The 232687-nt window shown below is 31.9% G+C and overlaps 6 protein-coding genes, 1 long non-coding RNA gene and 3 other non-coding genes across 16 annotated transcripts; 6 read left to right on the top strand and 4 right to left on the bottom strand.

Annotated features, from left to right (window-relative positions):
• Positions 1–56848: 56848 nt before the first annotated feature.
• LOC143194150 (uncharacterized) lies at positions 56849–59106 on the top strand. The gene is made up of 3 exons (XM_076400735.1): positions 56849–57115; positions 57178–57341; positions 58798–59106. The coding sequence occupies exons 1-3, from the start codon at positions 56932–56934 to the stop codon at positions 59068–59070; spliced, it is 621 nt and encodes a 206-aa protein (XP_076256850.1). The 5' UTR covers positions 56849–56931; the 3' UTR covers positions 59071–59106.
• A 14-nt stretch (positions 59107–59120) lies between these two features.
• LOC143194149 (alpha-tocopherol transfer protein-like) lies at positions 59121–80658 on the bottom strand. 2 transcript variants are annotated; one of them, XM_076400733.1, is made up of 6 exons: positions 80568–80658; positions 79792–79954; positions 79459–79621; positions 67022–67143; positions 61506–61747; positions 59121–59387 (listed from the first exon to the last, which is right to left on the bottom strand). In XM_076400733.1, the coding sequence occupies exons 1-6, from the start codon at positions 80568–80570 to the stop codon at positions 59130–59132; spliced, it is 951 nt and encodes a 316-aa protein (XP_076256848.1). In that variant the 5' UTR covers positions 80571–80658; the 3' UTR covers positions 59121–59129. The 2 variants fall into 2 exon arrangements, with proteins under 2 accessions (XP_076256848.1, XP_076256849.1); XM_076400734.1 differs by having other exon boundaries at positions 79792–79913; positions 80568–80637.
• On the bottom strand, positions 59549–61499 carry LOC143194151 (uncharacterized). The gene is made up of 2 exons (XR_013005199.1): positions 60784–61499; positions 59549–60722 (listed from the first exon to the last, which is right to left on the bottom strand). It is a non-coding gene; the product is annotated as an uncharacterized LOC143194151 (long non-coding RNA).
• Positions 80659–86177: 5519 nt separating the features above from the next.
• On the top strand, positions 86178–218446 carry Rph (Rabphilin). 6 transcript variants are annotated; one of them, XM_076399881.1, is made up of 14 exons: positions 86178–86599; positions 86657–86710; positions 131616–131710; positions 175402–175552; positions 179436–179620; positions 179964–180199; positions 186670–186718; positions 193572–193708; positions 193762–193877; positions 206836–207068; positions 208551–208716; positions 214048–214265; positions 214351–214559; positions 217840–218443. In XM_076399881.1, exons 3-14 carry the CDS (start codon positions 131628–131630, stop codon positions 217929–217931), a joined length of 1875 nt encoding a protein of 624 aa, XP_076255996.1. In that variant the 5' UTR covers positions 86178–86599; positions 86657–86710; positions 131616–131627; the 3' UTR covers positions 217932–218443. The 6 variants fall into 6 exon arrangements, with proteins under 6 accessions (XP_076255996.1, XP_076256000.1, XP_076256001.1 ...); XM_076399885.1 differs by lacking the exons at positions 86178–86599; positions 86657–86710 and adding an exon at positions 86994–87279; XM_076399886.1 differs by lacking the exons at positions 86178–86599; positions 86657–86710 and adding an exon at positions 126235–126422 and having other exon boundaries at positions 193575–193708; positions 217840–218444.
• Positions 89555–91312, top strand: LOC143193654 (uncharacterized). Its single transcript, XM_076399979.1, has 7 exons — positions 89555–89658; positions 89717–90004; positions 90091–90379; positions 90438–90509; positions 90567–90764; positions 90829–91108; positions 91188–91312. Exons 1-7 carry the CDS (start codon positions 89555–89557, stop codon positions 91310–91312), a joined length of 1356 nt encoding a protein of 451 aa, XP_076256094.1.
• On the bottom strand, positions 95127–99543 carry LOC143193581 (uncharacterized). The gene is made up of 3 exons (XM_076399888.1): positions 98881–99543; positions 98100–98595; positions 95127–97997 (listed from the first exon to the last, which is right to left on the bottom strand). Exons 1-3 carry the CDS (start codon positions 99379–99381, stop codon positions 97132–97134), a joined length of 1863 nt encoding a protein of 620 aa, XP_076256003.1. The 5' UTR covers positions 99382–99543; the 3' UTR covers positions 95127–97131.
• On the bottom strand, positions 101211–104508 carry LOC143193653 (uncharacterized). Its single transcript, XM_076399978.1, has 4 exons — positions 103855–104508; positions 103300–103570; positions 103075–103242; positions 101211–102972 (listed from the first exon to the last, which is right to left on the bottom strand). Exons 1-4 carry the CDS (start codon positions 104353–104355, stop codon positions 102107–102109), a joined length of 1806 nt encoding a protein of 601 aa, XP_076256093.1. The 5' UTR covers positions 104356–104508; the 3' UTR covers positions 101211–102106.
• Positions 105410–105482, top strand: TRNAR-CCU (transfer RNA arginine (anticodon CCU)). Its single transcript has one exon. It is a non-coding gene; the product is annotated as a tRNA-Arg (tRNA).
• TRNAR-CCU (transfer RNA arginine (anticodon CCU)) lies at positions 105683–105755 on the top strand. The gene has a single exon. It is a non-coding gene; the product is annotated as a tRNA-Arg (tRNA).
• TRNAR-CCU (transfer RNA arginine (anticodon CCU)) lies at positions 105957–106029 on the top strand. The gene has a single exon. It is a non-coding gene; the product is annotated as a tRNA-Arg (tRNA).
• Positions 218447–232687: the final 14241 nt, after the last annotated feature.

Genomic DNA, 232687 nt, shown 5'->3' with positions numbered 1-232687 from the left:
GTTTACCCGGTTTATGTATATCTATCAAAAGCGATTGTTTCCATTTTAGAGGTAGTTGTCCTTGACTCCAAATGTCATTGTATATTTTAAGAAGGTGAATTAATTGGTAATGTGCGAGATTCTTTATCAGAGGGAAATTCATTTCGTCAGGTCCGCAAGACGTATCCCTGCCCCTGTTTAAAGCTCTATCAAGCTCCTCCATTGTGAATCGGTCATCCAATTCATATGCGCCTCAATCTCCTCAGATCCGCCGTTCTCATCCTCTCCCGGGTGTGTGTTTAGCATGATGTCATAGTGTGTTGCCTTATGATTTTCAGGGCGATTGCTTTTGTTTTTTTGTAAGTTACAAAACATCCAGTTGTCGGGTTTAATTTAAACCGGTTGAAATCCTTTCTTCTGTCCTTTATAACTCTGGCGCAGTTCTTGCTCCACCATGATACTAGTAATCTATATGTTCCTGTAGTAATGGCGGGAGTGGACCCCTTGGGCGCTTTTATGATAGGGGTTGTAAATTCTTCCACAATAGTGTTCACGTCCTCGGAAATTTTTTCTATTTTCATTTGCGATCTAAATGTATCCCAATTTATGCCTCTAATGCTCAAACTTGTTGTTGTAGTTGATATTTTTATTGAATCTGTAAGTTCTATCAAAGCAGGGAAATGATCGCTCTCATGTAGATCAGCGATGGTAGTCCATCTCGCCAACCCCACCAGTGATGGAGAGCATAATCCCAGATCCAGACATGATAAAGTGCCTGAAGAGGCCGATACAAATGTGGGTGACCCATCATTCATTATGTGTAAATTATTTTTGTCATTTTCCTCCATCAGCCATCGGCCTCTTGAATTGAGGTCTCTTATTATGATTTTACGGCTTGGTAATTGATTTATAATATGATCAAAATTCGTTATGTCGACATTCGCTGATGAGACTATGACTCGCTATGGAGTTATAGGTTACATAGTGTTATGTTTCTTCCTGCTAGATGTGTTCTGATTGCCATCGCTTCAAGTTCCGTTACTACGTTTAGTTCTTCTACATATATGTTGTTATGGATTAAGATTGCAACACTTCCAGAAGGATGTGCACAATTGTTCTGTCTCTTCTTATCATTTTATAGCCACGCATCTGAATGGGATCAGTAGGGGATAAGTTGGTCTCTTGGAGAAAGGCTTGTATAGGCCCAAGATTAGTCGAAGCTCTTCCTGCTTCCTTTTTAATCCGTTAATGTTCCACTGAATAATGATGGACATTATGGACGTTGTTATAATTTTTCTATGTCCATATCACTCCAAGGTCTATTTTTTGCGCTTCATTTTGAGTAATCTTTTTTTGGGGTATGTGTTTTTTTTGCTATGTGGCAGGGAGCCACGCGAGGATCCAAGCATGGTATTCTGACTGTTTTCGGAGGCAGTCTGTGTTTCTTTACCCTTGTCTGGTTGCTTAGAATGCGTGTCCCATCTCCGTTGGGTTGAAGATCGGGACGAATGGGAGTGGGGGATGGTAGCAGGATGGGAAAGGGATCGAACCCCCCACCCGGGCCGGGGAAGATCTTCGGTGTGATGGAGAAGGGGCTCCTTGATGTGTTGCCAATGTGCTTTCAATAGGGATTTTACCTTAGTTGTGAGAGCCCCACTAGTGGAGGTGAATGATTTCAATGTAGATGCCACCTTAAGTTCTGTTTTATCCATATCACATTGGGTTTCTATGGTAACATAAATCTTTTTAACAACATTGGCAAAGTTTGTTTGTGTTTTTCCTATTTGCTGCTTAGCTAAATTTCTGGCCATATGAGATTTTTTCCTGTACCTTTATTCTTTGTATCAAAAATTCTTCTTTATAAACAGGACATCACTTATATCTTGGAGAGTGCTCCTGTCCACAATCTACACAGTGAGGCGGTGGGGAACATTTATTTTCACCATGCGCATTTTTCACACAGGAGGGACAAGTAGGTGCGTACGTGCAGTTAATTGATACATGTCCAAATCTCTGACACTGACAACATCTCATTGGATTCAGAATATACTGCCAAACTCTCAGACTAAGATATCCCGCTTTGATCCTATCGGGGATACGACCTTTTCTGAAGGTAAAGATGAAACTGTTGGTTTCTATGTTATCTCCATTCTTTCTAAAAAATCAATCCGCTTAACCGATATTACTCTCTGCGATGAAAGACCCTGCAAAATTTCTTCATCCGTACACGCAGACAAGTCCCTATTTGATATCACACCATTACACAAGTTCAGTGTGGTATGTGGGGCAACAGGTACAACAGGTAAGTTTTAAAACTATCTCTCTTTGACTAGAATTAGCTACCATTACTAGTATAGTTACATTTCTTAACTTTTTCACAGATTTCAATTCGTCCACTGCAGATAATAATTCTTTATATATAATAAACGGAGATAGACCTTTCAATAGATCACTCTCGTAAATTATTATAAAACATCTGTCATAGCAATGCGCAATCGATGGCTAACAGTCGAGCGGGGCCTGCGCGACCACCCACGATCCCGACCTGTACTTGAGGCTCCAAATCCCTGCACCGCAGTTTAATTTTCTATTTTATATATATATTTAATTTTTTAATACTTCCATAATTGATAGCAAAGAACATAGAACATGCAGGGGACGTCACAAAAACATCACACAACTGGGGCCACGGGGTCGTCACGCCTGTACTATGGCTGCGACACATCAACCTTGGTCAACATCTCGCAACCCCCTGGGGGTAATAAGGAATTAATAAATATTGGAATTTAGAGAAGCCAGTATATTTATATTAAAACAGTGTTCTCACACGTAGGACTGTTATTTATTATTGAACAAATTTGTTTAAATATAAAGATATTCCCAAAATTTAACTCTTGTATGTAATTTAAGTAAAATTAATTTAATCGAAAACATGTTACAATTTTCAGAGACGTAAGCGTATATACAATCTAAACCTGTAAAATGTGTAAAGTAATTTATAATAAATAATAATAAATTTTGTAAATAATAAAATGTTTATTTATTATTAGTCTATTTTATTTAAGAAGTTTTATTCATTTCGCCATCAACTAATTAGAATTAAGTTGCATTAGTAATAAACCTCCCTGATATTACTCCATTGTCATATATTAATAGATGTAGTTAAAATAATTTACGGTTAATCGGTGGTTGGAATCTCGCATGGTATCATTGTAATTTATGTTTCTGTTTCTAAATGTCCCTTGACAATAGTATAAAATATGATATGGAATAACCATTCCAGTGATACTAGTAAAGCCTGTCCGAATATCTTCTATGTTTTGATGGTTTCTAACTTGGTTCCTAGTCAAACAGTAGGCTTAATGCTATGTACTATGGCTCGAAGCCCACATTAAGTAGTAGCTCTAGAACCATGGTTGGTAAAGGAGTTTAAATATATAAAAGAAAAATATCAGTTACTTTTTCATGAATATTATTTAACATATTTAAAATTCTCCAATTTAAGTTAATATATTTTATGTTGTTTTATAATTGTTTGTATTTTGATAGAAATTCTGTTATAAGTTTTTCATTGTCAAGGATCTGCGATAGTTAATTTTGACAAGCCGCCTCTCTTGTGGCGAATTTTTACAGAGTAAAGTAACACGCCAAGGAAAGAAACAGTTTCTATTTGTTGATTTTCATTTGTATAATCTTCTATATTACGAAATATCCGTTTTCTAATATAATTACATATAAACCAGCATAATGGCGAGATAAAATGTATTATATTATGGCCATCCATTGGAAGAATAGTGGGTTTCTTTTTACTGCCCCTTATGCATTTCTTGGATTTTATTTTCTACCACTTTTCCTAATGTTTCCACTCGTCGGTCTAACCGGCTTAACATGGAAGACCGTGGTTCGGAGTCCACGTTAAACAGTAGGTCCAGATAGGCTCCAGTTGGGAAAAGGAGATTTAAAAATTTATTTAAAAAAGACTCTACACAATAATATGCTTTCCTCATTAAGCTATGGTAATATGATACTACAGATAGATTAAATGATACCGAATGAAATCAGAAACATATTTTAACAGATATTTTGCAAAAAATGTATCGATATTTTTAAGAAAAAATAAAAATAGTGAAATATTAGCATAAAAATAAGTTTGAACTGAGTATTTAAAGTTAAATACCGATATTACAGGTTTTTATATACAATATATGTCAATTATATCGATATTTTCTGAAAATATACGATATTTTTTCTGCATCCCTACTCTACGATGTAATAATGTTGACCATTATTGTGTTCCTATCATAGAAAAAATAAAAATTTCACGGTAGAGGTGACCTTGGGGAAATGTGATTGGCTAGTTTAAATTCCTGGTGCCGCTACTAACATGGAACATGAGTGGAACGAAATTGTGTGAAGTCACCATTTTCTATGGGCCTCCATTTTTTAGTTTGTTGTTTGAAGGTTTTGGATCAAGAAATCTTCGTTTCACGTTGTGCATATTTCCTATTTTACATTAATTATTATGGAGTAATAATATAAAAATTGATGACAATGCGTCAGTGTAGTAAAAGATGTAATGTACCAGGGTAAAAATCTACTACGGAAATTAGAGATCGTTTCCCAAAGAATGATTACGCTCCTTTCCAAAAATGGGTTGGTCAAGTAAATAGTAGTAAGTTACCTGGATAAACCAAAATGCAAATATATCAACGTCATGGTGTATGTCACGAATATTTTAGTAAAAAATTTAGAATTGCCCTTTCTTCGTATTAGGGTACATCCAACATTGTTTTTATCAGGTACAAATTATCTGTCTACTAAATATCTGTTTATATATTGTTTCGTTAGTAATAAAATTCAATTAATCTACTAAGTTGTTCGTATGCTATCAGTGTGATGTCTCTATATAAAAAAGTCTTACTAGAAGGTAATACTTAAGGTAACTGGATAATTACTAGTAATAAATACTACTTTTAATTGTAAAATATCCCTAAATATTTGTAATACGTTAACATTTTAGAACAATCGGTGTTCAATAATTTTATAGTAGAGCTATTGTATATACTACTTTAGGGGATTTATTACCTTAAAGAAGTCTATTTTGTCTAAATTTACAAATAATTACATTTGTTTAACATATTTTAGCCAAGATTGCTTAAAGAATTTTGTTGGATCTATTAGAGGCCATGGGGATAGGAACAGTATGTTTCTTCACCTAATATGTTTGAGAAATCTTTAAAAGGTCACATCATCACTTCAAGTTTTTCACATTATTCTCCCGGAGAAAATTGTGAAGAAGATAAACATGTTAGATAACTTATATTCCTTTTTAACGAGAGATCTAGTACCACTTGAGGTTGTTAAATCACCAGTTGAGTCTATATTTTCAGTTCCAGAGAACTTTGCTCTAAGGAAAACAAGAATCTAATATTAAATTTTAGTCTTTTTTCAGGCTATTTAACAAAACTTCTGAAAAAGAGACAAGATGCAATATTTGTCTACATTTTATATTAAGTAGTTCCACAGATTAAATACTCTAAAATCTAAATATCTTTAAAAAACATATACATTTTTAGTGTTTCAACTGACCAATCCATAATATTTTAAAGACCAAATTCTAAAGTTATTATGAGGTGTGATTGTATTTTTGGTTTAATGGAGTTATGCAATATCAACAGAGAAAGATTTAAAGTTTACCTTAAGTATATCAGGATAAATTAGAACACTAATAGACTCCATAAAATTGATGACACTGAACAAATATGGTAAGGCATTATAGAATTATAGATATTTTAATTTTGCCTTGGATAGAATTCATAATTGTTTTTTTTTTGCTTTTTGTTTATATATGTTTTATTTACACTTATGTATATATGTATAGCATTTTATTTTAATAAATTAATTTTAAAAATTATATTTGATTTTCATTTAAATACTATTGGCAAAAAAATATGACGTCATAAAGTAATAAGGCGTAATGGCAGACAATCAAAGCAAAGTATTTTCCTTACAGGTTTCTACATAACTATTTTAAACTAACCAATCAAATTCACGTTGTCAGCGCCGCCAGTGATTGAACTAAGGAAAACTTTGCCCCACTACTTACCATTGGATTTGCACACCCCTGGTTACTATGCCTTATTACTTCAAACTGAATTTATGACGTTTATCAGACACTTTATCATAACTGTCAAGTATAATTCCAAGTATAACATATTAGATTAGCTCGGCAGCATGTTTATTTGTGGCCCAATGATATATCCTTTAGTGCTGTTTGTTATTTTCTGCAAGTATATAATAATGCGAAAATAATGCTCATCTATATACTATTTTTCATCAAACCTAGGGGTTTTTCCAACATCCACCGGTGCTAAGGGTTGTCAGAGTCCAAATGCAATAAATTTAAGATGGTTAGTAAATAAAATTAGCTATGTAATCCGTCGATAATAAACAATAATCACTTTAGTTATAACGAAAAACTTGAGAAACTTGATGGTACTATACCTGTTAAAATAAACGAAGACGTTATTTATATGGTCCAACAAATCCCAAATGCATGTGATTTTTCCATTGCCGATTTTCGATTTTCTTTGATACCACCGTCGACGTCAGGTATATATTGTTTCATTATATTTTATTGTAATATACTATTAAACTTTAAAAGCCAATATGGCTTTACGAAATATTTCATTCCCGATCATAAAATATCAAAAGCTTTAACTAAATTTATTTAGAAGCTTTTAATGGTCTAACTTAGTTTTGTTGATAAATATAATATATGTGACCAAAAACACAAACATAATGTATACAAAACCACATTCTAACACAACGAACTTTATATGGCAATAAAAATTTCACTGTCCTTTGCTATTAATATATTGATAAATTACTTGCGAATTCATGTGAATGAACTAGTAGGTAAGGCAGATATAAGCCAGGTATTGCAGTACCCTTCTATCAGAAAAGGAATAAATAGTATCAAGAAATATCAAATGAAGTTTGGACACAATATTTTGATGGTTTATGCCGTAAAAGATAGTACACTTGTAGCTGAACCAGCTAAGGTAAGAATGAAAGCAATATTTCATTATATATTTAAAATTAACTGATAAAGGATTGGGTTTGGAGACCTTGACCTTGCTTTTATTAATATTGACACTAAAAAGGAAGACAAAATTTAATTTTTTTACTGAGATTAGGGAATCAATTTACCTTTAAATATTCGTTAGTTGTTTTACTCTATTTCAAGAACTATATATACTACAATACAAAAACTACTTCATATATATTTTAGACTAGGGACGTTCATATCTGAATTATTGGCTTCTGGATTCAATTCATGTTGATTAACTAAGGAGAGCGGACTTTTCGTAATTGTTACAAAATTCTGTGATGAACTGTGGCGTCCAATAAGACGAAAACCGTGGGCATTTTTAACCTGGTTTTTAAATGGTGGCTAATCGTATCACTAATCCTTGCGGAAAGGTTGGTCTATGGAGTACCCAATGTGGGATACCGAAGGATATGATCAAAGGGAGCTGTGGAGTCTGGTCTTAAGTCTGACTAGTACGATATTAAGACAGAATCAGAAAAATAATTCCAAAAAGCTTAAGATTAATTAGGGTATAAACCTAAATGCCTGTTCGTAATAATAGTGAACCGTAATTTGGGATCATTACTGTAGATGATGTTGATGTAGGGTTTCTCAAATACCCCTCTAATGCTGTCTTCCTTTCTTTGAATAAACTGGAAAACTGTAAAGACGAAATATCAGTCTTCAGTCATTTATTTCCTCAATTACCTAATATTTTTAATGTAGTAGTAATTTAGTTAAAATATTTCTTTAAAGAATTTCATTTCAGAGTATAATTTCGTATATCTCTAATATGTATATTTTTGTAAAATCAAATGATTCCTTTGATTATACACAAATAAAATACGAGTTTATAAGTTATTCTTTTTCTTTCAATGTTCCAAAATAGACTCTCAAGTGGCTCCCATAGGTCGTGGAAATGAACTTGTTATTGATTATTACTCTTCGTCTATATAAGCTTTTATATATGGGCACAGAAATCTTGGTCAATATTCCTGGAAGTTCATACGAGATTTCGGTTTATACGAAATGTTGTCTCCTAAGGTATTATAAATTGTGTATAGCTACTATTTGAGCGAGTTATTTTTTAAATAAGCATTGAAGATATTTAAATACAAATTACGTTTAATTTATGAATCTTTGGCATATATAATATGAAATATTGCTGATCAAAATTGTTGTGAATCTGCATTATAGTCATTTTATCATCTATAAGTGTACCTTCGTCTCTCGACTCTCCAACGCTTTTGGCCCAATTAACAACCAATCAGAAAAAAAAAACAGATCAACCGAGATCATTGTTACGGCATGCGACTATATGTCTGATATGAATCCTATGCATGCATTCAATTCCTTCCAGGGTATAAGAAATTGCCCTTTCGCTGACTATGACTCGGCAAAAATTTTTCTTTTTGCTTTGCTGATATCCCGTCCCGATAAACCCAGACTATCACTGAAGTTTAGCTAAACCAATTCTACCAGCAAAATTCGTGCCACCCTAATAAGATAGGCATAGGCCTTTCTTATCTCTTATCTCTTTTCACATCTATTTTTTAAAAATATAAAAATTATATATTTTGTATTGATAAGTTACTTTCATTTGTTAATTGTAATGTTATACTTGAGAATATGATGAGCAAACAGTCCGGACATAGGAGTTTCATTGATATAAGAAAAGGATTTGCTTGTTCGGTCGTTAAAATTAGTCACCACTGTCGCTTGTCTTATAATTCAAGTTTTAAAATAATATATTACTATATATTACCCACAGAGTTCGGAGGATACCATAGCCTATCACCTTCAAATTAAGTAAATTCTCTTGATTCACGTTACTTATCAAGACAAAAAGACAGGTAGATATTGGATCGGCATACGTTCTGAAGTTACAGAAAACATTCCTTGACACATTTAAGTTGAGTTCGAGAAATGGTTAATTGATGATGCGAGGTCAGATATGGCGGATTAAAAGTGCTCACAGACCTCTAAATATAAACCAATACAATTAGAAAACATTTAGGCTTCGATCATTAAATCGCCCCTAGCCCGATTATTCCCCGAAAAAGCGTCACAATTAAAGGTTTAAGGCCAGCAAAGGCTGACTGGAATTGCTGTGAATTAATATATTCTAGTAGAATTTGGAGAAAAGCTTGAAGGAAGCTTGGACTACTAAAGGCGTATTGCAGTAGCTAAGTTGCTCATTCATAGACCATTAGAATTTGGATTACTAATTAAGAATATAATAAGAATTGGAGTTACTAAGACTTGGGAAACCATTCCATATTGGGTGTGCCTTGGATATGACCTTAAATACAATGCTATCCCGAAGAATTAATTTAAGAAAAAGTGGAGGAAAATAATACAGGTCATTTATATCGTACTATTAATACGGCCATGGATGTTTAAAAATAAGACTGCGTGTTTAACAAAAACTGGAACATTTAACGAGTGAGGTATCTAGATATACGAGGTATATATTAAGTTATAATTGAGCCGGAAGTCGACACTTAACCTGAAAAAAAAAACCCTACACATTACGTAAATTATAAATATTTAAAAACAAATAAGAAATCATTTTAGCCGAACAACTTCCCATTGTACAGCATTATTTTAACTTAAATACGATTTAATAATTTCAAATTCTTTCAAATATTTTAGTGTTTGCTAAATGTTGAGGACGTTCCACCCCGAGCTAGTATAAAAGGAGGAACGGAAAGATATTACGTGATAGGCCAAGATAATACTGGTAAGTAAAACTTAATAATTATTATATAACTAGCTGACCCGACGAACTTCGTATCGCCTAACAGCCAATGAATATCGTGTTACTTATTAGCTAAACTAAATTTATAATTTTATAGAAATTATACAATCAATATAAAAAAAAATATTAAGTACAGCACTTTATTAAGATAATAACACAAAATATATAACAAAAGTACAAAAATCAACTACATATATGACAAGAAATACGACCTATTTTGTTTTTGTTTTATCAGGCGCAAGATCAAATAGAAATGATGCTTTGGCGGCACATCATCATGCCACGTACAACTGCCCATAAAAGAAAACGTACACTTTCTAAGTTCAGACCACACAGAGTCAAGGATTGGCCTTGTGATTTATCAATCGTCATGGCGAAAGGAAGGTGAATCGAGAACTGAATTTGTATAAACTCAAAGGGCATATCTATTGGGATCATCGGAACCCTCGGTTGAGAACTAACCCATATTTAAATTTTCCTTTGAGTATTGTAGCGTGAACCACATTACTCATCTGTTGACTTATCACCTAGCGCATTCCACTGCATTTTTTTTGGTTGGTTTTGATTTTGAAGCATGATTACTACCGATACAGCTTTTATCTGTAAATTGTGCGGTGGTAAACTAGGCACATACGAGAATTTTAAAAATTCCGTCATTCATTCACAGTCAATAGATTTAAATGAATGCTGATGAGCTTTTGTTTCAACGAGACGAAACTGCAAAAATTCTGAGGAAATTAAATCAATCCAATCTATTCGTCTACAGGCACATGGCCATTACCGATAGTCAACCATTGCTTGGAGAAATCTTCAGCACATAGGCCTTTTAACAATGCAAATCTCATGTCTCCTGTCAGTTAAAGTTTCTTCACAAGTGTTGTGATTTAAGGAAGGCATTTATTATATCGGCAGAAGTTGATCTAGTCATTCGCCAGTGTTTGGCGGAAATCGCCAAAGAGTAAAATCATTGCGCTCCCAAAAATGTTCGAGTTATTGCGCAGATTGTTTGAGGTTCGATTAAGAGCTTCCAATGCGCGATTGTGCGCCATTGTGCATTCGTCCCAGATGATGAATTTTGAGGCTATCAAAATGTTTGCCATTGCCGAATATTTTGTAAATTTACATGTCGGTTGTTCACTTGAGTTCTAAATGAGCCGTACGGCATCCTTCTAATATCGTGGTCGCTATTCTAGAAAAAGCAACTGCTACCACAATTTCGAATATCGCACGAATAGTGACCAAAATCAATAAAATGAACAATGTCTTTTCAGTTCCACCAGGGACATCCAGGAAAAATTTCCATTTCCATCATCAGTTAAATTAATTGTTGGAGCCCATATCCACTAGATGTTCCGTAGACTAATTACATTACAGCTTCGTTCAGTAGAATTAAATCTTCTTGGTCGCGGCATTATCAATAATAATTAATAACAATACTCACACGAAATAACTTTCACTTTCACAACAAATCACAGACCTTCGAGAGAAACTTTCGCCACGTAAAAGTGAGACCAATCGATTAGACAATTGTAATTTTGACACAACATTTTGCATAGAAATTGTTTTTTCTTAAATTTTATTTATTCGTCAATTTTCCAATACTTGTAATAGTTATTCTGCTATTAGGGATGGAGGTAAATCCAACAAATCAAAAACAATTAAAATCAGTCCAGCCGTTCTCGAGTTATAAGTGATCGAACAAACCCGACTTTGTTTTATAAATTAAAAAAACAGAAGATGAAAAGAAGGATAAAGATGAAATTAATTTATAAGGATTATTCTAATGGAATATTTTTGTAGATCTATTTGAAAGTTCGTCTATTTTCCTTTGCCTTAAAATTCGGAACTACACAACTCCAAAGTTTTAATGATTTTGTATCAGCTTAAAGTGTTTGTTTTTCTATTATAATTCAAGTGGAGTAAGCGGGCAGAGTTAGTCTTTTAACTTGTGAATATTTACAGATGAAACTTGAGGGAAAAGTTTAACGTACCAAAGCATTAGTAATGATTAATTGATATGGAAATTCTTAAAATGGAAACCTATTAAATCGCGGTGGGTTAACTGATCCTTCTGATTTTTTTATTTCAATCGAAGATATATGACCTGTCTAAAGACTATTTCGCCTCATACCAAGGTGATATAACCTATATTAGGCGGATTAGGGAGATATGTTAGGAAGAGTAGTAACGCTGTAACGGTTTAGATGGTAGTCACTACTTAGATTAGCAATGAAATATTTTTCTTTAATTTCCGTACTTTCAACCTACTTTGTTTTCTAAATTACCAAAAATTGGAAATTTCTAACTGAACAAGTAACTTTCGAAAGATTTTGCCATATACCTTCATATATTTAAGAGTTTTCGTTCAAGAAAAAAAATATATTGTATTTCTCAATATATAGAGGATAGACAAAAATATATAAGCACCATGCAATATATTACATTTCGTTACATGTTGGCAGCACTGTTTCCGTGTAAATAAGTAGATGCGTATATATTCTCAGTTTACATGCCAAGTTTTACAGATCATATTTTGATGTATTATTTGTTTTGTGTATACCTTTGGTTTTGTGACGGTTAACATAAGTGATCGGTAAGGTGCTTGATATTTCAGACTTTAAAAAGAGGGTATATAGTTAGCAGTAGGTTAACGGGAGTGTCTGTTAATAAAATAGCTGAATTGCTTAACGATTCACGAGCAAAGGTTTTGGCGGTAAAGACAGTATTTACAGAATATTGTAAAACATTATCAGTAAAATGAAATAGTTTGTAAAACCCAAAGTTAACGGACAGAGATTAATGACGAACATTAAATACAATAAAACTCATTGTGGGCAGACAATATAAAACTGGCGTGGCAAAAGTTACAGCAAAACTCAACACTAATTTGAGTAATAAGGATCTGACAAAAAGAGTACGGCGGAATTTCCCCAAATTTATTATAATTTTAAATTTGAAACTAGGCTTGAACATGGAAGGGCTGTGACTGCGAAACCCTTTACAATGGAAGCCAATCTTAACCTACGAAAGAAGTGGTGCAACGATCATAAAACCTGGATATATGATGAGTGGATGAATGTGGTATGGATCGATGAATCATTTTTGACATTATTTTCTAGAGAAGGCTGGATTTATGTAAGGAAAACCTCAAAAGAACCCTAAGATCCAAATTTTCTGCTTCCTACAACATGGGGTAAGATCCGTTATGATTTGATTGTCACTAAAGGTCGGGTTACTGACTCAATGAGGTGGTTCGTACTCGTTCAGCTCGTTATTACGGTAAAAAATTGCCAAATTCCAAAATGATAATATGCTCATCCACACAGCCATACAGACCTCGGGTTTAAATATATATATATATATATATATATATATATATTAATATTAATAGAATAATAATCAATAAAATGTTGAGTTACCATTTGCTTTGCGAATTTGTTGGCTAGAGAATATTTGTGGTGACATCTTCACTTGACTTACTTGACTTGACTTGACTGACTGTTGGTTGACTGTCTCCACTTTAATCAATTACGTTTCCAGAGAATAGAATTTCCAGAACATTTTACTTTTTACCAACGAGATGAAGTCTCTGAATATCAAATGTTGCGAGTAAAGTGAATAATTTTGGTAAAAAATATAAACATTTACAAAATTGTCTTGTCTTAAAGAAGGGAAACGTTCTTTTGTATTCGCTAACTATTAATTCTAAATTTCTCCTCAAAGCAGTTAAATAATAAAGTATTCCATAAACATCCCAATATATGATATCAAACCTTTCCAAATATATTTAGTTACTGTAGTTCTACTAGTTTTCATCTCTTTCTGATCGCTGGAAAGATGTTTATTATCAATATGTTATACTCCATTGTTTTATATTATCAAAAAATTCTAAAACCATTGTAAATCAATATTTACTAATCAATGATATATATTGTTGATTATATATTGAGTGCTTACATATGAAGATGGGACCTAGGCCAAATAATCAGAAGAAAGCTACATGATTTGCAGACCACCTCTAGATAATATTCAAGTCCATACAATGGATGACGATAAATCATTACCCTATGGCTTTCGAAAGGAAAACATGAAAATTCCATTTGTCAATCTAAAATAAGTTGAAAAATAAAAAAATATAGTATGAATGGAAAAATGGCATCTGGTTTTGATTCTATTTCTAAAAATAACTATATTAAACTAATTATATGATTAACCTAACAAATGCTTAATTTTTCTTTTTTTTTTAAACCAGGACTGCCGCCTGATCAAACAACTTCATCGCGACCAATGGTTTTATTGCCGACAATAGCCAATTTATTTGAAAATCTTGTATTGAGCAGGATCAAATCAATTATTGAGAAAAAAGATCTTAGTCTGGATAATAAATTTAGTTCCAGGGAACAATATTTCACGATTGATCAAATTTATATAATCACCATAAGGAATCACTAGCAGAAAATTTGTTATACAATATTTATAGATGCTAATTTTCTGTTAAGTTTGGTATGAACGTTTAAAGCATAAGAATAGAATCCATAGCCTCCATGACCAATATTAAAATATGTTGTAGTTGCTTCAGTGTCAAACAGGGATATATATATTTTAATGTGAGGAAAATACTAGCAGGTGCGCTATGGAGAAGTGTATTGGAACCAGTCCTTTATCTGCTGTATAATCGGAACTTGCGTAAATTCAATGAAACTATTTTTGTTATAACAGGTCAAGTGAAATGTCCCCGGCTTACCATAGTAAAACACATTTTTTTGGCAAAATTTTTTTTCGATCGCCCTTTCATTCGACAAAAATTTCACCCCAGCGAGCATTGTTTTGAGATCTGAGAACAGGAAATAGTCGCTGGGGGCCAGATATAGAGAATATGGTAGATGAGGAAGCAATTCGAAACCAAATTCATGGATTTTCGACACAGTGCATTATCTTGATGAAGCAGCACTGTCTTTTTCTTCAAATGCAGCCGTTTTTCGGCGATTTCGTCCTTGAAATGGTCCACTAACGCTATATAATAGTTACTGTTGATAGTCCTTCTTTTTTCAAGGTAGTCAATGAAAACTATTATATGCGCATCCGAAGATTCAGACGCATTAACCTTGCCAGCCGGTTGTTGCGTTTTCCCAGGATTTGGAGTAGGTTCATCGTGTTCAGTCCACTGTCGATTGGACTTTGGAGTGAAATGATGGAGCCATGTTTCATCCATTGTTACATATCGACGCAAAAACTCGGGTTTATTACGCTTGATCATCCTCAAACACTGCTCCAAGTCATCAACTCATCGTTGTTTTTGGTCAAAAGTGAGGCTCTCGCGGCAACCACTTTGCACAGAGCTTTCTCATACTCAAATATCCGTGAATGATATAATGTACAAGTTCAGTTGATATTTTTAGAGTGTCCGCTATTTCACTCAGTTTCAATTTACGGTAATTCAAAATAATTTTGTGGATTTTTTAAATGTTTTCCACGGTAACAATCTCTTTTGGGCATCCACTGCGTTCACCGTCTTCGGTGCTCATTTCACCACGTCTAAACTTAGCATACCGTTCCTTGAAAGTTGATTTTCCTGGGGCAATGTCCGGAAACTCAGCATCAGGTCAGGGTTTTGCTTCAACTCTGTTTTTTTCCTTCAAAAAGCAATATTTTATCAACACGCAAAATTCCTTTTTATCCATTCTTTTTCACAATAACAAAAGTTGCTTCACACAAAATGTTATAACTCACAAACTAATGATCCGAGGCTGAGGGCTAACTAAAAAACATATGGATTTAATTCCAGTAGCGCCATCCAGGTGTCAGGCCGGGGACTTTTCAATTGACCTGTTTCTTCCAGATGACACTGCAATACTATCCAACAAAGATAAAAATACTGAATCAACCGAAAAATTACAAAGCTATTGCCGAAATGCTATGCTGGTAGCAACAAAATAATCAAGCACAAGCAAGTATATATAAATCATCCAGTAGTCCCTGTGGAAATACAGCTAAATATATTGGCATGACCTGTGCTATTAAACTAAGGTGGCAACCACATATTAAGTACATATGTGAAGCCGAAGTGCATAAAAATGTACTGGATGAATATTCAGCCTTCCCAGTAAAGAATAAGAATTTCTTTACTAGCAAGTCTCCAAATCAATGTAGATGCATGCTGTTCATTTGTTGTCAAGCAATATATGTTAAATATCAAACTTCTATATATCAAAATTCAATATCATATATATCTATCAATAAACAAATCCAAAACAAGGCACTGCGAGGTATTGTTGATACTCTCTGGTAAATTCATAGCGGCAATCTACATAAGGTCCTGAAGATAGCGCTACCGAGAACTATAGTCGAAGGCATGAACAGAGGCTCCATCGGCATATCAATATTTAAGTTCTTCAGATACTAGATAATGACGGCTTAATCTGAAGATTAAAGAGATCAGAACCATTTTTTATAGTTCTGTTAAGTCATAAGTAAAACTGCACATTAAAAACAGTGACATAGATGTCAAGATTATCAAAGCAGTTATTGTCAACATTCTATAATTTTTTACAACTTTTTCCCATAACTTTGGCAACATGGCGATATCGTGAAAGAACGATAATTATTTGTATACCGGTCAAGCTGCGCTGCATCTATATGAACAAGTAATATTATATCTAAAAAGCCTATACCTGTTGAATTCGTTGGGTGCACTAAAACTTTCCATTCGAATGTGTGTAATGGTGTAGTAGTTCATTCTTAACAATTTTTGCAACATGCGTGCGTGGATTACCATGCAAAAGATGTGTTTCTTAATATAACGCAATAACACTAAATGAAAAATTATTATTTTATGAAGGAAGAAGTCAAAACCATCGAATTTAACACTTACATTAAGTTGCTTAAGAGCTGTTTATATAGCACAAAATAATATTTCACCAATAGATATTGCTAGCAAAAGTAAGTGCAAGTATTTAATATTTGAATCATAGTGCTTCCTTATAATAAAATATATATGAAATTGTCTCTTTATTTGGACAGTTGACGCAACTGATTCAGCTAATCTAAACTACATTGATCATGGCCACTACGATTTAACTTTTAAATGGATTTGCGAAGAAGTGCCACCGCAAGTTACGGATTTTTGTCAGGAAGCTTATATGGCAAAATTCGAAAGTATAAATATATCTTGATTATGATCAGTATTTGAAAAAATATATATTTTCAGATAATCCAAAACTTATTATACCGGCAGAGTATTGTGAGAGACAAAATGCATTTGTTCTAACATTATTAGTAACTGTTAATAGTACAAACAAGGAAGCTGATGCTTATCAGTTGGTATTGTTCCAGACAAATCCAGAGGCACTTAAAATAGAGTAAGATTTTTTATATTCATATTATAAAGCGAACAGTAACAAGTAAACATTTTAGTCCCTTTTACGAGGAGTAAAAAATTGTAGTAATAATAATATAGGATAAAGAACTTCCAAAATACATATATATTTGCATTATAAGTATGATTACTAAGATTTGAGTGGAAATAAAAACAACAAAAAATATAAATTTGCTATATTAAATCATTGATTAACAATCATTAACAAAACATTCATCTCTTTTAATTCAAATTTTGAAGCCATCATTTCAGCCTTTTAGCTCATTACGATTTTACTTGTATTTTTGCATAGTGAAAAAATTGGTTTAGTGTTACTAAAAGGAAGAAAAAGTTTATCCGGGATTTACTATAATCAATTAATCGATCGTAATAGCTTCATCAATGTGTGACTGACTGAAATAATACTTTTAGAAATTATACTGAAGGGTACCATCCAATCAATGTAATATCGACATATTATCGAAATATATATTGATCGTGTTTTCAAAATCAGAGGCTCCATATTTACAAGACAATAAAATTGTATCGATGGAAAACCTACTGACAAATATTATTCTCATAATTTTAAGATAGAGATACCTGCAGATAAAAAGTTACCAAAACATTATTTTTATATAGTTGATAGTAACTTAAAAAAAGTAAAAAATATTAAATGTTTTAAATTATATCTCTAACATGTGATTATAGATATTTGATTTATTGCAACTTTAGCAGATCTGCTAAACAAAAGATGTACCCTGGGTTGTTACAATTACTTTGTCACATTTGAGTTAATAAAATGGACTATTTTAATAATACCCTTACACATGTATAAGGGCACATGCAGCTAAAATACATCATCAAGTGCTTTACTAAATCTTGTTTTAGATATTCTTTAACATTAAATTCTGCAGTGAACCTTTAAACTAGGGTTCTGCTTAATTTATTTTACTTGATATCAGTGACAACCTTTGGCTTCCTACCACATACCATGGTCTAAAAACTTGATAAACCACATTGTTCAATAAAATGTGTATTAGTTATCCTTAGCCTGGCATAACTATTTAATGTACCGACAATCAGATATTTGATGTTAACTTTTTGTAATATATTTTATGCCGACTCATAAACACAATAAACAAGACAAATGAGGCCTAACCTCTATTTTTAACATCAGGGTATGATATTAGTGTGTAATATTACGTGTATGATACTTTATGTCTAAAGTACAGCTGTGACAAATAGTAAACGTAATTGAAACGAAAATAGACAGCTTGTTTGGAATATTTACCCATGTATTGCAATGAGGGCCCATACATACACTAAAGGCGACCAGAGCGCTTTAGCGCGCATTTAAATATACATTACTTGAATGATGAATATTTCGTGTTAGATAGTTTCGCCGACCTGGATGGGATGGTCCACTTGTTGAATTGTATACCTTCGCTTATGTCCATTTGCATAGTCACAGGCATAAATTTACAATCTTGCCTCAAGACGATAAAAACCCGCAGCTATCCCTGAAATATGAGGAATTCAAAGAATAGGGTTTCCAAATTTAAAAAACAATCGAAGGAAAAATCTGTATTTCTACTAAACTCAAAGTAAGTCGTTTATGTAGCGTTTTGAAATTTTAAGGCTAGAAAATCAAGAAGAGTATTTTGGAGGAAACAAGCCAAAACTTGTTTCATCTAGGTGATTTTCAGTATCTTTAGAAGCATCAGAATCAGTCGTTTTGAACAGTACCGTTGGTTAGCACAAAGTCGACAATAAAATTAGTAACAAGTAAATAATCAGTTTCAATTTCAAACAGTCCACGTTTATGTATGTGTTTAGTAACAATGTGTGTTTACTTTGGTTCTCTGTTTAACTTTCTCCTACTGGTTTAGTTGTCGCATCAGAAATGGTCGCTGTAATAAATCACATTGTAATTATGAAATCAATTGAAATTTAAATTTTTTGAATACGTATTCGTATTGGTCTAAATATTGAGAATATATGAAAATCAATGTTTTGAAAAATCTCTCAACTAATAAATAAAGATAAATCTAGGCAAAAAAATTTAGAGTTTTTGAAGTAAATTTGAAGCGCTCGGGGAAATATATTATATGTTTATAATTTTTTTTATTCATCGTATTCTAAAATCAATATCTCAATAAATCAAAAAATTTTATAAACTAGAACCTAATTTAATTATTATTGTATGTTTTTCTAAAATTCGAAGTCACATCATATTCAAATCAATATCACATTCAAACTATCTACGAGTCAGGTCGAATGAATAAAAATGTTTTAGTCTATGCACTTTACTGACTTCGTTCACATTTAGTTTATTTGTTTTTTTTTTAGTGTACTCTTTCTAATCATATTCACTGTTTTGGTAGAGTTGTAGGACAAGGCGTCACCATCATAAGCGGTACTTCATTCTGAAACCACTGAATGAAGAAAAAATTTGATTTGCTAATACTATCCCACAGTTCAATATCATACGTCGAAATAGAAATACCTTGCCATATAAGTTAATTTAGGTTTACAAACTGGTTCATTTTAAGCTCAGTTTCTTTGCGCTATATTACCCCAATACGCCAACCACAAATTTTTTCTTCGGCTCTTCGTAACATGATCACCATTTTGTCAGTATATGTTACCACAGTTACAGTTGTCGAGGTTGATATGTTGCTATATACGATAGTTATAACAGTGGGCCAAGCACACTGCCCTGCAAAATACCTGAATATATTGTATGTAATTCAATGTATTCATCACACTGTTTCGCAGTAAAATGAAACTCAGTGAGATATGATCTAAATACTTATAATTTGTTGTAATTATTTAAAAGTAAAATTTGAATCATTAAACAGAATAGATCCACTGCTGATAACAATGTCAAGTGAAAAGTGACTTAAGCAATATGATCTAATTTCCAGGTGTATTAAAAACTGCCCTCCTAAAATTGAACGAACATTGCCATCCCTTCCAGTCATACTAAAAGCTGTCTGCGATAGATGTATGCTTCACGATGGTGACTTTTTAAAGTGGACTATTTCTGATGGTAAATCTACCTCTTTTGAATTTTATTGCCAATATATTTAATCACATTTAATTTATAATTAGAATATGTATTTAATTATTTAAGTTTCACTTTTACTCTTAAATAGTTCTAATATATTATCTATAACAAATTTCAGAAAATAACGTACAAACAGTTGATTACAATCTTGTGAAAAGTAGAGAAGGAGAAGACTTTTATTTAGAAGCCAATGGATTACTTGAAAACTCATTATATACTGTGTTAGTAGAAGTTGAAGGTAATTAACATAGAAGTTATTTTAAAGTGTATATTTTACTGGTATAAAACATCTATAGAATATGTATTTTACATAAGTGATGGTCTTATTATTAATGGTCTACTTATATATCACGGTCTCTTAATTAAATAATTCTAGATGCCAAATAACTTATACGTTAAAGTTAGATTATTAAAATAAAATTCAATTAAATAGAACCGAATAAAAGATATTTCTGTTAGATAGAAACCGCAGGTATTATGTTGACTATATGGTGAATGCGCTGTATTAAAAATATTCACATATTTTGGAGTTAGAAAATGACTTCTCGGTACATTTGTACGATTTTGTAAAATGGTAGAATTATTGCATTTGAATTAATTTTTTGGCATATTGCTAAAATATTTTATGTAATATGGTTGACTCAAGTTTCATTCATACTGACGAAATGGTGACCAAAATAACTGTGTTTTAGGTGTTACTATTTCTCACAAAATTATAATCTCCAGAACACCACCAAGATATTACTCATATAGTTTCACTTTCCAAGTATATAAACATTTTTCTTTCAAAATATTAACTTTTTCGGTTGTAAAATATATTATGACATGTCAATTTTGTAAATAGTTATAAACACACAAGAGTAAATATACACAAGTATAAAAATGGCATCACCGATTTTATAAAAATACTATGTATACCTAAAAGGTCGTGTCATGGATTGATGATAGTATAAAATACTAATATGTAATAGTTTCTTCCAGCTTTCTGTTCCTATACTAATTAGGTTTAAGTATATTTAAAAAGAAATACGCCAGAAAGTATAGAATAAATATAATTCTCAGAAATTAAATTACTGTTAAATATTTATTTTCACATGATGGAGGAAAATCATAATGAACTGTATTTACTAATTTCGTTCAAATGTCGAATGCTATCTATTCATTCTATTTAAATTACATTAATTATTCATATTAAATGTTATTTTCTCTAATACACATACCCTTCAAACGATTGGAGTAGTTAATAAAGTGTCGATGCTAGTTCTTTCAATTTAGATTATACAGGAGAGGAGATTTATCATTGACTTTAAATTGATACTATTTGAGCAATATCATTTATTTTTTCATTAATTTCTATCATATCAATTCTGTATGCAATAATGATTTTCAAACTTTCAAGGAAGAATTTAATTATGGCAATTTAAAATTAATTAGTGAATATATTTTACAGGAGACATCGACTCAAAAGTAGGAGTTACAATTACCTTAAGGACAGGAATACGACCTAATCTCAAAGAATGTGAATTAAATCCAACAGAAGGAGTTGCTCTGCAAACCAAATTTAAAGTTTCATGTATCCACTCGCTTCATGAAGTTTTATTTGAATTATATTCTGTAAAAAATGAAGAATGTAAGTATTTTAAACTAAATAGAGTACAATGTGAAAAAATATACAACTGGGAAAGTTACAAAGCTTACAGCTTATTAGTAAAACAATGGTATTTATGGAAAAGTGCTAACATATCAAAATGTTTTTAATTACAGCGTATTATTCGTTTTTTATTCAGCGGCGGTTCCTCAACAAGTGCCCATGTGCACGTGCACCCCAGATTTAATACCTCCTCTTGAAAAGAAAACTAAGACTACGAATATCCTGTCATTGTTTTAATAATTTTTTGTTTTAAAAAATGATTAATCATGGACTTGACGATTGAAACACTTTGACGATTTTTTTATCTGACTGTAAACGGAAAGCTTAAAGCTATCAATTATTTCATAAACAAAACTCCATATCTCCAAATCGCAAGGCACTAATTTTGCGTAACGTGAGAAATTCAGCCGTTCGCTTTGTTCTGAGCTCGTCGCGGGAACCTTAGGTCTCACCACATCGGAATTTTTGATCAAAATGGTCAATCCTCCGCCGCACGCACCCCCTGTTCCCCGCGACAGTCAAAGTTTCTGTAAGCTCGCGTGCACATGAAATTAGTGTACTGCACAAAACACAGAAGAATTAGATGGGTATCTCCCATGTATTACCTGTGAACATGTTTAGCGTTCATTTGCCACCAGAGGGCGCCAGTGACAAAATAAGTAGCGGGAAATTTAAAATATTTTTTAACAGTAACAGCAATAATAAAAATAGTAAAAATAAAAATGCAATAAAAGTTTTAAAATACATTTTATTTAAATATATGTAAAGTTTACATTGCAAATATTATTTCCAAATAGAACTCCTAGAATTTTCTGTGTTTAATGAGAATATATTATACTATCAATACTCTAAAATGAAATATAACAAATTTAACACAAAACTTATACATTTAAATATACAAAGTTTATTAAACTATTAAATATGGAACATTTTATAACAAGTTAATTGAAAAGTCCCCGGTCTAACACATAGAAGGCTCTAACAAGTTGGCCCTAACCCTCAAAAGATGCGTGTATAAATTTGACAGTTGTCGGATCAATAGTTAGTGAATTATAGCATTTTGAGTGAAGCAACTTTTGGTATTCTGAAAAATATGAATAAAAAGTAATTTCGCGTGATCACAAAATATTGCTTCTTGAAGGTAAAAAATACAGTTGAACTTGGCTTGATGCCGAGTTTCCTAGCACTGCCCCAGGAAAATCAACCATCAAGGACTGCTATACTAAGTTTAGATGTGGTGAAATTAGAACCGAAGAGGGTGGACGCCCAAAAGAGGTTGTTACCGATAAAAACATTAAAAAATCCACAAAATGATTTTGAATGACCGTGAATTGAAATTGAGTGAAATAGCAGACACTCCAAAGATATCAACTGAATGTGTACATCATATCATTCTCGAATATTTGGGTATGATGAAGCTCTGTGCGAAAGTGGGTGCCGCGCGAGCTCACTTTTGACCAAAAACGAGCGTAATAAACCCGAGTTTTTGCATCGATATGTGACTATGGATGAAACATGGCTCTATCATTTCACTCCGAAGTCCAATCCACAGTCTTCCGAGTGGACCGCGCACAATGAACCCGCTCCAAAGCGTGGGAAAACGCAATAGTCGGCTGGCAAGGTTATGGCGTCTGTATTTTGGGATGCGCATCGAATAATTTTCATTGACTACCTTGAAAAGGTAAGGACGATCAACAGCGGCTATTACATAGCGTTATTGGATCGTTTGGAGGACGAAATCGCCGAAAAACGGCCGCATTTGATGAAAAAGAAAGTGCTGCTTCATCAAGACAATGCACCTTTTCACAAGTCATTGAAAACGATGACAAAAATCCATGAATTGGGCTTCAAATTGCTTCCTCGTTCACCGTATTCTCCAGATCTTCCCCCAGCGACTATTTGCTGTTCTCAGGTCTCAAAAGAATGCTCGCTGGGAAGGTATTTTCGTCGAATGAAAAGGTGATCGCCGAAACTAAGGCCTATTTTGAAGCAATGTACAAATCGTACTACAAAAATGGTATTGAAATCATTGAATCACCCTTGAAGGGAATTATGTTGAATAAAAAAAAATTGCTAAAAAAATGTGTTTTAGTACAGTAAGTTTTTCAATTGACCTGTTATGTGAGTTGCTGTCCGAATCTTTGAAACTTTAAATGCTTTTTTTCTCGAGAATTATGGTTAAGACTTAATCGGCATGATATTTCAAGTTCTACTTAAACTATCAATAACTCTTTCATCTTCATTTATCAGAGTTGGTTAAGTTCAAAAAACCCAATTTTCATTCACATTATCACCAATTATGTTATATGCATGCCATACCGATATCTTAACTAAAGAATAATTTATTGGGTGTTTTGTTTCAGAACTCTCAGGTGTTGCAATATGTTGCGGTATTATTTTTTAATCTTTACTTTTTAGCTATTCTTTCTCTTAAATTTTTTAAAATTTTGTATATTGAAAATTTTTCATGCCTCGGTCGAAAATACGTACTTTTGACCGGATATGAAAAAAATTGTATACACCACATGGGCCAAAAGTTGAAATCTTTTCCATTAGATATAAAAACTACTCTATTCTCTTTCACTGACTACTGGAGTATTATATCTTACACTAATTTGAATCAAAAAACAAATTATTAAATCGTTTCCGATGTTAACATTTATTAGCTTTCTATTTTCTTACCTGATTCTTCATATATAAGTGAATCGGATTATTTTCTTTTATTAGATCTTCTACATTAATGCACAGTTTATCAAAACTTCTTTCATTATTTCTATGGCAATTTACAAAATGGTGTTATAAAAGAATATTATTGTATATTATTTATTTATACCTATATGGACTATTGCTAACTGTTCTTAATCTAGAAAATGATGTAAAATGAAAATTAACCCAAAACACCTATATTAATCTTTGTTATATACTTCACATAAAGTGGTCCGTTCAAGATCACTCCACACTACTCCAAAGGCAAAATATGATGAAATATGACTTTCTCAATGGACAGTCTGTACACATTTCATACATTCCTCCGATACATCCAGTAACAAAATATACTGTTGCAAGAAAAAAATAGTAAAACTTAAAAAACCGTGGTGTTAAAGAGGTTGTGCATCTCATTGTACTGAATTGGTTCCTCGCGACTTTTTACCAATAATTCAACTTATTCATATAACATCTAAATTTAATCGAAATTACTTACTAAACGGAGTATATTGGATTCCATTCGATGATATTACAACCGAATCGAAAAATGCTGTAACTGGAACAACCTTTGGCACAAATATGTTTTAATTATAAGAAATTACTTATTAGATTATAACGTAATATATAAATATAAATTAATATTTATTTGATTTTTAGCTAATCTTTTAAATGTTGTCAATGATTTAACTGATGTTGAATTTGTTCTGCCTGCTGGACAGATAACTGTTGTTATAAAGTTAACGGATGCTTTTGGTTATACCAAGGATGTGAAATTAATAGCTCAGGTAATTCTTGTCTTAAATTATGTGTAATCATTTTTAATAGATGGTCTTAATCTAGCTATTTTAATGACTTATTTGGTACTTACTTGTACTCTGATATCGTTTTTCACTTAAATTAGGCATTTATTGAGAAAAATTGGTACAATAATGTATCCTTCGCAAACTTTGCAACGTGTGGTTGAGAATTTTCATGTAATTAAGACAATCTTGTCATAATAGAGAGACTTGGCTGATGAATATTGTGCTTGATGTTATTGTTAATCTAAATATAACCATTTATGAAATGGAAATCAATTCGTATGATAGCTATTTCGTCCTCTTGGATCTATTCCAACGCATTATTTTTGTTTTTCCTAAGGTTATTTCGCGTAAAACGTAATATTTCTTTGAGAACTGGAGTTCCATTTGGAGCCATTCAATTGTACAGTTCATTGTCTTTCACTTTGTTGAGGTTTTCATAGGCCGATCTTTGTTTTTAATATCAAAATTACTTCTAAATCGTTGGATAACCTTCAGCAGCAGATATCAAGCCCTACTAATAAAAGTAATGGCCGTCGACAATATTGAGAGTTTCAAGATTAGCGTCGGTATACGTAAGATAATTTAATAATACTCGATCGTAATTTTGTATAGAAATCTGCTAGAACTATCGAAATTAAGTTATTCTTTAGCATATTCTCTTATAGATACAACTAATAAAAATTCATGCAATTACCTAATTTAACAGTTTTTTAAAAAATAGGTTTCAGAAATGTTAGATTTAGAAAATAAATCTCACACTGATGTTATGAAAATGATGGAAAATATTAGCAACACTGTCATTAAAACAGCTCAGACGGGCCAAGTGAATACTGCTCTACAACAATTAGCGGCAATAATATCTGAGTCATCGAATTTGCCAGTAAACAAATTAGATTTAAAATTGATGCTTGATAAACAAGCTCTAGAAATAATGGATAAGGTATATCAACAGCGAATAAAAGAACGAATATGGTTCTAATATGACACGTGTTTTCAGTTCGAGCTGAAAACGCCCGCTCAAGCTCAGCAATCCTCGGAAATTTTATCGAAAATTACCGACACTTATAAGAGTAATCCCGATCCCGACATTTCCGCACGAAGCGCGAAATTGTGCACACAAGCCAGCAAAGTTTTCGAAAGAAGTTTATACGCCGTAAAAAATCCTGAATTATACAGAGATAAATTTTCTAATGCTATCAGGTGAAATCATGCATTACATAACTTTGCATGAGTATTTAGTTTTTATGTTCCAGGTCAATGTCAAGCTGTTCACAGGCTGGGCTAAATGAGAATCTGGAAACCGTATCGGCGGCAACGATACAACTAGATTTAACATCGACGGAAACTTCTTTGACCGAATCTATAGAACTAGAAGAGTTTTATGATGATTATTTGGATGATACAAATTCTTCGATAAACGCAGTAAACGTAAGTACTTATTGTATAAAACATGCCCCGTGAACTTCGTATCTCCTTCACCAAATCGGCGATTGTTTGTTATAATTTGTGTGCATTATTGCAGCCGTTACACTTCTAATTTAAGATATTTTTAAATATACGAAACTGCTATTGGAAACCAACCGGGTTTGTGACTATAAACATAGAGAAATAGAGATTTAACTTGATAGTAAATTTAGGCGAAATGTTTCGCGACGTCCATCATGTAGATGTCGCTATCTTTAACATATTACTTGCTTTTTTCGCTATGCTAAGATCCGCGACGGGATCTGATTGGTTCATTTAGTTCTACGGTTTGTTTATTTGTACGCCATTTTCGATGTGCCCTATATATAAAACAGTGTGGTTGGATTTTTATAACGTATATGTTATTAAATAATTATTATATAAAATAATTATTATTTTATTTTGTTAGTATATACAAGTCGGTAGTTGAAATGCATTCCCATTCAAGGAAGTTTTGTGTGGCCGGATGCACAGATAGTGAGGAAATGAATCATTGTTTCTTGTTAAAAAAGTACCTGGCGATCTTTAAGAAATGAGTAGAAAACATTACAAATCCTAAAGTGGCTGGGTTAAACATGAAACAGATTTATGATCGTTACCATGTCAGATATTTTTGTGATATATTTAAACTTTCCTTTAAGAACTTATGAATAATTTCGTGATGGCAAAAATAACACCACGAGCCCCGAATTTGTATAAATCGAAGTGGATCAAAATCAAAATGATATAGAAGGTAAATTGAATTAGTCAGTCACATTTCCGTTCATAACCATTCATTTCGAAACTGTCTTATTTTACTTGTAGTGCCTATTTCCATCCTTCCATAACCACTATCAAGGTGTTCGAAGCAAGTATCATCGACATTTGAAGAAGGTAATGGTAAAGTTTATATTCATTCAGCCAGTATCCTCCTTTATGCTTATTAATTACTTGACTCTATAACTTCAGTCCAGATGTTCCTATAAGACCAAACAAATTGTTACGTTGTACCGTAGTGCACATCGCAGGTTATTTAGTAAAACTTTTGAAAAAAGAAATTAAGTGTCATATACAATTATGAATAAATCAGTAGACCCACAAATTGAGTCTGCTTCTATAGAGGCAAGACAATATCTGGTGCCCCAGACTCAAAATTATTATTATTATACTGTCAGTAGGTCCTTGAGCTATACATTATTTTATTCGGTGATTTTGCCACGTCGATAATATAACAAAATTTTTGTCAAATATTAAAAAAAAAGTAAATTTAAAACCCTCCAATTGTATATTTCATAATAACCTTTTCGATAAAATCAAGTACTAACAAGGTGTGCTATATACTTTTGAGTATAACAGGTGAAAAGAATATTAAGAGGGAAAGACTCAAAGTTTGCTTTCAGTATAAGAAATCAAAAAGACAAAAGTCTGATAGATCCTATTAAATTGATTGCACTAAACAAATATGAAAAAGAAAAAAGACAGAAGAGATAAATTTGATTTGCAATGCACCAAATTTTTTTGATTACGGTTTTATATATATGTATATAATATTTATATTTTGTAGATAAATTTACATTATATATTTATATTTATTGTTATAGATTATATTTATATTTATTTACTTTTAAATATTATATTTATATTTAATAGAATTTTAATTTATAAATTTATTTCAGAAAAAAATGGTTTTTATTTAAAATTCATTGATCAATTAAACATGACGACAAGGATCTCTCGTACCAAATATTACTAATCAGCCAATCAATTGCCTTCACAGTAAAATATTTTTCTTACAGGCGCCTATAATGTAGATTTAAATTGAAAGATCAAATTACTTGAATGGTCCATTATGGCGCCCTCTGGATGCTGGGCAAAGCAAAACTTTGTGCCAGAGTCCCCTATTGAGTTGCATCTCTATTACTCTATGATTATAAACAATTCTGGAATCTATATAAATATACACAAAATATTTTTATCAAAATCGGTCCAACCATTTATGAATTTATTACAAGCACACGGGCAGAAGAATAATACATGAAAAGATAAATTACATTTAGTTGAATTGCAGTTTCAAATAGCAGCTGATCATATGAAACATACTTGCTTTTATAACTCGAAAATTTTATGCGCCACAATGATACCTGAGGAAGATCCTTTAATTACTAAAGAGGGTTTAATGACAATTGTCTCCGCTCGAAAGTAAGTAAAAAAATATCTTATTATGATATGATCTTAAGCTAACTCTTAGAAGTAGAAATCGAAAAGCTTTTTTACTGTATCGATTCAATATTTCATATCTTCAAAAGAACGAAACTGCTGTTTAGATTGATCGTCTGCTAGTGATCGCAGCAGATTATAATCCAATGGAGCAGTCTCTTGAGAATACGGCATGTTAGGTAGAATGTTCCATATTAGCTTTAAGCTAGGGTTTAGGTAGTTTTAAGATTTAGTCATTTTGTTTAACACACGTGCCATGCAACAAGGTTACTTTGTCATGTTTTGGTACATGGCAAAGTAACAGTGAACAAGTTCTTGGTGAGTTCGGAAATAACCCTTATCCTCCAAATACCCGCTTTTAAACTTCTTTATTGGCCGGCTTGGGTTGCTCTTTGTCTTTTACGTGCAAATCATCAGATTTGAAAATCTGGAACCATTCCTAGGATTTTTCTGAACTCATTTACCTCCATTTATCCCTATTGTCACTTTATATATGTATGTTGTGTTTAATTATAAAATATAATAATAATGAAGTGTGAACAAATGTTGTGCTAATAAATTTACTTTCCTCAGTTTTATCCCCGTTTAACCGCTGGCGCCATTTTTTGTAAAGCCTTAGGTTTTAAATTTCATCTTTAACATAATGAGTATATATTTGTCAAATTTCCGATATATTTTCACTTATAATATACCAAATATTTTATTAAATTATCAGACAAAAATGTCGCATATATCATATAGGTTTCATGTAGAGCTTATCCATAATATTTCTATAAATTTTATTACCAAATCTTATTTATTGTTATATGTTAATAAAATAACTTTATTTATAATGCGGTGGATAAATATTGAAAACAAAGCATAACGTTTGTATATTTACCCGTCTCTAGTAGTGTACTAGTAATAGGTCGATTTTAGTATGTATTGCAATCTTTCCTCGTCTCTACGTGAATCACCCTAGAGAAACAAAATCTCCTGCAGCTTGATTTGGCTTGTTACTTCCCATCGCTTCAACTGAATCCCTTTAACAATTACAATAGCAGGCGATGCATCAATTATCAATTATTTAGTATTTTCTTTATCAAATTTCAATCCATACGGTTCTGTAAAAAAAAATTCGTGAAAAATTCGAATAGCTGAATGTATCAGTGAATAAAGATGTATATAAACTTATTTATATATGCATTTCACAATCATAGCAATTCATTTCTCCATAACCAAACTTTCCTGAAACTATTATCTAGTCAATTTTGCTAGATTATGTACGTGCATTGGAATATCCATGCAAATTAGGTACATCGTTAGCTAGAATGTAGTTAAATACTTCTTGAAATTTGTTGTGGAAGACATTTTTTGGAATATGTAAGGTTGTTTCTTAGATTCGTACACAGATACAATATGTGTTATCACATATATATGTATATCCAATTTAATTTAGACTGAAACACGGTTGATTGCAATCTTCTGTAATATCAATTTTGGTACAATAAGCTCCTTCTGTCCTGCATAATGTCTCTTCACTCCATTCCCTGCTGCCCGTTGTCCTAATGACAACAGCTTTGCTAATAAAACTCTGTGGATTTTCGCAAGTAGTTCCTTTCTTATTAGAACCCTGGTTCCCTATTGTTACCGCATCAGAAGAAAGCTTGTCATTTATGTGGAAGCACTTATTTAACATTCACTGAAACGTGTATCAACACGCGTCAGTCCGAACACTGAATATATTGAGGAGTTAAGACAAATATATAATCGAATAAAGTACAATCATTTTGGATAGTGGATGGGATAGGACAAATAAAGCACACATTTTAAAGAGCAAATAGAAATTATTCATTTATTTTTCAGATATCGAACGGATATATCTATTTGCAAAATTTCAACGGACAAAATTATATTATATCCATCAACAGATTTAGAGAAATATACGGACGTATCCACATTTGATATATTGGTGAGAAAAATACGAATATTTGTCACAACGTTAATGATTTAATTCAAACAATTGCCAGATGTGCACTACTTCTAAAAATCCATATTGGTCAATCGATAATATACCATTAATATCATCGGTGGTCTACGTGAAGTTTGTTGTTGCTAAAATTAACCTGCCGTCACGAAGAACTAAAGAAAAATTAAACAAAAACCACTTAGATATTAAAAAATACTCCTTATCAAAATTTAATAGTAAGTATTATATAGTATATATACTACTGTCATAAAAATATTGGACTGGGTAAAAGTAATTCCGTTTTTTTTCATGTTTTCAAAATAAATATATTTACGTTCTTTTTCAAAAAGTAATGAATCTGGTGAAACTATAATTCTGTCACTGTAGAATTTCTAGTATTGACTTCCTTGTCAATGCGAGCTTTGCAATGATTTGTAAATTTGGCTTAGACTTCGGCCACGATCTATTTCGCAGATTGTCGTTGAGCATGATCTGATATTTATTACTTATAATCATTTGTTTCATTCATCTTTCATTTTTCTTTTTTTTTGTTTTGCTTCAGCAGTAATGTACAAATGGAAAAGTCTGTCTATTAAATATTTCACTCTTAATTTATGTTCAGGTTTACTTTTCTAATTTAAAGACCTTCATCAACTGTTTAACCGGAATGAAGACGAGCAAAGCAAAGCTAGATGTTCCATGGACTACATTAATTTGAATTCAGTAAGTACTAGTGGAAAGCGATATTATTTACTGGACATATCAGATTTAAAGCCGCCTATTAGGAAAAGCGAAATTACGTGAATTTTATATATTGCCTGAAGCTGAATATAGAAATTAACGATTCTCTTATAAATAAATTACGCGAAGAGCCTTAGAAAGAGAAGAAAGTATGAAGGTTGAGGTTGAAAATATTAACCCAAACCAATCTCGATAAATATGTGAACAGCACAAAATGCTAAATTATATTAGTTAATTATAATTATAATTATTTTTAATTATATTACAGTTTCCTTTTTACCAGTAAGGGTTTATTTGGATTTATGTACAGTGCAAAAGAGTATTAAACTATTATTTATATAAAAACTATTTTATTTTACGGAAAGAATAGGCGACTTGTTTAACAAGGCGATACAAATCTTAAGCTGTTATAATTTTTTTTGAGCATTGATTTTACCTTTGTTCGGCAGTTTACCTTTGAAGATCATCGAAATGACACTGTTTCAACTCAAATTCACATGGCACTTCTTTACGGAATGGTTTTACAAATATTAGTGACTCCAGATCGCAATAATGTACGGCTAAGAAGCCGAGCTACGGCAATTAATCTTTGTTGGTCGCTCACTCTATACTTCGCTTCGGTCCCAATTCAAATAAAGTATATTAATTTACTTCAACTTTAGTCCACTTATCTGATCCTTCTTACACCTCAAACTGTGACGCTGGTACCGAATTTCCACGAACTATGGGTGTTTCACAAATCTTTAATGTTTCCTACTTGGAATAATTTATGGCTTGGTTAGCGTTCAATTAGCACATTCAGTCCACCTTTTGCGACCTTACAGCTTCAGCTGCAATTCTACTGGCTGAACTGCACTTAACTGTAACAAGAAACGCTTAGAATAACTGCGAAACAATTGCCAATCTAACGTGAACGTGTCTTCTTATCTTGATAATTATTAATTTAATTCCTGTTAATTGAATGAATTCAAAATAAAATAGTTTTTGTTATATTTATGAAACATTGCTGACAATATGAAAGGGTATGAAACAACAAAAATATTATTTTACTTAAAAAACTTCACACAAAGAATGATTGATTGATTGATTAATTATTATAACTCATTTAATTCATATTTGGTGCAAAATAACCAAAATTACACTACATCATATAATACATAATGCAACTAAAAATAAAATAAATAGTAACTAATAAAATAAATATAAACTAAATAAATAGTGACAAAGTTTTTAAAACCTTAGTTTTCTACTAGCTAATTCTAAAAATTAAGAATTTTCACTTTAATTGTACGAATGAATGCAAACTGATGCGCCTTGAACGTTATTAAAAACATATTCTAGGATATAGTGGTTTTGTTAGTGACATCAAGTTCGTGCTAATGTATAATAATTACCAGATTCGTGCTAGTGTATAATAACTGCAAATTCTCGCACACACTAGACCTAGGAAAGCAATTCGAATATTCCTATATTGGTGCATCTCCATTTTGATAAATACAAGCGTTAAATTGGCACCTTCGCTGTTCCTTTAATCTAACCTTTAAACGGTGCATAAGTAAAAATACGAATTACAAAAATAAATTGAAAAAATATGCAATATTTTTATGGCATCAGTGTCTTTGTTGAGTCTCCCATATTTATCACGTGATATTTTTAAGATCCGTTTGTATTGATGTTTTTAAAAAGGAGAACTTTGAAGACGAAATTAATTTATACCACATCGCCTTTACCGAAGAAGCATATTACTGAATTAGACGAAAGTACATTTTATGACAGCATATCAATGTATCGTATATACGTTTACAATAACAGGGGATATACATTGGAATTTCATAACATATCTAATCATTATTATGATGTATATTACTTGCAGACTATTTTTTTTTGAAAGAAATTAGCAATTATTTTTTAGGTATTAATAACGGATATGGAAAAGCCAACATATTTATTTTTCAAAAACAATTATATTACAATATCAAAGAATAACAGTATTATTCACAACTGGCAAACAGTTGATTACGATAAATGGGTTTATTTAACTGTATTGCCCAACAAGGAACTGGTATTGATTTACTACTTTGCGTCTATTGTTACTTATTAATTTTTAACGCTTTTTAATTCAAAAAACATATTAAGCTTCTGAATTCATCTTCAAAAAATGATTTACTTTTGCATAATCACTGTGATAAAACAATTAAAAGCACTAAATTTTATTTTAAATTTATTATATAATATTATGATAATTTATTATTATTATATTAATTTTATTATAAAAATATTAAAGAGATTAAATTTTTATTGGTTCAGAAATACCATTTGGAGTTATTTTCTATAGCTCAACTCTTTCGATTTACAAACTTTTGTCTGTTTAATTGTAGAGATCAATATAAGCGAGATCCTTATAACGTAAACATATCACTGGTTTATATCACGTTACCAGATGCCAATTGATTTCTTAGAATATCCGGTACAGTATCAGTTATTTTTCAAAAAACGACAGCTTACTTTTGTAGTTAAATTATTTGTGGCCATTGCCTATAGTTTCGACCTCCAGTGTACCTTTGATGATCTTCTTCACATTGTCTATCGAAATTTCCATAGTATATATTTTATGAAATGTTTTCTCAAATTTAGGTAACTCCAAATTCTAATAGTCTACGGCTCAGCAACTAAGCTACTGCAATTCACCTTTAGTATCCGTACCATCCTACCCTGTGTCCAAATTTCAATAGACTAAGTAAGTTCTCCTCAACTGCGGACCATCTTTAGGAGTCCTACACCCCACAACAGCAGTTTTGTCAGGAATCCATGAACTAAGATTATTTCTTAAAGCATATCTTTCATATTCGAATATCTTATACCCAAAGTCCAGTTAAATCTCTTAAATAACAGGGTAGGTCAATTGAAAAGTCCCTGGCTTACCATAGTAAAACACATTTTTTGGTAAAATTTGTTTTTTTTATTCAACATAATTCTCTTCACGGGTGATCTATCGCTGATTATCGCGACCCTCCATTTTTTCGATACAATTTTTAAAGTACGATTTGTCCTCTGCTTTAAAATAGGCCTCAGTTTCATCGATCATCTCTTCATTCGACAAAAATTTCTTCCCCGCGAGCATTCTTTTGATATCTGAGAACAGGAAATGGTCGCTGAGGGCCAGATCTGGAGAATACGGTGGATGAGGAAGTTATTCGAAACCCAATTCATGGATTTTCCTAGAATCCACCGTGTCGGATTGTTTTGGTGAAGCAGCACATCCTTGTTCATCAAATGCGGCCGTTATTCGGCGATTTCGTCTTCCAAACCGTCCAATAACGCTATGTAATACTTGCTGTTGATGGTCCTTCCTTTTCCAAGGTAGTCAATGAAAATTATTCCATGCGCTTCCCAAAATACATACACCATAACCTTGCCAGCCGACTATTGCTTTTTCCCACGCTTTGGAGCAGGTTCATCGTGTGAGGTCCACTCGGGTGACTGTCGATTGGACTTCAGAAAATGATGAAACCACGTTTCATCCATTGTCACATATCGACGCAAAAAACTCTTGGTATATTACGCTTGATCATCTTCAAAGACACACGGCTCCGAATCATCAACTCGTGGTTGTTTTTGTTCAAATGTGAGCTCGCGCTGCACCCACTTTGCACAGAGCTTTCTCATACCGAAATATTCGTGACAACATCTTTTGGGTGTCCACTGCGCTCACCGTCTTCGGTGCTCATTTTACCACGTCTAAACTTAGCATACCAATTCTGGATGGTTAATTTTCTTGGGGCAGCGTTCGGAAACCCGGCATCAAGCCAAGTTTTTGCTTGAACTGTATTTTTTGTCTTCAAAAAGCAATATTTTATCAACAGGCGAAATTCCTTTTTATACATTTTTTCACAATAACAAAAGTTGCTTCACTCAAAATATTATAATTCACAAACTAATGATCCGATAGCTCTCAAATTTATACACGCATCTTTTGAGGGTTAGGGCTAACTAAACAACATATGGATTTAATTCTAGTAGCGCCATATATGTGTCAGGCCGGAGACTTTTCAATTGACCAGTAACTGTGGAACCATTGCCAACCCATCGTCAGCCTGATTTTATTTCTTTATAATTATGTTTATTTCGGTTAATTCTAATTTTTTTTTATTACTCTTCGTGAGTCCACAATCTGCCCTATTGGCAATAAGTATTTCTTCTGTTTATATTATATATACATGGCATGTAGAAAATCACTTCATTAAGCAATCTTCTGTATAAAATATTATCTTAATTAATTAGTCTTATTCTAATGCTTATTCTAAACTCTACATATGTCCAGTAATCAGATCAGGTGGTGTTAAACGTTTTAGTCTACGCACTTCACTATCACGTCGCATATTTAGCTGGTTAGCGAGTACATTGGGATGCACTGACACTCTTTCGAAGTACTTCACACAAACACGTTGGATTACACTCGTTATAGGTTCTAGAGGAATATCGCGTTGTATCACTTTATTTGAAATATAGTACGGAGCATCAACAATGGCACGCAACACCTTATTTTGGAACCGTTGAATGATGGATATATTAGATTTGCTAGCGGTACCCCATAGTTGAATTCCATATGTCCAAATGGGCTTGAGTATAGACTCATACAGCAATACCTTGTTATCTAATGATAACTTGGATTTGCGCCCAATGAGCCAATACATTTGATATAATTTTAGTCCTAGTTGTTTCCGTTTAGAGAGTATGTGCTTCTTCCAGGTTAGGCGTCGATCTAAATGCATACCAAGATATTTAACATGCTCTGCTTGGGGGAGTTGACGATGATTGATATTTACTGGTGGACATGTTCTTCTACGCAGGGTAAACGTTATATGCGTGGATTTTGATTCATTGGCTTTAATGCGCCCTGTCTTCAACCATAATTGTATTTGCTCCAGGTGGGTTTGTAGGTTTATTGATGCTGTGACTGGATCTTCATGGGATGTTAAGATTGCTGTATCGTCTGCATATGTTGCCACAGTAGTTATTTTTGTGGTGGGCAGATCAGCCGTATACAGAAGATACAGTACTGGACCCAGTACACTACCTTGCGGAACTCCTGAATATATGGGATTTAATTCGGTATGTTCATCGCCTTGATTTACAATAAAATGTCTGTCAGTGAGATACGATTTTATTAGCTGATAGTCCGGATGAGGGAGAAGTTTCTTTAGTTTAACCTGCAAGCCCGTATGCCATACTTTGTCAAAAGCCTGAGATATGTCTAGGAAAGCAGCCAAACAATATCTTTTGGCATTTAGGTCAGCGTTTATTTGGTTTACAAGTCTATGCACTTGTTCTATAGTCCCATGCTTATTGCGAAAGCCAAACTGATGTTCTGGAATAATTTTTCTTTTTTCTATTATATAGTTTAGTTTTTTTATGTATAATTTCTCGAAAACTTTCGAGATTATTGGTAATAAACTTATAGGTCGGTAGGAGGTCACATCTTCTGGTATTTTTACTGGTTTAAGTATCATTAATATTTTAGTTACTTTCCAGATACTAGGGAAGTAATTAATTCGTAGCATAGCATTAAATATATATGTTAATAGTTTTATAGCCTTTTCTGATAGTTCTTTTAAAATTTTGCCAGTAATTAAGTCATAACCAGGAGCTTTTTTAATATTAATCTCTCTCATTATTGTATGTTTAACTTTTTTGACCGTTAATTTCTCGTGCGGTAAATCCATTTGAAATGGCGAATCTAGAAAGCTAGTAATTTTATTTTCGTCATCTTTATGTAGCTGAGACTGGAAAGGTTTAAAAACATTTTTTAAGTGTTTTGAGAAAATGTCGGCCTTCTCTTTATTGCTTCTCGCCCAATTATTTTCGCTTGTTTTAATAGGTGGGTTATGCTGCTGGGATCTCCTGAGCTTTTTTGTTGCTTTCCACAACGAATAGTCTGTAGCCTCAGTTGATGTCAAGTTTTCTAGGTATTCTTGAATACCTTGGTTTTGTTCAGTTTGGATTAGATCTCTCAGCTCTTTTATGGCCCTATTAAATTTTCTTTTATTCTCTTCAGTCCTTTGCTGTTGCCAATTTCGTCGTAACTTTCTTTTTTCAGCTATCTTTTTCTGTATTGTACATGATATATGTGTATTTTTTCTTGGAAATGTTTCACTGTTGGGAGTCGCGGAATATGGTGCCTCCTGTATATTTTTTGTAAGATTTATTGCTGCTCTTTCTATATCCATTTCAGTTTGTAACGGTAAGTTTAGAGAGATATTTTGGTCTAAGTTTTCTCTAAATGAGGGCCAGTTAGTTCTATTATTGCACAGAGAAGGGGGTTTATCTTTGATGGTAATTTTTGAAGAAATTGTTACTATTATTGGTGAATGATCAGAAGACAGGTCGAAACATGATTCTGCCTGACACTTTTTTGGATCAATATTTTTTGTAATACAGAAATCTATTGTATCTGGTTTTTTATTTCTGTCTGAAGGCCAATCTATCCTTATGGCTTTGAGCAGTTCTCTACCTTTTGAGGTTATTATTCTTGAACCCCACATTAAATGTTTTGCATTATAATCTCCTCCTGCTATAAATCTATTACCTAGCGTACTGAAGAATTCTTGAAATTGTTCTGCCTTGTTGTTATGTTTGGGTGGGCAATAAATCGCAGAGAATGTTAATGTCTATGGGTCCATGGGCTTCCTCTATGTTTATACTGGTGGCTTGCAGGTAGTCTTTGCTTGCAGGTAGAATTTTTCTTTTTCGAAATGCTTTATATCATCTCGAATTATTATGGCTGTACCTCCATGTGCTTTATCATCAGGGTGATTTGTATGATAAAGCTTATATTTAGGAACTTAATAAACAAATAATTTTTGTCCGTAAAGTGTGTTTCGGAAACCATCATAACGTCAATATTTTGTTCAATTACGAACATTTTTAGTTCCCTGGCGTGTTGTTGGAGCCCATTGGCATTCCAGACGGCGATTTTGTAGCTATTGGTTTCAGGCATTAGGCAAGTTTGCTTACGACGGTTGTGAGTAGACCAAGCATCGTACTCATTTGATCCATTAGTTTGGCCATCATATTTTCTAATCTTGAGATGTTGCTAGTTTCAGTAGGTTGAGATATTGTCTCTCGTTTTTATGCTGAACCATTTTCAACTATTTGGGCATAAGTTATGTCTGGTTGACTTGTTCTGGTTGGTAGTGATAGATTGGTAGTAGTGGATTGTTTTTGTTGATGCCTTTTTTCCCTTAAGGTAGGATAGAGTTTCTGCTGTAGTTGCTTGTGAACTGCGCAACCCTTGTAGTTAGCTGGATGATTTCCGTTACAGTTAGCACATTTCACTTTTTCAACGCGAATTTTACGAGTACAATCTCCTGTCTTATGTTCTCCTGCACATTTTACGCATCTATATGATTTGCGACAGTAAGTCTTTGTGTGCCCGTGCGCTTGACACCTTGTGCATTGTGGTATAATTCTTTTTATATGTGGTGGTTCGCATTTAATAATATTATTTTCCAATTTGTTGATTTCATACACCGCCTTATTATTTCCATTAGGTTTTATATCTATATAAAACATAGGCAGAGGTTTTTTTGTCGTGTGATGTCGTATATTGTGAATATTTACGACCTCGTGACCTTTTTCAGCTAGTGCTACCTTGATGGTGTTAAAGTCCGTCCCGTGATGTAATCCTTTTAACACGAATTTAAATGTTGTCTCGGAATTTGGCCTGAATGTATGGTATTGGGTGTTTCTTTATCTAATTCTTTTATAAGAACTTTAAAGTAATCCGCTTCGAACAATTGGACTTTAATTGTTTCATAGCCCACTGTTTTAATTGTGTAGTTCGTAGTAATGGTTTTCAATAAGTCATGGATGTTTTTTATTATTCCTACCTTATAGACTGTTATTGGTGGTGGTTTGGGAACAACTTTTCCAGGGCTTGGTTGTATGTTCTCTTCAATTTCTTCCGACAGGTTGCTAAAACTGTTTTTTGTCTCTATCGGTTTCTGTAACCAATAGTCACTGATTCTTGTTTGTTTCCTCGCGATTTCTTCTTCTGGACTTCTCAGTCGTTTTTTGTTAATGACTGTAGTCCATTCTGATGGTGGAGTTTGCGTTATTGCTGTTTGTTCTAATCTTATATCAAAGTGTGCAGGTGATTTGGTTGAATCGCTATGGTTTGCCATTTTTTAATTTTTATTATTTTATTTAATTTACTTCCAGAGGATAAAAAAATTAAATAAATACATTGTTTATTTCACGCACTTCATTTTTCACTTACGTTATTTTAGCACTAGTTTTTGACCAAAAATACTATAAATGAATTTCAAAAGGACTATTGTAAAATAAGATGAAATAATTTTAAAACACTAATAAAAATGAGATGCAGTCCTTTTGTTTGGTCACGTAAACACGTATTCACTACACTTTAGGTCCACTGAGGGACGGATAGCCGCATCTGTTATCCGTTTTTAACACTCACTTAAATAACCGTAATAAAATACTGGTTTTTTTTTAAAGAAAGGTATCTTTTTATAGCTTGGACCGTATTGAAAATACGTCTTCACCCTACGAAGGTTGGAACTGAACTCGGTTAATTCTAATTGAAAACAGAATAGTCTTATGAACATCTAGGATTTCTACCGACCGCCCCCAATAATGCAATAAAAATATGGAATTCGGTCATAACATAAGAATTGTAGTGTGTTGTTACAATTAATGCTACATCTTCTGGTTCTGGATATACTTAAATAGGGGTCATTTGTTCAATAACATCTTAAGAGGTTTCGTTGTAGAAGTGATATTCAAATGTAGTTTGCAACAAATATGGTACATTGTAACAACGATGGAAAATAACGATTCAAAATTTTCCCAAAAGCTTAAAATTTATTCGCAAGCTTGATATATTTTTTTAATTAAAAATAAATACTAACAAATAAACTGCAATAACAAATACTGACAACTTTTAAGGTTAAGCAATTTTTTAGAACTACTTAGCCGATACAACATATACCTTCTCAGTATCAACTCTAACATGCTATGGTTGGAACGAAACGGAGAAAATGTGGATGTTTGCATGCCGAGTAAGTAACCTTGGGGTCATCAAAAATATGTTAATTCAACGATATAATTTTTTAGGCAATTGAAGTGAACAAAAATATATCATGCTACTGTCATCAAGGAGAGGTTCTGACACCCTACTATTCTAACAACCGAGTTAATTTGGTAGAAAATATAGAAATTGAATTTGAGCTTGAAATAAAAAGTTGCTGGATTATAGTGATTACCACAGCAATAACATTTTTGGCATTTTTAATATTATTATTCATATTTTCATTTGAAACTAAGCCTGATGTAAGTATAATAACTATTCAAGTAACGTGAATATTGTTCATCATATAATATGTATATAATTATAAAAGCTAAAATAATTGCATAGTTTGTTTTTCGTGCAAACCGTACTTAAGATTTTATTAGTACTAAAACTTTCAATAAGTTCTTGTATTTCTGTGAAAATTAATTTTTACTAAACTGAAAATCCAAATGTATTGTATATTTCTATAGAGTACGTTTTAAATATACCTTGCATTGTGGTTAAAGTTCGGCCACATTTTACTAAGTTATTCTAAAAGGTGGCTCCTACCAACTTTTGGTAACAGCATATTTAGCGTTTCTGGCTTTTGGCTTTTCTCTTGTCGCATTGCACGTTTATCATAGTCAGGGTTAGAGGTATATGTTTTTATTGATTTTTACATACATATTTTTGACATTTACATATTTACCTATTTATATCGAAAAAATTAGCTTTTAGCTAGGGAGTACTACTAACCCTAATGACAGGATCTAGTGCATTTGCTTCCCTTGATCTCATTGCAAGTTCACTATTGTTGGTGTTAGGGTATAAGCTGGTATATCGTGCTATATTTTCTCTTCGTGCAGTGTACATGTGATACTTCATCCTGAACTATTATATCTGCCAGTATTTTAACTGTCATTATCATTATATTTCAATTACCTGATAAGAGAAGTATCTATCTAAGTAACATTTCAATTATACTTTAATTTCAACCTTATTATTGAAAATTGGTCGCTTAGGTGCGTTTTTATTATGTTGGCACAATTATTACCCGACCACCTCGACATCAAGATCTCGCACGCTTATTTGCTTAATTTATTTTGCCATTTATTGAGTAAATAGTTGTTATATCATTTATTTTTATCTCTGTATTTATTTATTTAAGATTGTTTATTATTGTTTCATTCAATGTAATCTCTATTTTACGTTCTGGTTTTAACAATAACCCTACAAAAGATACTTCAGTGCATGACTTGGTGAAACGTATATTCTTACAAAAACGCCTAATTGTGTACATTATTGTTTCTTCTTGCCTGATGTTAATATTTTTACTTTTAACCTTCCTCTAGCCACGCCAGTTTATTGTAGCACCAATATATGGAGCTTATATTTGACTTTATAAACCAAACTTATATAAATTACATTTAATGTCCTTAAATGTAAAGAACGAAATGAATACAAGAAATGTCATTGCTTTGTTATTCATTATTTTAAAGAGTGTTATTACAAGATAGCTTTAAAAATCAAAAGCTTTTTATAGATTCTACAAAAACAGAACTGAATTTAATTTATTCTTGAAATTATGAAGATCATCACCTATTAAATTAATTAACAATTTTTCTTTAAATCCGTGGTCACAAAAATCGTGCCCAAATTTTGAAAATAATATCGTACTTTTAATCCAATTTAGAGATGACGTCATCCTCAGATGACGCACTTCTATTTTATTTTTTCTGCATATTACCCAACGAAATTTCGTTCCAACGATGCGTTTGACGTCATTTAAAATAAATGCAATTATTGTAAGAATTCTCTCTTGAATTTTTATGAAATGAAAATTGAAATTAACATACTTTCTATAAAAATGTAAACTATTGAACTTTAGGCTTTCTTATATAAAGATATTCTATTATATAATACCATTGGTACACAATTATTTTATATTTTATATAATTATGGTAAGTCTTCTTAAACTACTTACAAAATATGTTAATATATTCATAAAGTATTGTAAAAAATCTGTATCTAAACATATAGTAAAAAGGAAATCTGTCGGGAGAAAACTCTTCAAACAATAACAAACATAACAACATATATAACGTGTATCAAATGATGAAACAAGGGAAAGAGAAACCAAATTCAAAATCAGGAGACTTTTAACGACAAGAGAAGAAAATATTATAAACTGATGCATCAAACATGCGCTCAAATGTTCGTTCAAACAAATTAACGCGACAATTAATTTGTAAAACCGCAAGATATGTTCCGCAAATAGTGTCAGCTCTACATATCACAAGAGGGCTGTTCTCTTCTCGAAATTCCAAAGCGATCTCAATTTCATCTCAGCGACAACTAGAGCGGAATACGAAGTACTATTCCATTTAACCACGGATTATAAGGACGCAAATACCTCCTCATCCCCTTGACCGAAGAAAAAATATATCTGTATAATCAATAGAAATATCGTCGAATCAATTGAAACACAAACACATAGAAAAAAAATTAAAGACGAGCCTGTCTCCGAAGAATCATGTCATCTTTCACATCTATAGATGAAAAACCTAAGCAGTAAAGTCAATGGCTCAGTAACAAAATGCGCTTGGATTATTATCCGCGATTCCAGAATCTACCCCCTACACGTGTATGAACATACCAAGATAACTCCAGATTGGCTACAACAGAACCAAGTCCTGTTCAACGCCAACTGTAAGCAATATTTATTCTAGCCGCTGAACATTCGTCATATGAAGCTACATCAGCCACAATCCGTAGGAACTAGATGAACACAATGATTAGAAAAACGTCTAATTATATGAGAGTCTACGTTTTAGCACCACAGAGGTTTCGTTTCACACAAACGTATATTTCAATTCTTCAGCATTTGTGCTTGTTTATCTGTACTTAAAACATTAAACCATTAAACCACCACTAAAATCGATTTTGGCGGATTAATACGCATAAAGAAAAGATAAAGTGCCCTTATATTTTCATTGAATATGTATCCTTGCGTACCTATTTTAACATATATGTTTCTATCTAATTCACGCGCATATAGTTCAAGTAAAATTATCTGTTACACAGAAACGAGAACTTATTCAAAGTTAATTACATTACCTATAAAACACATTACGTTGCGTTTTTATGTTACTAATTTTAATCAATTCCTGATTAATTTTATAGGTTTTAGATAAGATATTCTTTGTTGGTGATGTTCCGAGCTTTTACAAATTTGCCTATATTATTATTATTAAAACAGGAAACAAAAAGAATTCTGGAACAACCTCAAATATTACTATTAAGTTACATGGAACTAAATCAGACAGTCTGGTAATAACAAAAATAATATAATAGCCATGTTACGTTAGTTAATAATTTAAGTTAAGTTACAAATAAGACGTTATTAAATATTGGTATTTTTTATCAGTGTCGTTTCATAGTGACTATAGTTTCTTTATATAAAACAACTTTTAACAACTATAAGATCATGAATCAAATCTATTAAGTACTGAGCTGATGAGCTTTAATTAAAAACTTGCAATTTCAGGAGCATGTTCTAAATTATCCTGACCCAGAATTATTAATGCTTGAAAAAAACCAAGAGACATGGTTTGTTATAGCCACCGAAAAATCCCTTGGAAACATAGAAAGTATTTCGGTTTGGTTTGATTCGATTGGGAATAACTGCAAATGGTAAGATCAACAAAAATTTTATATCAAATCAAGCATTCTATATAATTAAAAGGTACTGTTCAAAAATCACTATATATGATATCCAAGAAAAAACAATGTGCATTTTCAATGTTGAAAAATGGTTTGATGTTATGAAAGAGAATCATCATAAATTCATTTTCACATTACCAAAATATGAAAGTGATCCCAATGAAAGTTATAGAGCTTCTGACAAGATGTTACAGCTAATTGGAAACTTAGTTCAGAGGTCCAATGAAAGAGCTAATTTATGGAAGTTAAAGTAGCTGAACTAACATTTAAACATCTTTACAAGTATTTAATTAATCCATATTGTTTCTAGCGTTAAACATCCCCTTTTTATGCAGAAGGACCGAATTTTATTGATATTTTCTAGTTTAATAACTAGCTATGCAATAAATCTTCTTTTGTACAATGTACCTAAATTTGATCAGAGTGATAGCATAGATGAGTACAATGTTGAATTTAATGCCATAATTATATGGAGTTCAATTGTCAGCAGCCTTATATCATTTATTGTACATTTTCCATTAATTGCTTTACTTGAGAAAGTAAAGCTGCAAGAAATCAGAAAAACTCAAACAGATGATAATAGGCTTTGTTTGCTTTCTTGGTAAGTTATTTAAAGGGATATAATTAACGCACATTTAAATGTTAGAACTAGGTCTTAATTTTTAAAGAATTTTAATAGGTTTCAAAAATATATTTAAAATATAAATATGTTTAAAGTTTTTTATGATTATTAAATGATCGGATGTGTTCCTTTAATTTTTTTCGGCATAAAATTCTATAAGAATTTCAGAGACTGTTTATGTTAGGTGCTTGTATACATTTTAGATAATTTTTCGTGCCCTTTAATGCATGCTGCATCGATATAAATAAGTGGTATTTAGAAGGCACTAGTACTTGTAACTATTTTGGGTACGACATAATTTCATCTACGAGCTATGAGTATATATTTCACAAATGTTGTAACTTGTGACCGAGCGTCGGTTACTGCTGTTCTTTTTTGAAAAAGGACGTTACTCAATTTTTTTCAACTGACGATTTTTTCAACTCTTCATATCAAAACACTTTGGACAAAACTAATATGAAATGCGACTCAGATTTCACCTCAGACCACGTTGTAGTTGCCCTTAACGGGAATAATAAGGTAATAATAACTAAAGAACGCCTAGAAATTTACAATAAGAATTCTAATTAGGCAAATATCAAGATATCGTCGTAATGGCGTATTAAAGTCAATACAGATAAGTCGGTTCAAAAACCTTCATACTTAGAAGAGAAACCTTCACATCTGTGAAATTTTGTAATACAGAGATTTCACAATTAGATGACCCCAAGTATTTGGGTATGCATCTTGACTGATGACTAACTTGTCGCAAGCACATATGGATAAAAAAGAAACAACCACACTGTAAGTTCTGGAGCATGTACTGGCTCATCGGACACAAGTCACAATTGTCAGAAGATATTTAGTTGGCCATTAAACGGCCATTTATAAAGCTATACTGAAACCTGTATAAATGTATGGCATACAACTATGAGGCATAACTATCCACAGTAATATCAATATGTTAGAAAGGTTTCAAAATAAAATGATGAGATGTTCAATATTTCACGGTACATAAGCAATAAATATGGGATAACAATAACTAGATTTGAATCCGCGAAAAATGAAGTAATTGAAAAAATTGAGTCATGCAGCAAGAACTATTAAGCCAGACTGGACCAACACGTTAACCAGTTAGCTTCTGGCTTCTGGACTGCAGCGAATGGGCAGATTAAGAAACTTTTGCGTCAAGTGAAATGGTATACGAGCTCTAGCATCAAGATTCGCAGACAGAACACATCCATTTATGCGGATGCACAACTCCCCTAAAGATATGTCTACCGATAGAAATCTGAAAACAAATTAGATTAGAAATCAAAACAGACTGATAATTAGCAGATTATATAAAAAATATACACTACATCTTTTAGATTCCACCATATGCATGTAAATAAATAGGTGTCGAACCCAAGCCTTTTTACACTTAAAATTGTCGTAGTCGATCTACTTTTCATCAACAGTCACGATATTGCACAGAGAACTTTTCGTATTTCCTGCTTAGTAATTGTAATTTTAATTACTAAAAAATTACTGAGCAATATGTACAAATACAATATAGGTTAAAGTCATTACACATAATTATTTTTAATTTATATTAGCACGCTATAATTGTAAATAGTTCAATAACTGCCAAAAATTTACTTGAACAGAAAACTATTTAAGAAAAAGGATATGCGTTCTTACAAATATAAATATTTTACATTCCTAATTGTAATTAATTTTAATATATTTTTTTATTTTATTTCATTATATAGTATATTTTCTAGGGGGGCAATATGTACTTTGTCAATGTTATCTATGACTATTCTTATAACTTGTGGATTCTGGATTCCTAGAAACACTAGCATACTTTGGATATTTTCTGTATTAATTGGAATTGCATTTAATATCCTGGTTTTACAAAATATATATACGTTTATACTAAGTTATGTATTAAAGCTTCCTACCTTGGTAATTAATTATGATTCATTTTCTATAATGGTAAGAAAATTATCGCTTGATGTTTCAGGCGGAAGCCTTTCAAAATACTACTCGAAAAATTATTAGATATATTGAACTCCAGAGGACTTTTATATATAAACGATTAGGGTCCCTATCTTTGAGACCGTACTTCCAACATTTGTATTTTTCTTTAGATCATTTAACACTGAAGGTAAAAAAATAGTAGCCTGTAAAATGTTCATATTTATAAAATATTTTTTTAGGAAAAGCAGAAAAAAGAAATATCCAATCAACAAATCGTTGAAATATTGGAAGATCTTTTTATGATATTGTTATATGTCATCTTTTTATACATCGTTTTGTTATTGGATAGAGAACCAATGGCAGTGTATAGTCATGCAGAAATAGAAAAATTAATTTCAGGAAAATACATCGGCAAGAAAATGAAAATAATAATGTTAGCAGAGTAAGTAAGGAAACAGTTGTAAAAATTAATGGAAGATTACTATCTATTACGTGTTAAATAAGTAATAATAATAAGTTAACATATAGTTCTCTAGCTGTATGGTACTTCCTAGCAAACAGTCAATACACGTTATCAAAATTTATAATACAACTTTCGGCGGTATTGGATTATGTGCAGTGGCTGTTTTATTGGAAGAAATATATATATATATATATATATATATATATATATATATATATATATATATATATATATATATCACTTTCATATATTTATTCTTCGATTGTTAATAATTTGACCGGATTTTGAAAAATACTTATTCTCAGGAGATAGATGTTGTAGGTGTAGTAAAATATTTTAAATGCAATTAACATAAATCAAGTAATATCATTTTATGAGCATTTATGAACAAAAATCAAGAGAGTTAAATCGAAACCAAAAAGTCAATCAAAAAAAATTACCTATTATTGCCATAAAAACAATCAAAATATTTTACTATTTATCATTCATAATTTTAATCTTTTTACCCCATTACATTAACAATCTTCAAAAATGCTGATATATTAATATACAGTATATTGTTATTTACAAGCAACCTACCAACAAAATCATCAAAACATATATTACAGTCGATAGTAAAAATTAGTCAATTACTAAACAGTCGATAGTCAATTTAAATCGATAGTTCCCAACGTTAATATATACTTATTGCGTGTTATTAGGTGTTGATGACGATCTTTTACCTACAATTGCTGCTTTTCTTCGCAACAATGCGACGTTCAGTAGTAGTAAAATTCTATTTTAACTGTTCCTAATACACTAATTCTTGTGGATCCCGCTACATGCACAGCAATACTTTATCGCCATGAGTATTTCACTTCACTGTCGATTTGATTCTTCCGTGAGTTAATACAACATTTTCCACTATGTAACTGTTTTCCTTCCTTTTAAGTATTTTCCATGGCTTGTAAATTTCTGGAGATCGTTGGTTCATAAACTACTAAGCCATCGAAAACCCCTTTGCAAGATTAAGCTGAGTCTTCGTCCAATATTTCGTACAGTTGTTGTCTTCGAACTTATTTCACCGCCTTGTCCCTTCTCTGTCATTGACAGAGTAGTATCGCGTTCTATGATTAACGTTTTATACACCGAATAACTAAATAATATTAAAAGAAAACCCCTTTTTTAATATAAAGATATTTGAAAACCAAATTCGAATATTTAGGTTAGATCATTTAAGAATAGTTTATGTTGATACTTCGCTATTTCATGTATAGTTAAGGCTGATCAAAACGCATGCAAGGACGTATAATACTTTAATTCAGTATAAATCTACAACTAATATATTTTACTATAAAAATGTGTGCAAGTATTAATTTATTTTCTGAAGAATCAGAAGAGAAGGATAAATTTTCTAGTTATTAGTGCAAGTTAAACAGATTTCGGTTTCAGAAAGTTTATTTATTTAATTATTGAAAATCAAATATTGAACAAAAGAGGTATTGTATATAGTAGTAGAGAAAAGTAAAGTAAAAGGTTATTCGAATGAAATATAATAAACCTGTATAATATTGTACAAAATAATGTTCTATTTTTAGCATACACGGTTATTTTAAGGAAATATTAATACCCTCGTTTCAGTCATATTTATGGTATGCTAATTTTCTATTAGTAAGTCCCGGGATTACAAGAGATTTCTCTAATAAATATTTAGGTAAATATAAATACTAACTAACCTATAATGCGTAATTAGTGACAGACTGGGATTAATACAATGTTATTTGCTAGGTATTATTCGATTGAGACAAAAGAGAACACGAAACGTAAAATGTGCCCTCCCACATGCCTTGCAATTTTTAAATGTAACATGTCGACCAAGTTTATCCGAAGAAAGGGAATTTGGCAACTTTTTTAGAAACTGGCAGCCTCTTTTACCATACGTGAATGACTCTAAGGAAAGAATGGGTCGTATATGGAAATATTCATCAAAAAGTTTAACTGGAACTTCTACATATTTTGGTATGGCATGTATAAGGATTATTATTTAATTTATATTATAAACCCCTCTAACAAGATACAAACAAGAATACCAAGTGTCAATCAAAAGAAAAACAACGTTGTTGTTTAAAGATCATTCACTAATTCCTTTATAGAGTCTTCAAAAGTTTAGATAGGTGTATTAAATTAATAAAGCTGTTTGTTAAAGTAATCTCAGAATATCAATTAATAACCTAAAATCTCAACAGATTAGGTGCCCAGTTTCGTGTCCAAAAAGAAAATAGATATCTTTCCTTTGATGTTATTAGTTTTGAGAATAAATAGTGACACAAATTTAATTAAACACATTAAAGTGCTAAGCAATGAAGCCGATTGGCCGATATGGAAGCGTAAAATTCGAGATTTACTGGATTACCACGAGGGAGCTTTAGATGCAATGGAGAGCAAGTTGGTGAAAGCGGGCGCATTGGCGTTAGACGCTGATGACAAGATGGAGAAGAATCATGCAATCTTATTTGTATAGAAAAGCTACCAGTTACGCCAAGTCTATGATTACAAGTTCAGTGACAGAAGCTGTATCAAAAACTGATGGACAAAGAGACGGTTTATTAAGTGTTGGGGACATTGAAGCAAAATTTTGAAGCATGCTCCACGTATCAATTATTTAAAATACGTACCGGCATTTTGCGTTAGATTGGATGCATGGAGAAGATGTCGCCACACATATTGTAATATTGACAGGTTTGTGGAATTAATTAAATAACGGACTTAAGGTCAAAAACGAAAATAAATTACCTGATCTAATATTACTATGTAAAGTTTTGCATATTTTACCAGCAAACCTTGAAACTTTCAAATCGAGTTGAATGTAGTTAGCAAGGAATGAACATGAGGACATTCGAATAACTAAAAGAACAACTAAAAGAGATGCTGTGTGATAATGGCAAGCAGTTTGACAATGGATAAGTTAGATATATTTTACGTAAAAACGGAATTACACAAAGGTTGAATGCACCCTACACTCCTGAGCAGAATGGAACTTGCGGGCGAGACAATATAACTGCAGTTAAAATGGCCAGGATCTTGAAATATTCGAATCCAGAAGCGACCTATCCAGCAGGATTATGGGATGAGTTAGTTAACACTGCGGTATATATTCTGAATCGAACGAAAAAATCATCTGTAGATGATGCTAGTCCTTACGAGTTATAGAATAGAAAGATGCCGCGAACAAAACGTCTAAGGATCTTTGGTTCAACATGTTATGCCCATATTCCAAGCCAAACGCGAAGAAAAATGGATTGAAAAGCCGTAAAATAGCGCCACATAGGTTATGATGGTGATGAACTGTTTAGAATTTGGATTGAAAAGTATCAAAGCGCCATTTTGTTTGGAGATGTATGATTTGAAGAGAAACCTGGATGCTGTAATGAACATATTAAACTACCACTTCAAGAAGTGAAACCAAAAGAGGAAACTGTTCATGATCAATCACAACACTGTGAGACAGGCGGAGACGAGGTGAGCACCATTGAGGACAGTTCGGAAGAAGACTTTGATGAAGATATTTCAGAGCTTCAAGAAGAGGGATTAGGTGACTACTAGACTAAGAGATCGTTCACTTTGAAAAGATCTCAGTCTTCACAATCGGGAAAAGAAGAAAATGTAAAGCAGAAGTTTCCATATAGAGAGGCAGTCGGAGCATTAATGTATTTAATGCTAACTACGGAGGCACGTACAAGTCGAATCCAGAAAGTGCTACAGCGATTGAGATATCGGAAGTAGCTGAAAAACGACCTGTTTTGATCAACATGCGGAGTTATTATAAAGTAATTCTGGAGGGACAATATCATGGTTGAGTCAAAAACAAGCTACAGTGTCTACATCAACTACTGAAGCTGAGCTGGTAGCAGCAAATGAAGCTGTTAAGGAGATGTTCAGGATGATATTCAGGATGTTCCAATTTAAAAAATCGATAATTCAGCAGCATTAAGCTTGGCCCAAAATCCTGAATTTCATCCGAGAAAAGCTTGCAGAAAAGGAAGACTTAAAATTCAACATGCCCCGACGGCAGGTGGCAGATCATCAGCGAACAACTTCAAAGGACTCGGTTTGTTTGGTATGGTGAATTAGGATTTCTGTAGGATTGAATTCTTTTCTTTGTTTAATTATTGTAATTAACAAGGGAAAGTGTTAAAGTATTGTATTCTTCTTTAATTAAAAGAAGGTAAACTTCTGTATACATTAATGGCATGTTACTAGTTTCTAGGGAATTTCAGTTATTGAGGTTTTATGTATATATAAGTGTCAGTCAAGAGATAAACCACGTTGTTGTATATAGATCATCAATTAATTCGTTTATAGAGTCTTAAAATGTTTAGATAGGTGTATTAAATCAATAAAGTACTTTGTTAAAGTAAGCTCAGAATATCGATCAATAACCTAAAATTTCAACAGTAACGAGCTCCAAATGTATACATAGTGTATTATTTTACCAGTTAATCTGATATATATATATATATATATATATATATATATATATATATATATATATTAATTTTAGGACAATTAGGTATATACTCAGGTGGGGGATATGTAGCACCATTAGGAAGAACTATAGTTAATTCGCATATAAATCTATATTATTTGAAGCAATATAGTTGGATTGATCTAAGAACCCGAGCACTGTTTCTAGAGTTTTTAACATATAACCCGAATTGTAATTTGTTTAACACCATACAGGGTGTTTTTGAAATTAGCTCAACTGGTTCCATTAGGCACAAATTTGAGGTAAAAATATATTATTAAGTATTTCGAGCTATTTAAATTTCACCTTTCAGATACAAACCAGAAGATTATTGATGGTTGGCTCTGATGTTTTAATATTGCATCGAATAGTTTACCTTTGCTTTGTGGGAATTCTGCTGGTTCTTATAGGACGTGTCATATACAAAATGGTGACGAAAAGGCTACAATTCATTTTCGATTCTTTTTCTGTATTTGATTTTATTATAGGCAAGTATTCTGTTGATATATTCTCGTAGTATATATAGAAGGTATTAATTTGATTATAATTATTTGCAGTTTGCCTAAGTGTTGCTTCAATATATTTGTATTACAACAGAATGGTACAATTAAATGATTATATAACGGAGCTTTCTAATTCAAAAAATAACGAATTTATAAGTTATTTTCACTTATTTGTGGTTGACAATACATTCACAGCTCTTAGTGCTACTTTGGTATTTATAGCCACATTTCGTTTATGGAAACTATTACGGTGAGTGTAAATAAAAATAAATATTTCTGTACTGTATCTGTTTGCAAGTTGACACCAGTGATTCACAATCAAGTGGTCACTTATAGTGTTGATCCTTCTGCATTGAAATCCATTAATTTCTCACTACTGACATCGACGTAAATAAAAACAATTTTATATTTGTCACCGTAATATATATGCAATCTTCACCAGAGAAAATATTATATTTTCCAGGAGTGAGTTTTCTCATAAACCTTTCAAGAATTTCTCTAGCCAACAAGTTTGGAGTAACTAGGTAGCAATATGATACGGACAAAAAATAAATTTTCATTATATAATTAAACATTTACAGAACGTGATAAAGAATAATTTCTCAAACGTTTTTCCGACAATTTTGTGACAATGATGTTCTTTTGAACAATGGTTATGTTCCCGACCGAGGTGAGCTCTGAGCTGTTCAATTATGATTGAAAAATATATCGTGGGCTTTATCGTTACGGTAGTAGTCACTTCCACTTCCCAGACGATGTAGATTGGCACATGAAAATTGATTCTAATTTTAAACCCATTTATTAAGGCTGCTAAAAATTAAATTAACAATAAATATTGAATAGAGTACATACTGAATGAATGAATTAGGATATGGCTCGTTTATATGATAATATTAGGTTTAATCTAAAATTAGGTATCGTATGACGCGTTACAAATGGTACTCTATGATAATTAGGGTAATCTTTTGTTCGACTGACTGCTTTCTTTGAACGACTTGTAGACCCTGTTTGGCCAGAGAGGGAGCCATATAATTAGGAGCCGTTCACTGAAAATTGATTATTGCCAGAGACTTGAGAAGACTGATGTCGCTTAAAATTGATTGATTCACTGGTCAATTTACGTACTGGGAAGTATTTATACTTATATGTATATATATATATATATAGTTAGAAGTATTTACGTCTGGGAAGAATGGTCTTCAGGAAAATGTGGCGGGTTGTTAGAAAGATTGACCGACTTGTTATGAGATAAGGACGTATAGGTTTTCAAGTTTGAAAGTTCATTTGCATCTTGCGCAATAAAGAGTGGGAAGGTCAGTTGATATCTCTAGTCGGAGTAGTAAGTGGGTTCGCTCGAAGATACAGATCTACTCTCAGGTTTACGCCGGTGATTTAGTGGTTTAAGTGGTGTCTGTTACCGAATGTCTCTTTCTTAGCTAAAGACAACGTACATAAGAGGAACGGATCCTTTGAAAGTGTAATTGTTTATTGAATTGTTGTGTATGTCGATTAATTCCTTGAAAAATATGGTAAATTCAATTGATAATAAAAAAGAATTCATGGTTTTATATAATTAACACTTTGACACTATCTAACATGTGACGAAGATGAAAAAAAGCCGTTTGTGATAATAAGAAATTGAATGAGACATATTAAATTGCTATATTTTCATGCAGTATTTCTATTCACATATTTAAACATTTTCAGGTTTATGGTGATAATAAAAATTACAGAAAAAGTTTTACGAGACTCATTCGTCCCTATATTAGTAGCAGTTGTTTACCACTTGATTTGTATGATAGCATTTTCAACAATTGCAACAATATTTTTCTGTTCGGAAGCAAAGGTAAGCTCTTTAATAATTTTGTCGTCATTCTCTTTTTGAAGGTTTCTAGTTAAAAAATTCAGCTAGCTTGGTGACGCAGTGGTAAAGGCGATGAGACGGTCCTCCTACTGTTCCGATAGCCGCGGGTTCGAATCCTGCTGGGGCATGGTCGTAAATTTGTCTTTGTGATTGTTTAAAATTTGTGATTGCTCTAGGCAAGAGTGTAAAATCCGACAAGGAAAATTATACCAGTCACGCCAGTAACCAGGCTGGGTAAGACCGGATGTTTTCTGGGATGATTTCTAAAGTTGGTCACTCGCCAGTCGGTAGGCTTAATGCTGCGGACCGTGGTTCAGAGACCACATTAAACTTTAGGCCCTGTCCAGATAAACCCATAGTTGGTAAAAAATGTAACCCCCCTTAATATCGAATATAAATTATCTAAAGGGCCATCATGTTCATCCTCTTCACAATTTCCTAAAGGCAAATGAGCTGAAAAAAATTAACTTATTATGAAAACTTTAAATGATTTCTCAAACATACTAGCCGAATAATGTATATTCCTGAATTCATGAGTTGTAATGGATCCAAAGAAAGATTCCAAATTACCTTGGTCAAGTAACCGTAAGCCAATATTTTTATTCGGGTAAATACACAAAGGTATTTTCTTTAATAAAATGAACCTCCTCAAAGTAGTTATTAAATTTGTAATTGATGACACTTTAACACATTTTTTCTTATTTAGGCAATCAAGTGTAAGCACTATTTAAGTCCTAAATTGCACAAACATTCTTAGTGTGTTGAAGTTCGGTTAAAGCTTTCTTAAATAGTTTCCATTCAGTGGCAATTGATTTAGTGGAGTTATTAAAAGCATATCGGCATTTGCATAGCGTCTTTCGGAAGGGGATTCCTTTCTAAAATAAAAAAAATTAATATATGCTATTTTATATAATTCTTAATATGAAAAAACTTACCCCAACTCACAATAACAAAACACACTGTAATAATAATAAGTTTCTTTGATACTCAATCCAGTCAGTGGAGAATTTTGAATATTATCAACTTTTTTTTAATGACAGCCAAATACTTCTTTTTAGGAAAACAATTCTGCATTTCTTTACTACCTGTGCATCCGGTATACAACAATTGCTGGATAGGGAATTCACTTTACTGACTGTACTACCGACTTATATATACTAATGAACTAATAACGTAATACCTAAACGTTATAAAAATCAACGCAACGTACTGTTCCTTACATTAGGCACGCTGAAAATGGCGCCCGAAACAAATAAACAATAATTGCACTATAGAAATAGAGTGAACCAGCAGATTACGTTGCGGCTCTTAGCATAGCGATTAAAATAAGTAATAGGTTAAAAATAGCGACATCTAGATGTTGGACGTTGCGAAACATTTCCCCAAAATTTCTTGTAAAGTTAAATCACTATTTCCCTGTGCATATGGCAAATCTATTATGATACTGAGAACCACCCTTTTTATATTAAAATACCATTGCTGTTTTGCCTATTCTCCTCGCAAATGTTTAATATTTTCTCTCAATATTTGAAAATTCGAAGAATTGGGAAAATTGGTCCCTAATTTACGGAGAAATCGGCGAACATGCCTTTAAAAAATGTGCAGCCGAACACAAATCTCCTCCTTTTGTGAAGTTGGTTAAAGATGAATTACTGAAGATGAAAACGTTACTTGGATTTTCACAAATATTTTTTTATTTAAATTAGCCAAATCGGTCCAGTCCTTCTTGAGTTTTGGCGAGACTAACGAACATATATTCATCTTTAAAAGTATGTTCGCCGATTTCTCCGTAAATTAGGGACCAATTTTCCCAATTCTCCCAATTTTCAAAAAATTAAAAAAAGAGTGCACCACCGACATTGGAACCAAGTCAGGATTAAATAGGGCGAAGGGGGGGAAATTGAGGGAAAACCTCAAATTTCAAAGGCATGTACAAAATTTCCACATATTTTTTTATCTAAAATAATCATACATTTGTATATAATATTACTGCTGAACTTATATGGAAAATCGGAAGTATTTCAGTGTAAAAGCCATTCAGTTTGCTTTTTAAGCAGTAGCCATATGATATGAAAAAGCGTAAAGATATCGCAGGCAGCTGCTTCTATGGTGTGGTGGGTAGAGCGTTCAGCTCACATGCGGAGGACGCGGGTTCGATTACCGATGGGGGCAACAACTTTTTATAACGACACCGAATTCAAAGAAATTTTATTTTAAAACGTTTTTCTTAAGTTGGCTCAACCATTTTGATAAAAATATTTTATTATATATAGGGACGATTATACATTTTTTAAGCATATTGAATATATGAGATATTTATAAAGAAAAATATTAATTACGCTTTATCTGTTTCAGGAATTCATTAATACATACACCAGTTTTACCACACTCTTGTTATTGTCGTTCAATCTTTTGCCTGATTTTAATATACATCCCTATGAACAACATTCATTAGGCAGATTATTTTTTGTAATGTACGTGATGTTCTCTCTATTTTTTGTAACAATATATATTGCTATCATTACGTTATATTTCTCAAAAGCCAAAGATTATTATTCGGATGACAAAAGTGTAGTTCACCAATATGTTAAAAAGAAATGGATTTACTACACAACCTTATTAAAAGTCCGTTTGCAACAACTAAGAGCAGGGCAAGGTAAATATAAGTGCCTAATATTACTTGTTTTCATATACATTTCATATACCATGTTTTTGCAGATGATCAAATTATAAAGCCGATTAAGTGCTTAAGATATGAGAACTGTTTTACAATACCTAAAAATAGAATGAATGCTATGGCTTTGATTACAATACTCTTGTTGCGTAACCAAAAGCCACACCAAACACTATCCAGAGAGGATATAGGACTAATATCGAATTTGGTAAGATATACATCATCATATTACTGTTCTAAAATTTATATATGGATAGTCAATATTTTCAAACTACTTTCAAGTAAATTTTGTACATATATTTTACCCAAAACTTTCAAAATACGAGTGCTTTCTAAGTTACTACAAAAACAGAAAATAATTTTTTCCAAAAAAAAACTTTTAAGTATAAAAACACATTGTTATGGCCAAAAATGTAGACTTATTTCCTGATTTGCATTTCGTATATTGAGATCTATATACATCTTAAGCATGCTTTGAGTAATATTCAGTATGTTTGGAAGAGCTTTGCTTTGGAAACTTCCAAATATTTTAATATTGCTCTTGCTTGTTGTGTCCCACACATAAATCTCGTATATCCAGATTCGCTTGATGATGGAATTATATACTATCATTTTGCTCCCATTACTTAAATGAGAGTGGCTAGCTGTTCACCAATTCACATTTGGGGAGGAAAATCCCGCGGAATCCTTAACCTCCTCTCACACTCTGTTGGCACTCTGTTCAGGCGGTTTTGTGGCTTAATGGGTTAGGATGGAACTTCGAACGAAAAGGAAAGGATATTTTTAGAAGGAAAATGGTATCTATGGAACTTGGAGACTGCTTTCCCAATTTGAACAGGCCGATCGATTTGCGAAATTGTTCCCGATTGTGGTATTCCTTCCACTCACTTCTTTCTTAGGATTTGATGAAGGGTGTGTTGAATTGTTGACCCCGACAGTTAATATAAGCAAGCAATACTTATCTAACTCATCGAGAACGATTAGGGTCTTGTAAGATGAAGATATCAAAAATTCCTGGAACACCCTTATGATCGACGTTGGTGATTTGATTTTATTGAAGTTTTGATTTGAATGGAGGGACACCGATGTTTCGTCGATGATGTCTCTTTATCAAATATGCTGCTGGCGCTCTACGATATGAGCGTTAAAATTCTAGAGACAGATGAATGAACATCTGCCGGTTTTGGTATCAATAGAATTTCGCTTAGGGGGATACATTTGGGAATGTTTGGTTAATATATTGGATGTTCAGTATGTGTTGGATAGCAAGCGGCTAAACGAATGAAGGAGGGAGTCTATGTATTATTCTTCAAAGAAAGCATGGTGACGAATAAAAATTATGTCATTAAAATTATGCTGGCAATAGTTGCAGCCGCTAGAAATGGGTTCTTCTCAATATTTTCCAGAAACTAAATAAATACGGAAAGTAGAAAATAAGGTTCTACGCTAAAGATAGTTATTAGTAATATATATTAAAATCTAATATATTACACATATAAATTAAAATTAGGAAATGGTTGATTTAGATAGATTGTCCTGCATATACCAATTGTTATAACACAGTTTACACTGTAATATATTCGATTATTTTAATTATAATCAAGACTTCCTTACTTCCAATTTTAAATATTAATAACGTTTGATTTTGCGATTTTCTGTTATAGATTAGAGAAATGTTTGGAACAGAATCTGAAGATAAAGACATATTTTTCAGTGCAGAAGAATCAGGACGAATCAAATTTGTGGATAATAAAAAAATAGACAACATTTCCTTGATATGTGAGAAATTAGCCCATTCCAGCCAAGTCGACGAGGACACGCAAAAGCCTTTACTCAAACCACCAATTGAACAAAGACTAGAAAAGCTGGATACGATTATAGAAGGTGTAAAAATATTAACTAGAGTATTGAATAACGTTAATATACAATTCCAGTAAGTGTTTGTTATGTAAAGAAACGTGCTTAGGAAAATAAAGAGCAATTCAGATTTTGTATTTCAATCTACATTTAATTGTCTAAAACTACCATCAACACCAAAATATTCATTACAGTTTAAATCGGTTTGGACTTTTTCAGGAATATATGAAAGTTTTATATGTTGTTGACGTTCGAACCATGTTATGTTTTCCTTTATTATCTGGTAGCAATCAAGTGCCAGATATCTTAATGATTTAAGGTATCCTCCATAATCGCTTGGTAAATTTTCTATTCCAAATGTAGTCATCAAGGATTTCGCATCTTTATGGAAGTAAATCTAGTAAAAAATAGTAATTAAAAAAACCCATAATAAATAACACAAATGCTTAATAATAAAACATTATCGATTTATAAGTCATATATTTACAACATGATAATTAAATTACTATAAAAAATTTTATTTAACTTTTTAATACATTTTTACAAATATCGATTTCGATATATATATATATATATATATATATATATATATATATATATATATATATATATATATATATTTCCCTTCCTTTTAGACCTTTCCCATCGCAGGTAAATATTTGAAAACATCGTTCATCAACTACTAAATTCTTTGAGGGTTTTGGAGTTTGAAAGTTTAACGTCTCGAAACGTCTTGTAGTTCATTATCTTAAAACTTTTATGGCTATCGACCCACCATAGTTAAATACATTTCTTTGGCAAAATTGTTTTTTTTTGTTCAACATAAACCCTTTCAAGGGTGATACACTGATTATAACTATTATAATTCTCCAACTTTTCCAAAAGTTGCTTCACTCAAAATGCTATAATTCACAAACTAATGATCCAACAGCTGTCAAATTTATACACGCATCTTTTAAGGGTTAGGGCTAACTAAAAAACATATGGATTTAATTCTGGTAGCGCCATCTATGTGTCAAGCCGGGGGACTTTTCAATTGACGTGTTTCCGTAATAGTATGTGTTTTGTCAGTGGATTTGTTTAAATTAAACAAATATTGAGAAATATATAAATATACAGCTCACTATTAACTTATCTGTTAATTGTCTCACCGATTCTAAAGCCTTGGTGGTTTTGACTTCTAGACACAAATTAAAGCACGAATTATTCCACATTTTAACAAACATTAATTAGTAAATATTTGTGTAAATGCTAATATTTTTCATAAGCAAATCAAAATATGTTGTTATTATTAACTTAAAACACATTTTAACAGGAAGTGTAAAGCAATATAAAATTATTTTAGAATTCTAAGTTAAATTTAATAGAACGACAAATAAGTATTGGTTTTGGAAAATTATAAAAACCATCACTCAACATTATCTAATAACTAATCTAGCTGTAACCTCTAAAATATTTCATAGTATAGTATATTAAGTCTTATTATAGTAAGTCTTATTATGTTCTGATTCATTCTTGGCACTAAGGAAGGTTTTGTGCAGTTTTAGTTGTTCTGGAGAATGACTGAGTGCATTAACTAACAGTAGTAACTTTTATTCAGAGGTTCTGTTCCACCTACAGATTAAATAGATATGTATCTTTATATTATGAGTAGAATATTTGCGTTTACCAAAATCATTGTCAAATTTCACGTTGACGAACTTACAGGAGTATAATACTTTATATAAACAATCTAAATCAATAAGGATTATCAATTATCAATTAGACTATTTAGGTGAGCCCGGATTTTTTACCTTTTCTATTATCTCTTTATTTCGTGTATAACCATTACCATTAGTACAGGGTATACGTTTATTCGTTGTTTCTCCAGCTTTCTACCAGGGGCGCATTTTTAAATGATGCAGGATATAGTTTTTTGTGCCAACATTTTCCAATAAAGACCACTAATAGGATGGAGATGACATAGTCTTTAAAATGCTGAATGCACGGGCTAACTTCAATTCAAACATAAAATGTACTTTAAACATCACATGCGTTTAGTGAACTAGTGCGTCTCCTCACTTACTCAGTTCTTCAAATTAACATGTACATTATTATTCTCTTCGTAGTATTCTTATATGTTTTCTCGGCGTAAGCTTAATTTTCTTCTGTTTTGTTTAGTTTATTTGGCTGACTACATTTTGACTTCATTGTATAACGTGAATATATAATTCAATTCCGTGTAAATTTTCATACCACCACTATGATGTCCGAACCTTTTTTTACAGTTATATGTTTTCATGGTGTAATTGAATTAAGAACTATAAATGGTCATCAGTATTCTACACATTATGGTTGATTTTCGTCAAACAGAGTGAAAATAAAGTTTACGCCAAATGACTTTTATACGAATTAAATTAACGTGACAACACTTTCAGTCCTGTAAGTTTGTTAGTAGCTGTTGATTTAGGATCCAATATTTTTAAAACGTACACATTCATTAAATATTTATTTACTATTTAGGTAAATATCATACCTTATCTCGAATCTTCGGATGTAAAAGTGGTTTGATTAAACTCATAAATTTATCCACCATATGAGGGGCTTTAATTACATGTACTTGGTGTAATCTAATTGGATATGCATTTCGTAAAAGTATTATTAGCTTCTTTACCACGGACCCAAAAAATGCAATCACATGCTCTGGACGTGCTAACGATGCATCAATTACAATAATTTCACCCGCTACTGGTTGATTCATCATAAACATCAGGTCGCCTAAAATTCATATTAAAATAAATATGTGTATATCTTATATCCAAAGTTGCTGTCAAGATACGTCATCAATATGTTTAATGTATTGCTTGCCGCAATATGCAAATTCGTTTTAAAATCAGACAATATGTTCCTTCTCACTCTACTCTAGTTAAAAAGAGATATAATGCTATCTAATACGTCTGAACACGTAAACGAATCACCCTGTCAAAATTGGAAACAATAGTGAAAAGAGGTTATACACCGGCAAATATTGCCTTAGCGCTTTGCTTGCCTTGATACATTTTTAATCGTTGCTTGTTTTTACTCTGATTAAATATGCCGATGTCGACGACTGTTCCATGCTAGTTTTCGAAGAAAACGGTCATGTCCGGTCCTCCTAGCCTACCTACTCTTCCGAGAATTACCCGCAACTGATTGTCAAACGATCGACTCGTAAACCGCTTCCATCAGCACCTTCGCCCTAATACCAGAAACGTTTGTAAACGAAAAGCATTTTACAAGCGGGCCAATAGCGTCCTGTACGCCAGAGCCATCACCGCCTCCAGAAAGCTGCCCAAGCCGTCCAACAACTGAAAAATCTGTTAACGATAGCCCTGACGATGCCCAGTTAATGGGTCTTGGACTTATCGAGTATCTGTAAAAAGAAGATTCATAGTATAAAATTGAGGTTACTCAACTTCAAGTAATGTTAACCAAGCAGGAGACGCGCTCTCCGCAATGCGGATGCTGCTACAAGACGCCATTGCTAAACACACACCGGCCCAGCCAGTATATCAACCTCCTGTAACCTCCTTAGGCACCAAATCAACTCGCATCCCTACCGTTTGAAATTGAAGACCCGGATGATGGTTTCACCTTGATGGGAAAAGGGAAGAGAGGGCCTATCATTCCACCTCAGAAAAGCTAGCTGCCGAAGGCCGGCAACAAGGGGAAACAGGCAACTGCTTCCCAATCACAACCCAAGTCAGTAGGCAAGCCGGCAATTCAATCCACCTAATCGAAAGCCAAGGCTAACGTACAGCCTTCGATTAGTAAATGTGCCACCAGACCTGTGCAAAACAAGCCGATCACCAGGACGGTCCCACACTAACCTCCACAGCAAAAACAGTGTGAATCATTTCGGCGACTGTTTCTCAAACTCCATTAAAAAAGGAAAAAAATCCCACCTATAGTGCTCTGTGACAAGAAGAGGTTCATGGAGCTCACTAGAATTTCCAAGGCTCAATTAATAGATATTATCACCCGAAGCAAAAAGGAGGATATTTTCTTATTCGTCGCCACAAGCGATGGTTACCGAAAACTCACTGCCCTGCTCGAGAAAAGGAATTATCCTTACCATTTCTTCTGTCACCCGGAGAAGAGAGCATTCCGCGTAATCATAAGATACATCCCAGAATCACTCTCCGTTGGCGAGGTACGCGAACTTCTCTTCGATCAAGACTTCCATCCCAAAACGATAGAACTCCGGATCGAGGCGGAGAAACCGCCATTCTCCTCAGAAAAGGAGTCAAACACAAACTCCTACCCTCGTTATCAGCAAACAACTTCGAAACAACCTGTTGATTGAAACAATTGATATCCAACAACGTCTCTTTGTGATTACATCCCTGCATAGGAAATCTTCTGCATTCAACTATATCAAATACCGATCACTCGTCGAAAAAAAAATTCCAAAAATATTAGGTGGCGATTTCAATGCCCTCGATCCCATCTGGGGATGTTCTAGGGAGTAACCCGCGGATAACGCCATCGTAGCTCTAAGAGCAGATCTGGACTAGGGTCTTGCCCTGCCAGATGAATCCACCCAACACCCCAGTTCAGCTTCTCAAGGCGCAGCAAGAGTCCTTGATTTTTTCATTCTTCAAGACCTAAATCGCTCTCCAGAAGTTCGAGTTCTTGACGAACTAGAATCTGATCATCCGTCCGGTCGTTTTCAAACTCGGAAACTGCGCCACCACTCAAGTCCCACTCACAAGATTCAGGCAAAAGACCGAACGGAAGAACTACCAATCTCTTCTTCTGGAATCCGATCCCATTCCGAAAATACACACTCCAGAACAGCTTGAGGAAGTCAAAGCCACAGTAAAAAAAACGGTCTATGTATATTAGCTCGATTCACCCTTGATGCTACAGACAAAAGCGAGGCGAGCCGAGCATTCAAGGGGGTAAGAAAGGCCGTCTCGACCTGGCCAGCGATGAAATGGAACTCATTTATAGTGGACCAAAGACTGGATGGCCCCCTTATTTCTGGCGTGTCTTTAAAAGCCTCGTGGGAAGACGCACAATGTCATCCCCCCCGGAAGTCGGCGGTTACAGGAAATTTCGCAGTCACTGACCAAGAAAATGTCGAGGTTCTCGCAGAGATCTACGAGGCTCAGATGAAATGCCTCCCACCCTCAGAAAACACTAAAGCTAAAGACAACGACACTGTCATCAACGAATCCAACACCATCAAAAGACCAGTAACCCCAGTTTTTTTTCTCAACCATTTCGTGTTTCCAAAGTCTCTACAGACTATGATAGGCAAACTTCAAACCAAAAATCTCAAGTTTTCGACGGAATATCGATTACCCAGTTAAAAAAGCTACCGCATAAGCAGCTCGCAGAACTGGCAAACATCATTAACTTCATTACGAAGCTGCATCTTTTCACGGCGTTTTGGAAACACGCACATATAGCGGTTATTCCCAAGAAAGGAGCGAAATGATCTCCATCTAACCACAGACCCATCAGCCTTCTCAGTGCCCTTTCGAAGCTTGCCTAGAGGGCAATACTCTACGCTCTTAAGTCTTTCACAAAGGACAACATCATTCCTGATGAACAATTCGGCTTTCGCGCTCACTACTCATCCGACCATCAGGCTACCCGTCTGGCCGCACACATCCATTACGCTCTTGACCAAAGTAAAAAAGCTTGGAGCAGTGCTTCTGGACCGAACCGCAGCCTTCGACAAGGTCTGGCACGACGGTTTGATCGCAAAATGCGTGCGGTTAGGCCTCCCAGAAGACATAAATCTTATAGATGTCCTATCAATCGGACAAATCTTTCCAGGTCAAGATCAGGAAAACACTCTCCAGTCGAAAACAAATCGATGCTGTCGTACCTCAAGGTTCCACGTTGGCTCCAGCCTTATTTCACCTCTTTATTTCAGATCTGCCGAGAAAAGAGCACATTGACGTCACGTTTAACGCTCACGACACTGCTTTCTTCACGGCCGCCAGGTTCGAAGTTACAATTCATGAATGTTTACAGAAGCAGCTCGATTATGCAAGTGGTTCAAATTCGGGAGGTTGCAAATCAACCTCCTGAAAACCCAAGCCATCATTTCCATAAGAAGTGTCACCCGCTGCGCGTCTCGCAACTCAAGATCGACACCCCAATAATTCCAAGGCTGGATAACGTCACGTACCTAAGTTTCCACTTCGACTGACGGTTTGGTTGGCATTCCCAAATCCAGAAAGGTTCGGGGATAGCAAACCTGTTATCTTCTCTGATCTGCCCTTCTAGCAGACTTCCCATCTCCATCAAATGCATATTTTACAAGATGTTAATTCGGTCCGTACTCTTCTACGGATCTAATGTCTACTTCAGGTTTGTTACACCCAACCAGGTCAAACGGCTTCAAGTTTTCCAAAATAAGGTCCTCAGGAGAATCTTAAACGCTCCATGGTTTGTCAGAGGTAATCAAATTCATAGGGAAACTGATACTCCAGAAATCAAGCACTTCATATGTCAGTCATTCCACAAACAACAACTCATCTCAAGTTCTTCTGAAAATGTGCTTGTTCGCCAGCTGGTTGACATGTTGGGAGCTTAGCACCGCGTCACCGCTAACCTCCCCCCTTTTCCCAGATTGAAACGACCTCATCGTTGTTGCAGTCATAACTTTTGCCCCATACAACACTATTTAGTAGTGTGTTAACTCAAGTTTGCGAATCGCCAGGCCCTCGTGCCCAATAACGGCTGCCCGATCAACGGGTGCTATATCCACAAAATCAATGCTGTATCAGTAGCGATCTACAGGGGTCAACTGTGAGGCGGTTTCGTTTTAGTGTATTGGTAAGCCCAGAGACACTTCCACATAACTCGGTCTAACTCGTCACTCCAAGGCAAGTCTCCGCGACCAGGTATGCGTCATGCATTCCTGGTTTTATGCCAGAACAAAAAAAAAAAGAACAGGAACGAGAAAGTGAAGGCCCCCTCTTGGCATAAAATTCGTTTAAGGTTTTATTTAAAATAATTTTCAGCTTGTTGCAGTTGCATTGAATATTAGTTTGGACGCGGTTAATAAAATATCTCAAAAAACGGAAAACAATCTTGGATTCGCCTAAAAGAAACCATCCTTATACGAAGAGGACGACGAATTAAAATCAGCTTCATGTTAGCACGATTAGACATCAAATATATGAAATGTATAGGAACACTGAGTAGTTTCTTGAATAATAACATAAATTAATACAATTGATTCTATGAAAAGGAAATTGAGAATTGATTTGATTGATGTGATGATAAAGATTTATGTCCATTAGATATCTATGTAACTGTTCAGAATATACATGAGTATTTGGATAAATTGTGCGAGGAAAGAAAAAAATACTAGCTGATTTGCAGATATGGCATATGCATTAGCGATTCAGTGATTAATTTTATCAAGAATAGTGTACACAGATTCTAACAGAATAAATAAAATAATAAAGTGATATTAAAATGACTCCACAAGGAAACTCTCCATCGAAGGAAACAAGGACTAAACGTAAAAAGTTAAATGTGCTTTCTAATGAAAGTAGAATATATTACTTGGATATATAATTGTTAATTAGCTGCATTAGGCTTCCAGGGGATACCACTACACAAGAAAACGCATTTAGAACTCCACCTCATGTGTGATGTGTGAATAGAATTCAATGTAAATATAATAAAACAACTCTAACTTATAAATTATTGTAGCTATAATTACTGTAGTATTACTGTAGTATTAATTTATTCGATAATATTTGCATTAAATGTACTATGATGTTGAAATAAGCTATATATATATATATATATATATATATATATATATATATATATATATATATATATATATATATATTTGATAACATTTTTGTTTCATTGTTTCAATTAAACTAGAATATTGTTATATACTAAAACTGAACTGAAAAAAACTGAACTAAAACTCGGAGTTGATACGACAACATTGCGACATTTTGACATCATAATTTTAGATGACCTACGTTCACACCAACTTTGGATAGACTATATGTAAAATATTACCAAACATGAATATGAATTTCATAATATAGTCACTACTAAATTCTGATGGATCCCCTATATTTAGAGAGAACCAATTTATTCTGCACCCATTGGTGGTTAGATTGGGTAACGCAACAATATTCCTGAAACAGAAATTTCATTATCTTATTTAACAGATTAGAAAATTTACTTTAGATTTTAGAAATTTTGAGAAAATATATTTACGCTTTTAACTGAAATTCCATTGGGTTAATGTTGTTAACGTTATTTAGATTACGGCTATAGTATACCTGAACGAAATTGAGATTAACTTGTATCCAATACAAGTGAGTATGCATTTGAGTCTTCAAACTATTATATTAAGACATTATCACTATATAACAAAACACATTTTCAATATACTAAAGATCAATAATCATCAAATGGCGAATCATATCAGTTGAAGAACAATAAACTTAATTACAATATATATATTACAATATATGTGATATATATGGTAGGGCAAAAGTCCTGCTACCTTTTTGATCGCGCGCCATCTTGGTTATGGGTGGGGCAAAAGTTTAACCACCATTTTGATCGCGCCCCATCTTGGTTATAGGTGGGGTAAAAGTTTGGCTACCCTTTTGATTGTGCGCCATCTTGGTTATGGGTGGGGCAAAAGTGTCGCTACCATTTTGATTGCGCGCCATCTTGGTTATGGGTGGGGCAAAATTCCAGCTATCATTTTTATTGGGCCATTTTGGTTATGTGAGGTTTAGCTCAGTTTCACATAAAACATTGTGTTGCCTAGACTTTCAAATTTTATTATGGATAATTATACGCTACAAGAACGAGCAGAAATAGTGACAATATTTATTGATAATTATTGTTCCATTATGGCCACTCAGCGGAAATTGCGTCAAATGGTAGCAGGAATTTCGCCCCAAATACTATTTCAGGTCCACTGAATTTTTGATTACTATTAATTTAATGCTTCATATTTTAGGTATTGTCTCAGTAGTTTCGCTATTCTACTCATTGTCTAGACCTTTCAGTGATATCAATGTTAACCTTAGAAGCAACTTATTTTTTATTTCATGTAATGTATGTTTGATTGATTGTCTATATAGACATTGTCCAATTTTTAATTTTATTATTTCAAATGTAAGGAACGGATTTTCAAATGTAAGGAAAATCACCTGATCCATTTGCGTGATGGAGCCGGCTCGCCACCTCAAGGTTAGGCTCCGTATCTGTTACGCCCTGTTTCTGGATCACGTTATGCGGATTCATCACCTAGATATAGGTTTAATCTATAGTTTTGTTTTGATGCTTTGAGTATCGCCACCACGGAAGGAATACGTTCGAGCGTCATACTATTTTATAGCGTTAGGAACTTTCAACTAAAATTGATTATCGATATTTTAATAATTTATTAATTTTTATTATCGACTGTTTCAATCGCTATTTTTGGTTCGACTGATTTCATTACTTTTTACCAGTGAGTGTTTCAATCAACTACTTTTAGTCGCTGTTTTCAGTCCGACTAATCTTATTACTATTTACTATCGACTCTTTCGGTTGTGTACTTTTACTTACTCTTTTTTGGCTCTATCGTTCTAGCAGAATTTAGGCTTGCACTGATTTATATGTAATATATACAGTTTTATGATTTTCTAGGTAGTTTGCATGGATATAACAATATATTTTATATTAATATAGCAGCATTTTGGAAGACTATTTTTCAAGATTATTAATATAATCGGACAAAAGATTAAAATGACAAATAAATAGTAAAATCCTTTTTTTTATTAACCTTTTTGTTTCGATCGAACTCTCTGGATTTTTGCTTGTCAAAACTTCCTTCCTAAAAACATTCCCGACTAAATTTAGATTCGAAATATTCCAGAAATTGCATCGATTCTAAACGATTTGAACAAGTTTTTACAGTAGCAGTTAAATTTCATAAAAAATATTAACCCTAAAGAGATTATAAACTGTATTCAATAATTATAATAAATAATTCCAATAGAAAACCTTTAATATTCTACAATTTATTTTCTTGGCTATTAAAAAATACAAGAAAATAATAACGACACTTTTTAGTTAAGAATTATTTTATCAGCAGGTAAGACAATGACATCTTATTGCAATCTATTTTTATTATTTTATGATTTTTCAGTAGAATGATGCATTCAGCGAAACATTCTATGGTTTGAGAATATTGAATTGAAAGAGAATCCTCAACTTCTGCTATCTACAATCATTGATTTAAAAATCAATATTTGTTTTTACAAACAATGACGAGGTGATACAAGACATTATCACAAAACGGATATCTTCCATTCTAACTTCAGAAAATATAAATACAATACTACAACTCAAAATTCAAGATACAAATACTGACGAACAATATATTACATCTGAAGACATTTTGATAAAAAACTAGCTAGAATGAAAGAAAAAATTATACCAGGAACTACAACAACTTTACAAATAAAGCATTATTTAGAAATGCCACTTATTGGGCGTTACCATAGCCCATGAGATTTTTGGTAGGCTCATAACTCGGAACGAGTTTTTTTTTAGTCTGGCCAAATAATTAAAAATAGAAGAAATCGCATCACGACAGATAAGCTGAACATGTATATCATATTTTTGAATAGTGATTAAAACATATATTCGTTCAATAATAAATGAAACATTTATTATATTTAAAAGGGCTGTGGTAGTTATTTTACCATGATTTTTAGTTATTCCATGGATTAATTTTTTTCTATGATTAGGTATACATCTTTAGTTTTTATTTAAGTTCTGTTGTATTATTTATATTTATTATAATATGTTATTTAAAAATAGCAATTAGATATTATTAAAATATGATAAAATATTTGTGGGGTTATTTATTATTCCATTCGTTTTTATATATCCACCGAACATTCAAATATAAATTTAATTCTACTTCCTTTGAAGTGAAATTATTCATTGCATGCTAATTATTTATTTCCTTTTCTTTTTTAAAGTTAGTACTTGAAGGATGATGAATCTACATCTCTGTCTCGCTTAAACTACCGTTGAAAAAAATAAGAACATTTAAAATAAACTGCTCTAAGCAATTATCTCCGTCCTTTTCTCTCTCAATTTAAACAGGAAATAATTCATACATCATCATCTGCTATCAGGAATAGAAAAAAAAACAGTCGAACCGTGAATTTGGCTGAAAAAAGTAATTACAATTTTCAGTCGCTAGTTCCCAACGTTACTATTTTGTATAAGTTTAGAATAAGTTGTTGACCAGTTAGACCTTTTATTTTAATTATTTATCTTTTGGTGAATTTGTTGTTAATTAAGAAATTATTCTTATTTACTAATTATTGACATTTGTTTACTATTCGGATTGACTAATTTTTTATGGTGTTCAGAAGATCACTACTGTTGAAATATTTTAAAGTGCAAAACTAGTGTTCTGCATGTTAAAGAAAATTGGTAGATTTTCGCATAACCGTGCAAGGCGCACTCAAGTTTTGAGTTCCAACTGGATTTCGTCAATTTTTTTTCTAAAAGATTTAACCTAGCTAAAAATCAACCAGATATCTCTCTTTAGCAAATTGTAGAACTGAGAGTAAATCCTAGACATCACCGAAATCTAGAGAAAAACCTCACAATATGACAGCTGGAAATGAAATTGGAGGAGTTAGTAAGACAAAATGCAGTTTTAAATCAACAGCGTGAAGTTCGCGTGACGATAAACCACGAATGCATTCCAGAGTTTTAGACAGAAAATCAATTCTTGTCAGCTAACCAATGGTTAGATAAAATAGATCAACTCGGGCGGATTAATAGATGAGGGAGGGATGTGACAACAGTTTATTACATGGAGCTACGTTTGACAGGTATGGCTAAAAGAAGGTACTATCGTTTGTCATCCTATAGTCATACATGTGAGTAATGGAAAGCCCTCATAAGGAAAATATTTCCCGAAAATATTGACTTTGCTACTATTTTAAGAAAAATATTGAGTCGCTATTAGTCAATGAGCCTACGGAGCCAATGACTACTTATTTTTCCGAAAAAACGAAAATATCGCGCGCCTGTGATATCTCAGGAAAAAGAAGTGTTTCATGCATTACAAATGGTATTCTTGATCCCGATATCCAAAATTCTGCACGTGCAGGAAGATACTCCAGAAGCGTTCTATGAGCAATACATGATTACTATAGAGACTGAATATACCAGAAAGCTACCAGATAAGGAAAGTGCGATTAATTCTGTTTATAGAAGAGACCTCCACACTGGAAGAGACTCTAGGGTTGCAACTAGTAAGCGTCGTCACAATATATGAATACGAAATCAATATATATCAATACATACAATATGAAAATAATTTGAAGTGTTTTAATTGTGATGAAAAGGGCGTATTTTTGCGGAGTGCAACAAGCCGAAACTGGTTTTGTGAAAAGTGCGACCGACTGGGGCATGGACCCCAACACAGCATTTCCTAAGGATAGCAGAAATAAGCATTAAGTTTTGCAGTAATACTAAGGGTAAGCATACTTATCAATAATTTCAGAGGTAATTTTATAATGAAATAAAATTTATATTAAATGATTATTCAATTCCTTGATCTACGAAGTTTTTCGGGGAACAGTGTTGATTCTGTTTAGCCTATAAACTAGGTCGACTCAGTATAATATTTAACGTTGTCGTAGTGCTTAGTAACGACGTGTCATGTGATATTTACGATCTTGAATGTCCTGAAATCGGAAAGGATCATAAGACTGAAATAAAAATTTGAAATAGTGGCGGTGAAAACTGTCGCTGTGAAAAACTTCTTTCTGATCTCCGAAACACCGACGTATGGCGTGGACCAAAGTTTTTCTGGCGCTACAGAAATAAAAAGTAGCTTAACTAAAAATGGGTCGATTATTTATAGAAGACATATCGATTACCCATGACCGAAAAATAATATATGGAGAAATAACTAACTAACTGTTGTCCCAGGAATTGGTCTATGTAATCACCCTGATATTTTTCAAATAGAAAATTCATGACTTAAAATGTATATAGATTTGATGTGTTTGTAAAAAGAACAAATAGATTGCTTCTAACCTAGATTTATTCAAAGTTTTATTAAATATCTGTGAGCAAAGATTTGTCAGATGTTGAAAACAGCATTTTATTACCCACAACTCTAGATAGGATAAATTAGCAAGGTGGAGCTGTATATATTATTTGTATTCAATAACCTGAGATATTATCACTGAGAAGATTAATGATATAATTTTCCAGTATATCTTGGAGCAGTTAGCAGGTAACGTAAGTATTGCGATAAGTCAATTGTAAATAATAATTGGGAAAATATTATTATATAGGCAAGTATTAAATTTACACTATTTACTATTAAAGCTAATATATACTTTTTTCCGAGGCAATATGGCCACAAGAAATGAATTGAAGTGGTTTGAACACTAACTTCTTGGGCAGACGTGTCAAGGAATGAAATAATGACACGAATGTGTGTCTGAGGACGAAATATTGCAGAATTTGAAAACCCAGGGAATGGTCTCCGTGAGGCGTATCACCACTAGGAAAGATGGTATTATAACGCTCACAAATAGCTTAATACTAACTTTTCGAACAAGCTCTCCCCCTGAGAAAATTAGAGCCGGTTATCTTAGCCCAAGGCTTAGGCAATACGTGCTTAACCTCATGCGATTTTATCAATGTCAAAGATTTGGACATATTTCTCTGAATTACACCTTTGAGCCAACCTACCCATTATGCGGAAAAGATTACACGACGAAACCACCTGTATACGACCGCCCATTTGCGTCAATTGTGGACAAGAGCACTCTCCTAGATATAGGAGACGCCCAGTTTACAAAGAGGAGTTCATGATCCAGTAATCAAAAACAACTGAAAAAATCCCATATATTGTGGCAAAACAAAAAGGCCGAAAACTACTTGGAAATACACAGTTGAACCATAATTTAATTCAATTTAATTCATTCGCATAGAATGCAGTTAAAACGAAGAGGAGTTATGTAGCTATCGCCACCCCGAGTGAAGAAATATCGGCTAGTGAATCCACATCGCACAATGTTAAATTAAGCCTTCCCGCACATAAACTCCCAAAAACAAATGGAAATACCTTTAAAAAGAAATCTCTTCCCCAAACACAAAAACCAACTACCTCCCTTACCCAATACCTAAACTCCTCTCAAACCCTCTCCACTTCTCAGTCTTCCCAATCTTCTCGTCCCTCATCCTTAGATAAAAAGGATGGCCCGCTCTCCGGTAATGGTAAACCGCGCCCTTATTCTGAGGGTAGCAGAGATTCAACTCCAAGCACTACTCATCATTCTCACCCCCCTTCACAACTCAGTAAGAAAAGTAATAGTGATCGTTCTAGTAGCCGCCATAAGAGTGGTTCAAAACACTTAGCTGGGGATGATATGGATTTAGACATATTTTGATTAAAGCCATGACGTATATAATAATACAATGGAACCTGAACGGTGTTAAATCCAAATCTAGTGAACTAAAGTTGATAGCAGGTCTTCATAAAACATCAGTCCTAGCTCTCCAAGAAACTAATCTTAAAAAGGAGGACACCCATCAAAATGTGTCTTACGGACAGACGCGTTACAATTTGTAACTGATATTTGGCCCCTTCTGCAGTCGTGACTGAAAAAGACCTGGAAGATTTGTTGACTCAGCTCCCTCAACCGGTTTTTTGATTGTGGGAGACTTTAACGCCCATGCGCCTTAATGGGGTTTACATTACTACAGTCCAAGAGGTCGAATAATAATGGAAGTAATAAACAATTTTCGATTCCTCATATCAAATAACGAATCGCCCACCTTCATTTCTTCGGCGACTGAAAGCTGTTCTTGACTTTTCTTTGGGCTTTGTTCAGCAACCTTAATGGCGGAACACTTTGGGCAATATTAGCTGACTTACATGACAGTGACTACTATCCCACAATTGTTGAATTAGAAGGTCTCACATACCCTACTATTGAATCAACAAGGGTAAATCAGCGTAATATTGATTGAGATAAATACAGGCGGCTCATCACAGTACCTTCTCTTGATATGAATATAAATTCTATAGTGGAAGAATTCAGTAAATCTGTCATCAGAGTAAATCCGTCAAACTGTCCGCTCCTGAGATTATACGCAAAAACAGCAAGCCACCTATGCCATGGTGGAATTTTGACTGTAAGCGGGCCATATAAAATGGAATGCGGGCACTCAACGGATTTAAAAATCATCCACCTACCATCTATTTTATAGAATACAATAGACTGAAGGCTTTAGCCACGAAAATAATCAGGGGGTCAAAAGCTAAAAGCTGGATGGGATTCACCAACAATTTAAATCCCCATACCTCAACTCAGGATATATGGATGAGTAAAACTACCAATAATCGTTGATGGGACACGCTATATGGCAGACCAACTCGAATTAGCAAAACCCTTTTCACAAAACATCACGATGATAAAATTATGGAGAACACTCTGAAAACTAGAGACATTTATGATTGCTTGAATGATCCTATAACATCCGATGAGCTCTCTCAAGCAGTATATAAGTATATAAGCCTGGTCTCCTGGTCTAGATGGTATTATATCAATATATATTAATAACTTTAGTGAAACTCAAAAGCTATATCTGTTGAACGTATACAACATCACATGGAACAATGGACAGCTACCTACTATATGGAAGTGTTCAGTATTTGTCCCGATACACAAAACAGATGAACCCAGACAATCGGTGGATTGATACAGGCCAATAGCACTAACTAGCCACCTGTGTAAGCTAATGGAACGCAAAGTTAATAATAGACTATTTGTATACCATACAAAAACACAGTCTGTTGACAGAACTAGGCTTCGTCAAGGGTTGTTCCACTTTCAATCACTGAGTGGGATTGGAAAGCGATATAGTTGAAGGATTCAATAACAGGCAGCATACCACAGCAGTCTTTTTGAACCTAGAAAAAGCATTTGACTCCATCAAGACATCCAAAATTCTGAGCAAATTACAAGAATGGACGATAGGTATCAACTTGTTTCACATGGCAAGATATCGTCATCCTTTTCACATATAAATGGTGTACCTCAAGACTTCAAGATAAGTCCAACCCCATTATTAATTGCGTGTGGCTCTATCAGAGAACACATACCTCAGTAAATTAAAGCACGCTGATGACATTGTCATTGATCATGCTCATCAGGTTCACGAATGAAGGAAGTTCTGCAAAAATGCCTCGATACTGTCCCTTCTTGGGCAAAAACAAATGACCTCCGATTCTCTCCTAATAAATAGAATGGCATGCACTACTGCAGAATAAGGAATTGTCCCCGATGACAGATCTGTCTATTGATGGCAATGATAAAAACAACAAACTTTAGTATGCATTCCTGGGAATTATATTCAACTCATGTCTCAGCTAACTTCCACACATGAAACATACAAAAAACAGATGCCTGACTGATATTAGCCTAATTCGATCCTTCGCCAATTTTCACTGGGGTGCTCATAGAACCACTCTTCTGAACATCTATGGAGCACTGACGTTGAGTAAGCTGGACTATGGCTGTCAGTGTTTCATTTCTGCGGCTCCCTCATATATAAAGAGACTAAATCTAATCCAGAACACAGTACTAAGGATTGTTCTAGGAGCATACGATAAAAGTCCAATTGACGGTCTACTCTGTAAGGCAGAGATATCTTCCCTGGACTCTCGACGAGAACTTTTGTTACTAAGGTAAGCAGGCTCATTAAAACTCAAGCCGGAGCTATCACAGTATGGGCATTTTTCCTGATCAATTGCAGTATTAAAATAAAAGGGCAATTATACAGAGGGTCTGGCTGTTGCTTCCAGAAAATCTGCAATGGATTGTCATTGGAAATACCTACCATATGTATATTCACGAATAAAATACCTCCCTGGCAGAACGTACCTATTGGCATTGATCTATCAATGAGATTTCTTGCTAAGGATGCTCCTAACTCCTATAATGCACGCTCCCTTTTCAAACAATTGATCTATGAAAAATACATTAAATACCATCAGATTTACACTGACGGATCTAAAAACGATAAATATACAGGACCTGCTTATACATCAACATTAAAGGAAGAACATTATAAATTACCCTCTTTGACGAATGTTTTTACTTCTGAATTACTAGCCATATAAAAGGCTCTTATAAGCGTTCAAGACTGTCCAGACATGATCTCGGTGGTAATCATCACTGACACTATGAGCTCTCTTGAGAGCTTAAACAGGCTGATCATCCAGTGACAATGCACACTTGAGAATTAAACACTGCCGCTCGTTATAGCGACAAGAATATTCATGTGGGTACCATCCCACATGGGAATCGAAGGTAACGAAAGAGCCGATCATGTTGTTGGGAAAAGGGAAGGATAACTTTTGGAAAACTATCTGTACTGGAGAATTGATCTGAATACATATCATACCGCACTTTATAAAAAACTGGATCAACTAAAGTGGGACTTAATGATCAATAACAAATTTTGCGAGGTTAAATATGAATTTTACCAATGTATCAACTTTTCAACTTTAGCAAGCGTAAATTGGGTGTTTTTTCCAGACTCAGAATAGGTCATTGTAGGCTGACTCACGAGTTTCTACTAGTGTGATAGATTTACTTCCCAGATGATCATCAAACACATTCTAGTTGAATGCCAAGGGCACGCCCACCAAAGACGACCATCTGGCATGAAGGGATCAATGAAACAACTTCTACAATTGAAGAATCTTGAACAACTGATGAACTATTTCGCTAACATCAGTGTACTCCAAAATACATAATAGACTATGAATACTACTGCTGTTAACTTATGACTGTTAAACTGTTCACTCCATATTATTCTCATACTTATGTTAAATTAACTATAAGCTCTTTTAGTTTTGTTCTTTATATTGTTTGTTCTGTAATATTAAAATGTATCTAGTGCATAGGTCCAAAATAGTTCTTGAGGCTGATGGGCTTTTAATAAGTAAATCTAAATCTAATCTAATCTAACTTATTTAAAATAATATAAATTACATCCATAAGTACGTGAATATTGGTGTTTAAAGTATTATTAGATCATAAAAAATTATACTCTTTTTCGTTAAGTTTCCCATTATAGATTTTCTCTAATAAATATTGCTTTAATACTATTTTAATTGAAGTTAAAATAGTTATTATAGTTAATGGTTATATTATCAATTTATTATTGTGTGACTGTTGAAATAGTGCAAAATTATTTCATTTTAGGTGTCATATTGTAAAATTTTATTAAAATTTTACTCGTCATAACAAATAAAAACAAATAAAACAATAACGGGCACTCGGAAAAATTCTGTATTTACTCAACCAATTGGTCGAAAGATGAAGCTAGTTTATCATACATAAATCATGATACAGGGTTTGGCAACTCCGAAAGCAATTGATCCCAGAAGCTTTATTTCCTGATGACGAGTCAATGTTGTCTCTCCAGTGCGTTTCAGCACAGTAGTGGATCCAATTATGCGAAAGGTTTTGAAAGGTATTCATGGTGTTCCTTATGATGTTAAAAACTCCTTGACTGATCCAATATTTTCTGGTGGTAGCGTTATATTCAGTAATATAACGTTTCGTTATATATAGACTTGTTATCTAGTTCGCACATCAGAGTTATATGGCTTGTAAATAAACTAAAAACAAATTGAAATATTGACAACTAACAGGTCGTCTGCTATTCTAAATTTCCATTAGATGGATCTAATTAGAGCAAGTGGTCAAATACTTCGGATCAGTAATTGAGAAGAAGAAAGTAATCGAAATGGTTAAGCTGCAAAGCTTTTGCTGTTGGTTTTGATTCTCTAATATGGTACGCGTGGAAAGAGGAAATATTACAATCAGGACTAAATTCCGTTTGTTTCGAATACTTATCTTACCAATTTTTCTATATGGGTTCAAGACATTTTCTAAACGTAATTCCACCTGTTTGTCACAGATCATGTTTTAAATGAAGTCATTCGTTTAATATGCGACAGTGTACAATTGAGTAGCAAATTCAGAAGCTCAGATTACAATGTTTAAGACATGTCTGTTCAGTGAAAAGTAAACACAAGTTCCTCACAGGCTGCTGTCGACAAATCGACGTCTTGTTATTTATTGCCTCTTAATTAAATTATGTTATTTTTAATACTATCACGTAGAGGAAAATGCATAATTTCAGCGTTTAATAGGCGCTCGCAGAAAGCTCGGTTATATGTTGATATGTAACATAAGTATGTTGAGGTATCAGTCATCAGATCGATCAAGATTTTTTTAGCATCATATTGAATACCATATTTTTTTTTTAATATTCCATCCATAATTTCATCTTTAGTAGAGGCAGTGTTGAAAGGCAATGGAGATAAAACCTATCCTCGGAGATTATCGGCTGGGATCTCAAATTAATTTAACATATCGTACATATTTAATCTTTCCATCATAAGATGCGGGATAAAGTTTAACTGTTGTTAGGAGAACATGTATTCAGCCTAAAGTAGAACAAATATCAATCAAAATTCAAGACCTCAAAAATTTTAACCGCCTGCACATAACTGCACTTGCTTTTAAATCCTAACTAATTTTCTTGGTTAGTTTCTTTACAACCCTCTAAATCTGCAATTTTCATAAATACTTTCCGATTGACAGGAGAATTGATAGAGATAGTTTTTACAACATAATATTCATATATAAACGATTTTGTATCAGAACGCTTGAAAAAAGAAAGATGAAATATACCAATTATTTTAAAATGTACTTGAGAATAGTTGTTTGAAAGAAGTTGTTTGTGATTTAAAAAAAAATGTAATGATGGTGAATTTTAAACTAACTTAAAAAAGTAGTGTATGCAGTTGAGAATTAAATGTTCAGACTGAAATAAGTAATGACACCTATTATTTGACATTATGCAAGATGTTTTAATTTGCAACATCAGAATGTTGCGTCACATCTTGAAATATTCGTTGCAAACTGTTTTATGCCATCCCTTCATTAATCAAATATTGCTCTTGCTGACTACCGTTTGTTGTAGTCAATAACATATGGTCTGACCAGTGTCTTACTTTTAATGAAAAAAAAAACTGAAAAATGATATACAATACTTTATAATAAATATATGGTACAAAATAAAATATATGTTACTCCGTTTTCAGAATAAAATTATAATAAATTACAAAAAAAACTATTTGGTACGGTATATTAATTGATGCTTAAGTAATCAGTTAATTTATATTTGAATTGCTGCTGAATCCAACAACATGAACGTTATTATACGAAATATGGTTTGTTCATTCAACAAATCCAATCAACAATCGATTTCATTTCAATGTTCTTGCATAACATAATGCATATACACTGCATATATTTATACCCAAATAATACAATTTCTGTATATATATTTAGACAGTTACTTACATCACTTCCATAGCTTTTAAAATTTCTTTGGAAAGAATCGGAGACCGATATAAATAAATATCAGGATATAACTGTTTGGCGGCGAGATAATTTTCTAATTTCCTTTTAGCTTGATCTATATTGTGTTTTGTGCCCCTGAGAAATGATCTGGTCATTGCCGGGTCTACAAGGAATTCAAGTGAAAATAGGTAGTGCGATGCCTCGATAACGATAGTAATACAGTATCAATCTTACGAAGAAGTCAATTTGAAGTATAACAAAATAAAATGCAATTATTTTCCTCCTCAGCTATTCTCTATTCAATACATTCTTAATGAAAAATAAATAACTTACCAATATCTTGTGGAAAGTGCTTCTGATATTTAATCCATTGTTTTAATAACTCTTCATTATGGTTTAATTTTCCTTTGTCATATTCATTAATGCTTTGCAATATTATTTTTACTTGTTCAGCACTAGGGGGGCGAAAATACTTGTCAGCTGTATCTCTACAAATCTATTTTATATTATGTATTAGGGTATTATTTTAAAAAATACTAATTATTTTATCTTCTACATTTTTTTAATTTAATCTTTTAATTATCAATAATTTTCCCGTAACATTTAAATAAGTACTTTAATAATTTTAATCGCTACTAAACTATTAAATATTTTATGGTATGGGCATGGGATTTGTTTCTCAATTTAGCTTCATAGTATGTTTATATTTCCTTATAAGATAATAAATAATAATAAGAAGATAATATATTCCATAATTTAATGAATGCTGGCATTGTTTGGCCATAATTTAATAAATTTTATATTTAACATTGAATAAGTGATATTACCAAAATCAAACCAGTCAAATGAAATAATATACATAACATGATATTTTAACTATTTTAGTGCTTATTATTTTCAATGCTCTTTAAATAATGTTTTTACTGTTATTTCATATTTCAAGACAAATTTTGAATTATCCATTTTAGTAAAAAATATTATAAATATAAGACATAATCTTTTTATGAAATATAATGAATCTTAATATTTTTAAAAAGCAACTTTATTTTATCATAAAATATTTTATGGGTACATGTGGGCTATATACATATAGAAGTATACGTACTTACCATTTTTACTGAGCAAGGGCTCCCGACTAACGGTATCAACTATTACTCTCAGAGTAAATTGAATACGATCAAGCAATTGCGAATGCTAATTGGCCAATTATAAATATAAAAATTATATACTCTATAATTTTACCGGTAGAAAATATATCATTTAATTCAGCATGCAAATGCAGTTTCTACATGCAAGGAACTCAGTTTCTCGGAATTATATGCAACTTTTAATACAGTGTTAATAATATTGTTACAAAAAACAATTGTTAGTGCACCAGTGTATTTAAAGAAACATTATTCACTTGCGAAAAATTTACGAATACATAAAGTTTTTCGATTTTCCTTTCAAAAAATTTGAAACAATAGTATACAGAAAAATCAAGATGCTGTAGAATGTAGAATTTCTAGTTCTAGAATGATACCCTCAACCTGACCTAGAATCAGTGAGGTTGAGGAGGATTTAAGATGTGGAAATATAAGGTCCAACTTATTGCTGCAATCGCTGATGCTCATGGAGAGTTATCTTGAATGATCAATGATGTCGAAATGAAATGGGTCCACGAAGTTAACCGAGATTCTGCTGCAAGACATCAGAAGATGATTACTAAACACTGGAATAAATACCCAAAAGGATATTTTTGTTTTTCTACGTAGAATTGAAGTAGGACCAGAAAAATGGGCATTTAAGCTCCAACATTCGCTCTAATTGTATGCCGTTGATATTTACAATATTGCTTAAATCAATTCAGATTACAGTCAAATTGCGGTTAGTTATTAATAGTTAATTTATTTGTCGTTAGTTCTCAAATTATATGTCAGAGCAGAAAAGCGAAATATATCATGACGAATACTCTGAGCTAGAAGTTCAGAGTGTGTGAAGAAGCTAGAAAGAGAAAATTACTGGAATGCTGTGACTACCCATTTGCCAGATAGGAGTGTTAGATAGGAGATTGAGCGTAAGAAGTAAATGTGCGAACGAAACTATTCAAAAAGCAGATAGAACATTCGTAAAGTCACAAGATGAATGTCTCAAATAACGGAGAGAGTTCATACATCTGTACAGTCACAGCTACTTCACCAGCAATTAACACATTCACAACAAAATCATTAAATTGTAGAGTCGACTAAGTTAGGACAAGAATAAACTGACAGATAACGAAGCGGTTGCAACAGCTTCAAATACTGCTCACATAAGTATGGCCATCGGAGAGTGTGCTGTCAGGATGGAAGAAAGTGATAATTGTACGTACCTACTCTAAAAATGGGCTACAGTAAACAGTGTAAGAACTACCGAGGTATAAGTCTCCTATCATTTGTCGGGAATGTGTTTCTGAAGATCATACAATAGAAGCTTCACAGAGCTCGCGAGGAAATAATCTAGGAAGAGCAGTCTCGAATGTAGAAAGCATGCAATTGTCATTTTTATAGATTGCTCTGTTTTCAACGTATACTCAATTTGGACAGCGTTGGAAGTTAAGGATGTTCCTATTAAAGATCTTAAACTCCTTTAGGAATTTTACGATGGTTGGGTTAGCTGTGGGACAGTATGAATAACTTGTCAAATGTATTTGAGGTGCGAGCTACTGTTCGCCAAGGAGAAAATGTAAACGCTCTTTAAACAAAAAACAGGGAAAAAGAAGATATGGCGGTCAATGTGATATTACAAACTATTTAACCCTCCCATGCTCGCTGATGATATTGTATATCTTAACGGCATTCAGTGGGAGCAAGTGCAGAGCAGGAATCACGTATTGATAATAAGCAATACAGGACAAGAAAGTGGCATCGATCGCCGAGGTAATAAGTCGAATCAGCCAAGCTATATGAGCTTCTGTTTCTTTTGGAGGTGAGTGTGGAACAGAAGAAATTTTACAATCAAGACTAAAATTTAGAGAAAAGAAAAACAGTAAAATTTGAAAGATAGAACAAGAATGTAAACGTTTAAAGTAACATGTGCAGTGTGTAGAATTTAAAATAAGTGAATAAAGTCCATAAACAGTTCAAAACATAGTTTAATGTTTGGTGAACCGAAATCGCGGGTAAATCGCCCTAATAGAACATTCGTCTGTAATGCATAAATCAGTGCATAATTGAAGAATAAATTCAGAGATGCAAATTAAAGTGGTTCGGATACTTTTATTAAATGAGAAGTAAACTCATAGAGATCTGTGGCGAAATCGACCTTTTGAAAACAGCGAACGGCTCTCCAAGAGATCTAGACCAAAATCACAGAAAGCGATTTAAAAAATAGGAAACTGACATTGTACGAGGCTAGACCAGCTGCGACAGACCGCCAACTATGGCGAAATTTGGTGAATAAATTTCCTGCTGCATCAATAGCATCGTATTGGTTGAAAAGTTGACTTTCTCACCAAACTCCGATTATGGTTTGATGATGATGAAATAAGACTTATCGGTTAATTCAATAATTCAGCAATAATATTAATAATTTACAAAATTTTATTTATGTGTATAATAAAGGAGATATGAGAAATTATTTATAGTATACTTTTCCTACCAATAAACCATTTCATATCATTTGTTGATGTAAAATACAAATTTAAAATACAAAAAACTAATATTCCCATCCTGTTTTAAAATAAAAAGGTATTTCAGTATATAAAAATTGCCTTAATTATCTATAATTATTGATTTAATTGAATGATGGATAAATTATGTTCGGGAATGACATTAAATTACATTTATTAATCTTATATTGCATGTTTTATAGGATGTGAAGGAAAATAAGGGGCCGGCAATAGGTTCTGACATAGGTTTTATTTATTATATTCTATGTCAAGCTTATATAACCCTTCGTAGAGATGATAATTGGTAGATTGAATATTAAGGTAAGTCATAATCATAAATAAAATAGTTCATACGAATTAGCAATACGCAATACAATATTCAGTTTATTATACAAGGTAAGAATTTGTAATAAAATCTTAATCTATGATCACAAAATTAATTTTTAGTTTCAGTGTTCTATGTACAGTGATATTTAAACACTGATTGAATATATTTTAACACATGGGCTCAAAAGTCCCGTGCATAAGAAAGAAAACGCGTTCTTTTGTTCAAAATTGGCTTTCAAATTGATCAACGTATTGTCCATCGAGAGCTGCACATTCATTCCAGCGCCCCTCTAACATTTCAATATCATTTCAGTTGCTGTCCACTCAGATGACAATCTCTTTAACTCCGGAGTAAACACTGCTCAGAATCATCAAACAGTGAGCAAACGTGGCACCCACTCTGAACAGAACCTTCTGATAGTCAAATGCAATATAAAACCAATAGGATTTTTTAATATCTTTCCGATATTTGCTAACTCACTTTTCGATCACTCAAAACGATTTCGTGAATTTTTTAATGTTTTTTGGCGTTACCACCTCATTTCGACGTCCGAACGCGTTCCGCGTCATCGGCGACTCTACTCGGACCATGTTTGAAATCAGCAAACGTGGTCGTCAATGTTTTATTATTATTTCTGGTGAATTGGAGTCCTTATAACACTTTTAGAGCCTTTGCTTCGCTTGAGCGGTATTTTTTTCAATCAAGAAGCTGTATTAAATATAAATACGAAATTGTTTTTGATCCATTGTTTTGAAGATAACAAAAGTAGTGTCCCTCTTAGCACAATAACTCACAAGCAACGAGTATAATATCATGAAATTTTAACAGCTTTCTTTTTAAGGTTAGTACTAACTAAAAAAAACGGTGAATACAATAAAAGTATCTGTGTGTTCTAGGCTCGGAACATTTCAGCACATGTTTTAAGTTATTATTGAAATGGCATCGTTAGTAAATCATCACATATCGTATATAGATATTTCTTTAGTATTAAAGTTCTATAATATTCCGTAAATTAATTTAGCTCTTCAAAGAAAAAAGTTAACAAAGAATAAAACGGGTGTTTACTTGTTTATTGGGATGACAACAAAGTAAATAAATGAGCTTGAAAGGATTTACAGCACGGTGTTTCTATTTAATTGAATTTTTTAAATAATCTGCGTTTGACAAGGAAATATAATTTTTCAGGCGGTTTAATTTACTTTAAGATCTTTTCAAGTTTTTCTTTTATCGTGTTTTTCCTGAGAGTTATTTCGTAGAAATATAAGATTTTTATTATAAAAAAAACTTTATTTTGTTTATTAGTTTTATTGTTATATTATTGATTATTTATTTAACAGGTCAAATGAATAGTCCTTAGCCTGACACATAGATGGTACTACTAGAATTAAATCCATATATTTTTTAATTAGCCTTAAACCTCAAAAGATGCGTGTATAAATTTGACAGCTGTCGGATCATTAGTTTGTGAATTATAGCATTTTGAGTGAAGCAACTTTTGTTATTGTGAAAAAATGGATAAAAAGTAATTTCGCGTATTGATAAAATAATACATCATATCATTCACGAATATTTTAGTATGAGAAAGCTCGGTGCAAAGTGGGTGACGCGCAAGCTCACTTTCGCCTAAAAACAACGACGATTTGATGATTTGGAGCAGTGTTTGAAGATAATCAAGCGTAATAAACATGACTCATTATTTCACTCCAAAGTAAAATCGACAGTCATCCGAGTGGATTGCATACGATGAACAAGCTCCAACGCGTGGAAAAACGCAACAGTTGGCTGGCAAGATTATGGCGTCTGTGTCTTGAGATGAGCATGGAATAATTTTCATTGACTACCTTGAAAAAGGAAGGACCATCAACAGAGACTACTACATAGCATTATTGGACCGTTTGAAGGACGAAATTGCCGAGAAATCACCACATTTAAAGAAAAAGAAGGTGCAGCTTCACCAAAACAATGCACCGTGTCACAGTCAGTGCAAACGGTGGCAAAAATCCATGAATTAGGCTTCGAATTGCTTCCTCATCCACCGTATTCTCCAGATCTGGCCCTAACGACTATTTCCTGTTCTCAGACTTCAAATGAATGCTCGCTGGGAAGAAAATTTCGTCGAATGAAGAGGTGATCGCCGAGAATGAGGCCTATTTTGAACCAAAGGACAAATCGTACTCCAAAAATGGTATCGAAAATATCACCCTTGAAGGGAGTTATGTTGAATAGGAAAGACTAATTTTGCCAAAAAATGTGTTTAACTATGGTATGCCGATGACTTTTCACTTGACTTGTTATTACGTATTACTTATTTCGTATATACGTATATTTAACTTATTTGTATGTCCTGAAGCAAGAATAGCTTATGCTTAGTTTCATAATTTTAATATAGATATTAAAATATATTAAATTATTTTCCAACAGTACAGTACTATTGCTTTAGTTGATTTCGTTCGATAACTAATATTCAATTCTATAATTAATTCTTATTATGCACTCAAAAAAATATAAAGATCTATTATAATATTATTACCCTCTGATTTTAAGAAACATTATAGAGGGTACTGATGTTAGAACTGAGATTCAGATGTTAAAAGTTGTTGGTTATTAGAAAATGCTTTTTCAGTAATTCTCACATATGCGCATGATCAGAAATATACATCATAAATCAGATACTAGATTTATGTCAATTACACTGCATAAGAGTACTATCAAATAATAACAATTGCTGTGGTTACACTAGTGATATATACGTAAATCTGTATTTTTGTATGACCTTTAATATTTGAAATAATTAATTGTTATTCTTAATGCCAGTTATTTTCTGTTGCTCTCCGATAAGACGAAATCGTAAACAACATTCCACAAAGAACTCGTGTTCATTCTTAGCCGTTTTTCAAGTGTTTAAGTAGATAAAATTCTTATTGATACACAAAATAAATGACTGACATCGACTACGCTCACCCCTCTGGTGCAAAAGGGTCATGTTAACATCCATAGTATACACACCGAACTGCGAGATAATTAGCAATGCCCAGATGCAATTCTAGCAGTCTAGACGTGAAATAAATTACCCAACAGAAAAAAATAAATACTACATTGTGGATTTGGAATGCAAAACCAATGCAAGCATTTAAAAACGAACCAGAGGAAACTGAAAACTACATTTCAAAAATATTGTAGAGCAAGTAATAGTTCTTACTTAGAATATCTATAATAAATCTTACTGATTTATTAACCTTTAGTATTTAGTACCTGCATGTTGAATTGTGACGGAAGAAGTTAGGACATAAAGCCTGGTAAGTAACTATCAAGTTTTGCACATTATTATTATATTTCTATTGGCAATTTTATCAGAATATTTGAGAGAACACTATTTGAATAACGAGGATCATATTACAATAGAATATTTAATCTCTTAATCCGTTAATCTCATATTAGTTTGGATTCAGACAAAAGTATTCGAAAACCAAACAAATATACTCTGCACCATTCCTAGATGTATGCTTCATATATAAATTAAACACAATGCTTCTTACACAATATATAGAGAATCTGTGTCTCCAACAATCCCTTCAGAGTGAAACAAGTGATTAGATTTTCTGAAAAGCAGGAAATATATGTAACTGTAGCGACCTTCAGGTGTTTTGAATTTTCCCGCAATTCTCAGCAGCCCACAAATCTACTCGAGGCGTTGTACATACCTGAAGTTAGCACCCACAGTGAGGTGGCAACAAGTGGTACTGACAGAGGGTACGCCGTGGCAACCTCGGCTGGTGAAGCTAGGGGATGACGCGACGCCTCGAGTTTCTTTCCGTTCCTGACTCTGAGAGTGATCAGACGTGTCGACTGTTCCTATCACCTGAAGGTAACCATGCCACGTGCATTTCTTTTCTTTTTAAATTATTATAGTGTGATCTTGTTTATTGTTTAATATCTTGTTATTGTTTAATATTTGTTCGTCTAAAAATAAACATTTCTTCTGCATTTAATTAGATTCCATTCGTACCGAAATAAATAGCCGAATATTTTGTCTTTATCTAACTGCACCTGTACTCTAAAGTGCTGACCCCGACGTACGACATGGTGTTATATTCCACATTTTGTTTTTTTTTTCTGGTTTATTTTCGTTTCCGGACTCTTGAAGGTTTAGTTATTTTTGGTTTGCGACGCCATTTTGTTGTTTTTTTATTTGTTGAAAAGCATTGTGTCTTCTTCAAACATCAGATTGCCTACGTTCAATCCGAACGATCCAGAGATGTGGTTCCTGCAGGTCAAGTGGACCTTGAAACACGCAGGGATAACCACAACTGTAGAAAAATTTGAAATCGTAGGGACAGCGCTGGACCCCATCTATACTCAGGAAATGCGCGGCCTCTTATTTAATCCCCCACCGAAACCTGAAGATCCATTCAGCAAATTAAAAGAGGCGCTCCGGGAATGCTTAGAACTGTCAATCCAGAACCGGACACGACAGCTCTTCGAACGGGAAGAAATCGGTGACCGGACCCAGTGGCAGTTTCTCCGTCGATTACAATCACTAGCAGGGGACGCAGCGGGCCCCGATACCAATATATCCACATTAAAGTAATGTGGATGAACAAATTAGACCCTATTACCCGAGATGGTATTGCGGCGCAGCAAGAGAGCACCAAGCTGGAAGACTTGGCGAAAATCGCGGACAACATTAAATACTCCGTAGGCCCGTGGCGGCCAGCAGGCGGTACAGCACCGATGAATAATTCAGAGAGCCAATTGGCGGAGGAGTTCGCGCGGTTAAAGCTGCAAATTCACGGGCTGCAAGCCAAAGTTGATGAGATAGCAGAGCATCAACGCGCGTCGTTCCGTAACCGGTCATCGTCGCGCTCGTCAAGCCGTGGCCGATCGTCATCGCGCTCTTCAAGTCGCGACCGATCACGTACTCGCGGTTTCGAGCTCTACGATGGTTTGTGTTGGTATCATTACAATTACGCCGAAAGGGCACGGAGATGCAGACCGGGGTGCCGTTACGATAAAAGCCTAAACACGAATGCGGGAAACCAGCCGGGCGGTCACTAATGGCGGCAAGTGACGGCCATCATATCACGTGCCGCCTATTCGTCAAAGACCGGAACAGCAACCAGGAATTCCTGGTGGATACAGGAGCGGATTTGTGCGTGTTTCCTCGGCGATTGGTGAAGGGACATCGAAAAAAAAAACGAACTAAGATCTGACTGCGGCGAACGGGATTATCATAGCGATGTATGGCTTTAAGACAATGACTTTAAACCTTGGTTTAAGACGCGATTTTCCATGGAGTTTCGTTATTGCGGATGTGTCGCGGCCTAATATCGGGGTCGATTTTATTATTCATTACGACCTCTTAGTTGATCTACGAAACAGGAAATTGGTGGATCGGAATACGCGCATGAGTGTCAACGGGAGACAATCGCAGTACGAAAATATCGCGAGTATAAAACTCATAAACAACAGCTCGCGATATCACGACATCCTGCAGAAGTTCCCGGAAATCACTCGATCCGATGGTGCATGTAAAACGGCCCCCGTAAAACACGCGACGGTACACCATATAAACACGACACCCAGACCTTCAGTAGCTGCGAAACTACGACGACTGGCTCCAGACCGACTAAGAGACGCTAAGAGGGAATTCGAGACCATGTTGAAACTAGGATTATGCCGCCCGTCACAGAGTAGCTGGTCTTCTCCGTTGCACATGGTCCCCAAAAAAGGCGACGAATGGCGTCCTTGCGGCGATTACAGAGCGCTCAACTCATGCACCATCCCAGACCGATACCCTGTAAAGCACATTGCAGACTTTACACAGACACTCCACGGGAAGAAGGTATTTTCAACCATCGACCTAGTCAGAGCATACCATCAAATACCCGTGGCACCCGAAGATGTCCCGAAAACCGCAATTACAACTCCTTTCGGATTGTATGAATTTACCGTCATGAGTTTTGGTCTGCGAAATGCAGCGCAGACTTTTAAACAGTTCATCGACGAGGTACTTTTGGGACCTGATTTTTGCTATGCCTACGTCAACGACATCCTGGTGGCATCAACAACAGAGGAGGAATATCGTCAACATCTTTCTAAACTTTTCATCATCTAAACTCTGTTCGAGCGTCTGCAGCAATATGGCATGGTGGTCAATCCTAGTAAATGCTGTTTTGGCCTACCCGAACTTCACTTCCTCGGATACTGGGTCTCAGAAAAAGGAGCTGATCCGCTCCCAGACAAGGTGGTTGCTATTCGGGAGTTTGAACGGCCAGAAACGGCGAGAGGGGATTTATACCCAGAGCAGCCGGAACCCAAGTACCGTTCAACGAACTGCTGAAGAACAGCATAAAAGGGAAGACGCCGATCAAGTGGGATGAGGTAACAGAAAAAGCCTTCGAGAAATGCAAAGATCAGATTACCCGAGCAACTTTACTGGTACATCCGGAACCAGGGGCAGAATTATCACTGGTATGCGACGCTTCAGACTACTGCATTGGAGTCGCCCAACAACAACGCGTAGGAGACCTTTGGAAAACGCTTGGTTTATTTTCAAGAAAACTTAACCAAGCGGAGTGCAAATACAATGCGTATGATCGTGAATTACTAGCGATCTACAGTGCTGTGCAGCGGTTCCGTCATATGATAACAGGACGCCACTTCATGATTCTAACAGACCACAAACAGCTGACATTCTCATTCCGTCAGAAAACTCCACGTCTCCACGCCAGTTCCGTCATCTCGATTTCATTAGTCAGTTCACCACAGACATTCGACATATCTCTGGGCAGGACAATATTGTAGCTGACGCACCCTCCCGCATCGATGAGATTACATCTCCAGCAGTCAATTTCGAGGCTTTAGCAGCATCCCAGGAACGAGACGAGGAGTTACGGAGTTACTTGGAAAACGGCAACACGGACTTGGACACGGGAAGAATTCTCATCCCTGGTTCAACGACAGCGGTTTACTGTGATGCAAGACACCAACTGCTAGACCATTTCTCACAAAAGCTTTCCGCAGGGCAGCCTTCAGCGCAATTCATGGGCTGTCACATCCTGGAGTCAGATCGTCAGTACGGCTAATGAAGAAACGGTACGTGTGGCCATCCATCGATAATAACTGTCACATCTGGGCTCGTTTTGTGTCCAGTGCCAGGAAGCTAAGATCACTAGACACGTCTCCTCTGCGATCAGCATCTTTCAAATGCCATCTCGGCGATTCGAACATGTCCACGTGAATTTAGTTGTAATGCCGTATTCCCAAGGTTACAGGTATTGCCTGACGTACGTCGATCGCTTCTCGCGGTGGCCGGAGGCGATTCCCCTACCAGACCGGGAAGGAGAGACCGTAGCACGGGCCTTCTACAGCAACTGGGTCACGAAGTTCGGCGTCCCCCTTCGGATTACAACAGATCAGGGCAGACAATTCGAATCTTGACTCTTCCGTTGCCTCAATCATCTTATGGGAACCATGCACCTGCAGACAACGGCCTACCACCCAGCTGCCAACGGTATGGTCACACACACACGGTCATTTAAAAACCGCGATCAAGTGCCTCCAACCTGACCGCTGGGCGGAAGCCCTCCAAACCGTCCTTGCTGAGTATTCGTTCTGCGTGAAAGGAGGATCTACAATCGACTACAGCAGAGATGGTTTACGACGAACCATTACGATTGCCAGGCGAACTCCTGGTAAAAAACGCTAAGGAGGTAGATAACTCCGTCGAGTTCGTGCGCAATTTACGAAAGCAATTCGAGTTGTTGCGACCAGTTGAAGGAACAAGACACGGCGACAGCAAGATTTTCGTCTTCAAAGACCTTGCCACAGCTACGCACGTCTTCGTACGTCACGACAGCCCTAAAACGCCACTGCAGATGCCCTATGATGGACCGTAACTACGATTAACGTTTTAATGCGAGGAAAACAAGTCCCGATGTCGATAGATAGATTGAAGCCAGCATACCATATCAACGAGAACCTCCTCATTTCCCCTACAACTGAGACGATCAGCAAGACGGGTTCGATTTCCCAATCGGTAACAGGCGGGATTTCCATAATCAACCCAGGTAGAAATGACGATAAACCGCGTACTGTAGAGCAAATGGGGGTAAGGTCCCTTTTGTCTTAAAGGTCTAGATAATAATTTTTTTTGTCTTTTTTAAATCACAAATTAGCATTACGCATTTAGAATTATCGCTAGGATGTCATTCTTGTAATATTCCTTTTGTGTTACGTAACATATACCGCTAATCCGTTAGATATAGATAGGTGTAAGTATAGATGATTTTGCTCTATTTGTATCGAGATTTATATTAGGGTAATATAGTATTACGTAGGTAAGGTATGTAAGGTATTAGGGTATGTTTGTAGGTATTTGTATACTTGTATTCATATATGTAATCTGTATATTCATTGTCGGTAAAATTCTGGTGTGGGAGTACTGTAGCGACCTTCAGGTGTTTCGAATTTTCCCGCAATTCTCAGTAGCCCACAGATCTACTCGAGGCGTTGTACATACCTGAAGTTAGCACCCACGGTGAGGTGGCAACAAGTGGTACTGACAGAGTGTACGATGTAGCAAACGTAATTAAATATGTTCCTGTCAACTTTACTAACAAAAAACTAGACAATCCACCGATCTTGAAGGTAAAGAACGCTACTGGGCTATACGAAAATAGTGTCAAATATTTAAGTATGATACTGGGTGTGAAACTAAATTAGAATAACATGTTAAAAAATATAGTCAAGAAAAAAATTCAAAATATCAATGCGTACTCGGACAATAACTCATAGCTGTATGGTAAACAACTGTGGGATTGCATCTGCATCTATAGCAACATACATTTTTACAATATTTCAGAACAAGATATTTCGTAACGCAGTGAGCGCAGCTTTGGCAGAAGCAATGAGGACTTGCATCAAGACCTACAAATCACAAAAGAAGATAATTCAAATGGCTCGCCGAAGAACTCAAAGCAAATCTGCATCTCACGTAATTCCTGGCAGAAGGATAAACATTATCGAATGCTGACAAACCCTACAGATGTATGTACTAGTGCGGAAGTAACTCAGAGGTAAAGTGAAAGAATAGAACTACAGCTTATCGTTAGATTAACTATAATATACCTGAAATCATAAACCTATGAATAAATTAAGTGTTGATCTAGGAGACAAGTTTTAATATAGAATTAAATTTAAACAAAAGTCGATTGGAAATGGCCCAATATAGACTAATTTAATTTATTTAACGCCACAATTTATATGTCACGTGTCATTTACTATATTCCCCAGAAAAAACGAAATAACAGTCAGTAACAATATTCTTATTCTTATCTTCTTCAAGAGCACATTTCACACTGTAATGTTGAGAATTATGCTCGAATTACATAAACATAAACTGAAGTTAACTGAAATTTTATCCGTCTTACCACGCATATACAGTAATATTTTCAGGTATACATTTTAATTGATTATTGAATTGGTATCATTAAGAAAACATCGATAAGTCAAAAGATATTTCTTTAGTACTAATTTACTATAATATTTTGTAAATTAATTTAGCTCGGCATAGAAAAAATATAACGTTTGTTTAATCGCTTATTGGAAGCGTTTAAAGGATTTACAGCACTATGTTTCTGTTTGATTGAAATTTTGAAATAATCTGCGCGTAATTTTTCGGATGGTTTAATTTCCTTTAATTTAATTGCCTTTTTAAGTTGTTTTTATTGTAGTCTTGCTGAGAGTTATTTTAACCAAAAGTTATTTTACATAACTTTTATGGATTTTTCACCCAAAATTTCAATACTTAAAGTTATGAATCAGTCAGTTATAATATTCCTATTTTTAGTTTCTTCACAAGCACTTGTCATTCTGTAATGTCGCTGTATCTAAACGTTATACTCTCCTTTACACAGTGAAGTAAAATTTCATTAAGTTTGCTATACTTTAGGTTTTATTGTTGTTCTTAATTCTTTCATTATTGGTTATTATCGGAAATACGGCTATACTGGTCACAATGTAGAGCAACATTTATTATTAACAATAATAAGAATTCTTTCTGTATGTGTTTTACTCCGTTCGTCGATTAACAAAGTACGGACAAAATAATACAATCACCTGATATATATACAATATTTGATTATTGAAAGTTACAATTCTTCACAGAATAAGTTTATAAAGTGTCTGTAGTTCCCAATGGAATCTTGTACCAAAATATTTGCCAATTTTTTCAATTATTTTGTTGATGGTGCTCGAATTTGCTCCTCATTCTCTGCTATAAAACTCCACATAACACTTTTATATCTGGCAATTGTGCTTGTCGTAGAAGTTTGGTTTTGACTGTGGGTTATATAATATTATAATATGGGAGTGTGGGATATGGCAGTAATATGCCAGACATACTAATAGACATACTAAGAATTCCATCATTGATGATATTCGAATATTCATTTCCAGTAATTCGGATAGTAATGTGAATTAGGCTGAATGTAAAAGGACATAGTAAGCGGGCAGTCTAGATTTTAAGCTTATTTTAGACTTGTCTATACTGAGTATAGACTAGTATATAATTATATACCAGACAGAAAACCATGTAAACGATAATTTATCGGACTATGCCACATTCTTCCAATCATCAAGTGTGTAAGATTTATGATCGACGCATCAGCTATTTCTCAGAGTAACGTTGGAATCTATTACAACAGGTTTCGCAATAGCCTTTCTATGAATGATAGCTTTTATATTGTCGGGCCTTAAGCTGTTTCATCGATCTCTGTCAGATAAATCTGGGTTTCGTCTACTATTCCCCTACGTCGATAATATTTTACCATGTTTTGTTATGTTGTCATTACCGTAGCTACGGTCGCTCGAGAAACGTCAAACAGTCGTTCAGAGACACATATTTTACCGACCGTTTATTTTAACCATAACAGAGCAAAGCATCTTTTCAATGCACCAATTTTTTTGACTTTGTTATTTTATTTTGCTTCTTGATAAGAATTGCGAAAATGTATGATCATATCTATAAAATAATATGCACATATATTAATATATATTGTAATATTTCAGCATCAGCATTTAACATTCTAACATATTAACACGTGACGTAACAAATATCTGAATAAATTACGATTTGATTAATAAAATTAGCACGTACGTCCCTTATTGAGCATTATTTAACGAAAATAAACAGCGAACTACAAAAGACAATGCAATCCATCGATTTCCCTTGTTAGATACCCTATAAATAAAACGAAAATCCATCCGGCATTTCCTATCGAATCAATCATGTTCAGTGCCTCCGTGGGCTGCGATTCACGCGTCCGTCTTTCCGGATAAAAATGGCGGCACTGGCCGCCCTGTACCCCCCGCCCTCGTTTGGCTCAACACAGAAAGACAACTCTTCTCGAACAGCAACGAATTAATCAGCTTGTCTATTTGTTTTCGTTCATATTCGCGCTTATCATTTTATGGCAAAACTCCAGTGGTGACACTGGAACAATTTGTAATGCTGACATAGCTATAGACAGGACAGTATTACCGTAAATTTATTTAAAACTAGCTGACCCGACAGACTTCGTCCTGTCAAAAAGATTTGTAATGTGGCAGTTTTTGTGCCTACGTATTTTAAAAAATTCTCCTGAACAGAACCATCACCCTGGTGATAGGGCGTTGTGAATAAAAAATAATTAAATAAAACATATATAAGGATTGAAAAGTAAGTAATCGCTTTATTGTTAATCATGTGAATCATAATTATTATTATTATTATCATTATATTGCTTTGTGGTATACGATGTTTTTTGTTTGATTACCTGGCGCATAGATAAACAAATCTGATGGTTTTCCAACACGGGAACAGGCAACATACAATTGACCATGTGAGAAACATGGGTTTTCTAGATTAATACCACAAACACTTAATGATTGCCCCTGGGACTTGTTTATAGTCATAGCAAAAGCAAGCCGTCAACATGTCTATAGGAAATTTGCCATTACCAATGTCAATGAGTTGTTTAGAGAATATGTTTCCAGATTGGTCATTTTGCAACTCGACACGCATATTCTTGCTTAAATGAAGTACTTTAACATGTTTCCACAAATTGGAGGACTTTAGACATGCATTGAGTTCATCAGCTGGCGTTGATCGTGGAATCACTGGCAATGTTTGACGAAAATCTCCTGCTAATAAAATCATTGCACCACCAAATCGGTTATTATTGCTACGTAGATCTTTTAAGGTTCTGTCTAAAGCCTCCAAAGATTTTTTATGTGCCATCGTGCATTCATCCCAAACAATCAATTTACATTGCTGCAAAACCTTTGCCATTGCAGAGTTCTTCGAAACGTTGCAGGTTGGAGTTTCATTGCTTTGCATATTTAATGGCAATTTTAGTGCTGAATGGGCTGTTCGACCACCTTCAAGCAAAGTTGCTGCGATTCCCGACGAAGCGAGTGCAAGTGCAATTTTATTTTGTGAGCGAATTGTTGCTAATATTAATGAAATAAAAAAAGTTTTTCCTGTACCACCAGGTGCATCTAAGAAATAAATCCCTCCAGTTTCATCATTTGTTACTTTCATAAGAGTTTCAAATACATACTTCTGTTGTTCATTTAACAGTGGAAGATTTGTTTGAATTTATTCTTTCAAAGCGTTGAGATCATACAGTCTTTCTCGATGCAACTCTTGGTTAAAAGCGTCATGCATTGGACGATTGGGCGCGGTCAGGCCTAATTGAATTAATAGTTTGTTTGACATTATCAAGCACATGTCCTCAATTGAAATCAATGCTTCATTGTAAATTTCTTCACTGATTTGTATATTTGGATTTCCCATTCTATTCCGTATTTGATACAAAATATCATCACACATATAATCTTTGTACTTCATCCACAAATCAATTGGGTTTGATGGGAAGCATGTAGATATGATTATAGAAAACAATGTTCGTATTTGATGAGTGTGTGATGATATTACAGCATCATTGAGAGTTTGATCCCAATGAGCGTCATTTTCAAGCAATTGCAAACGTTGACAGGCTTCTCTGTAGGATCCACACAATTCACCATCAACAGTTCGTAACTGTTGGAATGATGTTGGGCCACGTACATTGACTAATAGCAGTCGTAAATAAAAACATTCATCATTGCTTGGATGTACTGAATAAATCCGGCCAATCGCATCGGTGGAATATACATCTGTATATCCTGGAACTGGTTTTCCTTGTTTCCGTCGTATAAATCTCCTTGAGGATTGATTCCAGGTATAATATTTTGGCATTTCAGAATATAGCAATGTTTGTGCGAAATCATCGTTTTGGCATGTCTCAAAAAAACTGGTTAATGTAGTAGATGGTGGCTGAGCAGCTCTTTGTACTGCGTTCTGTGCTGTAAAATACACTCTTTGTCCATTTTCTAAATGCACAGCTAAGTGAACAACAGAAGGGTGTCTCTCATGAATAGGAAAAGAAAATATTCGCCAAACTGCTTCATTACTACTGACATAGCGGCCCATTTGGTATTGGGTAACTTCATCATTAGAATTCTCTGCACCAATTCCAATCACAGCCATATCACTCCCTTTGGTTACATATTTGCAAATGTATTTAATCGATTTCACTGAATGGCAAGATTCAACGTTGATGTGTGCTTTGAATGTCTTTGATAAAATGGGTGAATATGGAACAATCCAACGATTATCTATTTCAATATCTTGTTAATTTAATTTGACAATTGTTGATTTTCCATTGTCTGCTGTCGATCTGCGACGATACAATGGATAACCGTCATTACCAGTAATTGTTTCCGATATTAATGTCCGTGGATATCGTTTTGAACATTTACCATCCATCATACACGGTGAATTTTGATTAAGAGTTCCACAGGGACCATGTATCATGTTTTTGATAACTACCTCATGCAATCCAGGATCTACTTGTACATTAGGGATTTCAGCTGATATCACTGCATCAACTTCATTTGGCCTTATCTTTTCAACCAACCAAACCAAAATGTGTGCATGTGGCAATCCTCGTTTCTGCCACTCCACAGAATACATCCAGCAGCGTGTCTCACCAAACACATTATGTTTTACGATGAAATTCATTAAAGATTTCAACTTTTGTCTAAAGACTCTGGCTGTAATATCATGACGATCAATGGATGATTTCCCAGGTAATAACTCCTGCTTAATTTGTATCCATTGCGGATTGCATGTAAATGTGATGAACAAATCTGCTGTACCATAATGACGAACATACGACATGGCATCTTGAGCATATTCGTGCATATGCCGAGGGCTTCCGATGTATGTTGCTGGAAGAATAGTCATCCGACCGACATTCTGTGCATTTCCATCAGTATTAATCGCATCTCGAAGGTGAATATACTCTTCAGATCGGAGTTTGGTTTGATTCAACCTGATGAATGTTAATCTCTCCGTTTCAATTTTAACATACATGTCATCAACATATTTGTGATATAATCGCCGACATTTCAATATGTGATTATCTGCATTTTCCCGAATCATTAGGCGGTATGAATAATAGTTCATTGAACTGACTTTTTTGTTGGTTTCAGAACCTGTAAACAGATTTTGTTTTAATAACATTCAAATATAAAATTAAAATACATAATATAGTGACTGAGATATTATCGCCATAGCTAAACTAATATTTTAGTTACCTGTAATGGGATTTATCATTTTTATTGATAAATCGTAGCCATCTTCACCTTGCCAAAATATAATGGGATATTGCAGTGCATCATATGAGCGGTGTGTTTCCTTTATAGGTTGTAATTGAAAATTCCGACGATGTAAAACAATATCACGGGATTCCAAGTTTTCTCCAACTACAACGATAGCAACTTCATCAATAGTTGGTGCATTAAAACGTCTTGTATGTTGACCTGCAGGTGTTTTATCAGCTCTGATTACAATTTTGTGATTATCGGATGGCATCAGATCCAGGGCAGTTTTAAACAATATAATCAATTGATTGTGTTGATGAAATAAAGTTTGTAATTGTTCTACAATAGACCTTTTTACTAAATTGTTATGTGCACAACGCAGATCAATTTCTTGTGGTGAATTGCCCATAAAATAAATTTGCAGGAATTTGTTGTCGCTATCTGACACTGGTAACAGTGAACCTGCTCTGTGATATATTTGCCCTTGTATCTGTAAATAAAAAAAAATATTATGGTGTGGTATAAATTAATGGATTGTCAATGATCAAACTTAAATAATATTTGATCTTAAAAAGTATATATTTAGTTTTAACTAATATCTATCAAATATAAAATATAATAAAAGTGTCACTGAAACTGAATCACCATATAATATGATGACTAAGTGATATATTTCGTAATGATTAAGAAATTGAAGATTAGTAACACATCTTAACTTTGGTGACAGAAAATTTTGTTCGCTAAAATAATTATGAGTAACTGCTATAATACATACCTTGAAAGTTGGCATAAAATTTTCCCGAACTGCATTTGTTGCCCCAAATGAAGTCATTTGAAAGCAATTGTTATATTGTTGAATATGTGTCAAAAAGTGTATAGAATCTGTTCCTATTCCTGAAACCAATGAGTACAATGGTTCTGGTGGTGGATCCAATTGTATCAATTTCACTTTACCATTTGCGCAACACAATCCATTGGCTTCGTTTTTGTATTTTAATGCCTTACAGTGTGAGCAAACCAAGTTCATAGAACCAATAACAACACATTGGTAGTTACTGTAGTCAATTGACACATCGTAACTGAAAGCAGCTGGATTCAAACTTGCGCGATTATTAGTTGAATGTCGCGCTCGCGCTTCACGCGTTTGTGATATCCGAATTCTTTCACGTTCATTTCCGTCGTCACGTTCTTGTGCAGTACGATTAGATCGGTAATTAGCTTGGTTTATAGCATTTCTGGTTCTTCTACCTAAATTGCTTCGTCTTATAGGAGGCATATCAAATATAAATTATTTTTTCACTAATCACGAACTAAACAAACACTAACTAACTAAACACTCTGCACAAAACACGATATACGAATTTGTTTCGTGTATCACTTGACAATTCATCTGTCATCTGTCAAAAGTCATCTGTAACAGACAACTTTTTTTTTTAAATTTGATATGACTTGAACTCAAATCCTTTTAAGCCGTACGAATTGTTTTATTTATTTAAAATTTGAATTAAATTTTAAACAAATAAAAAATTTTAAATAAATAAAACAATTCGTACGGATTAAAAGGATTTGAGTTCAAGTCATATCAAATTTAAAAAAAAAAAGTTGTCTGTTACAGATGACTTTTGACAGATGACAGATGAATTGTCAACTGATACACGAAACAAATTCAAACAAAAAGGGCTATTTTTAGGGTTTTTCCAGCAATAATTCTAATTTTTCTCGCCGTAAAAACCATCCCTGAACTTCAACGAACATTTTAAAAAAAGATTTGGCCAAATTGGTCCAGGCGTTGTTGAGTTATGCGCTTAGGAACATATTTTGCGATTCATTTTTATATATAAGACTAGCTGACCCGACAGACTTCGTCCTGTCAAAAAGATTTGTAATGTGGCAGTTTTTGTGCCTACGTATTTTAAAAAATTCTCCTGAACAGAACCATCACCCTGGTGATAGGGCGTTGTGAATAAAAAATAATTAAATAAAACATATATAAGGATTGAAAAGTAAGTAATCGCTTTATTGTTAATCATGTGAATCATAATTATTATTATTATTATCATTATATTGCTTTGTGGTATACGATGTTTTTTGTTTGATTACCTGGCGCATAGATAAACAAATCTGATGGTTTTCCAACACGGGAACAGGCAACATACAATTGACCATGTGAGAAACATGGGTTTTCTAGATTAATACCACAAACACTTAATGATTGCCCCTGGGACTTGTTTATAGTCATAGCAAAAGCAAGCCGTCAACATGTCTATAGGAAATTTGCCATTACCAATGTCAATGAGTTGTTTAGAGAATATGTTTCCAGATTGGTCATTTTGCAACTCGACACGCATATTCTTGCTTAAATGAAGTACTTTAACATGTTTCCACAAATTGGAGGACTTTAGACATGCATTGAGTTCATCAGCTGGCGTTGATCGTGGAATCACTGGCAATGTTTGACGAAAATCTCCTGCTAATAAAATCATTGCACCACCAAATCGGTTATTATTGCTACGTAGATCTTTTAAGGTTCTGTCTAAAGCCTCCAAAGATTTTTTATGTGCCATCGTGCATTCATCCCAAACAATCAATTTACATTGCTGCAAAACCTTTGCCATTGCAGAGTTCTTCGAAACGTTGCAGGTTGGAGTTTCATTGCTTTGCATATTTAATGGCAATTTTAGTGCTGAATGGGCTGTTCGACCACCTTCAAGCAAAGTTGCTGCGATTCCCGACGAAGCGAGTGCAAGTGCAATTTTATTTTGTGAGCGAATTGTTGCTAATATTAATGAAATAAAAAAAGTTTTTCCTGTACCACCAGGTGCATCTAAGAAATAAATCCCTCCAGTTTCATCATTTGTTACTTTCATAAGAGTTTCAAATACATACTTCTGTTGTTCATTTAACAGTGGAAGATTTGTTTGAATTTATTCTTTCAAAGCGTTGAGATCATACAGTCTTTCTCGATGCAACTCTTGGTTAAAAGCGTCATGCATTGGACGATTGGGCGCGGTCAGGCCTAATTGAATTAATAGTTTGTTTGACATTATCAAGCACATGTCCTCAATTGAAATCAAGGCTTCATTGTAAATTTCTTCACTGATTTGTATATTTGGATTTCCCATTCTATTCCGTATTTGATACAAAATATCATCACACATATAATCTTTGTACTTCATCCACAAATCAATTGGGTTTGATGGGAAGCATGTAGATATGATTATAGAAAACAATGTTCGTATTTGATGAGTGTGTGATGATATTACAGCATCATTGAGAGTTTGATCCCAATGAGCGTCATTTTCAAGCAATTGCAAACGTTGACAGGCTTCTCTGTAGGATCCACACAATTCACCATCAACAGTTCGTAACTGTTGGAATGATGTTGGGCCACGTACATTGACTAATAGCAGTCGTAAATAAAAACATTCATCATTGCTTGGATGTACTGAATAAATCCGGCCAATCGCATCGGTGGAATATACATCTGTATATCCTGGAACTGGTTTTCCTTGTTTCCGTCGTATAAATCTCCTTGAGGATTGATTCCAGGTATAATATTTTGGCATTTCAGAATATAGCAATGTTTGTGCGAAATCATCGTTTTGTCATGTCTCAAAAAAACTGGTTAATGTAGTAGATGGTGGCTGAGCAGCTCTTTGTACTGCGTTCTGTGCTGTAAAATACACTCTTTGTCCATTTTCTAAATGCACAGCTAAGTGAACAACAGAAGGGTGTCTCTCATGAATAGGAAAAGAAAATATTCGCCAAACTGCTTCATTACTACTGACATAGCGGCCCATTTGGTATTGGGTAACTTCATCATTAGAATTCTCTGCACCAATTCCAATCACAGCCATATCACTCCCTTTGGTTACATATTTGCAAATGTATTTAATCGATTTCACTGAATGGCAAGATTCAACGTTGATGTGTGCTTTGAATGTCTTTGATAAAATGGGTGAATATGGAACAATCCAACGATTATCTATTTCAATATCTTGTTAATTTAATTTGACAATTGTTGATTTTCCATTGTCTGCTGTCGATCTGCGACGATACAATGGATAACCGTCATTACCAGTAATTGTTTCCGATATTAATGTCCGTGGATATCGTTTTGAACATTTACCATCCATCATACACGGTGAATTTTGATTAAGAGTTCCACAGGGACCATGTATCATGTTTTTGATAACTACCTCATGCAATCCAGGATCTACTTGTACATTAGGGATTTTAGCTGATATCACTGCATCAACTTCATTTGGCCTTATCTTTTCAACCAACCAAATCAAAATGTGTGCATGTGGCAATCCTCGTTTCTGCCACTCCACAGAATACATCCAGCAGCGTGTCTCACCAAACACATTATGTTTTACGATGAAATTCATTAAAGATTTCAACTTTTGTCTAAAGACTCTGGCTGTAATATCATGACGATCAATGGATGATTTCCCAGGTAATAACTCCTGCTTAATTTCTATCCATTGCGGATTGAATGTAAATGTGATGAACAAATCTGCTGTACCATAATGACGAACATACGACATGGCATCTTGAGCATATTCGTGCATATGCCGAGGGCTTCCGATGTATGTTGCTGGAAGAATAGTCATCCGACCGACATTCTGTGCATTTCCATCAGTATTAATCGCATCTCGAAGGTGAATATACTCTTCAGATCGGAGTTTGGTTTGATTCAACCTGATGAATGTTAATCTCTCCGTTTCAATTTTAACATACATGTCATCAACATATTTGTGATATAATCGCCGACATTTCAATATGTGATTATCTGCATTTTCCCGAATCATTAGGCGGTATGAATAATAGTTCATTGAACTGACTTTTTTGTTGGTTTCAGAACCTGTAAACAGATTTTGTTTTAATAACATTCAAATATAAAATTAAAATACATAATATAGTGACTGAGATATTATCGCCATAGCTAAACTAATATTTTAGTTACCTGTAATGGGATTTATCATTTTTATTGATAAATCGTAGCCATCTTCACCTTGCCAAAATATAATGGGATATTGCAGTGCATCATATGAGCGGTGTGTTTCCTTTATAGGTTGTAATTGAAAATTCCGACGATGTAAAACAATATCACGGGATTCCAAGTTTTCTCCAACTACAACGATAGCAACTTCATCAATAGTTGGTGCATTAAAACGTCTTGTATGTTGACCTGCAGGTGTTTTATCAGCTCTGATTACAATTTTGTGATTATCGGATGGCATCAGATCCAGGGCAGTTTTAAACAATATAATCAATTGATTGTGTTGATGAAATAAAGTTTGTAATTGTTCTACAATAGACCTTTTTACTAAATTGTTATGTGCACAACGCAGATCAATTTCTTGTGGTGAATTGCCCATAAAATAAATTTGCAGGAATTTGTTGTCGCTATCTGACACTGGTAACAGTGAACCTGCTCTGTGATATATTTGCCCTTGTATCTGTAAATAAAAAAAATATTATGGTGTGGTATAAATTAATGGATTGTCAATGATCAAACTTAAATAATATTTGATCTTAAAAAGTATATATTTAGTTTTAACTAATATCTATCAAATATAAAATATAATAAAAGTGTCACTGAAACTGAATCACCATATAATATGATGACTAAGTGATATATTTCGTAATTATTAAGAAATTGAAGATTAGTAACACATCTTAACTTTGGTGACAGAAAATTTTGTTCGCTAAAATAATTATGAGTAACTGCTATAATACATACCTTGAAAGTTGGCATAAAATTTTCCCGAACTGCATTTGTTGCCCCAAATGAAGTCATTTGAAAGCAATTGTTATATTGTTGAATATGTGTCAAAAAGTGTATAGAATCTGTTCCTATTCCTGAAACCAATGAGTACAATGGTTCTGGTGGTGGATCCAATTGTATCAATTTCACTTTACCATTTGCGCAACACAATCCATTGGCTTCGTTTTTGTATTTTAATGCCTTACAGTGTGAGCAAACCAAGTTCATAGAACCAATAACAACACATTGGTAGTTACTGTAGTCAATTGACACATCGTAACTGAAAGCAGCTGGATTCAAACTTGCGCGATTATTAGTTGAATGTCGCGCTCGCGCTTCACGCGTTTGTGATATCCGAATTCTTTCACGTTCATTTCCGTCGTCACGTTCTTGTGCAGTACGATTAGATCGGTAATTAGCTTGGTTTATAGCATTTCTGGTTCTTCTACCTAAATTGCTTCGTCTTATAGGAGGCATATCAAATATAAATTATTTTTTCACTAATCACGAACTAAACAAACACTAACTAACTAAACACTCTGCACAAAACACGATATACGAATTTGTTTCGTGTATCACTTGACAATTCATCTGTCATCTGTCAAAAGTCATCTGTAACAGACAACTTTTTTTTTTTAATTTGATATGACTTGAACTCAAATCCTTTTAAGCCGTACGAATTGTTTTATTTATTTAAAATTTGAATTAAATTTTAAACAAATAAAAAATTTTAAATAAATAAAACAATTCGTACGGATTAAAAGGATTTGAGTTCAAGTCATATCAAATTTTAAAAAAAAAAGTTGTCTGTTACAGATGACTTTTGACAGATGACAGATGAATTGTCAACTGATACACGAAACAAATTCAAACAAAAAGGGCTATTTTTAGGGTTTTTCCAGCAATAATTCTAATTTTTCTCGCCGTAAAAACCATCCCTGAACTTCAACGAACATTTTAAAAAAAGATTTGGCCAAATTGGTCCAGGCGTTGTTGAGTTATGCGCTTAGGAACATATTTTGCGATTCATTTTTATATATAAGATATAGATATTATTTTATTACAGCACATTAGAACTATTCATTATTTATATAAATAATATTGATACTAAAAATATAATATATTGGCAACAATTTATATATTTTATATATTTACTGAATTGTATTTAAGGTGTCCAGAATAATTATTGGGTATTTGCTTATATTTTGATCGTTTTCTCACTATAAAAGGCTATTTGTTGAGAAAATTGGTATAAATAAAATTGATATTTGAGCCCAAATATTTGTCATTATATCTTAGAATGTTTTGTCCTACTAGGAGTATATTTTATGTATGTTATATATATATGTATAAATTTATAAGTCTTTTGAATACACTGTGTGGCTAAGTTAAGTTATGTAAAAAGTTTGAATAAAAAATGAATATGATGTTTTATTAATCGTCTAATCCGTAGATTTTTTGTCTCCGTTCGGCAGCAATGCCGAATATTACCTCTATATTATTCTTGTGTAATAATTAAAACCAGTATATAGCCCCTGTGGCCTAATGGATAAGGCATCTGCCTCCTAAGCAGGAGACTGTGGGTTCGAGTCCCACCAGGGGTAACTATACTTTATACCTCAGTTTTTTAAAAACTCTATTTTGCTAAGTTATGTTAAATAAAAATGCTTGAAAATCAAATTTTGCATGGTCAATTAAGGCAATTTATTGAAAGTCTCATCCGTAGATATTTATTCTACGTTAGGCAATGATGCGGAATATTCCCACTAAACTATTTTGATGTAACAATTAAAAGCTATGTATAGCCCCTGTGGCCTAATGGATAAGGTATCTGCCTCCTAAGCAGGGGATTGTGGGTTCGAGTCCCACCAGGGGTAACCTTATTTTTTATACCTGTGCTTTTGAAAACTATGTTTAGCTAAGTTTAGTTGTATAAAAAGTCTCATTAAACAAAGTTTGCATGGATAATTAAAGCGTTTTATTAATCCCCTTATCCGTAAATATTTAATCTCCGTTCGGCAACGATGCCGAATATTCCTGTTATGTTATTTTTGTGGAATAATTAAAAGCAGTATATAGCCCCTGTGGCCTAATGGATAAGGTATCTGCCTCCTAAGCAGGGGATTGTGGGATCGAGTCCCACCAGGGGTAAACTTATTTTTTATACCTGTGCTTTTGAAAACTATGTTTAGCTAAGTTAAGTTATATAAATAGTTTGAACAAACAAAGTTTGCATGGATAATTAAACCGTTTTATTAATCGTTTAATCCGTAAATTTTAAATCTCCGTTCGGTAATGATGCCGAATTTACTTCTATGTTCTTTTTATATAATAGTTAAGAGCAGTATATAGTCCCTGTGGCCTAATGGATAAGGCATCTACCCCTAAGCAGGGGATTGTGGGTTCGAGTTCCATTAGGGGTAACTATATTTTGTGCAGATTTTTATACCTCAGTTTTTTGAAAACTCTGTTTATCTAAGTTATGTTAAGTAAAAAATGCTAGAATATCAAATTTTGCATGGCCAATTACGGCAATTTATTCAAAGTCTAATCCGTAGATATTTATTCTACGTTCGACAATGATGCGGAATATTCCCTCTAAATTATTTTCTTCCAACAATTAAAAACTATGGATAGCCTCTGTGGTCTAATAGATAAGGCATGTGCCTCTTAAGCAGTGGATTATGGGTTCGAGTTCCACCAGGGGTAACTACATTTTATGTACATTTTTATACCTGTGTTTTTGACAACTCTATTTAGCTAAGTTAAGTTATATACAAACTTTCAATAAACAAAGTTTGTATGGATAATTAAAGCGTTTTATTAATCGTCTTATTTGTAGATTATTAATCTCCGTTCGGTAACAGTGCCGAATATTCCTACTATATTATTTTTATATAATAGTTAAAAGCAGTATATAGCCCCTCTGACCTAGGGGATTGTGGATTGAAATGTAATTACATTTTATGCACATTTTTATACCTCAGTTTTTGGAAAACCCTGTTTTGCTAAGTTATGTCAAGTAAAATCCTATTGGAGATTATTTTATTTTATTTAAGACATTTATATATCGCAGTATGGTTATCCCGCAGACCCGAATATGAATATGAATTTGAGTATTTGTAGTTATCAGTGTCATTGTTATAGTCCATTTTCCGGATTTCATAATAAACCGTGCATCCAACAACAAATATTCTAAAGGTAACCATACAAGGATCCTGTCCGATTATCCCCATAGTGTTATAATCATTCGTTATAATATCTACTTACAAAAATTTAAATAATACTGTTCAGTTCAATGATTTAAATTTTTTCCTAAACCAAATGTCGTTCATTTAGTGTTATTGAGTGTATACAAACACTAACCATGGAACTTTCCGAATTTCAGTTTGTTGTTATTATAAAACTTTTAGAAATATATACAAGACATTGAACTAAACCCAGCTCAGAATCTCAATGAACTTTCAGGCAAATTAGCAGGTTAGTTTAAGAATAACCAAAAGTAGGAAAAATCGCGAAAATATAATTTTTCTAAAATGACAATTCAGTCTACATAGGCACCAAACTGGAATATTCATAATAATAACGAGCTACCAAAAACTGAATGTTACTACAAATATCCATCAACTTCCATTCCGTCATTTCAACGTTCCAACATGTCCAGCAACATATTGTTTTAAAAAGTCATCCTCAGACCTGACAATCTTGGATTACAACATCTTTGAATAGAAGTCCCGTCGCACCCGGCATACTCACTAGACATAGCACCTTTTAGTCAGACCAGTTCTGACTGCTGAGATCGATGCAACATGGCTAGGCTGGCCCACGGTGTCGAAGTGCTTAAATATATCTAGAGTTGCTGCCAAACCAACATCGTTGTTTCGACATAATATCGCCATGTTGTCAGACAGTTATAGAAAATGAAGAAAATATTTTGATTAATATATATTGCACCAATAATTTATTAATACATGCCTTTTTAAATTATCAGAATGCATGCAACCACCTAATATTCTTGTACTATAGATAATATTGACACCATTAAATATATTTTCAGTAATTAATTTTTCATTCGTTCATTTAATTCATATAATTTTTTTTAAGGATAACCTACTTTGCTTCTCTCGGTTTCAATTCTGATTATATTTTTGGCCAATTTGTTTGATAATTTATTTCCATTGCATTGGTACATAAATCTGCTTACGTTTGGTTTAGCATTCTTATATATAGAAAATATCTAAAGGGCATTGTGATTAAATTTACCCCCAATATAATATTCTCCCAAAACAAGAAAAATACTTCGCAGCGTTTTATATTGCTTTGAGGAATATTTCTTTATTATTGTTGTAACCTTTTGATTTATATGTTGACTGCTGATATTATATTTGTTTTTTAGGGTTGATAGCTGATACACTTTTCGATAGTGGGCATCTATTTGATCAATTTTAAAATGGAAACGGATTTTGTGTTTGCAAGGAATTGTTATTTAGAAATGTTACCTAAATAATCGGGCTTAAAATATTTTACAAGGTGCAATAAAGTTGTCTTTAATTACTTAATTATTAATATCTGGGGAAAAGGACCTCTCTTTATGGACTGGACACCTCTTTTATTCCAAGACTTATATCAGTTATTACATTATGTGTTTCTCTATTAATCAAAACCGCTACATGTTACCTATAGTAGTTCACAAAAACAAGTGTTGAATTAGTTAGGGAATATATAAAACGAGAGAGATGATGAAAAGAGAATATAGCTACCACACGAATTGTCTGAAAATACCATTTCGAATCTTTTTACCATTGTGGTTTAATTGCTTGCCGGGAAAAAGGAAACTTCTCGATGGCGTATTGTGAGCGGCGATGAAAAGTAGATCTACTTGGCAATCCCAAGTGCACAATATACTCTTGCAGCACCAATTAGGACTCTCTAGATCCGAATGTCTTTTAATGAGCACTTATTTAGATTATTAAAATGAGGCTTGGCTGACTGGACACAACTGCGAAAATGTATCGATGAAAGGATTGCTGCCAAAACCAACATTGTTCATTCAACACTGTATCGGCATATTGCCAGAAAAATGGAAAATTCGTTGCAAGAATGGATTGTGTTTTGATTAATATATGTTGTACTAAATTTTAATAACGGCACACTTAGTGAACGATATTCGAAGTCCTGCAGCACTGATAGAAGGGTATTGATTTTGAAGTAAAATCTCTTTTTGGAACTTCGGCTGCGGATGTATCCAATAGCTAGTCTAATGTGTCTGATTAAAGAGATTTTTTAGTAGTTCCATTCTACTTATACGAACTATTATAATTAAAGATTTTGATTAAATATATATTCGGATTCATTTCAAAATTAATGTTCAGTATTACCTCCTTTGATATTGTTATTGATTCTTTCGTTTCTTAATATACTTGAATTATTTAGTATTTAGAGTAAAACATATTACCCATATATTGTGTTGGGTTTAATACAGTATATTTATTAACAATTAAGATATCGAGCAGCGCTTTTAGGATTTTAAGCCGACTGTTGGTTCAAGTCCTGTCGGACGTCATTTTATTTTATTTAAGACATTTTTATATCGCAGCTTGGTTATCCCCCAGATCCAAATATGAATTTGAGTATTTGTGGTTATAGATGGCATTTTTAAAGTCCACATTCTGGAGGTGATGGTAAACTGTACACTCAGCAGCGAAGATTCTAAAGGTTAATGTACAAGGCTCCGGTCGGGTTATATATTTTTGACGTATTGTACTATTATATGGTAACATTACTTTAATTGACAATTCTATTGTAAATTGGAAAATGAATTATATTTGATAATATTTAATAAAGTCTTTGTATATCTACTTACAAAATTTTTACAAGCTGTTAATAATACTGTTAAGTTCAGTGATTTTAAAATTTAAAGTTTTTTTCTCTTTCATTTCGTATTATTGAATGTGTAGTGTATACAAACACTAACCATGGAACCGTCCTAATTGCCGTTAGCGGTTATTATAAGTCTTTTAGAAGTGCATAATGATTCTGCTCTGTTATTGTGTTATTTTGCCACAATAGGGCCTCGAGGGTCACATTTGATTAACTACAAGACATTCTGAGCTAAACCGAGCTCAAAATTGCCAATAACTTAGCAGATTGCTGTATTTGCAGAAATGAACACATATAAAATGAAAAGACCCAAAAGCAAAGAAAATCGCCACAATATCAATTTGCTAAAATGTCTATTCGATCCAAATAGGTACCAAACTGGAATATTTAAGGTAATAATAAGCTACCAAAAACTATATGCTACAAATTGAGCGACTTATGATTTTAAAAACTCATTGTCTTGAATGATAGTCTTCAGTCACACTTATGAAGGGAAGTACCCTTGCACCTAGCATACTCGCTAGTTATAGCACATTTTGATCAAACTCCTCCTGTCTAATCAGGTCGATGTAACATAGCTTAGCTGGCACACGGTCTCGAAGCGCTGAAGAAGTGATCTAGTCTACAGTGGCTCCCAAGCCAATATCGTTCTTTCGATATAATATCGCCATACTGTCAGAAAGTTATAAAAAATTATGCAAAATACATTGATTTAAAATATTTTGACTAATATATATTGCATCAATAATGCAAATATGTTGAATATACTTTCAAAAATTCATTTATCATTCACTCATTTATATCTAAATATATTAATATAAAATTAATTTTAAAGGATAACGTCAATAACATGAACTTGCGCAAGCACACAACGTTAAATATCTGGAAATGCATTTCGACTGACATTTGACATGGAAAAATATATAGTGACAAAACGCAAACAACTTGGGGTTAAACGGAACCAAATGTATTGGCTGATAGAGCGTAAATCTAAATTATCCCTAGATGATAAGGTTTAACTGTATAAGTCAATATTTAGGCCCATTTGGACCTATGGTATTGAACTGTGGGGTACTACTAGCAAATCTAACATAGACATCCTACAGAGGTTCCGGAATAAAGGGTTGAACATAATTCCCTTCAAGGGTGATACCCTGATTATAGCGACTATCCAACTTTTCGATACCATTTTTGTAGTACTATTTGTCCTATGCTTCAAAATATTCCTCAGTTTCGATTTCTTCCCAGCGAGCATTCTTTTAAGATCTGAAAACAAGTCAAAAATTCACAATAGTCGCTGGGGGCCAGATCTGGAAAATATGGTGGACGAGGAAGCAATTCGAAGCCCAATTCGTGGATTCTTGACACGGTGCATTGTCTTGGTGGAGCAGCACTTTATTTATCTTCAAATGCGGCCATTTTTGGCGATTTTTACTTCAAACGGTCCAATAACGCTTTGTAACAGTCGCTGTTGATGGTCCTTCCTATTTCGGGGTAGTCAATGAAAATTATTCTATGACCATCCCAAAATACAGACGCCATAACCTTGCCAGACGACTATTGCGTTTTCTTAAGCGTTGGCGTGCGTTCATCAAGTGCAGTCTACTCGGATGACTATCGAGTTGACTTCGGAGTAAAATGACGGAGCCATATTTCATCCATTGTCACATATCGACGCAAAAACTTGGATTTATTACGCTTGATCACCTCCAAACACTGCTCCGAATCATCAACTTGTCGTTGTTTTTGGTCAAAAGAGAGCTTGCGCGACACCCACTTTACACAAAGCTTTCTGATAGCCAAATATTCGTGAATTATATGATGTACACGTTCATTTTATATCTTTAGAGTGTCTGCTATTTCACTCAATTTTAATTTACAATCATTCAAAATCATTTTGTGGTTTTTTTATGTTTTCGTCGGTAACAACCTCTTTTGGGCGTCCACTGCGTTCACCGTCTCGGTGCTCATTTCACCACGTTTAAAGATAGCCTAAAAATGCTTAATGGTCAATTTTCCAGGGGCAGTGTCCGGAAACTCGGCATCAAGCCAAATTTTTGCTTCAACTGTATTTTTCCTTTCAAAAAGCAATATTTTATCATCACGAGATATTTCTTTTTATCCATTTTTTTCACAATAACAAAAGTTGCTTCACTCAAAATGCTATAATTCGCAAACTAATGATCCGACAGATATCAAATTTATACACGCATGTTTTGAGCGTTAACATATGGATTTAATTCTAGTAGCGCCATCTATTTGTTCATCCGTGAATTTATTGAGAAAAATTTATACAATTTATATATTAATTAAAATATCATGAATCATTTCAATGACTATGACATTGAAAACGAAAGGATTATCAACAGCGGCTATTACAAAGTGTTATTGAATCGTTTGAAGGACGAAATCACCGAAAAACGGCCGTATTTGAAGAAAAACAAAGTGTTTTACCAAGTCAATGCACCGTGTCACAAGTCAGTGAAAACGATGGCAAAAACCCATGAATTGGGCTTCGAAGTGCTTCCTCATCCTTCAGATTGTATTCTCCAAATCTGGCCGCCAGCGACTATTTCCTGTTTTCAGATCTCAAAAGAATATTCACTGGGAAGAAATTTTCGTCGAAATTGAATATAACATAGATGAAATTTCGGGAATTTTTTGATTATGTTAGCTTTGGAAAAACAGTTTGAAAATGCACAAGTGTACATCGTTTTGGACCTCAGCAACCAAGAGCTATTTATAAGGTAAATTGGGAGGATGAATTCAAATCCGCAACCAGTTTTTAAAAGTTATTTTCGAAATGTTTAATAGATTCATTATTTCTAGTAATTAAGTCACAAATGAATGGAGGTTAAACTGAGTCTTTTATATTGCTTGAGATCTGTTTCATGCACACGGGTCTAACAATAATCGCCCATCATATATCCGTCCCAAAATCCTTGGTTATCGGCTTTTGTCCCAAGTTTTGTTGTAAAAAGTCAAGATGTAAATGCAAAAAATTTATTTTAAGAGATTTTCGAGCTCTACTCTTTTGGTAATTTTGGAACAAATAGTCGAGTGCGTGTTTATATTCAGCTGATTTGTGATTACTGAGAAAGTTGTGAACAATATTTCGCAATGATTTTACCATCGAGAGCTTTATGAGGAGGCGACAATAAAACAGTCGACTCGCAAGGAGTACAAAATACAATTTTTGTTATCTTGGATTATAATAGGTACAACTTGGTCACACCATTCTCACGTAATGTGATGGCAATCACGGTTAAGCAGACAGACGCAAAAATCAGCAAAATTTTGATGGTTTTTTTTTGCAATATGTAGCAGAGCCGCCTTCAAACTGTACTTAGGTCCACCTATGAACAACCGCCATACTTCGATCATATGCTGTATTCATTACATCAAATAAATCTCTGATATCATTGCAGAAATATATATCATTTCTTTTTTTGAAGAATGGTAAAATGGTATCTTTCTGCATATAATGACTTGCATTTTAAGGTTAATATATTTCCATTCCTGCAACCTTGATACAATCAATTTTTATTTTTGTTTCGATAAATATAAATTGCGAATCAAATCAGATAGTTCAGTTTGTGCTTTTCTTTCATAACGAAAATTCTTTTATTGCTCGCTAATGATGAAGAGGAAGTTCTTAAGGCATTTTTCACACTTGTACCTGTATAAGTTGGCAGGAAGAAAAGTTAGAAGTCCGTACGTAGGAACGGACTTTTGCATTTATACCGATAATATTTATGGAGCAAAAGTAATATACATGAATCTACATGAATTTTCTGTTCTTTCCATAATGTTGGCACACAAAATGAAAAGTATACAATTTCACCACCTGACTACTTGTACAGCTCTTTTTTGCATACGTTACGTTTATTATTTATTTAACCCGTGAGCCTCTTGAACTATTTAGCATGGATTAGAAGAGTTTCGATTGGGTTAGGTTTTTGATTAATGAGAATCTAATGTTGTCTAGTCCGCATGATGTGTTCCTGCCCATAATAATGGCCTTATTAAGTTCTTCCCTTGCAAATGGAGTGTCCAAACAATCATGTGCATTTATGCTTGCCTCATTATTGTTGTTCCTGTCTTTCTCCTAATGTTTCTTTAGTATGGAGTGATAAAGTGCTGCAAACATTTCAGTCATCTCACAGGAGTCCTCAATACGACGACTTCCATCAACCATTACTGGTATTTTGGATTGTGGATTACTATTTAGCATACATACTTTCCTCCATACAGTATGGGATGAGGTTTTCGGGGCAAGGCTACTAGTAAATTTCTTCCAAGAGCAAATCCTTGTTTGCCGATTAGTTCTTTCTGCAATTGCCTTTAATCTTTAATAGTTTTGGAAACCTTCGGACGTTGGGTTTAGTTTGAATCGTTTAAGGGCCTCTTTCTCATTCTTTATTACCCCAGTGCAGTTTTTACTCCACCACGGTACAGGTAATTTGTTTATTATTGTGGTGTTGAACCTTCTAGCTGCACTGATAATGGAGAGGGTGAATTATTTTACGGCCGTCTTTATATTTGCAGAGATTGGGGTGGTGTCAATCAATGATCTATATTGGTCCCAATCCATACCTCTGGTATTAAGTCCAGTCGCTGCAGGTGATATGCCAGGTGAGTCGATGTCAACCAGAGTGGGAAAGTGATCTCTGCCATGCAGATCGGCTATTGTAGTCCATCTCGCCTGTCCAACCAATAAAGAAGAGCACAAGCTCTAGTCCAAGTATGACAAAGTGCCTTATAAAGCAAACACAAAGATAGGCGATCCATCATTCACAATATATAGATTATAGTCATCGGCCCCTTCGATTGTATGTAGGCGAGTCCGACTCCGGCGCATGAACATTGAGATCCCCCACGATGGGTTTGGGGTTAGGAAGTTGTGAAACGAGAGATTCTATACTAGTCCTGTCAATGCTCGTGGAGGGAGACAGATACAAACTACACAGTGAAACATCTCTGCTAGATAAATATGCTTTGACTGCTACTGCTTCAAACTCTATTTTGATGTTAAGCTTTTCTTCGTGCTCTACGGATTAAGGTAGTTATGCCTCCAGATGGATGCGCACTTGTCTTGTTCTATCCTTTCTTGTTATATTGTAGCCTCGCACCTGGAAAGAGTCTCAAGGGTATAAGTTGCTTTACTGCAAGAGTATGATTGATGGTTTTTAGAGTCTTATGATGAGCAGAAGCTCTTCTTGCTTTCTTTTGAGTCCGTTGATGTTTCATTGTCTTGTGATGGTCATTGTGTTCATTACGCTGGTGCCTCTATTTTCATATCGCTACCAGATTTATTTTTGGAGTTTCTATTAGTGTGGTCGTTAGAGTGACCTTAGTTGTTTCTTTTGCGCTGGTTGTCGTGACGGGCCACGCGATGAGCCAGATGACGAGTACCGACTGTTTTCAGAATCGGCTTTTCTTTGCCCCTAGTAGATAAAGTGTAAGGGGCATCTCCCCTTTGCCGGGACATAGATCGGGACGAATGGGAATGGGGAATAGGAGGGGAACAGGGAAGGGATCGATCCCTCCCACCCGAAGCAACTTGGGTTGGGGAGGGCCTTCGGTGTGATGGTGGAGGGGCCATCGCCCCTCCAGATGTAGTCGTGATACTTTCTGTGGTGGATTTCTTTCTAATCGAAGGAGTCCCCCGAGTGAAGGTGGATGCTGCTAATCTAATTGTCTCCTTCATTCCCGATCATCGATGTTACATTGAGTGACTGTGGCGACATAAATCTTTTGGCAGCTTTAACGTAATTCATTTGGGTATTACCCAATTGTTGTCTAGCTATATATCTGATCATGAAGTGCGATATCTTCTCTTCGGTTTTCAATTTTTGTATTAGTAATTCTTCTTTATATACAGGGCATTCCCTGTACCTTGGAGAGTGCTCCTGGCCGCAGTTAACACAATGAGGTGGTGGAGAGCATTCAGCTTCTTCATGTTCGTTCTCTCCACAGGAAGTATAGGTGGGCGCATAGGTACAGTTCATAGATCAATGCCCGAAACTTTGGCACTGGTAGAACCTCATAGGGTTCGGGATGAACTGCCTAACTTTCAGGCTAAGATATCCTGCCTTGATCCTTTCAGGGATATGTTCCTCCCTGAACGTCAATATAAAGCTATTGGCTGCAAAGATTTCTCCATCCTTCCTCGTGATTATTTGCTTAACAGAAGTGACCCCCTGCGTTCACAAGGGTCTACTCTTCCGTACACACGGACAATTATATACTAGATACGGTACTGGGGTTCAATATAAATGTTGTTTAATACAATACCAAATAATATTCATATTGCTCTCATCTCTCTTAAAGTTGATCCGAATTTATAAACTTATATATCATATTAACTAAGAAGCACATAATTTTTTTATATAGAATCATACAGCGATTATATTGGATTGCGTATGCTTTAGAAACAGACAAGTCGATAAACAAAAAAGCATCAATTTGGATTACAGGCCTTCGATGCCGACCTGTTATTTCTTATAAAGAATCGATTTCGTCAAGTTTCAGAGAGAATTCATACACCCCACATGTTTTTTTATTTCGAATGTAGAGTAGAACTGCCTTCAAACTGTATCTACAACCATCTATAAACAAACGCCATTAATTTCGAACATATGGTGTATTTTTATATCAAATAAACATTTTATATTGCAGAACCACATATCATATTCTTTTTTTAAAGAAAGATGAAATCGCCGGATTTATATTTCTTTATTTAGTAACCCGTATTTTAGGGTCAAGCTGGTTCTTTTCCTGTGACAGTGATGCTAGCAACACTCGAGCAATTGCGTAATTATATACTTTTTGCAAGGCGAAATTACTTTCATTGCTCTCTGGTGATGAAGACGAAATTCTTAAGGCATTTTTACACTTGTGTCTGGACAGAATGAAACTAGGTATATCACTGTTCGTACGTGGAATAGGCCTTCACACTGACGACACGTCATGGTATTTATACTGCGCCATTTTTTGCCTTTATAATGACAACATTTATCAAGCTAACTTACCATTCATCTACATAATATTTCTGTTCTCTCCATAACTTTAGATCTGAAAATGAAAAGAACATATATTCACCAAGTGATCGCTTATGCAGCTCTATACTGCATTACAAAACAATATCGGTATCCATGTCTTGCCAGTGTTTATTACAGCAAAACGAGAATACTGAAAATTCAGATACTTGAGTATATTTGTCAATGTATAGGTAATTATATCCTTTAACATTTAGTAAAGATAATATTCACAAAGTTTATTGGAAATGTTCTCATCTTTGGGTTTTATGTTTTTTTTTCAAAAGTTCCGCTTCAAAATATTTTTCTGCATGTTTTTCTTATATATCATCTTAACTACGAAGCATATTATTTCTTTATTTACAATCATACAGCGATTATATTGGATTGCGTATGCTTTATAAACAGATAAGTCGATAAACAAAAAAAAGCATCAATTTGGATTAGAGGCCTTCGATACCGACCTGTTATTTCTTAGAAAGATTCGATTTCGTCAAGTTTCAGAGGGAGTTCATACACCCCAATTTATTTCTGGGCTAGAGGCCCGTCTCCTTTTTCTCGGTTCGCTTGTCGCCTATTTAGATTTACGACTGATCGAACGATAATTATATAAATTAACTTCCCAATTACCCAATCAGAAGTAACGAAAATTATTTTGTCTGTTATATAACTTTTTTCTTCATTTAATGGTTTCAGTGGAATTTAATTAAGTATATCATTTATCTAGTTAAATTCTATTCAGTATAAATAATATTCTAATAGAAGTTATAGACAAGAATATTAGTAACATCATGAAATTTTGACTTGTGACTAAATCAAGTATACACCTTAGATCAGATAATAAGGTAAAATAAGATCTTTATAAGGTAAAATGGAGGCCTCTTTAACTTTGCGCCAACCATTATTGCTTGAATATCAGGCCCAACAACTACACCTTCTTTGATTTTTCCGTATGACAGTTTGAAACAAAATTACTTAAGTACTGGAAAGCCGGCACATCGCGATTAAGCACTTTGACAAAGTAGTTCATTCGGTCAACTTTAACGTGAACAGGTGGCAATAAAAAAGTCCTATGGGTTCACAAGTGAAAGAGAGGTCCTGATTAATAATAGTACTCTGTACAATTAATTAATTTCTCAACCTTCAGATAGTCACAAGTTTAGAATTGGTCTTCGTTGCATTTGATCTTTACCAAAATTATACACATTATGCCGTAACATTCCTTGGTTGGTACTGCGTGTGATATCGGAAATAACATTTTTGAATTTCCTATGTAGAGTAGAACCTCCCTCAAATAGTTTCTAGAATCATCTATAAACAAACGCCATTAATTTCGAACATATGGTGTACTTATAATATCAAATAAAAATTTGATATTATTGTAGGACAACACATCATATTTTTTCTTAAAGATAGATGAAATCGCCTGATTTCTATTAATGTATAAAGTGGCCCTTATTTTAAGGTAAAGGATGGTTCCTTTCCTGTAACCGTGAAGCAAGTAACACTTGAGCAGTTGGATAATTATATACTTTTCTTGTAAGGCGAAATCACTTTCATTACTCTCTGGTGATGCAGACGAATTTTTCAAGGCATTTTTACATTTGTATCTGGACAAAATGATAATAGATAGATCGCCCTTTATACCTGGAACTGGCTTTCATACTGATGACATGTCATTATATTTATACTGTGCCATTTTTTGCATTTATACCGACGTCGTTCATGAAGCTAAATTGTCAATCATTTAGATAATATTTATGTCTGATTATCTGCCTAACTTTGAAACTGAAAATGAGAAGAACACATATTCTCAAACTGACTGTTTATTCAGGTCTATTTTGTAGGTGTCAAAAAACAATATCGCCTCCCCCCCTTATATTTGTCATTTTTTTTATGTATCTGGAGCATATGAAATCTACAAAGGCAAAAAAATTATTGAAATGAACTTGGTAACGCTGTCTCTGCATTAACACGTACCTAAGCGTAATGACAAAACAAAAACGAGTTGTGAGTGATGTTTAATGCAATGTTGTCGCGTGACAGTCTTTATAAGAGTGCAGTTCTCACCATAGGCAAGCTCAAAAACTGGAACCAATCCTGACACACGGATTGAAGATATGAGTTGAGGGCAACAAACGACGTTAAACATTTTTCTTATCAGTTGTATGCAAAATTAACCCGAACTTTTAAAATTGTATAACCAAATTAAAGTTAATTTCATCATAATCACACATCTAAGTATTGTTATAAAAAATAAAGGCATTATAAAATATAAAATTACACTAATCGAGTCTTCAGATTCTTCAGATTTGACACTTTATAGATTACTAGGTTTAGTATTATATTAAATTATATTATATTCTAATAATATTAGCTTATACTATGGTGGCATCTTGAAAAAGTATTTTCCCGTATATAACAGAACAGTAGTATATAACAGAACGTTTTAATTTAATGCATTTAAATACGATTTGTAAGATACGATTTACATATCTTCAGGTATATAAAATATGTTTAATATAGCTTTAATATGCAAACCGAGATCGTAGATAACCATTGTATCAGGTGTATATAAATGTTTAATAATTACATTATTACTATATTGATTTTTGTTTATTTTTTGTTTGATACTGGACAGCAAATTTTCGGAGAAACAAAATCAATCACAGATTGTTGTAAGTTTAGTTAATTGTTGATCTTAAACACTCATTATTTAAACTCAAATTCATTGTCACACATAATCTATTTGAAAAACCTCCCAAATTATATAAACATTTGGAAAGGGTTTATTAAACAATTATAATTCAGATTAGGTTTTCATTCATTAATTGAAATGTATTGAATCGTAATTTTACTTCCCTTCAGGCCATTCACTGCCTTTGACATCAAAATACCCACTTTTAAATCGTTGTAACTAGAAACGACAACAAATATATGATAATTCAGTGTCACCACAAGCATGCTAAAAGTATTTGATGGGGCTGGACAAGAGTTTTCTTTATATCGGAAGTAGTGAATTCCAAAAATATAATATTTGGTCGTTCCGTGATAAGCGCCTATATAATGAAATAATTCAAAATATTAATTGGAAAATTGCTATTTCATGTAGCAAAATATTAAAAACCCAATTTCGTATTAGGTTGATATATTTGATAGTTTTTTACATTGATGTATCATGCAAACACCAAATCTTTTACATGCATAGACAACAGTGTGACAATATATCCTTTTAACTGGTGACTTCATGCTATTTTATTCTTCTACATAAAAACCTTTAACATATTTCACCAATTTAGCACAGCCCAATTTTGCTATAAGTTTTTCAAAAGCATTTTAACCAATCAAAGATATATTTTACAGAGTTGAAGTAATAACTAGTTTGATTTATTGGTGACACCATATTAGCACCCCAAGGCTATTTAAATATTTACTTGTATGCACTTGTTTGTTCTTCTAATTTAATCGACTATTGTTTATCGAGAACTAACATATTTAGATGTCTTTATTCTAGCCATCGCCAAATTTATTTATTGCGAGCTGCTTAACTTTTTGAAAAAGCATTAAGTTTTTTCGATATTTTAATAAAAAAGCATTAAATTATATTTAACTAACAAACAAAATGACGCTAATATATGTTTGGCGATATAAATAATAAATGAAATGTAAAGTTGGAATTAAGGAACTACTTCAGAGCATATTTAAAGGTATTGTACATAAATGTAGAAGTATACGAAATGCCACAAAGTATTATAATATATTCATGAAATTGTTGAAATTGCTATTTGAACATTAAAGAGAATGAGATAATTATAATTTAGCAGCAATTTGCTTATAAAATTATGAAAAAGCATAAAAATATGCTATATTATGGATATAAGTTTAGTTAATTATGAAACAAATGAAAGTTTATGTCAAGAAGTTTTATCTCTATAATCAAGGTGTGTCCATCAGTATTCTCGACCGTATCTCTCAATGCACACTATATTGATAAACTAAATTAGATATGAAAAATAGAATCGATATAGGAAAAGATATAGCGATATAGTACTGAAGAAAAAGCGCTAAAAATTGAAGAATACGCCTTTGACAGATATCCAGTCTTATGTACGACGTTTTATGTCAAGCAGCTTTATCAGCATAGTGGGTTATTACTCAAAGTCTTCTTTTTGTTAGTAAAAACTTATTTATTGTGTACTAATTAATAACCCAAGTTAAATAAGAATATATTTTGTTAGCGATCCATAACTGGACCACTGCCTAGTCCCTCTCCATGACCCTTGGCATGGGTTACAAATGGACGCTTTGGGAATTTCGAGGATACATTCCTCGGTACCATCTGATACAATTCACATCTGTCTTATAATACTAATAGTTCTTTTCTTATTTACGTCTTTATTATATTATTCATTGTCTTACTTAAAATATGACGATATCCTCGTTTATATTTTTATATTTTTCATATTCACATGTTTTTTTATTTCTAATGTAGAGTAGAACTGCCTTCAAACTGTATCTAGAACCATCTATAAACAAACGCCATTAATTTCGAACATATGGTGTATTTTTTATATCAAATAAACATTTGATATTGCAGAACCACATATCATATTCTTTTTTCAAAGAAAGATGAAATCGCCGGATTTCTATTTCTTTATTTAGAAACCTGTATTTTAGGGTCAAGCTGATTCTTTTCCTGTGACAGTGATGCTAGCAGCACTCGAGCAATTAAAAACCCGAACAAACTAAAAATTGAAGAATACGTCTTTCACAGATATCCAGTCTTAAGTAAGACGTTTTATGTCAAGCAGCTTTATCAGCATAGTGGGTTATTACTCAAAGTCTTCTTTTTGTTAGTGAAAACTTATTTATTGTGTTTACTAATTAATAACGCAAGTTAAATAAGAATATATTTTGTTAACGATCCATAACTGGACCACTGCCTAGTCCCTCTCCATGACCCTTAGCATGAGTTACAAATGGACGCTTTGGGAATTTCGAGGATACATTCCTCGGTACCATCTGATACAATTCATATCTGTCTTATAATACTAGTAGTCCTCTTCTTATTTACGTCTTTATTATATTATTCATTGTCTTACTTAAAATATGACGATATCCTCATTTATATTTTTATTATTTAATTATTATAATATATGTCTTAAACTCGCTCGAGAATTTTATTTTCCGATCCAAATATCTAACAATAATTTTACACATAGAGTTCTATTTTAATTTGCTGTAAAGTTTTATGCCATTAAAAAGTAACAATTTTTTTCAAAATAAAACCCAAATAAGTTATATAGTAAAAATCTCAATAGGCCGGAATTGATATTGTCACACGCTGGCTGGCAGGCGCCTTATCAAAATGAAAAATCCAAGAGTTGTCATCTTAGAATTGTAGCCTCTTGAGACTTATTTTCCTTCTTGGCAGTTTATCTTGGCGATAGGAATTCGTAATGAACAATACTGCAATTTTTATATTTTGTTAACATTTTAATACAGTTCTATGTAAAAATATTGTAGAATTAATTGTGTTAAAAATAAATAAAACTTATGATGAAAGTTCCTTAAACAACAACAAAATATTTCCATAAAATTTTCTATAAAATATTCCATAATATAAATTCCATTCCAAAATATTTTTTATTCGCTAATATTGCTTTTTGGTGCTTGAAATATATTTATTTATTTCAGCTAAATAAATAACAAATTTAGTGAAAAACAAATTGTTTATTTAAATTGTTTCGCTACCAATTTATTGCGTAGCTCAAAACCGTTTACATCTATCGCAGATATTGATATAGACCGATGAAAATATTTAATGCTTAGTTCTCGTACTCTCATTTGTATCCCCATATACACTTTATCATTTTTTGTGGAAGCAAAACCGCATAGGATATTTGCATTATTTGTATATTTATTATCATTTGAGAATATAAATGGGCACTTGCTTATATTTAACGGTAACAAAAGTGATATTTAACCATATATAATCTATTGGAAGAATTAAACATGTTAGGTAAATATTCGACTTCATGCTTATCTTAATTCGTATTCTCGTAGACCAGCCAACAACAGACGAATTGCGAACTGAAATAAGATTATTAGTGTGACAAAACCGCTGGACTGGACCATATTACGAGAGAACTTACTAAGGCCGGTGGGGAAATGTTATTTTAATGGGTTCCTATGCTGCTCACACAAATTTGGCAATTGGAGAGAATACCATCGGCATGGAAAAAAGTGAAAAGGCGACATTATACAGTGTCATAACTATAGAAATATAAGTTAAAGGGTACACGAGGAGATAAATCGAGAAGAACATCAAGATTTTAGACCCTATAGAGGTTGTGTAGATTAGATTTTCGCATTATCTCCGCGTGATAGAGGAAATGTGCGATTATCGCTTTTATTGATTATCGCTCTGCTTTCGACTGAATATACTGCAAAGGGCAGTGCAGTGTTGGAAGCTGAGCTTTTAAAGGAATTTCTTTATATAGTGATTCCCAAAGGTTATTAAACTTTTTCACGCCTACGGATGGTTCAATGACTGATATGCGAGTGCGAAATAATTAATCAAACCCACTTCTTTTCAACATAGCGGCAGATACAACTATGCAACAAGTTTTTTAAAACACTCATGGCATTCAATGATATAATTTTCACTGCAGAACCATATGACTTGAGAATTAATGAAAAAAAAAAGACCAACGTCCTCTCGTCCTGTCTACTATTGTAAATCTCAAAGGAATCCAGTTGGAGCAAGTGCAGTAGTTTCACTACACAGATGAGGAACAAATTCAGAGGCACAGATGGTAATACTTTGGCCATGTCTGTCGAATGAAAAGTGAATGAAGTCTTGATAGGCTCTGGTGACCAAATCGACATTTTGAACACAAAAAGACATTGATCAAGATCATCAAAAACGATCTGAAAAATAAGATACTGACATTGTCCGAGGACAGAACAATTGTGGTATATCGCCAACTGTGGCGGAATAAGATTGTTTAAAGTTCTGCGGCATCAACAGCAGGGCATTAGTTTAAAATAGAGATGCTTTCAAGGGGCGTTTATAGATTTATGATGATGATAATTAATTATTTAATTTCTACTCTTTCCTCCATATACATTCAATTCAATCGAATTGATATAGTGTTTGCCAAGTTTGCTACGATGGACATGCAGGTCTAGAAGGATATACAAGCAAGAACTGTTTGGTATGTGAAAAGAAGCATTGTCTAAAATAGCATTTTTAGTCTCTTTGGACTCCATTAGATAATCAGAAAAAAATTGACAAACGGTGGAATTTTTAACGAATATTACATAGATTAGAAATAAACAATTTAGTGATTGAATTTACCAGTGACTCAGACAGTCAATAATTAAACTGAATCAATCCTGAAAATTATCAAGACAGGGTGATAAGAGTGGAAACAACTAAAGGTAAGTATAAATTAAGATATGCATGTACATTGTTTCATTATTTCATTTACATTAGTATTAAAATACAATGATTCGCAATACTACCGTTAGAAAATATAAGCACATATAAAATGTATTGCGCCAAGCAATTATCTCAGTCCTTTACTCTCTCACAATTTATACAGGAAGGGCTTCGTACATCTTCGTCTGACATCCCGAGTTGAAAAAAACAGTTTAACCCTGCATTTGACTGAAAATAGTAATTACTATTTTATATAAAATAGTAATTACTATCTTTAGTCGCTAGTTTTTTGACCCAGTCGATGGTTTCGGCTGTTTTGCGACTATCAATTGTTTCGACTGTTTTGAGTCGACACTTCCCAATGCTAATAAGAAGGTAAATTTGTATTACTGATTGATGCTGTCCGAAATAACAATAACATATTTATGAAAGGCCACGAAATAACTAGTAACAAATAAAATGTATACTCACATTATAAATTATTTCTCTCATCTCATCAATATCATGTTTATTTTATGAAAAACTGCTGACGCATGTAACAAACCCGTACAGAAAGCTAGTAGAATAGGCCTCGGATACTATAGGTTTTAATGGTTTTGAAAATAAATATGTGAAATAGATCAACATTCTCATTAAAGAGAATAATTGATAATCTAATAATAATGATAACATATTTGCATTATATGAGCCTATATATTAGTTATATATTAGTTTTTTTTATATTAACTTGAAGCTTTATCGTGAATTATGGGTACAATAAATTTCACTCAAAGTATTATCCATCGATAGCTGCTTCCTTTTCCCCCATATCAGGCAATTTACGAATTCCATGTCAAAAGAACGATGTATCTCTTGAGGCTCTCTGAGCTCTTTGGGCATTTTTTGAATAATCATAAAAAATGAATGCGCTGCTCAGACAAGTCACGACATATATGTTGGAACCAGTAGTAATCAAGATGAGGAAGGTCTGGAGAATATGACAGGTGTTCGTATTCCAGTCGTTTTTGTAGTATTAATGGTTTCATCAGATTTTACCAGCTCATGTTATACCACACCAAGCTGATCCCACAAAATACAGAGCATTATCTTGGAGCCATGGATAATTCGACTTTGCTGTTGATGTTGATGCATGACCAAGTGGTCCCCATGATTTTTTTCACTTTAGATTGTCGTAATTCATCATCAGTAACAATAAGATGCAAAAACTTTTCCGAATTTGCCATTGAAGCAGTATTTTACTATTTTACCATTTTTATTATTTTTCATGCTCATGTTTTTCAAGCGAATGGAAATGGTTTCTTGTGTTACTTCAAAGAACTCTACATATTATCCTTGCATTCTACACGGATATCATTGTCAAAGCCTCGTATTGATTTTGCCTGACTGTCCAGAACGCTCTTTGTATTCGCGGTCCAAGTCACAACTGTCAATGCCAATACCGGTATTCATGTGTTGAAATCGATGAAGCATGGTTTTCATAAGCTAGACACAGCACTCGATGACCTTCGGCTGCCTTTTTCTTCAAGTTGAAGTAATAATAGGAAACTTCTCGCAAATTTGATATACTAGTTACAATATTTTCATTCAATATTTTAATATTCAACCAACTATACATATTTTTTGCTCACATTTCGACGAAGTGGAACTGTTTCAATGATGCCTTAACAGGAACTTGGTTACCAAAAATACCAAATCTGATTTAATATGTATTAACACCATATGTTGTAAATACTATAATATTAATATATAGGTTTATGTGTATTATTATAGAAGTTTTTTTTATTTTAAAACATAATAATCTTTAATAATAATAATCTTTAACAAAATATATCAAACTAAACATAAAAAAAATATATCGGATAATATTAATGATATAACCAGCATCCGAACAAAACTAACAGCTAACAAGATAAACAATCAATCATGAGCCTTATGAATATTAATTCGATACGGTCCTGTCCCTTATCCTGACGCCCAGCATAACATTCAACAGGCGTTGCGACGCCGAGCGTCTGTCTGCGTCCGGCTGCCACGCGGAATCGGTCTGTACGTGCAAAAAACATCTGGCAAGTGACTGTCGCGTGCGAATATCGAAAAACAAAAACATTGTTTTTTTGTCAGTACGAAATTGTGACCAGTGCATTTCGAACTTTGGTTTCCAGTTAAGTATCAACTAGGTAATTAATAATATTACTTATTTCATGTAATTTTCCTCGATAAATTAGTAATTATATGTCGATATGCAACGATAAACAGTGTTAGGGAAACACGATTAGATTATTTACACTCAGATATGTTAACGAATAAACCTAACGTTCGCAATATCAACTGGCAACAAATATATGGCAATGATTTTATTAAAATATGGATACATTTGAATTTTAATTAAGAAGTTTTCTCTAAATTTAATTAAGAATAGAATTATGGAGTAAAATATATAATTATCATAGAGTAATAGGGGAATTTACTAAAATACTGAAATATGCAATAAGTAAATTAAGGTGCAAAATTAAAACAGAAACATCCATAGTTCAAACAAAATCCCAGTTTGCATTAATAGCTGACCTAATTTAACCGATTCCCTGGTAATATTGCTGTGAATATCGTATGTTCCTGTTCAGGTGTTAGTTACTTTTAATGTTATTGGATTTTGTTGACTCTAACTATATCTACTTTCAGGGCTATAATGGTATATTACATAATTATAATTGTGCTAATATTTTTTAAATAAAAAATTAATTAATATTTAATTATGTTATGTTTTAAAGAAAACATGCCTTATTACATCACACGAATTATGTAGCACACTAGCTTTATACAATTGTTTAGACTTTCTATTAAAAATAATACATTCTTATTGGTCAGGACAAATTATGCAGTTCTATTAAATTAAAAATATTAAGGCCCAATACATCAAATATTTTATATTATGTTTGTATATTAAAAAGGTAATTTCCATTTATCCTACTAAGTGGTTTTTAAGTTGCATATATCAGGTAATACTTCCAACTCTCTGTTATCAAGAATTAATGTGATTGATTGAAGATTGATGTCTAAGAAAGGTGTTATCCTCTATCAGGACAGCACTAGATTATATATATATTTAATGATTTGGCAACAATTGTGAGAGATTGAATACAATGCTTTGATGAATCTACCGTATAGTTCGTATCTTGCCCCATTCGAATTTTATTTTTTTGGGTCACAGTAAAAAACGCTACATGGTGTAACGTATTTAATTCTTCAAAAACTGCTTATGAAGACTGCTTAGTTTAGTTTTTCGTCCAGAAATTTCATAAGTTTCGTAGATAAGGAATTCTGGATTTCTTATAATGTTTATTATTTACAAATATTTTACTCATTTACTCTTATTTTAATGAACAGTTAATTAATTGCGGTTAAAGTTAAATTTGTCTTGTTATACAGGAATTGTCAAAAAATTATTAAAAGGCAGTCTTTGTTTGAAGGGGGCACAGTTAGTAATTATTTTCGATCTATTATTAATATATGAGGTAAATAGCCGATTACATTAAGTTACAGTTAAATTGACTCACCATAATTGAAAAACCCTATATGTTACTTATTTGATAATAGCGAATATTTTACTTGATTAGATAATATTATGCTTTTCAATATGATTTATACCATATTTTATTAACGGCCATATTTTTAGTAGGTACTAAGTTAAGGTTATGTTATTAGGTTATAATTAATTCATAATCTTTTTTTGATAACATATTGTTTAAATAAAATATAGAGGCCATATTATTTAAAGTTCTCTCACTTGCTAAATTTTTCCTCTTATCTTTTGGACAATTTGGGGCCAGCCTCGAAAGAAATAGCTGTTTTTATGTTTAATCCATGAGTAATTTATATTTTCTGTAGGTGGCAGTCCGACAAAACAATATTTACATAATACAACTAGTTGAGCTTGCCATTACATTGTTTCTAGGTATGTGTTAAACGATTGAGACTTGTAATATATAAATGTATTACATACGCCATCCATTGTAATATATGAAGGTAGAAATTAATTTCGACACTTAATAAAATAAAGCTTACTTTCTTGTGACAACCATAAATATATTTAAATAAAAATCTTTTTATCAGAAAAAAATATACATCAAATTACCTCTAATAATATTTTTATTCCCGAAGTAAACATCATTAGCATCAGGAATCTTCACAAAATTATTTAAATATATGTTAATTTGTTTTAATTACTTGACAAAATGAGTGTATCATTTATTTTTATATATGTATTTTTTCATAGTAAATGATTCTTAAAATATTTTTTTCTTTTCTACATAATGTATATTTCTCTATGATTGGTTTTTAATTCTAACTTATCAACCAGTTTAAATTATTGTTATATATCATATACCTATCGCTAGGTAGTTTTTCTCATCTTTGGGGCAATTAAATTAACATGAGAAATTAATTACTGCCCCATATTGACAGTACCACGAATTGAGGCTGATGGAGTCCCATCTATATTTGAATGTTTCCATTTTTTTTACAGCTTGAGATATTCGGGTATATTAGTTATGAATAATTGTCATTTATCCTGCAATAAAAGGTTTCATAAATTGTAGTCATTTAGCATTTATGGTTTCCATTTGGTATACGAGTTTCATAATAAATAACCCCGTATTTATCCCAATCAACAGAGTAACTAACGGTTCTCTGTTTTTTATATTAAATTAATGGAGTAAAATTCCTCGCAATAATACTATATTCTCGACGAAATTCGGTAAAAATCCTGAGAAAATGTGAATGTCAAGCATAAATTATTGTCATTTACTCTTTGGCCGAAAAAATCTACTTAAGAAATATATGATCTAGGCCTTCTTTTGTAAGGCTGCATGAATTAATTCGAACACTTAATAAAATACGTGTTTGTTTTCTTCTAACTATTATCTTATGATTATATATAATTATTTAAAATGGAATAAGGAAATGTATATTTAAATGAAGATCTTTGGTCGAGATAAATTATGCACCAAACTATGTAATAATATTTTTATAACCTGGGTAATAACTATTAAAATATGTTTAGAATAATTAGAAAACTATTTAAAAATATGTAGATTTGTTTTAATTATATGACAAAATAGGTATATAGTTTGAATTTATATAGTGCATAGTAAATGATATTTGTAAGGAAATATTTGTTTCCTACATAACTTTTTTTTCTCCATATATTTTTTTATATTTATTACATTCATTTAAAAATATAATTACTCGTTGCCGACTAACTTACAATTGGTCACTGTTACTTAAAACTAAGTACCTATTTATAAAGGCCGATTGTCTCTTACTTAGTCTAGCAATAAAATAAAACCTAGTAACACTTTCCAGTATTTTTACCATTTACTACACAATTACAAGAGATCACGTTCCTTTGCTGCGTTCTAGTTCAGCGTTATTTAAGAGTTGTGCATAGTGTTAACATGGGAGTGGATATATGCCTTGTTGCGAATTTCTTAATTTTCTCTATGACAGTTGAAGTCCGAAGTTTTCAGTATAATTAGTTGTTCCTATAGTATCTAGGTGCATCCATAATACTACTCAGAACTTTATTCTGAAATACTTGTGTTATGTTGATATTATTTCGCGCAAAACATGCCAAAAACTGAATTCAATAGTTCAATATAGGTTCCAGTATTAGCAGAAAACTTATTATTTACGGATAATTTAGGTTTTGTTTCAGGTAACCAATAATTTTTTATATGTTAATATTATCGAGTTCTTTTTTTTCCTTTTCGATCGATTTGCTTCAAGATTTATCCCAAAGTGCTTAGCATCGTTGCTATATGGGACATATTATTATAATTGGCATAATAATTTAATATGCTGCTAGATTTTTCTTCAATTTTTTTCTTTTCGGTAGCTGAGTTGTAACTGCGTTGATCCATTGATGCCATCTTTCTCTGCGAATCTTGATACTAAATCTGATATACTGTTTCTTTTGAGGCAAGAGTATCTTAGACTGCCCCTCCCTGCAGTTCAGGATCCATCTTGTTAATGTGTTGGTCTAGTCTGGCTTGGTAGTTTTTGCTATATGACTCAATTCCATATGACATTCCGTCTTTGAAGATTGAAATCCAGATACAGATAATTATTCCTTATGTACGGTGGAATATTGAACATAAAAAAACATAAAAATAAAACAATTTTGAAATATTTCTAGTATTGCAATTTTACTGTGGCTGGTTGTGTCCCATAACTGTTATATGTCCGTACATGCTTCAGTATGTCTTTATAGATGACCATTCTACTGTGTGTGAGGTGTCAGTCCAGATGCATAACTGTATTTGGATTTCTACTCTAGGAGTATTTGGCGTTGTTTGATTGTGGAATCTCTATATTACAAAGTTTCAATAATTATTACAAAGGTGGGAGCTTTCTTCTTCTGAGTGTGTTATCCTATAAGGTTAGGAACCGACTTATCTGTATTGGCTTTATTACACCATTGCTCGAGCTATTCTTTAATCAGAGTGAGATTTTTATACATCAAATTTTTCCGATGCGGACTTGGGATTCACATGTATTAGAAGGAATAAAGCATTATCTGTATATGATTCTGTAGTGGTATAAGCATGAGTAGGTATATCCTCTGTGAATATTATATAGATAACTGGACTGAATACATTTCTTCGTGGTACTCCTAACTTAATTTTGTACATTTGAGATGTTATTTATTGGCATATGAATACTTTGGTGGTACTATTTATTCCCATCATTACTATTTTATTATTATAACTTATTTATATTATCGCTTGAGTGTTGCAGTTTTCTGATTGCTTCTTCACTATTGTCTCCCAGAGCAAATATCGCTTTGTCAGCAAATGTAACTGTAGTAATATTTTTTATTTGTTGTATGTCACATGTATAGAGTAGGAAAACATTATTCGCGGTATATTTTAACCGGAATGCTACATTAATCCAGTTAGTGAGGTTTATAATTGTCTCTCTTTGTAGATTTTTAATCGCACAAGTAGTTATTAAACCATAGCGCCGTGATTTCTTTAGATTTCTCCATGAATAAAATATGTTATGGTAATATAATCGTGTAAAATAACTTTTAACGCAGAAACTGACGGTTATTAAAATAATAGTTATTGGGTAAATTATTATAGTCAATACCTCAAAAACAGCAAAAATCTTGTGTTAAAAAGCGAAATGAATTCAGCTTCATTTTATTATAAAATAATATACGCTAAAATACCACAATAGGTCCCCCTAAACCCGTCATTCTTGATTATTAAATTGTATGTTAAGTCCAGCTGAGTAATTTGCATGTTTCTACATAGGTTATTAAAGGACACGAAATGGTGACATGTAATATTTACTAATCTACTTTGCAGGATACGAATAATATGGTCGATCTGGGTTCCAGCCCATCAGGCTCGGCGAACCGCTTTGTGTGTCCCAACGACCGTCAACTAGCTTTAAGGGCCAAGTAAGTCAAATATTTATTGTTACGTTTTCGCTCGAATTGGACCTGCTCGGAATATTACGGCCAATTAATAACTTACCATCAACCGTTCAACGTTTACGAACGGGACCTTGATTAGCAATTTCGATTCAAAGTAATCAGACCTTTGGCGTTCGGACGCCGCCGCATCGGAAATTAAAAACATCGTACTCCTCTTTGTTCGCTCCTCTGTCATTTTAATTGCGATAATTTCGGGCGTTGTTTATATTGATTATTTTTTACGTTTTTTCGTATTCTATATTTTTAAGTGAATAATTGAGATAATGACTGCGGCGATAAGTATATTGATGATGTAAAACGTAAAATAATAAAGACATGTAATATATTTTATGTACAATAACTCTGTTGAGTTGTTAAGGATAAAAAAAACAATGTTGTAAATAAACTACAATTTATTTTCTCTCTTCTTTGCGGAAATTAATACAATAAAACGAGTTTGTCTGTTTAAATAAACTAATGATCGCCCTGTGACCAAAATTCGACCACCATGTATTAAATTAATCATATTTCTCTTCTAATAGAGTAAAAGGACTAATTTAAAAATGATATATTACTAAAACTTGTTTTCACCGTATTTTTAATACAAGATCAGAAAAGTATTTGATATATAACATTAATTAAAATAATAAATGTTTATATATTAAACACAATTTGGTAATTTAGTTTCCACAATTTGGAAATGTAAAATTTCTATATTAAAGGAATGTCTTTACGGTCATTAAATTAACTATTTTAATAATTTAAATTTAAATTCCAAATTTAGGCCTATAAAGTAAATAATCAATATAATTTATAAAAAGTTTCAAGAATCAAACGTCATGCAGTTATTAAACAGTTTAATATTTATTAATGCTTTAAAATATTGTTAATTATTCACAATTTGTTCTATTAGTCCTATATGTTCTATGCAAATTATTTAGTTAGTTTGATTTTAACTCCTGCATATTTTCATTACTTCATTTATGTATTCTTAAAGTTCTTATCTTTTATAAATATTTCTTACCTAAAATATATATTAGAAAAACTATCAATACCGGCTTATTTGGCGCAGTGGTAAAGGCGACAGGGCGGTCTGGGTACGTTGCGATAGTCGCGGGTTCGAATTCTGCTGGGGCATGGTCGTAAATTTGTTTGTGATTGTCCTTAGTCAAGAGTGCCAATTTCGACAAGGAAAATGATAGCAGTCACGCCAGCAACCAGGCTTGGTCAGACCGGATCTGGGATGCTTTCTAAGTTGGTCATTCGCCAGTGGGTAGGCTTAATGCCGAGGACCGTGTTTCGGAGCCCACGTTAAATAGTAAGTCCAGTCCAGATACAGCCTTGTTGGTAAAAAGGAGACCTTAAAATAATTAAAATACTATAAATACACCAGGCTTATTAAAATAATAATTTCTTTACCAAATATTTTAAATAAAATTCCATTGTTCTTCGCTTATTACTCTTCAATCTCACACTGGCAAATCGCTTATCTTAAGTTTGTCTTCTATAACTTTCTTATGATCATTTATCTGTTGCTTTCTACTTTGTCTTATGTCCCACGTGAGAACTAACCATGCACCAACAAATGAGAAATTATAATTCTATGAAACTATGTTATAACTGTTAATTGTTAATGGAACATTAATATTAACTCTTGATTCACAAATTATATTAACTGTAATATTGGCTTAGTGCTGCGGAAGTTAATTAAAATGAAAATAGGAATTTACACTAAAATTTATAGAAAAATTTAACAACCTTTATAATTACCTCTAGTACAACAGTCCTTAAGCAAGAAAAATTTTCCTTTTTTCTTTTTTCATCAGATATCAAATTAAATCAAAAGCTGATTTCAAAAATTTAAATATCTTGTATGCAAAAAAAAACTGAAAATTCTTGTAATTCTTGAATTTAATTAATCTATGTTGGGATACAATATTTACATATGCCGAGTTTTCTTTCAGAGCAGACACATTAATTTGTTTTCTCGCCAAAATACATAGAATTTAATTTTACGTGGCCACACTATTCTTGATAGTGTTTTATCCAAACTTGCCATAACTCTTTAATAATTCGAACAATACTGGATTAATCGAAATTAACACAAAATCCTAAATAACACTGTCCAAAATTAAATAAATTCGTTTAATAATGTTTTAACCATTAACTTTCCGTTTTAATATAGCTTTAAATGTAAAATTTAAGTATTTGTCTTTCGATTAACAATTGCCTACTAGCAGTTTGCGGTACTACCTTGCCAGATTTTGATATTAAAAATTACGCATCTGTGGTTGATTTACGTACGACAGAAATGACGAATGATTATTACTGATTATTTGTTATCTTGTTCAAAACCTAAAATATGTGTTTAAATATTCTTTAATGTATTTATTTATAGCCGCGTTATTTAGCCATTAATAACACTCACTTATTTTTAACCAACACTATCCTTTATTTTATTTTATAAACATTTTTAAAAACCTTTGGTCCCAGCGAGATTCTATCCCAGGAGGTTATTGTCGGCGAACTAAATTCTTAGCTCGCAAGGCTACCCGCTAGGTTTGCTGGTTGATTGATTTGCGCTTTTTGTTTTTTTTTGAATATATTTATTTGTAGCTTATATTACACAAAAATATTGATAATCACAATCATCAATCACAACAATAATTTCAAGCCTCTCCGTGCTACCGATTTCCTCAAAAATTGAGGCAAATTTTTTGTTAATAATTTTGCAATGTTTGTTTAATTACATAGATAATGTAACAAATATATAAAATGAGAGAAGTAGAATAGAAATAATATAAAATCATTCGTAATGTGGTAGAGAATTATGAAATAATTTAATATAATCTAGCCAAAATAGCAGTGATCCGCGTCATCTCATTTTATGAGTACAAAAAATTGCAATGTTGCCACATTTAGTTATTTTAGCTTTGATATATAACAATATTCTAATATAAATAACTAAACAGAAATTTATAACATAAAGTATAAATTATTTCAACATTATGGTACATGCTACTGCATATATTATCGAAGGACATAAACTACAGCTAATTGGCTCAATGGCCAAACAGCCACAAAGGTTTGTACCTTGAGCTCATTTATAACCCATCTATGATATACCCTTAAAGACTAATCCATCTAATTAATAATAAATATTTGTCTTTAAATGTTTAGTTCTTGTTTCCCTCCATGGTTTGTTTTTTTTCAAGTAATTTTAATATATAAAGGTATTTCTCATTAATTTCTTTTGTTACTACCTATGTACATTTTTCTTAACAAAAATAGATTTAATTGCTGCATTATCCCTAATGCATTTGCCATATTTTCAAAATAATTGGTTCTCATTAATTCTCTTCTCGTATATTTGAACCAAATACTCATATAAATTCTGGACAATGGCACACATATATTTTCAACCATTTTGTATAGCTATCCCACATTAATTATATACTCATCGTTAGTTGTTTCCACTCTTATACCCTTGTCTTGATTTTGTCACTATTGAATTAAAATCCCACATCGAAAAAGATTCATTCTCTCACTGTCACATTCTGAGCCACTATTTAAGTCTCTAACTAAGCTGTTAATTTCCGAACTAACAGTAGCTTGCAATTCTATTATTTGCCAATTTCTTGTTCGGTGTCTCATGGAGTCCATCCAAACCGATGTTGTATACAACCCTTTTCACATATCTAAACAGTTCTTGCTTGTATATTTTTCTCGGTCCGCATGTGGATTGCATTTATTCTCTTCTACATGCCATAACAATTTGATTTGATTAAATATGCAGTATATTTAGCCAGTAATAATTTCAAATAGTTAACTCTTCGACACCTTATTAATGGCAAACATATATTTTAATCCATTTTGTATAGTTATCCCACATTAATTACATACTCATCGTTAGTTGTTTCCACTCTTATACCCTTGTCTTGATTTTGTCACCATTGAATTAAAATCCCACATCGAAAAATATTCATTCTCTTACTGTCACATTCTGAGCCACTATATAAGTCAATAACTAAGCTGTTAATTTCCGAACTAAAAGTAGCTTACAATTCTATTATTTGTCAATTTCTTGTTCGGTGTCTCATGGAGTCCATCCAAACCGAAATATGTTGTATACTATCTTTTTCACATATCCAAACAGTTCTTGCTTGTATATTTTTCTCGGTCCGCATGTCCATTGCATTTATTCTCTTCTACATGCCATAACAATTTGATTTGATTAAATATGCAGTATATTTACCCAGTAATAATTTCAAATAGTTCACTCTTCGACATAGTCCCTTCAAAACTTAACTTATGTTTTGTAAGCCATTCCTCTATTGTAGCCTTTGTTGATGCACTTGTGGGGGTTTTTTCCCCAAGTGCGCTATGGTATTGTGCATGTTGTGCAACTTAATATTTAACAGTATAAATACTTGCCTCTATAATGCATTTTACAATCAAGAGGGGGCCTCCATTATCTCATTCGTGTTTGAAGTAACTGATTACAGACGCGATCATTTCCTGACTCATAATATTAAATGGCTTTGACATTTTTATCCCTATTATCATACACTTTCTTTAAACACCAGTTAACTAACAGCAGTTTATTTAACAAAGAAAGCCTTAATAGAGGGCTTAGAGTCGACGAGTATCAGCAGAAGTCGGATATTATAGGCCGTGTCAGGTGCATATTCGGACGTATCAGATTTACAAGAATATATTTCTGCAGATAAACACCATGAAGTAAGAGTTGTTTAAATCGAATGAAACTACCACTTAGCAAAATAACGCTCGGCCGCATTAGAGATGTGAAGGATGCATTGATCTATATTGAATAGAAATTTCTATCCCCTTTTCCGATACTTACCAAACACAGTGCTTTCTGTTCATTTCATGTTCAGATTGATTCAGTTAAAAAATGGTTGGTTAAAAATGGCCAAAAATATCGGAAAATGTAAAGTAAAATGATGGATTTTTTTATACATATTGTAGCAATTTTTCTTAATAAATACAATCTTAGACTGAAAAAATGATCAGAATACAAACACCTAATAATGAGAGTCTTCATTAAACCTCAAACTAACCTAAATGTAGTAAAAAATATGGATTTTTAAAAATTATTTATAAAAATTAAACTGCATTCATACCTTTTTGGATATTACCGTCTCGGAAACGTCTTTTATATTTTTTATTGCCTTTAATGATCCATAAGCTTTTTTAAGACTTATTTCCCCAGCGATGTTTTTTATAAAAGAGCTTCGTTTTGAAACTTTTAATATGTTAATTTCGAAATCAAATTTTTCATATTCCCACACCTAATTAACAAGGACTCGCTTAATTTTCATCGGCTTGACTTCAAATTTTAACTCACTAATTAATATCATTATTTGTGGCAGAAAATGGGATTCTAAGATTGAAAAATAAATGTCAACAATCAGATTTTCAAGAAATAAATTATAATATTCTAAATACTTTCGTAGTAAAATTAATATGAATTAACAAGTTTTAAATTTGTTTGTGTTCGGAATGATTTTTTGTCTGAAGAGCAAATGGTCCGGTTGTATTAATATATATTTGTATTAATTATTGGTTGGATTAATTATTCTCAGTAATTGCCCTTTTAAAGTGAATCAGAATCATGCAGGCATCAATTACATGCTGAGAATTTGTATGATTTAGTCGTGTAAATTTCGCAATTTTTCCATAAAAATACAACAAATAAGAAGCTTAAATTTATTTGAAACCCTAGAGTGGAAATATGTAAAATAGTCATCTGTATCACAAATCGGTGTTATATTGTAAATTTAAGTTTAAGGTTTTTAGTAATCTGCTTTTTAATTCATTCAGAATTCATTTCGCCGACCAGTGACCCTTTAACAGCATGTTCAGATCACCGGTTGGAGATGATTAAGTGAAATACCATCATTTGAATCTAAAAGATGGCATATAGGCAGTATTAGACGGATTCTCGAATTTTACACTGATACTCATATTTAGGATTATCTGTGGAGCTTCAGATTCCTTAAGGATATAGTTCAAATAAATGTACCCTTGTATACTCTGTTTTATTAATGTTTCTAGGAAGAGAAAGACTCTCTGTTTCTAAGAGGTGCAAATGTAACTGTCTTGTGTCGCTTAAAAAATTATATCTCTTCACTTTCAAAGATTCGATCTTCCTAGGGTTTTCAAGTTTAACGTAATTTCCAATGTGTGTCTGGTAATCGTTGAGAATCCATTTAAACAAATCATTATATTTTCTGCACATGCTCCAAATTTCAACGTGGCTGTATCCCCTGACTGTCATTCAGAGAGATGTGGCATGTATGTTTCTAATCGAGTTATTAGCTTGGTAATGTTTTTAACTATATGGTTGAAGTCAATCACAAATCAATCAATCAATCAATATCACAAAATTAGTGTTATTAAACTATTGCACTTTATTAAAAATTCATAACTTACACGCGTATTTTCGTCTTCTCTGCTGATTATTTTCTATATTTAGTAATAAATAATTACATAAACTAATTGAAGAATAATGTGAACATAACATTAATCTAAAAATGCTCTCGTAAACAATAACGTGTGGACACCGATACCAAATTTACTGGCAGGACTTCGGAAATATTTAAGCATACGCAAGAGCGTTGAACCGGCGAAGACTGCTGTATTATGGATTTCAGTGTATTCATTATTATTATCACAGTATTTTTCTTTATTAATCAATAATTAATTTTATTGCATTAACAAAATTTTGCAGATATAAAATTAACCTAACAATTACTTCCTAACTACAACTCTTGTAATAGCAACGCATAGATGTGAAATCTGCCTAGCTAGTCTAGAATAAATGTGCATGAGTTTTCAGTTAACACGCACGTTATGATCTTTTTACTGTCGTCGGTGTTTCATCCTGTTCCCAGTAACTTTTAGTTTCCCTCCTAGTAAGTCGTTTTCGAATATAATCTATATCGATTAGTAGATTAGACCGCTAAAACTGTCTTAAAAATTGGTAAAAATATAATAAAACAATATTACTTATTATATAGTAATATATAATCTTAAATAATCTGTTTAAAAATGTTTTTATTGAGTATTTAGTTATATCGTTGTATATATAACCAACACATTTAGAAGCACCTTTAGTATTTAATATAATTTATCGTGTTATTTTGTTGACTTCATTTGTTATTTATTTTCATTTTTCATTTCAATTAAAATTGGTCTTTTCATTAACTCCGTCTCATTTTCGTCTCTATCTATTTTATGATTGAAACATGTAATTGATATTATTACAAAGGAAGTAGGGGCGAAAACGATTCAATAATATAAAATCTTTATTTGAAAATATACTAAAATCCTGAAAATTGCCTTTATAAGAATTAAGATTAATATTTGCAAATTCCGTAAATATGTTTACGGGCAATTTGCCTACACGGTTTTCTATATAAAGTATTCTAATAAAAAGAGTATTTGTTAAAATACTCAATGTGTAAATATTAGCGCCAATTAGTATAATTAATAAATGGAAATATTTTTAAAATATAATATTAAATGTTTAACTATAATTAATATAATACATTAATTATCATATAAATATAGGATTTTTGTATAGGGCGTACTGATTTTTAATTGAAGTGAAAGAATCCATTTGTATGGTATTTTATAATGAAACTGTTTTATTATTTTAATTTATTCGAAGCCCATTTGTATAAAATAATATATAACGTGGTTCGACGATAGTACATATTTCAGTAGTCCAAATTTCCATGTTGGTTGGTTTTGGTTGTGGTTTATTAGCAAAGACCTGTAACTTCAAAAAGCTCCACTAAAATAAATGAAACTTTGTTTTTTGTATTGCGATTTAAACATATAAAATAAAAAATATTGAAAGGCAAATGCTAACCACAAATAAATAGTTTCATTGTTTCTATGGAGGTTATTATATCTAAATATATCATTATTATTCTTTATAAATATTTTGTCTTGTATTTTGTATTATTAATATAATTTTTCGGTAAAAATATAATTAATTTAAGTGGAGATAGTTTTTAAATTATTAAGACTGCAATCTTTCTTTAACTTGGAAAATAATATCAGTTAGTGCATTGTGTAATATATTGTAAGGAACACCATATGTAAAATACGTTAAATATGAACATTTATTCAAAATCGCCTAATCGCTAAAGTTGATTTCTCGACAGAAGCTTAAGAAATGAATTATCAAGACTTTCTTATGCACATGGTGTAGATTGTTCTATTAAAATAATCGTTTCTGTTCTCTCTTTTTCCTTTTTCTCTTTTTCTTCGTCATTGACGGATTCATCGTCCCTTTGAATCATTCCGTTATAACAAGTTGGAGCACATGTGTTAGCATCACTGAAGAAATTCCACCCAATTCAGTTGAATATATTAATCATATAGAAATACCTTAACATGGTGGTATATTCGGCAGTAGTAAGCTTTAGTTTCTATAGGTCCAGGAGTACAATTCTTCCACCGGCTCAATGTTTGCTTCTGTTTCTCCATTATATGGAGATATTGTTCCCATTTAATCGTTATCAGCTTCGCTCATCCATTATTAAAAGGAATAAGCCCGTTTTTATAAAATATGAAATTTTAAAACTTTAAAAAACGCTATAAAATATTTACAAATATTTTCTATAGCTGCGAATTGTTTGAAAAACAGTTATTATCTCTTATTTTCCATGCTTATCCCAAAAATCGTTGAAATACCTTTCAAATAACTACAGAGGACCTGGGGGTGTTATAAGGTGTCTTCAGAACGAATATCAATATTTACTATTTCTATACATTACTGATATATCAACATAATATGTCTAAGTGAAGACTATTTAAAATATTTGCTTCCTTATTTTTAAAACCTTAAATTTAAAAACTTTTTTAGCCGGCTTGTTTGGCGCAGTGGTAAAGGCAACAGGACGGTCCACCTACTGTTGCGATAGTCGCGGGTTCGAATCCTGCTGAAGCATGGTCCTAAATTTATGTTTGTGATTGTCCTAAACATCAGAGTGGCCCAATGTTTCATTTTGAAATATCCACGTCTCCAAATACATATATTGAAACAATAAATCCTCCTTAATTTTATTATATGTTTTTAAAAATGGTATTCCTTTAAAAACTTAAAAATACTTATTTTTAAAATCTTATCTTAAAATTCCATTAGACCTCTTCGTGGGTTATCTTTACGCCAGTTAAATAATATGTTTCATAACAGTATATGATGGGATGACTTACATTACTACAAGAGCTATATATCCTTAAGTTTTCCATGGATACTTCCAAGACTAACAATTTTCTCTGAAACAATTATGATAAATTATGTTTATATCGAAAATTATACTCACTATTTTTATATATTTCATAAATTAGATATCGAATAAAACTGAAATAGGATACCAAAGTGATCTTGATCAAAAGCCATCAGATCAATTTTAATCAGAATATCCATAAATATCAAACAACTGCAAAAAACTTATTATCATTAATGGTTCGAATAATTTTGCAAACATGTGACAACTGATTGATTCGGTTATATGTTCAGACACATCATATCTTTTTATCTAAAGTAATGCTAACTAATGAAATGAAAAATCCGTCCGAGTTTAAAACGAATTTTACGTTTTTACAAATGAATTTGGCAGGGTATTTGGAGTCATTTATGATGTACAATGAATGTTTTATTGGAAGGACTATATAGAAATTATAATAGAGTTTGACGATTAATAGTCTACGTGAAATGGTGAAATGGTTACCCAAAAGGAAACATTACTCAAATAAAATTGTTCTTATTATCAATATGTTTCGGGTACATTATATACTTTGTTATGTATTTTTTCGGTACTTTATAATCAACATATTAATTGATACATATTAAATTTTAATGAACTTAATATTAAAATGAAATTGATAATTATTAACAAATTAACAAACACTCTTTGGTAATTAATTTATCCAAATTATCTTGTTACCCGAACATATTCGGACAATAATTAACGTTCATAATGATCGGCGTGGAAAAAAGCCATTACACGAAAATTAACTCATCAGTAAATCGATTTAGCGCTGTGAAACCCAATTTGCGACGAGAACTGACCGTTGTCGGTGGCCCAATGGGAGTAAACGGTGTTAAAAGACCATACTCGTAAAGGCTTGCATACAAATTTTTCTAAATTCTATTAATTTGAGAGTTTTTTGTTTTTTTAAATATAAATATGATTCAAAATGTATACCAATAAAGTAGATCTTAGTTTTACAATTTACTAGTTGTTTGACAATTTGACAAGTTATTTTTAAAGTAAAAAATCAAAGTAAATATTATATATATATATATATATATATATATATATATATATATATATATATATATATGTACTTTTGACACTAATTTAAGAAAAAGATGTCTACTAAAAAATGATGTGTACTAATCTACAACAATCACCTTTGGTGGCAGTTCATCCCGAACTACTTCTTCTCAAACTTTGATAGCTTCCTAATTAAAAGAGTTTTTTGTGTAGGGGTTTTCGATCTTTTGTGATCTTACAGTGTCAGCTGCGTTACGTTTGTCTGAACTCCTTTGAACTACATCTAGGAATGCTTCGAATGCTGCGGAACGATAGACAATCTAGCGTTGACTTATCTCCTTTCCTTGATAATTAAATTGATTATAGTAAACTGAAGGACTTGAAAAAAGTTGACCCTTATAATCTCCCCGGGATTTTAACGACTGCGCTACTTATGAATTGGACAAGGGTTTAGGACACAAAAAAATATTATTTTCCAAAAATAAATAAGGAAGTCACTAAAAGGTAAAATATGATCAAATTTAGATTTTTTAAACAAAAACCTTCGTCAAGACATCAAAGGTTCTTTTAAGAAAAACACGCGGTGAATTATGTTATTCGAAGTATGAGTTCCTATTTAAGAGTTTGTTACATAAAAAATTGTTGAGCCTTGCGGTTAAGAGAAAGTTTATAATACGATTTCTGCAATTATGCATAATTCAATTAATAATTCAAATATATCAATTGAAATTACATTATTTTTATTTTTTTGTTTAAACTTTATGTTATTTGCTGCTATTGTGTCGGGATAAAGGGGTGGGGAAAATAATATCAAGGGCTCCATGTTCTGTTTACGCAAATATGGCATTTGAAAAGAGCACTGTCAGTATGGAACAAAAAGAGATAGTAAACTTCAAAAAAAAAACTATAGAGGAAAAAGCCTTCTATTAATTCTTGAAAGTAGGGGAAGGCGGAGGAATTGAGGATGCGGGATAAATGCGGACTAGCAGATATATCCTCAATAAGTTACCCTCGCGCAAGCCGACAACTTTGGTGCCAAGTTTAAACTAATTTTTAGTGTTTACAATATTGGGGGTTTTGTCAATATAGTAACCTACAGAATAACTTTCGATGATAAATTATATTAACCTACAAATTATTGTTGTTATTTTTTTTAATTCGTCGAATTAGTTGCTCTCTGGGAAAATACGGACGTCCTCAATTACCCCTGACTTGAACATTTATCAAGACTAAATAAATTTATTGTGAATTATTGCAGATACTTAGAAAATATATTAGAAAAAAAGAACAAAGTGACGCCATTGAGACCTTACAAAGATTCGCACAAGAGATATAAGGGCCGAACTTCTGTTCCCAGAACTATATTTTTACATCAAGTGAAAAGAATGTTACTACTATTCTAAAAAGAGGTACAAAGTCAGTTCTTAAGGAAACCCAAGAAACCGAACTGGTCCAGTTCATTTTAAAATCGTGTAAACTCTCCTTTGGAGTAACTATATCTACTTTATGAAAAATAGCTTTCGATTGTCATAGCTAATAATATAAAACATAATTTAAATAAAAACATACAAATGACTCTTTAATATGTCATTAAATCAATTAAACCGGAATTAATTTACAATGTAGATGAAACTGGAATCACTATTATACAACGGAATTTCAGGATTTTTGAGATTCCATTGATTGAGCAGTAGACATTCTTTCCGTAGATTATTTAAGACGATGAGGATATAAATGTATAATTTTTCAGTATTAATTTTCAGTCAAATCTTTCTATAAAGTGAACAGGAAATTTTTTATCAGAACCGAAAATAATACTTCTTTGTTACTGCAGGAACCTATTCGTAGTGAGAATTCTCGAATTTATGAAAATAGTTTTCATTTACAACTCTTCAGAAGAAAATAAAAGATGCAGGATGATAAAATCTGGTTTATAGAATGAAGGTTTTCTTAATTTTGTAATCGAATGACGATTTAATATATATATATATATATATATATATATATATATATATATATATATATATATATATATATATATATATATATATATATATAGAATTTTATTACTGTTTCTTTTGGGGCTCTTCAGAAATTTACCCTCTGACTCATGAGAAATTGACATGAATTGATTGAATAATTTTGTTTCTTCATAAAATGTGAAATGCTGCTCAGACAGGTCACGACTCATATGTCAGACATAAGTAGTGATCAGAAGAAGCAAAGAAGCAAGATCTGGAAAATACAGCGGGTGGTGTAGAACTTCCTATTCTAATGTTTCCAAGTACATTTTTAACGGTTTTTCAATATTTGATCGAGTATTGTCATGCTAAAGAATAACATTGTTCTGTCTTGTTTCATATTTCGGCCGATTTTCATTCAAAAGCATCAAATGTAGTCGATAGCGATGTGCCATAAGCTCCACACAGCTTTCCTTTACCTTCTGCCTCCGTTTTCTTCAAATTGAAGTAAAAAAGTAAGGGTTCAAGCAAATGCGATTTACTCAGTTCACATTCACATAGTTTTAGGACACTGAAGGAATTTTTCTTCAAACTTCGATGAAATGATATATTCTGAAAGTGAAAGTGTCAGTGAGGTTTCAACATGAAGTTAATTACAAACGTACCCGATGAAATGCATTACACAGTAACTGTTGTAAAGCCATTAATATTAATTTATATTCCTGATGCTTGACGCATATTTACATTATTTTGAAAATATAAAATGTTATCTATTGGTTTTAAAAAAAAAAATTATAATAAATTTATAAGTTGTTTTATAAAAGACATACTCCTATGTTCTTATAATTTACAAAGTATAGCCATAAAAGAAAAATGTGTTGAAATATATGTGTAACTCGTACATCTTTTTGAAATAAATACTGGCAAGATAAAAGAAATCTACACCTAACTTACACAAGGTAAAAGTATTCTAAAGTTACACCGAAAACTTCGCACGGCCTTCGAGAAAATGTTAAAAAGAACAAACACTTTATTGTTAGCCGTGAAATACATCATCTTTTTTTTTCCTTTTAGGTGCCTTATAGAAATTGAATATCGGAGTTTATTTAATAAAGCAGAAAATCTGATTTGGAAATGGATGGAGGGTATACGGGATTTAAATAAGCTGTAGTAAAAAAAAACATATGGACCTGTTTTTTTTTCTAATTTGGATAATGGACCCATCATACTGTTATTAATCAAATTTCTAAATACGCATATTAAATTCACAAAGCACATGAGATAGTGTTTTATTAAATTAGAATAACTGTTTAAACTAATTTAATATCAAATAAATTAATTATATAATTGTTCACGTAATATAATCAGTTCTTTTTTTATTTACACATCTTTTCTTACACAGTTTTGGACCTGAACAACCAGAAGCTGTTTATAAGGTAAATTGGGGTGGCTAAATTTTTTTAAATATCCAATAAATTCATTATTTCACTATTTGTGACCATTAACGGTCATTTATTGAATGAAAAAATATAAGTCAGAAAACTGACTATAAGTCAGAACCAGAACAATAGTAAACGCTCGTCATATCTTTGCTCCAAAATTATTGAAACCCCTTTCAATTTTTGCTAAGCTTCATCAAGAGGTACATATTTTGTACATTTTGCGTCAACACTTGCGAATATCAGTTCCGATAAATATTACCTCTCTGTTTTTGGCACATTGTTTGTACTTTTGCACTTGTACCTAAATAAATTGACACTGGGCGACTGTCCATACATGGAACTGGCTTATACTGCTACATGATTTACATGATTTTTCTGTTCCGTCCATAACTCTGGCACAGAAAATGAGGAGTATATATTTCCGCAAAGAGACCATTTGTATAGCTTTGTTCTGCACTCATTAAAAAAATGTCTCAGTGCCCATGGCTTGTGAGTGTTTACTAAACCAAAACCAAATACTGCAAATATCTTATAATTTTTCCACGTTTACCGAGCATACAACAACCACAAGCATAACAAAGTCATTTTGACTTCAATGTCACGCAAACTGAAGACCTGAGTTGAGGGCATATTATTTGATGAAATAGAATTAAGAATTATGAATAAAATTAACCTTAGTGTAAATCTTGTTATCATAAAGTAGTGACTGGATCCATATCTATCAATTGATTGTTCCATAAAAACTTTAGAAATAATTATTTTATGATAATTTACATTCAGATTTAATAGTAATGTTGGTATCCAGAAAGAACATAATTATTTATGTTAGTTAAGCCATGATAACCCTTCTATTGATTTCTCCAATTTATGTCCCATCATTTGTGAAAGTTTTTCTGTTATGCTATAGATAAAAATCTTCAGTTGATGAACTATATATATTTTTATTTTAATTTTATAATAAAACTACTACTAATTCATTTAGTATTGTAAATTGCACCAGTTTTGAAGTTAACGTTTATATAAATATTCCATCAGTCTTGATATACATAATAATTTCTAGCCAAGGTATTATCACATATTAAATAAACATAAAAATAATATTTTGTAAATTTACATTAAGTCCGCTAGTTCTAATCTAATAATATTTTAACCCCCGAAGTGTTTTTCAAGCTTTAACGTAATGTGTTAAAACGTAGTATAAAATCGATTATGTTACAAAATCCTTGCTGTCAGTATATTGAAAATAATTTATCTCAATTAATGCAACATCCTACAGTTAATTAACGGAATACTGACATAAAATATTCTCTTATGAACTCTACTCTGTTAAAATCTATAATATACTAGTACTTATTAAGCTATTATCATATTTTATTTTTAAAATTATTTTTATTGTTAATTTATTTCAATTTAATTATGATTTCATGAAAAACTTTAACTGATTAATTAATGACGATCCTTATTCTGACTTATTATCTTATGACTTGATACAAATTCGCTGAATAAGAGAATAAAAATCTAAAAATCTAGAGAATATTTATAATGTTGTATAAGTCAAGTTATATTATTTATATTAATTGCTCAATTCCAAAATATAAATTATAACCACTTGAGTGTATAATTACAAGTTAACTTGAGTAACAGGTATTGACGGTCTCATTTGTCAACGTATTAAGATGAAATAAATCTCGTCGCATACATAGACAGACAGAGAAAGAACGGACAGTACGACAACTAATCGGAAACTAAAACATGGCTGTCAACTCAATGTCTTCTCTAAGGAAGATTATTTATTAAGTATTTATGCTGTTAAGAAATCGTAGATAATTGATTCTAGGTTGCATAGATGTTTTACTACGTTGAAAGATGTAACTTAATAGTTTTCAACAGCCCTCTTTTTGTTCAACTGTTCAAATCGGTTATAAATGGAGTAATGCAGTGGTATTAAGATATTTATTTTTCATGAGGAATCACTCAGATATCCGCACATAAACATCGTTCTTTTATCATTTTGTTTGCTGCTCTTGCGTTATATAAACACATACCAATTTTATTCATTATCTACCAAAATGATATGTAGAATATTTATTACTTAATCTCGAATATTAAGCTATAGTTATTGGAGGTTACAAGCTTCCTTTCTCAATGAGGGGCTTAATATTACTCTAATTTTATAGTTTAAAAGCTTTTTTGTTGGTCGGTAAGAATTAAAAAATCTCGTTTTACAGATCATACAGAGTTTTGTAAGCAGGATTTAATTTGTTACAGGACAAAAATATTTCTGTGCCTATTTTTTAAGGTATTGCTCCAGCTGATACAATTATTATACAGATATTCTAAATTAAATAATAATTATGGCAAAAATTATTAAATACTTTCGCATAATAAAAAATAAGTTTACTGTTAAGATAAGCTTCCTTTTAAATATAGTTATTCATACTGTTTGGGAACTTATTGGAAATTATTGCAATCATTATTACTAATATTACTTAGTTTATTTATAATAATGGAATTTCATATAACACTTAATTTTTATGTTCGTATTACACGGACTAAAATAATACCATTCATGATAAGTTTTAAACCACATTTTTAATCTACATGAAAACACGTATATCAGATATGAGTAGGATAAAAAGCTCTAATTAGGGGAGAATTTGTTTATACACAGTAAATGGGAGTGGCCATATAACTTTATATTATATTTTATGTTTGGATAAGCTATGAAATATTTTACTAAAGTTTATAAGTATTAGAAGGATTTTATTGTGTATTAGATTTTATTAATAAATAAATGGGATGGTTTGAATACTTATGTTAATATTTACGTAAGATATTTCATGTTTAATTCTTCAATTTTTTTAAACTTCATTGTACTTTTAACTTTGTATCAGTCAAATATTATATTTGGGGTCTATATCGTTTGGATATTTCCATTTTCGTTTTATTTGGTATCTGTTTTTATTAATAAACTAGCTGACCCCCCAGATTTTGTATTGTCTCAATCGATAAATAAAAGACCTAATAATCCGTAACATTAAGTTCGGTAAAATGCTCGGTATGAATGAATTTTTATTATTATTTTCGATTAATTACACATGATGTTTCATACTGAAAAAACAGAGTTTTCCTGAAATATTGGCTATTTATAAGGTTTCAATTAAATATTTACAGACAGAGTTATGATACAGTTTGTTAATCAATTTAAAGCTTTCTGATAAACTGCATTTTTTGTTTTGTTTTGAGGTGCATAAATAAACAAAGGCTGGCTGGCAAAATTGTCATTCTTGCCACATTATTCACATTGCGATCTGCATTTATAGCATCGCGGAGATGAATATATCTCTTTAATCGAAGCTGGTGTTGGTTCAAACGGATCTATGTCAATCGTTCAGTCTCAATTTTGACATACATATCAACTGCAAACTGATGAAAAAGTCGTCGACACATAATAATATAATTTACTTCACTTTCACGGATTATGCCTCGTATGAATAGAATTTCATAGCACTAACTTATAGCGCAATATCTCTAGATTGTCAATTTTCCTCCATAATGACAACAGCCACTTCGTCAATGGTGGGTGAATTAAACCTCCTTGGGTGTTCACCGGCAGGTGCCCGATCAGCCCGAATGACAATATTATGGCTGTCAGATGGCATCCGATCCAATGCTATTTTGAAGATGTTTACTAAATTGTTGTTCTGATGAAGAAACCTTTGTAATTCTTGTACAATGGTTCTCTTCACTGTTGGATTACGAGCACAACGCTTATCAACTTCCGCATCTGAATTCGCCATAAAAAATTTGTAACAATTGATGATCTGCACCTGATAGTGGTAAGAGCGCCCCCAGTAAGTGATAAATTTGTCCTTGTATCTGCGATATTTAAAGATGTGTCCAATAATTATTTCTGATATATATTTTAATACAAACTTGAATATTATAAAAAAATGTTTATAATACTTTATTGTACATTAATATGTAACAAAGATATGAAGATACATAGAAAATAAGATAAAATGTTATGGTATATCCTGAAAGTGGGCATGAAATTGTCCTGTATATTTGTGAATGTTGACCAAGAAGTGCTTAGAGTCATTTCCAATCCCAGAAACTAAAGAGCGTAAAGGATTTGGTGGTGGGACCAATTGTGGGAATTTTACTTTGCCTCCAGCACAACATAATCCAGTAGATTCACCACTGTATTGCAACGCCTTGCAATATCTACAAATTATCATTTCCCCAATTGTTACCGATTTGTCGGCACAATAATATATTGCCACATCATAGTGGAATGCAGCTCGTTCCAGGATCACAGAAGCACTGTGTCTGCAGAATCGCTCAATTTCATTATGTCGTATGTTTCACTATCTACTTCATTGTCACTTTCTAAAGTACGTAATTCTGATACAGCAATACGACTATTTTCTTGATCTGTCTCTCTCTGGTCATCAGTGTGGTTAGAACGTGAGGTAGTTCTTCGCACATTTGATTGACTGCGACAACCTAAGTCAGGTTATCTTCATGTCGGCATTGTAAATTGTAATTAATCAAAGTGAGAAAAGTTCTCGCGTACTTAGCAGTAAACTAAATTTTAATTAGTCAAAGTGAGAAAAGTTCTCGCGCACTTAGCAGTAAAGTATCACAAAAAAAATAAAAAAAAGCACACAAAATTCAATCACAAATGATCACCGAAGTTGAGAAAGTTCCCGCGCACGTAGCGGTAGTCGTAACTCAAAAAGATAGAAGATTGCACTCTTTGTCTGAGGTATCGATCGACATAGAACATGGATCGACATATTAGTTGGTTGTCAAATGTCAAATATTTTGGTGGCGTTCACAAATTTAATTTGTGACAAAACTTAAGATTTATCAATCTATATCACAATAATATGATATATAGTTAACAACTGTAGTTAGCTAAAATTAAGTTTATTGTTTACCACCTGAGAATAAATATATATTAGAATATATAATAGAATTTAATTAGTTATTCATTTTAAACTATTATTTCTGAATGACGGGGGATACATCAAAGAGAAAACAAAATTATTATTTTTATTTAATTTCGAGCATTATCATATCTATACACCTTTTAAACCTTCCCTGGACTTCCACAAATAACTCAAGACCGAAATTATCCGAATCGGTCCAGCCGTTCTCGAGTATTAGCGAGACTAACGAACAACGATTCATTTATATATATATGAAATCAGAAATGGAATCATTGTTAACATGGTCTTCATTGATCAGCAAATTGCTCTATGCAAATATATCTCATAAATAAAATATAAATACAGTCGTGGCGCTATTTGCTTATCCCACTTATCGCGTGATTCTTTGTATAGACCATCATAAAACGAGACTACAAAAATAGCGAAATTTGTTTCCTATTGCGATGAATTCTGATTTTATGAATTGAAATTGAATTGAAATTGAATGAAAGGGCAACTCAGCATATTATATAAATGGAACATAATCATTGAAATAAAAATATATACTAGATTTGTGGAAAAGCCATCTAATATTTTAATAAAAATTTTCCTAAAATATTAACAAATTTCTATTCTTATATAACGTATTCATATATCGATATTTAAAAAAAAATCGATATTTTTAAGAAAAAAAAGTTAAATATTAGCCACAAAAATATACAACCTTTAAAATTAAGTATTAGGTTAAAAAATTAATTAATTTAAAAAAAATATTTTTAAAATCGGAATAGCGATTTTTTTTTCATCCCTAACTCATACTACGACTTTATAAAGGATTTTTTTACTGCATTGATCTTAGCAGTGGCAGGTTTATTTCTACTGCTCGCCTTCATAAATATTTAGTGCAGTTAGTTGGCGATCAAAACATACTTTTATTATGTAATTTTAATTTTTACTTGGAATAAGTTTTTGATATTTGTCAACTTTTTAATACTGCTCAGCTGATCAGTTACAATACGTTCAGTAAAATACTGATTATATCAAATAATCTTTTTTCGCATAACTAATTTTAAACTAATAGTTTTTCGTGAAAATTGAATCACATTTGTTGTGCATATTCACATTAAATTAATAACTAACTCTAAAATACAGTAACTCTATATAGATTAATGTTAATATAAAACAAATAATTTTCGATCAAAAACGTTATTTTGTAATAGTATAATTTAATTTGAACAAAAAAAACTTCTTCCTTCTGATGATTGAAAGCAAATTATGAAAGTCCAAAATTATTTTCCGTTTAAGTTCACTGAACTGAGTCAAAGTAAACAAATTTCATGAAGCGCTTACATTTTGCTGTATCGTAATAGGGCCGGAAATCCAACGAAGTCGGGCTTTTATTATAAGTGGTTATAAAGCAACGATCCAGGGTGCCTCTTAGCGAAATGCTCCAACCAATTTTGCTTTTTGCATGTTAAAGGCGTCTTTTTCAGTAATATGGTAAAACGCGTACGACAATGTGAATATGTGGTTAAAGCGATGCCGCTTAGTAACGCTAAAAATTTTAAGTTAAGGATTTTTTATTCAGATAGGACCATTACTATTAATTTTTTTATATTTACAGGATTTATTTCACTTCCATATTATTTAAGGCTTTATTTTATAATAAAATGAAATAATAAACAGTAAAAATGTATAGCATATAATGTATTATTTTTACAATATCTGTAATGAATTGTTTTAGGTAACTATCTTTACTACAGTTAAATTTTAATTAACCGGAAATACTGTTATTGTTAATATTTCTCTCAATAGAGAGTAATTAAATTTGTTATTCATTGTTTGTATTTCATCTTAATTTATTAGCTCACTTTAATACCAACAAAAATAGAAATAATAGTTTGTTAAAATTAATAGGCCAAATACTTGAATTTCTAAATTGCTTTACATGCGACTACTATGAATAAATTATTGAGAATCATTGCGTCATTTGCTGTTATAACAAACAATTCATATTAAGCAATGAAATAATGATTTATTAGCTATATGAATTTGATCATCAATATCTATTGATAGAAATACGAAATATGAACATAAAGACCTGTTAAACAACCTGACTCAAGTGTTAAATAGGATGCTTTCTCTATACAAGATATTTGCCAACTTGGAGGCGCATTGGTAAAGGTGACAGGATGGTCCTCCTACTTCTGCTGGAGCATGGTCGTAAATTTACGTTTGTGGCTGTTTAAAATTTGTAACTCTCTTATGCAATAATGCAAAATCCGACAAGGAAAATGATTCCAGTCACACCTGTAACCAGGCTGGATCAGATCAGAAGTTAGTCATTCGCCAATCGGTAGGCTTAATGTCAAGGACCGTGGTTCAGAACCCACGTTAAACTGTAGGTCCAGTCACTAAAATCAACTTTACTTCTACGAAGAACTTTACTTTACTTCTAGACAAAATAATAATTTTTCATTTAGTATTCTTGAGTTATTCACTGTAGGCATATGCTATTCCAATTATCGGTTCGGATTACATTGACTTAAAAGTGGTACTTTTGATGCCAATTATTTTTTAAAAAATTTGGTGACGTATTATTAATAGTTGATTAACTTAAATTTTGCCTCTACAGTAATTTAAATAGATATTTATATAGAAAGACTTGTTTTACTAGACAACTACACAAGATCACACGGTTTAATTCTCGAAAGTCTACGTCTTAATTCAGTGTTGTTAATGTAGCACATTAGTTTTAACATGGATGTGGAGTCTTTCCTCATGTCTTGTTGCGAATCTCTTAATTTTCTTTATGAGAGTTGGAATCTCAAGGTCTGGGTATAAGTAATTGTTCCTCTGGGTGAATCCCCAATTCTTCTCAGGACTTTATTTTGAAAAACCGGGCATCTATATCATGGTACCTCGATTTAATTATCTTGATATTAATTCTCGTATAAAAATTACCCTAACTGAATTCTATAAACTCATATAGGTTTTACAATATGCTTGTCCATCATGAGCTTATTCTTTAGGGATAATTTAGATTTTCTTCCGAATAGCCAATATATTTTTTTAAGTTTTCTTCCAGTTATTTTCTTTTCATTTTGACATGCTCCTTCTAAAGAGGTTTTGCGTCAAACTTCATCCCAAAGTACATAGCATTGTTACTAGCATTGGATTAGTTGGCCAACAAATCAGCCTACCTGTTTACATGTAGTTACATCCTAGTCAGCATCTGCTTTATGCAACTCTTCACATTCTAGACTCGATCTTGCATTTTAGCGCTGATGTTCCCATCAACTATAACTTTTTTAAAGTTACTTAATACATAGAAAGGTATTTTTTAGTGTATCTCAGAAACCAGTAAATTGTATAATCTATACCTATCTAAATTAATTGCTATTGCTGTTACTTGATTGTCAATCATTCTGAATTTTGTTTCTTCATAGTGATATTTTATTAAAATAATTTTTGCCCTTCCTAGCTTCCCAGCTGGAGATTACAAAGAATTTTCAAACCGTTATTATGTAGTTAGTTATCTAGTAGTTATTACATCAACTTTACCTACAATGATGGCATTAAAGTTGTGGTGCATCGCAAGCTGCTAAAACCGACGTCTATTCAACAAAATGAAATGTATACATGAATGTACTCTTCGAAAATAAAGACGCAAAAAGATACACTACAACCCCGGGCCATAGGTTGCAACAGTTCTAAGAGATATATCAGTTGCAGCTCAAGTACACTAAATTGTGCCGCACCCAGTTACTCACAAGATATAACGCCTTTTGAGTGCCACTTGTTCATATCAGTACAGCATGGCTGGGCTAACAGTGTTAAAATGTTGAGAGATGCAAAATCTCTACTCAAAAACTATTTCAACACGTTTCGTTTTAAAGCTAAAGCGAACAAATAAATTAACAATATATCCAAGGTCGCATAAGTTTTCGATAGGTTATAACAAACAACACAAATAATAAACAAATGGTAACGTTGGATATATAATTGTGGAAAGCATACAGGCATTATAATTTATGAGGTGATATACAATCATTAATAAAATTACCCTGTTATATTTTCATACTAAAATGTAGCTATTATATTAATGGCAAATTATAGTACCCATATTTAAGGATTTTACATTAATTTAACTACAAACAAAACCTTTATAAAATAAAGCAGTTATTGTTTGTCATATCGGGTAAAGTGCTGTTTAATTTTAGTGTGTGTTAGTGAAATAAAATATACCTTAATTAAATTCTTCCCCGTATAATTTATATATTTATTATCATCAGCAAGAAAAGGCATCAATTTAGCACTACCAGTTGGACGTAAATTTTGTATACCTGTTTTGTATAATAATGAGTCCTAAAAACATTTTGTGAAGGACACTAAATTACTATAAAAATGTTATTTTGGTGGTTTATATATGTTACTGGACGAAAATAAATAACTGTAATTACCCCATATTCCATGTACGAATTCGGCTCAATGTTTCTTGTGTCTACTCAATATTATCGGTTCAGCTGGGCTTTCCTCCTTTCTGTAGTACCTAGAGAGGTAGTATTCAGCCCAGATTCCCTTTCTTCCTTTCCGGCTTTGCTTCCCAGAACAGCTTCTTCCCTATGCTATAGCGGCCTCGCCAACTAAATTGCCCCTTTTCTAGGTACTCTCCAAATGGTTCCATATTGAGGTATTTAATAATTTCTGTATTTCTCATCCTGTCCTTCTTTGTTGTCCGTCTCACTGTTCTGATGTATTTCCTTTCCGCTCTTTGTATGTTATTTTTCCATTGTTGGCCGATGTTAACGTCTCTGTTTTGTAAAGTATATGAATTTATTTTATATAATTTTGAATATTTATAATAATTTTCAATCCTCACTTTTTATTTTAATGTTGGATGTTTATTTCTTTTGGCTTTCTTATCATCGTTTTTCTTTATATTTTTCATATATTTTTTATTTCCGTATTCCATCTGCATATGGTTATCAAAACATCGTCAGCAATTTTTTTTCATATATTTTCATATCCTCCTTGGCAGTCTCATCTTTTCGATTTGATGTAGGGTTTAGTCTTTTGGCTTGCCTTGTTTCAGTTCTAAAGGTGTTCGATATCGGAAGTGATGTCTGGTGGAAACCAGAAAAAGGAAATTAATGCCAGAATTGGTAAAAAGCCAAAAGTGGGTACTTGTCTATGTACTAATCCTGGGTACATCTTTGTTTTTCTGGAATTGTTGGAGTATCCTTTTGATTACTTGCTTATTTTAACATATCGTTTTGTAAACTACTTGGTTTTTCAAATTCCGTCTGCGTTTCTGTTATATATTAGCTCTTATATATTACCGACTTTTAAAAAAATATGTTAGTTACTTATTTTCATAGCTCTCCCATGGCCAAGTAATCCTTTATCCGCCATTATATTGTGATCCCGTACTTTTCTATTCTTCACTGTTCCGTCCTCCCTCCTTTCTTATTGATCGGTAAACATTTTTGCATGTTAGTTTCTCTTTACAAAAGAATTCCTGAATTGTTACAACTATCTCTCTATTATTCGTTTATTGTCTTGTATATCTACATAGTTTACATGGTTTTTTGACATATTATTTTACCGTTCGTTATACCCTTGCTGAATTTTTCTTCTATAATATATTTCGCAGTTTTCATACGGAGCAACATAATACTTTTTAAAACGGGTAACTAACAGAATTCAAGAAAATGGCTCAATTGACTGCAATAATTATTCCGTAAAAATAGGAAATTGAAATTGAATGGAAATAAAGGGTGCAGCGAAATTGGAGTAGTTGTTAATGTGTATTTTGAATTACCTTTTGACAATTATTCAAATGTTCACTGGCAACAGTTGTATTTCAGTTTGACGTCTCTGTTATGGGAATATAAAATATTGTACAACTTTGGCAACTTGGTCGCAAATAATTGTAGTTTGGTGTTGATGTGATGTTAGATATTTCCGATGCATTTTTAGTTTAATTTTTATTTTCATTAATATCTCACAAAATATACAATATGATATTATATAACATAAAATCGAATTTATTATCTTCTGTTTTCTTTATTATCCAATAAAAATTAAAAGATCGGTACGAAAATACAATGTTGGAGCGAGTTCATGTTGAAATAGAAATTCTGTAAATGGTTAGAAATTGGCTTATATTTTTGTAGTTTCGAAAAAAGAGCCATTTTAATATCCTCCAGTTAGTCTTTTCAGTACATTACCAAACATTATTGAGAGAATATCAGCGATTCTGCGTTTTAACTGAAGATGCAAAAACGAAGAATATTATCCAAGATGAGCAGTTTGCATTTCGATCCAAATGCTGCTTAATTAATCAGCTGAGTGGCTGGCATATTTCATGACTATATCATAAAAACTGACTTCACCAGCTCTTTTGGCAAAATGTAGTAAATTGACATAGAAAAGCTCATAGATATGGATATAGTTTTATGCAAATGAGGTTGCCTTCTTTCGGCGTTGTCGATTGCTCAAACACAAATGCCTTAAATTCCGAGAATAGCTACATGTAACAATCAAATGGCCCATATATACAAATTTCTACACAAAAATAATTTGTCTTATAATTTTCCTGCTGATACTAATTTTCTCAAATTATCGTTCAATGGATACAAAACGTTGTATACCTTGGACTTCAAAATTTGACTACCATCTAATGGCAAGTACTGACATCATGACATTCGGCCATGATCTTTTAATATAGTGCTAATGTAACAAAATGTAGTTAATAACGTGTTTGATATATGTTGATAGCATAAAATTTGTAGCATTGTGACTAATTATTTGTTTCACAACGCAGAAATCTTGAAAAAAAGAATAATTAATGCAGAAATATTGATAAAGCAAACCAATAATTATATAACAAGTTTAGCTGTAGCAAATTAAATAATAGTAGAAGTAATATAAGTAAGAAACAGTTATAAATATAATATTTAAATTATTTAGAGTATTTTTGATAATAGCCAGCTATTCTGGTCATAAACATAGCAAATATAAGACATAACAAGCTAAAGATAATTTATTTGTGAATTATTGAATTATTACATTTAGTTCGGACAAAGCTTTTATAGCCAAAAGACGGGATATATAGTTGACGCCTACTCACTAAAACCTCTACCTTATACTCATATACTACCTTATACTCTACCTTATACTTATATAATATATGGATTAAATATTGTGTCATATTACGAAATTTTTATGGTAATTTATCAAAAAATATATTAGTTTTGTGACTTCTTTTTTACATCATTACTTAAGTTTAACTATTATTCTAGATCGTTATTAATTGATTTAATCTGAACCGATCTACAGAATTTGACATCCCTCTGTATGCAATTTCTATCATTTTATCAGCTATAAATTATTCATTCGTATTTCGTATTATTAGAATTTAATTGTCTTACCTCATTTTTCACATCAAAGTAAACAGACTCACTTTTTTATCACTAGTTAGTCACTAAATTTTCAACATTATATTGCAGAACTGTTGATCTAACTATGATAAGCTTGCCTCTCTTCTCGAAAAGTCAGACGACAGGAAGTTTTTACACATTATACCTTTGATGCTGATCTCAAGGTACTAGCAATATGAACATATATTTCATTTTATTTAGCAATACCTGACAGTTGTCAGTCCTTGTGGCATATTTTATTCAGCGAACTACTAATAATTATATTACTCAGTATCTGTACAGGATTGTACCTTAGAGAGTTACAAATCTAAAATGTGTACCGTCTCTTATTCCTCATTTCGGTGTCTTTGCACAGTAATCTGGTGATGATAATTATTAGCTGGCCATCTTTCAGTTTTTTTAACTTTCCCCCAGACAATATCTTCCAGTAATTTCTTCAACCCTTCCTCAAAAATCGTTCCTCGTTCTTCAAAAATAAAAAATCTCAGTAATTCGTATTTATACGTAGTTAGTGTAAAAATTTCTGAATATTTACTATATACTTACTATATAAAATTAATATTTCCTTTTTATTTTTAGTAGTAGTAGTAGTTCAGTAGCTTGACAATACTGCCAATATTATCGTAGATGAGTGGATATAATAACACTTTACTACTAATTCATGCCTTACACACGTATTTTCGTATTTTCCGCTACTAACTCTCTCTATTAGGTAATAAATGATTATACAAAACTAATTGAAATGTAATAAAATTTACTTAAAAGTTACCACCTAACCACTACCCTGGCGAGCAACAATTCGTGAACAGTAACTAACTGAAATGACAGGTAGGAATACGAGAAATTTGGAATTCAGTTTTAATTAAAATCCTCGTGTATTAGGGAATGTAGCGTTCCTTATCGTAAGAGACTAGATGTTATAGTACAAGTCTTATTTGATTTTTATGACATATATGATTACTTGTAATCCCTGTTAATATCTCAGAAAATCATATTTTACCTGAATTATACCTAAACTGTTTGCTTTTCTGCAAAATAGGAATAGTATATTCACGCAACTCCTAGAAGTCGGGACACGATGCCTCCGTTGTGTTTAATTATTGCTTTGTTCCCTGCTCTGTCAAATAGCTGAGATAGCAGCAACTTCTAACCCAGTTTATAATTAGTTTATTCTGCATTCATTTATAACTTCCTGAAAGTTTAAGTATGGCAATACACGAGCTTTATATGTCCATTATAAAGTAAATATATTATTAGATTTTAAACTAATAGGGTTTTTAATAAGCTTTGTTCTCTTTCAGTATTTTAATGTTTATAAAAAAGACTACCTCTGGAAAGTTATATTAATTAAGAAACTCCCATGTTTGAATCTTGGTACAAATATTAAATAGTTCAATATTTGCTTTTTAAGATCATATTTAAGATCATTTATCTCCATATATAATGCAGTGTCCTAAAGAAAGACTGCGTTATTTTTCACGAATTGCAACTATTATTTCTTCATTGCCCTAAAGCTCCTATATATTTACTTACTATTAGATTGTTCAATAAGTTCAATAAGAGAATAAGAGGATATTTAGTATTGGTTAGTCTCTTTCATATCTTCCATAAAAATGTGATACAAATTTTCTATTTAAATTACATTTAATATGTTCTATTTAAAGTTTTTAAAAAATCGGTTATAGTGCGATTTTTGGAGAATTATAAATTTTTACAGGAGTTTAAGGAATGTTGTGACCTCAGATCAGGACACTAAAGGGAGCTTATAGAGAAAGGGGACATATATCAAGAAAGTTTAATAAAAGTCACTGTTTTGGAATCCAAAAGAAACTTGCATTGGTGAATCAGTTTTCTATACAAGATAAAATAACTGCTCGCATAACCTAAAAAATTTCACTAAAACCTGTATTTTAACAATAACTAAAGGACTTCGTATAACTATCGATAACTGTATTTAGCTGGTCCCATAATAGTGTTATATAATGACATGCTATTTTAACTGAATGTAAAAAGAAACTTGAAAAAGAAGCTTTCTTCAAAAGAAAATATGTGTAAAACCATCATAATTCTTTTGCACTCTATCAACTTCAAATTATTAGATATCATAAAGAACGGTCGTTTGTGAATAATCATTATAGTGAATGGGATCAATATATTGTAGGATATTTATAATAATTCTCTTACAGATAAAGTTATTTTTTAATTATTTTATAGATGGGTTTTAAATATCTGTTTTTGGAAATTTCCGTTTTATACCGCCGAACTGCTTAAAGAAGCTTAGGCTAGTCTATTAAGCAATCTTATATGTTTTAAGGCTAATTCAAAAATAAAAGATTCAAATTTAACTGCACTCTCAATCATTTTAAATAGAGATATTTTTAAGAGTGTTTAATTATGGCTATTAATTATTATGGCTTACTACAAGCTAATTCTATTTGATTATCTATCGGTTAGTCTTTCGTGGTTCCTATTATTTATTAAACCATAGATGAACAGAATAAGCATGGGAAAACTAGCTAAAGGAATTCTAAAGTGATATTTAAACCTTAATAAATATTTGTATACCAGATAGTTGAAACTGCTCCATTTTTTAGTTCAATCTTAGACAGATATTATTGAGAGCATTATTCTTGCTTGTTGTGTATTTTTGCACCCTGTTTAGCACAATTTAACGGCTGTTAGCAGGTAAGCTAGCCCATACAAAGCATTCTGTATATCAGCTTTTATAATTTTATCTAGAGTTGCAGTTGCTTTACTAGTTAAACTGAAACATTTCAAAAAAATTTAATAAGCAAACAAAAAAAATCACATTAATTACTACAGTCTCTTTACTTCTAATAAAACGATCTCTAATGAAAATGTAATTGTATTAACTTATATATGTCTACAATAAATGTAATATTTACAACATTACTAAATACATTAAAAGTAATATAATTTTGAATTATCTGATTTTTTAACACAATTTTATTTTTATTTTATTGCTTTTTTTTGTTGTGTGTTATACATGCATTCATTGGGTTGAGGCAGACTAACATAAATTCTCAGATCGAACCGAATACAGAGCTTGAACTTGTGATCGAATATACAATTTTAGTAACTATATATATTTCCATTCAATGTGTTTCCTTTACAAATTAACATATTTCTATTTTAATCGCAAGTTAAAATCAGTTCAAAAATATAGCTAGCTAAGAAAAAAAGGCGGTGATTATATTTTTTCAGTTGTTGATTTATCAGGTTCTAGTTGGTTATAAACTTTTTGACGCTTTTTAATTTAATAATTATTGAAATATATTGCATTTGGAATGTTTTGGCACTTTATGTCTTCATTGGCATTAAAACCTCCACTTTTTAGTTCTTAAAAAGATTCAATTTTCAATTTACTAATAACAAATAAATTGTTATAAAAACAACTTGTTTAATAGCAAACATAATTTGTTAATGATCTTAGTAAATACACTTCTGTTATTTATGTTTTCTTTATTATTATTATTATTTTTTATAACAATCTAGTAAAGTAGCAAAAATAAACTATAAATTATTTCAGTGTTTTTAACGTGCACTGGGTTTTACTAATAACTTCACTGAACTAGATGGTCTTAATCTCTTTAATCTTCTGACTAACCCATCATAATCTAAGAGCTAGAGAACCCCAACATTGATGATAGTCTTAGATAACGTTTTCGACAGTTTCTGCCTTTAGGTTCCCGTGCAGATTGTCTTTCCTAATGTACCCTGCAGCAACAACAATAAATCGCAGTACCTTGTTTTGGAATCTTTGTATAACGTTTCTATTGCTTTGGCTGGTACAACTCCAGAGTTAAATATTTTATCACATTGGTTAAGGTCCACACTGGTTTCAAGATTTGTTGGTAAAATAATTCTGTATTTCCAAGCGAGACTAGTTGTTTATTTATGTATACTGGCTTGTTTTTGATTCTTTGTTGGTGAAATCAATATGCAATGATTTATTTGAATTCATTTTAATTCGCCATTCTTCTGACCAGCATTGTATTTCGGCAATAGTCGGTCGTGATTTTCTGTTGATTCAGTATTGTTAATTTCAAAGCTAGGATTGCAGTGTCATATGCAAATATAGCAACAGCATTTTCATTGGATGCTGAAAAGTCCAGAATATATAGCAGATAAATAAATGGTCCTAATACACTTCCATGTAAGACACTTGCTTTTATTTTCTTCAAGTTTGAATAGACATCTTTTTGTTTGACTTTCTAATATCGGTCATTTATAGATAATTCTAACATGTTTGAGTATTGGCCAGGAACGTTTTAATCAAAGGCTTTAAATTATAGTTCCAAACTTCATCGCAAGCCTGAGAAATATTTAAAAACACAGCTGAAGAATGTTTAATTTCTTCTCGGTGATTCTGTCCGAACATGATGGATGAAACCGAACTGATATTCCGTAATAAGATGCTTTTCCTCAATTATCAGTTTTACACTTTTCAAGAAGTTTTTCAAATAATTTGGACATAGTCGACAAAAGTGGAATTGGCCGGTATGACACGGTTTTCCTATTATTGCCAATTTGGCAACAATTTTACTTTGTCCAAATATATACATAAATATTTTTTATAACATCTTTATTAGATACGGTTAGTAGAATCTTAATTTACAATTAATTTATGACTGCTTTTCCTATATACTTGGATTAATTAACAAACAAGACAAGTGCGAGAAAATACATCAGTATGTATTCCTCAATTACATAATTATAATTATTTATTAATTATTAACTTATAGCTATAGTTTACACAAAATGTATACACTTTATATAAGTTCGTATGGTTTTGTTCGTTTCAATCTCCTGACATCCTGCGCGCTGTCCAGCAGTTGTATTGCTTCCACATTATTATGATTTAGTAATCTTCTTTCGTGTTTCAAGGCGAAATCTTGGATTACTTTGCAAATCCATTTGATTTCCAGGTCATCGTGCATCATTAGTTACATAGCGATAGGCATTGATAATCAATCGAAGAACCTTGTTTTGACACCGTTGTACGACTAGTTGATTTGAATTTTTAGTGCAACCCCATATTTGCACCCCATAGGTCCAAATTGGCTTTATAATTGTATTATAGATCAACTTCTTTGATTTTAGATCAAGTTGAGAGTATCTTCCGACTAACCAGTACAGTTGTTTTATTTTAGTTCTAATATGTTTTGCTTTTTGTCTAACCTGATGCTTCCAATTTAATCTACCGTCAGGATGGATTCCAAGGTATTTAGCTAATTCTGCTTGAGGAATCGGGCATCTATTGAGTGATATAATTAAGTTTTTGTTATTTTGCCTCAATGCAAAATTAACACAAATTTTGAGCTATTAAGTTGAATTTTCCAATATTTCGTCCATTTGTAGATTTTGTTGACTGCCACTTGCACTTTTATACATAAATATGCTACAACAATTTCTCAAACGGCTGCAATGGTTTTAATAAAAATCTGGAGTTAGATGTTCCTTATCTGCAATATGTTATTTTTGAACAATCTATTTTTAGGAAGATATTATAGTTTTATAGCTTGTTTACCCATTACGCCATCTTTTGTTGAATATATAAATTCTCCTATATTATTAAACGAGTACCAAATAATATTAATTAAAATTTAATTCTTCATTAGAAATACAATTTCTTCATTTTTTAGTCATTTGATGTTCAACAAATAGCGAGAAATATTGGGTGAAGGTATAGAAAGCAATTGGAAAAAAAGGACCTGGAAAATTACCTGTCGGAGTTTTACTTTTATTTCAGTATTTTGGAGTAATATGTTTTTGAATCGCCAACGCTTTTCGAAATAATCTAAAGAAATGGAGTAACAAACATAAATACATATTTACGCTAATATATTTTAACTTATATAATAATCCAACATTGAATATAGCAGTAATAATGGTGTATTTGCGGCATTATTTGTGAGAAAGTTTACCATGATATAAACGTGACAGGCCATTTAACGCAGAAATGAAAAATAATCGCTCATACTTCGGTTGGTTGTCCTTTTTTAATTCTAATTAACTGTCCTTAGAAATATTTGAATTGTCACCTGTTTAGTAGAGCTAGCAGAGGGCATCATATGAATGAATGTCAAATAATATGCAGAATCCCGAGTACACCCAGTTACCAGTACACCCAGTACACCTTATTACTAAACAATACTCCCCACACGCGAAATGTTACCCTTGATCCCTAAGACTCTTTGGATATATTAGAAATACTCTAAAATATATTTATTTCAAACATAGTTTTTAAGCAAGCATTTAAAAAAATTTATTAAAAAAATGTCTTTAATTAAATGTAAATTGACGTAGATAAAACAAATAACTAAAACTACGAATTCTATTCTAATTTTTATAATGTCGTTGATTTTTGTCGACAAAATTTAATCAAAAAAAGAAGCTATGTAGTAGTTTGTTGTCCCATCTTAAATTAGAAATTCCACAGAGATAATTAATTTTTTTTGTCGTGTTTCAATTGCAATAAACGTGCTACGAAGAAGAATGGGAAATGTCGCGTCTGACGCCCTCATCATTGTCGAGGACCGGCGCCAACATTACTGTTAATTATCGTGTTGCCAGTCAATGTCGCAGAATTGGGGTCATAGACGTATTTAACCTGGTTTAGGGCATAGAAGGATTCCTTGAACTAATATCTGTTATGCGAAAATTGGAGTTAAATATCTGTTAATGTGTTATAATTAACGGAATTATTATTATGTTTGCAAAATGATGATATTTTTCTTATCCAGTTGAAATGATTTACACGTAGAGTTGCAATGGTTTTGAGTTAAAGCCATTGTAGCCACTTTGTCTTTGATTTATAAATTATATTATTGATTAACTATATATGGACTTCCAGTCTGAGCACACTGTCCAACAATAAAAATGGTATATTAAAAATGTTGTATATTTTTTTGATGTTAGCCCATTTGTTCTTAGAATGTGCTAAAAATACATATTAGCTCTCTAAGTTTATAAACTGTGACTATTGTTGTAACAGAGGATTTAATATTATGTGTGTTGTAATTGTTTCAAATTATCTTGTTTTGGAATATTTTGGAAAGAAACATGTTTCTATCAACATGTTATAAAAATATATCAATCAACAATTTCTGGTTCTTTCATGGAGAAGATATGATATCAAGGAAGGCATATCCTCAATCTATGTTGCAACTCATATTCAGTTCAGGTTCATTACAAGAATGGCTTAAAGATACCCGTTTGTTAAAACACCTGAACCTTCTATCCCATATACCTTATACATATTTGGCCTATTTAATATTCAGACAGTTTGCCAGTTCGATACCAAATATTTTATACAAGTGTTAAATAAATTTGAAAATATTGTGAAAAAGAGACTGTAGACAAGAGACGTTAAACGTTATTTTTCACACACAAACTATTGCAAAGCAACGGTAAAAATGGAAACATGAACAAATCGAATTAAATGACAAATAATGGTGTACTGCAGTGTATAATAGACCGTTTTAAAATTAAAAGTTGATCGAGTAAAAAATTATCTAGAATATTTAGATTTTGCGATGCATTAACAAGTTTATAACGATAAAAATTTAAATTTTTGTGTTATTCTTAGTATTGTAACAAATAATGGTTCTAAAATATGGAAGAGCAAAGGTATGTATGGAATATAAGGTTAAATTCTAGAAATTTAAAATATAAAAGCAGCATCAATTTTGTTTATTGTGGGAAAATTAACCACCAAAGTTGTTATTGAGAGTTGAATCGAATAAAGAAAACATATAATATTAATCACCAGTAACACCATAATGATCTAGTGAAGGCGGAGGAGTGAAATAAACCAGGAAAAATTAATATATTTTTATTAAAGAGCACAAGTAAAAAAATTGTTTTGTGAAAATAATGATGTATTATGACTGGTGACTTCTATTCAGATGAAAACTACGATGATCTGCGAGATGAAATTTTTACTTTCAGGTAAAGGAATGACATAACATATACCAGACTTTAATAGGCTCTGGACTTTTTATAAATAATATTAGATAATATCAAGTCTTTATGTAAATATGGTTTATGGCCTTTGTCTAAAAATGTTTCAATATGATTTCTTTTGAAATAGTCTATATAAAATAGTCTTTTAAAAAATCTTGTTTATCTGAAAAGAATATGAATTTTTATCTTCAAATGGCCCTCAATGTTTATTTACTAGGTAATTATTTACAAAATTAGGACACTTTCAATTATTAAATTATGCATTTTAATTAGTATTTTAAATTAAAAATAGTTCATAAAAAATTAATGATAATTTTATATTACTATATTTGATAGTATTTACATGAGTTTCCAGTATTTCCTTTAGTAGTATTGTAAGATATATTTGATTATTGCATTTTAATTTTATGGGACTAAATTTCTCAGTCGCGGAACCACATACAAAGAAGAATATATTAGACTAAAATGTTCAACACCAGTTAAAAAAAATATATGCGCTTGTGTAAAGATTGCAAGAAGAGCACTTGTTTGCTCATACTATTAATTCAAATAAATGAAAATGCGCACGTGCTAAACTAAAATCACCTTCAGTATCAAGATACATTAAAAATCATCGTGGTCCCAAGATTCGCCTACTTTCGGAACTATTCGTATATTCGTCACCACAATCTACTCCCCGCAAGAAGAAACGTCAAAAGTCGTTGTTGCGAAATTTACAGCTACGCTATTTGCTTTATGGATGTATGTTATTTTAGAAAAATAATATAATTAACAAAACTTTCTGACATTAACTTTTATATTTTGTTTTGAAACAAAAAATAATAATAGCGTAGATGCGTTTTTTTAGTATTTAGTACAATATATAGTTCTTGCCTTTATATTTGGCAACATTGCAAGCCAAGCATTCCTCAAAAGAAATGGCGATGTACCGTATTGTTCTGATTAAAAGTTTTAAATATTTTGGTATCCTCGTAGTGGGTCGCGTATTTTTTAGTTCCTTAAGAATTACATCGTGTGTTGTCTAATTAGGAGTTTCATTTAAATACATCTTGACACAAAAGTAAAAAAAAGTAATAAACCTTATATATAATTAATGTTCATAAAATTTGATGAAAAAATCGCAATAAAACTTTATCATACTGTTGAATATGTAATATATAAATATTTCATGAGATAGAGATAAAATTTTGTTCTAGTTAAAGTAACAAATTGAAATTTTTGCATTTTTGCCACCGTTTGTATTCATTTATACGTTATTGGATGTTTATATTTGCATAGCTATATCATGAACCCAACGTAAGTGTTGTTGAGGAAATACGTATGACGCCCACAGATACATTTATTTACCTTCTCACGTAGTACTTGAAATGTTATTTTGAATTTAATCCCATGAGCTAAAGAAGTGTTCGTGTTTGATCCTATATATACATGGTCTATAAAAGAATAGTTAAAAGACTTGCTCATGTACTAAATTTTAAGATTATCTTTTTAGAATTTTATTATATCAATGTAATATTGAATTTGTGCTCACTCATTTATGCTGCAATGTATGCTCTTTGTTAACTATTCTATTATATAAACAACACAGTTAGTAAGTAAGAATCCGTTTGTTTATTTTTCAAACTTAATCTATAAAATAAAAGTACAAGAGGCTAAAATTTTTTATTAAATATAAAAAACAATTAGAAACAATTTGCTTCTGCGGCATTACCTTCAGGTTGTCAACGGGCGCGGTATTTTTACTTATTTACTATACATATTTATAGTCTATTCAAAACAGTAGTGACATGGGAGACCTGTCAAACTGTCGCTATGTTGCCGCAGCAGCCCTGAGTTTTAGTACATTTTGGCTCTGACATATAACAAATTTAATCCAAATAAAATAATGAAATAAAAATGTTATGTATTATAATTTATTTTTACATTATAGTACATCTAATGCATATATTATTGAAGAACTGAAAACTACAATTAATTATACAACCACAATAATTTATAGGTTAGAGTTGTTTTATTATATATACATTGAATTTTTCCAGACTAGTATAGGTAGGGTTCTAGGCGGGTTTTTTATGTAGTAGTATCCCACGAAGGCCTAATCCACCTAATTAGGTGTAAGTAGTCAAGTAATAAGTATCAAGTAGTAATTGTTAGTTAACAATTTTATATCTGAGTATAACGTATTTTACTTTCATTTATGATATGAGAGCATATTTATGTTTTACGCTTAGATCTTGTTTTTTTCGATGCAATGTATTCTTGTAAACTCATTATGGTATTACTATATTTACCTTTAGTTTGTCCTGTTACTACCTATATAAAATTTTCTTGATAAAACTTGCCATGAGTGACTCAATATACCATTCTGAAATATTTATGTCTCATTTAAATATATAAATTGATATACTTTACTTCAAACAAATATTATTTCTGCAAAACAAAAAATTTGTACCAAATATAATAGATAATATAATAGATAGATAGAATGCAGGTTTAAATAGGAATATTGGTCTCGAAAAAATATCTTTATTTCAATATTGAAAAAAAAAACAATATATTAAAATAACGGCGAACAAATAATGTCCATATCACACAATGCAAAATTCACTTAAAGCCCGAGTGGAAGAAGTATCAAAACAATAGTTGTATGCTCTCTTTCGAAAGCCGTAGATTAATAATATCGATACTTAACTTTACATCTAAAGGTTAGATACTCTCATTTATAACTATCAATACTTTTTTGAAAAATATATCGAAAAATATCGGATCAAAGATATCATTATATCTATATTGTACTATTGTACCAGCATCCCTGGTTTTGAATAAACGCGAAAGGGCTCCAAATCTCTATGTGACTTAAGTATTTCGTAGCAACTGACTGAACAATAATGTTGAAATAATGCTTTCTAATTTGCATTGATTGTATATGTTTCCTCAATGCTTTAATAATGTACTTAAATTCAATTCAATTCAATTAAAAATGTCACTCCTTTCGGGTTATAAAATGATACCACGCAGTATCGCTTCATTAGACACGGTATATTTTAAATTGAAAAAAATCTATTATACTGATACAAATTGAATTATCTCTTCTAGTTTGCTAGTTATAAACCATCGAATATATAAATGGACTCAGTGCAGAACGTCGTTTATCAAATTCACATCATCTATTACAGTTTGAATCAACACTTTATTTTGGACTTATTGATGGCTATATTAGACTTGCTGGCAATACTCCATAGATGTATTCTAAAAGCCAAATGGTCTAAGTATTGATATATGCAGCAATATCTTATTATCTAAGGGTAACTTTTATTTGAGCCCGACAAGCCAATACATTTGATATAGTTTAAGTCCTATTTGTTTTCGTTTTTTAGTATGTGCTACTTCCAAGATAGGTGTCCTCCAAGATGCAAGCCAAGGCATTTACTGTCATGATGGCGAGTAATTGACAATTATTGATGTGTACTGCTGAGCATATTATTCTATGCAGTGTGAAAGTTACATGGGTATATTTTACTTCATTTACATGTACAAATCCCAAGTGTTGTCATTGTAGTAAAGGAAATGAAATCATAATTACAATTAATAATTAAATTAAAATGTGTGCTTTTTATTCACAAAATTATACAAACTACCTTAGATACATTTTTCCACAGATCTGATAACTGTTTAACAATGTGGAAGATATATCATCAAATATATATAGCTACTATCAGCTACATAAAAGTAACTCTTCTGTAGTGTTGTCAAATATCTTTGCATCTAACTTTTGAAACTATCGCCATAAAAATTCAGTAGGTTTTCTATAGATAATAGAATTTTGATGTGTTTGTTATGTTTTAGTAATTGTGGGCCACTGGATCTCAATAATACTATTCTTACAGTTTCTATCTAGTAATCATGGCTGTCACTATACACTCTTTAGACAACGTGAGCCTGCAGTTATTAATTATTTTACCAGTGTGATATTGGTAGTATGTAATAATTCATTTTCTAATATTATACCATATTTTATGGCAGACAAATTGTTTAATTTTATCAAAGACATATGAGTTCCATTATAATTTTCTTTGACGACGAAATTATAAACTAAAATATAAACAAAAATATTGGTAAGACTTTTTTTTATCATATATTAAAACAGTATATGTACCTTAGTAAAACTTACTAAAAGTAAAATGACATACGTATTTCTGTGGAAAATTAAATCACACACTGTGTTTTTATTAATAAATATAGGCAATATTTGGAACTTCTAACATATCTGTGAATGGAATATTAAGTAAAAGTTGCTCTATAATACATAGAATCCCTCAGTGAATGAATACCATGAGAAAATTTCTGGTAGTACAAGACCGAAAGTATAACTATGAAATGTAAGAGAAATGATGCAAATAAATGGAAGCGCCCCAGATGAAAGTGATACCGAAATAAGGGCTAAAAAAATTGCGTCTGACTGGAATTTTATGTTGCTAATTTTTCTAATAATATCTATAGTTCTGTTGTTTTAATTTGTGCTAAAACCTTAGTAATCACAAAATCAAATATTTCTCTTAGAATTCCTTTATTTTATGTTATTAATTATAAGTCATTATATTTGTGATTCTTTATTACTGTCATTATGCTTATTGTTTGTGATTGGTCAAAAGGATACTGTTATTTACTTCATCATTAATATCAGTTCCAATATATGAATTTGTTGAATAAAAATTAGACATTTATAAAACTAAAATCATGTTTACATTTTGGAATTTTTTTTTGTTATCTCTCAAGGTTGTTTAATATTTAAATAATCTATTTATTATAGCGGAAATTTAATACTAATATGTTTATTAATATAAGTTATACTAATGTTGTCAATCATAAAGCATGGACTAAATCAAAAAAACGCATAAACAGGAAACAAAATTTCGTCGTCATCATATGTAACGTTGATGTTATTTTATATTACAGTATTTGATTCGTCCCAAAAATAAAGATTTACGCTTTACGTGATTTATATATTATTTTGTTATTAATATTTGTTTACCAGTTTAAAATTCTATTTTATCCATATAACATATAATAAAATCAAACGGTAAGCCAGTAACAATAAAATTTTTATTTATACGATTATAGTGTTATTATTATTTTTTAGTTATTAAACCTAAAAATCTGCTTTGTAAGTGTATATTGTATATTAAATGTTAATAATTGTACCCATTTGAAACTATATATTGAAAATATTCCATCGAAAATTATTAATAAGGCAACAATCACGAAATCATTATTCACTAAAAAATTTCTAGCCAATTTTTAAAAGTTGCAATAATTTAAAGACACACTCGTCCCTCGTGCGGTTACATATCAAAAATAAACTTCAACTTGCATATTTTTTGTTATATTCTATATAATAGACCAATGACCAATGACGGTTTATCTGGACCTAACGTGGGCTCTGATCCAGCCAGATTACTCTCGTGATTGGGGTGGTTATTCCTCGTCGGACTTTCCATTATTGCCTATAAAGACATTTATAATTACAATCACAAATATGAAGTATATCCATGCCCCAGCAGGATTCGAATTCGCAACTATCGCAACGGGAGATGGCCCATCATGTCGCCTTGACCATTGTGCCAATCAATCCAGCACTTATATATTTTATCGTGATACTTGCATACATTTCTGTGCAATATTTCCAACTTCCTTATACACTGCTTAAAATAAGGTAAATGTGTTTTGAAACTTAAAATCTATAATGAATAATTATAATAATATTTTAAAAATAAAACAGATTTATATTAATCCCCGATGGATACAATGTATTTCTTTTTGTTTATCTGATTAGCTGATAAGTTCCTCGCTCGTATAGAATTGGGCTTAAATTATGGGGTGAGTGAATTCACTGCTTAAGGGTTAGCTATTCGGCAATAACACAAAATTTTTGGATTGTGCTGCGTCTGTAACGAATTTTTTGAAAAGGGGTCTAATGCATTCCCGAACCGTTAAAGGGCCAGTTTGTCAACGTATGTGTGTATCACCAAATGATGGAGTGCTCTAAAATTAGAAGTTTATTTTGCACTACTTGAAGGTTATCCATCTCTTCTGGGGTTGCTTGAACACTTTGATTAGGTGGTTAAACCGTATAAATATCGATCAAATTGTGAAATGAGTGAGATGTCTAAAATTTGAGAGTTATCGAGATATTACTTTTGACCTGTTCTTATCACCAGTGAAAAAAATAAAATATCTTTTTAAGTGAAATAACAGTTTTTAATATAATATTTCACTAAATGCTTTTTTAAGTTAAAAAATATTTAGAATATATTAGCCCACTTAATACATAAAAATATCCTTTTTATTGGTGAATTTTTTATGGCTTCCTAAAGATTTTCAAATTTTCTGTTAAAAGTTAGCTAATGTAAAATATATATGAACTGGTTAATTTTTATCGATAAAAAGTATATTAAAATTACATACTCAGATCACCATTAAACAAATTCAGTTTCTTTTGGATAACCGCTCGTACGGAATATTATACCAGAAATTATATTAATTTAAAATTTGCTGAACACGTAATAAATTTAATTTAACCCATTTGTGTCGAAATTCGAGCTGAAAATATAATTAATAGATAATATTATTTTAATAATGAAATTGCTGCCAACAGAATTATAAATATATTGACAACTTGGATAATAATTTATTGACTTTAATTTAAACGGGTTACATTTTAATTATCCTTTATTGTTTATATTTTTAGTAAATATAAACTACATTTGAAATTTTTTTAAATACAATATTATATAGCTTTCAATTGTATGTACTTTAATATATTAAAATATCTACTCCGATAAAGCAAAATGCATTTTGACTCTAATCAGAAGTTAGTCTAAAGCACTCTACCAAATGAGATGAGATTCCGTTCCTGAACTATAAGAATTCAAGTAGTCATTTTATTCGAGTGCACTTTTCCTTCTAGAAAATGTGTTTCAAATTTCTAGATAATTATAAAATAAATCCACATATCTTTAAAATTATTTAAAATGTGTATAAACAGTAAATATGTATAACAAGGAACAACTTGTTAAATAAAATTTAAAAATAGTTCCAGAACAATAGAACAGAATACTAAATTAGTTAAAATATTTTTAACTAAACAATTTTTCTCTTTTTAGTGTTAGATATTTATTTAACAAATTACGTAGTTACGTATAACAATGGGTAGGCCAAGTAAAGGTGCAGCCCGTATGATGCAAAATATGAATTAAGAAACAATGATTGAAAGTGCGGAACGCTTCAGGCCCCGGGTGCCGCTACCTAACCTAGGTGATTTGACTAATGTGCTAACCAAACTAGAGCAACAACAAAAGGCTACTGCCCCCGGGAATTGAACCCGCGAACCCCGATTATGATTTGAATGCTCTAACAACTACTTCATAGAAGATATTGCCTGCGAAATGTCTATGACTTCTTATATGATATGGTTAGCATTTAAAAAAGCAAACTGAACGGCTTTTGCAGTGAATGACTTCCGGTCTTCCATTCAGCAGTATCTTTATTCACAAATATCTAATTATTTTAAATAAAAAGATATGTGAAAACTTTGTATGTGCCTTTGAAATTTGATGGTTCCACCCAAATTACCCCCTTCCCTTTACCACATCATATTCCCAGTTGGTTCCAATGGGACCACCTTGGAATTGCACTCTTTGGAATAAAACAAGAATTTTGAAAACCGGTCCATAATTGACGGAGAAATTGGGGAATATAACAGGTCACTTAAAAAGTCTAGAATTAAATCCCTATATTTTTTAATTAGTCCTGACCGTCAAGAGATGCGTTTATAAATTAGACAGCTGTTGGATCATAAGTTTGTGAATTTTAGCATTTTGTGTGAAGTAACTTTCGTTCTTGTGAAAAAAATGGATGAAAAGGAATTTCGCCTGTTGATAAAATATTGCTTTTTGAAGGGAAAAATACAGTTCAAGCAAAAATTTGGCTTAATGCCGAGTTTCCGGATAATGCCCAGCAAAATCAACTATCAAGGATTGGTATGCTAAGTTTAGACGTGGTGAAATGAGTAACGAAAATATTCAAAAATTCCACAAAATGATTTTGAATGACCGTAAAGTGAAATTGAATGAATATCATATACTCTAAAGATATCAACTGAACGTGTACATCTTATCTTACCCAGCCTGGTTACTGGCGTGACTGAGATGGTTATTCCTAGTCGGATTTTCCATTTTTGCCTATAAAGACATTTATAATTACAATCAAAAATATAATGTACATCCATGCCCTAGCAGGATTCGAATTCGCAACTATCGCAGCAGAATATTTAGAATATTTGGGTATGAGAAAGCCTGTGCAAAATGGGTGCTCACTTTTGACCAAAAACAACGACGAGTTGATGATTCAGAGCAGTGTTTGAAGATGATCAAGCGTAATAAACCCGAGTTTTTGCATCGATATGTAAGAATAGATGAAACGTGGCTGCATCATTTCACTCCGAAGTCCAATCGAGAGTCATAGGAGTGGACTGCACACGATGAAGCGTGGAAAACGCAACAGTCGGCTGGCAAGGTTTTGGCGCCTGCATTTTGGGATGCGCATGGAATAATTTTTACTCACAGCCTTGAAAAAGGAAGGTACAACGACTCTTACGTAGCATTATTGGACCGTCTGAAGGACAAAATCGTCGAAAAATGGCCGCATTTGAAGAAAAAGAAAGTGCTGCTTCACCCTACAATGTACCGTGTCACAAGTCAGTGAAAACGATGGCACAAATCCACGAATTTGGCTTTGAATTGCTTCCTTATCCACCGTATTCTCCATATATGGCTCCCAGTTAATATTTTCTGTTCTCAGATCTTAAAAAACTGCTCGCTGGGAACAAGTATTCGTCGAAAAAAGAGGTGATAGCCGAAACTGAGGCCTATATTGAAGCAAAGGACAAATCGTATTACAACAATGGTATCGAAAAATTGGAGGGTTGCTACAGTTAGTGTATCACGCTTGAAGGGAATTATGTTGAATAAAGAAAACCTGTTTTACCAACCAAAAAATATGTCTTACTATGGTAGGCCGTGGACTTTTCAATTGACCTGTTATATAATTGACCTGTTATGTTATATATTACAATTTTTTTTAGTTTCTATTTTTTGTTCTCTATTTTTCGTTGCACCGGCTGAACTGACCAGAACGAAACCAGAAAACTATAGGTTCGGCTAAGAACCAGACGCGGGTGGAAGCCCGGATTACTAACTAAACATATAGCACCCACGGATACATCAAGATTAATATTACTTTAGTAACATTTGTGACGATAACTATCTGTCTAAAATCTTTCTAAAACACAATTTGATATTATATTTGGAATCTGAATAATCACATTATTGATTTTATTTGTTAGATGTGTGTTATATTATATGTAATAAGTTAAGACTAAGCCTTAAAAAACATTTAATTAAAATCTTACTAGTTAACATTATACGAGTATACAAGTTTGATTCAAATTTACATAGCTTGATGACATTCGTCATGTCCAATAAATAACGTAATTAGCTCTAATGTTCTTCCTATTTTGTTCTAGGTTGAAAACAGGATGGAGCGTCAAGACCGGCAGTATGAGTGGCTTCAGTTCAACACCATCGCTAAACGAACCGCTCGCCGAACAGGAACAAAAGGCAATAGTTCAAGTCATTCAAAGGGCGGAGAAATTGGACCTAACGGAACAAGAAAGGGTAAATATAGCTTTGTTTTCTATGTATTGTTCTTTTAAAAGCTATTTTCAAGATAAAACAATGTTCAGTAAATTTCTGTATTAATAGAGATTAATAGAGAATGTTTGCGCAAACAATGAGGAATTAACGAACGACATATTGTATGTTTTGACGAATTATTTTTCGTAGAAGACAAAATTGTATATTTTGCGATAATATTGTATTAATATCTAACTGTGTCTAAGATCTCACCCTAACTTCATTTGGGATAATATATATTTATTATGACGTCTTTTCTTGAGTTTTCTAGTGGCTTTTGTAGTAAACTTTTTTAAATCGGAATGGATTGGTTCCTTTTTCATTATTCATCGCTAATTTGTTACTATAGTAGCATATTTTATTGTCTACTGGGCTATACAAATAATCACCTCTAAATCAATGGAATTATTGGAATTTTTTGATCAAATCTTCAAAAGAAGGTCTCAATATATTAAGAAATGTGAAATAACATTTTTATAATAAAATAAAGCATTTTATTTTGTTCAAAATTGAATTTATTCATTATCTCCATTTAGAGCCACAATATATATTTTGCCTCAAAATGGGCCTCAGTTTTAGCGATAACCTTTTCATTCGAACGAAATTTCCTACCGGTGAGCATTTTTTGTGATCTGCGAAAAGCCAGTAATCGGCGAGAGCCAAATCTGGCGAATACCCTAGATGTGGGAGAAATTCGAAGTTTGATTCATGTATTTTTGCCATTGTTATGATTGACTTGTGACACCGTGCATTGTATTAATGAATTTTTTTTATTTGCTGTATGCGGTCAAAATTTACTAGTTTCTGTTAACTTAGATGACGATCGGTTTGATTCCGGAGTTAAGTGGTTTATCCGTATTTCATCCATTATCACATATCGACGCAAAAATTCCGGTTTGTTACGTTTAAACATGAGCAAAGTTGTTCTTAGTGAACAGTGAGCAAATGCGGCCCACAATTTGGACAGAGCTTTATCACAGGTCAATTGCTCATACAATATAAAACCAACACGATGTCTGTACGATGTTAGTTAACTCACGCAACTTGACGTTTCCATCATTCAAAACGATTTTGTGGATTTTTGCTTTAGTTGCTTTCTGGTGTTACCACATCGTTTGGTGGTTCATTGCATTCTGCATTATCGATGTTTCTACAACCACGTTTGAAGACAGCAAGCCAATCTTTTATTGTTGTTTCCGATGGAGTTTGAACAGTATTTTTCCATATCAAGAAGCAGTGTAAAATACGATATTGTTTTTAATCGCTTAGTACTAACTGAAAAAGTGATTAATGCAATAAAAGTAGCGCCATCTATGTGTTAGGCGCGGGGCATTTCAGTCAACATATTATAAAAACATCAACTTTATTTGAGAACTACGAACATATACACCTTCAAAATATAATATTTGAATGACAAGGTATACAAAAATCACTGTAGCGTGTTTTCTCGCATTTCACAAAAAATTAGAGGTTTCTTTTGTAAACTTGTCTTTCGTATTAATAAAAAAGTAGATTCACTTGCCCTGCCTTTTAATTTCCCCATCCAAGAAAAACACATTTTTTGTTTCTAAAGTCTATCTAATTCATTATTTTATAATTGTATTTTTATATTTTGTACTATTAATTGTATCATATTTCATTAATAATATTTCAAATACTATTTCATTATTTTTTATCAAAATGATGATCGAAATATTATCCGTCTTTCTTTGGTATCCCTTTATTTCATTTCTTATTTTGTTATGATAGGACATATTTTAGTTCAATTGTCTTTGACTGTAGCTCTAAACCCTTCAAATTTCAAATCAACCAACATACTCATGCTCTCGGTACATACGTACAAAGGATCTATGCACACCTAAAAACCCTTTTGACCACTCCATAAGCTAAGCCATCGCCAGTACCATCTAAGGTTTGAGAGTACTTGCTCCTATATAACGAAAAGTTATAACAATATTTGCTGACTCCACACAAGCTTGTACCCAAACCTCACTTGTTTGCCTTTTATAAATTGTATTAAAATTTAATTATCAATTCTTGAGCAATTAAAATAGAAATATTGGATATACTGCGGCAAATAATAGTATAGGGGTATTCCCACTGTCATATCTATAGATAGGTTTATTTTGAAGGTATACATGTTTCGCAATTATATATTGGCTTTACTTTTATTTATCGTACGTTTGGTGAAAGTGTCACAAACATGCTAATGGAAATTAAATTTGAAATACAAAAAAATTACTATACGATATGTAATCAATGTAAATGAAATAAATAAAACATTTTAATAGAAAAAGAATGTAGAAATACACATTTCATTAGAATCAATGAAAATAGAATGACTAACTTGGAAAAAAATATTGAATATAATGAATGGGTTAATATATTATGTAATGATAGTATGATAAAATTTTAGTGATTGTTAATAAATTTTGTGGTATAAGTCCAATCTTTCTCAATTTATTGCATCTGTGGTTCCATAAAGTCTGTTGAATTTTAAATCTGTAAAATAATATTTCTTATTAGAGAAATATAATCTCATACTAACGGCTAATACGTTTCTCAAAATTTAATATCGAGCTATTCGTCATCCGTAATGTCTACCACATCTTAGTACATTGCTATATTAGCCGATAAACTATATTGAGAGATAGCTTGCAGCAATTAGTTTGGAAACATCGTACACATGTGCTAATTAGGTCTAAATATATATCATATTGCATATATAATGTTATGCAAAATATTACCAACAATTATGATCAATATAATCTCTCAATACACCATAAAATTAATATATAGTTAAAACGAAACATTTTCTTAAATAATAAGGTAATATTATAGTAATATATAAATATAATTATAATTTACTATTTAATTTATTTGATTAGCTGAATTTAATTTTGTGTTAATTTTATTGGAATTCGAAGCTAATACTACTCAATGCTATCCATGCTCAATGCTGAAAATAGTATAGGGATATTACCGATAGCCTATGTATTCGATATCACAAATTTTGATGCTTTGGAGCATTCTCCGCGATATACTTTACACTAAATTAGAGTTATTACAAAGGAGTTCAAGTACTTGAAGTAAAACAGCAAAAGAAAGTATTATGTACGGATAAAGTACTCCTTAAGCTGAAGTTAAAGAATACACTTATACACAAAACTAGCTTGAGTGGTTTGGCTTGCTTCAGTCTTCTGCTTTCCTGTGTATTCTCCAGTGGCCCTCTATTGTTTCCACGTTGCTGCGATTTAACAACCTTATTTCGTTTATTCATTTGATTTCGAGATCATCCTGGAGCTCTTCGTTGGTTACGTAGCGATAAGCGTTGGTAATTAATCGGAGAATTTGGCTTTGGATACATTGTGTTACTATTTAGTTTAATGTTTTAATGAAACTTGAAGTTGAAAGTATTTTACGACCAATCAGTACAGTTGCTTGACTTTCAGATTAATCTGCTCTGATTTTTACCTAACATGATGTGATGATTAATATAAGGTATAAATAGTATTGAACGGAAAAAGTCTAACGATTTTTTTTTTCTGCCAATACCAGCAATTCTAGTAAATGTAGGTAAAAGTATAATAAAAGTAGACCGAGACCTTCAAAAGGAATATCGTTCTATACTTCCGGTATTGATGTGATACTAAAAAGAATAGAAAATTTCTAGAAAATATTATATTAAAATTCGTTTTAAATTTTTATTGTCAAAAAATAATTAATTCTTTAACGAGTAAAAAATATTAGGGCCTAATAAAATTCAATAATCTGAACAGAGAATTCTTATATAATAAAAATGCGTTCTCACTATACGTATTATAATGTTAAAAGCTCCAGTAATATATTTTATATTTATTTTCAGGTTGGTAGATTGGTGGAGAGACTGGAAAATATGCGTCGAAATGCTTTGGGGCGTGGACCTAACCAATGTTTACTATGTGGAGAAAATTTTGGTATTTTAGGGCCTCAAAGGATAAGATGTATTGATTGCTCAAGATGGGCATGCCAAAAATGTGCCATTGATGCGAGTATTACCAAACATTCAAGGTAAATATGTCTTATTTTTGTTATTTTCTCTTTTCGTTGAACTCTTTTTACTGGATAAAATTCAGTAACATAAATAAATGCTAATTTTGTTAGTACGGCATAATACATATTTATTTTTTGTTATGTAATATTTTACCTAATTCTTATTCTTTTAACTACTGTATCTTATGGACATTTACTTCCATAAACATTAATATTTATGGTGGTACACAATGTTATTCTATTAAAATAGTGTTTCTCATAAGTGTTTCAACTTTATTATAATATAAAAAATGATTACCGCTACACATACCTTGTTTATACGTAATTTATGACATTATTGTTATTGATTTATTGATTTTAGCTCATCCAAGGAGCACTATCTTTGTATGATATGTGCAGAAACTAGGGAAATATGGAAAAAATCTGGGGCGTGGTTTTTCAAAAGTATGCCAAAATACATATTACCTAATGATTCAAAATTTAAACGTAACAAAAGCATACGTATGTCGAGAAAATATCGAGAAGAAGATAGCAGTTCTGATGAAGACAGGAAGTGGAATAAACAAAGACGAAATTCTGGAACGGAAAGCACTTACGGTAAACTAAAAGTTTTAATAAGATTGTCCTACTTTTAAATATAACTCTAAACACTTAAACGCTATAAAATTAACGCTTTACAACATATATTACGTATTATTTAGTGAAATGTAATATTTAGGAAACAATTATATTTTTAATAATTTCGATATATTTTGAAACTTGGTTGAGGATTAACTACATCTAAACTAATATTTAGTAATACGTTAAAATTAAGTTGACTTCTTATGAATGAAGGAAAAGCGTTTAAGCATGTGCGTTCTACTCTTTGATGTATAGTAATAATATATACAAAAACTAATAGTTTATTTTTTCGATCAAATATTGTGATGCTAAGTTCGGCCTATTATTATATAATTCATTTAACAAATACTACTTGTTATTATTATTGAATTTTATACTGGAACAGAAACACTAGTTAATATTTACTTATTTATTTGGTATTCAAAACTCAACATAACTATCATGAAATAAAGAAGTCAAAAGTTCAGAAGTGAAGTAAGAAGATGGCTGAAAAAATACATTAAAGTTAAGCAATATTATACTGACTAACCAAAATAATTTCTAATATTATTCGAATATAAATTAGGATATCAAAATAATATAACATATTGAAAAAACACATATTGTGCAATTCTTCATTCAGTATACAACAAGTCTTTTTATGTATCATTTCTTGTATCTTATTTAGCTTTTATCTATACTATTTATCTCTCTCTTAAAAAATGTAATAGCGCTATAATAAAAGTAACATCAATCTATTACTAAAGCGAGAATTGTTTTTAAAAGCTGTCTAAATATTTAATGAAATGAAGTAACATTAAGTAAGGGTGAGTTACCATGTTATTGTTCAAGCATTTCAATATTAAATTGAACAAAATGCATACTGTCCGTGAAAATAGCAGGGATAATAATCTATAAGATAAATATATGTCTTTTTAATAGTCTCGTAAGAGATAAAGCTTGCATTGGCCTTTTAGCCTGGGTGCTGTTTAAGAGATAATTGTAGACTCGCCATTTGATCAGAAATATATAATCATGTATCAATATTTTCATAAAAATCTGGGTAGAAATCTGCTGTATTGTGTATTAAAGGAGGTTAAATCCAGTTAAATTATAGTTTGTAAAAGAACACCATAATGTATTAAAAATTATTAATTCACACAACATATTTATAATGTTAGTATTTCCATAAGTTAAATCCAAAAAATATTATATTTCTATTCAAATATTTACGGGTCAATATACCTAATGATGCTGAAAATATTAGACTGAGAGAAACTCCAACATACAATACATTTAATTTGCTATAGACATGGCTGCAATTACTTGTGGGGGCTTCATAGCTTTCCATGCTAACGATGTAAACAATAGCATAATAAAAAGAAATTTCTGCGTTAACATTAGCCGGAAATTGCCGGGACACAGTCAATCTGTGGGAGGTAATAAAATAAGGCTTTTCTGTTAATATTTTCGTTAGCCTCGATGAAAGAAATAGTCTCAAGGGAAATACAAAAAGGAAATAATGGAATAATGGAAACAAAAATGACTACGATAATGGAATAACAAATTTTAGACACTGTTAAATGGAAAAAAATATGTTTTGCGTAAAAAATATAGTTTTTTACAAGTCATTATCATTAAGTTATTGATACAAAAATATATATTTGTATATATACACATACATGGTTTAAAGAATTGCCAAATTACTGTGAATAATTTATAATTTCTTCTATTTGTCCTATCTCTTTCATCAATGCAAATTATAAATTTAGTTTAATTTTTGTGCATATATTTATCATTTATGTATTTGTATAATCCTTATCTTTTAGTTCATATTCCCACTTAAACATACATAGAAAAATAATACATATACAAAATTTCTTTTATAAAGTAATAATTACTTTACCTACATTTTTAAATAAAATATCATTGTTCTTATTTAACTTATTTGACCTTTAAAACAATAGTTCTTATATTTTGTTATTACATATTTCCTGTAAGTAAATTAATTTATTTTATGTAATATTCTGGAATCTCGCCCTTCTTTATAACTTATTTTAATTTGTTGATATGCCTTTAATTAATCTACGATTTCCTACGTTGTCTAGTGTTCTAGCTAACATATTCTTTATTACACTCATTTTAACACTTGATGGACAATTTAATATATTTATTACCTGCAATATTCGGTTAGTGCCTGGCTACGAACTGCATTTACCAACGAAACATAAAATGGGTTAAAAGTTAATACTAATACAATTTACAGAAATATCATGACTTTAACAACTATCTCTAGAACAATGATATACTGTCTCCAAAACCATTATTATTACTTCTTAAGCAGGAAAAAAATGTCTGTTTTTGTATTCACCAGATATCAAATTATATAAAATTATTAAAATTCAAAATGGATTGATTTATGCTCCTATTATAAATCTGAAAAAGCTTCTTGCGAAAATTCAAGTACCTTGAAAACAAAGGGGACAGACATTGTGTTTTTGTTCCACAGATGATTTTCACATTATTTGCCAGGCTTTTGTTATTTAGAATATCGATATTATCAATTCTTAAATACTAACATATCTGAATCGTCTAAGATAGTAATTCCTTTTAATAGGCATACAGCGTAACTTTACATTATGACTCAATGATGTTTGGTAGTACTTTTGGTCCAATTAAATAAGAACAGTTAACATCGATACTGATATGAAGTGTAGGAATATACTTGAAAATATAAGTTATAATAATGAGAAAATGAAGGGTTAGTTTCTTGGAAAATATTTTCATTAAAGAGAATTAAAATTTCCAATTAAAAAGATAAGTGGGAGAAAGCCAATCATTTTAACGAGTATTCTAGTCTAGAGGCATACATTTTAGGTATATTTTACAGCGAAATAGAAAAATACAGACCATAGCTTTACAATACATTTTCTACGTGTTTGTTAATAGTTATAGAAAATATATGAAAGAAATAAAGAAACAATATGAAAAAATATAGTGCGGGTCTCAGTAAAATTGTGCGTATTCATTGGCACGATTACAACCTATTCCAAGTTCCTAATCTGCAGTCAAAAAAGGAAATAGAAGAAAGCTCTTAATCTAGAGATGCGCTGCAATCGTACAAACATATTAACCAAATTGCGGCTATTTTTTGACATCTTCGATTTTTTTTGATACGATAAAAGAATGTATAGGGGAGGCCTACGCCAAATTTTGAGTAAATCGGTACAGCAGAACTTAGAAAAAATATTATTGAGAAAAACGTGCTTTTACATGACCCTGTTTGAAGAAAAACCACTCTTAGGTTATATTTATAAAGGGTTAAGCTTTGAAGATATGACTTCCTCAAATTTCTAGACTAGAATCTTTGACAAGCGATAAACGACTTGTAATATATTATTAGACTTATTATTTTATATATATAGGGCCGATTATGTTGGATGTAAGACACTTGTTTCTCAATAGAAGATTCACATATATTATACGCATTATCGTGAATGGTTGCGATCTTATAAAAAAATAATAATTACTGTTATGTCAATATCCAAGATAAGGCCGTATGCCTCCTAAAAAGCAAACTAAAACTGCCTGTTTATAAATATAATTTATATATCACAAAAATGAATAGCAGATGTCGACAATAAATAAGTTAGTAACTGAAAAAAATAGAAACTTAACCAATTATATTTGGACTGTGCAAAAATATTTGGCGACTTTCTATTAGATTAGTTGCGATCAAGTATCCAGAGTTTTATGTGTTTACCTTTCTTGTAAATGAAAATGAGTTCGGTTACTCAAAATTACTTACAATATTTAATTTACGCTGCCTAGAAGTTTTTCTAAAAACATAATAATTTGCATTTGAGCCTTGAACTAATTAAATTTTCGGAGAACCTATTTTTTTTCGTAATTAAGTCGACTTACTAATACCTAAAATGGTTTAATCTTTACGTAAATAACATCATCAAATAACAGTGAACTTACATCAACACCACCTAAGAAGTAGAATTCTAGATACGTTTTTGTTTATAGTGGCATCGTCTGGAGGCCTCATATAATAGAATAATAATTTTATATCCAAGTAATATATTTTATTTTCATTGGAGAGCATGTTTACCTTTTTGCGTTACATTTTTGTTTCCTCCGTTGCTGTGTTTTAAATGGAAACAGCCTTTCCTTATCAAGTTATTTTGACATCAGAATATTTCCCTTTACTACCTGTGAATATTTTTCTTAAAAAATTCTAACGATTTCCTCTATATTCTCTGATATAATCAGTGCATTCCCCCCTTGTGTATTTACCGTATCATCTTTAAAAGAGTTAGTATACATTTTCTTCTTATACATTCCAAAAAAATAATAATGCATATTCTGAACAATTTCACACATATGGTAGAGCTACTGTCATTTTTACTATCACAATTACTGTTCCAGTCAATTACTAAATTATTAATTTATAATCTATCAAACACTTGTTTACTATTCCACCCTTTGTCAATTTATATAAATAATTCGTTTGTCTATATATAACCATGTCTACTATAACCTTTAATAACCATATCTAACTATGTTTGCCCATATTCTTCTACCATCTGGTCTACCTATTTTATTTCAGGCTTGTTTCTAAAAAAATGTAATTACATGAAACAAAAACATTTGATTTATATTTACTGATAATTTGAAATAATTCTCCAATAAAGAGCTGCATATTCTTGAGTTTACTGAAAATACATTCAAGATTAATACTTTCCTCTGAAGTAATTATGTATTAGTATTAAATTATGATTACATTGAGAAGACAATATTAAAAAACAGTACTTACTTTGTTCATACATTTTTAATATATGATTCCAAATAGAGATAACATCACCATTCATTCGTCACCCGTTTTGCTTGTCAATAATTTCCCTTTCGTGAAAATAAAATTATATTGTTCTTCACTTTTTGAGAGATTTTAGTCACAGTGTCTATACTACTACTCGGTGCAGCGGCAATGCGCCAAACATATTTCCAATAAATCCATAGCAACTTAATATTTAATAGTATCAATACTTGCCTCAGTAGAGCATTTTATTGCCAAGAGGGGGGGGGGTTATCATTGCTGTTTGAAGTAACTGATTAGAGGCTCAATCTGTTTCTGGCTCTGGTTATTTATTGGCTTTGACATTTTCAACCAGAGTAATCACCAATATTAAGCAACAATCTCAAATATATGCAAATAAATATAGTTCTGAATCAACACTTACCGTTTTTAATATCTAATTATAATCTAATTATTACTACTGCAGAGCCTATTTCATACAACATCAGAAACGCTACAACATACAAATAGAATCATCACTCTTAAAACAAGTTCTGAGTCTATTTTAATTCATCAAAACTTCATCAGTTCATACAGGCTATGCTGCAAAAATTTGCATAAAACATTGTAATACTAGACATTATTAAAAACTGACGATGGAAGGTACAGCTATACTGACAAATAATTTTTTACAATTGAAAGCCCAAACGGAATAAGGACCATGTACATCCCTTTGGTCATTTTTTTCAATTGGGAGGGGTTGGATTTCACTGGATTTTTGTTCATATTAAAATGAAATTAGGCCGACAGTATTGTCTATACAGTGCTACTAGTGAATTATATATATTCGAATATGAGTTTACGTAATATTAATTTTATGAACAATTTTCTCTAACCACAAAAATATTACATAATTCTGAAGTAAGGAAAACATTTTGTACCAAACATCAATTTTAATTGATTTTAGGGATAAAAGATAATTTTGTACATAATAATTTTATCATAATTTCAGATGAAATTAAAACGACCACTATTTATGGTGAAACTTCAAACAATATCAAAAAACGTTTAATATCTCTATATGTATTTTCTACTTACCTACAGTAACCCTTGGGAAAAAAAATAAAAATCAATGAAATTATCTTCATTTTGCGAATGCGTGTTTTCTAACAAATTTGGTTAATAACAAACGGTCCTAAGGTCTAGTAAATTATTTATCAGTGCCGTAGACAAGTGTTGTCGTTCCCAATGCTAATATTAATGCGGAAGAATAAAATATTAGTCTTATTTAAAAGGGTCGTAGTTTCATCATAGTCTGTAATAGGACGTGAGGGGGAATAGACCAGGTATATTGATTTTTCTTCTATGTGATAAAGTTGTCAAGCCAGATTTATAGTAAATTGACGTCTTAATGTAATTATATAAAAAGCAGATGCGAAATAATCCTATAATGCAATTAAAACTAAAAAGTTAACACGGAACAAGGAATTTTATAGGAAAAATCGTAAACGCCTGTATAAAACGTACTATTCCTATAAATTTGGACTAATTCTCGCTACCTTAATAACACTAGGATTAAATCTTGATTTATATTGGAAGAACAGTGGATACAATAGAGTTTTATTTAGTGAGGGTGGAAATTAAATAGAATATATTTATGTTGTAGATATAACGGATCAAGATTCCTGTAACAACTCAATCACAAACACTATTAGGTAAGTACATATATTTAACTATAATTTGAGTTAAACATTGCTTATAATTATAAATTGTAATTTATGTTAATATTTCATATACCTTTTTGTTTCGTACCTACCTATTTAGTTATAGAATATTCTGGTGGCTTTTAAATTTTAGAATTGATAAATTTATAACATAGTATGTATTTATTCAGGTGTGTTAGAGACACTTTTGTGATGCGAAATAATATATATTATTAGCCTTGCTGGTATATTCTATTCTATGATTCATTGTGTACCATTTTATGTTACTTGTATTTTATTGAAAAACAATAGTAGTAAATAAGTACCATTATTAAATACAAATAATTAAGATATAACGTTCTTTTTAATAAAACAGTAATATGTGTTCCTGGAAAATATATAAATTTAGGTTCATGAAACAACGCCAAATTATGTCCTTAAGTGTTACTATTGAGTGCATATCTCGCTAATTGACTAGATGACTGTAATAAAGAATAACAATATTGTTGATATCCAATAATAAAATACTATAGATTGTTAAAGTAAATTTATTTAAAAATGGAATGTGAGATTACTAACATTTTATCAGAAAATAAAAACAAAATTTCTAAATTCCCCATATTAAGTCAAACACCAATCAGAAGCGCTACGAAACATTTGCTTCACTTATATTTTCCTAACCATCATTTTCGCATTCAAACATTTCAACTTTTTGGCACGCTTTGATTTTATTTGAATTATTTATCTTATATTTCACAGAAAATGTTTTTTTTTTGGGATTTATCAATTTAAATAACCCAAATTTTCCCATAATCGATTCAGTGATAATGACTAATATGTGACCGTACCTGAAATAATTTTAAAAAGCATACTAAAACTCTTAGATAATTGAGTGAGTATTCCAGACACATTAACCATAAGTAATAAGTAATAACCATAAAATAAGTTATTGAAGAACATTGAGAATATTATTATTGAAATGAAGTGCTAAGATAAATCAAAATTGTATGGATGGCAAACCTACTGGAAAATTATATGATGATTATATGAAAATACATATGCAAAAGTATTCGGGAAGGCTCCATAAATATCCATTTTACATAGTTGATACAAAACCGACAAAATAATACAATAATACAAAAAATATATGAGGCCTAACCTCAAATGGTACCAACAGTTATTTACCTCGATATTATGTTAATTACACTTTAAACATAATTGAAGGAACTTCTAATTATAAATGCCTACATTAAAATGGTCTCATTACTTTGGGTAAATAGCGAAGTTCAAACTATATGAGAATCAGCCATCCTGCCTTGCAAAATTTAGTCACATTTGTTTGTATTGGAACAAAAATACACAGCTTTTTTTGACAACTCAGTTTTTACCAATGTTTAATTACATTAGAGGCCTTCACACCATCTATACATATTAGAATGTCTAATTATAACAAAAAATTATTATAATAATGTGTAAACAAGAGCTGTCCCCATACAAATCGTACAGTGCAACCCAAACAACTACACCACGCGAGCTTTGAAGCGTTTTAGAGCGCACTTAAAAATACATAAAAATATTTGAAAGATCAATTTTTCTTTCAAATATTTTTTTTGGAGAAATAACGCTTATCCCGGGTAAAGTAAATATGTAGAATTGTCATAAAGTAGTCTTCCGAAAATAATCATCTGGCCTATTATAGAGACAGGAAGATAATCGTTTATACACAAATATTTTTATTTTATTTTTTTGCAGAAATACAGAAATATTAAATCACACGAAAATTATGCTACAAGATGTCTATAAGAGTTTTGACATATACAGTTTCTTTCTGTCTTTGAAGTTTACAATCAAGGAACATCAATTTAAGTGAAAACAATATTGAAAGTATTTTATGAGATATTAGAAATGAATAATTTAAAACGATATGAATATATTTGGTGTTCAAACACCAAATATAGAGAACTCAACATCATTTTAGTCAGCGATAAATGACTGAAATGATCAATGATGATAAATGGTGAAAAAGCAAAGCATCAATGTATTTTGATCTAATTCGATGGCAATATCGACTTACAATGCTCTACGTAAAATAACAGTTCATTTTAGTATTATTGAGTTATTCAATGTATACAAACGCTGTCAAACTGACCAAAGAGATTGTTTGACATTTCAGAAGTAGGTTTGTTCTCTTATTTCTAGAAATTTGCTGCCAGAATTCTTTAAACACGTTTAGAAACATATGGTCAGGTTTGATGTTGTAGTAATTTTGATGCCAGTGATAAAGAACGGTCTGGAGAAATTAAACAATTCAGAAAACAAATTGCAATATATATGGAAACTCAGCTCAAACTCCCAAAAAATTTAAAACGACATATACGGTGATGAATAACGTCTGCCATAACATTCAGATAAGCTCAGGGAAACTGCACTGTTATTTATAAATTGCCTATTACTTAATAATAGGCGATTAAATATGTATTGAGAGTAACAAACAGAGAAATGAATCTTCCATAGAAGGTTCTAATGAAATGCTTCGACAGGTTCAATAATTGGTGTCACTGAAAACGGATTTTTATTGGTTGGGCTAAATGGTCATATAGAAACCTTTAGAGAAAAAATTTTGTTTTGATTAGTCCTTCATTTTACGTGACATGCCTGCCATCAAGTGACTAGCCTTTTACGTCGAATAAGGGTGTCGACCACCGAGTAAAATAATGATATTTCGATATTTAAAAAAAATATCGATATATCAAGTACCAAATTAAATTGAATCTTCATAGGTACCAATATAAAAGGTTTATTAAGAATAATTCAATGTTTTCTTTTAATAATTTTCAAGAAATATATTTTTTATTTTAATAACTTAAATAATAATAAAAAATATCTAAAATTATCGGCTTACAGAAATATCGATATACCGAAATATCGGTCAATAAAATATCAGCCAAAAATATCCACATCTTTTCGGCATCCCTAACGTCGCAATTATAACAATCTAAGTTCAATATGAAATAGATATAAAATATATATTTTTAAATAAGTATAAATATGCAAATAAATATGACAGTGATAAATATACATAAGTATAACAATAAATGTAAATTAAAAGAAAATATCAAGAGCTCAATACTCCAGAAAATATAGTCAAAATATTATTCTCCTTCTTCATATATCTTCAGTACCATCAATTTTATAAGATTTACTAGAGTTGTATCTTTTAGTTTTTTATATTAAAACCTAACAAATTCTTCCAATGTTAATATTCAATTTACTTATTTGACCCAATAATGAACAGGTAAAAATAATTTTTACTATTTTAATTTGGAAAATTATGTATTTGGGCTATTAAAACACAGAAAATGTGTTTTTTTAAGAACTAAATTAACGAGATAGCTTAAATAAAAACAGTTTAAATAAAAAAACATAATAGCCGAAGGATTTATATTGGGACTCTATGCCTTCTAATAGATCTAAAAATTTTTTTTCATTTCAAAAATTTTTCAAAAAAATCCTATTTGAGATTCCTTAAACAAATATATATATATATATATATCCTTAAACATCTTGATAAAAAGATAGTTGACTTTTTGTAAATATATATATATATATATATATATATATATATATATATATATATATATATATATATATATATATATATATATATATATATATATATGTACATCTAATAAACATATAACAGACAGGTAAATGGTAATTGTGTATGTTGCTGATAAAAAATATGTTATACATTTACCCTAAGACCTGTTCGGGAAGGAAGGGTAACTATGAATTCCAGACTAAAACTCCCGTAACTTACATGATGACGATGATAAATTTGTGCTGATTCCAGATCAGCTCAATATAATTTACTTGATCAACCAATTTTAGGAAAACAGCGGGATTATTCTTTGGATACTGACAACGTCTCCTTTCCGTAATATATTTACATCTAGGTATAAAACTATCAGGATGCATTATAATAACATTTTTATATTGGTTAATAATTTAGTAACAGTGAATGTAACGTAACTCCTTCTATTTTATGGCGTTCAAAATGGCTTCAAAAATTTAAAACAATAATAAAATAAAGCCACTTGAAACAACAACATTAAAAATTATTGCGTTCCCACAATTTAAGAGAACCAATCACATGCTTTTGTGATAACCGTTCGAATAATTTAAACTAAGCAATAGGAAGTTGTGAGATTGGCTAGTTTAAGACATACAAATACACACCTGACAAAACATTTCCCTAAGATCGCATAAACCGTCGCATTTGTATTTATTCTATGGTGTCAAGCTTTGGAATAAAACAGAAGAATTGAAATGTGTCCGATCCACCATAGTAAAACAATTTTTTTTGCCAATTTTTTTTTATTCAACATAATTCCCTTCAATGGTGATACACTGATTATAGTGACCCTCCAACTTTTCGATACCATTTTTGTAGTATGATTTGTCCCTTGATTCAAAATATCATTCATTTGACATCTGAAAACAGGAACTAGTGGCTCGGGGGCCAAATCTGGAGATCGTTTTCACTGACTTGTGACACGATGCATTGTCTTGGTGAAGCAACAATTTCTTTTTCTTCAAATGCGGCCGTTTTTCGTCGATTTCGTCCTTCAAACGGTACAATAACGCTATGGTCCTTCCTTTTTCAAAATATCTCAAAATACAGAAGTTATAACCTGGCCAGCCGACTGTTGCGTTTTCCCGCACTTTGGAGCGGGTTCATCGTGGGCAGTCTACTCGGATGACTGTCGATTGGTTTTCGGAGTGAAGTTTCGGAGTTTATGGAGCCATTTTTCATCAATTGTTACATATAGACCCAAAAACTCGGGTTTATTACGCTTGATTAATTATTTTCAAACACTGCTCCGTATGATTAACTCATCGTTGTTTTTGGTCAAAAGTGAGCTCGCGCGGTACCCACTTTGCACAGAGCTTTCTCATGCACAAATGTTCGTGAGTGATACGTTCAGTTGATATCTTGAAAGTATCTGCTATCTCATTTAATTTTAATTTATGGTTATTAAAAAACATTTTGTGGATTTTTTAAATATTTTTGTCGGTAACAAGCTCTTTTGGGCGTCCTCTGCGTTCACCGTCTTCGGTGCTCATTTCACCACGTTTAAATTTAGTATATCAATCCTTGATGGTTGATTTTCTTGGGGCAGTGTCCGGAAACTCGGTATCAAGTTTTTGCTTCAACTGTATTTTTTCCTTTCAAGAAGCAATATTCTATTAACACGCGAAATTCCCTTTTATCCATTTTTTTCACAATAACAAAAGTTGCTTCACTCAAAATGCTATAACTCACAAACTGATGATCAGATAGCTGTCAAATCTATATACGCATCTATTGAGGGTTAGCGCTATCTAAAAAACATGGATTTAGTTCTAGTAGCGCTATCTATGGGTCAGTCCGGAGATTTCAGTTAACGTCTTAGCTTCTGATAATGTGTCAAAAATGCATTTAAAACTATATATGTAGCTTACCATACATTTAAAACTATATATGTTAGCCTAATATTCTTATTAATTAATCATATTATTATTTTTGTATTGTTTGAGCTCGGCACCAAGTGTGATCTTCAAAGTGATCAGTTAATAGCAGTTAATATAATATTGTAAATAGGTTTAAGTAGGTATTGAGCTAAATTATGTGTATATACCAGAGTCAAAAAATATATAAGAAATTCACTAAAAAGTAAAAATAGTAAAATTTAGACTTTTAACACAGAAAAAACATTTTAAGATAAAATATGCACGTAATTATCGTTGTAATAACTAAATAAAAATCAGTTTGAAGATGGTACCGAGCCCAGTTATATTAAATTAGATTTGCTTTGTGCCTAATTTAATTGTGTGTTCATGATATAAAATTATATTATTTTTTATTATTTTTTATATTTTACTTTTTGGTGAGTTCCTTATTTATACTTTGAAGTCGGTTCAATTTTTTTTGTAAAAATATTTTATTTTTCTCTATTTGTTGTTAGCAATAAAATATGCACTAATTTTATTAAGTATTACAATGGATAGTCCAAGAAAAAGTACAGCTCATATGAGGAAAAATAGGCATAAAGAAACAATGATTAAAAATAAGGAATGTTTCAAGCTCTGGGGCCCGCTACTTAGTCTAGGTGATTTGACAAATGTTCCAATAAAACTAGAAAAAAAAATTGCTGCCCTGTTAAGATTCGAACCCATGACATTCACATGTGAACTTGTTCTATCATAACGTTCTACCATGAACATTCTAACTATTACGCCATAGAGACAGGTGCCTTCTATGTTTCTACGACTTCTCATATGATATGATTATTGCTTAAAATGTAAACTGAACGGCTCTTGCACTGAACGATTTTTGATCTTCTGTTACATCAGTTCAGTAGTAACATTGTACCCAAATATCTGATATCTAAATAAAAAAATATGGGAAAACTTATTACGTGCCTTTGAAATTAGAGGGTTTCCATCGATTTCCTCCCCTTCCCCACATCGCTTCCTGACTTGTTTCCAATAGGGACACCTCGAAAGTAAACTTTTTCGAATATAAAAATAATATCGAAAATCGGTCCCTAATTGACGGGGAAATCGGCCAACATAGTTTAAAAAAATATACAGTCGAACATAGGACTTACTACTTTTTTGAAGTCGGTTAACTATTATACAAATATATATTTATCTCTAAGTGATTTTAAAATATTCTGTTTTATATTCGACGGATCTGTTGCTGTTTAAAATTAGCATATTTAAAATTTATCATTGTTAATGTTAATTCAGATATAATAATTCAAAACAGCTTTGCTTAGGATATGTTTAATTGAGTTTAATATTACAAAATTGTTTTCAGTAGACAACAAAGTTGTAGTGATTCTCAAATATCCAAAGAGTTAGAACCTTTAAGAAACTACATGAGCTCGATGAATTTAATGAGTGAGGCTAAAGTTTGGGAAGAATCGTCTTCTGCTGATAATAAAGGGGATGCAGGTAAAGCATGGATATAATCTATTTAATATATAGGGTAAATGTTATTTTTTCAGATAGTTTAGATGCATTACGACGAGAATCAATGGCATCTAAATCCGCTACAGAATGGAACTGGAGTGATACGAAAAGTTTGGAAGAAAAACTTTCTCCTAGTAGCTGTAGTGTAAAGGTAAGGAGGGCTTGCCGGTTTACTACTAATATACTTTTTCCTCACGGTTATGTTCAATAAATTCTGCTGCGAGCACTAAACCTTTATCGCGACATAATTCTTCTCAAAAGGCATTTTAAATTTAGATTTATTCCTGTAAATAGTCAAATCTAAATCATATTAATTTATTGTTCCGTTTAATTATTTCTTGAAAATTAATTAATCGGTTACGCTTTCGTTTTCGGCTGAGGAAAATCATTTTGTACTATTTCGTGTTATTTAAAGGGAATTTATTCATATACATTTCAAACACTAAACAATGATATTTTTGTCGTTTTAATCGATGACCTTTTGCCTCTTTTCTGGTAAATTTAATGATATAATAGTTAAGTCATTTTCAATATTATTTATTAATTGAAAGAAGAACAGAATTATTAGGGATTTATATAATAAATAATAAATAAATAAAGAAAACCTAACGAGCCCTATGTTATCAACAGTGTTATTTATCTCGATATTGCTTTAATTACACTTTAGATATAATTGACAGTACCTAAAATAATAAATACTTAAAGTAGAATGGTGTTATTGCTGGAAATAAATTATCTATGTATAAACTATACTGGCTGATTCCCACCCTGCAAGATTTAGCCATATTCTTCTACCTTGGAACGAAAATACACGACTTATTTTTACCGATGTAAAAACCACATTGGGAACCCTGATACCATTGAAGCACGATAGAATGTATTATAACCCTAATTAATAACCAATTATAACGCAAAATTATCAAAACAACTAAGTCACGCGCAGATTTGGAGTATTTTAGCTCGCATCTAAAATGTGAAATTTTCAAACATCTATTGTTCTATTAAATCGGTTTTGTTATTTTATATGTAACTATACAACTCCCATTCCGGGTATAGTAAATATGTAGAATTGTTATAAAGCAGTTTTTCGAATTTTAGTCATCTAGCATATTCTATGGTTAAGTCTTCACATTCCTATTAATTTATTGAGTATGGCCGTGAAGATTTAACAGGTCAATTGAAAGATCCCCGGCCTGACACATAGATAGCGCAACCAGAATTAAATCCGTATGTTTTTTAGTTAGCCCTATCCCTTAGAAGATGCGTTTATAAATTTGACAGCTGCCCGATCATTAGGTTGAGAATTATAGCATTTTGTGTGAAGCAACTTCTTTTATTGTGAAAAAAATGGATAAAAAGGAATTCCACTTGTTGATAAAATATTGCTTTTTGTGGGGAATAAATACAGTTGAAGCAAAAACTTGGCTTGATACCGAGTTTCCGGAGACTGCCCCAGGAAAATCAACAATCAAGCATTGGTGTGCTAAGTTTAAACGGGGTGAAATGAGCACCGAAGACGGTGAACGCAACGAACACCCAAAAGAGGTTGTTACCGAAGAAAACATTTAAAAAATCCACAAAATGATTTTGAATGACCGTAAATTGAAATTTAATGAAATAGCAGACACTAAAGATATCAACTGAAGGTGTACATAATATCATCTACAAATATTTGGATATGAGAGCGCTCTGTGCAAATGGATGCCGCGCGAGCTCACTATTGACCAAAAATAACGACAATTTGATGATTCGGAGCAGTGTTTGAAGATGATCAAGCGTAATAAACTAGATTTTTTGCGTCGATATGTCACAATGTATGAAACATGGCTCCATCATAGACTACACACGATGAACCCACTCCAAACATGGGAAAACGCGACAGGGGGTTGGCAAGGTTATGGAGTCTATAATTTGGGATGCGCATGGAATAATTGTCATTGACAACCTTGAAAAAGGAAGGACTATCAACAGCGACTATTACATAGCGTTATTTAACGCTTGATAGACGAAATCGCCGAAAATGGCTGAATTTAAAAAAAGAAAGTGGTGCTTCACTAAGACGATGCACCGTACCGCGAGTCAGTGAAAACCATGACAAAAATCCATAAATTGGTCTTGGAGTTGCTCCTCATCCACCGTATTCTCCAGATCTGGCCTCAGCTACTATTTCTTGTTCTCAGGACAGGTGATTGCCGAAACTGAGGCCTATTTTGAAGAATAGGGCAAATCGTACCACAAAAATGGCATCGAATAGTTGGAGGGTCCCTATAATCAGTGTATCACCATTGAAGGGAATTTTGTTGAATAAAAAAAACTAATGTTGCTAAAAAATATGTTTTACTATGGTAGACCGGAGACTGTTAAATTGACCTGTTAATTTAGTTCGAACACTAAATTTGTTGTACAAAAAACACTAATTTGTTTTATCAGTAATCGATGAAATGAACAAATTATAGTAAATAATAACAGAGAATGTAATATATAGTTACTTATACAACACTATTTGGTAGGGTATTTGTTAAGTTATTGTAAACCAATATTAACTTCATAATCCTTAGTAGTATTATGGGCAATCATGTACATTTATTAAGAATTTTTGAGAAATGGGTGGTGATACTGTTACAGACAAGATTGTATAAGTTTGAAGTATGAAAAGCGCATAAATGGTACTAGATGAAAAGTATTGTTAATAGAGATAAGAATTCAGATATACAAGAGCACAGGGATGGTGTGAATATGCATCATTGAATATATCGGTGTTGTTACTTTGATAGTGAAATAGAGCATATGTGGCATACACTTTGTGTTGTTTGTTTCGTTTTCATTATTGTTTTAGGTATCTTAATTAAAAGCTTTTATTTATCTTAAGTTATATTGTGAAGTAGAAAATCATATTAATACATTCGAGCAACATAATATGTATCTATTGATACAAGTTTGTTTTTATTTTCAGTTATATTTTTCAACTTTCAATTCCACTATTGTTCTAAAATATTAATAAATGTAATCGTGTATGATGAATTATTTTTCAAATAGAAGCAATATCGTTAAATTTACTTTTCATCAAAATACGAGCCATTGTGTGTGTGTTTTAATGTTAATTAGTGTTTTACATCAAGTCATCACACATAACCAAACTAAATTGAAATTTTATTCATTTTATTCATATGCTCCTTTTTTTCACTCCTCTGTTGTCTGTTCATTTATATCTAAAAAATCGCCTTTAATTAAACCATTTTTAAAACTTGTTCATACGGTTTAACTATTTCCATACATATTTGTTATAGAAAAAGGAACATACGTACATACAGAAAAAACTTAGTTATCTGAACATAAAAAAATATTTCAATGCACCGTTGTAAATATTTAAATTTGTAGTTGGGAATTTATAAGTTCCCCGTTTTAATATCGATTAGGAAAAATATATTTATAAATACCTCCATCGTGGAAAACCACTAATCGCCGAAAGGCAACTTATTAAAATAATTCCCTGAAATTCCATGTTTTATAAAGCTGGATTTTCCTTTATCGTTCTAAATCCGAAACATAAATAAACAAAAAAAATTTGTAATTTGTTTTAAATTTTATTATAATGTATTATACCTATTGATATATTTTATATTGTATAAATATAATATACATAAAATGTATTTTAATTGATATTATATAACTACTAAGGGAACAATATAAGCCACATAGGGGCCTGCCTGGCTGGTCGTTTATTTTTTAATTAGATACTTGTATATGTTATGATTTATATTTATTATATAAAACGACATTTATTCATAGAAATTGAAAAATATCGTCTATCATTTCCTACACATTTTAATTATACCTCTGGTAACATGGAAAGACTGATTGTTAAACTGATGTTGGTTGGCAGCGAACCAATCATTGTCCCTTTTTCGCACTTCCTTATCATTTCCAAACAGTTTGCCAGCTAAGCCTTGCTACATTAATATGGTAATCACTGATAATCGAAATCAGAAAACACTGTGTTTGACCGGTGCTCTAGTGAGGTCTGGTGAGTGAGGCAGAACTTCCCATTCGAACTGTAAAAGTGTATCTTTCACAACACCTACGGGAAACTAAGCGTTGTCATGTAGGAGGATTTTTTGCGAATTCAATTGGGTTTAACACATCGTAATGCCACCATATATCCGAGCGAGATCTTATGGTCGTAAATATTCCGGTTCTGTGTCGTTGTAATTTCCATCGCTGGTCATAGCGTGTCACAAAAAATTGTTTGACTGTTTTTGCCTAGCAAATAATAAAATAGAAAGGTTAAAATGGTATTTGCAGTCTAAAGTAGCAATCTCTGTGAAATTCATATAAATATATGTAGAATATAATCTGGAAACAGATGGTTTTTCATTCAATTTGTCTTAAAACTCATTGTCTTCGAAATGTTTCGGTCCTACTCTTTAGCCAATCTGTTACTTGATATGAAAATCGCCACTTTTTATCTTTGAAACGAGAACTGACAACTAGGATATAATAAAAGATCAGCATCGGCATACATTTCTAAGGGTATTTGAAGAGATTACTGCTTAATTATATTTGTTAAATTATATTCCTTAAAATCAATCTCAAAAATGCATAACTGAGTCATAACTGACTATCCATTTTCTTGTTTAATATCCATGAAATGACAAAATCATTATGATACTTTAAAAACTTTTTTTTCCTGTGAACTCAAAATATATAAAATTATTTCACTTTATTAACCAAATATATTTGACGACTCAATTAAATGTGAATTCCATACCTCACATTTTTACTGATCTAAAGCCCACAGATACAGTTGGCATAAAACAATATTTTGATTCGTTTCTCCACCTAAATTTCGAAGTTTTCCCTTCAAACTTTCATTAGTAATTTTCGTAAACTTTGTTTCGTGCTGTAATGACTTTTCTGTACGAAAAAAGCAAACACATAAAAAGCTGTTTACCAACCTTAATCAAAAGGTTTTGCCTTGTGAAAAAATTAATAGACAACCTTTTACAATTATCAAAGTATTATAAAATTGTATAAGCATCAATAAGCTTCAGAATACATCAAATACATTAGAATATTACTAAAATTTGGTAATATCATGCTTTATCTACAGATAATAAAAAAGTACTCTTGTGTTCTGTCCTATTAAGATAAGAAAAAATAAACGTTATGTACTACTATAATTGGTAAACATTTATAAAACACTCATCATTTATTATTAAAAAATACGTATTTACTGATAAAGAAATGATAACATAAACATAGTTTTGCAATATACATAGATAACTCTAAGTAGTACACAAGAGCTACTGATCAAATATAAAGCAAATATGGAATATGAGTAAAGAAAATTTTAATAATTATAAAATATAGGAAATACAAAATATTGTTGATAGAAAATTTATTTTCGTATTTCCGTTCTGTACAACTGAATCCGTTTAGGACAATCCTCTTATTGTTGTGATGGTCGCGAATTCGAATACTATTCGAAGTAATTATAACAGGGCAATTGAAAAGTACCCGACCTGCCATAGAAAATCAAAAAATTAAAAATATTTTTTTTTTGAAAAATTAGTTTTTTTTATTCAACATAACTCTTTTCAAGATACACTGATTATAGCGACCCTCCAACTTTTCGATAACATTTTTGTAGTACGATTTGTCCCTTGCTTCAAAATAGGCCTCAGTTTTGGCGATCACCTCTTCATTCTACTAAATTTTTTTCCCAGCGAACATTCTTTTGAGATCTGAGAACAGGAAATAGTCGCTGGGGGTCAGATCTGGAGATGCCGGTGGACGAGGAAGTAATTCGAAGCCCAATTCATGGAGTTTTGCCATCGTATTCACTCACTTGTGACACACATTGTCTTGGTGAAGCAGCACTTTCTTTTTCTTCAAATGCGTCCGATTTTTGGCGATTTCATCCATCAAACGGTCGAATAACGCTATGTAATGTCGCTCTTGATGGTCCTTCCTTTTTCAAGGCCGTCAATGAAAACTATTCCATGCACATCCCAAAATACAGACGCCATGACCTTGCCAGTCGACTGTTGCCTTTTCCCACGCTTTGGAGCGGTTTCATCATGTGCAGTCCACTCGGATGACTGTTGATTGGACTTCGGAGTGAAATGATGGAGCCATGTTTCATCCATTGTCACATATTGATGAAAAAACTCGGGTTTATTATGCTTTTTCATCTTCAAACACTGTTCCGAATCATCAACTCATCGTTGTATTTGTTTAAAAGTGAGCACACGCGGTACCCACTTTGCACATAGCTTTCTCATACCCAAATATTCGTGAATGATATGATGTACACGCTCAGTTCATATCTTTAGAATATCTGCTATTTTTTTAATTTTATTCAATTACAATTTATGATCACTACTCATTTCACCACGTCTAAACTTAGCAACATATCCTTGATAGTTAATTTTCTGAGTCAGTGTCCGGAAACTCGGCATCAAGCCAAGTTTTGCTTAAACTGTATTTTTCCCTTCAAAAATCAATCTTTTATGAAAACGCGACATTGCTTTTAATCCATTTTTTTTTCACAATAACAAAAGTTGCTTCACTCAAAATGCTATAATTCACATGTTAATGATCCGGTAGCTGACAAATTTATACACGCATGTTTTGAGGGTTATATGAGGGTGGTAACTAAAAACATATGGCTTTAACTAACTCTCCATAAATGAAGACTGCAAAAATCTATAAGTAAAACCATCCTAGTCTGGCCACTAGCCAGTTTGGGGAAAACCGTATGTCTTCTGCGAGGATCTCTAAGTTGATCGCTTTCCAGTGAGTAGGCTTGTTAGGTAGAATCGTGTTTTCGACTCCATGTTATACCCTAGTTGGAAAAAAATACTTCGATATACCTCTAAAATGTTGTTATAACTGAATAATTTATTTAGTGCGTTTTAAATTAATAATTAAGGATACACAAAAAGCTATATACAACATTTCATTTGTTGAAAAGTATCTATATTCTGGGACAAATATTTTGATCCATAATTTATTACATTCATGTTTTTTTATTTAAAAAAGGCGTTAGTATGTTTAGTCGAGTTGTCAATTTGTTGACATTTAGGAAAAAAATCGATATTTTCTAAGTTATGCTACATTGTTAAGAACTAATGTCATTAATCCCCGTAAAAATAAAAATGAATCTGATGAAAATCTGCCAAAATAAAAACTTTAAACTAGTTAACCGGCTAGTATTTACAATTAGACTGTCATTCAATTATGTTAATTATCTATAGTCTATCCAAAGTAGAAGTGAACTCACGTCATCCAGATTTATGATGTTAAATTTTACGCATTTTATTTTATTTTAGCTTCGACATATGACAAAATTCTAATATAAATAAAATAATGAAATAAAACTGTTATAAAATATAAATTACTTTAACATTATACTACGTCTAATACACATCTTATCGAATGACTAAAACTGCAATTAATTAAACAGCCACAATAGATTGTAGCTTAGAGTTATTTCTTTCCTTTTACACTAACTTTTTTCTAAACCACCTATGGTAACCAGTGGACACTTAGTCCACCAGACACTTAGTTAATTAATAATTGTACATTCAAGTAATGTAATTTTTTCATTACAGAATTCATCTTTCTATTAGTTCTTGTTTCCTTCCTTGCTATGTTTTCTTGCCAATTCATTCTGATATCACTGTATTTCTCCTTAGTTTCTTCTGTGACTACTTAAGCATTTTCTATATCTGCAAAACACTTAGTAATCATTATCTCCTCATACATTTAAAAAAAATGCCCATATATATCATGAACAATTAAACATGTCTATGCATATAAATCTTGTACGCTCCACAATACGATTTTCTACAATTATGCAATATTAATTAAATACTCACCTTTAGTTATTTCGCCCTTATCACCCCGTCTTGATATTGTCAGCATTAAATCATAATTCCAGATACAGAAACGTTTATTCACTCACTATCATATTCTGAGCGTCTCTTCTTCTATTCAAGCTAATAACCAGGCTGTTAATTTCCAATATAACTGTGTGACTGATGTTCTTCTAAACCGAAGGGTGATATTGTAGAGTATATTTCTTTCTACATATCCAAACAGTTCTTGCCAGTATATATTTTTGTAGAAGAAGATGTTACATTCTGCGGCCAAATTATTCAGCCAACTGATCTACTCTGTAACTTCTTTTTCAGGCCTATTTCTGAAAAATATATTTATTTTATATTTACGTAATTTGTCTATCTATCAAGTCATAATTTGAAATACTCCACTCTTTAACATCGCACCTTCAAAACTTAATTTATGTTATGTAATCCAATCCTTAATTACAGCCTTTGCCGACAATTTATTGGGATCTTTTTGCTGGATTCCTGTCTCCAGCATGAAGAACAATGTTAATCAAATGTTATTCTAATTTTTACCCTTTTCTATCAACTTGTTCTTCTTTATATCTTTTTATTAGCGTATTGTGTTCCACTTTAAAATACTGCACTGTACACTAGATAAATTATATGCCTTAATTATATGCATATGCCCTAAGTTTTCTCTAAATACTTTCTGTACTAACAGTAATCCCAGAAATAATAGTATTAAATTACTTTTGTACTAAAAGCAACTACTCACCCTTTTATATATTTCATAAATTTAGTTTTGAACAGAGAGCTACATTAACATATGTAGATATTTTATTTTCGGTGAATCCAAAATTATATTATTTTTCTTTAATTTGGGAGATTTTGGTTACAGTGACCATACTAATATTCAGTGCAGCTGCGACACTATAAAAATATTTCCAATAAAACCCTCGCAGCTTAACACTTAAAATTATTAATACTTATCTCTCTAACGCATTTTACTGGTAAAAATGGTCCCCTATTACTTTGTGTCTGTTCAAAGTTAGTGATCTACGACGAGAGAAAACGCAATCTGTTTCCGACTCACCGTTTATTAGGCCTCGGCATTTTCAACCACAATTATTAAAAAATTAAGCAACGTTTTGAAATTTATCAAAATAAACAAAGCTCCAATACTATGTTTTCCGGCTTATGATCTCTTATAACTAACGTTTTGAAGAATTTTCAGACATTTGACAACCAAATAATTTTTGCTGTCTGATTCGGTTACAGAAACTTATCAGACAGCATTGTATCTCCTTTTAACTGGAATAAAATGAGAAGAAAAATTTCACCTGGTATTCAAACGAATATACAAACTGCAATAGGCAGTACATTATAAATCTTGATGACGTAACTTTACTGCTACTTTGGATAGACCATATATTTCTTCAATAAAGGTCTGAAAAGGGTCGTAAGGAACGGTTGATCAACTCATATTAATTCGTAATCAAAATAAATTGATAAAACATATCAATAAATATATACCACCATAAATTAAAATGCACCTAACCATTGTTTAAACTTTTAAAAGATAAAATGCACTTATTTTTATAACTACCAATATAATTTATTGTATATTTTCGGATGAAATCATTAGACGAAACTAAAACTATTTGAAGCTATAACGGACTTGAGGCATGTCGCAATTTACGTCTTACAATAGCGGCTTACAAAATACCCAGAAAGTATTATCCCAGATGTTGAACAGGTGTGGGGTGCCAGCGTCCAGTAAACGATAATGAACATGTGGCAACCTCGAGATGCTGATCTGGGATATTATTGAATGGTTCTTTAGATCATTCAGTCACTAACCATCATACAGGTCAGACCTTCATCGACTACCCAAGCATCTCTTAAAGCTGCAAAGCTCCTGTTCATATGTTGTATATTCCATTTTTATATCATCAAATATAACAGTCACATAATGTAACCATAACTGTTTGATTTTATTTTACCTTCATTCAACGAGCCATATAATATCCATAAAAAATTATCCTGTGTGATTATAAAGCTCTGATCTCCAGTTCTTGATAGTACTGGAAATATTGTTTTTAAAAATGTTCAATTTATAAATTTACACTCTTAAGCTCTATTCCATATCATCACCATCAATTTATAGCCGGCGCCAATACACTGCTGTTAGTGCCGTAAAAGTTTGAATATTCTTCACTAAATATTTCCGAAGTTGGGCTATCGGCAGCAGCTGCTCTGGCCTCAGACATCACTGATTGAGAATGTTTTGATTTCGATATTTGATTCGATCTTCGAGATCGTTTTCGATAAGTTTGATCCATGTTTTTTGGAAATAAAACAGATATGTTTTATATAACTAAAACATATAACCAAACCATTGTAAAATGGGTGTCTGATTATATTTTTGTGCACTGATTGTCGCATCTTAAACGAATGTCTTTATCTCTAACGCCATGAACGAGACATTAAAAAGAGATCAAGCTCATAGATTAATATTATTTGTCTCGCAGCCATACAAAATTTTGACAAGATAAGCGTTCTGTAACTCCTTGTACTTCATGTAACTATTTCGTTTAACCAAAGACCACAGAATTGAAAAGCTCATTTTCAAAGGAATATAGAAAGGAAACAAACATAAAAATGATTTACACCTCTGCCACTATCATTGCCTAACTCTGGTGCGGCGTGTTATTGAAAAAATGGTATCATTCACGTATTGCTGAAAGAATATAGAGAAGCGCGGGTGAATTGTTGATTGGTCTCTGCTCCGAAAAAAAACTCAAACCCTAACACACACTAACATTTTTTAATTAGATTTTTTTTGCTAGTGTTGCTATATTAACTAATCTTATATTAACTATATTAACTAGTCTTGCTAATAACTATATTTTTTAAATTACAATATCATATGATGGTGTACATTAATTTGCCATTAAAAAAGTAAGAGTAGTTATTAAACAGTATTAGACAGAGAATAATTAAAAGGCTATGGTAAACTTCTCTAATCTAACTTCTCTGTCCCAATTTTATGTCCAAATGTTTTTTTCACTGTATGTCCTCATAATACAATATGCTATATGCTTATTTATATATCTATTTTAAATCTTCATGTTTTAGTCCATTACATTTCACCAAAGAAACACATTTATAAACAACAATGTATCAGCCTTTTTTGGAAAATTAATTTGCTTATATCCTTAAATATATACTTCGGCACTTAAACTAGTACCTTAAACTGTAACATTGTCAAGGTATCACTAATTTTCGCCTCGCTGATTAAAATATACATTTTCATGGTTTTTACTATTTATATTTCCTATCTGAATTCGTGAATTCGCAAATGATACTAACGTTTGTATTGTTTCATTTTACTTTAGTTGAACTCAAACTATATATTTGGCATACTATGCACTTATCGGCATAAAATTTAACTGTGCCAAATCTATGCACAATCGTTCGTATGTGCAATATTCTAAAGGGACTTAAGCTGGTTGCTCGCCGTATTAATATTTAAATTACAATTTTGTTTGCATATAAATAAAGTACAATTGCTTTAAACTAGATTTATACAATTATTTATAAACCTAGTTAAAAATATAAAACTTATCGGACGAAACACCTAATGTGACTAAAGAACTTTCATTTCAAAGAAAAATAGAGAAGCTCAATAGCAAACTGTAACATAACAGATAACATATATTGACTACAGTAATCGACTCTTGCAATTAAAGGACAGTCATTTTAAATTATATTAAAATATGTTAGAAATTAAACAAAGGTTTCAATATTCAGTACAGAAAATTTAATGTTTAAACATGCTGGTGGCAAAAATATGATTTGTGGGAAATTCTCTAGCTGGACTGCAAAAATGCAATGTATTATCTATATTTAATGTTTTAGCGAATATAATAACATAAGCTGAAGACAATTTATCTTTTGTTTGGCCGAAATTAAAAACAAAAATTAGCATGACATATTATAAGAATGTATTCGTTACTTACATTCTTGTATCTACAAGAAAACTTAAGCGAAAATGAAAATAGCCATTCACAATATTTGAAAATTCCTTCATTTATGAACAACAGTGTATATAAAATTATTGTTATAAGTTTAGTTCTTATTGTAATATAATCTAAATTGCGTCGGTGTAATATGGTCGAAGTAGGAGGTCGAAACAAACGACGTCGGTACAGAAACAATGTGCACTGGGTTGTTATATCGGTTTATAGGATGATGTCAGCGGCTACTATGGCACTGGAAGATTAAACAGGAGAAAAATAAGTAATTCGCCTAAATGGAATAAATAAAAAAAAGAAGAAAACAAAATTAATTTAGTTGCACTTGAAGTTGAGACAGACAAAAAATTGCTTTTAGAATGTTACGGAAGTATGTATAAATAAAAATTTTAGTAATATTTTTGCTATTTGATGACCTTACTACGTGGGCTCCGAATTATAAAATTTGGCCAATGATTATTTCCGATTAATAGCAGTGTTTACCTTTAGCAATTATTGAAATTTTCCAACTAGCGAGAGACCCACGTGCTTCTTCTGATTGATTAAAATTCAAGGGCGATCAAATACGTGGAAAACTGTGAACACTTTAGTAGTATTATAATATGAAACGTGGCTTCTTGGATGGAAAACTACATTCCTATCTAACTGCTGATTCTAGAATTTGAATATTGTATCTTCATCTATATTCTCAAACGGATCATTTTATGAATTTATATTTTTAACGAACGCTTTAATTTGTTTTGTTTTCCTGTAGAAACTTTTGCCATTTTGAAATAATCAACCTTTTGACAATATGTCGATAGAAATCCAAAATTTTTCATCAGTCGTATTTTATCAGGTCATAGGTGTAATGCGCAGTTTAGTCGCAGGAGTAACCTATATGATATTTCAATTAGGAAAATTCAATTCCATATAGGAAAATAAAGTGACCCAAGTCTGATATATATATATATATATATATATATATATATATATATATATATATATATATATAAATATATATATATATATATATATATATATATATATATATATATATATATATATATATAATATAATATATAATATATATATATATATATATATATATATAATATAATATAATATAAAATATATATATATATATAATATAATATAATATTATATATATATATTTTTATAAAGATTTTGTTTACTGTAGAGTATGCGAATATGCATTTATATATGTATTTATTTTCAGAGTTCTGGTGAAAGCAGTGATACAAGGCAACCTATCGATACCTCCATGGGTATTATAGAACTATCATTAAATTACGATCAGTTATCCAATATACTACATTGTACGGTCTATAGAGCCAAGAATCTCATACCGATGGACATCGGAGGCTTATCTGATCCATTCTGCAAGCTTAACATATTACCTAATACCAAGGTTTCCACACGTCTAAGGACAAAAACTGTTCATAAAACACGGTAAGTCTTTTCTGAAGTATATTATAATAATGTTATGATAATAATTCTATTTTATTATTTTACTAAAATGAAACTAATTTAAATAAATGTCATAAAACTCTATTTAAACTTTATTTACATGGGTTTAACTACTAATTTTCCAATTACAATATTGTATTATTAAGTTTTAATTATCATCTTCTGGTTACCATAAAATGTGATTGAGTCGTTGACTAAATATTTTACATTACTATAAGTAATTCATTAGTTCTATATTCTGCTGTTCATAAAAGGCATGCAATCCTAAAATTTGGAAATTAGGTGAATTGGTATTATCAGAATAAAATATTGTGTTATAGTAATAAAACTCTGGACATATTAAGTCAACATACTTGATAATATACGTTTCTCTAGAAACTGCGTATATTTTTTTCTAAAACGTTCAAATATCATATTAATTAATGTTAAAGTTATATCAGAAAGAAGTATATATCTATGTGTGGAGTATACAACTGTCATAGAAATAAAGACATATAGCTGAGTAGCAATCAAAACGCCGTACTGTTTCCCCATTACTATATATTTTCTTCATATTTTCTTAAGTCTTAGTTGAACTATTAATTATAAGAGTTAGTTTACCGCGATATGTGCACTTTTATTTTGTTACTATGACATAACTATACAACTTTTTGAAACCTATTATTTTTAAATAAATTCATATAAGAATCATATTAACTTATTCATTATTTAAGTCACTTTATATTAACACTTCTAGCATCATTTGATCAAATAATATGCAAAACATCTGCATGACTTTGCCAAAGATCAAAAGTAACCATTTCGTTTAGTTAGAAGAATAACTCGATTAATTAAGATCTCGATTAAAGTAATTTAATAAAGTTGCCATGCACATAATATTTACTTTTTAATAAACTCATGAGCCACTAATTGTTTCAAAATCCATTCAAAATTTATTAAAAAAAGGTAGTCCTTACACAAACCTGATAGCTTATAGGAAGCAATGCAAACAACGATTCACCTGACCACACCACCTTCAAGTGTCTAGGTTTTATGATTAATTAGGTTTTATTTATGCTGTCATTACTGTAAATACTGTCGCTCGTGATATGTTAAGCAATTTAGCTACTTTCGTCACAGACCGAGCACCAATGATTTGGCCCCTTTCAAAGTCTGAAAGATCAAATGTTTCATCGATCGCTTGTTTTAACTATAGCAAAAGAAAGCGTATAATGTACTGAAATAAAACCTACAATAATTTTACACCGAAATAGTGTTGCCAAATTGCAATAAAATATACTATATCATGGTATTCATATTATTCTCTATCTTTTGTATGTATAATCTATTAACAAGTACGCCTTCACTGATATATACGTTATTACACAAGAACAGCAAAAAATAGGTTTTTATTAATCGGTATTATACAGCATAACATCTCATAGTTAAATTACAATTTTTAAAAAAAAATATGTCAATTTATAGGAATCCAGAATATAACGAGAACCTAACATTTTACGATATTACTGAAGAGGATTTAGCGAAAAAGTCGTTACACGTGTTAGTTGTGGATGATGATCGATATGGACACGATTATATGGGAGAAGTAAGAATAAAGCTAGCAAAACTAAGAGTGCAAAACACAGTTTATGTAAGTAATGTGCTAAGAACAAATCATTATAGTCAGAGAAATGTTTCTATATCTTTTACTGCATAAGATATTTTGCTTAATTGCGAATAAATATAATAAATTACACAATGTATATAAGATATACGAGGGTCACTATTTATATTTCGGGAATTGACAACACTGTTGTCATGTAAGTCCATCTGACGGTTACATCGTAAAGTTTAACATTTTTGACGATATACGTTCTCAGAACATTTTGTGGCACGGATGCTATTTATTTATTTTATATTTAGTTAAAAGTTTCGTCTCGGCAAAAAAAGGAACTGAATCGTAAACATTTTCGTACGATGATTTTTTACGATTGCGACGAATTTCGTGGATTATCATAACAAGAGTATATCAATCAACTTAATTTGACTTTTGCCGATGAAGCTCCATTAAAAACCACCGTCTATCACTGGTTTAGTGAATTCAATCGTGGTCGTAGTTCGCTTTCCGACGAGTTTTGTGAAGGTCGTCTAAAATCAGCTGTTGTACCAGAAATTGTGAGATTGAGGCATCTCTAATCATTAGTTATATGAATATATATGCTATATTTCATGAACACTTCAAAGTTATCACACGCGAAATTTATCTTCACGTTCGATACCACACAATTTGACAATCGCTCAAAAAATTTCGTGTCGTTTGGTGCAAAGAAATGCTTAAAAAACTAAATCGCGGTGCCTCGAAAGACGCTTATAAAATCGTGACAGGTGACGAATCATTGAGATATTCATATGAGCCCGAAAGTAAGCAGTAGTCGACTGTATGGGTGTTCCAACATGAACCAAATCCAACAAAAGTTCTTCGTGCAAGAAGAACTTCAAAAGAAAATGGTGTAATGTTTCTTCAGGAATCTTGGCCATGTTGCAAGAGTGCCTCCAGATGATCGTAGGACAGTAAATTCTGATTGGCACACAACCATTTGTTTGCCAGAAGTATTCGGTGAAATAAGGAAAACAAACTAGAGACGCCCGATTGTTCTTCACCATGACAATGCGAGCTCTTAAACAAGAGACTATTTGAGCACTCAAAACATCGAATTGATGGATCATCCGCCGTACAGCCCTGATTTGGCACCCAATGACTTCTTTTTGATCCCATCCGTGAAGAATAAGCTGCATGATCAACGATTTTCATCGCCCGAAAGAGCGCTCAAAAATCATCTTTTGAAGATACCTCATTCGGAATGAAACAAATGCTTTAAAAATTGGTTTAATTATATGCAAAAGTATATCGACCATCGTGGCGAGTACTTTGAAAAAAAAATATTCGCAGATTAACCATTTGTTGTTTTTCCTATTCCCGAAATATAAATAGTCATCCTCGTATTATTTGGCTATAAATTACATAATACATAATTTGAATAAAATATTTTTATAAATGTACTACTTTCAGTTTTACATTCGCCGTGAAACATTGTATTCCCCATTCATTAGAGTGTAAACTTTCCCGCCCTAAGTATTTTTGTAGAATGCGGTAAATACATCAAAGACCGATTTTAACCTCTTAAAAGATTTAAATTCGAATTTATAAAAGTATTTTTAAGCGTGTTGTAAAGTTTGCATAACTTTGTTAAAACAAGAGGCTTTTTTACTTGAAAAGCAAGCAACTATATCATATTCTAACCTTTAATATATTTAATAAAGTAAATATGGTATAATCCCTGCAAATTGGAAATTATTCTGCATAAAATATTCGCATATTTCTATGTACAATCCTGGATTATACCATAGTAACTTAATTAATATTACTGGCATAATAGCTATTGCCAGCGTTTTAACTTAATCATTTCTACCGCATATTTTCAACTTAATTATATTGTTGAAACCAACTTTTACCATGAAGAATATGAATTTGTGTTGAGGTTATCGATTGTTCAAATCTAATCTGATTGAAGTATCTGTTATAGATAAGATATAATTTTGCATTCTCCATAATTGATCTCAGATAAGATAAATAATATATCATGATGTATATTTGAAACAACTACAAGGAAATTAGCCACATTCAGTTAATAATAAGATCGGTTGTCAATTTTATCATAGACAATTGGAGAGATTACGTCAATCAATTGAAACAAAACTGTCCTACTTAAATAATAAGTAATATTTAATGACATAAATATAATACAAGGTATGTGCAACTCCCATGGTAAGTAGAGGGTTAAAGTTTTGCTTAGTTCAATCATTGACGGCGCTGACAACGTGAATTTAATTGGTTAGTTGAAAATAGTTATGTAGAAACCTGTAAGGAAAATACTTTGCTTTGATTGGTCTGCCATTTCAGCCGTGAGTATTTAAATGTAAATCAAATTTAATTTTTAAAATTAATTTATTAAAATAAAATCTTATACAAATATACATACGTGTAAATAATATAAATATATATAAACAAAAAGCAAAAAAAAATTATGAACTCTATTCTAGGCAAAATTAAAATATCTATAATTCTTCTATAAGGTCTTCCTATATTTGTTTAATGCCATCAATTTTATGGGATCTATTAGAGTTCTAAATTATCTTGATATTTGAAGGTAGACTTTAAATCCTTCCCTGTTGATATTGTATTAACTTCATTAAACCAAAAATACAATCACACCTCATAATAACTTTAGAATTTGGTCTTGAAAATCATTATGGATTGGATAGTTGAAACACTAAAAAGTTATGTTTTTTAAAGATATTTAGATTTTAGAGTATTTATTCTGTGGAACTACTTAATATAGAATGTAGACAAATATTGCATGTTGTCTCGTTTTCAGAAGTTTTGTTAAATAGACTGAAATAAGACAAAAATACAATATTAGACTCTTGTTTTTCTCAGAGTAAAGTTCTCTGGAGCTGAAAATATAGATTCAACTGGTGATTTAACAACCTCAAGTGGTACTAGATCTTCCGTTAAAAAAGAATATGTTACCTAACATGTTCATCTTCTTTATAATTTTCTCTGAGAGAATGATGTGAAAATATAGAAGTGATGATGTGCCCTTTAAAAGATTCCTCGGACATACTAGGTGAATGATGCTGTTTTTACCTCCATGAAAGCTAATAGATCCAACAAAATTCTTTAAATTTGTTAAACAAATGTAGTTATTTGAAAATTTAGACAAAATAGATTTCTTTAGGGTAATAAATTCCCTAAAAGTAGCAATTAAATGTTTCATTGATGAAACCGTAACAAATATTTTCTTCAAGGCAACCAAATTTAAATATACAATACCTATTGTATAAAATCATTGAACACTGATTGTTCTAAAAATTTAAAGTATTACCAATATTTTAGGGATATTTTACAATTAAAAGTAGTATTTATTACTACTAATTATGCAGTTATATTAATTATTACCTTCTTGTAAGACTTCTTTATCTAGAGACATCACACTGACAGCACACGAACAACTTGGTAGATTAATTGAATTTTATTACTACTAACATCTTCATAAGTAGGTTTTGATTTTCTGTAAACAAACAATATATAAACAGACATGTAGTAGATAGGTAATTTTATATGTACCTGATAAAAACAATGTTGGATATGCATTTACCCTAATACCTGTTCGTGAAGGAAGGGTAATTCTAAATTTTTCACTTAAATGTCCGTGACAGACACAATGACGTTGATATATTTGCAATGTGGTTTATCCAGGTAACTTACAACTATTTACTTGATCAACACATTTTTGGAAAGGAGCGAGATCATTCTATGGGAAACGATGTCTAATTTCCGTAGTAGAATTTTAACCCATTACACTACATCTTTTACTACACTGACGCATTGTCATCAATTGTTATATTATTACTCCATAATAATTAATGTAAAACAGAAAATATGCACCACATAAAACGAAAATTTCTTGATCTAAACAAAAACCAAAACCTACAAACAACAAACTTAAAAATGGACACCCATAAAAAATGACTGACTTCACACAATTTGATCGACCAATCACGTTCATGTTTCTGGCGGCACCAGGAATTTAAACTAGCCAATCACAATTTACTATCGCAGCGCTACCGTTGATTGAACTAAACAAAGCATTTCTCCAATGTTGCCTATACCGTGAAATTTCTATTTTTTCTATGATATAATACCTAATGACACATCTGTCGTATGAGCGGTCGAAAGACGTTAAAAGCTTCATTTAAACTGTTGGATTATTTCGACATACTACTAACATTTGCTGTTATATCTGCAAAACCCTCTCAACGGTTTTCAGCTATTTCTAAGGTAAGAACAGGAGAATTTAATTATTTTTATCAAAAACGATGAAATACTTTCGGTAACAGTCGAATATATTTGATTAAAATAAATTCATGATCACATTCTAAGAGAGCCAACTGAATTTCAATAAAGTGAAATAACGCTACGATTTTTTTCTCTGCTTGAGTGTTTGAGATCGAGCTTGAGCATAGATATAAAAGTATCTAATATGTCATTAACAGCTTAACGTTATAACTACGCACATTTTGTGATCAAAGAACAATTTCCATATTAAAAAGAGTGATATCAAAACTCTATCGAGGAATAAGTCTCGCACCAAAAGCCGGGAATAATTTAAGCAATTGGGACTATAAAGAACTCGTCAAGAAAAAACCCTGAAGGGTTGGCTGAATTTAAACCAAATTGGGGTTATGTGATAAATTTGTCGCATTCCGCCGGCTTATAGAGGTAGTTCATATATGTGGAAAGCATGCAATTATCGTTTTTGTTGATTCTCGTTTTTCGATCAAGCTAGAAGCAGCTGTTGCATATTTTATATGGTGCGAAAGAATTTTGACCAACATCTATAAATTTCAAGTCATTCTAATGCGATTAATATAGCAAAAAGTATAAATTTACCACAATTTATCAAGTAAAGGAGATGAGTCATTGACTTATTCCTTCGGAATGAAGTCGAATTATGTTAAGGTGTGAAAATCGGCGCATACTTGAGGAACAAGTTCAGAAAATCAAAGTAAAAGCTGATCGAATTTTTCAGTCTCTCATAACATGTAACAAGATCAATAGAGAGCTATATCAAAAAATTTTGGTAGCATTTTATTAGGTATGCTTAGTACGATCTTAATTATGAATTAATTTAATAGTACATTTCTTTTCTACTTGGATTAATGCATACGCAAGACGAGTGTGAGATAAATACATCAATATGTATTCCTCAATTATAAAATTATAATAATTTAAGCTGTAATTTACACTAAAGGTATACAATTCATTTAAGTTCGTATAGTTTGGTTCCGTTATTAAAAATAGGTTTTAACTTAATGATTTGTTTTGCAGAAATAAGCTACTTTTTATTTTATTTTTCAGTTAACAGTACCATTAGAGAATTTACGGCCTGAGCAGAAAGGACCATTGCCTGCTCCAGAACTAAACCAGTGGTTTGATTTTGATCTTTGGTCAAGGGGTCAAATATTACTTTCTTTATGTTATTCCACAAAAAAGAGGGCTCTCTTAGTAACAGTAGTAAGGTGTGCCAATCTTTTACCTATGGACAATAATGGTTACTCAGATCCATTTGTTAAACTGTATGTATATAAATAAATAATAACATATTTATAAATATGTATTTTGAGAAATTACTGTTAATACATTTAATTATTTTTGTTGCAGACAACTGAAACCAGATCCCTATCATCGTAAACACAAGACATCAGTTAAATGGAAAAATTTGAATCCAGTGTTTAACGAAGAATTTGCGTTTGAAACTAGACCGACAGAATTATATATGCAAAGCTTGTATATAACAGTTTACGATAAGGATTATGGAAAGAGCAATGACTATTTGGGAGGTTTAATTTTGGGAGGATCTGGTTCTAAAGGTATATTCACTAAGCTCTATTGACAGATGTAACAAGATAACACTTTAATTTCCAAAGTATTATTCTTAAAGTGTCTAGGGGTACTAACTCAGAGCATGTTCATGCGCTTTGTACGTGCTTTGCGTTCAATCTTTAAACAATATCACAAAAGGATTATTCTTGTTGTAAAATAAAATTGTCAAATTAATCAAATTATGAAGATTAAAATAGCAAGAAAGAATAAATAACAAATTAATTGAAAAGTCCCCGGCCTGACATATAGATGGCCCTAACCATAAAAAAATGCGTGTAGAAATTTGACAGTTGTCGGAAATTTTTTTGTGATTTACAGCATTTTGAGTGAAGCAACTTCCGTTATTGTGAAAAAAATGGATAAAAAGGAAATTCGCATGTTGATAAAATATTGATTTTTAAAGAGAAAAAATATAGTTGAAGCAAAAATTTGGCTTGATGCCGAGTTTCTGGACACTGCCCCAAGAGAATCAACCATCAAGGATTGGTATACTAAGTTTAGACCGGGTGAAATGAGCACCGAAGACGGTGAACGCAGTTGACGCCCAAAAGGGGTTGTTACCGACGAAAACATTTATAAAATGCACAAAATGATTTTTAATGACGGTAAATTAAAATTAAGTGAGACAGCATATAGTCTAAAGATATCAACTGAACGTATTACTCACGAATATTTGTGTATGAGAAAGCTCTGTGTAAAGTGGGTACCGCGCGAGCTCACTTTTGACCATGATGATTCGGAGCAATATTTGAAGATGATCAAGCGTAATAAACCCGAACTTTGCATACATATGTGACAATGGATGAAACAAGGCTTCATCATTTCCAATTAAGTCGTCGAAGTCCAATCAAGAGACATCCGAGTGGACTGCACACTATGAACCCGCTACAAAACGTGGATAAACGCAACAGTCGGCTGCCAAGGTTATGGCGAATGCATTTTGGGGTGCGCATGGAATCATTTCCATTGACTACTTTGAAAAAGTAGGAACTATCAACAGCAACTATTATATAGCGTTATTGGACCGTTTGAAGGAAGAAATCGCCGAAAAACGGCCGCATTTGAAGAGGTGCTGCTTCACCAAGACAAGCAACCATGTCAAAAGTCAGTGAAAACGATGGCAAAATATCCATGAATTGGGCTTCGAACTGCTTTATCATCTACCGTATACTCCAGATATGGCCCCCAGTGACTTGGCTGAATAGCTGCTACATAACTTTTCATGCAAGCACCTAAATATTTGTTGATATGATAAATATTTTGTCGCATATTTTCAAATTTAAACTATTGAATAACTAAACAAATATGTATGATAATTTTAATTTTAAATAAAACTCGTATTAACATTGATTAATTTTAATAAAACCAAAAGCTGATAGGTGCGGTAGATGAGTTATAAGCTTTATGCTGTGGTTCTATGCTATCTGGTAGATAAATAATAATCTAATATAACTAATGTTAAAATAAAACAATAATAATCCAATATATATTGAATTATGTTCTAAAGATATCTAAATTTTAAGTGTGTTTTTTCTAATTCAACTAATAAATAATTAAATAAAAATGATATCACCCAACAGCATTTAATCCTGATTTACTTCTAAGACCCTACATAAAAATTTGACAAAATATTTAAAAAAACGTAGAGTAATAATTTTCTCATATAACATATGTAAATTAGGGTATTTCTCATTCAAGTTTTTCTCAAATGATTGATTTTATTGTGATAGTTATACCGGGTTAACATTTTATACTAAGTTATTGAATAAATTTCTAAATTTTGTTTGTTAACTAGGGAAATATTTTTTTAAGTTAAAGTTTTCCTCATTTGAAGATGCCTTTGAAGTCAGATATCTGTATTAACTAGTATTTAATAAAACCACTTAACGAAATTATTTCTTTACTACGTCAAATATAATTACGACTTCAAAATGGAGATTCCAGATATTATAAGATTTATGCTCCAGTGTTAATGTTAGATAATCTAATATCCTAATCGATAAATAATAATATAATGTAACTAGTACTAAAATTAAACAACAATAATTCATATTACATTCATTTATGTTCTAAAATTATCTACATTTTTATTGTATTTTTCTAATTCAAGTACTGAATAATAAACTAAAAAATAATAATCACTTCCCAACAGGACGTAATCCGGATTTACTTCCTTACCTTCCTTTAGACCTTACATATAAAATTTGACAAATTACTTAAGAAAAACATAGAATAATAATTTTCTCATATTACATATGTAAATTAGACTAGAGAAAATGTATTTTTTTAAGTAAAGTTCACTTGACCCTTGAAATCAGATATTTTTAAAAACAGCCATTATTACAGTAGACTTATTTCTTTACTACGTCAAAAATAACTACCATTTCAAAATGGAGATTTCAGAAGATCATTTTCATGATATTTTTTTTACTGAGATATAAAAATTCGTTCCGGATATATTGTGGGTAAAGTTGAGCCTCATCAGCCAACGATTACAGGAGATAATGGAATTCTTACAAATGTGTACCAAAAAAACTCGATAATTGGGTTTCGAATGAAGTAACTGTGTCAGACTTAATTGACGTAGTTTGAATTTGTGCACGATAGTGACATTCACGCACCATAATAATAATAATAATAATATGCCTAATAAATTATTGTTGAAGTCCGGCAAAATTTTGCAAAGAGTTGGAAAACCCACATTAGCGCCAATAAATGCTATACTAATAATGTTATACTAGAGGGACTAGCTCATCTAGAGCACTTCAAGCCTGGCTAAACCATTGAAACCAAATCAGCTAATATTAATCGCTATGAAAAGCGTTGCCTTTCCACCTGTATCAATGGTCGATCATAAACACATTTAGTAACACTTGAAAGATTGGCTGGCAAGTTTTAAATCATACATTATTATTCTGTCCCAATTTTATCTTATAATGTATTAATTTTTCATCAAGAAATTTTAGAAATGTAGCAATTAAAAAGTTCAACGATTAAAAGGGCATATATATCACTGCTAACTAAGAAAGTAAAGTTGAAAAACATGCCAAAAACGAAATTACTCTTTCCCTAATCCAGTATTAATTCTAGCCTTAACGTTAGTAGACTGTAGAGAAACACGTCCAAGTCTATTTTGACAAAACTCGCTTTCTATTTGTATTTTGTTATATGAGAATAATCTTATTTTATCTATTAATTTTCGATAAAAAAGCTTTTACATAAGCATGGTATGCTCGATAATTTAATGATAATTAATTCTTGTTTTAGGCCAAAGGCTCAAACACTGGTTAGATATGATCCGGTACCCCGATCACCGCCATGAGCAGTGGCATAACCTAACTGAAGACGTACTAGATTAAACAGTATTTTTGCCAAAAACTGCAAATGATGAGCTTGATGTTACTGTGTTGTGAACACTTATATAAATGCTAAAATGCTCTTATACAGTATTATATTACAGAAACAGATATTTATGGAAATTGCAATGTGTATATTAAACCATATCTGTATATTAACATTTTTTTACAATATATTTTTATAAACAATAGCTTACGATATAAAGGATTATAGTCAAGAAATTATAACAGTTCTATGCTTTTTATGGTTTCGTTGTAATAACATTTTCTTTATTACTTTTAATTTAAATGAATACTGTTAATTGTAATTAAGTGTCACTAAGATTTGTTATTTCCGCAATTCGTATTTTATGTTTTAAATTATATAACAATCTTTTATTGTGTGCACTATTTGTTAACTCTTTCTATTGATGTAGCAGAATAATTTAAAGAAAAAATTAATGTTGCTTCTTGAATGTTTTAATGATAAGGGATATGTAAACTTTTGTTAATAATAAAAAAGATAATTTAAAAAAGCTGTTTATAATTTTTCTTATTTATAAGCCAAAATTGATGATGAGCCAATAAAAAGCATTTTATTCTTAGCAACAAATGCTTTAAATGATATATGATAGCATTGGGAACTATCGACTCGAAACAGTCGACAGTCACAAAACAGTGGAAACAGTCGATAATCAAAAAATTTGCAACCGAAAATAGTCATTACTAGTATTTCTGTCAAATGCACGGTTCGGCAGTTTTGTTAAATTCGTAATGTCAGACGAAGATAGAATTGCTTGGAGCAGTTAATTTTAACAGATAAATTGTAAAGTCCCCGTAAGCTCTACTAGAAGTATATCCATATGTTTTTAGATAGCCCTAACCATCAAAATGTGAGTGTATAAATATGACAGCTGTTCGATCATTAGTTTGTGAATTATAGCATTTTTAGTGAAGCAATTTTTTAGTTATTGTGAAAAAAAAATTATATAAAGGAATTTCGCGTGTTCATAAAATATTGCTTTCTGAAGGGAAAAATTACAATAGAAGCGAAAACTTAGTTTGATACTGTGTTTCCGGACACTCTTCCAGGAAAATCAACCATCAAGGATAGAAGTGAAAGAAGTTGTTACCGACGAAAACATTTAAAAAATTCACAAAATGACTGAATGGCCATGAATTAAAATTGAATGATATAGCGGACACTCCATATATATAAACTGAACGTGACATCATATCATTCACGAATATTTGGGTATTAGAAAGCCCTGTGCAAAGTGGGTGCCGCGCGAGCTCACTTTTGACCAAAAACAACGACGAGTTAATGATTCGTGTTTGAAGATGACCAAGATAAACCTGAATTTTTGCATCGATATGTGACAATGGATGAAACATGGCTCCATCATTTTACTCCGAAAAACAATCGAGAGTCATACGAGTTGACTGCACACGATGAACGCTCTCCAAGGCGTGGAAAAACGCAACAGTCGGCGGACAAGATAATGGCATCTGAATTTTGAAATGCGCATGGTATAACTTTTATTTACTACCTTGCAACAGGAAGGACCATCCACAGCGACTATTACATAGCTCTATTGGACCGTTTGAAGGACGAAATCGCCCAAAAACGCCCGCATTTGAAGAAAAAGAGGAGGCCTATTTTTAAACAAAGTACAAGTCGTACTACAAAAATGGTATGGAAAAGTTGGAGGGTTGCAAAAATAAGTGGAAGGGTTGCAACGGTAATATAAGCGAGATGGAGATGTATGTATTCCTTTACGTACCAACTTTAAAAAAGTAAAGGAAAAATAGTTTCTGAATACTACTTTTAACATGCATTTAATTATTCCATTTTAAACCAAGTAGAATTATTTTTATATTTAAATGTTCTGTGGATCAGTAAAAACGAATGGAATAATACCGCTAAAATGTCTTATCGTATTTTAATATGTTAATTGCTATTTTAAATAATATCCAAAAATAAATATAGACAAAAGAATAGAATTTAAACAAACGATAAAAACTGAAGATGTACAATAACCATAAATACTAAATAATGATTAAATATCTACCTAATCATAGAAAGAAAAAACTAATTCATGACATAATTAAAAATGATCGCGTAATAACTACTAGAACATTTTAAATAAAGTAAATGCTGTGTTTATTATTGAACGGAAATATATTTTAACAAAAATCAAGAGAGTAATCGAAATATTACCTATTATTGCCATAACAACCGTCGAAAGTTTTTTACCATTTAACATTCACAATTTTAAACTTTTTATCCTATTACATTAACAGTCTTGAAAATATGATTCCAAAATGCTGCTTATAGCTTGCAATATATACAATATATTATTATTTACAAGCAAACTACCAAAAAGAAAATCATAAAACACAATATATTACATATAAATCTATGTAAACATATATTAGGTAAATTTTTGTCAAGGTCGCGGTTAGGACGACAAAGCCAGAGGATTAAAAATCAGCCAAATAAAACTAGTAGAACCAAAAATAGTAACTAAAAGTACACGACTGAAACAGTCGATAGTAAATAATAACAAAACCAGTCAGACCGAAAATAACAACTGAAAACAGTCGACTGAAACAGTCACTGGTACAACATAGTAAAATCAGTCGAACCAAAAATAGCGACTGAAACAGTCGAGAGTAAGAAGTAGTTATCTACTAAACAGTCGATAGTCGATTTCATTCGATAGTTCCCTAATATATACCCTTCTGCCATGCCAGTCTAAATCAAAAACTTGAATACAGGCAAATGGAAATTATTCAAAACATTGAAATAATATGATCTAAAGTCGGTAGGTGTTACGTCGGTAACAACCTATTCTGGGCGTCGAATGCGCTCAACGTATTCGGTGCTCATTTCACCACATCTAAACTTAGCATACCAATCCTTGATGTTTGCTAAAGTTCGGTCCAATAATGCTATGTAATAATCACTGTTGATGGTCCTTTCTTTTTTAAGGTAGTCAATGAAAATTGATGAAATGAATCTAAAGTTGATTTATCTTTGAATATATATTTGGAGTCGCTTTACTGCTTAGCCTGGGTTTTGAATTAGAGTTTCTCCAAATTTGATTATTGGCGTGATTTGTATTGTTGTTCCTTCTGAATCCTCAAACATAATTTAGACTAATCACAAATCCATGGCGGCATTAGAAGCCACCTCTATAGTTGCAACAGGGGAATTACCATGCAACTCTCATTCAGTCTTTGTGATTCTGTTATACGAATGCAGGATATATTAGGATTATTAAAATTCTGCAAAAGTTGCAATAAACTACATGTGCCATTACTTGAATCCTTTTAGGTCTAAATTATTATAGAAGATGATTAATTAAGATTTAATTAGATTATTGTATTTATGCAAGGAATAACCATCAATTTATATGTAGCGGTATTCCTGTATATAGTTGGTGCTAATATGTATTACCACTAGGCACCTACAATGAACATATTTTATTATGAAGATATTTGGATATATTTATGATATGATATGCAAAGGTGTCATTATTTATTTATAAATTACTCATAATGAAAATAACAATTTTCGCCATATTCCGTTCCTTTCGCACTTGAAGATAGGTTAATACACAATACAAGTAAAACTATAGTTTCATGTATAATATCGAAGGGATTTATTTTATAAAACCATATAACTACATACCCAAAGATAATAGAAATTTAACCTTATAGGAAATTTTGGAAAAATGTATTGCGAAGTCTAATATCTAGATATCACTACAATGGCCATCTTTATATATATTCTATTGGTGTGTTTGGAACGCTGCACTATGAACAGTGAAAATATTAGCTTATTTATATGAACTAATATCATTTGTACGATGCGTTTGATTTTTTATTTCGAATTCCATTTTATGGGTACTTTCAGGGCTAAATTATATTAACAATGACGTCCTTATAATTCATAATCCTTATGATATAGAAAGCAAAAATGAGTTATTGTTTTCCATTCAAGAAGTTTTAAGATTATTTAATAAATAGGTAGATTATGCAAGAATTTTAAATTAATTGGATTATGAAAGTGTACATTGTTTTGAACCGGTATGTACACAATTATATAAATAGAACTTTTGTATTTATATACAAATATCTACTATTAAGGAAGTCATCCTATATTTGAAAATATAGGGCACAGTATAAATTTAGCATGTCTTCAAATTGAAAAAGTGTCAAAATTATGAAGGTAAATGTAAATAATCACAAAGTCAATCAACAATTGAATTGCCTTTATTAAGTATTTAAAGCAACATGTTGTACTTAAAGGCTGCAAAAAATTTAAATTTTTTAAATATATCTGAATTGATATATACATATATATATATATATATATATATATATATATATATACATATATATATATATATATATATATATATATATATATATATATATATATACTAAGTGAACCCTTATTAGCTTATAAAATTACGCCAGGTTTACGATAAGTCACATTATTAATCTATAATATTAATGTTGCTAAAAACTTTAACAATAATTACATTAATAAAAAATATGAAGATCCTATTAATATGTTTGCAGACTAATGTTGAAATTAGTATTATTAACAGCGATTAACATTTTTATTACAAGTACTAAATATATTTTTGCTTTAGCAATGGTCATTGTATATTAAATATCAAAAGGCTCATTATTCTTAATAAAACACCATAAATTAATTACATTTAAATTTATTTTATATTAACATCTTCATTAATAATAAAAGAGACATATCCGTTTATATTCAAAACTCATGTAATACCGCAGCGATATGTTAATTTTAGCAGCCTCAAACAATAACATTTACATATGCGTTGTGGACGCTAGAGGTCCGGTTCTGACGGAATTCTGCCACGAAATGAAACGCTGCCTTTCTATGGATTAGGACAGAATGTGTTAATCAATTCATTTATATAAAATTGCTCTAGTTCAGATTCTGTACTGCATCCCGACGAAATTGCGTCCACCATTCCATATGGCGATCCTTGCGAGAAAGCTGTAGAAGCGCAAATATGGCCCACGTTTGACGGCCCAGTCTCTTGCATGCCTGAAGACGAACCTTCAGGAATAGAGGCCGACGAAATTTCCTCCACCATTCCGTATGGCGATTCTTGCCGGAAAGCCGCAGAGGCGCAAATATGCCCCACGTTTGACGGACCGGCGGGCTGTATAACAGCTGGCGACACTTCGGGGATAGTGGTGGTGCCGCAAGCCCCGTAACAACCCTTAATGTAAGGCTGCTGCATCGTATCAGAACGAGCGTATAATACACCACCGTATTGCTGCTGATAGACGCTGGCAACGACTATCGTTTTTCTGTCGGAACTAATTTCAAAGGCCGATGTCGCTGTATCAGAATGACTAGATGGCAATATAGGCGACATTTCCTTCTTTGTTGCTTTTTTGCGCCTCGGTCTGTATTTATAACTCGGGTTTTCCCTCAAATGTATAGAGTACAATCGTTTAGCTTCATCAATAAATGGTTTTTTCTCAATTTCACTAACTGACTTCCCCTTGGCACCGAGCCATTTCGATATTTCCGAATTGTGAATCTTCGGGTTTTTTTGTAAGATCGTCCTTCTTTCTCCCGTGGACCAAATCATAAAAGCGTTCATAGGTCTCTTAACACGCTCTGTATTACTGATATTATAATTTTTCATCAGATTTTGATTCTTAAACAAATGACGTATAGGTGCTTGGCCCAGATTACCTACCGAACTGTAACTCGGAGAACTGGTAGAAGGAAGGCTATTATTAGCTCTAAGATTTTTGTAGTTCAATTCCATAGTTAAATTTTAACAAATTCACTAGAACACTAACCAAAAACTGGCAACTTTCTATTAACTTCTCTCCGAATTAATACTGAATACTAAAATCGTAGTGGGGCTCTATATATAAATTGATATAAGGCCAAAAAGAAGAAAACAGCTAATATTTATCATAAAAAAATAATTGGTGTTATAAAACGATATACCTGCAGCAAAGGGTAGCAATTGAATATAAAGGTAAATAATGGCAAATATAATATTGGAAATAAAATATAATTGTTATATTATATGACCGCAAATAATAAATATGAATGGTATTTGTATTTTTATATTACTGTATATTATTAAGTAAAATATCTATAACATGTTTTAATACTATGTTTATAACTAAATTAACTTATACTAAAATGATAATCTAAAATTTTCATAATTAAATAAATAATAAATCCTGGAGCCGGCCGAGACCCAATCAGCGTAAAATAAAAACGAGCGTTATTTGGAAACATTTCTTATCTATTGTTTGACTGTAAACATTTTATATTTGATTGATAAAAAGGAAATTCGCATGTTGATAAAATATTGATTTTTAAAGAGAAAAAATATAGTTGAAGCAAAAATTTGGCTTGATGCCGAGTTTCTGGACACTGCCCCAAGAGAATCAACCATCAAGGATTGGTATACTAAGTTTAGACCGGGTGAAATGAGCACCGAAGACGGTGAACGCAGTTGACGCCCAAAAGGGGTTGTTACCGACGAAAACATTTATAAAATGCACAAAATGATTTTTAATGACGGTAAATTAAAATTAAGTGAGACAGCATATAGTCTAAAGATATCAACTGAACGTATTACTCACGAATATTTGTGTATGAGAAAGCTCTGTGTAAAGTGGGTACCGCGCGAGCTCACTTTTGACCATGATGATTCGGAGCAATATTTGAAGATGATCAAGCGTAATAAACCCGAACTTTGCATACATATGTGACAATGGATGAAACAAGGCTTCATCATTTCCAATTAAGTCGTCGAAGTCCAATCAAGAGACATCCGAGTGGACTGCACACTATGAACCCGCTACAAAACGTGGATAAACGCAACAGTCGGCTGCCAAGGTTATGGCGAATGCATTTTGGGGTGCGCATGGAATCATTTCCATTGACTACTTTGAAAAAGTAGGAACTATCAACAGCAACTATTATATAGCGTTATTGGACCGTTTGAAGGACGAAATCGCCGAAAAACGGCCGCATTTGAAGAGGTGCTGCTTCACCAAGACAAGCAACCATGTCAAAAGTCAGTGAAAACGATGGCAAAAAATCCATGAATTGGGCTTCGAACTGCTTTATCATCTACCGTATACTCCAGATATGGCCCCCAGTGACTTGGCTGAATAGCTGCTAAATTAACGTTGTTATTTCCACACAACTTTTCATGCAAGCACCTAAATATTTGTTGATATGATAAATATTTTGTCGCATATTTTCAAATTTAAACTATTGAATAACTAAACAAATATGTATGATAATTTTAATTTTAAATAAAACTCGTATTAACATTGATTAATTTTAATAAAACCAAAAGCTGATAGATGCGGTAGATGAGTTATAAGCTTTATGCTGTGGTTCTATGCTATCTGGTAGATAAATAATAATCTAATATAACTAATGTTAAAACAAAACAATAATAATCCAATATATATTGAATTATGTTCTAAAGATATCTAAATTTTAAGTGTGTTTTTTCTAATTCAACTAATAAATAATTAAATAAAAATGATATCACCCAACAGCATTTAATCCTGATTTACTTCTAAGACCCTACATAAAAATTTGACAAAATATTTAAAAAAACGTAGAGTAATAATTTTCTCATATAACATATGTAAATTAGGGTATTTCTCATTCAAGTTTTTCTCAAATGATTGATTTTATTGTGATAGTTATACCGGGTTAACATTTTATACTAAGTTATTGAATAAATTTCTAAATTTTGTTTGTTAACTAGGGAAATATTTTTTTAAGTTAAAGTTTTCCTCATTTGAAGATGCCTTTGAAGTCAGATATCTGTATTAACTAGTATTTAATAAAACCACTTAACGAAATTATTTCTTTACTACGTCAAATATAATTACGACTTCAAAATGGAGATTCCAGATATTATAAGATTTATGCTCCAGTGTTAATGTTAGATAATCTAATATCCTAATCGATAAATAATAATATAATGTAACTAGTACTAAAATTAAACAACAATAATTCATATCACATTCATTTATGTTCTAAAATTATCTACATTTTTATTGTATTTTTCTAATTCAAGTACTGAATAATAAACTAAAAAATAATAATCACTTCCCAACAGGACGTAATCCGGATTTACTTCCTTACCTTCCTTTAGACCTTACATATAAAATTTGACAAATTACTTAAGAAAAACATAGAATAATAATTTTCTCATATTACATATGTAAATTAGACTAGAGAAAATGTATTTTTTTAAGTAAAGTTCACTTGACCCTTGAAATCAGATATTTTTAAAAACAGCCATTATTACAGTAGACTTATTTCTTTACTACGTCAAAAATAACTACCATTTCAAAATGGAGATTTCAGAAGATCATTTTCATGATATTTTTTTTACTGAGATATAAAAATTCGTTCCGGATATATTGTGGGTAAAGTTGAGCCTCATCAGCCAACGATTACAGGAGATAATGGAATTCTTACAAATGTGTACCAAAAAAACTCGATAATTGGGTTTCGAATGAAGTAACTGTGTCAGACTTAATTGACGTAGTTTGAATTTGTGCACGATAGTGACATTCACGCACCATAATAATAATAATAATAATATGCCTAATAAATTATTGTTGAAGTCCGGCAAAATTTTGCAAAGAGTTGGAAAACCCACATTAGCGCCAATAAATGCTATACTAATAATGTTATACTAGAGGGACTAGCTCATCTAGAGCACTTCAAGCCTGGCTAAACCATTGAAACCAAATCAGCTAATATTAATCGCTATGAAAAGCGTTGCCTTTCCACCTGTATCAATGGTCGATCATAAACACATTTAGTAACACTTGAAAGATTGGCTGGCAAGTTTTAAATCATACATTATTATTCTGTCCCAATTTTATCTTATAATGTATTAATTTTTCATCAAGAAATTTTAGAAATGTAGCAATTAAAAAGTTCAACGATTAAAAGGGCATATATATCACTGCTAACTAAGAAAGTAAAGTTGAAAAACATGCCAAAAACGAAATTACTCTTTCCCTAATCCAGTATTAATTCTAGCCTTAACGTTAGTAGACTGTAGAGAAACACGTCCAAGTCTATTTTGACAAAACTCGCTTTCTATTTGTATTTTGTTATATGAGAATAATCTTATTTTATCTATTAATTTTCGATAAAAAAGCTTTTACATAAGCATGGTATGCTCGATAATTTAATGATAATTAATTCTTGTTTTAGGCCAAAGGCTCAAACACTGGTTAGATATGATCCGGTACCCCGATCACCGCCATGAGCAGTGGCATAACCTAACTGAAGACGTACTAGATTAAACAGTATTTTTGCCAAAAACTGCAAATGATGAGCTTGATGTTACTGTGTTGTGAACACTTATATAAATGCTAAAATGCTCTTATACAGTATTATATTACAGAAACAGATATTTATGGAAATTGCAATGTGTATATTAAACCATATCTGTATATTAACATTTTTTTACAATATATTTTTATAAACAATAGCTTACGATATAAAGGATTATAGTCAAGAAATTATAACAGTTCTATGCTTTTTATGGTTTCGTTGTAATAACATTTTCTTTATTACTTTTAATTTAAATGAATACTGTTAATTGTAATTAAGTGTCACTAAGATTTGTTATTTCCGCAATTCGTATTTTATGTTTTAAATTATATAACAATCTTTTATTGTGTGCACTATTTGTTAACTCTTTCTATTGATGTAGCAGAATAATTTAAAGAAAAAATTAATGTTGCTTCTTGAATGTTTTAATGATAAGGGATATGTAAACTTTTGTTAATAATAAAAAAGATAATTTAAAAAAGCTGTTTATAATTTTTCTTATTTATAAGCCAAAATTGATGATGAGCCAATAAAAAGCATTTTATTCTTAGCAACAAATGCTTTAAATGATATATGATAGCATTGGGAACTATCGACTCGAAACAGTCGACAGTCACAAAACAGTGGAAACAGTCGATAATCAAAAAATTTGCAACCGAAAATAGTCATTACTAGTATTTCTGTCAAATGCACGGTTCGGCAGTTTTGTTAAATTCGTAATGTCAGACGAAGATAGAATTGCTTGGAGCAGTTAATTTTAACAGATAAATTGTAAAGTCCCCGTAAGCTCTACTAGAAGTATATCCATATGTTTTTAGATAGCCCTAACCATCAAAATGTGAGTGTATAAATATGACAGCTGTTCGATCATTAGTTTGTGAATTATAGCATTTTTAGTGAAGCAATTTTTTAGTTATTGTGAAAAAAAAATTATATAAAGGAATTTCGCGTGTTCATAAAATATTGCTTTCTGAAGGGAAAAATTACAATAGAAGCGAAAACTTAGTTTGATACTGTGTTTCCGGACACTCTTCCAGGAAAATCAACCATCAAGGATAGAAGTGAAAGAAGTTGTTACCGACGAAAACATTTAAAAAATTCACAAAATGACTGAATGGCCATGAATTAAAATTGAATGATATAGCGGACACTCCATATATATAAACTGAACGTGACATCATATCATTCACGAATATTTGGGTATTAGAAAGCCCTGTGCAAAGTGGGTGCCGCGCGAGCTCACTTTTGACCAAAAACAACGACGAGTTAATGATTCGTGTTTGAAGATGACCAAGATAAACCTGAATTTTTGCATCGATATGTGACAATGGATGAAACATGGCTCCATCATTTTACTCCGAAGAACAATCGAGAGTCATACGAGTTGACTGCACACGATGAACGCTCTCCAAGGCGTGGAAAAACGCAACAGTCGGCGGACAAGATAATGGCATCTGAATTTTGAAATGCGCATGGTATAACTTTTATTTACTACCTTGCAACAGGAAGGACCATCCACAGCGACTATTACATAGCTCTATTGGACCGTTTGAAGGACGAAATCGCCCAAAAACGCCCGCATTTGAAGAAAAAGAGGAGGCCTATTTTTAAACAAAGTACAAGTCGTACTACAAAAATGGTATGGAAAAGTTGGAGGGTTGCAAAAATAAGTGGAAGGGTTGCAACGGTAATATAAGCGAGATGGAGATGTATGTATTCCTTTACGTACCAACTTTAAAAAAGTAAAGGAAAAATAGTTTCTGAATACTACTTTTAACATGCATTTAATTATTCCATTTTAAACCAAGTAGAATTATTTTTATATTTAAATGTTCTGTGGATCAGTAAAAACGAATGGAATAATACCGCTAAAATGTCTTATCGTATTTTAATATGTTAATTGCTATTTTAAATAATATCCAAAAATAAATATAGACAAAAGAATAGAATTTAAACAAACGATAAAAACTGAAGATGTACAATAACCATAAATACTAAATAATGATTAAATATCTACCTAATCATAGAAAGAAAAAACTAATTCATGACATAATTAAAAATGATCGCGTAATAACTACTAGAACATTTTAAATAAAGTAAATGCTGTGTTTATTATTGAACGGAAATATATTTTAACAAAAATCAAGAGAGTAATCGAAATATTACCTATTATTGCCATAACAACCGTCGAAAGTTTTTTACCATTTAACATTCACAATTTTAAACTTTTTATCCTATTACATTAACAGTCTTGAAAATATGATTCCAAAATGCTGCTTATAGCTTGCAATATATACAATATATTATTATTTACAAGCAAACTACCAAAAAGAAAATCATAAAACACAATATATTACATATAAATCTATGTAAACATATATTAGGTAAATTTTTGTCAAGGTCGCGGTTAGGACGACAAAGCCAGAGGATTAAAAATCAGCCAAATAAAACTAGTAGAACCAAAAATAGTAACTAAAAGTACACGACTGAAACAGTCGATAGTAAATAATAACAAAACCAGTCAGACCGAAAATAACAACTGAAAACAGTCGACTGAAACAGTCACTGGTACAACATAGTAAAATCAGTCGAACCAAAAATAGCGACTGAAACAGTCGAGAGTAAGAAGTAGTTATCTACTAAACAGTCGATAGTCGATTTCATTCGATAGTTCCCTAATATATACCCTTCTGCCATGCCAGTCTAAATCAAAAACTTGAATACAGGCAAATGGAAATTATTCAAAACATTGAAATAATATGATCTAAAGTCGGTAGGTGTTACGTCGGTAACAACCTATTCTGGGCGTCGAATGCGCTCAACGTATTCGGTGCTCATTTCACCACATCTAAACTTAGCATACCAATCCTTGATGTTTGCTAAAGTTCGGTCCAATAATGCTATGTAATAATCACTGTTGATGGTCCTTTCTTTTTTAAGGTAGTCAATGAAAATTGATGAAATGAATCTAAAGTTGATTTATCTTTGAATATATATTTGGAGTCGCTTTACTGCTTAGCCTGGGTTTTGAATTAGAGTTTCTCCAAATTTGATTATTGGCGTGATTTGTATTGTTGTTCCTTCTGAATCCTCAAACATAATTTAGACTAATCACAAATCCATGGCGGCATTAGAAGCCACCTCTATAGTTGCAACAGGGGAATTACCATGCAACTCTCATTCAGTCTTTGTGATTCTGTTATACGAATGCAGGATATATTAGGATTATTAAAATTCTGCAAAAGTTGCAATAAACTACATGTGCCATTACTTGAATCCTTTTAGGTCTAAATTATTATAGAAGATGATTAATTAAGATTTAATTAGATTATTATAATTGTATTTATGCAAGGAATAACCATCAATTTACATGTAGCGGTATTCCTGTATATAGTTGGTGCTAATATGTATTACCACTAGGCACCTACAATGAACATATTTTATTATGAAGATATTTGGATATATTTATGATATGATATGCAAAGGTGTCATTATTTAATTATAAATTACTCATAATGAAAATAACAATTTTCGCCATATTCCGTTCCTTTCGCACTTGAAGATACGTTAATACACAATACAAGTAAAACTATAGTTTCATGTATAATATCGAAGGGATTTATTTTATAAAACCATATAACTACATACCCAAAGATAATAGAAATTTAACCTTATAGGAAATTTTGGAAAAATGTATTGCGAAGTCTAATATCTAGATATCACTACAATGGCCATCTTTATATATATTCTATTGGTGTGTTTGGAACGCTGCACTATGAACAGTGAAAATATTAGCTTATTTATATGAACTAATATCATTTGTACGATGCGTTTGATTTTTTATTTCGAATTCCATTTTATGGGTACTTTCAGGGCTAAATTATATTAACAATGACGTCCTTATAATTCATAATCCTTATGATATAGAAAGCAAAAATGAGTTATTGTTTTCCATTCAAGAAGTTTTAAGATTATTTAATAAATAGGTAGATTATGCAAGAATTTTAAATTAATTGGATTATGAAAGTGTACATTGTTTTGAACCGGTATGTACACAATTATATAAATAGAACATTTGTATTTATATACAAATATCTACTATTAAGGAAGTCATCCTATATTTGAAAATATAGGGCACAGTATAAATTTAGCATGTCTTCAAATTGAAAAAGTGTCAAAATTATGAAGGTAAATATAAATAATCACAAAGTCAATCAACAATTGAATTGCCTTTATTAAGTATTTAAAGCAACATGTTGTACTTAAAGGCTGCAAAAAATTTAAATTTTTTAAATATATCTGAATTGATATATATATATATATATATATATATATATATATATATACATATATATATATATATATATATATATATATATATATATACTAAGTGAACCCTTATTAGCTTATAAAATTACGCCAGGTTTACGATAAGTCACATTATTAATCTATAATATTAATGTTGCTAAAAACTTTAATAATAATTACATTAATAAAAAATATGAAGATCCTATTAATATGTTTGCAGACTAATGTTGAAATTAGTATTATTAACAGCGATTAACATTTTTATTACAAGTACTAAATATATTTTTGCTTTAGCAATGGTCATTGTATATTAAATATCAAAAGGCTCATTATTCTTAATAAAACACCATAAATTAATTACATTTAAATTTATTTTATATTAACATCTTCATTAATAATAAAAGAGACATATCCGTTTATATTCAAAACTCATGTAATACCGCAGCGATATGTTAATTTTAGCAGCGTCAAACAATAACATTTACATATGCGTTGTGGACGCTAGAGGTCCGGTTCTGACGGACTTCTGCGACGAAATGAAACGCTGCCTTTCTATGGATTAGGACAGAATGTGTTAATCAATTCATTTATATAAAATTGCTCTAGTTCAGATTCTGTACTGCATCCCGACGAAATTGCGTCCACCATTCCATATGGCGATTCTTGCGAGAAAGCTGTAGAAGCGCAAATATGGCCCACGTTTGACGGCCCAGTCTCTTGCATGCCTGAAGACGAACCTTCAGGAATAGAGGCCGACGAAATTTCCTCCACCATTCCGTATGGCGATTCTTGCCGGAAAGCCGCAGAGGCGCAAATATGCCCCACGTTTGACGGACCGGCGGGCTGTATAACAGCTGGCGACACTTCGGGGATAGTGGTGGTGCCGCAAGCCCCGTAACAACCCTTAATGTAAGGCTGCTGCATCGTATCAGAACGAGCGTATAATACACCACCGTATTGCTGCTGATAGACGCTGGCAACGACTATCGTTTTTCTGTCGGAACTAATTTCAAAGGCCGATGTCGCTGTATCAGAATGACTAGATGGCAATATA

The sequence above is a fragment of the Rhynchophorus ferrugineus genome, unplaced genomic scaffold (assembly GCF_030347505.1).
Source record: "Rhynchophorus ferrugineus isolate W39M unplaced genomic scaffold, kcgeb_rfMv2 rfM3, whole genome shotgun sequence".
NCBI classification, from domain to species: domain Eukaryota; kingdom Metazoa; phylum Arthropoda; class Insecta; order Coleoptera; family Curculionidae; genus Rhynchophorus; species Rhynchophorus ferrugineus.
The sequence above is the reverse complement of the archived record's forward strand: the minus strand, read 5'-3'. Positions and strand labels throughout refer to the sequence as shown.

Excerpts from the sequence above, each read along its gene's own strand:
- LOC143193653 (XM_076399978.1), bottom strand. The coding sequence starts at position 104,355 with ATGCCTCCTATAAGACGAAGCAATTTAGGTAGAAGAACCAGAAATGCT. Across the intron at positions 103,571-103,854 it reads ATTTTATGCCAACTTTCAAG|ATACAAGGGCAAATATATCA; the intron begins GTATGTATTATA and ends TTTTATTTACAG. Across the intron at positions 102,973-103,074 it reads AATGATAAATCCCATTACAG|GTTCTGAAACCAACAAAAAA; the intron begins GTAACTAAAATA and ends ATCTGTTTACAG.
- LOC143193654 (XM_076399979.1), top strand. The coding sequence starts at position 89,555 with ATGGCATGGTGGTCAATCCTAGTAAATGCTGTTTTGGCCTACCCGAAC. Across the intron at positions 90,005-90,090 it reads GCGGAGTGCAAATACAATGC|ACCACAAACAGCTGACATTC; the intron begins GTATGATCGTGA and ends TGATTCTAACAG. Across the intron at positions 90,510-90,566 it reads GTACGGCTAATGAAGAAACG|TGCCAGGAAGCTAAGATCAC; the intron begins GTACGTGTGGCC and ends TTTTGTGTCCAG.
- LOC143193581 (XM_076399888.1), bottom strand. The coding sequence starts at position 99,381 with ATGCCTCCTATAAGACGAAGCAATTTAGGTAGAAGAACCAGAAATGCT. Across the intron at positions 98,596-98,880 it reads ATTTTATGCCAACTTTCAAG|ATACAAGGGCAAATATATCA; the intron begins GTATGTATTATA and ends TTTTATTTACAG. Across the intron at positions 97,998-98,099 it reads AATGATAAATCCCATTACAG|GTTCTGAAACCAACAAAAAA; the intron begins GTAACTAAAATA and ends ATCTGTTTACAG.
- LOC143194150 (XM_076400735.1), top strand. The coding sequence starts at position 56,932 with ATGTACGTGATGTTCTCTCTATTTTTTGTAACAATATATATTGCTATC. Across the intron at positions 57,116-57,177 it reads ACAACTAAGAGCAGGGCAAG|ATGATCAAATTATAAAGCCG; the intron begins GTAAATATAAGT and ends ATGTTTTTGCAG. Across the intron at positions 57,342-58,797 it reads TAGGACTAATATCGAATTTG|ATTAGAGAAATGTTTGGAAC; the intron begins GTAAGATATACA and ends TTTCTGTTATAG.
- LOC143194149 (XM_076400733.1), bottom strand. Across the intron at positions 67,144-79,458 it reads TTAAAAGCTATGGAAGTGAT|GAATATTGTTGCGTTACCCA; the intron begins GTAAGTAACTGT and ends TTTCTGTTTCAG. Across the intron at positions 61,748-67,021 it reads GAAATTCATATTCATGTTTG|GCGACCTGATGTTTATGATG; the intron begins GTAATATTTTAC and ends TATGAATTTTAG.
- Rph (XM_076399882.1), top strand. The coding sequence starts at position 131,628 with ATGGTCGATCTGGGTTCCAGCCCATCAGGCTCGGCGAACCGCTTTGTG. Across the intron at positions 131,711-175,401 it reads CAACTAGCTTTAAGGGCCAA|GTTGAAAACAGGATGGAGCG; the intron begins GTAAGTCAAATA and ends ATTTTGTTCTAG. Across the intron at positions 180,200-186,669 it reads TGGAACGGAAAGCACTTACG|ATATAACGGATCAAGATTCC; the intron begins GTAAACTAAAAG and ends TTTATGTTGTAG.